Source organism: Manacus candei, unplaced genomic scaffold (genome assembly GCF_025592945.1).
Source record: "Manacus candei isolate 608988 ecotype Guabito, Panama unplaced genomic scaffold, ASM2559294v1 h1tg000106l, whole genome shotgun sequence".
Classification (NCBI taxonomy): domain Eukaryota; kingdom Metazoa; phylum Chordata; class Aves; order Passeriformes; family Pipridae; genus Manacus; species Manacus candei.
This window is the reverse complement of record NW_026138154.1, coordinates 563486-819205: the sequence shown is the minus strand read 5'-3', so window position 1 is coordinate 819205 and position 255720 is coordinate 563486. Positions and strand designations below refer to the sequence as shown.

Sequence of the window (255720 nt, the reverse complement as noted above, 5' to 3'; positions counted from 1 at the left end):
ATTCCTGGGGCCATCCTGTGCAGGGGCAGGAGCTGGACTTTGCTGATCCTCGTGGGTCCCTCCCAGCTCAGGATATTCCATGAGCTTTTGATCCCCCCTGACCCAACCCCGGCGGTGATTCCGACGCTTCCCACCGACGCAGCTCCTCGACTTGCTGCCCCGGCCCCAGGTCCTGTGCCTGAGCTGCACCTTTTAAGGGATACAAAAGGTTAATATTAAAAAAAAAACAACAACCCTGTCTCGAGCCCTGCTAATGCCTCTGGAGAATGGAGCACCCCTGCCAAGAAGCTTATCTGAGGCTCTTTGTGAACAAAGTGAACCCTGGAAGGTGGCGAGGCTCAGTGACAGGGAGCAGGGATGCAAGCCAAGATCCCTGCCTCTGGCTAGAGGAGAAATTTCCATCTTAGAGAGGAGCCACCCCGTGCTGATAACCCTGCTGTTCCCACCACTGGGAAGGGCCTCAGAGGGTCAAGGGAGCTGCCAGGAGCATCTCATGGTTCCGAGGGTAGGGATGGACATCTCGGCTAAAAAGCATCCTGAAGGATGCAGCACAGGGCAGGTGTCCATCCTCTGAGCTCCACGGGGGCTCTGCCTTTCTGCTGGCTCCTGCACCTCCTAAATTAGGACAGGAAAGAGCTCTTTTCCCCAGTCATTAACCACTGCAGGGACAGGGTGTCTGGGGCCGCTCTGCTTCCAGCTCCCGCAAAAAACCGGGAATCACCAGATGCAAGGAGGCTTTCAGCCCTGGAAACCTCTGGAAATCGAGTCGAAATGAAAATGTGGGAAAATCTCCCAGCAGCCAGAATTTCACAGAGGCCCAGACTGGAGTTTTCTGCTTCCCAAATCCTCCCAGGGTTGGGAAGAGAGAGCGGCTCCGACCGAGCCACTCTTTCCATCCCAACGCCCGATAAAAATCAGCTGCGACCGAGCACGGCCCGTCTAGAGCTCTCTGTGTTTGTTTTCAATTGGGTGGCTCAAAAACTGAGTTGGGCCCCACCAGTTCCTGGAAATTTAATCCCACAGATCACTTCTCCGTGCAGCTACCGTGCGGCAGCTCCATGACCCCGGAGTCGGAGCCCTCTCCGTGCAGCTGGGACACAGCCTTGCTCAGCCTCTGCAGCTGGAAAAGCCACTGCAGCCCCAGGAAAGCTCCGTGGGCAAAATCTAAGGGAAACCCTCTGCCTTTCCTAGGGAAAGGCAGGGAAAACTACACGAGGTAGAAATACAGGGGAAAGGATCACTGGGATGGACTGGAGATGTGAGGGCGGCTGCATCCCGCTGCTCCAGGGGCAGCCACAGCCCTTGTGGGAGGTTCAGGTAGTCACTGAGCTGCTTCCAGTGCCTCCTCCTCTCCGTGGGAACTGGAACTCACTGTCCCAGGTTGGATTTATCCTCTAAAATCAGCGTAGGAGACTTGTGAGATGTTCTCTGCTCCCTGGAGCACGAGGGGAGGAACAGGGCACTCCGCTCCCAGAGGAGCCGGGGTGTGAAGATCCCAATTAGTCTTGGCAGGCAGCACGAGCCAAACTTCCTCTTATCCCCGTGCCCTGCCATCGGCAGAGCTCTCCTGCTGATCCTCTGGAGTGGCAGCAGGGTTTAATCTCCATGGAGATGGATCTAACATCCATCCATGATCCGCCGCAGGTGGTGGTTTGGCTGCTTACGGCTCGGGAGGAGCCAGGCTACCTCCTCACTCCTGTTCTCCATCCCTTTTGGAGGCTGGGATGCCAGGAGAGGGCTTGGGAAGTGCTCTCCGAGCCTCCAGCCTGTGTGGACAAGAAGGGGAGAAGCAAAGCCCCCGGGTGGAGGTGGGACCTGCTCACACCCCTCCGGGGTTTGGGCAGCTCGGAGACGCCACAACTGCTCCCGAGGCTGCAGCTGGGAGACACTCCCTGAATCCCAGTGCAGCTCCTGGAGCAGCACTTGGCTTTCTCAAAGGATTTGCCATTAGGGAGAGATTTATCTCGGGTTTTACTTCCCTTCCTTTGCAAAAGCCCTGTTTGGACAAGGCCCGGCAACATCCTCGCTCGGCACAGACGGGGATTAGAGCAGCAGATGCTTCTCTGCTCACCCCGGCCAGGGAAATGGCCCTAAAACATTCAACAGAGGGAGTTTGTCTTTTCCCAGCTGGACACTTCCCTCTGCCTGTTTTGAAGCTGGAGTCCAGGCTCTCCAGCACACAGCTCTGAGCTCCCCCCGTGTGTGGTCTCCGGGTGCCGATATCCCCCGCGGCTGGAAAAATGCACCTGCACGTTGGATGTCACGGAGAGAGAGGCCTGAGGAGGCTGCCCAGCACGTGGCTGGGGCTGGAACATCCCTCAGGAGCAGAAGGCATCCTTTGGCACGTGACAAACCCTATATGTGGTACCAACACAGCAGATTTTGGAGCTGCTGCTGGACAGAGAGACGGCAGCAGGTCACAGAATCGTGGAATGGGTTGGGTTGGGAGAGACCTTAAAGCTCATCTCATTCCAACCCCCTGCCAGGGGCAGGGACACCTCCCACTAGATCAGGTTGCTCCAAGCCCTGTCCAACCTGGCCCTGAGCATTTCCAGGGGTAGGGCAGCCACAGCAACCGGGAGGTTCAGAGCTGAACCACTCAGACGCCTGCAGAGTGAGTTTCTTTCTCCATTTCCAAAGCTGGCTGGTTTTTTTTATGGAATCAGAGTCAAAAAGGAGCCAGTCTTGGCATCCTCAAAATCACCTGCCACTGCAGAAGACTCCCAAGAACCCAATCCTATTTGGCAGCCACCTGCTCTTGCTTCCTGAAGCAGTGGCAGGGAGTGAGGGAGCCAGGAGGCAGGGAAGTCTCTGCCTGGGAGGTTTCCTTCCCTCTCATTCTCAGGGACAGACCAGGGTGGCTGAAACATTTGCTAAGAGAAGAAAAAGCATGAATAAGCCATGAAAAGGTGCTGCAATGGATGGGCTCTGATTCAGACTCCGAGAAAAGCCTGTTGCTTCTGGGATTATTCCCTCCCCTCTGCCTAAAGGAGACAATCAAAGGAGCTGAACGTTTCAGCTCTGCTCCTCAAGGTGATGGTGGATTATCCGGCTTTCTTGCTCCTCCCAAGCTCTCACTCCAAGGATTGGCAGAGCTGCTGCTCTCTCAGAACCACACTAAAAGCCTCTCTCTTCCACCAGGCCACTCTGATCCCCCTTCCATGTCCCTGGGAGCAGAGGCAAGGCAGGGATTTTGCATTCCCAGCCCCACCACGAGCGGCTCCAGGACATCCCAGTGCCAGGCCAACCCTCTCACCGTGGCACAGAGGTTGTGTCCAACCCTCTGTGGTCCAGCTCTCTCTGGCTGAGCCTCCCTGCAGGAAGCACTGGTGGGATAATGGTCATGTCTTGAGTGTATTAAACCAAATTATTCGCTGCACTCTCTGTTTTCCCGGAGCCCCGGCCAGACCTCGAGACTATTTATCTTGGCTGTGAAATTCCCACCCCTCGCTGCACGGCAGGAGCACGAAACCACAGAGATTTGTTAATAGAAACCAAAGCAGAAACCACCACTTGAGCTTGCAGGCAAAGGGCCCGTGCTGCCACAGCTCAGAGCCCTGGAAATGTCGTCCTGAACGGAATCTGTCGGGATCTCCGGACCTGTTGCTGCTCCCAGGGATTGGAGTCTCAGAGCTCTGTCCCCCTGGGAGTGATTCCCTGCAATGGGATTGCAGCAGGACCTGGGAACCTCCTCACTTGTGCCCAGCCCTGCCCAGACTGTGCCACGTCTGCTCCCGTTTCGTGGCACGATGGTCCCAGCTGAGCTCGGAGCCACAAATCTCCGGGGAAAGATGGGTCCACCTTCTCCTCTCACTGGAAAAGATAAGGATTGGGAAGGCACAGAGCTACTGCTGTGTTTGTCAAGGTCAGGAGCAAACAAGAGCTCTCTGGGTGATCTGGAGATCACCCCGAAATCACCACAAAGTGAAGATCTCCCCCCTCAGTGTCCCACAGCAAATCCCACAGGGCTTCACTCCACGAGTCCCCCCTAAAAGTTAATCCAGCCTAATTTTAGGCAGCTCCAACACTGAGATTCCCTTTCTCCCTTCAGGAGACTCTCAGGCCACGTCTCCATGACAGATTTGACACAGCTTTTCCTCATCCACTTGGACTTCGACCCAGCTGAGACCATCTGGTGTCCGTGGTTGTGCAGAGGTTCCTGTGTCAGCTGAAACGAGATCTGAGGTTTAATTGGAGATCTGAGCTTTGCTCAGCCCCCTGCCAACCCTCGAGGCTGCAGCACATTAAACAACAAAGCAAGGCCAGGATCAGGCTGAAGTGGGAGCCCTGAGAGGGAGTTTTTATCCAGGAGAGCCTCGTGCTGGTCACAGAGACCACGGGCACAGGGAGCAGAATTTGTGGTGGTTCCCTTGGTTGAGGGTTGGACTTTTGTCACCCGACCAAAATCAGAGGCTACTTCATAGAATCATGGAATGGTTTGGGCTGGAAGGGACCTTAAAGCCCATCCAGTCCCAACCCCTGCCTTGGGCAGGGACATTCCCACTATCCCAGGTTGCTCCAACCTGGGCTTGGACACTTCCAGGGATCCAGGGGCAGCCACAGCTTCTCTGCCCAACCTGTGCCAGGGCTTTCCCACCCTCCCAGGGAGGAATTCCTTCCCAATATCCCATCTAACCCTGCCCTCTGGCAGTGGGAAACCGTTCCCCCTTGTCCAAAGGCCCTTTCCTTAGCTCACCAGTTCTTCTGTCCTTCTCCCTCACCCAGAAGCCACCATGAATCCAACATATCCACATCTCAGCAGGTTCCTGGAGCAGCCCAGCTGTTACCTGAGCAGCCAGGTGAGCTGGGGTCACACCTCCCTGCACATCTGTGCATCCAGGGCTGATTTCCCAGCAGGGATCCAACACATTCCCCTGGAGGGGAATGAAATCTGCCTCGAATTTAAACACAATAATCTCAGCCCAACCCCATAAAACCACAACTGGAGCTTCTCAGTGAAAGCCAGTGTGGTTGGAATAACACATCCCAGAAGGTTTCCCAGCCCAGAACCCTCCCAAGCCAGTGCAAAACACCCTGGGATCCGTGAGAGAGAAGCCCTGGGGAAGGGAAAGCACTGCTGGGACTGTTTCTTATTTACAGCCAGGCTGCAACCCCTGCAGGGCAGGGCTGGAAGGGGCTGCCTGGCTTTTATCACTTCCCAGGAAAGCAGCAGAGACCCTCAGCAGGTGTCATGTGCCAGAGCCTCCTTAGAATCCTGGAATCATTAAGGTTGGAAAATCCCTCTAGGATCGTGGAGTCCAACCATTCCCCCAGCACTGCCAAGGCCACCCCTAACCCGTGTCCACAAGGGCCACATCCACAGGTTTTTTGAACTCTTCCAGGGATGGTGACTCCAACATTGCCCTGGACAGGCTGTTCCAGTGCCTGACCACCCTTTCCCTGAAAGAATTTTCCTTAATATCCAACCCAAACCTCCCCTGGTGCAGCCTGAGGTTCCCTCTCCTCCTGCCCCTTGTTCCCTGGGAGCAGAACCCGACTCTCCCCGGCTCCCCCCTCCTGTCAGGGAGTTGTGGAGAGTGAGAAGGTCCCCCCTGAGCCTCCTTTTCTCCAGGCTGAGCCCCCCCAGCTCCCTCAGCTGCTCCTGGTGCTCCAGCCCCTTCCCAGCTCCGTTCCCTTCTCTGGACATGAAGTTCTGTGGGAGATTCTCTGATTTAGCCCCCACTGAGGGCTCAGGTTCAGTGTAGGACAGAAAACTGAGCCCCCAGACCAAGGTCAAAGTCTCTCTGTGCTGGAGGGGTCCTTGAGGTGGTCAGTACCTTGTCCAGGGTATCCAGGAGCTTTGGAGTCAGGAATGCTGCCTTGTCCCACATATTCCTCACTTCCCAACAGCAGTGGAAGCTGGTTCCCATCACCCTGCAACTCTCACAAGTGAGGTCATTTTTATTTCCTGAGCAAGAGAGTGGCCAAAGCCACCCCCACCCCCACAGCAGCTCACAGACACCCCTTTAATTAAAACTGTTCTCCAAAATATAAGTCACAGTTAATATCTGGCACGAAACGCTCCGAAGAGAATGTGCAGATCCCAGCCCTGAGCAACGGAATAGGAGCTAATTTCCTTTGAGTCCATCCACACATATGCACTTATCCATAAAATGTAAATATACAGATGTGTGCACACATGTTCTCGAACACGGAGAGCTGTTACAAACCTGCTTGGAACTCCACAGATGCCTCCAGAAAGCCGCCAAGCAGCAGAAATTCATGGCCAAAATCTCTTTTCAGAGCTTCAAGGAGCTCCAAAGGGAAGACCCTGGGGTTTGCCAGCCCCTCTGGAGAAGGTGGGCGAGGACAGGGACCCCAATTAGGGATGAAAAACAACGTCTCACCTGCCAGTTGTGACGGGGAGAAGCAGCTCACAAGCTGTGGGTTGTTCCCTGAGTCATAAATCTGTCATCACCACCCTCCTTATCTTGGATGTCTGGTTTTCCTGAGCTGGGCTTAACAGATATTTTTGTAAGGCCGGCCTTGGTTAATCCAAACAGAGGAGCCTCCGTGGCTTTTCGCTTGCTGGAAGCAGATTTCAGCTTCCTGAAGTGCTGGGAGAAAGGAGTTAAATCCCCCCGGGGTGTAAAGGAGAGGAGGATTAACCCTGTGGACTCACTACCAGGGTGCTGAGCCCCCTTTTTTCCTCAGGGAAATGACTCCTGGTGGGACAGAGCTGGAGAAGCCAGGTCAGGGAACACCTCGTGGGGCCAGGGGAGTGCCAGTGTCCCCAGTCCCTGCTCCCCAAATCCTCTCCCACGCTGGGATGGGGCTGTTCCACACCCTGCAGGGAGGGCTGGGAGCACTCTCTGCCCCTCGGCTCATTAAACATCCGACATTTCTGGCTGAAAAAAAACAAAATAAATTAAAAATAATAACTCAGGCCCGTTTCTAACCTTGGGTGGCTTCGCTTCCTGCTTTTGCCATTCCCCCTCCTAACAAGTCCCAGAGCTGGGATGGCAGGAGAAGGATTGATATCCAGACCTGCTCACCCTGGGATATTGGGCTGATTTTTTTTCTTATTGGAGCCAGGAGGGAAGATCTCTATTTTTCCAAGGCAAGGGGGAGCACGTTCAGGCTGATAAATATCTGCCAGCAAAAGCCACTGGGTGATGGAGTGAACTAGAAGGGGAAAATAAAAGACAGCAAAGCCCTGGAATTCCCAGCAGAACATCCCTGTGGCCTTTTCTTCCATGCAGGATTTCTGATGGATTTCTTGGAGTGTTTGCTGCAGGTTTGCACATGTGATGGTCTGCAAAGGGGGTGGACCATCAGATCTTTATTTAAATGAACCTCATTCTTGGAAATCACAAGCAAGGAGCTTCCCAGCACCAGTTTCTCCTTTTGGTTCTTCCAAAAGCATTGGGATTGGGATCACCCATCAGGAAATCATCAGCATCAGGAGCTGTCAGTGTGCTCTGCAGCACAGGTGGGTCAGTGTAAGGACACCATGAATCCCCAGAAATCCTCATTTCCACCTGGAAAGAACTCACTTCTGTGCCTCAGTTTCCTCCCCTGTAAAATAAAAATGATGATAAACATCATCCAAGTCACCTAGTGGAGGGTCCCTTTAACTTGTCCCTGCGTGTTGTAGTCTCCTGATTTTTAGGGCCAATCTCAAAACCTCGGTTCCAAGGTGATCACACCCCTCTAGTGAACTTTATACCACAGAAGCATCACCCCAAGGGCCCAAGAATTTAAAAAAAAAACCAAACCAAACCAGTAAAAAAAAGGCTGTTTATTATTTCCTCTTTAACCTGGTTGGGTTTGGTTTGTTATTTCCTCTCGAACCTGGTTGGTTTTCAAGGCAATGGAGCAGTTTATGACAGATCAGGGACAGGTGGTGGTTTATCACCCCAATATAATTGGGGTCACAGCGCTGCCACGGGAAACGCCGTCTGCGCCCTCCTTCCTCTCCGAGTAGCTGACAGCAGTGAAAAACCTGATTTACTGCAGCAGCAGAGGGTTATATCTAATCCTTTCTGTAATCCCTCGCTCCAGGAAAATCCAGGATCCCGCGGGTGGGAAGCTGGCTCAGCCCTGACCTCGGGGCTGCAACAGGTCCGAGCAGGATGGATCCTCCGTGGATCAGAGCCTGTGTGGGATCACACCAGGACCTGGATTCTCTGCAAGGAGAAGGATGGGATGCAAAGCTTGACTCTGCACCTCCTGTTTCCCTCCCCTCTTCCCAGACGTGGCCGGAGAACCAGCGCGGCCCCCGCCCGGTGCCACGTTCCCTGAGAAAAGCCAGGATGTCATAAAACTGGGAGCTAATTGCCCCCAGATGGCTCGTTAAGGCCACAAGAAAATTCTTCCAGGGTCAGGAAAGCACTTTGTGGAAAGCACCAGGAGGTCACGAGGCCAAACCTGCCCTGGGGGCTACGGACCAGCCCCAGCTTGGTGACACCTGAGCCACAAATCCACGGCTCACCAGGAAGAGCCTGGAAGCAGGACCAACTTCCCAACAAGCAAAGCAGCAGCTCTGTTTGCTTCCTAGCAGGGATATATTTAGTTTTACAAAGAATCACCTGGATGGATTGGGATATTCCCTGCTGTCTTTCCACTGATGGAACAGGGCAGGTATTCCGGAGGTACAAAACCCTCCGCTGACTTCCAGGATCTTTCTGACGGCTTCAAATCCCTCTTAACCTGCTGTCACCAAATCCAGGAGTCTCAGTATTCCCTGTCCACGATATTAGGCAGGTTTCAGTCCTCTCCAAGCATTCCTGCTAAAGGAGAGGCCGCTGTATCCCACAGGGACCAAAATCCCGTGGGACAACGGCCCCGAGTCCTGCCCGGGCTCAGGAAGCCTCGGGGTGACATTCCTGGTGGAAGCTGCTCCATCTGCAACTCGTCCTGTGCCAGAACAGCAGCAGGGAGATAAGGAGTCTCAAAGGTCTCATGGAAAACTCCGACAGGGAGGCTATTTTGAGCTGGCCTGGCTCGCTTTTCCTGCTGGATGCTGTCCCTGCTCCTCGTGTGCAGGCATGGGATGAGCTGGACTTTGTGTCTCTGGAGGACAGGACGGGGGACTGAGCTGTCCCCTCTGATGGGAGGGGAGTGAGGGCAGCAGCAGTGGGCTCAGAGGACTGTGGGAATATTTCCACCAAGGAAAAGCATCCCAGCAACACCCCAGAGGCTGAACCGAGCTCCAGGTTCCCACTGGAGCGACCGACGGGGAAGGATTTCACGGGGTGCAGTGTCCTGCTCTCCATCCACAGAATTCCTTCAGTTCAGATGCTTTTGCCCAAGGAAGGGGAGGAGGACTGAGCCACGGGCAGGGAAAAGGCAGCAACCAGGAAATTTAAACCCAGGAAAATGAAACTCTGGGTGTTCCTCCCCTGAAGGGAGTGAAGGGGCCTGAGCTCGCTCTGCCCACGCTCTGCCCCAGAGGCAGAGATGTTCTCATCCAGAGCTGTCCTCACCCCCCTGGACCTGCTCGGGTCCCTCCTCAGTGCCAGGACCACAAGGGGCTTCCCTGCACTTCACTCCAGCAGTTCCCACCTCAGCCCCCATCCCTGAGCTTCCAGGCTCAGCATTCCCTGCCCTTCTGGCTGTCCACCTTCTGCTCCACAGCTCAGGTTTGGCACATGCTGCATTCCTGGCTCCCCACACCTCCAGGCCTGCTCCATCAACCTCATGACATTCATAGAAACCCATAGTCCTGGAACGGCTTGGGTGGGAATGGATCTTAAATCTCTCCCATTCCACTCTCCTGCCACAGGCAGGGACACCTCCCACTAGCCCAGGTTGCTCCAAGCCCCATCCAGCCCAGCCTCGGACACTTCCAGAGATGGGACAGCCACAGCTTCTCTGGGCAGCCTGTGCCAGGGCCTCCCCACCCTCCCAGGAAGGAATTTATTCCCAATATCCCACCTAAACCTACTCGATCCTGCCCCTCCTCTCTGCAAACCCTGACTCGAGGGCGTGCCTCTGTCCCCACAACACCAGGCTCCACGATTTGCTCTGAGTCTCATCTCACACCCTCCTCCCACATCCTCATCCCACACCCTCATCCCACATCCTCATCCCACTTGTCTTCTGCTCCACTTGCTCTCCTGCTCCTTCAGTCCCCGCTGGCTTCACTTCACCTGCTCGGACACAAAACGCGGCTGAAAATTCGCACAATAAAAAGAGAATTCAGTTCAATCAAAACAATGACAACAAAAAAAATTACATCAACGACCCCACCCTGGTCCAGGAGCTCCTGGAGGGGAAGAGAGCTGGGACCCAGCCAGTGTTTGCTCCTCACCACACCCCTGCAGAGATGGGAATCGGGGCATTTGCGCTTTTAGACCTATTTTGGGAAGAGCCGAAGGGAAACCACGACCGAGGCTGATATGGAGAAGTGGACACAAAGCAAGCTTGATGACATTTACTGGGTGCCAGGGAGATAAGCCCAGTGCCAGCACGTGCCAGCCAGCGCCGACTCCCGGCGGCTCCCGAAGCTGGGAATGCTCCAAACACCAGGATGCCACCCAAGGAATGCTCTGGGTGCCCTGCAGGTGGACAGGGATCTTCCTCAAGGCTCATGAGAGAGGCTGGTTCCAGAGAAGGGCAGGAGGGCTCTGCAGAGGGACCTGGAGAGGTTGGATCCATGGGCTGATTCCAAGGGGATGAGGTTCCAGCAGGCCAAGGGCCGGGTCCTGCCCTTTGGCCACAACAACCCCCGGCAGCTCCAGGCTGGGGACAGAGGGGCTGGAGAGTAGCCAGGCAGGAAGGGAGCTGGGAGTGGGGATGGACAGGGAGCTGAACAGGAGCCAGAGTGTGCCCAGGGGGACAAGAAGGCCAATGGATCCTGGCCTGGCTCAGGAACAGGGTGGCCAACAGGGCCAGGGAAGTGATTCTTGCCCTGGACTCAGCACTGGTGAGGCCACCCCTGGAGTGCTGTGTCCAGTTCTGGGCCCTCAGCTCAGGAAGGACATGGAGGGGCTGGAGCAGGTCCAGAGAAGGGCAACGAGGCTGGGGAAGGGACTGGAGCACAAGTGCTGTGAGGAGAGGCTGAGGGAGCTGGGGGGGCTCAGCCTGGAGAAGAGGAGGCTCAGGGGAGACCTCCTCACTCTCTACAACTCCCTGACAGGAGGGGGGAGCCGGGGGGGGGTTGGTCTCTTTTCCCATCAGCAAGACAAGAGGGCTGGGTCTGAAGCTGTGCCAGGGGAGGGTTAGGTTGGATATTAGGAAGAAATTCTTTCCAGAGAGGGTGCTCAGCCATTGGAATGGGCTGCCCAGGGAAGGGGTGGATTCTCCATCCCTGGAGGTGTTTAAGAAGAGACTGGATGTGGCATCAGTGCCATGGGCTGGGAACCACAGCGGGGTTGGATCAAGGGTTGGACTGATGATCTTGGAGGTCCCTTCCAACCCAGCTGATTCTGTGATTCTGTGATTCTATGAAAGGAATTTTTGAGGGGTGAGAAAAACAGGGGATTTGTGAGTGAGCCACTGGCAGTGTCTGGGAACTGGGTTCCTGGGATATGGGAACTATGCAGCAGACAGCTGGGGACAGGGACTGTGATTCATCCTGGAGACTTTGGAAGCAGGGAAAGGGCACAGGGAGCCAAGGCGGTTAAGTAGGGATATAAGAAGGAGAATAAGCAATGGGCCTAAGGCTTTATGAACTGTAAACACTGTGATGGAGGAGCTTTGTATTCAAAATAAGCAAAGGCAAATTAAAAGGAGGGAATCAGGGGAAGGGAGAGACACAAGTGAGGAGGAGAGAGAGAGCAGGGATCTGTGAGCAGTGCCAGGTGAAGGGAAAGCTCTTCCCAGGTTCTTACTGGGAAGGAAAAGCCCAAGAAGGTGTGAGGAGAAGGTGAAATGAAGGATGGCAGGGCTGGTGTTAAAAAGAGGAGTCCCCAGGAGAGTCCTGGGATGCTCTTCAGAACTTCCAGGCAGAAGTGAAAGAACTGGTTTGAAGGAAAACAGGGCCAAGGGCTGTGCCCCAGGAGCCAAGGTGAGAAGCTGAGTCCTCACTCCTGGCTGGGTTCGTGCCAAGGCTCAGCTGGAAAGAGGCACTGCCAACATGAAACTGTTCAGTGCCCACATCCACCACAGGGTCATGGCCAGGCTGATCCCAGCAGGCACAGAGGAAGGGTAGAACTCCCCCTTCCCACCTGCCAGGAGCCTCAGGAATCCAGGCAAAGCAAGAGAGAGCAGGGAAAGGACCCTCCAACCCTTTCCTGCTCCCGAGGATGAGCCTGGTTTTGTGGCGGTGCCTGTGCCACGACCAGGCTGCTGGAGGAAAATTCCCAAACAGGGAGACCTTGCTCCTTGCTTCCAAACCCCACCCTGAGCACATCCTCCCCTTCTGCCTACGAGGATGAGGACAAAGCAGGATGCAGGAGGAGGCACCAGCCTGGCAGTATCCAGGGGAGAGGTCACTCTCATGGTATCGCTCCAGGGGCAGGGAATTCTGCTCCCACAAGACCTCTTTTCCACTCCCTTGGCAAGCTCAGCTTGGAGAGTTTTCCAAGCTTTGCACTCTCATTCTCAAACCCAACAGCTGTGGTTCATTCCCTTCTTCCCTCCAGATCCCAGCTCCATCCCAAGCCCTCGCCTGCTCCACACATCCCAGTTCACCTCAGGGAGAGGGAAGAGCACAGAGAGGCTTCTTTGGGTGCAGGAGGCACCAGGCAGGCTGGGAAGGCTGGGAAAGTTCCATCCAGCCAGCCAAGATGTGTGTCAGCCCCAGGCAAAGTGCTGAGTCAGGAAAAGAGATGGATGTGCAGGAAGCCCAAGTGTCAGATGCCTTCACATGTGCTCCACTTCCACCCAACAGGTTCCAATGACCACTGGGACACATTCCTGTGTCCCTGAGCTCTCTGTGGCAGCCTCATTCCCTCTCCAGTCTTGGATCCATCCAGTCAATCCTGCCTGAAAAAGCTCTCCACAGCTCTTCAGGATGGACCTGTATTGATCCACCCCAGCTCCAGGGTTTCTATCTCCATTTATCAGGCCTGCACGTTCTCTTAATCCCATCTCAGCCCTTCCCAAAGTAAGGAGATAAGAGGCAGGCTGGAAGGGCTGATAAAAGGGAACTGAACAAAATCCATTAATGCTGTCAGCTGTGCCAGGAATTACAAATCCCAGCCCTTGGTAATTAGGTTTTGCCAGCCAGAGTCCCAGCACAGCAAAGCCAGAGAGGAAAGTCAGGCTCACTAAGATTTATCCTGAGGAAAAAGCAACACCTGGAGAAGCAGGAGATTTTGAGTGATTTTTTTTTCCAGGTGTGGTATTGAGGGGGGCACAAAGTGCCCAAACTGGAGCAGATTCCAGGGAAGCCCAAACCAGTGTGACCAAGGGCTGGACCTTCCTCCTGCCCCACACACCCACCACCCCCTGAGCTGAACCATCTCAGCCAGTGACAGCAGCACAACCACTCCCTTTGATCCCCAGGCGGTTCCACAAACCCTTTAATCCAAAAATGGGATGTTCTGTGGAGGCTCCACGGACCAGCTGAGGGATATGAATCCTGGAATGGGTTGGGTTGGAAGGCACCATAAAGTTCATCCATTCCCACCCCCTGCCTTGGGCAGGGACACCTCCCACCAGCCCAGGTTGCTCCAACCTGGCCTTGGACACTTCCAGGGATGGGGCAGCCACAGCTTCTCTGCCCAACCTGTGCCAGGGCCTCCCCACCCTCACAGCCAGGAATTCCTTCCCAATATCCCACCTAAATTTCCCCTCTTTCACTTTGAAGCCATTCCCTGTGTCCTGTCCTTCCATCCCTTGTCCCAAGTCCCTCTCCAGCTCTCCTGGAGCCCCTTTAGGCCCTGGAAGGGGCTCCAAGGTCTCCCTGGATCCTTCCCTTCTCCAGGTGAACCCCCCCAGCTCTCCCAGCCTGGCTCCAGAGCAGAGGGGCTCCAGCCCTTGGAGCAGCTCCAGGGCCTCCTCTGGACTTATTCCAGCAGCTCCACATCCCTCCTGTGCTGGAGACCCCAGAGCTGGATGCAGGATTGCAGGTGGGCTCTCACCTGAGAGGGGCAGAGGGGCAGAACCTCCCCCTCACCTGCTGCCCACGCTGTGCCCAGGCCACCGTTGGCCTTTCCAGATCTCTCCTATAAAAACCCCCAAACCAACTCACCAAAGCCCAAATCCCAGGAGGATTCAAATCCAGGACATTTTGTCACGGTCCTAAATCAGAGAGCGGAGCAGAACCAAGCAGGATAACTGGGACACGTTTTGATCGTGACCTCTGAGGGAAAAAAAAAGCTTCCCTCGTATAAATAGAGATTAATGGACTTTTCCAAAGGCACAGTTGCTTTAGCTTAACCCCTCCCCTCCCCATTTTCCTTGGTATGTGGCCTAATGGGTGCATCAACAATGTAAAAACCAACAAAAACTAACACAGTAAATAAATCAAGACGCTCGTCCAAGCAACACCCTCCCTGGAGCAGACCCAGCTTCTCTTTTAATTGGCATCTTCCAAAAAAACAAATCCTTTCTCGGGGAAAAACAAACCACAGCCACTTCAGGGGAAAAACATCCGAAGGTTTGCCCAGGATCTCCCAGTCTGTGGGAGGCAGGAATCCAGGTTGATGTCAGTGAGCCCCTCATATCATCCTGACACCCAAATCCAGGGATTTTCTCCTTTTTAAGAAGGTTTTTTTTTTTGGACTCCTGATGTTTGTGGGTCCAGCAATTGGGATTTTCCCCATTCCCAGCCCTGTGGAAGAGGCTGTTGGTCCTTTCTCTCCCCTGGAAGCGATGACAAGGTGCTCCATCTTCCTCCCAGCGGCCCAGAGGCTCGTTAGGAAATGGACCTAATTAAGTTTGATGGATGGGGACTGGGGATTATTCCTAATCTCCGTGCAGCAGCCAGACCAGAAAGGATATTTTCACACAAGAATTCAACTGCAAAAGCTGCAACTGCACAGCACGTGCGTGGTCTGACTCCACGGAGCCAGAACCTCTTCCCAAGGCTTCAAATCCCAAGGAAAAGGCCATGGAATGGAGAGGGAAAGTGTGAAAGGAATGTCCTTGCTGCTGTATTGGAATGGGAACTGTTGCAGGATGAGGAGTTCATGGGCTAAGCTGGATTTTGATCCCTAGCCCTGGACTAGTCCTTGCTTTCAGGTGTTTTGCTGGATAAAAAAATTATTGGTTTATAAAGATCTATAACAGGACAAAAATCACATAAAATCACAAAGCTAAGCCCAGAACTTTAAGCCCATCAAATTTTAAATATCTTTTCCCCTCACAAAATATTCTCTATATTCTCTATATTCTCTTCTCTGATGTGAGTGAGGAAGATATTCAAACATCCAAACCCTCCCCTGAGCATTTTAATCTTTCCACGTGGGCATGAAATAGTGGAAGAAATCAACAGAGAAAACACATAAACCAGAATAAACTCCAGGTCTCTCAATTCCCAGTCAGAATTCAAGCTTAAAAAAAAAAAAAAAGAAAAGAGAAAAAAAATCAACCAACTTCTCCAAGTTCTTTGTACATGGATCTGACCTGGAGATCTCCCAGCAGGAGAAATCAAGGAATTTTATGTCACAGCAGAGAAAAGGACAAGAGAACAGCAGGGGGAACTTCATTTCAGGCCTGTTGGCTGCAGGCAGGTTAGCTCAGCCCCCAGAGCACAACGTGCTCCAGCAACACCTGGGAAGGAAATGTTCCTGACCTGGGAAAGGGGGGGAAAAAAAATATTTGGGATGAGCCAGATCAGCTCCTGGAACCGGTTTTCTGCGATGCCAAACAGTTGCATCAGTGCAAAGGAGGGAATGATCCTGGGCAGTGGAGGGAAAATGCAGAGATATCCGAGGAAAATGATGCTTTTCGGATCATGGGGAAGCATTCCTTCCCCAGATTGCCGCCGGAAAAATCCCTCCTGCTTTAGCTCTCCCCCACCGGGTCAGCCGGGAGCGAGTCCCCGTGCGACAGCAGGGATGAGCTTCTCCCCGTCCCGGTGTTCCCGGCAGCAGGGATGAGCTTCTCCCCGTCCCGGTGTTCCCGGCTCACCTGACCTCGGGGCAGGAGCCGGAGCTGCCGAACGCCACCCCCCCGGCAGCCCCCGATCCTCTGCCATCCATCCCATCCTCCGCTGGGAAAAGGGGATGGAGCCGGGGCTCGTTCCGGGCATCCCCCCGGTACCCACCGGCACCCACCGGCGGGCTCATACCCCCCTCTCGTGGCAAAGGCACGGCTCCCTGACCCCACACGGGAAAGGCTTTTCCAGCGCTGGATCCCGCTCCGGATCTCCAGAGCTCTTTTTTTTTTTTTTTTTTTCCAGAGGCTCTGCTGCTGAGGCACATGAATATTGATGATTTGCAGAGATGCAGCAGAAAAAAAAAAAAAAAAAAGCAGCTGCAGGGAGAGAATCTCCAGAGCCAAGTTCAGCAAATGCTGCCGAGTGCAGAAACCTCCGGGGCAGGGAAAGGAGAGGGAACAGGGACGTTTTGTGGGGAGAAACATGTTCATGCTCAGGAGAGCATGATCCCACTTTTAAGCGGATTTCCAAGGGCCTGGAGCGACAGGACAAGGGGGAATGGCTTCAAACTGCCAGAGGGTAGAGTTGGATGGGATATAGGGAAGAAATTCTTCCCTGGGAGGGTGGGGAGGGGCTGGGATGGAATTCCCAGAGAAGCTGTGGCTGCCACTGGATCCCTGGAAGTGTCCAAGGCCAGGCTGGAGCAACCTGGGCTAGTGGAAGGTGTCCCTGCCCATGGCAGGGGGTGGCACTGGGTTATCTTTAAGGTTCCTTTCCACCCAAACCATTCTATGAATCCATGATTTAAAGCAGAGTTATATTCTTGGTCTTAATATCTCCACGGAGCTGTTTGTACATTTTAAGATGGAATCTGTCCTCTGCTCTGCTGGGAGCAGGAATGATGTCCTGTAACTCCTACATCCTCACACATCACCACTCACAGCTCCTTCCCAAGAGCTCCCTTAGAGGGAACACAAATTTGGGTACTCAGCTCTGAGATTTGTAGGAATTCCACGGTTTTGAGACATTTCCTCCCTGTCAAACCCCGCTGGAAGGATCCAGGATTCAGCTGGATCATTGGCAGGGGGAGGGAGCCCATGCACTGACACACAGAGATCTAATCTCGTGTCAGAGTTAAGCCAGCCTAGAGAGCAAGTGCATTAGTCCCTGCTGAGAAGGGATGTGGGGACAGAGGGGGAGAAACAAGCGGGAGGGAAGTTTTCCAGCTCAGGAAGGGCAGGGACAAGGCTCAGTGCAGCCTCCTCACTTCCCCAAAGGACAGGGAGTTCTGCTGGAGCCTCTCACGTCCAGGCTCCCAGGCCCAGCCAAAGCCTGTTTGCTTTCTCCTGCACTTCCCACACCCCAGGCATTGCCAAGGTCTGCTTGGAAAAAGCTGCTCCCAGTGCTGCTGTTCCCTCACCCTCCAAGAGCCCGAGAGGAGCTGCCAGAGCTGTCTGGGTGCAGCAGAGCCAGGAGGGATGGTCTGTCCTGCATTAACACCCCAAAGATCCCATATGATGTTTATTAGGGTTGCAAAACCTCAGCTGGGTCACAGAATCCCGGGACATGCTGAGTTGGAAGGGACCCACAAGGATCAGAGCCCTGCACAGGACCATCCCCTCGTGCCAAGGGACATCTTTCCACCTCCACAGCAACACAGTTTTCCAGGGACAATCCTGCCCTGTTTCCTCACCTCTTTCCCCACTTTTTTGCACGGGAATTTGTCCACAGGATAGGGGCAGATGTTTCTTTGTCACAAGTGAGAGGTTCTGGCCAGGCTGGTGCTCTGCAGAGGAGCTGAATGCAGGTCACTGCACTGTGCCATCCCTCAGGGCAGCCTGGAGTGGCACAGCCATGCAGGACACAAATTAAACCACCTGGATACAAATCCTTAAGGAAAAGGGGACCCCCCCCACCAGCAAGGTCACACCCCCAGGAGTATCTCTCACTCAAGGGCAAATCCTCCAACATGCATTTTTTTAAGGCAATGGTGAGTCTTCCAGAACAGGGACAGGAGACAGAACTGTCACGGCGTCATCCAGGGGAAAACTGGGAATGGTTCTCCTTTTGCAAAAGCTTCCTCAGCTGCTGCAGCACAGGCTGCTCCAAGTTTAGATGACATTGCATCAGCCCTCTCCACCTCTCAGTCAGGAGGAGGGAGAAAAAAATACATCTACCCTTAGTCTGCAAAAATCCCACGTTAGGGAGGGCTCTGGATAAAACCAGTGCTGAGGTTTTATTTTTTTCCAGAACTAAATGAAATCGAGGGGTTTGTTTTTTTTCCCTTGTGATTCTGCCCCTCTGAGGTGAGACCCCCCACCTGGAATCCTGCATCCAGCTCTGGGGTCCCAGCACAGGCTGGATGTGGAGCTGTTGGAGCGAGTCCAGAGGAGGAACAGAGATGATAAAAGGGCTGGAGCAGCTCTGCTGGGAGGAAAGGTTGGAGAATTGGGATTGTTCAGCCTGGAGGAGAGAAGCTTTGGGGTGACCTAACTGGGGCCTTCCAGGACCTGAAGGAGCTACAAGGAACATGGAGAGGGACTTTGGACAAGGGCCTGGAGGGACAGGACACAGGGAATGGCTTCCCACTGCCAGAGGGCAGGGATAGATGGGATACTGGGAAGGAATTCTTCCCTGGGAAGGTGGGGAGGCACTGAAATGGATTTTCCAGAGAAGCTGTGGCTGCCCCATCCCTGGAAGCATCCAAGGCCAGGTTGGGGCAACCTGGGATAGTGGAAGGTGTCCCTGCCCATGGCAGGGGTTGACTGGATCAGTTTTAAGGTCTCTCCCAACACCAACCAGTCTGGGATTCCATGATTTCCAGCAGGATGGTGAAGAGGACCGAGTAAAGGAGATGGCATTAGTGACCCACATGGTTAATTCCAGAAGCTTCTCAGAGAAGCCTCCCCCGTAGCCCCCCGACTATCAGCACCCAGTACAACAATGCTAAGAAAAAGAAATGCCTCAAAAATTCAGTGTTTGAGGCGAGGAAAGGTCCAAAACCAACCAGCAGATCGTGCTTCGACCTTTTGTTTCCGAGTCTCGGCTCCCAGGGCTGAAACCAGCCCTGTCCCAGTCCCAGGCCACGCTCTCCCAAACTAACCCAAACCATCTGCAACCCTCAAACCCACAGATGTTGTTCCCCTCTGACTCAGACAGGAGGCCCAGACGTGGGGACAGAGGCACCAGCAAAGCTCCAAGCTCTTCCCCCCATCCCTTGGTTTTCCAGCTCCCCGGCTCGTTTCCAGGACTGCTGCTGAGCTCCAGAGGCAACTGTGCTCCCAGCAGCCAGGTTTTTTGGGGAGAAAAAAAACCCGTGGCTCACCTGGAATTTAACTGTTGTGCCAGTAACCAAAGGGGAAGTTGGCAGGGAGGATCAGCCCAGGTATGTCACAGGTGCTGGGACTGGGAAAAACATCCTGCTCCGTCCCCGGGTGGCACCGAGAGGCTCCATCCTGGGACACCAAACGGATGCACACACCGGAAAACACCTGGAATGAGCAGGAACCCTGGCCAGGGATCGAACTTCTTCGCCAACGACAAGAAAAGTCCCCAGAATAGAAGTTTTGGAAGGTTCCGAAGCCGTTTGGGAAGCGGGGCCAAATGTGACAAACGGCTTCAGCCAAAGCGGAGAAAATAATCAGAAAAACATTGAAATGTGTCGGTTTTTAGTTGTTGTTCTTTTCTTATTATTATATTTTATTTTTTTTTTTGTCGAACTAAAACATTTTGCTTCGGAAATGATGAAACATTTCGGTCCCAGCAGGATCTTGGGGCCTTTGTCCCAGCGAAACGGGGAATGTTTATTTGGTTCGTGGCTCTACTGACTGACTTAAATGTCAGGAGGAAACCTCAGTGTTGCCTTTTCGGTGTAAAAATAAGGATCAAAAAAGCACAAAAAAAGATTTTTATCTGGTGGCACAGGGCACCAGAGGAGAGGCCAGCTAAAGGGCTGGAGGCAAGCACTTTTCCTGCCCAGATCCTTAATTCCCAACAGGCTGAGCCACGGGGGATTAGCCAACCTGCACGGTGGCCTCAGGTGACAGGAGAGGCCAGAAGAGAAGGTTCCTTTGGGGACACAGAATGGCCCTGGGAAGAGCAGGGTTGAGGGTGATGAAGGCTGGGAGGGATAAAGGCTGGTGTGAGATGCCCCTCAGAGCTCCCAGAAGGGAGAATCAAGGCCTTCTCCCTGCTCCCATGCCCAGGGCACTGGGAAAAGCCACATCCTGCCTCTTCCATCAGCAGAGCGGCCCCTGCCAAGGAATCCACCCCTCCCATGACTGGGGCCTTGGCTGCCTCTAATTTTAGGGTCTGATGAAAAGATTTGGGGTCCCCTCCAAGCTTTCCTAACAAAAAGGGCTGAGTGCCACAGCCAAGAGACTCGGCGTCCCACGGTGCTCCCACCACTCCCACGCGAGCCCAGATGTCCCACGTGCTTCCCTGTTCCGTGTTTCCCTGCCCACACACCACGTTGGCCCCGCAGATCCAAGGACTTCGTTATCCCAGTTCTGGGAACGGGATCGTTCCCGCCGCCGCCGCCGGCGATCCGATACCCACACCAGGCCCTGAACTCCGGGCCGCTTCCAGCTCATCCCAAATCCACGGGCCTTGCCCGGATGACGCCCCTCAACTCCTCCAAACACTTAAGTCAGCTCTTAAACCAGCCAGGAGGGAACTGCAGCAGGAAGACCTTTCCAAACTCCGTGACACAATCGCCAGCCCAAAGCCCGGCCCGGCCGTTCCCAAGCACTCGAGGTGCACACCCCGACTCCAAAGTGTCCCAGCACAGGTTTTCATGGAGCAGCCACGGCTGTCGGGGGCTTGGTGTGGGGTATGGAGACCTCAGCGCGTCCAGATGAACCCTCAGCTGCTGGGAGGAGGCAGGGCTGGTGATTACAGGGAGGGAATTGGGAACTGGGACGTGAAACCAGAGAGGGGAAACGTTTTAAGCTTTAATCTTGGAAACAGCTTCCTGATAGGAGATTTATGAGCGCTGGGAATAGTCTCCTTTGCAGAAGGCTGGAAGCTGTGCTGCTAAAACAAGACGGGATAAAAGAGGAGACGACACATGAGGAATGGATTTGGGGTTGGGCAGAAGATGGATAAGGCCCAAAGGTTCAATTCCATCACTTCCAGCTCCAGACACTCCCACACATCCAACCCCGCACCTGCCTCGGGGGACATTCACCCTTTTGCACCATTAACCAGCAAAGGTTGTCAGAACGTTCTGACAGCATCCAGAGCAGGGTGAGCAGCCCAAACCAGCTGTGGAGTTGCTCCTGGGGCTCCCACAGACCCTCATTTTTCGGCTGACAGGGGGTGTAGTAGCCAGATCCAGGGGCTCAGCACATCCAGCTTTTGTGTGGGAGCCCATGGAAGGGGCAGGTTCATTAATATGTGTTTGTCTTGTTTAGCTTGGACCTCGAAGCAGCTGAACTTTTCCTGACTTAGTTCTCCCTGTATCTCTATCCCACTTTCCTGTAATCGACCTTTCCCTTTTTCCTGAGTTGGCCTTTCCCAATGAATTCTTGGTTTTCTTTAAAGCTGCTTTAGTGGTGCTGGAGGATGTGGAAGTGACAGCTCTGGCCATCCAAGCTCTACATTCACCCCTGAAAACCATCCAGCTCCAGCACTGCAGCAGGAGCTTCACCACTCCCTGTTCCCCCGGCCCCGCTTCCAACCTCAGCACGACATGAAGGGGTGAAAAGGTAAAGGAGACAAGAGCAGCACCTCTCCATCCCTGCCAGAGTGTCATGGAATGGTTTGGGCTGGAAGGGATCTCAAAGATCATCCCATTCCACCCCCTGCCCTGGGCAGGGACACCCTCCACTAGACCAGGTTGCTCCAAGTCCTGTCCAACCTGGCCTGAAGAAGGGTCTGTTGGGAAGCTTGTCCAAGGCTCAGCCTCATAAAACCACCAAGCCATGCCCTGAGAAGGGATTGGATGCTAAAGTCTGAGCTCAGCTGAGTGCAGCAAGCCCAAAGCACTCTGACTTCAGCCTCATTGCCCCACAAAAACATCAGTGAAATCATTTCATTAATCCCCAGAGCCTCGTTTCCTTCCTTCCTTCCTCCCCTCAGCCAAGATGAAGCCTAAAATAGTATTCTGCATTCCTCATATTTCACTCCAAAACTAATTAACACCCAATCAGCCAAGAGCTCTTCTCGCAGCAGCCTGGCTCCATCGTGCAACCTGCCCACCCTTGGCAGCAGCACGAGCACCCACAGGGCTCCCAGCTCATCCCAAAAGACATTTCCGATGGAGCATCTGGACAGAACTGGGCTAAACCAACAGAAAAACAGGAAAACAGCAGAATTAAAGCTCCACATGCACTTCTACCTCCATCCCACGTGCACACACAACCTTTCGGTGCCCACAAACAATCTCAGCGTGGTCATTCCACAACGCCACGAGCATGGTTGTTCTTCACCAGCTTCCAGCAGCCCCTAAATTAGGGCAAAACCCCCACAAGTTACCCTCTGCCTCCTTGCTGGTACCTGCACCACAACCACCCTAGAAACAAAGAAACAAAGAAATAGTTTTTATTCAGCTAAAAAAGCACCTTGGACCCAGTGTAGGGCGTGGGATGGGAAAGATGGAGCGCAGCTCTGGCTTCACTTGGATTTCACAGCCATTCCTTGGAAGCCCAGGCCAAGCGTGAGTCAAACGGGGCTGTGGCGGTGACAGAGCCTGAGCTGGAAAGGGAAACGTCATCCAGGAGGGCTCCAAACACGTCACCCGTGAGACATCAACCCCCTCACTACAGGAGCTTTCTTGCTCGAGGTTCACACACGTCAGGCATGGACGAGGCACTGGGGGCTGCAGGGATTACGAGCAAGGAGAGGGTGTAAAAGAGCGTCCCAAACCTAGGGAAGATGTGGCAGCTACGGGAGAGGGATAAAAGGTCAAACCCGCCACACTCGACATGTTAATTTGGTTTTCAGCCCAAACTTCCACCCACAGACCGAACGCAAAGGCAGCCCCGGGAGCGCCAGCCCCTCGCCCACGGCGTGAGCAAAGTCTCGTTCGTGGAACCACCAGGAACGTGTGGCTGCACCTCAGAGCTGGAGCGGGTTTTGTGTCGGCTGCAGCCCAGGGCAGGGGACAGCTCTGGTCCCCAGAGACAAGGCGGCCTCGTCTCCTGGTCCCACCATCCGTGGTGGGAAGGTGTGATGGCACCGGTTCTTCCCACGGAAAGACAAAGCCTTCCTGCACCTCAGCTGGGCTGAGCTTGAAAATGCTTCCAAAGGGTAATGTGGAAAATCCTGCGGCTGGAGCAGCCCGTGGGACAGCTCAAGGCAGGATTATGGCTCTGGGCAAGAGCTGGTTCATCCCCTCAGCCCGGGCTGAGCCCAGCTTTGCATTTGCTGCTTAAAAATAACCTCAAATATACAAAAAACCCACACTGAGTGTCCCGCACCTCCGCAGAGCTCCATCCTCTCCCACTGACAGCTGTGAGGAGGCAGGAGAGCCAGACACTCACTGAAAAACAGGGACATTTTTTAAGGAAAGACTGGACGTGGCACTCAGTGGTCTGGTTTAGTTAACATGGTGATGTTGGGTCACAGGTTCGACTGGATGATCTCAAAGGTCTCTTCCAACCTGACTGATCATGTGAATCCCTCCCAAGCCAGGAGCCCTGGGGGCTTTTCCCTGTCCTTCCAACCATGCCCGGTCTCGGGGGGGTAGAGTTGATGGGAAACCCGGTAATCCCGGACCCCTCACACCCAGGAGGTGCCCACAGAGAGAAGCCCTGAGGATGACACCTCTCCCCGGTGCAAGGGCTGCACACCGGCGTCCCCTCCCTGCTAGGGCAGCCCCTCAAGAGGCCCCAGGCAGCGTCGAAACCCCTCAGAGATGCCCCCAGGACCCCTTCGTGGAACTCAGCAGCACAACCCAACCCCACATGCAGCTCCCGCCGCTCTGAGGGGGCCCCGCCTCAGCCGCGCCTTTTATACCGCCCGCGCGCCGCAGCGTGGCCCCGCCCCGCCGTGTGACGTCATCGCGGCGCGCGGCAGCATGGCCGCGGCGGTGCCGCCCGGGGTGGCGCCGGTTCGAGCCCGGTGAGTGCGGGGTCGGGGCTGTCCGGCCCCGCCACGGCCCCCACCGTCCCCCGGGACCCTCCTGGCCCCTCCGCCACCCCCCCGACCCCTCTATGAGCCCCCCAGGACGCGCCCGGCACCTCCATACCCCCCGCCCCGGTACATCCCTGGTCCCTCTGTAACTCCCCCGGGACGTGCCCGACCCCTCTGTAATCCCCCCGGACGCGTCCGGTCCATCCGTAACCACCCCAGTACATTCCTGGCCCCTCCACGAGCTCCCCCAGTATGTGCCAGGCTCCTCCATAACTGCATCAGTATGTTCCCGATCCCTCTATAACCCCTACAGCACCCCGGTACATTCCCGACCTCTCTAAAATCCCCCCCCTGCCCACAGTGTGTTCGCAGTCTCTCCGTAACTCTCCCAGTACTTTCCCAAACCCTCCATAACCTCCCCGGTACGTTCCCAGCTCTTCCATAACCCCCCCAGTCCATCCCTGACCCCTCCATAGCCCCCCCCACTAAATTCCCAACCCCTCCATAGCTCCCCCAGTACATTCCCAACCCCTCCATAGCTCCCCCAGTACATTCCCAACCGCTCCATAACCCCCCCCAGTCCATGCCCAGCCCCTCCTGCCCCCCTATCTCCCTGGACACCCTTCTCCCTGCTCCCTGCCATGACCAGGATGACCCAGGTGCTGCATCTCCGCAGGTTCCTCACTTCCAAGGAGGAATTCCACGCCTTCCTGCGGGCCGGGAGCGAGCCGGGAAGCCAGGTGGGAGATGAGGGCGAGGGGGAGAAGAAGGAGGAGGACGAGGAGAAGAAGGAGGAGCAGGAGGAGCAGGTCAGCAGCTGCCAGAGCGAGCCCCCCGCCAAGCGGGTGAGGGCAGAGGACCTTGGCCAGGATGAGGAAAACCAGGAAGGTGCTGGAGCAGATGAGAAGGAGCTCCCGGAGCGGAAACGGGCCCGGGGGCAGAACAAGAGCAGGCCGTGTATGAAACCCAACCACTATGAGCAGAGCAGGCTGTGCCCCTCAGTCACTCAGGTAGGACATGGGGCTCTGCTCCCCACTGGCCTGGGTTAGGTGGGATTTTGGGAAGGAATTCCTGCCTGGGAGGGTGAACAGGCCCTGGCACAGGTTGCCCAGAGAAGCTGTGGCTGCCCCATCCCTTGAAGTGTCCAAGGCCAGGTTGGAGCAACCTGGGCTAGTGGGAAGTGTCCCTGCCCATGGCAGGGGGTGGGAATGAGATGACCTTAAAGGTCCCTTCCAATCCAAACCATTCTAGGGTTCTATGGAAGCCAACTCTGTTGGCTGGGAGAGGGGGAAGTGGGATGAGCTGAGTGGGGCAAGCAAAGCCTCACCTTCCCTGAAGTGGCAGCACTAAAATGTCCCCTCAGGTGGGTCCCTCGCTCCCCTCCTGCAGCACATTCCAACACTGGAGTTCCCGGGACCACTCCCCGTGTCACCTGACATCACCAGGGGGGCTCAGGTGCTCAGAGCAGTTGTGGGCTGGGGCAGGTTCGGCCTCACCTGGGCTGTGCCGCTCCATCCACACCTGAGCCGAGGCCTTGCCCCGCTCCCTGTTCTCCGAAGGGCTGTCCAGGGAAGTGCTTTTATGGCCCCCGGTGCCGCTTCCTCCACGACGTGGGCGAGTACCTGGCGGGGAAGCCCTCGGACCTGGGCCAGCGCTGCGTCCTCTTCGACACCTTCGGCCGCTGTCCCTACGGGGTCACCTGTCGCTTCGCCCGCGCCCACCTCGGGGACGGCCACCAGAACATCGTCAACGCCGCCCTGGCCCAGCAGTGGGAGGGGAAGCTGCTGGTGAGGAACAACCTCTCCAAGGACCTCCAGCACCAGCTGCGCAAGAGGAAGTTCGTCTTCCAGAAGGCCGAGGAGTATCTGCGTGGGCTCAAGCCCCGCGGAGGCGACGGGAAGGGAGGCAAAGCCACGGGGGAGCAAGAGGTGTCCAACTGCGCAGCACCCCAGGAGGGCCTGGGGGATGGAGACAGCCACGAGTGCCCTGTGCTGCGGGAACAGGGAGAAGATCCCAAAGCAGAGGCCTTGCAGAGCCCCAGCTCCCGAGGGGATGGGGTTGCTCCCTCCGTGCCGACCGTGGGCCCGCTGACCGACGAGGACGTCACGAAGCTGCGGCCGTGCGAGAAGAAGAAGGTGAGAGTCCGGTCAAGGGCAGGTGACCCTTGTGTGCTGCTCCAGGGGTGGGGATTGTGTGTGAAAAGATGGAAGAGAGACCCTTTAGAGACACCTTTGAGACCCTTTATCTGGGGGAAGCAGGCAGAGGACAGAGCTCCCGGGCTCCATGTCCCTGTCATGGTGGGAAGGATGTGGGAAGGTGAGCGCTCACGGGTCTGGAGTTGGCCTTGGAAGGGTGAGAACCAAGAGAAGCTGCAGCCCCTGGATTTTCCAGGTCCTGGAAGGAGGGGCTGAGCTGTCAGGGAGGATGGAAGAGCAAGGAGAGCTGAGGCTGGGCTGGGTTGTATGTGCTGCAGTATCTTCCTCCCCTCATCCTCCTCACCTCCATCCTTGCTTCCATAAACCAATCCCTCTCACCTCAGTATCTGTAATTGCTGTGAGCTCTCTCCAAGCTGAACAGTGAAAACAAAATTAGCAGTTCAATTTTCTGCTTCTTTTATGCAAGTGAGACATTCCCTGGGGATAGTTTGAGGTTCTAAAACAAAACCAGTGTCCTCCTGGGTTTCCCACTAGGTTTTACCCAGAGCAAGGGATAAAAACTGGAATATCTTATATATGGAAGAAATTCCTCCCTGTGAGGGTGGGGAGGCCCTGGCACAGGTTGGGCAGAGAAGCTGTGGCTGCCCCACCCCTGGAAGTGTCCAAGGCTGGGTTGGATGGGGTTTGGAGTGACCTGGGATAGAGGAAGGTGTCCCTGCCCATGGCAGGGGGTGGCACTGGATGATCCTTAAAGTCCCTCCCAGCGCAAACCACTCTATTGATTCTACAATTCCGTGATCATCACCACTGCTGCCTCAGCTCTGATGATGGTCCTCCATCCTTGTTTTCCAGCTGGAAATCCAAGGCAAGCTCTACTTGGCTCCGCTGACCACGGTAGGTTGATAACTTTTGTCCATCTGTCAAAACTTGCCGTTGCCGCCGTCGGAACGGAGCAGATCTCCTGACAATCCCTGGCCCTGCTGTCCCTGGCAGTGCGGGAACCTCCCTTTCCGACGGATTTGCAAACGCTTCGGAGCAGATGTCACCTGTGGGGAGATGGCTGTGTGCACCAACCTGCTCCAGGGCCAGTCCTCGGAGTGGGCCCTGCTCAAACGCCACCACACCGAGGATATTTTTGGGGTGCAGGTGAGTGTTGTCACCTCGATAAAACCCAACTCCCGAGGAGAAAAGCGGCCTCTGGAGCTCATGGAAGCTTTGGCTCCCTTTGGCAGCTGGAGGGAGCCTTTCCAGACACCATGACCAAGTGTGCAGAGCTCCTGAACAGGACAATCGAGGTGGATTTTGTGGACATCAACGTGGGGTGTCCCATTGACCTGGTCTACAAGAAGGTGAGTTGTGGGGCACGTTTTCCTTCCTTCCATGGATCCTTGTCTTTTCCCTTATCCCCCGCTGCCTGACCTGCTCCTGCCAGGCTGATCCAGAGCTCCCAGTTCATTTATGGGCACTGGACCTCAGCAAGAAGGTGAATAAGCTGCTCAAGGAGCAGGGAATGGCTGTCTTTTCCTGGCAGAATTTGAGAGGAGAGGGCTGTGGGCTGGTGGGGGTTTTTTGTTAAAGAATCCATTTTCTGCGAGCCGTGAGATGCTCCAAGTCTTTCCTGCATTCCCTGAGCAGCTCCAAGGACTCTTCACTACGCAAGGAAGCGGAAAGTCTTGACTGTGCCACGTTTTGTCCCTCAGGGAGGAGGTTGTGCTCTCATGACTCGCTCCAACAAGTTTGAACAGATTGTCCGCGGGATGAACTCGGTGAGTCGGAGCGCCTGGAGATGATGGAGCTGATGGATCCACCTCCTGCCTGGGCCTGGCCTCATTCTCCCACTCCTGCAGGTGCTGGATGTGCCTCTGACGGTGAAGATCCGGACTGGAGTGCAAGAAAAGATTAATGTGGCTCATAAAATCATCCCCAAGATCCGGGAGTGGGGAGCATCCATGGTCACGGTACGGGAATACTTGTGGTGGTTGTGAGATTGGGAATTCTGCACATCAGCCTGGAGGCAAGGTGGGGGTGACCTTCCCCTGCCCCAACAGCTCTTTCAAACCCCTTGGAGCAGATCTGTGCTGCATTTTAGTGTTCTCTGCTAATCCAAGAGGAAAATTCAGGAGCAGAAAGTGTTTTCCTTGTTGCTCCTGGGACACCTTCCACTCTCCCAGATTGCTCCAAGCCCTGTCCAACCCTGTCCACTTCCAGGGATGGGGCATCCACAACCTTATGGAGATGGTTCCTACCGAAGTTTCAGCCGAAAGTTTCGTTCTGTCAGGGCTGGGGAAATAATGGGACCAGCTCATTGTGTGGGGGTTAGTTCCTGCCCATGGGGAATATTCCCATTCCCTGTGAACAGCCACTTCTTGCTCTGGCTCACAAATAGCCAAAATGTCACCCCAAAAGCCTCCAGCCCACTCAGCTATGCCCAGCCCTTCCTGTAGGTCCAGAGGTAGATCCTGAGGGATCCCTTACCCAGTTCTCTTTGTCAGCAGCGCTGAGCTGTAGATCCAAAGGTAGATCCTGAAGTAGGTCCAGAGGTAGATCCTGAGGGATCCCTTTCCCAGCTCTGCTCACCCCTTCCTCAGCCCCCTCCATCAGCAGTTCCTGGGCTGTAGATCCAGAGGAAAATCCCAAGGGATTCTTTACCCAGGTCTGCTCTGTGAGCAGCTGCTGGGTGGTAGATCCAGAAGCAGATCCTGAAGAAGATCCTGAGGTAGATCCCGAGGATCCCTTACCCCATCCTGGTGTGATTCCCTTTGCTGGAGCACGTTCCTCCCATCCTGCCCTGCCTCTCCAGCGAGGTCTGAGCGGGATCTCTCCCCCAGCTCCACGGCCGATCCCGGGAGCAGCGGTACACGCGGAGCGCCGACTGGGAATACATCGCCGAGTGCGCCAAGATCGCCAGCCCCATGCCCCTGTTTGGTACGTGGGTCTTGTTCCTTCACCTCTTTGATTTGAAATACATTTAAAAAAAAGGAAAAAAAACCCAGATTCCCAATGATATTTAGCCTGGGGGAAAGTTTGGAGCATCCCTAGTGGAGTTACCGGCACCTCTACTTGTGTTTGGGGATGAGGAGAAGGGACAGGTAGGACATGAACCACTTGGGTTTTACTGGGTGCTTTTTGGGCCCCTGTGGCACAGACAATCCCCAAACCTTCCAGGTAGGAGCTGGGAGTGGAGGAGAAGAGAGGAGAAGGCTCCTCTTTTCCTTGTAAGAGGAATCATAAATATCCACCCCATAAACATCCCTGGGAATCTCTAACCTTGGCTCTTTGAACAGTCTGGTTCTTGGACTGTGTGTCCATTTTGAATTTTATCTCGTGCCTGGATTAACTCATTTTGACTTGTCCTTATGGCTCACTTTGACCTCTGGCTTCTCCCTCCTTTCCGGGCAGGAAATGGGGATATTTTATCTTACGAAGATGCAAATCGAGCCATGGAGATGGGAGTTTCTGGAATCATGATTGCAAGGCAAGTGCTTGTGTTTCCCTTCACTTCTGAGCTCTTTTTGGTTCCAGAGTAAAAAAAAAAAAAAGGAATTTAAAAAAAAATCCCTAAACAACCTCGAAACACGAGAAGTTTCCTCATGTTGAAACTGCTCTGAAAATTGATAAAATCAATTTGGATCAGTGGGAAGTTCCAGCAGCTTCTTCTTGGAATGAGAAACAAAATTAAAAGCAGAATTGGCTGGTAAAAAGGGCTGGGAAGTGACTAAAATCAGTTGGCATCTTCAGGAGAATCAGTGATGGGAATAACAATGCCTGTTTTGTTTTTTTTTTTGGCTGCAGAGGGGCACTCATCAAACCATGGCTTTTCACCGAAATTAAGGAGCAGAGACACTGGGATATCTCCTCTGGGGAAAGGTTTGACATCCTCAAAGACTTCACCAACTATGGCCTCGAGCACTGGGGGTCGGACACTCAGGGAGTGGAGAAAACCAGGAAATTCCTGCTGGAATGGCTCTCTTTCCTGTGCAGGTAACTGTGCCCAGCCAAAACTGGATTGATCCAAGAGGATCTTTGAACAATATTTAATTAAACTCCAGCACTCACTGCTGTTCCATCCCATCCCAGGTACATTCCAGTTGGATTATTGGAACATCTACCTCAGAGAATTAACGAGCGGCCGCCGTATTACCTGGGGAGGGACTACCTGGAGACACTCATGGCCAGCCAGAACGTGGATGATTGGATCAGAATAAGGTAATAAAATGTGGAATTTAATATAAATTGCTAAAAAGGGACGTGGCAGAGCCCCCATAGAGCCACAGGGCCATGTGACAACCGTGGGCTGAACACAAACCTCTCCTTGGGTTTAGTTTTGTCGTTGTCCTTGTCTTTCTTCCCTGGAAGTGTCCCAAGGCCAGGTTGGATGAGGCTTGGAGCAACCTGGGCTAGCAGAAGGGGCTGGAACAAAATAGTCTTTAAGGGCTCTTGATTGATTCTGTGATTGATTCTTTCTTCCAGTGAGCTGCTCCTGGGCCCTGTCCCTCCCAGCTTCACCTTCCTGCCAAAACACAAGGCCAATTCCTACAGATAGGGCTGGCCAGGCCCTTTCCCGTGGCGTGGAGGCAAGAGGAGGCGTTGGGATGGGGTGTCTGGAGGAGCAGGATTCCTCAGCTGCGCTCAGAAGTGGAATAAAGCTGACGTTTTTAGAAGCTGGTGGGTTTTTTGCCTTCCTGTCCCGGGCCTCAGTCCTGGCAGGAGAACATTTATTTGTGAGCAGGAGGGATCTTTGGTCTCCAGAGCTGTCCCAGCTCAGCAGGAGGCCTCTGTGCCTTACCAGGGTGTCCTTGGGAGTGACAAACTCCAAGGACAAGGAGCAACAATGTCCCTCTGCCCCTTCTGCTGCCCCCCCACAACCAGGGGGACCCCGAGCTGATGTTCAAGGGTCCAAAGAGGAGCTTCTCAGAGGTTCCACAGGCTCTTTGGGTGCATGTAGGGGGTCAGCCTGGAGGGTCTCAGTGGCGTCTCCACACCTGGGGACCCAGGTGGCACCAGCAGAGGTGGGAGAGCGGTGGGCCCAGCCCCTGCAGTGCTGTTGACACCCATCACTGCCACCTCCACGGGGGCATCCCGTGGTGACAGATCCCATGGATCCCATGCTGACACACCCCCCCAGCCCCTCTGCTGACCCCAGAGGGAGAGGGCAGGGCTGGGGCACCGTGGGGACGCCTTGGAGCAGCCCCCTCGTCCCCCCGTCCCTCCCCAATCCCATAGACGAGCTGCTGCCTGGGGAGGTGTCATGGCGGCCGCCTGTGCCCCGGTAGGTGTCATGGCGGGCGCAGGAACCGGAAGAGCCGCGTCACGTGATGCTCCCTCTTCCGGGTACGGGCGGTGGGAGCGCCCGGTAGTGGCGGGGAGGGCACTGGGAGAACTGGGGAGAACTGGAGGGGAACTGGGGGCACAAGGAGCTCGAGGGGTGCCCAGAAAAGGGCACCAGGGGCCCACAGGGGGTACAGGAATAACTGGGGTGAGTGGGAGGCACTGGGGATGACTGGGAGGCACTGGGGTGACGGGGGAAGGGTCCGGGGAGAGGCGTGAGGGGGGGACTGGGAGGGTGAGGGAGGGCTAACTGGGAGGATAACTGGGGAGCACGGGGAACTGGGGGGGTACAGGAGCACTAACTGGACAAACTGGGGAGCACAAGGTGGATAACTGGAAAGGTACATAAGCACTAACTGGGTGAACTGGGGAGCCCAGCAGGGATAACTGGGGGCACAAAGGGAACTGGAAGGGTACAAGAGCACTAACTGGGCAAACTGGGGGGGTACCGGAGCACAAACTGGGGGGCACAGGGGGAACTGGGAGGGTACACAAGCAATAACTGGGGGAGCCCAGCGTGGATAACTGGGAGCACAGGAGGGACTGGGCAGGTACAGAAGCACTAACTGGGGAGCCCAGCATGGAAAACTGGGAGGCATGGGGCAACTGGGAGGGTACACAAACACTAACTGGGTGAACTGGGGGCACTGGGAGTGACTGGGAGGCTCGGGGTGCTGGGGGGGTCACACCAGGGATGCTGTGGGGGGGTCCCTCCCCGCTGAGCCCAGCGCAGGGGGGCTGTTCCCACAGGATGCTGTCGCGGGGCCGGCGGCTCCTGCGCTCCTGGAAATCCCTGTTCACGGGGAGGCTCCTGCTCCTCACCAACACCCTGAGCTGCGGGGGCCTCCTGGCAGCTGGAGATGCCCTGCAGCAGGAATGGCACCGCCGGAGGCACCCGGAGAGCCAGCACCAGCTGGGCCGAACTGGTGAGGGGCTGGGAGGGGGGGTCAGGACAGGCTGGGGGACTCCCACTGCCAGAGGGCAGGGTTGGGTGGGATATTGGGAAGGAATTCCTCCCCGTGAGGTTGGTGAGGGGCTGGAATGGATTTCCCGGAGCAGCTGTGGCTGTCCCATCCCTGGAAGTGTCCAAGGCCAGGCTGGAGAAGGGAAGGCTCCAGGGAGACGTGAGAGCCCTTTCCAGGGCCTAAAGGGGCTCCAGGAGAGCTGGAGAGGGACTTGGGACAAGGGGTGGAGGGACAGGATATAGGGAATTGCTTCCCACTGCCAGAGGGTAGGGGTAGATGGGATATTAGGAAGGAATTCCTGCCTGGGAGTGGGGGGAGGCCCTGGCACAGGTTGCCCAGAGAAGCTGTGGCTGCCCCATCCCTGGAAGTGTCCAAGGCCAAGTTGGAACACCCTGGGCTAGTGGAAGGTGTCCCTGCCTGTGGCAGGGGGTGGGAGTGGATGGGCTTTATGGTCCCTCCCAACCCAAACCAATCTGGGATTCTGTGATTTATGGAACCCCCTCCTGGGTGCTTCTCCCAAAAGTGGATTCAGCTCTGGGGAAGGCACAAAATGTGACCCTGTCTGTGACAACGAGGATGTCACAGAATCCCAGAATGATTTGGGTTGGGAGGGACCTTAAAGCCCATCCAGTCCCACCCCCTGCCACAGGCAGGGACACCTCCCATTATCCCAGATTGCTCCAACCTGGCCTTGGACACTCCCAGGGATGGGGCAGCCACAGCTTCTCTGCCCAACCCGTGCCAGGCCCTCCCCACCCTCCCAGGGAAGAATTCCTCCCTAATATCCCACCTATCCCACCTCACCCTGCCCTCTGGCAGTGCAAATCCTCCATCCCTGCCCCTGGTGCTGTTCCCAGGTCGGATGTTTGCCGTTGGCTGCAGCATGGGCCCCCTGATGCACTACTGGTACCTCTGGCTGGACTCGGCGTTCCCGGCGCGGGGCGTGCGGAGCCTCCGCACGGTCCTGAAGAAAGTCCTCATCGACCAGCTCGTGGCATCGCCCGGCCTGGGCGCCTGGTACTTCCTGGGTACGTGTGGCACCGCGGGCTGGAAGTGGGGTTCGTGGAATCCTGGAATATCCTGAGCTGGGAGGGACCCCCAAGGATTATCCAGTCCAACTCCGGGCCCTGCCCAGGACACCCCAACAATCCTCCCCTGTCTCTCGGAGCGTCGTCCAAGAGTTCTGGACACGTTCCCCAGAGTTTGCTTTTGTTCTTCTCCACCCCCTGCCCCTCTTTATTGAAGGAGTTGGGCCTTGATTTGTCCCGTATGAACACAGAAACAATGCAGCAGGATTTCTGTAGAATCCTGCAATATCCTGAGTGGGAAGGGACCCACAAGGATCATCAGGACACCCCAACAATCCCACCCTGTCCCTCAGAGCGTTGTCCAAGCCCTCCTGGAGCTCTGGCAGCCTTGGGGCTGTGCCCACTGCCCTGGGGAGCCTGGGCAGTGCCCAACCAGCCTCTGGGGGAAGAATTTCCCAATATCCAACCTAACCCTCTCCTGACTCAGCTCCAGCTGCTCCCTGGGTCCTGTCCCTGCTCGCCAGAGATCAGTGCAGCCCCTGTGCTTCCCCTTCCATTTCCTGGAGCTCCCTCCCTCTAGATGGTGCTTCAGTGCCCTTCCCTCCCGTATTGAGAGGGTTTTGGGGGCCCTTTCCATGTCTGGCACTGAGATGGCAATTCCCATCCATGCTCCCACCCCCACTGACTCTGTCCCCACAGGCATCGGCACCCTGGAAGGTCAGTCTCTGGAGGAGAGCTGGGATGAGCTCAAGGAGAAATTCTGGGAGCTTTACAAGGTAAACCCACCCCTGAGCTCTCCCTCCCTGCCCTGGCACATCCCTGGATCCAGTGGGAAGCATCCAGCTGGCTCCTCGCTCCCCACAGGCCGACTGGTGCGTGTGGCCGGCGGCTCAGCTCCTCAACTTCCTCTTCGTCCCTCCCACCTACCGGGTGGTTTATGTCAACGTGGTCACCCTGGGCTGGGACACCTACCTGTCCTACCTCAAATACAGGGTGAGTCCCCTGGGCTGGCACTGTCCCTGTCCCACCACAAACACCCAGTGAGTCCCCTGGGCTGGCACTGTCCCTGTCCCACCTCAAACACCGTCCCTGTCCCACCTCAAACATCCAGTGAGTCCCCAGGGACTGTCCCTGTCCCACCCCAAACACTGTCCCTGTCCCACCTCAAACACAGAGTGAGTTCCCTGGGCTGGGACTGTCCCTGTCCCACCTCAAACACTGTCCCACCTCAAACATCCAGTGAGTCCCCAGGGACTGTCCCTGTCCCACCCCAACCCTGTCCCTGTCCCACCTCAGACACCCAGTGAGTCCCCTGGGCTGGGACTGTCCCTGTCCTACCTCAAACACAGGTATAGGACTGTCCCTGTCCCACCCCAAACACCCAGTGAGTCCCCCTGGGCTGGGACTGTCCCTGTCCCACCTCAAACACTGTCCCTATCCCACCTCAAACACCCAGGGAGTCCTCCTGGAACTGTCCCTGTCCCACCTCAGACACCCAGTGAGTCCTCTGGGCTGGCATTGTCCCTGTCCCACCTCAAACACTGTCCCTTGTCCCACCTCAAACATCCAGTGAGTCCCCTGGGACTGTCCGTGTCCCGCCCCAAACATTGTCCCTGTCCCACCTCAAACACAGAGTGAGTTCCCTGGGCTGGGACTGTCCTTGTCCCACCCCAAACACTGTCCCTGTCCCACCTCAGACATCCAGTGAGTCCCCTGGGCTGGGACTGTCCCTGTCCTACCTCAAACACAGGTCTGGGACTGTCCCTGTCCCACCTCAAACACCCAGTGAGACCCCTGGGCTGGCACTCTGACCAGCCTGGAGGGTGCCCAGCTGATCCCATTATCCCTGTTTTCCAGCCCAGAGCCACCCCAAGCCCCAAGCAGGACTCTCCTGAGGAGGAGCAGCAGCGCAGTGCCAGGGCATAGAGAGGTGGATGTGGCGCTTCCAGAGGCTCCTGCCTGCAGCAAAGGGCATTTTTTGGGGGGGCATTGTGGCCCCTGGGGATTGAGCAACCCAAGGGGAGTGATGGCTGGAGACCACCAAGGCCAGACCCCCCCCCAGCCGTGCCTCTTGCTGATTAACTCATCTGCTAATTACGATGGGTTGGGGTTGTGTTGGTAACAATCTCCTGTTGCAGGATGACCTGTAAAGTGATTTCTTCTGGGATTTACCCCTGGAGCCAGGGTGAGGAGCTGCTGCAGCCCCCAGGAAGGGCTCTGGTGCTTTCCCTGGCTGCTCCAGGCTGGATTTGTTCCCTCTCTCCAGAGCAAACTTGCTCCTCTCCAACCTCCTCAGATCCACTCCAGCCACTCAGATCCTCACTAATTAATCAGGAAGGAATTCTTCCCTGTGAGGGTGGGCAGGCCCTGGCACAGGGTGCCCAGGGAAGCTGTGGCTGCCCCTGGATCCCTGGAAGTGTCCAAGGCCAGGTTGGAACAACCTGGGCTAGTGGAAGGTGTCCCTGCCCGTGGCAGGGGGTGGCACTGGATGAGCTTTGTCCTTCCACTCCAAAGCATTCCATGATTCATTTTGCCTGCTTGGCAGAGGGAGGATGCCCCTCTGCAGCTCCTCGTTCCTTCCCCTCCTGCTTTTTGTCTTGCAGCTCAAGGATGGAATCACTCCACTCCCCCACCCTCTGCTCCTGTTCCCCCCATTCCCCCCTTTCCACCCCCCCAGGCTGTGGGGGCTGGAGCCTCCCAGCTGGGATATAAATAGGGGTGTGATCACACCAGTCTGCTCTGCCGAGCCTGGGAGGGGGGGTTGGAGGCAAATTTTAGCAGGATTTGGACCATCCCATCCCTCTTCTCCCAGCCCTGGGCGAGCTGGACACTCCCTGCATCAGCCAGGAGCTGAATTATTTCCAGTATCAATGAAAACTGCCTGAATGTGATTTTTTTTGTCTTAGTTTTCAAGCTGTGCCTTAAGGCTCTGCTCTTGTGCCTCCTGGTGTCACAGCCCTGGAGGGACACAATCCCTCCTTCCACAGCAGCAGGAGCCAGTTGGGGAATGATAATTAAAAAAAAAAACAAAAAAACAACAAAACCCAGATAATTTTGGCTCCTCTCTGCCAACTCAGGGACACCACAGAGCAGAGGGTGCACCCCACTGTCCCCTCTGTGCCCACAACGACCCCGAGGGACCTGTGTGATCAGCATCAATTTATTTCTTCACAACATTTCTTTTTAATACAGTGATTTTTAGGAAATTGTACCCTTTTTTTTTTGTCGTTTTGTTTTTTTTTTTTTGACACTTTTGACATTTGTACAGTACAGTGTAACTCTTCCATAAGTAAACTTCACAAAAAAGAGGGAGGGGGCTGGAAAAGGGGGGGGAGAGGGAGGAAGATGGAATTATGGTAGGGGAGGGGAAAGAGGGAAAGGGGAAAAAAAAAAACCCTGTGAAATAAAAGACACGGCGCTCCAAGAAAAAAAATAAATAAAGGGCAGCTCTTGTCATTGCTACGGGAATATCCACTTATTCACAGTCTCCACAGAAGCACAGTACTACAGGAACACGAGATTCCCAAATCCCTGGAGCAAACCAGCAACACTCTGCTCGTCCCCCCCCACTCCAAACCCGGGGGCTGATTCACTCCAGGTCTCTTGGCCTCGCTGCTGTTACTTAATGAACTCATTTCCTTTTTAAATCTTTTAAATAATAAGAGATTTCGTTTTGTTTTTGTGGTTTTTTTGTTTGTTTTTTTTTTTTTAAAGTGATATTCACAAGCAAGGTTACCACACAAAAAAAAAAAAAAAAAAGGAGGAAAAAAAAAAAAGAGAGAGAGAGGAAAAAAAATCAATATATATATATATATATATATAAATGCACCACCACGGCCACAGCACAGCAGGTCACAGCGTCACTTCCTACGCCTATTTACAAGGAATCTCTGTATGTACAAGGAGGAAGACGGCGGGAGCATAAATTAGCATCTATTTATACAAATAAACAAGAGTCAGGAAATATCCATCCAGCTGGAGGGGCAGGAAAAGCCGGGAACAAAGAGCTCATCCCCCTTCCGGGAGCTCTTGGGGTTGGGGGGGGAAAGGGGGGAGCAATGCCAGGCTGGGGAGGGGGGATTTGGGGTTTGGGGGTCCTGGGGAAGCAGCCACACCCTGGGGAGGGGGGTCTCCCAGAGAATGGGGTTCTCAGGGAAGGGGATCCCCAGGGAAAGGGGTTCTCAGGGAAGGGGGTGTCCAGGGAAGGGGGTTCTCACACAAGGGGGTCCCCAGGGAAGGGGCTTCTCAGGGCAGGAGGGTCTCCCAGGGCAGGGGGGGCTCAGGGCACAGGGGGGGGCCTCCCATGGAATGGGGTTCTCAGAGAAGGGGATCCCAAGGGAAGGGGGTCCCCAGGGAAGGGGCTTCTCAGGGCAGGAGGGTCTCTCAAGGCAGTGGGTCCCAAGGTCAGGGGGTCCCCAGGGCAAGGGGATCCCCCAGGGAATAGGGTCCTCAGGGAAGGGGGTCCCCAGGGCAGGAGTTTCTCAGGGAACAGGGGGGGTTCCCTCAGAGCAGTGGGGTCCCCAGGGAAGGGGGTCCCCAGGGAAGGGGGTTCTCAGGGAAGGGCAATGATACCTTGGACAGTGATTAAAAGCAGAATGAGGGGAGTTTTCTACCAGCCCAGGCTTCAAAATAAATTAAGGGGGTGGGTTGGGGGGGCACAGCCTAATGAATTATGGGGGTGTGGGTGGGGTGGGGAGCTCCTAAAGGGGCCGCAGCCCTTTGGGAGGTATCAGCAGCAATTCCCCCGCGGGACCCCCAAGAGGAGGGGCTGGGGGGGGGGGGTTGGGGGGTGCACTGACCGGTTTTGGGGGGGTTTGTGGAGGAGGGGGGGGGGCTGGCCCCTAGCAGGCACAGTCCTGGTGGGGAGGGGCCTGCTGGTCCGTGAGCTGGGGGCCCTGCTTGGCCCCGGTGACGGCGGGGTCGGCCGTGTCCAGCGACTCCGACATCTTCTCGCAGATGATGTCCACCAGCCGCTCGAAGGTCTGCTTCACGTTGATGTTGTCCTTGGCACTGGCCTCGAAAAACTCAAATCCTGCACGGGGTGGGGGCAGAGGGACACGGGACACACACACACACACACACAGACAGATCAGGGTTCCAGCCCTGCCTCCAGCCCGACAACATCGGAAACCGCCGCGGCTCCTCCTCCTCCTCCTCCCCTCGTTAAATATTAATGAGCTGCCCAACCCGCAGTGTCCAACCTGCCCCCCACGCGGGGACACCTCGCCCAGAAACTCCCCCTCCCATTCCCCCTCCCCAGCAGCTCTCAGAGGGTTTAAGGGTGGTAATAAACCCCCTCCCACAGCTCAAGGACTCCGTGTTTGCCGAGTCACCAGCCGGTGTCGAAGCAGAGCAATTACAGGGAGGGAATTAAGCCCTTAATTAAATTATTTGTTGGATGGTGGCCGTGGGGGAGCGTTCCCCTCTCCCCAGCTCACCCAGGTGCTCGGCGAGCTGGCGGCCCTTCTCCGAGGAGACCACGCGCTCGTCCTCCATGTCACACTTGTTCCCCACCAGCAGCACCTGGGCGTTGTCCCAGGAGTAGGTCTTGATCTGGGTGGACCTTTGAGGGAAAGGAGAAGAGGAATAATGTAGGGGGGTAGGAGGGCTGAGCAGGGCGCTGGGGGGGTGGCTGGGAAGGGCTGGGGGGCACTCACCAGTCCTGCACGGCGTTGAAGGACTCCTCGTTGGTGATGTCGTACATGAGGATGAAGCCCATGGCCCCGCGGTAGTAGGCGGTGGTGATGGTGCGGTACCGCTCCTGCCCGGCCGTGTCCTGGGCAGGGACAGCAGGATGTCACCCCTGGGGGGGACAGTGACACCCCTCGGGGCGCTCCAGGGGCCACGGAGGTCCCTGGGGCCACGTCTCTTCCCGCCATGTCACCCCTGGGGACACAGTGACACCCCTCGGGGTGCTCCAGGGGTTCCTGGGGACATGTCCCTCCCCACCATGTCACCTCCAGGGACACAGTGACACCCCTTGGGGTGCTCCAGGGGTCCCTGGAGACATGTCCCTCCCCACCATGTCACCCCCAGGGACACAGTGATGCCTCTCAGGACTCGCCAGGGGTCCCTGGGGACATGTCCCTCCCCACTATGTCACCCCTAGGGACACAGTGACACCCCTCGGGGTGCTCCAGGGGTCCCTGGGGACATGTCCCTCCCCACCATGTCACCCCTGGGGATACAGTGACACCCCTCAGGACTCACCAGAGGTCCCTGGGGACATCTTCCTCCCCACCATGTCACCCCCAGGGACACAGTGACACCCCTTGGGGCAGTCTGAGGACCACTGAGGTCCCTGGGGACACGTCCCTTCCCACCCAGGCATCACCCCTGAGGACACGATGACACCCCTCGAGGAGCTCTGGTGCCACCAAGGTCCCTGGGGACATGTCTCTTCGCACCATGTCACCCCCAGGGGCACAGTGACACCCCTCAGGGTTCTCCAGGGGTCCTTGGGGACATATCCCTCCCCACCATGTCACTGGGGTGGACAGTGACACCCCTTAGGGTGCTCCAGGTGCCACTGAGATCCCTGGGGACACATCCCTCTCCACCCTGGCATCACCCTCAGGGCTCTCCAGAGGCCACCCAGGTTCATGGGGACAAATCCCTCCCCACCATGTCACCTCTGGGGCCACAGTGACACTCCTTGGGGTGCTCCAGGGGTCCCTGGGGACATGTCCCTCCCCACCATGTCATCCCCAGGGACACAGTGACACCCCTTGGGGCGCTCTGGGCGTCACCAAGGTCCCTGAGGACACATCCCCTCCCACCAGGTCACCCCTGGGGACACAGTGACACCCCTCAGGGCCCTCCAAGGACCACCAAGGTCCCTGAGGACACATCCCCTCCCACCCCAGCGCCGCTCCCGGTGCTTCCAGCCCTTCCAGCTCCGCAGGGCGGAGCAGCCCCAACGCGACCACCCCCTCCCAGCCCTCCGTGGGGGTCCGAGGGCGCCCCGGGGGTCTCACCCAGATCTGCAGCTTGATGCGCTTGTCGTTCCGATAGATGGTCTTGACCTTGAAGTCGATGCCGACGGTGCTGACGAAGGCGGGCGTGAAGGAGTCGTCGGCGTACCGGAACAGGAAGGAGGTTTTCCCGACGCTGCTGTTCCCGATGATCAGGATCTTGAACATGTAATCGAAGTTCTGGTCCGAGGATTCCTTCTGCCCATAGCGGGAGTCGGTAGCCGACGCCATCTGCAAGGCGGGGGAGAGGCCGTGACGGTCCAAGCCCCGGCTCGGAGCCGATTCCCGGCGCTGCGGGCACGGAGCCGGCGTGTTCCGGCTTGGGATGGGCGGCGGGGTGGCCACGGTGGGTCACTCACCCCACAGGACACCTCCTGTCACCCCCAGCGAGGCGGGCCCGTGGTACATGTGGGGCACGTGGATCCCGGCCTTTGCCGTGGATCCCAGGGTTTCCCGCAGCCCTCGGAATGTGCCGTGGTCCCCAGGAGCTGCCGTGGATCCTGGGGTTTGCTGTGGATCCTGGGGTTTGCCGTGGCCCCCCAGGATTTGCTGTGGCCCCCTAGGATTTGCCGTGGCCCCCCAGGATTTGCTGTGGCCCCCTAGGATTTGCTGTGGATCCCAGGATTTGCTGTGGATCCCAGGGTTTCTTGCAACCCCCAGGATTTGCCGTGACCCCCAGAAGGTTTCCTGTGGATCCCAGGATTTGCCATGGCCCCCAGGATTTGCTGTGGATCCCAGGGTTTGCTGTGACCCCCAGGATTTGCCGTGGCCCCACAGGATTTGCTGTGGATCCCAGGGTTTGTCATAGCCCCTGGGATTTGCTGCGACCCCCAGGATTCACTGTGGATTCCAGGATTTGCCGTGACCCCCTCCCAAAGGTTCGCTCTGGATCCCAGGGTTTGCTGTGGATCCTGGGGTTTGCCATAGCCCCTGGGATTTGCTGTGGCCCCCAGGATTTGCTGTGGATCCTGGGGTTTGCTATGCATCCAGGGGTTTGCCATGGCCCCAGGGGTTTGCCATGGCCCCCGGGATTTGCCGTGGATCGCAGGATTTGCCGTGGATCCCGGGATTTGCCACGGATCGCAGGATTTGCCGTGGCATCGGCAGGTGCGGCCGGGACGCCGCAGCCTCTCCTGCATCTCCCCCACAAAATGGCACCAGCGCGGTGACACGGCACCGCGAGGTGCCACAGGGTGCCGGGGGGGGGGGTCCCGGGGTGCCGGGGGGGTGCTGATGCCAGGCAGGGGGGGCACAGAGGTGGGTGCCCACCCAGGGCTGGTGCGGGGGGATGCAGGATGGAGCACAGGGATGCCGGGAAGCGCTGCGGGGTTCAGGGTGCCGATGGAGGGGGGTGCCGGCTGCTACAGGGAGGGGGTTTAGGGTGCTGATGGGGGGGGGTGCAGGGCGCTCACGGGGGGGGCACGGGGTGCGCACAGCGAGGGTGCAGGGTGCTGCAAGGAGGGGGCTGGGGATGCTGATGGGTGGGGGCGCAGGGGGGGCGCACAGGGCGCTGCAGGGAGGAGGCGCCGGGTCCTGATGGGGGGGGTGCAGGGGGGGCTCAGGGCGCTCATGGGGCCGCTCCAGGCGCTGCAGGGAGGCGCCCACCCCCCGCCCGACCCCGCTGCACCCATTCGGTCCGCGCCGCAACTCCCCCTCAACGGGGACCCTGCGCATCCCCCCCGCCCTGCGCCGCATCCATCACCATCATCCCCACCGCCACCATCATCACCACCACCACCATCATCATCACCATCATCATCATCATCATCATCACCCCCCCCTCCGCCCCCCGCCCGCCGCCTCCCGCCTCCCCCGCTGCACCGCGCCTCCCCGCCGGCTGCCGGGCGAACCCCTGGGTGCCGGGGGGTGCCGGGGGTGCCGGAGGGTTTGGGGGGGGTCCCGGCGGTGGGTGTGGGGGGGTCTCACCTCTGCCGCGCTCGCTCCTCCCGCAGCGACTGCAGCAGATGCGGACCCCGGGTGACGTCGGCAGAAGGGGCGTGGCCCGCTATGCAAATGAACCCTCGCGTCACGGGCGCGCCCCGGAGCGCGGCGCTGATTGGCCCGGCGGCGCGCGGTGATGGACAGCGGGGAGGTGTGGGGGGGACGGCCACCCCCTCCCGGCGCGGTGGTGGGCGCCGCGCCCCCCCCCTCGGCCGCGCGCGGTGGTGCGGTCCGGCCGAGCGGTGTGAGGCGCGGGGTGAACCACGCGCCGCGCGGGCGGGGGGAGCGGGGCGGACCATTCCCGCTCAAAGGGGGGGAGAGCGAGATCTCGCAGCCTGGCTGTCGCGACATGGCGCGCTATATCGCGACGCCCCCCCTAGGCGTGGCAGTGGCGGTCGGGCTGATCTTTACCCTGGCAGGGCGCCTAGAGCTGAGGCGGGGCTGGTGCGCAGGTGGGCGGCCATGTCCTCCCTCGCCCTCAGGTTCCAGCGGGGATTAGGGGAGGCAGCATATGGCGGCCTCGGGGCCCCGGCACCGCCCTGCCCGGGCCTGCCCTGCCCTGCCCGGGGCCCCGGGACCCTCCCGGGCCTTGCCCTACCCTGCCCGGAGCCTCCCGGGCACTGCCCTGTCGTGCCCTGCCCGGGGGCTTTAAATGGCCCCTGTCCCGGTGCAGCCCCACCGGGGCCTGTCCAGGACCCAGAGCCCACGGAGGACGGAGCCGGACACCCCCCGGGCTCTGGCTGGAGCTGCCGGACACGGTGGGCACTGCCCAGGTGGGCAGTGAGAGCCCACCGTGAGGAGACAGAGCAACAGCCCCCCGTGACAACGGGATGGCCGGGAGGCAGGGATGGATCCAGGCATGGGGATGGATCCAGGCTCAGGGATGGATCCAGCCATGGGGATGGGCCCAGGCTCAAGGATGGATCCGGCTGCATGGTTGGATCCAGGCTCAGGGATGGATCCAGGCTCAGGGATGGATCCAGACTCAGAGATGGATCCAGGCTCAGGGATGGATCCAGGCATAGGGATGGATCCAGGCTCAGGGATGGATCCAGGCTCAGGGATGGATCCAGACTCAGGGATGGATCCAGGCTCAGGGGCAGACCCGCACACAGGGTTGGATCCAACCATGGGGATGGGCCCAAGCTCGGGAATGGACCCAACTGCAGAGATAGATCCAGCCATAGGGATGGATCCAGGTTTAGGGACAGATCCAGCCACAGGGATGACCATGGGTGCTGCCCCCACCTTCCCCGGGCAACAGCTCCACCACCTTCCTTGTCAGTGGATTCTGCAGCCCCTCAGCCAAGCACGGGATGAAAAGGGCTTTTTCCCACCAGCTCCTGCCCTGCTCCAGCCCGGCAGAGTCTGGGACAGACCTGGGTTCAAGGAGTTCTGGGAGCACAAAGCCTTATCTGGCCCCTCTCAGCACAGCCCCTCTCCCCCAGCAGAGGCAGGAGGACACCCAGCACCCCCCAGGAACGACCACCCCGCGTGGCTCCAGCGCTCCCAGCTCATACCTGGGCTGGGAAAGGATCATCCAGCCCCCAAGGCCCTGCTGCCGCCACGGGTACAGCGTGGGCCGGGCAGGGGGTGAGAGCCTCGGGGGCCCCACGTGCCGGGGCAGTGCCAGGGCAGTGCCAGGGGTGGGGACGTGTTTGCGGAGATAAATCACCGTTGGGAGCAATGCGGAAGAGCCGGGAACGGGCCCCGCGCCGCGCCAAGCCGGCGATTAAATATTTACCTTAGCAGGCCGTGGTTGCCAGTGATGGATCTCAGCGTTTCCAGGGAGGAGCTCCTTTTGTTCCAGGCCCTCCCTGGTGCCCGCAGGGGCCACCAACCACGCCAGTCCCCGGGGACATTGGCACGGCTCCCGTGACACCAGGAAAAGGCACTTCTAAGGTAAAGAGGCACTTAAAAGGCTCGTGTTTAGGGTGGAACAAACCAGGTTTAATCTCTGGAAAGGTGAAGGAAAACCCAAAAGGATCCTGGGGGGCTGTCCCCGGGCAGGATGACGGAGACACGGGGGTGGGGGGGTCACAGCACCCGCCAGGGCCAAAAGTGTGAATTAAAAACGCAGCATTTTCAGTGATCACGGAGCAGAAATGCGACTTTCCACCCCGAAAAATGTGTCTTTCCGCCCCAAATATCCACGTGAGTGCGGCCTCGGAGAGGCTCGGAGTAAAAAGTGAGCTACAAAAGGCTTTAAAAAGTGAACCTGTCCCCAAATAAATAAACCCCTGACTCGTGCCCGTGCCGTGCGTCGGTGCCTGGGGGTCCCTCGTGCTGGGGGTGTCACCAGCACCCTTCACCCACCTCCCCGTCCCACTGTGGGGCTGCTGTCCTGCGAGAGGCCACCTGGAAAAGTGCTGGAATGCTTTTGGCTGTGCCCCAGCCCTGTGGGGGACTCCTTCCTGGAGCCCTGTGGGGTGTGATGTCCTCAGGGCTGGGCTGAGGCCAGAGCACAGTGTCCCCAAGCCTTGCCTGAAGGGGACAGGGACCTTTCCCAGCAGCTGGTGGGAGATGGGAGAGGGCGAGCAGCGCCTTCCTGTCCATCAGGACCTGCCCAGACCCCGCATGGGGACATGATTTGGGGCCCTCCACGCCCTGTGTGGTGCCACTGCCAGCTCCCCGCTGTCCCCAACACCGGCCAGGGCAGAGCCCAGTCCCACGTCCCCGTGGCAGCGAGGGGACCCACCGGCCGGTGCCGCTACGTGCCCAGGGACAGGAATGTGACGTTGCCCTCCGTGTCCAGGCACAGCCCTTGGCTGTCCTCGGGCCCTGGCACGGAGCACCCGCCGCCACCGTCCTTGGGCAGCGTCCCCTCCAGCGCCCGCCGGTTGTCCACGTCCCTTGGGCGGGGCAGGGGCGAGTCCCGCTCCCCGGGGCCGGGGGACAAGCGCCTGGTGTCGGCCGACTCCGAGTCGTCCGTGCCCGGGGTCTTGGAGCCGCTGTTGTCCTCGTCCAAGGGGCTCTCAGGCCCCTCCAGCTCCGTGTCCGACTCACCCTCCTCCTCCTCCTCCAGGGTCAGCTCGAACTGGAACTTGTCGGTGCTGGCGGGGGACGCGCCGGGTGCCTCGGGAGGAGGGGACGGGCTGCGCCGGATCATGCTCTGGTACCACTCCCGGTTGTCCTCCAGCGTGTCCAGGAGCTCCTGGGCGTCGGGGTGCACCAGGTCGGCCCACGTCTCCCACAGCGGGTGGGCGATGAAGTCGATGAAGCCCACCTTGAGGGGGAGGGAAGGAGGCAGAGCTGAGCCCCCGGCCCAGCCCTGCACACCCCCACCCCGTCCCCAGGCCGCCGCCCCACCTGGGACTTCTCCACGGAGGCGGTGTGCTTGTCACACATGGGGCTGATCTCCATCCCCTTCTCCCGCTCCCGGTCTCCCTGGTGGAAGAACTCCACCATGATGCGGTCGGTCCACTGCCGGTACAGCTCCAGGGGCTTAGTGGGGTTGCTGAGGTCGGCGCAGTGCACCATGCTCTGCAGGACCTGTGGGCACAGCCACGGTGTCCTTTGTCCCCCAGGACCACCCCCACACTGTGCCAGGAACCTTTGGCCATGCTCGGCTGTGGTTGGGAGCCACCAGGCAGGACGTGCCCGCAGCCCAGAGCAATGCCCAACGTCCGCAGTGCCAGGAAGGATTCCCAGCCGTGTCCCCCTGCCCACCTGGATCCGATCAGAGTAGTTGTCCAGCAGCAGCACCCCCAGGCTGGTCACCTTCTTGGTCTCCACCATGGTCTTCAGATCCGCCAGCAGGTTCATGTGCTTGGACATGTCCGTGGCCAACACCTGGGCAGGGCAAGCCGGGAATGGGGCTCAGCCTGACCCCCCCCAGCCTGGACCCCCACCCTGGGGTGGTCCAGCCCCCTCATACCATGTCGATGACCATTTTTCGGAGCGTCTGCCTCTGCTTCCTGCTCAGGTTCTGGAAGATGTCGCAGTTCTCCTCCTGGAGGAGCTTGAAGCCCACGGCCAGGTGGTGGTTCTCCAGCACCGAGGCGTCGTTGTACATCAGCGCCAGCTCCGAGTCTGTGAGAGGGCACCGGTCACCCTGGGGAGACCCCAGGTGGGGTCCTCCACACCCCCCCAGCTCCATCCCTGCTCCCCAGCTCACTGGTGTTGATGAGGAACTGGTTGGAGACGCCGGGGTGGTCGACGTCGTGGATGGCGCTGGCGAAGATGGCAGCCATGATCTCCAGGTCCGTGAAGACAGCCTGGGAATGGTGTGAGAAGGAGTTGCGGGCGTGTTACAACCCTGCCCGACACACCCGGTGGCCTCAGGAGACCAATAATCACCTCCAGGGCAGGCGTGGAGAGGAGGACGTGGGTGGACTGCGCCACGTCGGCGGCGTGGAGGTTGTTGTGATAGGCCACGTCGGCGTGGTAATGGTCCTCCAGCGTCAGCATGTAGGTGATGAAGGTGTTGACGGGGATGCGGAAGGTCTTCATCAGGTCACGCTCCTGCAGGGAGGCGGGAGGTGGCTCGTCCCCATCCGGGCACGGGGACAGGGCCATCCCAGCGGGATGCTCACCTGGAAGATGCTGTACATGATGACGGTCAGCGGGCGGTTCCCCGAGTACTCGGCGACTTTAAACACGTTGAGCCCCCACTTGTTGGTGTCCTCCAGCTCCTGGGGACCAGAGGGACGGAGGTCCGTGGGGGGCTGGCGCCAGGGACCCTGTGGTCGGGTGGGTCACCCGTGCCAAGCCCACCTTGGCCAGCAGCCCCTCGTGGTCCGTGCGCACCCCGAAGCGGGGGATGCCGGCGGCGGCGAGGCTGGAGCTGTGCGTGAGCTTCCTGACGCCGCTGATCTGGGACATGGGGCGCTTCCTCCGCTCCTTCTCCTTGTCCTTGGCCAGCGCCGAGGGGATCTCCACCTCGTGCTGCTTGTCTGGGATGGCACCGGGGTGGGCGTGAGCAGGGGGGGAGCTCAAATTCCCCCCCAACACCTCCCTGGCTCGCGCTGATGACACGGTGCAGGTGACACCATGATGTCGGGACAATTTGGGGGCTGCGTGGGGGGTGCCCAGCACTTTCCATCACTGCCCTGCACGAGCCACCCGCCTGCCAGTGGATACAAACCCTGCCCTGGACACCCCTCCAGGCCCACAGGGATTTACCCAACAGCCCCAGTGCACCAGTATGCACCAGCATGCACCAGCAAGCACCAGCACGCACCAGCACACCCAGCCAGGACAAAGGGTGTTACAGCCCCAAACAGCAAATCCCACTGGGACACCTGGGAAAGTCCCCCTCCCTTTCCCCTCCATTTCATCCCTTCACAAGAAGCAAGCGGGCACAAAGCCCACCCTGCTGCCAGCAGAGGGATGACCCCAGTGGTGTCCCTGGGGTGGGGGGGTCCTCACCCAGGAAGGTTCTGGAGATGTACTCGGAGACCTGGTTCCCAGAGCGGCTCGTCTCCGAGAGGTGCGTCAGCTCCCGGTTCAGCATCCGCTTGAACTGCAGGTGGTGGGCAGAGCTCAGCGGTGGGGGGGGCACACAGGACCCCCAGCTGCCCATCCCGGGGGGCTCTGTGATGTGGGGGGCACACAGGACCCCCAGCTGCCCATCCCAGGGGGCTCTGTGATGTGGGGGCACACAGGACCCCCAGCTGCCCATCCTGGGGGGATCAGTGGTGCAGGGGGCCAGCAGGCCCCCCAGCTGCCCATCCTGGGGGGATCAGTGGTGCAGGGGGCACACAGGACCCCCAGCTGCCCATCCTGGGGGGATCAGTGGTGCAGGGGGCCAGCAGGCCCCCCAGCTGCCCAGCCCAGGGGGTTCAGTAGTGCCAGGGTCCCCATTCCCCCCAGGGTGACCGTGCCAGGGCCCCTTACCTTGTTGGAGGCCATCTCGCTGACCGAGTGCCTGGTCTGCAGCGTCTCCAGCTGGTCCAGGCACCAATCCAGCTCCTCCAGGGTCTCCCGTGAGAGCTTCTGGTGGGCATCTTCTGCTGGGGGCACCCGCCAGCTTGGCAAGGGACCTGCCGACGGCGCGACCACCCGGCACAGGGGGGCTCGTGCCACCCCAAACCCGGGGGCTCGCCGGCGGGGCAGCTCACGGCCCTCGAGCAGGGCGGCCGGGGGCACGGGGGGACGCGGGGTTCGGGGTCGAGCATCCCTGGGCAGTGGGGCTCGGCCCCATCACACCGTCCCCATGGCGTGGCAGCCCCACGTGCCACAGTGTCCCGTGGGGTGACAGGCAGCCCCGGGGGCAGCCGGGCTCCCGCGGGGCCCCGCTCACCGCCGGGTTTTATTAATGGAAGGTTTGACGTCAACGGGAGCTTTTCCACCGCCGCGAAGGGCGGCCAGGCGGGAGGAGCTGCCGAAAACCAGACATGGATCCCAAAGGGCAAAGCCGCGGCTCTGCCCTGCCTGGAGGGGGCTGTATCCCCCCCGAGGGCACAGCGGGACCCACCCTGAGGGCACAGGGACGGCCCCAAAACATCCCCACCGTGGTCCCCCCGGCACTCACCCGACAGGCTGGCCTTGCTCCCGGAGGGCAGGCTGCTGCTGGATCCTCGCCTGGGAAACACGGGGGGCTGAGCAACCAGGACCCCCACAGCGGTGCCCTCGCCCTTGCCATGGGTCGGGGTCTCCCACCCAGGTGAGACCCTCACCCTCCCCACCCCACAGCCCACTCACTTGATGCCGGCGCGGTCCTGGAGGTGGGTGAGGTTGCTGCGGACGGTGCGGAGGCTGGCCAGGACCTGGGGGGCAAGAGGGGGCTGGGGCCGGGCCGACGCCCCCCGGGACACACCCCGGGGCACTGGGCACAGGCCGTGTCCCCTCCCAGGCAGGGCACAGGGATGGCACCTACCTGGGCGAACGGCGTGACGATCATGTCTTCTCCGTGCCTGTGGGAGCAAAGGGAGCGTGAGCCTGGGGGAGGGCAGTGGGGTCCCGGGGGATGCAGGGAGTTGGGGGGACACTCACAGGTCGCTGGCGATGGAGGAGTTGCGGGACATGCCTTTGGGGGACAGGTCATAGTCGCTGTCGGAGCGGTACAGGAAGGACTCGCGGCGCTGCCCGTGGGAGAAGGTGCCCTGCAGGACCAGCCCCGGGCTGGCCTGGGGGTCCAGCGTGCCCCGGCCTTGGAGGCCATTCTCCAGGTCAAAGCTGTGAGGGGAGAGGAGTCAAGGCTGGCACGGGGCAAGGTGTGGGGGCACGGCCCACAGGACACCACTGGGTTTGCTGGGCTCTCGCTGCCATCGTCCCACTCAGCCGGTTTGGTGGCCCCTGTGGTGACACCAGTCACCTCCCAGCCTGGCCCTGCCACCTCCTTCACCCAGTGCTGAGAATGGGCACAACTCAGTGCACATGGACCCTCTCTCAGCTCCCTGCCAGCAAAGCCAGGTTGTCCCATGTCACCCAGGTGGGACAGGCCCCCCTACCCTGAAGCTCCCAGCTCCAGAGACCCCGGGAAGGGCCAGCTCCTGCCTGTCCCATCCCCACCCTGTCCTCAGCACTGTGATCCCAAGTCCTCCAAACCCCCAAAGCCTCCATCAGCCCTGGCTCGGGGGTGCTGTGTCCCACGGAGGGGACAGCCATGGCACAGAGCCAGGGGACATCGAAGGACAGAAAATGCCACAGAAGCCAAGCCTTGGCCCTTGGGGACGTGCTGGTGGCAGCCCGGGGGCACCTCAACCAGAGTCACCTGGCAGCCGTGTGCATCCATGGGGGGGACAGGGGACTTAGGGACAGGGGTGGTGACCCTGCAGTGTCCCCCAGCTGGCTGCGGCCGCCTCGCCCCCCCCTCCTGCTCCGCTGGCCCCGGGGTCATGGGAAAGGCTGCGCGGAGCAGGGACACAGCGAGGGCCATCCAGCGCCTGTCCGTCACCGCCGCGGGGACGGGGAGCACCGGGAGAACTGCGAGAGCGCGGATGCCACTGGGGCCACCCTGTCCCCGGCGGGAGCCCAGCACCTACCAGATGCAGGAGTGCCTCCGGGACGGGCACCGGCTGCCCGGCAGCATCGTCCCGCTCCGGCAGCCCCGGTCCCTGTGGTGTGGCCGTCCCCGGCAGTGGCAGTGCCAGCCGGCACCGCGTCATGCCATCCCCGCAGCCCCTTGTTTTCCTGCCTCGCCTTCCCATCCCCGATGGTACCGGGGACACAAAGCCGCATTGTCCCTCCGACGGCCCCGCGGGTGATGCCCGCGTCTGTTCCCGGCCCCGTGCCACCACCTCTGACCCCGCTGCCACCGCAGGGGACAGCCCCGGGGGACACGAGCCCCCGCCGAGGGGCCGGTGCCGAATTAACCCCCCTCGTTTCGGCGTTAATGACCGAGCCGTGCCCGTGTCGGGCTGAGGGGGGGCCGGGGCCGCTATAAATAGTTGCTGTTGCGGAGGGATGTGCTGAGCCCTACAGCGCTCACGCAGGTGGGGCCGGCACCCACCAGCACCCGGGGGGGGCACCCCAAAACCAACCCTACAGAGCTCCGAGCCGGGGAGGGCAGGGAGGTGCCGCGGTGGGTGAGTGGGTGCCTCGATTTGGAGGGAAAAGTCCCCCTCCCTGCCCACCGGGCCCCCCCACCGCGGGTCCCTGCCTGGCCATCGCTGCAATGAGCGTGTCCGTGCTTAGCCGCGCTCGTCCAGCGGCTCCCCCCTGCCCGGCTCAGCCCCTGGCCATGTGGGGACACCCGCTGTCCCCTCCTCGTCCCCCCCGTCCCCGTGGGCACACAGCGCTGGGGGGGGGGGGTGTCCCCTGACCCTATCCTGGCAGCACAGCCTGGTGCCACCACCCCCCCGGGGACCCGCCAGCGTCCCCCCCTTACCAGAGGGGATGCGCCACGGTGAAGCGCCGCTGCAGGCGGATGCTCTGGTTCATCAGGAGCTTCCTGAAGAGGACGGGGGAATTGCGGGGGGAATTGCGGGGGGAGGCTGCCGGAGAAGCCCCCGGCGAGGGGTGCGGGGTGGGCAGCATGGCCCGGCTCAGGGACCCCCGGCGCGGCCCCGGCGCGGCCCCGGCGCCCCCGGTGCGGAGCAGGAAGCGTGCGGCCGTCCCGGCCCCGGCGGCCCCGGGAAACTTTCCATCCCCCTCCCGCCCTGTGCCTGGGAAATTAAACAACTGTCTGGCTCCGGCAGCCGGCGCAGGGAGCGGGTCCCCCCCCGGTGTTCCTGGCGGCCCGGGCACGTGGCCCCTCGCTGGCCCGGTGCCACCGGCCACCCTGCTGTCTCCCCGAGGCGGCAGCTGCTCCCGAAAGGGCAGGGGTGCTCTGCCTGGGCACACGGAAAAAATGCCACACGGACCCCTCGGTGAGCCAGACGTACGGAGTGGACGTGCCACGGTGCCACCGAGGGGCATGGATAAGCCTGGAGCATCCCAAACACTCGGCGTGGATGTGCCACGGTGCCACCAAGGGACAGGGATGAGCCTGGAGTATCCCAAACACACGGTGTGGTTGTGCTGTGGTGTGGTTTGTGCCATGGTGCCACCAAGGACGTGGCTGAGGCTGGAGCATCCTGGACTTGCAGTGTGGACATGCCACGGTGCCATCAAGGGACACGGCTGAGCCTGGAGCATCCCAGACACGAGGTGTGGTTGTGCCACGGTACCACCCAGGGACCAGCGAGAGCCAAACCCACCCCAAATTGTGGCCCAGCCCCTCCCTGGTGCAGTGCCAAGCTCCCTCCTGGGGGGAACAGGGAGCAGCAGGATGAGGTCCAGCCGGTGACAGTGGCACCGTGGGTGACCCACCGGCCTGGCCGTGGGAGCTGGCACCTGCCCAGCCTGATGCAGCAGGATGTGGATACCTGCTGTTCCCAGCGGCCACAAAAATATCCAGCAGCTGGCAGGGAGCCAGGGGGGACAACAACGAGGCCTCCCCTGCCACGGCAGGAGCAGTGGGGACCCCAAAACCCACCGGGTGGGGGGTTACCCTCGCTTCCAAGGGACTGCAGGCACGACTGTGGGGACGTCAGAGCAGAGGGGGTGCTGGGACAGAGGGACATCAGGGCACGGGGGTGAGGGGGAAGAGCCCCCCCGGGCTGGCTGGCAGCCAGCAGCCCCTGGACAGCCGGGACAGGACTGGCCACAGGACAGCAAGTCCCTGACCCCAGGACAGCCAGTCCCTGTCGGACTGTCGCTGTCCCCACGTGTCTGCAGGGGTGGATGACAAGTGACACCGGAGCCATGACCCTCAGCTGTGCCAGCTCCATGCTGACCCTGCAAGCTGGGCTGGGAGAGGCACGGGATAGGGGGAATGGCCCAAAAATAGCCCTGCAACCACTGCGGGAGGGGCTGAGGTCACTTTGGGCAGAGCCAGGCCAACCCTGCAGCGGCACCGGCTGGGCCAGGGGATGGGGACAAGCAGGGGGTGAGGAGGATGAGGGACAGGAAGGTTGGGGACAGGAATGGGTGGTGGGGACAGGGGGGACAGGGGTGACAGGTGACGGGGACGGAGGGGATGGGCACAGTGTGGTGGGGACAGGGGTGTTGGGGATGGGGTGACAGAGGCAGATGGCGATCGGGACGGACATCCCAGGGCCGGTGACAGAGGGGTTTGTCCCCAGCCCACCGGGTGCTCTGCCGGTGCCGGTGCCCCGGTGCCGCTGTCCGCCGGCCGGTGCTGAACCCGGGAGCGTCCCCACCAGCAGCGCCTTGCCCGGTAACCCCTTCCCGGTGCCAGCGGGGGCCGGCATCACCTCCCCGCTCCCCGTCCCACCCTTACCGGGGGGGCTCGGACTCATCGCCGCTGCTCGGGCCGCTCTCCTCGATGGTGAAGACCACCCGGGCTCCCTCGGGCTCGGGGCCGCGGGCCGCCTCCGCCAGCCGGCAGCCCAGCGGCGGCAGCAGCGGGGTCCCGGAGAAACGGCGGCGGACGGCGCCCAGCGCGGCTCCCGGGCCCGACGGGGCGGCCTCGGCGGCGTCGCGGCAGCGCTGCGGGGACACGGGGCGGCGGTGAGGGGCGCGGGGAGCGGCCCCGCGGAGCTCTGCGGGGGCACCGTCCGTGTCCGAGGGTCCCGTCCCGGGGCAGCCCCGTCCCGTCCCCCCCTCCCGGTACCGGGCGCCGGTAGCGCGCTGGCGCCCCCTGGCGGGCACGGTGCGGCGCTGCACCCCGGGGGTACCGGGGTGATACCAGGGCGAGGGGGGGGCACGGGGAAAGGGCACAGCCGGTGCACCGGGTGCGGTTCGTCCCGCAGTGCACGGAGCCACCGGGACACCCCCTTCCTCCTCTTCCTCCCGCCGCCACCGGAGGGAACCCCCCCCTCCCCCGGTTCCCCCGGGACCCCGCCGGAAAAGCCCCCGGAGCCGGCGCGCAATTACGCAGAGGTGAATAATAATTAACCGCCCATTAAGGGGATAATTAACTCCCGCTCAGCGCCGCCAGCCCGGTTATTGCTGCCCGCGGGGCCGGCGCTGGGACGCCCGTACCGGGGACACCCCTCGCCCCCTCCCGCGACACCCCCTCGCCCCCCGAGGTGCCCCCCGGTGCCGGTCTCACCTCCGCGCCGAGGAAGGGCAGCGCCGTCCGGCTCCTTCTCATCGCCGTCCCTGCGGGGGGAGCTCCGGGAGCTGCGGCCGGTGAGGGCTCGGGGGTGGGGACCACCCCCCCCGGGGCTGGGGATACCCCGGGGACACCCCGGGACCGGGACACGTGGGTTCCTCCCCCCGCTTCCGTGACTTACGGGCGCCTGATCTTGGCCCCCACCTCGGGTTTCGGGGCCCCTCCTTCCCGCTCCCGGTGCTCCCACCGGCTGGATGAGGACAGGGACCTCGGGCCTGAGGCCACAGGGGTGTCCCCCAGCTCGTGGCACCCACCAAGCTGTGAACCCACCGATGCCACCTTAATGATCCACCACGGGCACCCACCCCCGTGAGGAACTGGGGCACAGCGGTGCACCCACAGGGACGCCAGGACTGAGCCCCTCCACGCCCCGGCTGGCACCGGGAGCAGCCTCATCCCAATTCCCAGGGGATGCCGGGCCCCGGCACGGGGGTCCCCGCTGCCGCCAGCCCCCCGCCCTGGCCCGCAGCCCCTTACCGGTGCCCGGTCGTCGCCGCCAGCCGCGGCCTCGGCCGAGTGCAGCGGAGCAGAAGGAAGGCGACGTGCGTGCCTGGCCGCTCGCTCCCTCCCATCCCACCTCGTCGGGGGGGCTGCGCGGCCCCCCCCACCCCGGGCACCACCGCCCCGCACCCATCCCGCCGGCCTGGGAACACCCCGGGGCCTCCAGCCCGGAGCGGGGGACCCCGAAAGCGGTTGGGCCCTCCCCCGGGAGCGGGGGTTTTCCCCGGGCAGGGCACATGGCAGACGGGAAACCAGAGCTGAGCAGCAGCTTCTTTATTCAGCAGCGCGGGGAGCCCCGGGGGGGGGGCTGCGGTGTGTGGGGGGGTCACCTGGGTGTGGGGTGGGTGACAGGGGACTCCTCCATCACCTTGCTCTAGGGAAGAGAGAGACAGTGCAGTGAGCACCCACACCCTGGCCCCCTCCAAGTCGTCCCCCCCTCACCAGCCCTGGCCCCCCCACTCACCATGGGCACCTCGTCCAGGTGGTGGAAGGGGGGGGTCCCACGGGGGGTCCTGCGCCGGCACAGCCGCACCAGCAGCACCGCTGTGCCCCCCACCAGCACACAGACCAAGAGGCAGATGACGACGACCACGCCAGAGCTCAGCTGCTGCTCTGTGGGGGCGAGACGGGCACCCCATTACCCCCCCCAGCACTGCCAAGCCTTGTGCACCGCGGAGGGGCTCGGGGTGAGAGGGGGCTCAAGACTGGCTCCAGTCCTCCCCCTCCACCATCCCATACATCAGAAACCTGGCATCCAGTTCCTGTGTCACCTCCACCCATGGGGGACCAGCCTGGGGCCCTCCCACACCCCCCCCCCAGCTGAGGTGAGGGAGAAAAGGGGAGCCCTCAACACCCCCCAAGGAGGCTGGAGCAGCCAGGGGGGCTCTGGGCTCGCCTGCACCCCTGAGCCCCCCTCTGAGCGCAGTCCCAAGTGGGGGGTCTTAGGGGACCCCAGGGCTGCTGCCGTGCCCATACCCAGGTCACCTGCCTGCCCAGTGCCCCCCAGCCTGGCTCTCACCTGAGCTGCCAGCTGCGATGCCAGTGGCCGGTGTCGTTCTGGAGCTGGTGGCCAAGGTGCTGTTGGGCCCAGGGCTCACAGTGGGTGTGGTGGAGTTGGGAGCAGGAGCGGGCCCAGAGGGCCTGGGTGAGGATGGGGCTGGCACTGCTGTCGAGTTGGATGGATGCCCTGTGGATCTGGGCACACTTGGGTGGGATGGAGTCGGTGCCATGGATGTGTTGGATGGAGGTGCTGCTGGTGCCAGTGTCCTGGGTGAAGATGGTTCCATGGTGGTGTTGGATGGAGATGCTGGAGGTGCTGTTGATCCCAGTGTTCTGGATGGAGTCAGTGTGGTGGTGTTGGATGGAGATGTTGGAGGTGCTGTTGATCCCAGTGTCCTGGATGGAGTCAGTGTGGTGGTGTTGGATGGAGATGCTGGAGGTGCTGTTGATCCCAGTGTCCTGGATGGACTTGGTGTGGTGGTGTTGGATGGAGATGCTGGAAGTGGTGTTGATCCCGTTGTCCTGGATGAAGATGGTTTCATGGTGATGTTAGATGGAGATGCTGGAAGTGGTGTCGATTCCAGCGTCCTGGATGGAGTTGGTGTGGTGGTGTTGGATGGAGATACTGGAAGTGGTGTTGATCCCAGTGTCCTGGATGGAGTCAGTGCCATGGTGGTATTAGATGGAGATACAGGAGGTGCTGCTGATCCCAGTGTCCTGGATGGACTCGGTGACACGGCTGTCCCTGAGCTGCTTAGAGCCACTGCGGAGGAGACATTGGTGCCATGTCCTAGACCTTGGAGGAGAGAGCTGGTCAGCAAGGACACAGCAGGGCCCTGGCAGGGGCAGGCAGGGCCCCAGGAAGGGCAGCAGCACCTGCCTGGGCTCCCGGTGCCACAGGGATCATTTCCCAGGTGTTTTTCATCACACACAGAAAACTGGGATTTAGCCAATATGGGCTCCCAGAAATGCAGGGTCAGAAAGAGCCTCCCGACCGGTTGTTGCACAAGCAGAGCAGCGTGGCAGCAGCAGGTAAGTGCCACGGCACGGGGACATGTGCCAGCCCAGCCCTCGTGGCACCCACCAGACACCCTCAGGGCCGGGCGTGATGGGGACTCCGCTGGGGCCACGTGGGACGTGGTGGTGTTTTCCGGGCAGTGCCCTTATCTGCCCAAGTCCTGTTTGCACAAGAGGAGGAGCAGGTCCAGCCTGGCCCCAGGGGGACACTGGAGCAAAATGCCTCGTGGCAGAGCCAGCACCCAGCACCAACACCCAGGGGCACAGCGTGGCCGCGGGCTGGGGGTCCCCACGGCTGCCGTGCCCACCAGGACAGGCTGTTCCCACCCAGCTGCTGCCTCACACCAGGATGGTTGAACCCAGGGCCAGGTTGAACTCAGGAAGGGTGAGCTGAAGCACCTTGGGGTGCAGGGGGGGGGTGCTGGGGGCCCGGGCTGGAAATGGGGGGCCCACAGCAGTGCAGGGTACTGGGCAGTGTCCGGGTGCTCCCCTCCAGCCTGGCACCTCCGGGAAGCAGGTGCAGCCCCTCCCCGTGCCATGAGGCCCTGGAGGGGGACCACAGGAACCCCCCAGTTCCCCACTGAGCCCTCAGTGCAGAGCTCAGGGGAGCACATGGTCACCTCCCTGAACTTTCCTGGTGCCCTCAAGCACCGTGACCCCCCTCCCGGTACCCGGGACTGGGCGGGGGGAGGCCACAGACCCACCCCCCAGTGCTGCAGATCCCGAGTGCCCCCGGGACGCCCCCGGACCCCCCCCGGTGCCCGGTACCTGCAGCAGCGAGCAGGGCAGCGGCGCAGCAGAGCAGGCAGAGCGCTCCCGGGAGCATCCCGCCCGCTCCCGGTCCCGATGCCGGTCCCGCCGCCTTCATCCGCCCCGGGGGAGGCGGGGGCGACCCCGCCCGCGGCGCCCTCTGTCGGTACCGGGCGGCGCCGCAGCACCGGGACCCTGCGGGCACCGGGAGGAGCCCCCGGCCCCGGGCATCAGTTTTCACCCGCGCATCTCCCATCCCGGGGCCGTGAGACCCCCACCCGCCCACCCCAGGCACCGGGAGCCAGCCCTGTCAGCATCCCGAGGTCTTGGGGGGGGGGAATAAGTGGATCTGGGAAGGTGGGGATGTCGGGATGTGAGGATTTGGGGGACAAAGGGCTCTGGGGACACATGGACAGCAGCATGTGGGGATTTGGGGACAAAGGGATCTGGGAATGTGGGTCATTGGGATGTGGGGTCTGAGAGACAGAGGGATCTGGAGACACACAGAGAGAGCAGCATGTGGGGCTTTGGGGACAAAGAGATCAAGGGACAAAGGGACATCAGAATGCAAGGACTTAGGGAAAATGGGATCTGGGGATTTCAGGATGCAGGGACTTGAGGACAAGGGATGTGGGGTCTTGGGAACACAGGCATCCGGGAACATCAAGATGCAGGGACTTGGAGACGTTGGGACACAGCGACTTGGGCACGCAGGGCTGTGGTGACACGGGGACACCAGAGCCACGGGGCTGTTGCTGGCCCTGCCACAGGGAGACAGGTGGCAGCCCCGTCCGTCTCGGTGCTGGAGCAGCGCATCCGGGGCGCAGCTCAACCACGCCGGGGCTGCTTCCTCCGCCAAACCGCAGCCGGCTGGCACCGAGCACGGGGTCCCCAGGGAGCCACCCACGGCAGGGTCCCAAAGGAGCTCACACTCCTCCCGTCACCCACAGCAGGGCCCCCCCGTGCCAGGCTCCCCGGGAGAGGGGTGATCCCAGTGCTGGAACAGGCCAAAGCTGCCTCCGGTACCGTCCCTAAAAGCTCCAGGAACAGAGGGTTGGTTTCTCTTGGGTGCTGCTCCCTGGATGGAGCCGGGATAGGGCCCCAAAGGTGGGGGAGGCAGAGGAGGAGCGATGGCAGTGCCGGGAAGTCAAGGCCAGTTCCCGAAGTCTGGGGAGGAGCAGAGGAGGCCCAGCCTCGCTGGGTGCCATGGGGTGACCCCGAGGGGCCGGGACAGGGGGGTGTCGGTGTCAGGGAAGCCCCCAACGCAGAGGAACCAGGGGTCTGACAGGGCAGAGCCACAGCCAGGACCGGCAGCAGGCTCCCCTCACCCACGGGGATCCCCAGTAAAAGCATATCCCCCCAAGAGAGACCCAGTAACCCCAAAACCCCTCAGAGGAGCCTCAGTACACCCCTCCAGGGAGCACCCCCCAACATCCAAATCCAGATGCACTACTACCTGACGAGATTTTCCCGCCCCGGCACTCCCAGTAATCCCAAACCCCTCAAGCGAGCCCCAGTAACCCCACAACACCCCCCTTCAACATCCAAACCCTCCGTCTATCCACTATCGCCCGACAGAACTCCCCCCCCGCCATCCCCCGCGCTTCCCAGCAACCCTAAAACGCCCCCAACCCCACAACCCCATAAACCCTCTCACCCCCCCCTTCCCAGAGCCCCTTCTCCAGCACCGCTCTTCCCCTTCCCCCGACTCCTCTCACCCCGAAAAACCCCCCAAAACCTCCCCAAACCCCTCCGTCGCCGCTCCCCCCCCGCCCCAAGATGGCCCCCGGCCGCGCCGCTTCCTGCCCGCGCCGCCCCTTCCCTTCCTCTCCCTTCCCGTCCCCCGCCGGCGCAGCAAACAGCGAGAAGCCAAATTCTCCGTGTCGCGGGGCTTTACTGGGGCCTGACTGGAATGTGTGGGGCGCGGGGGGAAGGCCCAGGTCCCCCCTCAGTCCGTGAGGGGAACCCCCCGGCTTCTCCCTCCCCGCAGCCCGTGCGCGGGGGGTGCTCGGTGCCCGCCGCCCGGAGCCGGTCCCGGACCTCCGCTCGGACCCCTCAGGGAGCTGAGGGGGCTGATTATCGCTCCTCTTCCTCCCCTCGGGACCCCTCCGTCCATGCCCGGCATCCCTCAGTCCGCGCCCGGGGCATGGCGGGCGCTCCCCCCGCTCCGTGCCCGGGACCCCTCGGTCCGTTCCCGGGGCGGGATGGGCTCTCCCCCCGCTCCCCTCAGTCTGTGCCCGGCACGCACGGGCGGCTCCCCAAGTTCCCCTCGGTCCGTGCCCGGGGCAGGGCGGGCGCTCCCCAAGTTCCCCTCGGTCCGTGCCCGGGGCAGGGCGGGCGCTCCCCAAGTTCCCCTCGGTCCGTGCCCGGGACCCCTCAAAGTCCGTTCCCGGGCTCGGGCCCCCCCGGTCAGTACGCCGGCACCTGATGCTGGTGCTGGGGCAGGAGCTGGCAGCCGCTGTTGACGTGGCTGAGCACCTTCTGCTTGAGCTGGGCGACCTGCTCGCGGAGCAGGCTGGCGGTGGAGGCGAGCTCCGTGTTCTGGCTCTTGAGGCTCTTCACCTTCTCCTCCAGCCGGGAGATCCGCTCCAGCTTCCTCTTGCGGCACTTGGAGGCGGCGATGCGGTTCCTCAGCCGCTTCCGCTCCGCCTTGATGCGCTCCTGCGTGTCCATGTCGATGGGGGACAGCGGCGGGCTCTCCCCGAAACTCGGCACCTCCGGCACGATCTGCGGCTCGTCCTTCAGCGGCGGCGGCGGCGGGGGCGGCGGCGGGAGCCGCGGCGGCGGCGCCGCGAACGGCCCCGGGTCGGCGGCGTAGCTGACGGCCGGGTAGGTGCTGAGGTTGGCGTAGACCGGCGGCTCCGGGGCCATCCCGGCGGCGGGCAGCTCGCCCGCGCCGCCGCTCCCGCCGCCGCTCCCTCCTCCGCCGCCGCCGCTCCCCGCCGCGCCGCCGCCCAGCTGGTTCTGCTTGTGCAAGTCCTCCAGCGCCTTCACGAAGCCCTCGGCGAACTCCTGCTCCTCGGAGGCGGCCGCTTTCGGGTAGAGGAACTGCCCGCTCGTCGGGGTGGTGGTGACCAGCCCGTTGGACTGGATGATGAGCCGCTCCAGCTCCGGCGACGCCAGTTTGAGCAGCCCCAGCTCGGCAGAGCCCAGCAGCCCCGCCGCTTCGCCGCTGGCCGCGCCGGGGGCTTTCAGCGCCGCCGCCAACTGCTCCGGTAAGGCCATGCCGAGCGCGTCCTTCTTCATCATGCTGCCGCCAGGGAAGGGCAGGAGGAGCCCGCTGCTGCCGGAGGACGGGGCGAAGCCGCTGCCGAGGCCGCTCAACACATCATCATGGTAGAAGGGTGTTTCCATCCTCCTCCCCCGCCCGGCTGCGGGGGAAACGGGGCCGGGAGGGGGGGGGGAGGACCGGGGCGAGCGCGGGGAAAGGGGTTGGGGAGGGGGCGGGGGAGGCGCCCGGTGCGCACCGGCCGCGGCCCCGCTCCTGCGCGCGCGCACACACGTCTGCCGCCGCCGCGCGCCCCGCGCCGCTTTAAATAGGCGGCGCCGCCGCGGTGACCTCACCGCGCCGGGCCTCCATTGGCTGCAGATGACGTGCTCGCCCGCCCTCGTTTGCATAAGGGGAGGGGCCGCCGCCCCGGGGAGGTGGCGCCACGCCCACTCGCCGGGCCACGCCCACCCCCGGCCGCGCCGTCGCCGGGGCAACCGGCGGGTAAACGGGACAACAGCGCGCGGGGCCCTGGGATGACGTCAGCGCGGGGGAGGGGCGGTCACGTGCACACACCCCCCACGCCCCCGCCGGGACTGCCGGGCACAAAGGGAGGGGCGGGAACGGGAACGGGAACGGGCACCGGGAACCGGGACTGCCAACCGGCACCGGGACTGCCGGGCACAAAGGGAGGGAAGGGAACGGGAACGGGCACTGGGAACCGGGAACGAGGGCTGCCAACCGGCACCGGGACTGCCGGGCACAAAGGGAGGGAAGGGAACGGGAACGGGCACTGGGAACCGGGACTGCAAACCGCCGGGGCTGATGGGCACAAAGGGATGGGCGAGAACGGGCAGCGGGAATGGGAACCGGGACTGCAAACTGTCTGGACTGATGAGCACAAAGGGAGGGGTGGGAACGGGCACCGGGAACGGGAACCGGGAGTGCCAACCGGCACCGGAGAATGAGAACCAGCCGCGAGGACCAGGGAATGGGAACCGGGCACAGGGACCGGGAACCGGCACCAGGAACCAGGCACGGGGCACAGGACCGGGCACAAGGAACAGGATCCAGCCACAGGGCACCAGTCACCAGGCATGGGAATGGGAACCGGGCACGGGAACAGGCTGCCAGCCAGTGGGAACCAGGACCGGGGCACGGGAATCGGCCACCGGCCACTGGAAACTGGGACCCCCTCTGGAAACCGGACCGGGCATGGGAATGGGAACCGGCACCAGGAGCTGGGCACCGTCCACAGGGCACGGGAACCAGCCACTGAGCACTGGCACTGGGCAGTCACTGGCACCAGGAGCGATACTGGGCACAGTCACTGGCACCAGAACCAGCACCAGGCACTGGCACCAGGTCAGGCCCCGGCTGTAAAAGGGCACAACAAAGAAATAAACAGATATACCAGGCTGCAGGGCCTCATGGCACCCTCTGGGGACGGCCAGGCCACCACCCACATGGGTCAAACTGGGACAGGCCACCGGCACCAGGCACAGCAGGGCCTGCCCAGGGACAGAACCACTGTCCCTGCGTGTCCCCACACTTCCCTCATCACAGCCCGGCCTGTGTCACCGCCCCGATGTTTGTCACCGGCGCATCCCGGTGACACCGGCGCATCCCGGCGGGTCGGTTTGCCACCGCACGGCGGGCAGCCAACTCCAGTTAACCAAGGGGGTCACACCACCACCGAGGGGGTCACTCAGGGCAGGCCCAACACCTTGGCTCCACCGTGAGCCCCTTGAGGCCCTGCTCAACCGTCACCGGGGAAGGAGTTAAGCGGTGGCGGCGGTGGAGGCCTCAGACGTCACGGCCTGGCCAAGCCCGCGGGCGGCTGAGGGGGTGGATCGGCGTCAGCGCTTGACGTCACCGGCGCGGGGGGAGCCGGCGCCGATGGCCGCCGATAACCCCCCCTCGTGTGGGCAGGATGCGGCCCCCGCGCCGCAGGCCGAGGGTCTCGGCGAACGCGGCGCACGGCGAGGCCGCGGGGACGCCGGGGCGGGTGACGCCGAGCCGCGGCCTAATTGCTGCCAGATGGTTCCAGGCCTGCGCTAACGAGGGCGATAAATCAGGGGGTGTCAGTGCCGGGGGGCCCCCCGAGGGGACCCGGTGGCGGGGCCACGCTGACACCCTGCCCGCGGTGCTCCCGGTGCAAAGAGCCTCTGTCGTGGTGCGCCCGTCCTGTTTGCTGCCCACGGGCACGGCGTGGGACTGGGTGTGGGGATAGTGCAGCCACGGTGTGGGGCATGGCACGGGGTGTGGGGACACCATGGTGTGGGGCACGGGACATGGGACATGGCACAGGGCACAGGGAATGGCACAGGACACAGGGAATGGCACAGGACATGGCACAGGGCACAGGGAATGGTACAGGGCATGGCACAGGGCATGGCACAGGACACGGCACAGGGCACGGGACATGGCACAAGGCACAGGGAATGGCACAGGACACAGGACATGGCACAGAGCACAGGGAATGGCAGAGGACAGGGCACAGGGAATGGCACAGGACACAACACAGGACATGGCACAGGGCACAGGACATGGCACAGGGCACAGGACATGGCACAGGGCACAGCTCAGCCCTGGCTTCAGGGAGGCCGCAGGGTACACAGGTGACACCCAGGACAGGGCTGGGGCAGCCCCTGGGGCCGGGACACACAGCGCTGGCACGGGGGAAACTGAGGCACGAGTGGGAATGACTGGGATCCACCCTCCCCCAACAGCTGCAGTTCATTAAATCCCAAATAAACACAGTTGATTAAAATCCCAAATACACGCAGTGATTAAATCTCAGATAAAGCGGAGCAGACCGAGCCCTGTGTCCCCCTGTGTCCCCCTGCTGTCCCCACTGCCCCATGGGGGGGGGCAGGTGCCAGGGCCAGTGCCCCGGGGGGCTGGGGCAGGGCCGGGGAGCAGCTCCCAGGTGAAGCTGCCGTCCGGGTTTCCGCTCCAAACCCGTCATTAGGGGCGCGGCGGCGGCCGGACCGGCAGGTTCAGACTTTCCATCCTGACCCAACCCAGCCAGCGAGGGACGGGGACCAGGGATGGGGGGGGAACAGCTCCTCTTCCCCCCGTCCTGGCCCCACACAGGGACCCCCAGCCCCGGTGGGCATCGGTGGGCACAGAGCTGCACCGGGGTACCCACAGAGCTCCCCCACCACAGCAGTGGGACAACAAGAACCAGCTTTGGCTGTAGGTGCTTTAATCGGTTCCAGGGAGGAACGAGCCAGCCCCGGGGCCTCCCGGGAAGAGCAGCTGGCCCCTGGCCAGGGATGTGAGCCACGAGCCGTGCTCCGACCAGGCCCGACCAGCAAAACCCCACCACCCCTCCCCACAAGGGTCCCAGCACCCCGAGGCTCGTCCCGCTGTGTCCCCACACATTCTCCCAGCCTGTCACCGCTGCTGCTCATCCCACACATCCCTCGTCCCCAAGCCAGAGGGCCCGTGGGATGTCTCGCCGGTGGCAGCCCCGTGCCCGCAGCCAGCCCGGCAGCTTCATTTGCTTAATGAGCGTTTAATGAGGGGCATGATTCAGTGGCCCCTTCCGCCTGCCGTGGGGACGTCCCCCGTGCACGGAGCTGGTGGCAGTGCCAGCCTCACCACGGCTGGGTGGCCGGAGCTGCTATTCCCGGAGGCGTCGGAGCACCCACTGAGTCACGCCGTGTCTTTGCCACCTGCCAGCCGGGCTATATTTACCCCGGAGCGGGCGGTGAGGATTTGGGATGAGCCTCGAGCAGGGTCACCGGAGCATCCTCACGCAGCTCCTGCTCCCCCCATTTCCATGGCACCAACGGGACCCTTCCCTGCGTGCCACCAGCTCCACGGTGGCACCTGAGCCTGCTCTGCCAGGAGCCAAGACACCCAAACCACCAAGTGATTGACACCCACGGCTTTGAGGACACGGGCTGGACCCAAAGCAAGACACCCACGAGCTCCCAGGGATGGATCCACGCACCAAGCCGGCCCCCCATGGAAAAGGGAAGAGGCAGGAGAGGGTTTGCACCCCGGGATTTGCACGGCGGGCACCGGGCACGCAGGGGAAGCTGCCTCTTAGTCACTGCCACAGGCAGGGAGAGAGGAACCAAGCCGGGAAAACAAGAAGTCACCAGATGCCAACGCCTGCCCCCGAACCTGCGCCAGTCCCTGAAGAACCCCCGAGGGGCCCACGGGGCCTCCGACAATCAAAACCAAGAATTAAAAAAAACAAAACAAAACAAAAAAAAAACCCAACAAAAAACACCACACCAGAAAGAGAGAAAGAAAACAGATTTAAAAAGGAAAAAGGAGGAGGAGGAGGAGGAGGAGGGTTTGACGTGTATTTTTAGTTGCTTAGCACAGCCCTGAAATATTTCGGCAGCCACTCCCTCCGCGTCGCTGGTGTGTAACTATTCCTGTGCTGCCTCCCCGGCGAGGCACAGAAGTTATGAGTCACTCTGGGGCGGCCAGAGACACATCCCCGTGGCTGCTGGAGCTGCCACCAGCTCAACTGCCACCAAAATATCCCGGGAAGGCAGCAGGGAGGGTTTCCAGGGTGGCCTTTGCTGGGTCTTTCCAGCCCTGCCAGGCCGTTCACCCACCCACGCCGCCAGCCAGTGAGGCTCAGACCTTTTTTTTTTCCTCCTCTCTCTGCTCGTTGCTTTTATCTTGCTCCTCCCTGTTTTGTTTTAGTTTTTTGTAATTTTTTCAGCCTCCCTGTGCTGCCACGGGGCAGGGGCTGGAACACGTGACGGCCCCAGACACCCATTTTTGGGGCAAAAAAAGCCCAAAATCGGAGCACAACGCTCCCCCCCAGAACCACCTTCCATCCCATTGCCCTCACAGGGGCCGTGGCACAGCTGGGGACAAAAATATTCCTGCAGAGGTGGAAAAAGGAAGGGGGAGGCAGGCAGGGAATGCTGCTAAAGCCTGTGGTGTAATTAAACAAATGCAGAACTTAACGAGCTCCATCACCTGACCCAGAGCTTGGCTGGGAGATAAGGAGCACTTGGAGGACTCAACCCTGAGCAGGAGCCAAAGGTCCCATTGTTGCAGGGGAGATTTATCCAGCCAGGCCAGACCTTCAATCCCAGCAGTGCTGGAGTGGTTTCCTTTTCTCCAGGGAAGTCGGAGCACACGGAGGAGTCTCCGTGGCTGGAGGGATCCAAAGGGAGGGAGCAGGTTGGGAAGGGAAAGTCTGACACCAGGGCTTTGTTAAAAGGCCACACAGGGGTGTTTACGTGGAGCCTGAGGAGGGAGGACACATCACCCCATTCCCAGGGCCTGGATTTGGCTCCTTGGGAGAAGCTGGATCGCCTGGGATGGACATGGGAGTGCTGGTTAACGCCTCGGAGGGAAGCAGGACAACACGTGGCTGCTGTTAAGAACTAAAGATGTAGGGATTTCTCCCTGATCCCAGGGCTCAGGGAAGGGGTTAGGGGTCAGGCTGCCGCAGACACAGAGAGGGAGGCAGTTGGTAGAGGCTGGAGATTTATTCCCACTCACCACTGCACCCAGTTCTATAAACATTAAAAAAATAACTCTATAAAAGCATGTTCTTCACTCCTTTTCAAGACAGTGGTGATGGCAGAGAATAGGCTTCAATATAAGAAGAGAACAGGCTTCAATACAGAGAACCAGTTGTACCAAACCAAACCAAAACCTGCTCAAAACCAGCCACAACACGGGTTTTTCCCCTAAAATTCACCTATTTCATCCCTCCGGGGGGTTGAGGCTCACCCAGAGTTGTTTCTTCCCCTTGTGCAGATGTTCAGTTAATATCAGCAGCCAGGATATTCTGCAGGTGCATTTTGCTCATGGGATGGAAGACTGGAGCAACCCCACCTGGGAATTCCCAGGAGTTTTCTGAGCCTACAGGAGGGTGTCCCCAAGGGGAGATAATTGGTGACCAGGAAAGGAAGTGACAGGTACATCCAGTGAGGTCAATCACCAGGGACTGGAAGAAATCAGGTTGAGAAATATTGCCAAGAGTTCAGGACTTGGTGTCACAGCAAAAGGGGGAAGAGTTTTCCGAGTGGGAGGGAAATAAATCCAAGTAAATCAACTCAGTTGCTTTTCAGAAAATTAAAAAAAAAATCACCCATGAGGAGCAAGGGGAGCACCAGCCTCATGCAAAAAAAAAAAAAAACACAGAAAACCTGTTCCTTTAAAGGAAACTTCTAGTCTGAAGTCAAGTTAGCAATGAACTAATTGGGAAACGCTCATTTATCACAAAGCTCTCTTGGGAACAACCCTTGAAGGCAAATGTTCACCCCAAGTTCTCCTTTCAGCCATAGGAGAGACAGAACTGACTGGCCAGGAAAAGAAAAGCAAGAGTTTAAAGGTTTGTTGGCTTTAGAAAACCCCAAACCTTTAAGACTACTCGTGTACAGACACAATACCCTCAAGTTCAGTGTTTTTAAAGCAAAAGGCTCACACATCTGTTACAAACACACGTTTCCCAAGTTTCAAGTATATTAAAAAAAAACCCAAAAAATTCCAAACAATCCAGAAAGTGTCTGTTTGCCTTCGTTCTGGTACCTCTGAACAGGATAATATTTTAAATTAAACCTGGCGACCCTGAAAAAATTCGCTCTCAGGAGAAGGCAGAACTTCAGTCCTTAACCATAAATGATTTTTTTCTCTTTTTTTTTTTTTTTTTAAGAAATATTTCCAATGACTTACTGACTACAAGGAGTGAAAACTCCACTTGACCAGATTAAATCACGAGGGGCTTCCAAATGAACATGATTTGGGCTCTGATTGACTCACGGGAGAGTGGGGAAAGGGAACGTTTTTGAACACGTGGCAAATCCTGAGGTGACAAAACCCAAACTGTCCCCCGGCCTGGGTGCAGACATTTCACTGCTTGGCTGATTGTCTGCCTGGCTTTTTTTCCTGCTGGCCTCTTCCACTGCCTGGAATTCCTCTGCCACGGCCACCAAACACACCTGTGGAGCAGAAAGGAAGAGCACGGATGTAACAGCACCCCTGGCACACAGTTATCCTTGTTTTACCCAAATAACATGCTTATTTTTGAGCCTTAGAAGCAGAAACGGGACTTTTTGACTTCTCCCTTTCCAGTCCCAGACCTGTGTTTAAGAGGTGCACAAACTGGTGTGGTAATGTCATGATTGATGGCAATGTCGTGGCAAATTGAAGTTCCCTCTGAAAAATGGAGCCAAGGAAGCAATAAACTTAAAATCCAGGTCCCCTGAGAGCTGTGAGGGCCAACAAAAGCTGGACAGAGCAATCCATGGCTTTGGAGAGGGCACAGGACAGTGGGAGCTGGGAGGCTGTGGTGAGATGAGCATCCTCATACCCAAAAGCTGTGACTGTCACAGGAGCTGCTGAGCTCAGATTTACCCCCAAAATAGGGATAAATCAGAATGTGGATCCACCCTGCCAGGCAGAACCCAAAGGAGACTCAGTCCAAGCACCAGGCTCAAGAGCCCTCAGTGGTTGCTTCACTGAGGAGACGTGATTAAATCAAAGGCAAAATATAAATTATTCCAAACCCTGCAGTGCTTGGGATGTTCCAGCTGCTCCTGGAGCAAAGACCAGGGACTTCTGAGTTTGGCAAGCAAGAAGTCAAAGAGGATGGATTACCAGTGTCAGAAACAATAACCCTTTCAACTGTGTGTGCACAATTACAGCTTCACTCCTGCCTGGTGGCCTCCCAACAAAATTGTCCTGCCTGGTTGTTTTGTTGGGTGTTTTTTTTTCTTTCCCCCCCTCCCCTTTCCCTCCTCCCTTCATGTCTCAGTAATGAGAGCCAAACCTTTGAGCTAATTAGCAAATGCTCGAAAATATTCCATCAGCGAATTCAAGCTGCACATGAAAACAGCAGGAGCTCCACCTCAAGAGCTCCAGCTCTGCTCCCCACAAGGTGGATATTTCCGTATTTCCACGGCAGAGAAAAGAAAACAAAACAGCACAGTGAAAATGTTTATCCAAATAACCAAAAAAAACCTAAAAAAAAAAAAAAAAAAAAAAACCAAACAAAAACCTGCCCTGCCAAGGGCTCTGGACACTGCAAAGGGAAGGGGGGGGAAAATAAAGGCGCCTTCAGATTTGTAAAGGTCATTTCTTGCCCGCTGGGAGCTTCCAGGAGGGAGCAGGGATCGAGGGGATTTGGGAAAAAGGAGGCTCTGGGAACACGTCCTGTCCTGTGTGATGGCTCTGGGTGGATCCCACCTGCCCTGCCAGGATTCCTGGCATAGTCAAAACACAGGCAGGTCCTTAAGGGTGCTGCAAAAAGAGGCTTCACCCCTCGGTGTCCCAGTGCCCAGGGCTCCTTTTAAAATTGAACTCGGGATTTTAAGCTCTCCCCCGGGGCTGTGAGGTGCCCACAAACCCCCAAAGGTGTGGCACGAGGGGGGGAGCAGGAAAGGAGAGAAATGGTTCTGAGGCTTCCAGTGGGATAATTTAGAAAGGGGGTGGGGGGGGAGGAAAAAAGAGCAACGTGTCCTCCAGCTGAAGTGCTCCGGGATCGCTTAACCCCGTGAAATAGGAATGTTGTTTTGGTGACCTATTTCTTCTGAAGTGGCAACTTCCCCTTTTATCAGGAACATGAATTATTCATGTGGAGCAGGAGGAACACAAACCTTACAAACCCTTCAGTTTTTTGTTTGGGTTTGTGTTTTGTTTTTTTTTTTTTTTCTTTTTTAAATATAAATAAACTGACAGGAGATCCAAAGCCCCATTTTAATGGGAGGGAAGACGATTTTTTTTTCCTGTCACTGCCACGGCTGTATTTGCACTGTTTTCACCCCGAAAAAGCCATTTGTTTCCCATCCCCCTGGACTTGCTAAGCTGAAAAGTTTTGTAGGGCCCTGCTGCCAAAGGAGCCAGGAGGGGTAGAAACAATCCCGTTCAGACTCTCTTAAGCTCCTGCCCAACCCCAGAACCCAGGGAGGCCCATCCCTGGCACGGATCCTCCCCAGGCCCATCCCTGGCACGGATCCTCCCCAGGCCCATCCCTGGCACGGATCCTCCCCGTGCCTTGGCAGACGCTGCCCTTACGCGCTCGCTCGACTGGATCCTGCACAGGAACAGCTCCAGCTTCTCCCAGCCCCAGCCCTGGCTCTGAAGCCCAGAAGCAGGAGCTGCTCCTTGCACGAGAAGTGAAATTCCAAAGGCAGGGGATCCCCCTCAGCCCCTCTCCCAGCTGGGAAACAAAGGGGATCGTTACCTCGTCCAGCTCCTCCAACCCCACGGCCCTTCTGTTGCTTCTGCTGTTGCATCCCACCACGGCCCCTGCCCTTGGACACCACCTCCTCCTTCACCATGTCAATGATTTCGTCGGGGATCCGCAGGTATTTGATGGTGCTGCCACGGATGTAGCACTCGGGCATCCTCCAGAACTTGTCTCCATCCTGTTGGGGAGCAAGACACGGACAAAAACTGGTGCTTTTCCATTACTTTTTAGGGCATTTGAGCGTTTCCATCACTTCTGGAGAGAGTGAGAGCTCCACCAGTCTTTGCTGAAAGCATTATTTGTAACTGGCTGTGAAAAAGGGGGGGGGGCTTTTCCTCCCCAAAATACAACCCAGGCCCACAAACAACTGTAGTTTCAATTTTGGAAATTTCACGGAGTATTCTGAGTTGGGACCCACAAAGATTTAGCTCCACAATTACCTCAAAGGCTCACAGAAAATGAAGGAAGAAGAGGGAGAGGAAACAAGCACCTCCTTCCCTTGTACAAGTGGGACTAGAGAGGCAAACGTGGGGAGTTAAAATGCTGATGAACAACCAATTCTGGGAAGAAAAAAAGGCAGCTGTGGCCAGGTTTCTCCTCCAGCTGGGAGTCACCCCAACCCTTCACTCCTCTGGGGTGTGGAGGGAGCAGCAAGGCAGGTCTGGAGCCAGCTGGCTGTGGGGTGTGAGCCACCAGAGCAGCCGAGGGGGAAAAAAGGAGCTCACCCATTTTACATTTATTACAAAAAAAAAAAACAAAGAGTCTTCAGGTGCATGGTTTCGAAGCAGCCACCTCTGGGTGCTGCTTTGAGTTGTTTCAGGGTTTTTTTCTGGGATACAAAGGGCTTCCCCCTAGGACACAACCCACCAGGGAGTGAGAATCCAGCACTGAAGCTGAACAACAACTCTCTGGCCATGATGTAACTGGGAGGAGGGACAAGGACCCGCCTCGTCCCGCTCCAGCACCGTGGGGGTCTGGCTGCAGCTGGGATCCCTCCAGCCCAGCCATCCTCAAGTGGCACCACGTGGAAGAGGCGTCTGCCGTGTCCCAGGAGAGGAGGAGAAACCAGAACGCCCCGTTCCTCGGAAAAGAGGATAAAAGAGTCGGTTCCCCCCTCCTCCTCCTCCTCACCCCACCCCGGGAGTTATTTGGGGCAGCTCTGCCTGTACAGGCAAGTCCAGGACAAGACAAGAGAGCAACAGTTCTCTTCCAACAGACACCCGGCAAACCCCACCCTGCCTTGGATGTGCCTGCCTGCTCCTTGGCTCGGGATGCAGGAAGGGATGGAACCAGGCTCCAGGCTCCTTCGCTTCCTCGTTCCGGCCTCCCCGGAGTAAACAACCGGCTCCCGGCTCGTTGTCCCGTGCCATCTAGTGGCCAGTGCCACCAGTGCCACCAGTACAACCCCACAGCTCCACGCTCGTCTGGGATTTGGGGGGGTTCTGGTGTGTTAAGGTGGGCTGAGGCTGGTGAGCCCGGCTGCTCTCCTGGGTCAGGTCACGGAATCGGGGAAACACAGACTGGTTTGGGTTGGAAGGGACTTAAAGCCCATCCAGTTCCACCCCCTGCCATGGGCAGGGACACCTTCCACTGTCCCAGGTTGCTCCAAGCCCAATCCAACCTGGTCTTGGACACCTCCAGGGATCCAGGGGCAGCCACAGCTTCTCTGCCCAACCTGTGCCAGGGCCTCACTACCCTCCCATGGAAGAATTCCTTCCCAATATTCCACCTAAACCCACTCTCAGAGATAGTTTGAAGCCTTTCCCCCTTGTCCTGTCACTCCAGGCCCTTGGAAATAGTCTCTCTCCATCTTTCTTGTAGCCCCTTCAGGCACTGCAAGGCCCCAATCAGGTCACCCCAAAGCTTCTCTTCTCCAGGTTGAACAATCCCAATTCTCCTAGGTTCTCCTCCCAGCAGAGCTGCTCCAGCCCTCTGATCATCTTGGTGCCTCCTCTGGCCTCGCTCCAACAGCTCCATTTCCTTCTGGGTGATACCTCCAGGTCACCCAGAGGGAAAAAAACCTGAGCTGCTGCTCTTCCCAAGCAGAGCACCGAACCTTTGGAAGCGAATTTCCAAGGAGAAGGATGGTATCACCCCTATCATGGGCTTGGCTGTTACCTCCTCTAGTCCCTCTCCTGCTAAATTCAACTTGTCCCACCATGACCCAAGGTGCATCCACAAACTCCAAACAAAATTCCACCCCAAAATTCCCTCCCAAACCTCATTCAGGGTGTTTGCTCTGTCACACTGATGTGACACCACTCCAAACTCCTGCTGTGGAGACGACAGGGCCTGGGGGGTTTGCAGAGAGATTTTTGGAAGAACAAGAGCTCCAGTCTTTCCCATGGAGCTCTGACATTCCAGGGCAGGGGAAAGAGCAGTGACAGCCTGATATCCCTCCGGCTGCCACTTCCCACAGCACACAGGGAGCAAGACCAGACCTTTCTGATGGAGGTTAAAGCCCAAAGCACAAATCCCAATCTCCTGGAGCAACTCTGGCCAAGGGCAGAAGTCCCAGATGGCCTCAGAATGGGTGAACTCCTGGGTTGGATGTGGAGTGAGAGGGGGAGAGACAGGCAGGGCATAAAAGTGAATGTGGTGTTTGAGGCTGCTGGGGCAGCACGTGACAGGGGAAAGCTGGGGGTTTTTTTGGAAACCCAGCTCAGGATCACGGCATGTGGCCCCCAGACCCTCAGTGAGGGGGGTGAGGGACCTCCAGATCCTCCCTGAGGGGAGTGAGGGACCCCCATCCCCTCATTCTGTGCTGTGCAGAGAGTCACCCCCGCCCCGGCGTGCACCTGAGTGTGCTCCTTTGCTATGGATCTTATAATTAACTATGTTAAATTGGCATTTTGGGCAAATTCCACAGGAGCAACAGCCTCTGAGCTACAGCAGAGCTGGCCTGGCTGCAGGCACAGAGGTCAGGACCCCTCGGGGACGGTTCCTGGAGGGCACAGCGGGTGGGTGACCCCTGCCCAGTGCCGGGCACTCCTGGAAGCCTGGCTGGTGGGTGACCCCTGCCCGGTGCTGGGTGTTCCCCGTGCACACAGAGGGTGGTGGTCCCTGCCCGGTGCCAGGGTGACCTCTGCCCGGTGCTGGGTGTTCCCCATGATGATCCCTGCCCGGTGCCAGGGTGACCCCTGCCCGGTGCTGGGTGTTCCCCATGATGATCCCTGCCCGGTGCCAGGGTGACCCCTGCCCGGTGCCCCGGCCTTACCCGTGACGTGCAGATGACCTCCCGCAGGTTGATGTTCATCCAGTTGTCGCAGCTCACCAGGTGCCCGTTGTAGGTCTCCCCGTTCTTCAGCTCCACCAGCTGCGAGAGAACACGAGTCACGTGTGCCGCCGGTACCGGGACCTGCCCCGGCGTCACCGAGGCCGGGAGGGGCGGCGGGACCGGGACCGGTACTCACGTACTCACCATGGGGTGGTTCTGCGCCGTCTTCAGCAGCGATAGAGGCAGCTGCGAGCGGAACAGAGAGAGGCCTCAGGCACCGAGCGACACCGGGGGACCCACCGGTGCACCGAGCGGGGCATCGCGCAGGGGAGAGATGCCCCAGGCCCTCCCCGGAGCTCCAGCCCCCTCCCCAGCCCCGCGCTCCCCCCGGCTGTGCCCCCCCGGTGCCGTTACCGGCGCTCACCATCGTGCGGGTCCCGCGGAGCCGCCGCCGCGCCGGGCGCTGCCGCTCAAACCGCCCCCGGCTCCGCGCGGGGCCAATCAGCGCGCGGCGCGGCCCCGCCGCGGCCAATCAGCGCGAGGCGCGGCCCCGCCGCGGCCAATCAGCGCGCGGGGACTCGGCCCCGGCCGCGCCGCCCGGGTCCGGCCGCGCCTTCGCGGCGGCGCCGCCCGGGACGGGCCCGGGCCCGGGCGGGAGGGACGGGACGGGCCCCTCCGGTACCGCGCGGTTCGCGCTCCCGCACGGCCGCGCGGGGAACCCCCGTGGGGCTCGGGATGAGCGTTTTGTTCAACCAACCGCCCCCCCCCCCCCCGCCCGCGGGCCCGTCTGGGGTTACGGTGACCCAACCATCCCCCGCCTCGGGCTACGGTGAGCGAACGGTGAGCGGGGAAAGGCTCCCGGGGCCGTCCCGCTGCGGGACTTCCGCCGCGGCGGCGGAAGCGGCGGGCCCGGGCGCTGCGGGGCGGGGCGGGCGCGGCGGGGCGGGGCCGCGCTCAGTGCGGGGCGGCGGCGGCGGGACGGGACGGGACGGGACGGACGGGACGGAGCCGCGATGGAGAAGCCGCGGCGGGCGGTGGTGGTGACGGGTACGGGGCGGCTCCGGGAGGAGGGGGGGGAGACGAGATGGGGGACCCCTTCCCCGAGGGGGAGAAGGAGCTCAGGGGGGCAGGTGAGGGACCCCTTCCCCGAGGGGAGAGGGGCTTGGGGTGGAGGGTAGTTTTGGGGACCCCTTCCCCGAGGTGAGAAGGGCTTGGGGTGGAGGGTAGTTTTGGGGACCCCTTCCCCGAGGTGAGAAGGGCTTGGGGCGGAGGGTAGTTATGGGGACCCCTTCCCCGAGGGGAGAGGGGATTGGGGAGAATAGGTGGGGGTCCCCCGCTCGAGGCGAGGGGGGAGCTCACAGGAGCAGGTCAGAGACCCCTTCCCCGAGGTGAGAGGGGCTTGGGGAGAATAGGTGGGGGACCCCCGCCCGAGAGGAGTGGGGAGCTCAGAGGAGCAGGTCAGAGACCCCTTCCCCGAGGTGAGGGGGTCTTGGGGTGGAGGGTAGTTTTGGGGACCCCTTCCCTAAGGTGAGGGGCGCAGGTGAGGGACCCAACCCTTGGAGGGGAAGTGGAGGAGGCAGGTGAGGAGGGGGTTGGAGGGGAGGGTAGTTTTGGGGACCCTTTCCCTGAGCCTAGTGGGGCTTGGTGGGGAGAGTAGGTTTGAGGACCCCTTCCCTGATGTAAAGGGGGCTGGGGGGGAGGTAGGTGGGGGACCCCTTCCCCGAGGTGAGGGAGGGGAGCGTGTGACCAGGAGCTGGGGGGCTGCTGTCCCATCGGGATGTGACTAAGGTGGGGATGGAGAGGGGGAAGCTGTCCCTGGGGGGCTGTTTGGGGGGGCTCTGCCCTGTGTGGGGTGATAAACAGGAGCCCTGGGGGTGGAGGGCAGGGTCTGGGGGGTTTTGGGGGCCGCACTGCTGCCTGTGAGGGGTGTCAGGAGCTGGGGGGATCCCGTGCTGAGGGGCTTTGCAGCAGCTTTCCTAACACTTGTGCCCAGGCAGCGGGGACCTGGATCCCCCTTTTCCATCCCTAAACCCCCTCCAGCGGTTTTGCTGGTTGTGGAAAGACGGGAGCCGAGCCTGCCAAGGAGCAGGAAAAAAACCAATTTAGGGGCGCAGGGGATGGGATTTGCTGGCTGACCACCCCAGCCCCAGCCCCCGAGGTGTGGAAGCTGCTCCCCAAATCGCCCCCCTCAGCACGGCAGAAGCCCCCGAGGGAAGAATAAGCCAGGGAACGAGGGGCCCCGGCGCTGTCAGGCTCTTCCCCGGGGTACAAAGGCCGCTCGGGGTGATTTGTGGGTGAGGCCGTTCTGTGACAAATGGGGAACTCGCCTGAAACTATTCAGGTTTCTTCCCCCCCTCCCCAGCAGCTGAAGTTGAGGCCGTTTGAATGGCGGGGGGCTCGGCTGGGGCGGCTGAAATCGGAGGCCAAAAAGTGTCTTTGCAGGGAAGAGTCGCGGAGAGAGGAGGAGCAGGTGGCGAATCCTGCCTTTCCCAGCCCCAAATCCAGCGCGGGGCGGTGGTGACTAAACAGAAAACGTGTGTCAGGGAATGTTCTGCTGCTCTCAAGGCTTCTCCGGGCTTTTTTTTTTTATTCCCCCCCCCCCCGTTTTCAAGGGAAGTCTGGTTACAAAACACAGCGGTTGCCTCGTCAGCTCTGCCCCTCTTTGATAATGTCACCGATGTCACGTTAAATTCCCTTTAAAAGCGGGGATGGTGTCGTGTTCCCCCATCGGTTCCCGAGGTTGTGCCGGCTGAGGATGTGTTATTTGTGCACAATTTCTTTTTTAGAACTCGTTAAGGAGATAATCCTTGCAGCTGGTTTACTGCTAATGAGCCTTGGAGGGCCCTGGGGTGGATGTGCCCACAAAGTTCCTTATCCCAGGATAAGGGATAACTCCAGGGATCCGGGCAGGGGATGAGTCACAGCAGTGATACCCCGGCTTGTGCTTGTGCCACTTTTTCCCTTTGGATTCGGGGCAAGGGGATCACCTTGTGTGCCTGGACACCTGTAGAATTTCAGCCTTTGGGTGGCTGGCTTGCTAAAATACGTATTTTATTTATTTTATAAGATTATTGCACTTTATTCAGGAGTTAAACCCAGCGGGCTGCGGTGTTTGTTTTCAGGGAGTTGTGCAGGGACTCGCAGAAACAGCTGAAAAGGCATTAATTTGCCCTATCCCCCGTGCTGCAGTCACAGATTGTGTTACAGCCTTGGGGTTTTGCTGAGTGGGAAAACACACCACCACTTCGGTTCTGTGGGAATATTTATTTTGGGGAGGTACCAACCTTGGGGTTTGATCCACGGGCGTGGACGAGCCAACGCCGTGTGTGAATTCCTCGTGTGCAGCATCACCCCAGCCTGGCTGCTGATGGCAAACACGGCATTTCCATTAAGGTGTCACTTAATATTTGTGGTCCCTCTCGAATCCTTTCAGGAGCTGGGCAGAATTTATGCCTCCTAATTGCATTAAGCTCGGAGGGCAATGCTGACATTGTAAATTAAAGTGTATCGACATTACGCCCAGATAAATTGCTCAACCTTTGTGTGCTTGCTCAGGAGAAGATGTTATGGATCACCAGTTAACTCCAAAGTTATCCATTAGGAATTTAAGAGGTGGTGAGGAGGTATTTTTGGTAATGCCATGGTAACCTTTGCTGCTCGGGGTGGGTGGGTTGTGAACAGCCCTGATTATTTCCTTAATAATTTCCTTAGTAATTAAGTGCTGATGAAGATCTTGGAGAAGACTTGAGCAGAGAAGAAACATTTGAGAAAGGCTGGTGGAGGTATCTGCTGGGGGTCAAAGCAATCAGGAACAGAAAAATCCAGTCGTGATTTAACTCCCTGACATCGAGTCCTCTGCTGATAACAAGTTCTCTTCGTTAAAAAGTTCTCTTTGATAACAAGTTTTTCTAACCTGGGCAGGAAGGGAAAAAAAAAATCTTCTTCCCGAATGTCTGTTGGGGGGGGAAAAAAAAGGGTTCTTGTGGGGCAAATTCTTGGTTTCCTTCCCTGTACAAGGTTGCAGTTGAAATATTTCAATGCAGGTGTCTCGTTTTGGTGCTTGGATGTAAAGAAATAAGGATTGGGTGGTAAAAGTGGTTGGTTTGTTGTTTTTTTTCAGGATATCTAAACTAGGAAAGCACTTGCAGCTCGAAGTGGAGTCAAAGCTGTGAGAATGAACTTCACCAGGGTGGGTTTTTTTTGTTCTCTTGCAGGGTTTGGGCCCTTTGGAGAGCACGCTGTGAATGCCAGCTGGATTGCAGTGCAGGTAACACCTCAACTTCCCTCTCAGCACCTTTAAAACAGAGAGCAAATCCCTACAAATTTGGGTTTTTGGCTTTTTATAACTTCTAACTTCTTCCCAGTCTGACTGAGAGCAGCTCAGTGCAGATATCCAGATGGTCAGCTGGATAATGTTTGATTCACTGCTCAGGGGACAATCCCTTGACCAGTAGAGTTTAATGAGATTGAGTTAATTTAGCTGAGGCAAGGAAGGAATTCCCAGCTTTGAACCCTGTTAAATGGGGCAGGGAGCCTGGAATCTTCCTCTGCCCTGGAGAATTCAAAATAAACAAACCAACCGAGGCCAGAAGAATGTTTGGATGTTTTTTTCTCTCAGCTCTGACTTGAAGCTGGGTGAGCTGGTTCACCTTTAAACCAAGTCTCATCCCTGAGGAGACTTTCAGCTGGTGGTTTTGTGGAGCTGAGTGGGAGGAAGGTAATTCCAAGGCAAAGCAGCCACTGCTCCCTCCTTTCTCCCCTTGGATCACCCCTCTCTGATGGAGTTGGACCTCTCTGGGGACAGGAGCTGCTGGAGCAGGTCCCACCTGCTCAAATAAATCAGATTTATCCCTCTTGTAACTGTGGATCTGCACAGAACCCTGGAATATCCTGAGCTGGATCCACAGGGATCATGGAGTCCAACTCCCAACCCCAAATATCCCACCCTCTGCTGGGAGTTCATCTCTGTGACACTGAGACCTCACAAATGAGGCAAGAAGGAGGAATTTAAGCTCTTTCCAGTGAAATGAAGGTTTCTTGCTGTAAAAACACTCAGTGAGGGAGACAGTGCTGCCACATTATCCCACTTCTTTGTCACTTCTGGACGTGGTTTGTGCCAAAGCTGCTGGGAATTCCAGGATACCTTTTAGTACAGTTGCCCAGGGGAATTAAATCTATTTTTCTCCCCAGCGTGTCTCTCTCCCCTTCAGAGCTCTGAGATTAATATCTGCTTTCCAATGCTTTTAAATTAAATCACAAACTCTAATCAATTCCAGCCAACTAATGTCCAGCTGTCTAATGTGTTGGCTGGTAGGAGAAGACAAAACCTTTGCCTCCAAGAGCCTTTTTTTTTTCTTTGGGAATGAATATATTTGAGTTAGGGTTGGTTTGGGGGAATATGCAGGCTGTGGATGGGGAAAAAAATGCAGGATATTATTAAAATTCAGGAGTGAGGAGCACTGATTTGGCTTGTTCTTGCTTGTGTAGTGGCAGCTGTTGTAAATAGCTAATTTTATTTTAGAGGAGACAGACAAAAGGGTGTTTCTGAAGCAGGAGGAGTGGTGGGTGTTGTGATGTTGCTTCCAAAAACAAACCTGAAGAGAAACAGCACTTTGTTCCTTCAGGGCACCAGTGGCTGCTGGATGGAGACACCACCTGCCTTTAAAATCCATTTTTAGGGGGCTTGTTGGCTTTTAAAAGCATAAAACTCAGAGTTGGGGGTGTTTGGAGAGGAGGAAACAGAGTTGGGGGTATTTTGAGAGCAGGAAATTTGGAGTTGGGGTTATTTTGAGAGGAGAAAACTCAGAGTTGGGAGTATTTTGAGAGGAGAAAACTTGGAATTGGGGGTGTTTTGAGAGGAGGAAACAGTTGGGGGTGTTTGGAGAGGAGGAAATTCGGAGGTGGGGGTGTTTTTTGAGGAGGAAATTCGAAGTTGGGAGTATTTTGAGAGGAGAAAACTCGGAGTTGGGGGTGCTTTTAGAGGAGGAAACGGAGTTGGGGGTGTTTTGAGAGGAGAAAACTCGGAGTTGGGAGTGTTTTGAGCAGAGAAAACTTGGAGCTGGGGGTGTTTGGAGAGGCAAAAACTTGGAATTGGGGGTATTTTGAGAGGAAGATATTTGGAGTTGGGGGTATTTTGAGAGGAGGAAGCAGAGTTGGGGGTATTTTGAGCAGAGAAAACTCAGAGCTGGGAGTGTTTTGAGAGGAGAAAACTCGGAGTTGGGGGTGTTTTGAGGAAAAAGCTCAAAGTTGGGGGTGTTTTTAGAGGAGAAAACTCAGAGTTGGGGGTGTTTTTAGAGGAGAAAACTCAGAGTTGGGGTGTTTTTAGAGGAGAAAACTCAGAGTTGGGGGTATTTTGAGAGGAGAAAGCTCAGAGTTGGGGGTATTTTGAGAGGAGAAAACTTGGAGTTGGGGGTATTTTGAGCAGAGAAAACTTGGAATTGGGGGTGTTTTGAGGAAAAAGCTCAGTTGGGGGTGTTTTTAGAGGAGGAAACTTGGAGTTGGGGATGTTTGGAGAGGAGAAAACTCAGAGTTGGGGATGTTTTGAGCGGAGAAATCTTGGAGTTGGGGGTGTTTATAGAGGAAGATATTTGGAATTGGGGATGTTTTGAGAGGAGGAAACAGTTGGGGGTGTTTTGAGAGGAGGAAACAGAGGTGGGGGTATTTTGAGAGGAGAAAACAGAGGTGGGGGTATTTTGAGAGGAGAAAACAGAGTTGGGGGTATTTTGAGAGAGAAAACCGAGTTGGGGGTGTTTGGAGAGGAGAAAACTTGGGGTTGGGGGTATTTTGAGAGGAAGATATTTGGAATTGGGGGTATTTTGAGAGGAGCAAACAGAGGTGGGGGTGTTTGGAGAGGAGAAAACAGAGTTGGGGGTATTTTGAGAGGAGCAAACAGAGGTGGGGGTGTTTGGAGAGGAGGAAACAGAGGTGGGGGTGTTTGGAGAGGAGAAAACTTGGAGTTGGGGGTATTTTGAGAGGAAGATATTTGGAATTGGGGGTATTTGGAGAGGAGCAAACAGAGGTGGGGGTATTTTGAGAGGAGAAAACAGAGTTGGGGGTATTTTGAGAGGAGAAAACTTGGAGTTGGGGGTATTTTGAGAGGAGAAAACAGAGGTGGGGGTGTTTGGAGAGGAGCAAACTCGGCGCTGTTGCCGTCGGAGCCCCCGAGTCTGGTCCGTGCCTGCACAGCCCGGCTCGCAGGAGGCAGCGGGGAGGATTTGCCTTCCCTTCCCCTGTCTCAGCCCCCAGAGGCCCAGACAAAAAAAGGAACAGCATGTCTTTGAGCCCGGCCGAGGTGGGCATTGTGCGAGTTTCAGACGGGGGACTTCACGGAGCGGAGTGGACACAAAGGCGTGTCTGAGTTCCCGAATCCCAGACGGTGTGATCTGCATTTTAATAGAAGGAAAAAATCAATTAAACAATCTCTGGAAAAATCCCCCTTCCTAGCTTGAGGGCTTCGGGCTGGTTCTGGTTTATTGCAGCTTTTATTTCTCCTGCGTCCCGAGGGTAAAATTTGCTGCTTTTTTTTTTTTCCTCCCCTCTCCGTTGGTGTTTTTGGTTTTATTTGGATTCTTAGGGAGAACACGGACACGGGGTGTCTTTTCCCTGGAACTGCAGTGAGTTTCTGGTGTAGCTGTTTGGCTTTGAAGGCTGATTTTTTACACATGGCCACCTTGAATAGTGGCAGCAGCAATCTAATAAAATCCTGAAGTGAAATGTTTGAAGACTTTCATCCCTGTTTAGGTTTTTCACACACGGGGGAGAGATTTCCCCATAAACCCAGCGGGAAGAATAACTTTATTTTAAGGCTTCCAGCAAAAATCCTCCTGTGTTAACGTGGATTTGTTGTTGAGTGTTTTCATATTTTTAGTATTTCATCCGAAATTTATTATTATTATTATTATTATTATTATTATTGTTGTTGTTGTTGTTGTTGTTGTTGTTGTTGTTGTTGTTGTTTTTACAGCTGCAATTTTTTTGCTTGGGAGGGACCTTGGAGAAGAAATGAGTTTTCTTGCCCTCCCTGGTGTGACTTTAGGTGTAGACACAGGTGTGCCCTGTGGGATGGGAAGCTCCTGGGCTGCTGCCTTCATCCCCCCCTTCCCCCGAGGAGCTTCTGGAGGAGGAGGAGGAGGAGAGGTCAGAGTGGGTTTTGACATCAGGAAGGACAATTGCTGTCAGGGTGTCTAGACAGACCTGATAAGGATATTAGAGGCTCACAAAGAGCAGCATTGTGGAGGGGTCAGGGAATCGGTCACACATGTTGGGTTTGCTGTATTTGTCAGGTAGACAGGGCTGGGGGGGGAAAGGAGTTGTTGGGGGGGTGAAGGAAGGAGGGGGGAGTACAAATATCTTCATTATCGAGCGCTGGGTTTGGTTAAAACCGAGCTGTGGGTTGGTAAAGTTAAGGTTTAACTGTCTGGAGGGAGGTGCTGGTGCATCTTCCTCCTGTCCACGCTGTTTTCTTTTTCAGCCAGTAAAACTTTCCACCCCCAGATTCATCCTTAGGAGCTGTTTGGCTCCTGATCCTTCAGGAGCATCCCTTCTTGTGAAGAGAGGTGGTGATGAATCCTGAGCAATTAACGCCCCTAAAGAGGGTTTATTCTCCTGGCTGGGGTTTGAAGCTCTCATTTGTAAACTCCTCCTTTTACAAACACTCCCCTCACAAACCAGGGAAGGGTTTGAAGGCAGGTTTGTTGTAAAGGAGCTGTGATGAACCATCACTTCCATCCATCTCTGGTAATGAATGTCTGAGTGTGCCAGACACTAATCAATACAGCAAGGCTTTAATATCAGCCTTGCCCTCAGAGCCAGTGATTTATCACTGTTGCTCCTATCTGCTGGCCTGTGAAAAGTCTCACTCTTGCCTCTCTGGGTGTTTTACTTAATCTTAAATCTTGTTACACCACCGTGGTTTTGTCCCTACAAGTGTGAATGGTGTTGGGTTTTTTTTTCCCTCTGTAAAAAAACCCACTTGTGCTGATAACACAGAAAAGTGATAATAAGGCACTGCTCATGTTTATACAGAGGAGGGGTAGGATGGTGTGGCAGTTTGAGCCACATTAGAAATCTAAAATCCAATTTCCAGGCTCCCTTCCCACCTTTGGGGGAGGCCAAAACCTCAAATCCTTTCGACTGTCTTTAATGTTTAATTTTTAACCTCGGGAGGAACACGAGGTTTGAAGTGAAAGCAGCTGATCTGCACTCCTTGGCCTGAAGTTTGCAAGCAGGAAAAATAAAAAAGCCCGAGAATTGCTTCAAAGAGCAGCTCGTGGCTCTTGATCAGCAAACCTGAACCTGAATTAGAGGTAACTTGGTCGTTCAGGAATATTTTGAGGCGCCCTTTGATGGTTTGGTGGCTCTTCTGTTGCTTGTTTCTGCCTCAGAACCGTGAGAACAACTGCAGGGGTTGGTGAGAGACAGGCCTGGAGGTGAGGTGTGAGAGCACATGGCTCCTTCTGCCCTCAGGGAGGAGGAGGAGGCACCTGGAGAATCATGGAATCATGGAATGGTCTGGCTTGGAAGGGACCTTAAAGCTCATCCAGTTCCAACCCGCTGCCGTGGGCAGGGATGTTTAAAATCCTGCTGGAAAAGTCCCTCCTGGTGTAGCCTGGCTCCTAAATTTTGGGCTCAGCTGATGCTTTAGTTTATGAGCATTTTTCCCTCACACCTCAGGCTGTGTGGGTTTGTACCTGAGTTCTTGGAAATTTGGGTTTGGTGGCTCTGAAAGGTTCAGTTCTGCCGTACCAGATGAAAAAAAAGTCCAGCTGGAGCTTTGCTGGTGGGACTGGAGTGTCTGGGAGAAGCATCCAGAACCAAGGGGAGCTCCCAGCGTTGGGATCAAACAGTGCTTTCCACTCAGGAATGCTGGGGGCAAAGAAACCACCCTTCTCTCTGGTTTTAAAGTCCTTGCAAGGTATCAAACTGACACTTTGTGTTTTAAAGGGTTTAAAGGGAATTGGCTCCGTTGATTGCCAGGATATTTGGGATGTTTTCCTGTCACAGAGGGAGAAATAATTCACTGTGTGAGTTGAGTCACCAGTGCTGTCACCCAGCCCTGAGAGCTCTTTATCTGGCAACAAATGTGAATTTACTCTCCAGGCCAGCATGGATGATGGATCTGATCCTTCCAGTTCTGCCTTCTCCACGGAGTCACTCCTTGGAAAAAAAATAAAAGAAAAGCAGGGATTATGACTCTCTCCCTCTATAAATAACAGAGTCAACCTTTCCTTGGAGTGTGGGTGTTGCTGATAACTATTGTCAGTTAAATGTTGATGTCTTTGTTCACACACATCAGAGCCCAACAAACGGTCCTGTGGGTGGAACTGTTAACACAGGTGGAGAAGTGCCTTTGTTGTTCCCATTATGGTTTGGGGTTTTTTTTTTTCACAGTTTTAGCTGTAAACTCCCTCCAGGTGCTGTTTACAAGTTTATACAACCCGGTGTAAACTGATGTCCCCCTCTTGCTCTGCCATTAAACCTTCCAGAAGTAAATCCTGTGCTCATCTCCTGTCTGACCACCTCGGGTTTTGTTGCTTTCCTGGTGTCTTTAGGAGCTGGAGAAGCTGGGCCTGCGGGATGACGTGGATCTGCACGTCTACGAGGTCCCTGTTGAGTACCAGACAGTGCAACGACTCATTCCTGCCTTGTGGAAGAAGCACAGCCCCCAAGTGAGTGAGTAAAGGCAGGAAAACCACCCAGCAAAGGGTTGAAACCTACAGTGAGCATCATGTGAAGTCCCAATTTTAACGTCTTCTCTCAGGCTGGTGGTCCCTGGTGTGGATCTTTTCATCTTTTGTCGTGAGAACATGTGAATTTGTGGGGTTTTACAGCTCAGAGTGCTCCAATTCCTGGGAGCAGTCGGTGTGAAGAGGCCACTGCAAAGGGCTGTCTAGACAGCCCGTGGTTAGTCTGTGCCACCTGGGCTCCTCCAGCAGCTGTGAACGTGCCAGGGCTGGTTTTCACCCTGATTAAATCCCAGTTTGGGTCAGGAGGAGGTGAAACAAGAATTGTGCTGTACAGTGCCCAGTGCTCCTGGAAGAACTCCTGTAACAGCTCCAGCATGAACTGGGAATAGAATCATGGAATCACAGGATGGTTTGGGTTGGAAGGACCTTAAATGTCATCCAGTCCCACCCTCTGCCACGGGCAGGGACACCTCCCACTATCCCAGGTTTCTCCTTTGATCCAACCTGGCCTTGGACACTTCCAGGGATGGGGCAGCCACAGCTTCTCTGGGCACCCTGTGCCAGGGCCTCACCAGCTTCCCAGGGAAGGATTTCTTCCCAGTATCCCATCTATCCCTGCCATCTGGGATAGAAAAGCCCTCTGGGATCACAGAGTCCAGCCTGTGACCAGTCACCACCTCGTCACCCACAGAAGAGCTCTGAGTGCCACATCCAGTGCCCTGGGCAGGGATCACGGATATCCAGAGTTTGGAAGGCTCCCACAAGGATCAGGCCGTGGGTTTCCCACCCTTTTGGGGTTGACCCAGCTCGTTTCTTTTCCCTTGCAGCTGGTGGTTCACGTGGGAGTGTCGGGCATGGCCACGACCGTCACCCTGGAGAAGTGTGGCCACAACGTGGGTTACAAAGGGTTGGACAACTGTCGGTTCTGCCCGGGCTCCCAGTGCTGCGTGGAGGGTGGGCCAGAGTGCATCGACTCCATCATTGACATGGACACAGTTTGCAAGAGGGTCTCAGCACTGGGGCTGGACGTGGCCGTCACCATCTCCAAGGACGCCGGCAGGTACGGGGTGCCAGCGATCCATGGGGACAGTGTGTGGAGTCATGGAAGCCTGGAGTGGGTTGGGTTGGAAGGGGGGGTCTTAATCTCATCCAGTCCCACCCCCTGCCATGGCAGGGATGCCTTCCACTAGCCCAGGGTGCTCCAACCTGACCTCAGACACTCCCAGGGATGGGGCAGCCGCAGCTTCTCTGGGAATTCCATCCCAGCCCCTCCCCACCCTCCCAGACAGGAATTCCTTCCCAATGTCCCATCTAACCCTGTGAAGCCATTCCCTGTGTGCTGTCCCTCCATCCCTTGTCCGAAAATCCCTGTCCAGCTCTCCTGGAGCCCCCTTAGGCCCTGGAAATTTGGTCACATCTTAACACCATCATATCACCACGTTCATGGAATCAGAGAATCCCAGAGTGGTTTGGGTTGGAAGGGACCTTAAAGCCCATCCAGTCCCACCCCCTGCCATGGGCAGGGACACCTTCCACTATCCCAGGTTGCTCCAAGCCCCATCCAAGGTGACCTTGGACACTTCCAGGGATGGGGCAGCCACCACCTCACGCGAACGTGTCCCGTGTGTTCCCTTTGTGCTCAACTCTTGAGGCCCCTAAAATTCATACACTTGTCATGGAATCACAAGGTTGGAAAAGCCCTCAAAGATCATCAAGCCCAACCTTTCCCCCAGCTCTGCCAAGGCCACCACATGTCCCCAAGTGCCACATCCACACAGCTTTTGAGGTCTCCCACCCCTCACTTCTCACAGGGTTGGCAACACCCCCTATTTTTTGGTGGTCACCCAACCATCAGGGATATAAAAAAGCAGTTCTTCATGTTTTCTTTTTGGTCTTAGATTTAATTAGAACAATCCCAGACTCGCAATTCCAGGCTTGTATTCCACTTTATCCCACTAAATCCCGCTGTTGTGCTGATCCACAAACGACTCGTCCTGACCTGTATTTGTGTGATTTTTTGGGGGGTAAATAATCCCTCTTTTTGTGTTCCAGGTACCTCTGTGACTTCACTTACTACACCTCCTTGTACCAGAGCCGTGGGAGGTCGGCGTTTGTCCACGTTCCCCCGCTGGGAAAACCTTATTCCGCGGAACAGCTGGGCCGGGCCCTGCAGGCCATCATAGAGGAGATGCTGGATCTCTTGGAGCACTCCGAGGACAAAATCAACTGCCAGCACGAACACTGAGCGTGGGCAGGGAGGCCAGCCTGGTATTGCACTTCCAAAATTTTTCCCCTGTTGCTGAAGTACTGGGGGGAAAAAAAAAAAACCAACAAAAAAAACAAAACCCGGGGCTGAGAAGTTCCGGACCCAGAATTGGAGATTCCAAAAAAAAAATAACCCAAACAAACAAACAGAAAAAAAAACAACAAAAAAAAGGAAAATTCCTCTTCTAGAAATGGACTTTTTTTTTTTTTTTTGTCAAACCTGTGAGTTTCAGCCTTGGCAACAAAGGATTCAAACTCTCTTCTTTCAAGACACCTCGTTCCTGAGTGACTGAAGTGGGGGTGTGTGTGCTGGGAGCTTCCCTGTCAGCCAGGGGATGGAATCTGGCACGGATATGGGAAGTTCCTCACCTGGACTTGGCCTTCAGGTGCAGGGAATGGATAACCCAGCCCTCTACTGGCTTGTCTTTGAGTTGAAAGGTTTGCTTTCAGTCAGTTTTGGGGTTTCTTTTCCCCCCCCCCTCCCTCTCTCTTTGACCCAAATTAGAAGGTAAAAGTACACCTGGAAAGAGTTGGGATGGCGTGGGACTGCCTTGGAGAAGAGTTTGGTGGGGGATGAGGAGTCTCCAATTGCTTTGCTGAAATGGGGAATTATTTTAGGCACTGACTCCTCACCCCACACCCTCCAAACATCAGTGGGGTCTCTGTGATGTGCTGGTTCAGTGTAGCTTCAGGTAGAAGGGCTGTATTTGGATTCCTTTTGCCTGGAGCAGGATTTGGGTTTTTTGGGGCCAAACTCTCGCCAAATATTCCCAAATATCTTCTTCTTTTTTTTTTCCTGGCTCCCTCTTGGCCACCTTGCTTCCTCAAGTCAACCTCAAGTGGACCTCCTGCACCGAACACCTCGTGAGTGCCCAAAATGAACCATCAGTGGTTAAAGAGCTTTGCTAAAAGCCACTTTCCCCATGGGACATCTTCATCCCGGCCTCTTGGTGCTCCCTGTTTGGTTTTAAGGCAGAGGTTGAGTAATTTATAACTTCCTTAGTTACAAATCTTTCCCCCCCTCATCCCAGTGATGTTTAACCCAAATCCCGAATCGCCGCCTCTGGTTTAGAGGAGGCGTCAAAATACAGATTAAAAGAGGTCCTGTCAAATCTAATCCCAGATCTCCAACCTCTTCCCACTGCCTGGAAAGCCCAGGCAGTGGTTTGGAAACAAGGAATTTTGCTTTGGGTGAGGATTCCAGGCTCTTTCCCCCCTCTCCCAGTGGGAGGCTCCGAAGTGCTGCTGCTTGTGTGGACTTTCCCAGGAATTCTCTTTTGGGGAAGGGCACAAGCAGGACTTGAGAAGTGGGTGATGCCTGCTGGTCACATGTGGAGATTTTGCTGCCAAATCACGAGATTCCAACAGAGACCAGAAGATGTTGCAGCAGGAACAGACTCCAAATTGGTGGCTGAGGACCAGTCGAGCTCCTCGAGGAGCCTTTTAAATGGAGAAGTCTGTGATTTGATTAATACTTTTACAAATATATATATATATATATAAATCAACTTTTTGAAACGTTTTAAACCTCCCTTGTTTTAGTTTTTCCAATGCTGACTGGCTCTGTTATAGTATCTCTCAGTGAGAGCTGCCCTGGACTTGCTGTTTGCCAGGAAAAAATAGGATGGCAAAGGACAAAACCACTCCTTGTAACCCTCAAGAGAGAGGACAAAGACTTTTCCAGCTGCAAGAACTCTCAAGGGGGCACCTGTGGATGAAGAGTTTTGGGTAGACCCAGGGAAATTCCCTCTGTTTTCCCTCTCCAGGCTCAATCAAAGGAATTCTCCTTCCAATGGAAATATTCTTCCCCTTCAAATCCGAGGTAGCACTTGTCAGACTTTTCTGATTAGTAATTTATTCTATTTAATATTTTGTTGAAATCTTCGTGGTTTGATGCATTTTATTTTTATTTTTTTTGGGTGATTAGTTGAGCTACTTATCCCGTAGGTTTATCCCACTGTTGGTGGGAAGTTTTCCTCCTGGGTGTTTCTTAGCTGCTAAACTTGGGAAAGGGGATTATCCACGTATTCCAGGAGCTTTGGTGATGGAGTAATTCCCAGTTAAACTATTTAATTTTCCCTGTAGCTGTGGATAAAATGGGAGTGGAGGATCAAGAGATTGGTGAGGCCACAACAGAATTCCAAGCGTGGAGTTGGAGCAGGAGCGGGAAGGGCTGGTTGGAGCTGAGCTGGGGGGGCTCTGGGGGGATCAGTGGGATCCAGGGGAGGTGTTCCCTGTCTATCCATGTCTCCTGGGTCTATCCATGTCTCCTGGGTGTTCCCACACCCTTTGGAGCCTCGGAGATCCCGCTGGTGGCTCCGAATCCGCCGGCAGGGAGCACAGACAGCAGCAGTTCCGTGGGAAGAGCTTCCCCCACATCCTGTTCAACACCTCTAAATATTCCTGGTTTGGGTGCTCTCTGCTGTTCCAGGGGAAAATCCGGAGCCAGTTTCCGTGCCTGCTGCTGTCTGAGGACCACAGTGCTTGGCCTTGGATGTGTCAGCATTAAAAATCCCATTTTTTTTTTTTTTTTGGGAACAGTTCGCTCCGAGCTCTGCTCTTGTGAAGCCCCACGAGATCAATTCCTTTAGGAAACATAATTTATTTTATACTCTTTTTTTTTAGGGGGATTTTTTGAGAATTAGTCCTGAGGTTGTGTTTGTAAAGGGTGTCGTGGTCATAGAGAAATTTCCTGTAGCGAAACTTGGGGCAAAAATGGCATTAAAATTAATTTTATTTCATCTGACCTAAATTAAATACTATTTTTTTTGGGGGGGTGGGGGGTTTCAAAGCTTTTTTTGTTGAATCCACCAAGCTTTTCCTCTAGGTGCATATATTTTTCTTTGGGAATAGGATGTCCAAACTGATGCAGAGCTTCAGTTTGTGTAATTCCTATATTCACTCCCTCTTCCAGCTCCTCAATAAATAGGATTTGCTGATTTGCACTGACTGGGAGACCTGTTGCCAAGCCCAAAAAAAAAAAAACTTCGTGCCAGTGAGTGAAAGGGTAGGGAATTCAGCTGGAGTTGTCCATCCCCCTTCCCCCCCAGTGCCTGTGACTTGGAAAAAGGGAGAGCTGGTGGAATTTTGGGATCGTGCGACTGCAAAATTGGGGATGGGGAGAACTGAGGGCTGAGGATATTTGGTGTGGAAGAGAGAATTTAGGGAGGTTCCACTGGATGGGGGTCTGATGTCATTTCTCTGGGACTGGCCAAGGTGCTGGGGAGGTTTGGGGTGACAGTTGGATCGTTCCGGCCGTTAAACGCTGCCGAGGATTTTGAGGAACTCCAGGTGCTCCTGAACGTCTTAGTTTGGGGGTGCTGCTGGCAGGAGGTGAATGAATCGTGGGGATCTGCTTTATAACCACCGTGGAAAAAGGGAATTGTGAGCTTGGAAGGTTCTTTTCCTTAAGGATTCACGTGGGACTCTGATCCTTATGGATCCCTCCCGACCTGAGCGATCCTGGATGTGGTCAGAGGGTTTTTTTTTACCTGGTGCAGAAGCTGTTTGTGATCCTTTTTGGAGAGAATCTCCAAACCTGGCAGCAGTTCACCTCATCTGGAGTATTCCCCAGCCTGGTTGTTTCCTCCCAGAACGTGGGAGAAGGTGGGAAAAGGATGGAAAAGGTCGGGAAGAGGGTTCGAGGTGTCGAGTGGGGTTGTGGCATGAGCAGCCAAGAACTGCTGAGCTTCCAGAGTCCTTCCAGGAGGGAGAGACCTGGCTGGGGGTGTTCAGAGTTTCACAAAAACCTGAACTGTTTGTTCTTTCACCCCGAAAAGGAGGGAATTTTTGGGATAAATGCTTCCTTGGAGGTGGTGTTTTGGTTGGAAAGCTCAGCCCGAAGGCGTTGGGGGATTCCCACAGCAGGGAAAGATTCCTTGAACCAGAGCTCCCAGCTAAGATTGGAATTATCATCTCTGTAGGGTTTGTGCTGTGGAAAATCAGGTGGAAAAAGGGGACTTTGTGTCCCAACTCACCTGGAATCAGGTGTAGATGTAGCATCCAACCTCTCAAGCAGGCAATATTTAACCCCAAAGGGGATTATTCCAGGTTTTTATTCTGGAATAAAAACCCAGGAGCTTCCAGGCCTGCACAGACAGCACAGGCTCCCAGTGTGTTGTTGGTTTTGGTAGGGAAAAGCCTAAAAAAAAAAGTTTAAAATCCACTGAAGTTTCTCAAATAATCTTGAGTTGAGTTGGAACTGGGTGATCTTTGAGGTCCCTTCCAACCCAAACCATCCTGGAATTCTCTGACCCATTGCCCTCGTGGGTGGATTTTTTTATTTTTTATTTTTTTTGTGTGTGTGTGAGATGGAGAAAAGGAATTGCAGGAGGAGGAGGAGCTTCTTCAAACCAAAAAAAAAATGGGAAAACCCTGAAAATGAGGAACTCTGGGACTCCCCACTGCCAAAGCTGCAGCAGCAACGACGCTCTGGCCGTGGTGGTTTCCTGGTTTAATTGGCTGTGACTTGGGAATCTTTTTGAATTTCTCCTGGATTTCTGGCTCCAACAGGTTTCTCAGACACAGCTGCTGCAGGAGGGAGTGGTGCTGCCTGAAAGCTGCCTGAAAATCAGGATGTTTGGACATAAAAAGCACTCGGTGTGGGGCTTTTCTTAATTCAGATTTTCAGATTTCTCCCCCCCCCCCCCCCCCCACCGCAGGCAAAACCATCAGGATTAATTTGTACAGACCCTTTCCCAAAGTAACTTCCTCCCTTTTATCTCCTTCCCTTTAATACTTCATCCCATAATATTTTAATGATTTTAATTTTATTTTAACGATAGGAATTTCAGAGTTGCAAAGGCTCTTTATAACTTTATTGACTTGGATTAAACCCCCCCCCCGTTGTTGATACCATAAATACTCGTCTTGATGTAGATGGATTTGTTATTTTTGCACCAGAATCCCTAATTTTTCGCAGTATAAAGTGCACTTTTTCTTAAAAAAAAAATACAAAAAACTTGTATTCCTGTCTGATGAGTGTCTTATGTGCTGAAAGTGATATTCTGCCAAAGCTCCAAAGCTGAGGATGTTGTTAATTCTTCGAGGTATTAACTGGAACCTGAGACCTGCTTCTGCTCAGTCTTTATTTTGAGACAAAAGCAGAGGAGGAAACGCCTCCCCAGGGACAGGAATTAAAGATGGGAAACGAAAAAAACTATCACTGCCCTTAAAACAAAAACTCTGTGGTACTTAAATCCTTAAATACAAAACCTTTCAGGTTTTTTCTATTGCACCAGCTTCTTAAATCACAAAATGTTTACTTTTCGATGATCAGGGAGTGCCTTGTCCTGTGCTGGGATGGATTAAATCCCCCGAGGTGGGTGGGAAAACTGCTGGATTGGTGTTCCTGAGGATGCCCTTCGGAGATGGAGCTCTCCAGGTTTGCTGACACACCCCCAGGGATTCTCCCTCCTCACTTTTGGCTCGGGGTCGGCCCAATTCCTGAGGGTTTTTTTTTGGTTTTTTCCTGTGTCTCCTCTGAGCGAGGTGTTTGTCCCCCGGTTGTGAAACCCACGGTGTCTGTCTGGGTGTATCTCAGGTGTTCTCCCCGCCTCGTGCTTGTCAGGACTCCTGGAGCAACAATTCCAACCCCCTCGGGGCTCCCCGTTCTCTCCGTGTGTTCTTGCAGTGCCTTGTAAACCCCAAAACCCCAAAAAACCCCCCCGTGTGTCACGAAGGGCTGTGTGGTGAGGGACCAGCAATGTGCTCTCAGCTTGTACTGCCAGACTGGACTTTGTAACTGAGGATTTAAACCCGTGTTTCAAAGGAAATAAAGAGTTTAACTCTGACTCCACCGTGTTGTTTTTAACCCCGGTTGTTTTTTGAGGTTACAAAAACCCCTTCCCCCTGTCCCACCCTAAACCACGACCACGCGTCCTTTAAACCCCTCCACGGGGATGGAAGTGCTTTGCTGACTGTTTTAAGGGTTCTCTCCCTATTCCTGCTGCCACTGGGCCTGACTGGGAGCAAACTGGGATGACTGGGAGGGCTGGTGCCACCAGATGGTGCTGCCATACAGGCACGTTGTGCTTGGTGTCACCCCAGAGTGGGACAGCGGGGACCTGGGAGGGGGGTGACCCCCTGCACGGATCCAGGTTGGCCCAGGACATGGGGAAGGTAAAAAAACACCTGGATGGCTCCAGCTTGATCTGGGACAGGGGGAAGGTGCAACACCTGGATGGCTCCAGCTTGATCCAGGACAGCCAGAGGTGCAACACCTTCACAGATTCAGCCTGATCTGGGATGTGGGGCTGGATCCTGGATCCTGGACCCTGGAAGCAGGATCCTGGATGGCTCCTGGTTGATCCAGGACAGCCAGAGGTCTAACACCTTCACAGATCCAGCCTGATCTGGGATGTGGGGCTGGATCCTGGATCCTGGATGGCTCCTGGTTGATCCAGGGCAACCAGAGGGTGCAACACCTTCACAGATCCGGCCTGATCTGGGATTGGGGCTGGATCCTGGACCCTGGAAGCAGGATCCTGGATGGCTCCTGGTTGATCCAGGATAGCCAGAGGTGCAACACCTTCACAGATCCAGGTTGATCCACGATGGGGAGAGGGTGCAACACCTGGACAGCTCCAGGTTGATCCGGGACAGCCAGAGGTGCAGCACCTTCACAGATCCAGCCTGATCTGGGATGTGGGGCTGGATCCTGGAACCAGGGTCCTGGATAGCTCCTGGTCTATCCAGGACAGATGGAGAGTGCAACCCCTCCACAAATCCAACCTGATCTGGGATGTGGTGCTGGATCCTGGATCCTGGAAGCAGGATCCTGGATGGCTCCTGGTTGATCCAGGGCAGCCAGAGGGTGCAACCCCTCCACAGATCCAGGTTAATCCAGGACTTGGGGACAATCCAACCCCTCCACAGCTCCAGCGTGGTCCTGGGGGCTTCTCCTGGTCCTGACTCTCCTGATGTTGCAGAGATGGTAGGAAAAGGTGCTGGTTTGTGCCAGGAGGGGGGAGGGATCAGAAAGGAAAACACCCCAGTTCTTCAGGAATCTCTGCTTTTCCTCTGCCTTTTTTGTGGGAATGTTGGGGGTTTTTTCCTGAGCTGCCACGGTGATCTTGCCGGGTTCTCCAGCCTTTTCTGGGAGACAGAGCTTTTATTCCCCCCACCAACACCCAGCACGTGCTGGGCACTGGGAATTTGGGATCTCCCTCCCAGGTGAGCCAGGACTGGAGCTCCCTGAGCCGCCCCCTGATGACATCACTCCCCTTTTAATTCCCTTTATAAGGTGATAAACGTTTCCTGCACGGTGCTCCCGGGGGTGATGTCATGTTTCGGGCATGTCACGTTCCGGGCATGTCATGTGTCCATGAGGTCATTTTGCAAACAGCTCCCTGGAGGGACAGATCCAAGGCTTTGCCGGTGCTGAGGAGGCTCATCCTGGAGCATCCCACTGGGATTCCTTGGTGGAGATCCAGAGATTCACGGAGGAGATGCCTTCGGTGGACTGGCCCCTCGTAGATCTTAATTCTTTCCTTTAACATCCTACTCTGCTCCCCCCTCTCTTCCAGCCTTCCAAACCCTTCCCAAACGAGGTGGGAATTTTGGGCAGCGTCCATCTGGCAGGCTGCTCCCTCCCCGTGGTTTCCCAGCTTGCAAATCAAAGCTGAGCTCAGGCAAAGGTGCCCGAGGAGAGCCCACCCTCTCCCGCAGCCGCTGCTCCCCGGAGCTTCCAGGGCCTCAGATCTGGGGCAGGGGAATGGCTGGAATTTCCTGCCTGCTCCCAGCAGCCCTCGCTGCCTCCGGTGGGGCATGTGCAGGCAGGTCCCAGGGCATGTCCAAGGGCAAATCCAAGGGCAAATCCCAAGCAGGTCCTAGAGCAAATCCCAGAGCAGGTCCCAAGACATGTCCTAGGACAGGTCCCAAGCAGGTCCCGGGACAGGTCCCAGCACAAATCCCAGGGCAGATCCCAAGCAGATCCCAGAGCAAATCCCAGGGCAGGTCTCAGGGCACAAGCCAGGATATGTCCCAGAGCAAATCCCAGGACAGGTCCCAAGCAAGTCCCAGGGCAGATCCCAAGCAGGTCCCAGAGCAAATCCCAAGAATTTGGGATCCCAAGATCTCAAGCAGGTCCCAGGACAGGTACCAGGGCAGGTGCCAGGACAGGTCCCAGAGCAGGTCCAGGACATGCCCCAGCACGTGTCCCACACATGTCCCAGAGCAGGATTCGCTGCCTCTCCCGCCCTGGGATGGGCTCCTGGGGATGAAAAGCCTCCCAGCACAGCCAAGAATTCCCAGCATGAGCTTCCCATCACAGGGATGATGCTCTGCCTGCCTCTTCCCCCATTCCAAGGGCTCCTCACCGTGACCTCCCACGGCGCTTCCCTTTCCCTGCTACCGGGTGGTCCCACCTGGATCCCGCCTTCCAGGGGATACACCGGGACGTTCTCCACCAACCTCTGCTGCAGGGTGGGATTTTCTTGGCCGGTTCCCAACCAGCCTGGGGGGGGAAAAAAATCCCTTCTTGCTGCTCCTCTCTCCAGCTGCTCCACGCTGCTGTGGATGCTCCATGCGGGAGCAACGTGCCCTGTGTACACAACCCTTTCCCGAGTCATGCTCCGGTGACTAATTCCCTCCTGACAGGCACGTGGAGCCTGGTCCATGTTTGGGATCACAAATAAATCCGTTTGTTTCTGCTGGAGGTCGGGCTAACGGCAACTTCGTGGAATTCTCTATCACCTTCCACCCTCATTCCTCGTTCAAAGCTGTGCCTTGTGCTCCAAAAAAAACCCCATCCAGGTTCTTAAAATCCTACAGTTTTAAGGTTGTCCTTCCCTTGGAGCATCTTCCTTGGTGGAAGAGATGCTGTTCTGGGACGTGCCCAGGTTGGATTTGATTTCCTTCATCTATATTTTTCCCATCACTTAAAAAAAAAAAAAAAGCAAAAACCAAACATCCAGACCCTTAAAATCCTTCAGTTTTAAGGAGCTTTCTGGGTTAACCTTCCCTTTTTTCCATGTCTTAAGGGTTCCCTTAGTAAAAGAGATGCTGTTCTGGGATGTGCCCAGGTTGGATTTGATTTCCTTCATCTATTTTTCCCATCACTTAAAACAAACAAACAAACATCCAGACCCTTAAAATCCTTCAGTTTTAAGGAGATTTCTGGGTTGTCTATCCCTTGTAGTGTCTCCCAAGGATTTCCCTGGGAAAAGGAGATGCTGCTCTGGAATGTGCCCAGGTTGGATTATGTTCCTTTCATCCGTTTTCCCCTTCTGCTCCATGTTGGAAAGATTTTTGGAGGAAGAATTTAGAGCTCATCTGGGTCCCTTTGGAGCCTCGTGCTCCACTCCTGGGTTCGGCCCCACCATCCCAAGGGATCACAATGCTCCCAAAAGCCTTGGTCTGGGAATACCTCCTGGAAAATGGAGGGAAGGGGCTGTTTGGGCACACTGGAGGGTCAAGAGGCATCTCCCATGGAACAGAAAGAGGCTCCCACCGTGGAAAAGCTGCTTTTTAAAGCTGCTTCTCAATAACAATCTCAATAACCCACATCAATCCTGCTTGGGTTGAGCTCGTTCCCAGCTGCTCCTGCAGATGATCCTGAATATCCTGAGCTGGAAGAGACCCACAAAACCCATGAAGTCCAGCTCCATGATGCCCTCAAGGTGTTTATTACACCTTCTGATGGGGAAACACCACCACAAACCACAAAGCATCCTCACCAGAGCCCACCCAGGAATCCCCCTGGCCCGGCAATCCCCGTGTCCCGGGAATCCCTCCGGGAAAGATGCTCCTTGGGAGCTGAGAACATCCTGGTGGCCAGAGCATCTCCGTGAGGAAGGCGCCGGTGGCATGACCGAGGGTTTCCCAAGCCCCGTTCCCGTTTTCGGCGGTCGGATGGGAGGCATTTCCTGCCCTTCCCCGGGGCCGAGGGGGGCCGGGAACCCGAGTTAATCGTTGACCCGGAGGCAGGAATGTCTTCGTCCAAGTGGAGCAGAAGTCTCGTTTTTGGGAGATGCCGTAAACTTCGGAGCAAAGGGGGGGGGGGGGGGAAAATGTGATTCCTGCTGGGATGGGGGCAAAAAGCTGCTTTGTTTTGCTCGCCCTGGTTGTCTTTAGTTGGGAAACATCCAAAGGTCACCTCGGCCTCCACTCCACCACTCCGTGGTGGCAGCACTGGGAAAACACTGGATGTGGCTTCCCAAACATCCCACGCCGGCAGCAGAGGGAAAGCCCCATCTCCCATCCCTCTGTGCCCATCCCCAGACCCGAAATGAGACAGGGTGGAGCCGCAATCCCCTCGTAAATCCGGGATGTGATCCCTGCCACCGGGGGCCTGGCCGGGTTCTTCCCCTTCCCCTCAGGGTTTTCTCTCTCTGAATTATCCCTGGAAGTGCCAGAGGTGCTTCCAGCCCCACCTTCCCTCGAGACCAACCCCTAAAGGGCAGCTTGGATCTCCCTGTGGCGGCAGCAGCAGCCAGGCTGCTCTTCCCATCTTATCCTTTGGAAAAATACACCGTGGGAAAGCACTATTTGCCTCGTTTTTCAGGGGGTTTTCCTCCTCCACTGCTCAGCCCAAGTGATTTCAGGGTGCAACGAGGTCCCTGAGGGACGTGGGGAGCACCTGATCCGGCACTGTTTGCCTGGCAGTGGGAAGCTCTGGGTGCTGGGAGCTGTAACCCCCCTCTGTGGGTCATGGGGTGATGCCCCCCTGTTCCTGAGGGGCTCTCAGCGTGTTTTTGGGATCTCTTTGCCCGACAGCTGCAAGGAACTGAGAGACTCAAAATCTGGAGGGCAGCACTTCCCCTCTCACCGCTTGTGATAAGGAACTCTACCAAAAAAAACACCCCGAGGTTTCTGCCAGCTCGTGCAGCTGGGGGGGATTTCCTGCTTTTTGGGGGCAATAGAAGCCCTCTGGAGCCCCCTCATCTGTGCTCTCCCCCCTCTCAGTGTCCCCCCACCAGAGCTGGGAGGGCAGGGCAGGGGCAGCCCCTTGACCACCATCCCAAGGATCAGGGGGAAGGATGGATTTTGAGGAGCCCCCGTTGCCTGTGGCCAGTTTGGGGTTTTGTCCTCGGATCCAACACGGCACCAGGAGCTTCTCCAGTCCCACTCCAAGTCCTGCTCCAGCTGGTTCAAGTTCAGGGCTGCATCCAGCCCACGTTCCGTGGGGAAGTGACTCATGTTCATGTTCCCCTTCCTGGGTTTTTTAGAAGTTTAATCTCAGCATTTGCGAGGCGGCTTCTTCCCCTCGGTCTCAGCCATGGGGGGGCTCTGGGATGGCACCCACCACCCCCACCACGCTTCCCACCCCTCCCCTGGAGATGGAGAGAAGGGAAAAAGGCTATTTACAGGGAATCATGGAATGGTTTGACTTGGAAGGGACATTAAAGCCCACCCAGTTCCACCCCCTGCCATGGGCCAGGACACCTTCCACTACCCCAGGTTGCTCCAAGCTTCATCCAACCTGGCCTTGGACACTTCCACACCTTCCCAGGCTCAGCAGTGCATGCTCTGAGCTTTTCCTGAACTTCCCAGCAGCCTTTCCAGCCGCTGGATCTCTGTGTGATGCTTTAATCACCAGATCCCCCAATTTCTCTCCTGTTTGATGTGTGTGGAGAAGCGACAGCCCTGTGGCATCAGCTCCTGCTCTCCCTCATCCCATCTCAGGTGCTCTGAGCTCCAGGAGTCCCTGGGAACAGCAATCCCACGGTCTTCCCTGCTCTAGATCCCTGCCAGGTAGGTGGGATCTGTGCCGGGCTGAGGGACCCACAGAGGATGCACTAAGTGGAGAGGAGCCTTCAATCCCGCCGGGAAGAGGCGTTGGATAAACCTGACCTTCATAAACCTGACCTCCATAAACCTGACCTTCATAAACCTGACCTCCAAAAACCTGACCTTCATAAACCTGACCTCCATAAACCTGACCTCCATAAACCTGACCTTCCGACGCCAAAGGATGTGCTAACGGCCCGGGAAGAGCCGGGAGGAAACGTGGGATGGAGCGGAGGCTGCGCAATCCCCTCTTGCAGGCTGGTGAGGACACGCTGGGACATTTCATCATCGCTCGGTCGGGAATCAAACCAGCTCCCAAAATCCCTGTTTTATGGCTTCAGCCGGACTGTAAATCTCCGACTTCCAGGGCTGGCGCCTTTCAGGGGGGAAAACATCCGGCTCCAGCAGCCTTTGGTGCTCCGGGAGCGGCGGGGCCGTGCGTCACTCCGGGATGGGGCTCGCGCCCACGGAGAGAGAATCCACTGCAAAAGCAGAACTTCGGGATTTCGGGGGTTGCTGGGTCTTGCTCAATGTGGTCGAAGGGGTCGGGGCCTCTTCCCCTGCCTGGACATTCCGAGGGCTCCGTTTCAGCTCTGGATGAGCACTTTTGGCACCATGTGGGTGGTGGAAGGGGCTGGTGGCCGGGCTGGCACCTGCTGGGGACACGGAGATGACCGGAGTGGAGGGGGTGACGTGATGGTGATGGTTCTGCCTCAGGGTGGTAGCCAGAGGTTTGTGATCCTCCTGGGTGATGCTCCCTCTCCCTTCCTCCTTGGAGTGAGGAGGATGAAGGATTGCAATCACCCCAGCTGACAAAATCCCTGGGAGAGGGATCGCAGTGGGTTTGGTGCTCTGGAAACTCCCTAAGGATCCCCGATGGGAAGATGCTCCAGGAGGGAGGTTCATCCCTGCCCAGCTGCTGGAGGGCTGGGTAATGCCCCACGCATGGCAGCAGCAGGATGGTGCCCAAATCCACACGGGATGAGGCCCTGGAGATAAACGAGGCTGCAACGTTTCCCTGGGAACCACAAATGGGGTTTCACCCAAACTGGATGCCCTGGGAAGAGAAAAACTCCAGCTCCTCCTCACCCATCCCACTGCAAGGACGGCTCCAGAGCCGGGCAGCAGAGCCAGAGCCAGGGCAATCCCCCCCACACGATGCTGGTCATCCTGACAAACTTCTCCTTTCCCGGGTTTTAGGGTGAAACGTTTGTTCTTGGCTTTGCCTCAGGCAACCCCCTTGAGAAGCCGGGTGAGAAAAGCCCGAGGAGAAGCAGGGGGATAAACAGCTCTAAATCACGGGATTACTGCGTGCACGTTCACCCCCTGGCAGGAGCACAGCTGAAGACCAGGCACTTGGATCAACTTCAGGGCGTTTGGGAACAGCCTCGCCTGCCCTGGGAGGACCTGCCCGTCCAACTCATCCCACCGGCCGTTCCTCGTCCCCCCGCTCGTGTTTTTTGGGTCCAAGCATCCCCGAGGAGAAGGCGGGAGGCGGGTGGTCCCGTGCCAACCTCCGTGGCTCGTTCCCCCCGTGGATTTTCTCCTCCCTAGCCCTGGTCTGGCACGGCCGCTGCCCGGCACACACGTGGCCCCGCCGGATTGGTGGCAGGCTCCGTCCTGCCTGGCTCCATTTGGGAGGATGATGATGATGTAACCCGGTGCCACAGTTGCTTCAGAAGGATCGGGACACGGGACATACCCACCCCTCTCGGCCACACCTGCACGGAGGAACCGGTGCCAGCAGCCGGTTTGGTGGGACAAGGTCCAGGGTTGATCCCACTCCTCCCGCGGGCGCGCACCCGGCACGAGCCCGGCAGCCCAGCTCCTCCTCCCCGCCCCATTCCCGCCTCGGTGGGATTTCGGGAAGGGGCTGCGTGCGTCTGGATCAGCCCCCTCGTGTGATAATAGGCACCGGGGCGAGGCGACAGGCAGGGAAGGTGGCTGAGGATGCAGGGATGGACGAGCCGCGCCGGAATGCTGCGCAGCATCCCCTCTCCATCTCCCCCTGCCACCCGCTGGGGGAGGTGAGGGGGATTCCCCCAGCCACGGGATCCCGTGGGGGAAACGGGAAGCGGAAGATGGTGGGATAATTGTTGCTGAGAAATAGTATTCCAGACTTTCTTGTCTCTGCAGCTTCAAACCGGCTTGTAAATCGTCCGGGCTCCAGCACTGCCAGAACCTTTCGTGCAAAATCCCAGAGGAGAAATTCCTGCTGGGAGTTTACTCTGTCACCCACGGCAGGAGGGCGGGCAAAGTTCGGCTCCTATAAAGTCTGGTCTGGTCCAGTTCATTCATTCCCCTGGCAGCACGTCCAGCCTTTGCACGAGATTCGGGAGTAAAGGCTGCCCCGGGAGCTGCAGGATGCCGAGGAGCGCGATGCCCGGAGCGCTGAGGGATGTCTGGGCCACCCTCACCTGCCTCCAGCTCCTTCTGCCCCTCGCCGCCGTGGATTCCCTGCCCCTCACGTGGGACCAGGACAGGCTCCAGCTGGAAGCCGTCAAAAAGGGGATCCTGGAGCGGCTGGGAATGCCGGCTCCCCCCGTCATCCGGCACCAGCCGGACCAGGAGAGCATCCAGAGAGCGCAGCGGCTCTACCAGCAGAAAGTGGCAGAGCTGGCAGGGAACCGGAGCCGGGAAGAGGAGGAGGAGGAGGAATCCATGCCCAGGACCCGGCGTTTGCACCGCCTGACCCCCATCCGTAAGTGACTCCCTGTCATTCCACGACCCTCATCCCCCCGACACACGCGTGTGTCCCCGCGTGTCCCAGCGCGTCCCGCAGCCGGGCACTGTCGGGACATGACCGGGCATGCAGCACGGTGGCCACGGGCATCCTCGTCCCGCGGCTTCCTTTGCCCTGGAAGAGGGGAGGAGCCGCTGTTGGGGCTGTTTTGCTTAAAAACACCAAGAGCAGGGAATTTGGGATGGAAGCTTTTAATCGGCGGCTCGGGGGGCTCGGAGTGGGGCTCGGGGTGGTTTGGGGGTGAGCGGAGGGGAGGTGCCATCCGAACCCGAGTTTGGGGGGTTTATCTGAATCTGGGGGGATTTAGGGGAATATTCTGCTCTTGCTGCTTGGGCTGGTGCGGGGACAGCCGGGGAGAGGGGTGGGGGTGCCCCAGTGCGGGGTACCTGCTCTGGCACCGGCAAAACTGAGACCCTCCATCTCGAGGGTCCCTGGAGATGGTGGGTCCTGAGCGATCTGAGGGTAGGGATGAATTTCCAACACCCCCGGGGATTTGGGGGATTCCCCGGGAGCGGTGGTTCGGCTGCCTGAGCGGGGCTGGTCACAAGCCTGGGCTGACGGGGGAACTGCGGGCTCTTACATCAGCTGTCCCTTCTGTCCTCGCAGTGCTGAGCTGGCCGGACATCCCGCAGGGACACGGGGACTCCCAGGGACACCAGGACCCCCGCGGTCCCCACCGCTACCACCTCCTGCTCTCCCGCGCCGAGGAATTCCAGCGGCAGCTCCAGGTGGTTCAGGCGGAGCTGAAGCTCTTCAAGCGGTCGCCGCCGTCCCCCGAGATGTCCCCGCGCGGCGCCTCGGAGCCCCCCCGGGTCACCATCTACGCCCTGCAGGGGGACCAAGAGACCCCCCAGCTCGTGCAGAGCCGAGAGCTGGACCCCGATTCCCGGAGCCTGGATGTGACAGCAGCCATCCGGCCCTGGGTGGCCGGTCCCGAGGCCACGCTGCGCCTGCAGCTGGACTTCACAGCCAACGTCTCGGCCGCACTGGCCACTTCAGAGGGGGAGACGCTGGTGCTGGAGGTGGAAACCCAGGAGAACACGGCTCGGGGGGCCAGGAGAGCCCGGGGGCTGGAGGAGGAGTGCGGGAAGAGCGACGGGAAGTGTTGCCTGAAGTCGCTGAAGGTCTCCTTCCAGGACATCGGCTGGTCGGACTGGGTCATCGCCCCCCACAGCTACTACATGAGGTTCTGCGAGGGCTCCTGCCCCCACAACTACAAGCCGGCCAACATGCACGCCCAGATCAAGTCCCGAGTGCATTCCCTGTCCAAGGCCACCCCCCCTCCCTGCTGTGTCCCTGCTGGGTACGACCCCATGGTGCTGATGCACTACGACGGCGAGGGCAGGCTGGTCTCCAGCGTCTTCGAGGACATGTTGGTCACCAGGTGCCACTGTGCCTGATGGCATCGCCGGTGGCTCCAACCGGGACGTGTCGCTGCCCAGGTGAGGCCCCCTGGCAGCTCCAGCATCCCAAAATTCAGATTCTGTGGCATTAAGTGCCTCCAAGCCAGCCCCGACTCCACCAACCCAGCTCAGCCCCAAGAATCTCCAGCTCCAGCGTCCCCAAATCCACACCCTGTGGCACCAAATGACTCCACGCCAGACCTGGCTCCACCACTGAGCTCAGCCTCAGAACCTCCAGCTTCAGCATCCCAAAATCCAGACCCCCTGGCACCAAGTGCCTTCACATCAGACCCATCTCCCCTGTCCAGTTTAGCCCCAGATTCTCCAGTTCCACTCTGGGGCTTTCAGCTCTGACTCAGCCCTGGGTTCTCCAGTTTTGGATTCCTCTCCACAACAACATATCCCCTCCTCTCTTTTCTTATTTAAATCCATATTTTATTTATTAAATCTATATTTTGTTTTATTAATCCATACTTCATTTTATCTTCCCACCTGAGGTACCCCAAAGGGGCCGGGGTGGGTCTGTCCCTGGGTGTCCACATCCCACCCCATCCCTCCTTCTCTGCTCTTATTTATTGATAGAATAGTAGAATAGACTTATTTATAGAACCCCCTTATTTATTTCTAATTTATTGTATTTTATAGCGAAGCAACTTTTTTGGGGGGGGAAACAAGGTTGTTTTTTTTTTTTTTTTTGTCTATTTGTACTTTATATATTTCCACAAAACAGGAAGGATATAATAATGTCAATGAATAAAGTGATGGGAACAGGGATTCTGGCTGCTCCTCCTGCACAGCTGGCTTGGGGGGGGGTCTCCCACCAGAGCCCCTCAGCTCCCTTGGGATCTGACTCCATATGGATTTGCTGGTAAATCCTCGTGGCTTTCCAGTGCCACGCTGCCAGCGTGTCAGTGATATCTGGGCACTGCTCCAGAGACCTTTGAGTTGTTTATGCCCTTGGAATGGGTGTTGGGCACAGCCTTGACCCCCGGGAGGGACGTCCAGCCAGGATGGGGCCGTCACCCGATTTCCAGGTGCCTCCGGCCCTGGGACCCCACGGGCACCAAGGGGTGGGGGAAACCCCCCACGGGGGTGGGGGGCACCTGGTGTGTCCCCACCACGGCTGGATGGGGTGGCTGTGCTGGTCACAGCTCCTCTCTGTCCTGTCCCCTCTCCCGCTGGGATCCAGGGGTGTCCCGGGCTTCCCGGCCCCTCGGCAGCTGGGCTTGGGGGATGTGGGATATGGGACCTCCACTCTGGGAATGGGGGCCTTGGGGACCAGGGCTTGAAGGACACAAGCTATGGAGATGTCCACTCTGGGGACATGGACTTGAGGGACCTGGGTCTTGGTCCTTTGGGACCACCACTTTTGGGACATGGGCTCTGGGGATCTGTCCTTGAGGGTATTGGTCCCTTGGGACCCCTGCCCTGGGCAGATGGGCTCTGTGGATGTGTCCTTGGGGCTCTTGGTCCCTTGGGACCTCCACTTTGGGGACAAAGGCTTTGGGGACCTGTCCTTGAGGGTTCTGGTCCCTTGGTACCCCCACTTTGGGGACACGTGCTTTTGGAGCTCCAGGGACCTTCCACTGGGAAAAGCCCTGTGTCCTGCCCAGGACTCCCCACAGACCACGAGCTCCATGGGTAATTAAAGATAATTAAACCATTTAATGGGCACGGTGAAGCCTCACAGGGGCCAAGGTGGGGGGGGACGGATGAGGGGACACTCACACAAGGCACGGGGGGTCCCCTTCTCCCCCAGGCTGCCGTTCCCCTCAGGGTGCCCAACTCAGGGTCCCACCAGGAGGACTAAAAACAGGGATTTTTTTGCTCCATTCCCCAAAGTGGCAGATTGAGCAGGAGGAGAACGGGGGGCACAGCCGGGCCTGGATGTGCCCAACCCCTGGCACAGCCCCGAGCCAGCGCTGCCCCCGGCGCTCCCCATCGGCCCCAAAAGGGGAAGAGGAACCCAAGGCCGTGGTCACCCCCTGGCCCTGCTCCTCCCCGGGGGCCCCGTGTGCGTCCCGGGGCCGGAAGGCTCCGGCTGCCGGCGGATGAGGCGTCCCCGCGGTTGGTGGCCACTGGCCCCGGGGGGAAGTGTCAGCTCAGCCCTTGCTGAGCCCTGCGGTGGGAACTGGGGCCGTGGCAGGGCCTGGGGCTGGGGGGTGTTAAAACCACCCCCCACACACACAGGGAGGCATTCCCACAGGAAATGTCGCGTGGGAACCACCCGTGTGCCCGGCCCGGCCGTGGGGAAACCCGTGGAGCCGTGGGGAGCGCCCGGCCCTGTCCCCTCTGGGCTGGGGGGACAGCAGGGGAAGACAGCAGGGTCCCTCCCAGTCCCCCCAGTGTCCTCCCCACTCCCCCCAGTCCCTCCCAGTGCCCTCAGTGGTCGGGAATGATGTAAACGTCCTCGGTGGGGCCCAGAGTGTTGGCGTAGATGGGCTGGTCCCCGGGATCAGCCTCGCTCTCCAGGAAATAATTCTCGTCCTCCGGGACCTGGGGGCTGGGGGGGCAGGGGGGGCTCAGTGGGGAGTGAATGTCACAGGGGTCAGGGAGGGAAAGGCTCAGGCCCTGGAAGCGCCTGGGACTTGGGGATGGTGGGATGGGACAGGACAGGAGGGCACGGGGTGGCATGTGTGGGACTGGACAGCATGGCACAGCAGGGGGTGGGGTGGGATGGGATGGGATGGGATGGGATGGGGTGGATGGGATGGGGTGGAACAGGATAGGACATGATGGATGGATGGATGGATAAATGGATGGATGGATGGACGGATGGATGGGATGGGATGGGATGGGATGGGATGGGATGGGATGGGATGGGATGGGATGGGATGGGATGGGATGGGATGGGATGGGAAGGATAGATAGAATAAAATGGGGTGGGATGAGAGGGATGGGATGGACGGATGGGATGGATGGGATGGCTTGGGAGGGGATGGGATGGGAGGGAACTGGAGGGGATGGAAAGGATAGAATGGGAGGGGAGCGAAGGGGAGGGAAGGGGAGGGAATGGAAAGGATAGATAGAATAGAATGGGATGGGATGAGAGGGATAGGATGGACAGGATGGGATGGGATGAGAGGGATGGGAGAGATGGGATGGGATGGGATGGGATGGGATGGGATGGGATGGGATGGGATGGGATGGGATAGGATGGGATGGGATGGGATGGGATGGGGTGCCAGCACAGCAGGGTGGGATGCCAGAGCCTCACCTGTACCGCTGTTCCTTCCATCCCGGTGCCCGTCCCTGCTTGGTGGCCGGGGCGGTGCCGGGGCTCACGAAGACGTTCTCGTAGTCGGGCACGTCGGCGACCTCGGCGACCTCGTTGGTGCCGATCCCGTCGTCCCGGCTTACGTACTGGGGCTGCCGGACGCCCGCACCGGGGTCCTGCTTCCCCCACCCCGCCCCGGCCACCGCGGCCCCCGCCCTGCTCCGCCGGTAACACACCAGGGCGGCGCCCACGGCCACCAGCCCGGCCACCGCGGCCACCGCCCCGGCCACGCCGCCCACCAGCCCCGCGCCGCCCCCGCACTCCCGGCCGTGGAACTCCGTGACGTTCAGGGGCTCCTGGGGGGACGTGAAGCAGCGGCACCAGCGGGTGGCCGGGTGGGCGCAGGGGGCCAGGACGGTGCCCACCACGTCGCAGCGGCAGGACACGGACAGGGAGGTGAGGGCGGGATGGAAGGCGTCGGGGGGCACGGCAGAGAGGGGGTTCCCCTCCAGCCTCAGGGTGCTCAGGGCCTCGGCCTGGGTGAAGAGCCCCTCGGGCAGCTCCCGCAGCCGGTTGTAGCTCAGGTCCAGCTCCTTCAGCCTGGGCCCGAGGCGGGATGAGGGGCTCAGGGCCTCGATGCCGTTGTGGCTCAGGCGCAGCCATCGCTTCTGGTAGAAAGGGCCCAAGTCCAGCTCGGCACATCCACGGGTTTTGTTGCTCAGGTCCAGGTCTTGGGCATCACCCCCCAGCGCGCCGAAGCAGAGGGACACGGGGACTGTGGGGCTCGTGGGGGTCACAGGGGGCAGCAGCAGCAGCAGCAGCAGCAGCAGGAGAGGAGCTGCAGGGACCCCCATGATCCCTCCAGCACACCGGGAACGCCTGGGGGGAGAAACAGGAATCAGGACCCTCGTTTCCACCGGATTCCCCCTCCCAGCGGCACAAACCAGTGCAGCCCAGTCCGGCCCCCCCCCACCCTGCTCCTGCTCTCCCAGGCCTGGGCAGCTCCCGGGGGTCCCAGCAGGTCGTTTCCTGCCCCCTCCTCCCCAGCCCCAGCCCCCCCCCGACTCGCCTGCGCTCCGGCCGCTGCTGCTGGTGCGGGGAAGAGGAACGGGCGGGTCCGGCGGCTCCGTGTCACCCCGTTAGGGCGTAGCCGGTCCCGGAGGGGGGGCAGGGGGGCAGCACCCCCCAACTCAGCACCCCCTGGCCCCGTCGGACCCCCCCCGCAGTCCTTTCCTGGGGTGCTGAACATCCCCCCGGCACCGGCTGGGGGTCCCCGGTGCCCTGGGAGCATCCGAGGGTGGGGGGCACACATGGGCACATAGACCCCCCCACTGGCAGCACGGGGACCCCCCCCCCGGCATGTGAAGGGACCCCAGGGCTGGGTGGTTGGGGGGCTCTGTGCGTGGATGGGTGTCCCTGTCCCCTGGGTGTCCCCATCCTGGTGTCCCTCCCGTGGTTGCCACTCGTGTCGGTGTCCCACGTGCACCGAGCCCACCATGGTTTTGTCCACTCCTCGTTTCCAAGCTCCTTTGTGCCCACCCCTGCTGTGTCCCCGTCGTGTACCCCCCGTGTCCCCCCGTGTTCCCCCGTGTCCCCCTGTGTCCCTCTGTGTCCCTCTGTGTCCCGCCGTGTCCCGCCGTGTCCGTGTTCGCCCCCTGGTGTCCAAGTCCTTCCATGTCCACCCACCCACATCCGTGTCCGTGTGTCCCTCCCCGCATGTGAGTGTCCGTGCACACTCACGTCCGTGTCCCTCCATGTCCCCTCCCTCCCGTCCGTGTCCCCCCTCGTGTCCGTGTCCCCGTACGTCCATCCCCTCGCATGTGTCCACCCCCTCGTGTCCGTGTCCACCCTGTCATTGGTGTCCTTCTGTGTCCCCTGTGTCCACCCCCACGTGACCGCGTCCCTCCACGTCCACCCTCTCCCATCTGTGTCCCTCTGTGACCTCCGTGTCCAACCCCTCGTGTCACTGCCCCTTTAAGTCACCCCCTCGTGCCCGTGTCCCCCCATGTGTCCCCTCTCCTGTCGATGATGCCACTCGTGTCGTGTCCGAATCCCTGGGTGCCACCCCTTTCTGTGTCCCACGCACATCCATGTCCCTCCATGCCCACCCCCTCACGTCCATGTCCCCCGTGTCACATCCGTGTCCCTCTGCGTCCCACGTCCACCCCTTCATGTCCACGGCCCTCCATGCCCAACGTCCGTGACCGTGTCCCCCCGTCACAACCGTGTCCCCCGTGTCCAACCCTGCGTGTCCCCCCGTGACAGGGGGTCCACCCTGTCACATCCGTGTCCCCTCCACCCGTGCCCACCCCCTCGCGTCCGCGTTCCTCCGTGACCCCCGTGTCCGTGTGCTCCCGTCACACCCGCGTCCCCCGTGTCCAACCCCGCGTGTCCGTGTCCCGTGTCCATGTCCACCCCGTCACACCCGCGTCCCTCCGCGTCCCCTCCGTCCGTGCCCACCCCCTCGCGACCGCGTTCCCCCACGACCCCCGCGTCCGCCTCCCCCCCGCCACACCCGCGTCCCTCCGTGTCCCCTCACACCCCTCCCTCCCCGCGCGGACCCCACCACCCCCCTCCCTCCTTTCCGCGGCATCGCCCCTTTAAGCGCCGAGCGGCGCGCGGGGGGGGTGGTGGCGGGGCTGCCGGAACAGCCGCGCGCGGGGCGGGCGGGAGGGGGGGGGCGCGGCGGTTTCAAGCTCCCCCTCGGGCGCGCGGCCGCAGCCGGCGGGGCCGGGCCGGGCCGGGCCGGGATGGCGGCGGGGGCGGCGGGGGCGGCGGGGGCCGCGCGGGGCCGGGCCCGGGGCCGCTGACAGCCGCCGCCGCGCCATGTACGCCAAGGGCAAGGGCTCCGGCGTGCCCTCGGACGGCCAGGCCCGCGAGAAGTGAGTGCGGCGGCGCCGCCGGGGGACGGGCCGGGGCCGCGGAAGTTTTGCTCCCCCGGGGGGGAGAGTGGGGGGGGGGGGGGAGCGGGGACGGAGCGGGAAGGATGGGGAGGATGGGGGGGGAAAGAGGGGGGAGCGGGGAAAGGGGGGGGGGGAAAGGGGGGCGGGCGGACCCCCCGGCCCCGCCCCGCCCGGGAGAACCGGCGGCCGCGGGGCAGCGGGAGCTGGCGGGGGTCGGGCGGGCACCGGGGTGAGCCCCCCGGGCTGCAGCATCCCCCGGGTACCGGGGTGAGCCTCCCGGGCTGCGGCATCCCCCCGGGTACCGGGATGAGTCCCCCGGGCTGCGGCATCCCCCGGGTACCGGGGTGAGCCCCTCGGTCCGTGCCATCCCCCGGGGTACCGGGAACCGGGATGATCCCTCTGATCTGTGCCATCCCCCGGGGCACCGGGAGAAACGTGATGCCCCGGTCCGTGCCATCCCCCGGGTACCGGGAGCCGAGATGATCCCCCCGGTCCGTGCCATTCCCCGGGGCACCGGGATGAGCCCCTCCGGTCCGTGCCATCCCCCGGGGCACCGGGATGAGCCCCTGCGGTCCGTGCCATCCCCCGGGGTACCGGGAGCTGGGATGATCCTCTCGGTCCGTGCCATCCCTCGGGGCACCGGGAAGCCGCGATGGCACCGGGAGCCGGGATGTGCCTCGGTCCGTGCCATCCTCCGGGGCACCGGGAACCGCGGTGTGGAGCGCACCGGGACTGCCGGGAACCGGGATGTGCCCTCCGGGCACTGCCATCCCCCGGGGCACCGTGACCCGCGCTGGCACGGGGGGCTGCCGGGAGCTGGGATGTGCCCTGGTCCTCGGCGTCTCTCAGGGCACCGGGAAGCTCCCCCGGGCCGTGCCATCCCCCGGGGGCACCGGGAACCGGGATGGCACCGGGGTTACCGGGACCTGGGATGCTCCCCTGGTCCTGCCACCCCCCGGGCACCGGGACCGTGACCCACCACCCCCGGCTGTCCCTGTCCTGCCATATCCCAGTGCTCAGGGCCACCACGGTCCCCGGGGCACCCCCCAGAGCTGATGGGGGGGGGCTGGACCCCACCAAGGTCCCCCCAGACCCGGGCACCCCCGGAGGTCTCCGCGGGTCCCATTCCCCGCTCCTGGGGGGTGATGGAGCCCCGGGGGCCAGGTCTCGGGGTCCCCTGGGGACACACCCGTGGTGGCACTTGCCCCTTGGCCACGTCCTGCGTGGGTCGTGTCACCTGTCCCGGAGTCACCCCCCCAGCGGGAACCGGTTGCCACCCGGTGTCCCCGGTGGGGCTCACTCGGTGTCCCCGGCAGGACTCGGTGCCACCGTGATGCCCGAGGGGGTCCCTGGCAGGGAGGTGACATCGCCCCCCCCTCGTTAGTCCTGCACTAATTGAACTGTGGGGGCTCCATCCTGGCTGTGTCCCCCCCCTCGTGTCCCTCGGCGCCTGTGGGGTGGGGGGGTCACCATGGGGGGCACCCCTGGGGGTGGCAGGTCCTGACCCCCCATCCCTGTGCCCGTCCCTGTGCCCATCCCTGTCCCCATCCCCAGGCTGGCGCTCTACGTCTACGAGTACCTGCTGCACGTAGGGGCCCAGAAATCCGCCCAGACCTTCCTGTCGGAGGTAAGGAGGGGGGGGCAGCACCCCCAGATCCCCCCGATGCCACCCCCTGGGTGCCCCGAGCCCACCCCCGGGGCTGTGGGGGCGGTGCTGACCCCCCCCCTCCCCGTGCCCCCTCTCCGCAGATCCGATGGGAGAAGAACATCACGCTGGGGGAGCCCCCCGGCTTCCTGCACTCCTGGTGGTGGTGAGTTGGGGTCTGGGGGGGGGTTTGGGAGAGGGGTGGACCCCCCCCTTGCCACAGCGAGGGGTTTGGGAGGGTCTGGGGGCCGCCCCCCCCTCCCTGGTGCTGCCACCACATCACCTCGTACCCCATAAAGCCGCTGCTCTGCTTTTCCCATCAGCGATTTGGGGGCCCCCCCTCCCCTTTTCCCTCCCATCCCACCCCCCCCATCCTCATGGCTCTTCCAGATGGATCCAATTTGGCACCAAGCGTGGAGTTGAGGGGGGTTGGGGGGGGGTTTCCAGCCCTGGGGCTGGACCCTCACGCTGGGGGGGCCCCAGCAGAGCCCCCCAGGGGGGTGATGGGGATGTGGGGGGATGGGCATCATTTGGGGGGGGTCAGAGGGGGAAATAAACGATTAGTTGGTGATTTGGGGGGGTGGGACACCCACGGCGAGGGGGGGGGCTTGGCACCTTCCAGCCCCTTAGCTGGGGGGGGGGTGTTAAACTGGCACCAAGCCAGCACCCCCCAAATCTTCGGGATGGGGAGGGGGCCCCAGAAACAGAACCAACAGAACTAGCCCCCCCTTTGCTGCCCCACAGAACCCCCCCATGGAGTGCGGGGGGGGCACGGGCAGGGGGACCCCCCACCCCCCTCCTCCCCATCCCGCCCCAGGATGCTGCAGCCTGATGTAAAGTCCCAGGAATTTGGGCTCCGGCCGTAGCGACCGTTTCCAGGGAAAACAGGCGGCAGCGCCGGAGCCGGGAGGCCCCCGCCGAGGTGGGGGGGGGGTGGGTGGGTGTCCCCCCTCCCCTCCCCTCCAGCCATCGGTGACACGAGTGTGGCCGTGCTCAGCCCCTCACCGTGGGGTCGGGGGGGGTTTGGGGGGGTGTATATTTGGTGTGTGTGAGGGGGTCCTCACACACCCCCCCCCCCCCTCCCCAAATTCCCCGTTTTCCCAGTGTCTTCTGGGACCTGTACTGTGCCGCCCCGGATCGCCGGGAGACCTGTGAGCATTCCAGCGAGGCCAAAGCCTTCCATGACTACGTGAGTGCCACGGGACTGGGGGGGCTGGGGGGGTCTGTGCCCCCACATCCCCCCCGGGGTTCCCATGTGCTGCTGTGGGTGACCTATTTTGCAGGGCGGTGAGGAGGGGGGGGTAAATCCCTGGGGGCCCTGGCTCAGTGCCCCCCCTTCCCCCCAGGTACCCCAGCGTGCCCTGGCGTGCCCATCCCCCGCTGTCACCCCCCCCCCCCCCCAGGGGACAGGGACACCCCCCAACCCCCCTCTCCCACAAAACAGGCTCTCCCTGCCCAAACAGGAGCACCCAGCGGGGTGGGGGTGTCCCCCCCCCCACCCTCACCCCCTGTCCTGGGGGGGTCACTGCGGTGCTGGGGCTCAGTGGGACCCCCCCACACACTGTGGGGACCCCCCCTCGGGCAGCTCTGCTCCTTCTGGGAGGCGGCTCCGGCGGGTTAATCATTGGCACAGAGTCAACAGCCCCCGGTGTTCCCGGCATGTTCCCAGTGTTCCCGGCATGTTCCCGGTGTTCCCGGCGTGTTCCCGGCGTGTCCGTGTGCCTGGGACTGCAGCAGCAGGAGGGGGGCACAGGGGGTGGGGACAGGAGGGGCACAGGGGGCAGAGGGGGCACCTGGGATGGGGAGAGGTGGCTGGGATGCAGGGTGCTGCGGGGTGTGGGGTGAGGCAAGATCCGTGTCCTGTGGGATGCAGGATGCTGTGGGATGGTGCAGGGTCCACTGCCCCACAGGACACGGGTTGCTGTGGGGTGCAGGATGCTGTGGGATGGTGCAGGGTCCACTGCCCCACAGGACACAGGTTGCTGTGGGATGCAGGATGCTGTGGGATGGTGCAGGGTCCACAGTTCTCCAGGATACAGGATGCTATGGGATTCAGGATGATGCAGGATGATCCGTGTCCTACAGGATGTGGGGTGCAGCATGCTGTGGGATGCTGAGGGATGTGGAGTGATGCAGGGTCCACAGTCCCCCGGGATGCAGGATGCTGTGGGATGCAGGATGCTGTGGGATGCAGGATGCTGTGGGATGCTGTGGGATGATGCAGGTTCCACAGTCCCCCAGGATGCAGGATGCTGTGGGATGCAGGATGATGCAGGATGATGCAGGATGCTCTGCTGTGCAGGATGCCACGGGATACAGAAAGCTCTGGGATGGGTGCAGTGGGATATGCAGCACTGTGGGATGTGGGAACGCTGTGGGGCCCATGGTGCTGTGGGATGCAGGATGCTCTGGGATGCTGTGGTGTGCAGGGTGCCAGGGGATGCAGGATGCCAGGGGATGCAGGATGGTGTGGGATGCAGGATGGTGTGGGATGCAGGATGGTGTGGGATGCAGGATACCAGGGGATGCAGGATGCCAAGGGATGCAGGAGGCCGTGGGATGCAGGATGCTGTGGGATGCAGGATGCTGTGGGATGCAGGATGCTGTGGGATGCAGGATGCCATGGGATGCAGGATGCCATGGGATGCAGGATGCCATGGGATGCAGGATGCCATGGGATGCAGGATGCTGTGGGCTGCTCCAGGGTCCACAGTCCCACCGGATGTGGGATGCTGTGACGTGTGGGATGCCGTGGGATGCAGAAGGCCACGGGCTACAAGATGCAGTGGGATCCGTGGTGCCATGGTGGGGGGCACTGGGGGGCAGGATGCAGTGGGGGGCATGATTCAGTGGAGGGAAGGATGCTGTGGGGGGCAGGATGCAGAGGAGGGCAGGATGCAGTGGAGGGCAGGATGCAGTGGAGGGCAGGATGCAGAGGGCAGGATGCACTGGGGGGCAGGATGCAGTGGAGGGCAGGTTGCAGAGGGCAGGTTGCAGAGGGCAGGTTGCAGAGGGCAGGATGCAGTGGGGGGCAGGATGTAGTGGAGGGCAGGATGCAGAGGGCAGGTTGCAGAGGAGGGCAGGATTCAGAGGGCAGGATGCAGAGGAGGGCAGGATTCAGAGGGCAGGATGCAGAGGAGGGCAGGATTCAGAGGGCAGGATACAGAGGGCAGAATGCAGTGGAGGGCAGAATGCAGAGGGCAGGATGCAGTGGAGGGAGGATGCAGTGGAGGCAGGATGCAGTGGAGGGAGGATGCTGCAGGCTCCATGGCCCCCTGGATGCAGGACCCCCGCGGGCTGTGGGACGCAGTGGGGCCGCGGTGCCCGCCAGGACCCCCCTCAGTGCCTCGGGGGGTCCCGTGGGGTCCCCGTGGGCCCACACGTGGCTGTGGCAGCGCCGTGGGGGCTGCAGCAGGACCCCCCCCAGCCCCCCCTCCCGCCCCCGGAGCCAGCAGAGCTGATTTCCATGCTGGAATTAATGAGGCTGCCGGTGCGGGGACGGTGACGCCGGGGACACGGCGCGGGTCAGGCCACGTTGCCATGGCACTGCTGCCTGGCAGAGCTGGGGACCGCCAGGGCAGGGAGGGGGGGAGCCCCACGGGCCCCCCCTGCACCCCCCACACAGCCACATCCCCGCCCTGGTGCCCGTTGACCACCCAAACTGGGTGAACTGGGGGTCCCAGTGCGGAGCCGGGGCCCCCCTCGCCCTCCCGGGGGTGTTGCTGCAGCAGCTCCCCCTCGCCCCCAAAGGCACTCAGACATTACAGCTGCCCCCCCAAAAGGCACCCAGGCTTCCCAGTAACGCCCCCAAAAAGGGTCTCAGTCTCCCAGTTCCCCCCCACCAAGGCACTCAGTCACCCCAGAGATGTGCCCAGAGCTCCCAGTACCCATCCCCAAAGGGGCCCAGACTTCCCAGGACCCACCTCGTGGCAATCCTGGGGGTGGTGACCCCATAACACTGGGGGGGGTCCGGCCTGTGAGCAGCAATGGGGGGGCAGTGGCAGCAGCCACCCCACAGCGGGGTCTGGGGTCCCCCCAGGGGGTGTGGGGAGCCCCCAACCCGCACCCCACATATGCCCCCCCTCCAATTTTCTCCCTCCTGACCTTGAGCCCACAGGAGGAGCCAAAACTCCCCAACCTGTTGCCATGGCAACTCTGCTTTGCATCACTGAGTGATGAGGGGGCAGGGGGGGGTCCCTGTTTGGTCCCTGCCATGGTGGGGGGGGGGGGGGCAGCAGGGATGGGGCTGGAGCTGGGGGGGCAGCGGTGGCCCCACTCTGGGCAGGGGGTCATGGGGCAGGAGTGAGGGGTCCCCAAGAGGGCACATGGACCCAGGACACCTCTCCCAGCCCCAGGATGCCCCCCAGAACAGCAGGCACAGACCCCCACGGGGCAGGGACCCCCATCTGGGCACCCACTGTCACCCGTGTGTGTGCCTGGTGTCACCTCTGTCCCAGGTGTCACCCGTGTCCCAGCCACGACCTGGGTGCTGGCACGACCCATGTCCATGTTGTGACCCCCACAGGAGCCCCCCGGGGGTGTGTGGGGGGGTCTCACCATCCCAATCCCCCTTCCCACACCCTGACCCATCACCCTCCCCCCCCCAACACACACCGAGGGCCCCCCCGAGCCCCCTCAGGGTCGGTGGGAGGGGCTTTGGGGCCCCCCGGGTGGAGGGGGCAGCGCGGGGTGTCCCCCCCCCCCCCCCCTTTTCTCCTCCTTCCCTACAAATTGAAACCAGTTGTGGCGCAGGGGCCGAGCCGGAAAACCGGCACATTCCTTCCCTGAACAGCTCCCCCCGGACGGGCCCGGACGGAGAGGGGGGGACAGGGCCCCCTGCCCGCACCCCCCCAGCCCAAAACACCCCCCAGGGGGTCCCCACACAATCCCCCCCAGCTCGGCTGGGAGAGGAATGGGGCTGTCCTGGGGCTTGGGGATGGGTGGGGACATGGGGATGGGGTGACCCTGGGGTGGGGAAACAGGGATGGGGTGACCCTGGGGATGGGGACACCCTGGGGTGGGGGGTGATGGGGATGGGGTGACCCTGGGGTGGGGACACAGGGATGGGGTGACCTTGGGGTGGGGGGTGATGGGGATGGGGTGACCCTGGGGTGGGGACACGGGAAGGGGGTGGCCCTGGGGGTGGGAACATGGGAAGGGGGTGCCCCTGGGGGTGGGAGGTGACAGGAAACCCCCTCCCCAGGCCCTGAGCTGTCTCTGTCCCCCCCAGAGCGCGGCGGCCGCGCCCAGCCCGGTGATGGGGAACCTGCCCCCCGGGGATGGCATGTCAGGGGGGCCTGTGCCCCCCGCCTTCTTCCAGGTACAGCACGGGGGGCTCTGGGACAGGGGTGTGCTCAGTGTGTGCACACGTGTGAACCATGTGTGTGCACATGTGTGAGCCACGTGTGTTCTCAGTGTGTGCACACACATGAGCTGTATGTATGTGCTTGTGTGTGCACGTGTGAACCATGTGTGTGCTCAGTGTGTGCACATGTGTGAGCCATGTGTGTGCTCAGTGTGTGCATGTGTGTGAGCCATGTGTGTGCTTAGTGTGTGCACACACATGAGCTGTATGTATGTGCTTTCTGTGTGCACACATGTGAACCATGTGTGGGCTCTCAGTGTGCACACACTTGAGCCATGTGCATGTGTGTGCTTAGTGTGTGCACACACCTGACCTCTGTCTGTGTGTGTGTGTGTGTGTGTTTGTGTGCCCTTAGCATGTGCACACACGTGAGCCATGTGTGTGTGTGTCCTTACTGCATGCACACACGTGAGCCTTGTGTGTCCTTAGCATGTGAATACACCTGAGCTGTGTGTGTATGTTCTTAACATGTGCACACACCCGAGCCCTGTCTGTGTGTGTGTCCTCAGTGTGTTCACACACCTGAGCCATGTCTGTGTGTGTCTTTAGCATGTGCACACATGTGAACCATGTGTGTGTCTGTAGCACGTGCACACACGTGAGCCATGTGTGTCCTCACACCTGAGCCCTGTGTGTGTGTCTGTGTGTGTGTGTCCTTACCATGTCCACACAGCTCAGCCCCCCTGTGAGTGTCCTTAGCATGTTCTAGGGGGGGAGGAGGTTACACAATCTGGGTCCCCCCACCATGACACAGCCCCCCCTTCCTGCCCCAGGCTCGTACCAGCCCCGTGTCCCCCATGGCCCCCCAGATGTCACCCCTTGGGATCACAATCCCTCTCAGCCCCCCCAGGGGTCACCCCCTGGGATCCTAGCCCCCCCCACCCCCCAGCCCCCCCCATATCCTGTTGTGTTTCTCTCTAAGGCTCCCACAGGTGCCCCCCTGTGCCCCTGCTGGGGCTGCACCCCCACACAAGGCTGGGCACAGCCCCACTGGCCCCCCAGCATTGTCCCAGCCCCCTCTTACCCCCCCCGGGTGACACAGTTCCCCCCCCCAGCCCCGGCTGACCCCCAAACCCCCCCTGTCTTGCAGCCCTTCATGTCCCCCCGCTACCCCGGCGGCCCCCGGCCCCCGCTCCGGATGCCCAACCAGGTGAGATGCTCTGTGCCAGGACCCCCCCTCCCCTCCCAAAAAGGGGGTGCTGACCCCCCTGGGTGAGGCTCCCCCAGCACCCTGACCCCCCCTGGCCCCCCCTCTCTGCAGCCCCCCGTGGGTGTTCCCGGCTCCCAGCCGCTGCTGCCCAACGCCATGGATCCGGCTGTGCGCTCACAGGGTGAGTCTGGGGGGCCCTGTCCCCCCCCCTCACCCCCCTGTCCCCTTGTGATCCCCTCAGGGGGGTCCAGGGGGGGGGCTCTGGGGCCTCACGCCTCCCTCTCCCCACAAATTTGTGCAGGACATCCTGGAATGGGGGGCCCGATGCAGCGCATGAACCCCCCCCGAGGCATGGCCGGAATGGGACCCCAGGTATGGGATACTGGGATGGGGATGGACACAGGGACTGGGACACAGGGATGGGAATGGGCACAGGGACAGGGATACTGGGATGGGGATGGACACAGGGACTGGGACACAGGGATGGGGATGGGCACAGGGACAGGGACACAGGGATGGGGATGGACACAGGGACTGGGATACTGGGATGGGGATGGACACAGGGACAGGGATACAGGGACGAGGACAGGGACATGGGGATGAGGACAGGGACCCAGGGATGGGGACAGTGCCAGGGGTGTCCCAGCCCCACTGACCCCCCCTCTCCCGGCAGACCTACGGCAGTGGGATGCGCCCCCCCCCCCAGCTCGCTGGCCGGTCCTGGCATGCCTGCCATGAACATGTAAGACCCCCCCGTGCCCCCTCTGTGCCCCCCACACCCCCCCCGGGGTAGGGGGTGCCCCAGGCCCGACAGGACCCCCCTCACTGTCCCCGTTGCCTTGCAGGGGTCCCGGTGGCCGCGGGCCCTGGCCCAACCCCAACGCCAACTCTGTAAGTCATAGAGGGGGGGGTAACACCTTGGGGGGGGGGTCCTGGGGCCATGGGGGTGCTGACCCCGTGCCCCCCATGCTGACCCCATGCCCTGACTCTCCTTTGTCCTCCCCCCAGATCGCCTACTCCTCCTCATCCCCTGGGAACTACGTGGTGAGTATTGGGGGGCACTTTAAGGGGGGGCTTCAGGTGAGCCCCTGTGCCCCCCCCTAATCCACCCCCCTCTTTTTCCTCCCCCCTCAGGGCCCTCCTGGGGGTGGTGGCCCCCCCGGTACCCCCATCCTGCCCAGCCCCGGAGGTGAGTGATGGGGGAGGGAGTTGTTTGGGGGGGAATAAGGGTGTGTGTGTGGGATTTTGGGGGTGGGGGTGAGGGCCACACTTACACACACCCCCCCCCATGTGTTTTCCATCCCCCCCCAGACTCCACCAACTCCAGTGAGAACATGTACACCATGATGAACCCCATCGGCCCCGCTGGGAACCGGCCCAACGTGAGCCATGGGATGGGGGGGACAGGGGTGGGGGGACAGGGATGGGGGTCAGGGGGGGACAGGGGGCCCCCCAACTCTTCTCACCACCCCCCTTTCCCTCCCAGTTCCCGATGGGGCCCGGCCCCGAGGGGCCCATGGGCGGGATGAGCGCGATGGAGCCGCATCACATGAACGGATCCCTAGGTGGGTGTTCCCCCCCTCTGGAACCCCCCACCCCGGGATAAAGGGGGTCCTGTGTGACCCCCAGCACCCCCAGGACCCTTGTCCTGTGGGACATGAGCTCCATCCGTGGGAGGATGGGCTTGTGGAGGAGATGGGGGGGCACATGGGTTGGAGAGGGGAAATGGATTGGTGGGATGCAGTTTGGGGGATGCATGGATTGGGGGGGACACATGGATTGGGGGGGACACATGGATTGGGGGGCACACATGGATTGGGGGGCACACATGGTTTGGGGGGACACATATGGATTGGGGGGGACACATATGGATTGGGGGGGACACATGGATTGGGGGCACATATGGATTGGGGGGGTCACATATGGATGGGGGAGCACATATGGATGGGGGAGCACATATGGATGGGGGAGCACATATGGATTGGGGGGGGGCACATATGGACTGGGAGGACCCACATGGATTGGGGGGGACACATATGGATTGGGGGGGGACACACATGGATTGGGGGGACACATATGGATTGGGGGGACACACATGGATTGGGGGGACACATATGGATTAGGGGGAACACATGGATTGGGGGGGACACATGGATTGGGGGGCACATATGGATTGGGTGGACACATAGATTGGGGGGAACACATGGATTGGGGGGCACACATGGATTGGGGGGACACACATGGTTTGGGGGGACACATAGATTGGGGGACACACACACAAGGACTGGGGGGGTCACTAACACACCCCCCCTCATCCTGGCAGGCTCTGGGGACATGGATGGGCTGCCAAAGGTGAGTGTGGGAACCCTGGGACCATTTACTGGGATCCCCCTTGTACTGGGACACTCTCCCTCCATGTACTGGGACCCCATTTATTGGGACTCCCCATGTACTGAGACCCCCTCCATATACTGGGACCCCATTTATTTCTCCTTCCCCCTCTCATGTACTGGGACCCCATTTATTCCCCCCACAATACACTGGGATCCTCCCACCCCAAGGGACCCCATTTATTGCCCCTCCAATGCCCTGGGACCCCATTTAATACCCCCACAATACACTGGGATCCTCTCACCCCAGTTATTCCCCTCCTTTTGTACTGGGACCCCATTTATTCCCCCCCAGTGCCCCGGGACCCCCTTTATTCACCCCCCTCCCCCCAATGCCCTGGGACCCCATTTATTCCCCTCTCAGTGCCCTGGGACCCCATTTAGTGCCCCCCTCAATGCCCTGGGACCCCATTTATTCCCCCCTCAGTGCCCTGGGACCCCATTTATCCCCCCCACAATGCCCTGTGATCCTCCCACCCCAACGAGACCCCACTTATTCCCCTCCTACAACGCACTAAGACACCCCCCCCCCCATATCAACCCCCCTTATTCCCCCCCCTCCCTAACCTTTCTCTCCCCCCCTTTCCCCCAGAGCTCCCCCAGTAACCTGGGGGCCCTGAGCAACCCCCCCGGGACCCCTCGGGACGACGCCGAGCTGAGCAGCAACTTCCTAAACCCCTTCCAAAGCGACAGCGTAAGGGACACACCGGGACCCCCGGGGGGGGGGGTGTGGGGGGTCTGCAGGGACACGGGGAGGGAGGGGGGTCATCAGTGACACCCAGATCTCATCAGCGAGCCCCCCAAATTGTGCCAGGAAGGGGAGGGGGGTGCCAGGCTCGGGAGGTGATGGGAGAAGGGGAGGGGGCGTTGGGGCGGTGCCCCCACCCCCCACCCCGCGCTAACCCTGCGCTGTCTCCGCTCTCTCTTAGTACTCGCCCAGCATGACAATGAGCGTGTGAGACCCCCCCCCAACCCCCGCCGACAGCCAGACGCCCTCGCCCATCACCGAAAAAAAAAAAACAAACACAACAACAAAAAAAAAAAAAAACCACCCCAATTCGTTAATTGTAACGATCGGCCCCACCACCCCACCTCAAAAAAAAAAAAAACAACAAAAAAAAAGACAAAAAATACGCTGAAGGAGCAGGAGAAAAAAAACAACAACAAAACAGAACAAAAAAAAAACCCACAAAAAAAAACAAAATAGAAAAAACACCCGCGGGGAAGAGAAAAAAAAAATAATGATGATGATTGGAAATAAGTCACGTGACTTGTTTGCTGCCCAACACACGCCCCCCCCAACCCCCCCCTATTTGCCTCCCACACACTCCCCTTCCTGGGGTGAGGGTCACCCCCCCTCTCCCAGCACTGGGACCCCCCCCCCACACCTTTTCCAGTACTGGGACCCCCCTTTTCCAGCACTGGGACACCCCCCCCAGCCCCAGAACTGGGAGCTCTCCCAGTACTGGGATTGACACCCCCCGGCCCCAGCACTGGGAGACCCCCCCCCCATGGACTGGGACCCCATTTGTTGCCCCCCCCCCCCTCAGCACTGGGACCCCTCCCAGCACTGGGATCCCCCCTGCCATGTACTGGGACCCCATTTATTGCCCTCCCCCCCCCCTCACCTCCAGCACTGGGAACAACCCCCCCCTTCCCAACCACAGCCCCCCCTCCCCAGGGGTGCTGGGGGGGTGTCTGGCACCTCGGGGGGGTGCAGGGGGGGGCTATTATGGGGTGTTTTACCCCCCCTTGGGGTGGTACCAGCCTGGGGAGGGGGTATTTTAGGGGGGGGTTTCATGACATGGTGCCCCCTGCCCTCCATGGCAGGTGGTGCCAAACCCACCCCCTCATTCTGGGAGGGTGTGACCCCCTCCCAGTTCTCCCAGTACTCCCCCAAACCATACTGGGGGGGGCCCACAGCCACCCCCCCCAGCCCTGCCAAAGCCCAGTGTGGGTGCAGGACCCCCCCCCCAAAAATCCAGAGGCACTCCAGGCTGTGCTGGAGGTGGGGGGGAAGGAGTGGGGGGGCCAAGCCATACCCCCCCCCCCATGGAGCCCCCCCTCCAAAAGCTCTATAGGGCAGGTCCCAGTGCAGAGAGCAGCCCCTCCCCAAACCCCGGGGGGGTCCCAATCCCCCCCCTCGACCCCGGGGGGGTCTCCAATCCCCCCCCCCAGCCCCGTCTGTGTGCTCAGCCAGCACTGTGATCCCCGGCCCCCCCCCCCGAGCGCCAGACCGGGGCCCCCCTCCTCCCAAATTCCCCCCCCCCCACCCACCAGGGACCACTTTAATATGAAGGAATTTTTTTTTTTTGTGTCTGTGGTTTTGGGGTTTTTTTTGTTTTTTTTTTTTTTTTGCTTTTTTCTTATTTTCTTTTTTTTTTTTTTCTTTCCCTGATTTTTTTTTTCCTCTTTTATAACAGAAAGGACCTCAAACCCCACACCCCACCCCACCCCGCAAAGCTCCCCCCTCCCCCAAAAAAGTGTGCCCAGGCCCCCTCCCCTGTACAGCCCCACACCAGGGGGACCCCCTTGTGACCCCCCCCCGAGGTGGGGGGCAACCCCCAGCCCCCATAGGGGTACCCCCCACCCCCAGTAGGTGTAGTCGTTCTGTGTAGGGCCCCCCCTCCTCATTTCTAAGCCCTTTAGACCCCCCCCACCCCATTGCTTATCAAAACAAAATTGGGGGGACCACCCCCCCAAAAAAAAAATAAAAATAAAAACTTACCAAAAAAGAAAAAAATTAAAAAAAAAAAAAAAAAAAAAGAAAAAATATTAAAACCCCTAAAATGATATTAAAAAAAAAAAACCAACACCCCCCCAAATCCCCTGCCCACCCTGCATCAATAAATGTAATTTGATTTTTTTTCAGAAGGTGACGTCATTTGGGTCTCATTTTGGGGGTGGGAGGTCAAGCAATCAGGTGAGGGGTCCCCAAAAACCAAGTGGGGGGACCCCAAGGAACCAGGTGAGGGAAACCTCAGAAACCAGGTGAAGGACCCCCAAAACCAGGTGCTGGGGACCCCAAGAGCCGAGTGAGGGACCCCAAAAACCAGGTGGGGGGACCCCAGGAAGCAGGTGAAGGGGAACCAGGAAGCACTTGAGGGGACCCAGGGTGACAGACCCCCAAAATCCAGGTGATGGGGCCCCAAGAACCAGGTGAAAGGGACCCCAAAACCAGGTGAGACCTCAAAACCAGGCGAGGAGACCCCAAGAACCAGGTGAGGAGACCCCAAAACCAGGTGTAAGGCATCCCCAAAACAGATGAAAGGGACCCCAAAGCCAGGTGAGGAGACCCCAAGAACCAGGTGAAAGGGACCCCAAATCCAGGTGAGGAGACCCCAAAACCAGGCAAGGACACCCCAAAACCAGGTGAGGACACCCCAAGAACCAGGTGAAAGGGACCCCAAAGCCAGATGAAAGGGACCCCAAAACCAGGTGAGGAGACCCCAAAGCCGGATGAAAGGGACCTCAAAACCTGGTGAAAGTGACCCCAAAACCAGGTGGGGAGACCCCAAAACCAGGTGAGGGGGACCCCCAAGGAACCAGATGAGAGGTCCCCAAGAACCAGGTGATGGGGACCCCAGGGAGGAGTCGAGGGGCACCTCCTGAGCCAGGCGAGGGGCCCCGGGGGAAGGGGCAGCAGGAAGGAGCTGAGGGGACCCCAAGACCCCGGTGGGAGCCCCCCAGGAAGCAGCTGAGTCGGGGGGGGTCTCTCTGTGCTCCGGGTTTATTGGCGGGTACGAAGCTTCACAGTTTGGAGTCGCCGGCGGCGTTTTGGGGGGGGGGGGAGAGGAAACAACTCATGGACCCCCCCCTCCCCCAGGCCCCTGCCCAAATCCACCCCCCCCCCACCCCCCTAAAAAGCTGATCCCAAATAGAAAAGGAGCAGTAGTGGGGGTTAGTCGGCCCCGTCGACGTGCAGGGGGGTGTGGGGGGGCCCCGGCCGGGGGGCACAGGGGTGCCCGTTGAGCTGGGTGGGCACCGGGCTCTTCTTGGGGGCCAAGGGGCAGGAGGCCCCCCCGGGACAGGCACGTTTGGGGCTGGGGGCCGGTCGCTGCATCTTGTGCTCCAGCAGCATGTGGTTCTGGGGGGGCAGCCCCAGGCAGGCCCTGGGGGGGCACAGAGAGAGAGAGAGAGGAGGGGTCAGGGGTGGGCACCCCGGGGCTGGGGAAGGGGGGTGGGGGTGGCACGGGGCACCCACGGGGTGGGGAACGCGGTGTGTTGGGAACTGGGGGCAAGGGATGGGCATCCCAGGCACTGGGAGCCACTGGTGCTGGGACCAGTGAGCACTGGGACCCGCTGGGGTTGGGCACCTCAGCACTGGGCACTGGGACCCACTGGAGCTGGGCACCTCAGCACTGGGCACTGGGACCCACTGGGACCCATTAGTACTGGGCACTGGAGTCCACTGGAACTGGGCACCTCTGGCGCTGAAAACCACGGGCATTTGGCACTGGGAACCACTGGAACTGGGCACCCCAGGCACTGGGAACCCTGGGCATGGGGCACTGGGACCCACTGGAATTGGGCACCTCAGCACGGGGCACTGGGACCCACTGGTGCTCAGATCCATTAATCCTGGGCACTGGGACCCACTGGCATTGGGAACTCTGGGCACTGGGACCCACTGGTGTAGGACCCCCCTGGGCACTGGGTACCAGGGTTTGTGTGTGTTGGACCCCCTGGGTATTGGGACTCCACTCCCATTGGGCACCCCAGGACTGGGAACCAGGGACCCATCCGTGCTGGGACCTGTTGGTGCTGGGCATCACCAGGCGCTGGGACCCCCAGGACCTGTGGGCATCACCCCCCATGACATACTGGCACTGGGACCCCACCCAGCAGCACCGGGCACCCCAGGCCTTGGGCTCCAGGACCTGCTGGATTTGGACACCCCGTGGACGGGCACTGGGGCCCACTGGTGCTGCCACCTCGGGTATCCCACGGCAGGACCCCTGCCAGCCTTTGGGTGCCACCGTGGGCACCGGGGCGGGTAGGACGTGGTGCCCACGAGGACGGGGGGACCCCCGGGTACCTCAGGATGTTCTCGATGCAGCTGCGCTGGCGGAAGAGCGCGTTGACCACGGGGGTGCCCTCGGGCACCAGCGGGGCCTTGCAGAGGAAGGCGAGGATGGAGAGGACGCTGTGGAAGCCCTGGAATTCGGGATCGGCCTCGGTGCAGAAGGTGATGCGCTGGCACAGCTCCGTCAGGATGGCCAGGTCCAGGATGATGGGGCTGGCCAGCAGCGAGTCCTGCGGGCACCGAGGGGTGAGGAGCCACCCCCTGGCACCGAGGGGACACTGCGGGGACACCCCGGGGACACCCCGGGGACACCCCAGGGACACCCCGGCCGCCCCCCACGCACCTCGCAGGTGTTGTGGATGACGATGGTGTTGGTGCCGCCCATCATGATCTCCGACGTGTACTCGTCCAGCGCCCGCTTGCTGTCGCCCACGTAGGGCACGTACTTGATCACCACCTGCAAAGCCACGGCCCCGTCACCCCCTCTGTCACCCCCACCTGCGTGTCACCCCCCCCGCGCCCCCCAACTCACGCAGTGGTCGGGCTTGTCCTGGGGCCCGTAGAGGATGGGGTTGGCCTGCACCGTGTCGTCCACCACGTTGCTCTTGGAGATCTCCTTGGAGCGAAACTGCTGCGGCGCCGAGAGGTTCTTCCCGTCGTTGTTGCCCAGGTGGTTGTAGCTCACGATGGATTTGGTCTGGGCAGGGGGGTGAGGGCAAAAGTCACCCCCTGCCACCTCCAGGTGCCCGCCCAGGACAGCTCCCCGTCCCCAGCACGTACCTTGAGCCCGGCGCCCACCAGGAAATCCACCAGCACCGACTTGAGCTTGGTCTGACCCGACTTGAAGTCGTCGCCGCCGATGAAGACGCGGCGCTGGGCGGCCAATTCCACGGCCCCCGGCACGAAGGTGTTCTGGGGGGAGCCGTTGATGTAGGCACAGCCCTCCAGGATGCTGGCCACGGCGAAGAGCGTGGACGGGGACACCTCCAGGCCTTTCTGCGGGGGACAGGGGACGGCTCAGCGCCGCCGGGGCGGGGTTGTCACCCTCTCCCGCTCCCCCCTCGCCCGCGGCCCGACCTCGATGGCCCTCAGCAGGTTCTCGGCGGTGTCGTTGAGCCCCGGCACGACGTCACAGAACCGCTCGGTGTTGGCCGTCCACAGCACGATGACTTTGTCCAGCCCGGTGATCTCCTTGAAGTCCCGGATGTCCCTGCGGATCTGCTCCACCTGGGACGCGGCCCAGGAGGGGAACGTGTCACCACCGCGGTGGTCACACCTCCTCGTGTCCCCCCCACCCTGTGCCACCCTCCCCGGGGACCTGCTGGGCCATGGAGCCCTGGAGGACGTTGTCCGCCCGCTCCTCCTGGTTGGCGGCGATGAACTCGGGGATGTAGATGGAGGGCCGGGGCTTCATCTTCTCCATGTGGGGCCAGAGCTGCTCCTGCAGCGGCCAGTCCAGCACCTCCGCCCGCCGCATGGCCTCCGCCAGGTTCAGCGAGGAGATGTCCCAGCCTGGGGGACACAGGGTGACACAAGGGTCTGGGTGACACCCCCCCACACACACTCATTTTGGGGTTACCCCTGGTGTCCCACCTACCATCGAAGATGATGTCGTTGGGGTGCACCATGGGCAGCAGGTCCCGGAAGGGCACGTAGACGTCCCCGGTGGGGCCGGTGCCCAGGCACACGGTGGAGGCTTGGAGCAGGGAGCCGTAGTAGTTGGCTTTCTGGGGTGGAGAGGGTGAGGATGAGCCGCTGGCACGGGGACTGGGGGGGTCCCGGCACCTCCAGACTGGGGGGCTGGGGCTGCAGAGCCCCTCTGAGGGGGCAGGGAGGAGATTGGGGTGCAGGACACAGGTGCGGCTGAGCTCTGTGTCCCCAATCCTGTGGGACAGCCCCTGGGGCCCAGGAACTTGCTGGGGTCACGCTGGGGACACCCAGCCCACTGAGGTCACACAGGGGACCCAGCCTGCTGAGGTCACACAGGGGACACCTCTTTGCTGGGATCCCACTGGGGACACATCCCGTCACTGGGGTCCTGCTGGGGACACCCACCCTGCTTGGATCACACTGGGGACAACCCCTCCAGGTCTGGTCTCACTGGAGACACTCACCCTGCTGAGGTCACACTGGGGACACCCACCTCACTGGGGTCACACTGGGGACACCCACCCTGCTGAGGTCACAGTGGGGACACCCACCCTTGTTTGGGGCACACTGGGGACACCCACCTTGCTGAGGTCACACTGGGGACACCACCTCACTGGGGTCACACTGGGGACACCCACCCTGGGGGGTGTCACAGTGGGGACAGCCCCCCTTGTTTGGGGCACACTGGGGACACCCACCCTGCTGAGGACACACTGAGGACACCTCCCTTGTTGGGGGCACACTGGGGACACCCACCCTGCTGAGGACACACTGGGGACACCTCCCTTGTTGGGGGCACACTGGGGACACCCACCCTGCTGAGGACACACTGGGGACACCACCTCACCAGGGTCCAGCCGGGGACACCCACCCCGCTGAGGTCACACTGAGGACACCCCCCCTACACACACTTTCTGGGGTCACACTGGGGACACCCACCTTGCACCCGGTCTTGGTCATCCAGGACAGCCCCAGCCTGTTGGCCAGCACCGCCGCCGTCACCGTGGTGCCGTTGTTGCCCCCCCAGCCCACCAGCATCACCCCCAGGCGCGGGACCTGCCGCGCCGTGCGGAAGGTGAAGCGGGTGGAGCACGGCCGCACCTGGGGACACACAGACACGGGGGACAGACAGCTGGGGACGAGCAGAGAGCCCCCCCCAGCCCCCTCCGTGAGCCGTCTCCCCCTGCCCACCTTGGTGACGCCGTTCTCCTTGCAGACGTGCACGGTGCTGTACGTGTACTTGGCCTCGATGAAGTCCTTGCTGTAGGTGACGTTGGGGCTCTCCACAAGGAATGGCTCTGCCATTGTTCCTGGAGCTGGAATAGGAGGAAATGGGTGTCAGCGCCGCTGGCCTGGCACGCCGGGCCACCCCCCCCCCACCCCGAATTCCACCCTCCCCACCCGCCCCCCCGGGCCCTCCGCCCTGCCGGGACGTGGCTGTGTGGCCAGTGGGGACTCTTGGCTCCCCGCCCTCCCAGCGTGGTGGTGGCACTGGGACGGCCACCGCAGCCCCTCCCCACCCGTGTCCCGGCACCGGCTGCTGCCCACGGGACAGGCGGGGAGCAAAGGGGGTGAGACCCCCGCCCCGGGATTTCCTGGAGCCCCCAGCGAGCCGAGGGATGCAGGGTCCCCTCAGGGCTGTCCCTCCTGTCCCCTCCCTGGGGGTGGCAGGGGCCACAGGAGGGCGTGGGGGACTAGGGATGTTCCCAGGGTATCCCTGCACGCGGGGGTGTCCGGGGGTGTGGGGGACACGGGGACCAGGGCTGTGCTCACTCCCTGGGGGTGACAGAGGTGGCTCCCAGGTGACACGGGGACCCCCTGCACCCTGGGGTGGCACAGGGGGCACGGGGACCAGGGCTGTCCCTGCTTCTGGGGGTGCCAAGGGGTGCAGGGGATGTGGGGACGGGGGGTATCTCTACACCCTGAGGTGCGGAGGGTGCAGGGACATGGGGACGGGGGCTGTCCCAGCTCCCGGGAGTGCAGGGAACTGGGGAACAGGGGCTGTCCCTACGCCCTGACAGATGGAGACACGGGAACCAGGGCTGATCCCACTCCAAGGGTTGTCCCAGGGGCCATGGGGACCAGGGCTGTCCCTGCTTCTGGGGGGGCAGAGGGGGCACGGGGACAGCGGCTGTCCCGGGATGGCACAAGGGACAGGGGCACCGAGGCTGTCCGCGCTTCCACGGGGAAAGGGGATCTGGGGACAGGAGACGTCCCAGCACCGGGAGTGCCGGAGGACACGGGGACCCTCCCGAGGGCACGGGGGGACACGGACCGGGGCCTGCCCCCGCCCTCGGGGGGTCGCAAACCCGAACCTCTCCGGGGGTCACTCCCGCCGCCCCCGCGGGCACTCACCGGGCCGGGCCGCGCTGGAGGCGGCGGAGCCGGAGCCGGTGTCCGGGTCAGTGTCCGCGCCGGTGTCCGGTGCCCGCGCCCGGTGTTGGATGCCCGGTGCCGGTGGCCGTGCCCGGTGTCGGGTGCCCCGGTGTCCGTTACCCGGTGTCCGGTGCCGGTGCCCGGTGTCCGGTGCTGCCCCGCGGGGACGATGCGATCGCGCTGCGGCCGCTCCCGCTCCCGCCGCTTAATCGGCTCCGCGGCCCCGCCCCGGCCCCGCCCGCGCCCGGCCCCGCCCCCCCCCGCACGTGCCCACCGGCACCGGCAGCCCCGGACCCCCCCTGAGCCCCCCCGGACCCCCCCCCGAGCCCCCCGGACCCCTCCGAGCCCGCTCCCGCCGCACGTGCGGGGCTCCGGTACCGGGCACGGCACCGGGGGGGGGGCGGCGGGAGGTGTCGGGGGGGTGTCGGGGGGGTGTCGGGGAGGGGGGAGCGGCCGCTGACCCGGGAAGGGGAAGTGTCGCCGGGGCCGGTCCCGGGCCGGGGCCGGGGGTCCCGCCGTCGCCTTCCGGCCATTGACAGCCCCGGGCCGGCGGCTTCCTGCGCCCGGGAATCGCGGGCGCCTTCCCACGGCGCTGCTCCCACGGGGCTGCCAGCCCGGCACCCCACAGCCCCCCGGCACCCTGCTGCTGCCAGCACCGGCACCCCGGCACGGGCACCCCAAAAGTCATGACACCCTGGGACCCCCTGGCATGGGCACCCCAAAAGTCGTGGCATCCTGGGACCCCCTGGCATGGGCACCCCAAAAGTCATGGCACCCTGGGACCCCCTGGCATGGGCACCCCAAAGGTCATGGCACCCCACAGCCCCCCCCAGTATGGGCACCCCAAAGGTCATGGCACCCTGGGATCCCTGGTATGGGCAACCTAAAGGTCACAGCACCCTGCACCCCCTGGTGTGGACATCCCAAAAGCCATGGCACCCCAAAGGTCACGGCACTCCAGAATCCCTGGTCTGGGCACCCCAAAAGTCATGGCGCCCCAGAACCCCTGGTCTGGGCACCTCAGAAGTCATGGCACCCCAAAAGTCATGGCACCCCAAAGGTCACGGCACCCCAAAGGTCACGGCACTCCAGATCCCCCGGTCTGGGCACCCCAAAAGCCATGGCACCCCAAAGGTCACGGCACTCCAGATCCCCTGATATGGGCACCCCAAAAGCCATGGCACCCCCTGGCACGGGCCCCCTGGAGCCCCCAGCACCGGCACCCCCCACCCCTGCAGCCCCCACCCCGGGTCCCCGCCGGCGATGCCCGGGGGTCACCGGGCCCCGTGTGCGGCCGCACCCCCCTCCAACCCCCCCATGTGTGCCCGGGGAGCGTGGGGGGTGCCCGGGGGGGGTGGCACAGAGAAAGGGGCCGTGTCCGGCCCCCCGCTGGCGGCCCCCGGGGTCCCGCTGCCTTTCAATGGGCCGCCCCGCTTCAAAGGGACCCCCGGAGCCGGAGCAACGCCCCGGCCCCCTCCCCACCCTCGCTCCCCGCAGACACGGCGAGGACAGCTCTGCCCTCCTCCGCCACCCACCCCGCTCCCCGGGCTCGCTGCCATCGCCACCCACCCTCCGGCACGGCACAGCGGGACGGGACCCACCGGGGCCGACCCCGGAGGGCACCTGCGGCCGGGCGGGCGGTGGTGGAGGGCACGGCGGTGCCGGGGGGGGCCGCGTCCGGCCCCCTTTGGCCGTGGAGGAACAATGATCCCTTGGTGCCGGGGCTGGAGGAACAAAACGAGCCCCGCGCTGGAATGCCAGTGCCTCAGCAAATTATTGAAACAAAAATAACATTTCTTTGTACAATAATCCTGGGGCGGGGAGGGTCCGGGGCAGCGCTGCCAGGGGCCCAGAACTGGTATTTTTCCACTGCTTTTCCTTTTTTTTTTTTTTTTTTTTTTTTTTGTAGCCCTTAAAAATTTTTTTTTTTCCTCCTCGCCCCCCTCCCAATAACTCCCACCATTGTTCCTTCCCCCCTCCACCCCCCCCCCCCCACACACACTCCCTTCCCACTCCTCCCACGCTCGGCACCGCAGAAAGCGGGGCTCCCTTGTTCCCGCTCGCCCAACGCGTCCATGGGCCGGGAGCCCGGGCCGGTCGCCCAAGCGCCTTCGCTGCCCAGCTGCCGGGGGCTGGCCAGGGGCCAGCGCGGCCACGGCGGAGCCATAGCGACCGGCCCCGCTCCCCCAGCAATGGTGCCCTTAAACCCCCCCCTTCTCCCGCCGGACCCCCCGCTCCAGCCCCCCGGGATGGGGTTTCCAGGCCACGCAGCCCCCCCTTCCCCCTCCGGCCGTGCGGTCGTGCCCTTAAAAACCCCGCGGTGGTTCATTATAAGCAGGTTAAGGGGCTGATCCCGCAGCAGCCGGGGATGCTCCGTGCGAAGTGTCCTCCCCCCCCCCCCCCTCCTCTGCCCCGCTGTCAGCCCCGGATTGACGCCCTACAAACAGCCCCAGCATTCCCTTGCCACGTTTTCCTCCCTGCACAGTTGGGTTTTTTCCCCTCGTGTAACACAATCCCAGGCTCTGACCCTTCATTATCCCTGCTGGCAGCTCCTCATCCTCCTCCCTATCCCTGTGCCATCACCCTCCGGGCTGCCCAAGGCCGGGCCCACGCCTGCAAGGGAGGGAGGGAGGGAGGGAGGAGGGGGTGATTTGGGGTGTTGTGCTCGGCGCTGGAGGTGCAGCAGCTGCTTCGGGAGAGGGACCAGCACCATCGGACCGTGACAAGGACAAATTATTCTAATGAGCTTCCTCCTGTAAACCAGCCGCCAGCAGAAGGTGCACAGGGAAAAAAACCACGGGGGGGGGGGGGGGGAAATCCACAGGGGAAAAAACCCATAGGGAAAAAAAAACCCACAGGGAAAATACCACAGGGAAAAAAAAACCCACACAGTGCTGTCCCCACGTTTCCAGCATCACTCAAACCTGGCCAGGGCCTTCCCACACGTGCACGACCCCGATTTAAGGGCGGCTTGTGCCCGATATCGTGTAAAGTGACACTTTCCCCAGGTGTGACCTGGATTAATAGTGAATTACTGGAGTCCAAGGCTCCTCCCGAGCCTGCCCCCGGCTTGGCTTCGGCGCTCGGGAGGGACACCTGAAACAGGAGATGCTCCCGGAGCTCCCGCCGCGCTCCCGGCCCGGGGCCGATAAGGAGGCGGCCGCAGGAGCCCGCCCGGCTCTGGCACAGCAAACGCAGCCAGTAAATTTCCACTGGGGCAGCTCCGAGTTAATGAGCTCAGTGCGTGACCCCGGGAGCTGCCAGCGGTTGGGAGGAATTCCCCAGGAAAGCCGGGAGGGGACGGGGACCCTTCCTGTGTGAGCGTCCCCGAGCGACAGGAGCCGGCCTTCGATCCGCTCCGAGATGGGGAAGGGAGGGCTGGGGGGCACAGCTTGGCTCGGAGGCAACATCCAAAACTAAAACTGGAGGATTTGGGGATTTGCAAGAGCATCAAGCCCAGCTCCTGCTCTGTGAGCGAGTCCCACCGGCCCTGGGAGCATCATCGCCCTGTGTGGGTGCTGCTGCTGCTGCTGTGTCCACCCCAAGGTCAAGGACAGAGCACAGACCTCCCCATTTCCCCCCACCTCGAAAAAATAAGCCAAGGCTGTGTAAGATGTTATTTGAGCCCTGGATTATTTTCACCTTCTCCACAGTTTGCTATTTTGGAGGTAGAATCCTGAGGTGGGCACTAAATCCAAGTGAACACAGGCTCGTTATGGACATGGGGGGATCCAGTGCCATCACTGTGGTCTCTGGCCCTGTCACCTGCTGTTTGAGGGAGCCCCCGAAGCAAGAAAACAGCAGCTATTCCAAGGATTTTACACTCCTGAGTGGTTTTGTCCTTGATTTTATTCTGCCTGCTCCGGCCCCGGGGATGCTGCCGGAGGCAGGAGCAGAGCAAGGCAGGAGACAGCAGGGACAGGGACAGGGAAAGGGACAGGCTGGCCACAGCAGAGGTGCTGTTTGTATCCCGAGGTTCTGCTGGATGATTCACACGGGTGGGCGGAGGTGGGAGCTCCGGCAGCGTGGACAGGCAGTGTCTGTGCCAGGCTCGTCCCCCCTCGCCGCTCCAGCACTGCCATTCCTGCTCCTGCTCCCCGGGGATGTGACTCACTCCCCACGTCAGACCCAGCTGGGCTCCCGGGGAGGGGAAGGGAGAGCCCCCTCCATGGATTGGGAGCATCCCTGAGCCTCCTGCTGCTCCAGGGCCACGGGCTGCCCGGGCTCTGTGCTCCCCTCCAACCCTGACACAGCCCCAAAAGCAGCTTTTCCTCCAAAAATAAACCCCAGTGGTGCTGCAGTGGGAAGATCCCCAGCTCCTGCCAGGGCTGGAGGCCGATCCCACCGGAGCAGGGCAGCGTTCCAAGGAGCTGGCCCACTCCAAGCACCTCTTCCCTCTCCTCTTTCTTACCTACTCCCTGCTCTGACACTTCCAACTCACTCAAGTGACCCGGTTCCTTCCCGTTTCCTGCTTCCAAAACTCCACGCCAGCCATTTATCACCTTTCCCTTTTTGAGTTTCCTTGCAGGGAGAAGCACTGAAAAGAAATCCACAACCTTATTGTCTGCTTGTTTTCCAATACAGTGAATTTATTATATGTTGCAAAATCAGCATTCAGCTTTTTTAGTGTACAAAAAAAAAAAAAAAAAGGACACTAGCTCTTAAGAAAAAAAAAAAAAAAAGATTAGGAAAGCTGAAGACTATGCTGCCTTGAAATTGTAACATTTTGGCAAAGTGAAAAGCTCTTTTTTGTAAACTCCAACTCCATGGCTCAATATAGTTTTTATCCACAGTACAATATTACAAAGTAAAACACAGTATCAATAAGTTAAGATCATACTTAATCACCTAGAACTGGTTTCTATTAACCCAAAAAGCACAAAATTTTGCCTAAGCTTCGTCATCTCTAAAAAGGAAAAAATAAAATAAAATAAAATAAAAATAAAAAGGCAGATTCGACTACAATTCTTTTAACACAGTCCAAAAGAAAAGTGAAGCAGGAAGTTGGTGGATGCTAATTGGGTCTCACAGTTTGGATATTCATTAAATATTTTCAGGTTTTTTTTCTTTTCTTTTTAATATTCAAATTTTTTAGAAGTTCCAGAATATACATGTAAATGTACACAATACATCTTTGTATACAACTCTGTTTGCAAAAATATCTTATAGCAGATGTATAAAGATTGAGATCCATCTCTATCCCCCCCCCCCATGAGCAACAAAAAAACCCCCCCAAAAATCAAAACAAAATAAAACAAAACCCTTTTGAATTGAAATTAAGGATCAAGAGAAGTGTTTTCCACGGAAGAATTTACTCATCCTGGGTTTTGTAGCTGCTGCCTCTTCGGCCATCCCGAGTTTCTTTGCTCCTCCACAGCCAGAACGAAGCCCCCACCGAGCCCCAGCCCTGGGAAATTCAGCCTTGCCCCCCAAAAAAACCTGGAATTTGGAAGGTCTGGCAGCGACGGTGTCCCGGCAGCTCCGGGGGTTGTGGTATTCCTGGCCCTCCTGAAGTCCCCCCTCTTCTCCCAGATCCCCACAGCTCCACCTGGGAGCAAGAATTCCCAGCTGGGATCCTCCCAGAAACTCGGGGTGAGACCCCCCGGAGCAGGAGGACAGTTTTCCAGAGAAAAGCTCCTTGCCTTTGGAATTCCCGGGGGTTTCCCAGCTCTCCCTGAGCAGCAGAAGCACCAACACCCCCCTGAGCTCCAGGTGTGATTTGGGGAGGGATGGGAGCAAAGCATTCCCCGAGATTCCCACTGGGAATGCCCTGGGGAGGGTTTTTGGGGGGCTGGTCCCCCTCTCCTGACCAGGGCTGGGTTTGGGGACCAGTGGCTGCCCCAGTGGCTCCCCCAGGGCCACCCTGTGCCTTCAGCTGTCACCTTTTCCTTGGGAAAAAAGGGGATGGCAAAGCCCCAGGGAGCCCTGGATGCCCAGGGAGAGACCTCAGAATAAAGTGACAAAGCAAAGCAGTGGCCTTGGCTGTGTGACAACAATGGAATTATTATTGGTATTATTATTATTGTTGTTAATTTTCTCTTCTTTTTTTTTTTTTTTTTAATACAACAGATGGACCCACTTTGGTTTCTCTGGGGGCAGGAAAAACTCCCAATACTCCTCGTGCAAGAAGTGTTTTCCCCCCTTAACTCTGCCATTCTGCTCCTTCAAAGGGTGAAAAAGGCTCTTCAGTGCAACCTCCAAGGGAAGGAGACTCCACAGGGAAGGAATCCTTTACTTTGAGATAAACGGAAGCGGGAAGAAGTCAAATCCCACAGGCTGGCAGGATTAAAAAGGGGAGAGGGGAGAGAAAGGAAGGAATGGCAGAGTTAAAGGACACCTTTGTGCTTTTTGGAGTGTTTCTCACACCCTGGCCATACTCTAAAATGTTCCCTTCAATCCAAAATAAGGGGGAGGGGGGGGAAAAATCAGGAAGCAAGACTGCAGGGTTGGATAAAAGCACACCAGTGGAAGGGATCTGTGTGGGAAAACAGCACCTTACTGCTCTCACACTGCTCTGAGAAGGGTTTGCTGCTGCTCCTTTGGAAGGACACACAAACAAACAAAAAAAAAATAATCCCAGGAGAAAGCAAGGCAACCCCCCACCCCCTCCTCTCATGGATCAGGAATAAAATAACTCCCTCTGGGTGACTATTTGATAAAGTTTTAGTAACACTGCAAGGAAAAGTTCCCAAACACTTGGCCTAAAAGGGAAAGGGAGGCACAGTTTCAGAAAAAGATGCTTATGCCTTTTTTTTTTTTCTCCCCCCTCTCTTTTTTTTTTTGTGGTTTTTTTTTTTTTTTGATACAAAAATAGACCAGAGAGTCTCGTTAAGCAATTAATAAAACCTTGGCTGCCTTGGTAGAAAATTATAAAAGTCCAAAAGACAGAACAGGAGCTGGAGACAGGTCTCCATCTCCCCAGCTACTGGGTGGAGGAGGTGGAGGAGAACTGGGCGGGCTGGGGGGGAAATCACGCACGAGCGGGGCGAAAAAATGGGATTTTGGGGTAATTTTTGGGTAATTTTGGGGGAGGAGGGGGATCCACCTGTGCCCTGGCCGAGGGGGGGACCCCCCTGAGCTGCCACAACCACCCCCACCCCCTTTCCCAGAGATGACAAAGCAGGGCCAGACAAGGAGAGCTCTGGGTACGTGGTGTATTTACGCGGTGCCGGGAGCAGGCGCAGCCCTCCTTCCGACGGGCACTCAGGAGCAGCAATTCCAGTTCCTCACCATCTGCAGGACACTTTGTAACCCCCCCCAGGTGGAGCTGGGGAATTACACTTCATGCCAAAGACTTAATTCCATGAAAAAAAAAAAACAACAAAACAAAAAAAAACTACAGATTCTTAACCTCTTTGGGAGCTTCGGTCACTTTTTTAGGCAAGTTTGGTTTTTTTTGGTGTGTTTTTCTGGTTTTTGTTGTGGGGTTTTGTTGTTTTTTTTTTTTTCTTCCCTTAAGTGTCTGTAGCAGTTTGAGCAGGGAAGAAAAAACAAAAAAAAAAAAACCACAACAAAAACAGTGTCAAACGCTGGCTTTTCCAAATAAGCAGATTAATTTCGTTTTATCCCGTTGGTTACATTCCGAGAGGCTTTAAAAAAAAAAAAAAACAAACAAAAAAACAAAACAAAACAAAAAAAAAAAACCAACCCAAAACTCGGGAGGAGCGTGCTGGACGTGGACACGACAAGATTCAGCATCATAAGTCATCCCCAAAAAAGTTCTTCAACCACGAGGAATAATTAATGCTCGTCTCTGAGAGGGATTTTTGGGTGTATAAAAGGGAAAAAAAAAAAAAAAAAGGAACGTCCAGGTGACTGGTTTTTTGTTTTTTTGTTTTTTTTTTTTTGTTGTTGTTTTGCCCTACCCAGTCCAGGGGGGGAGGAGGAGGAGGAGGGGAGGTGGTGGCAGCTAAAACTGCTGCTGGTCATACTCTGCTATGAGTTTTTTGATGTGAGCCAGTTTGTTGTGGAGGTATTCACAGCGGTTCTTCTCTTGGCTGTAATTGGGGTTAGTCTGGAAAAGAGAAAGGAAAAAGGCAGAGGTGGGAGGTGATTCTTCACGAAGCCCAGGCGGGGTCAAAACAACCACAGAGGGAATCATGGAAAGGTTTGGGTTGGAGGGACCTTAAAGGCCATCCAGGGACAGCTTTCACTAGCCCAGGGTGCTCCAACCTGGCCTGGGACACTTCCAGGGCTGGGGCAGCCACAGCTGCTCTGGGAAATCCATCCCAGCCCCTCCTCACCCTCCCAGGAAGGAATTCCTTCCCAGTATCCCATCTCACCCTGCCCTCTGGCAGTGGGAAGCCATTCCCTGTGTCCTGTCCCTCCATCCCTGGTCCCAAGTCCCTCTCCTGCTCTCCTGGAGCCCCTTTTTAGGCCCTGGAAGGGGTTTAAGGTCTCCCTGGAGCCTTCTCTTCTCCAACCTGGCCTTGGACACTTCCAGGGATGGGGCAGCCACAGCTTCTCTGCCCAACCTGTGCCAGGGCCTCTCCACCCTCCCAGGGAAGAATTCCTTCCCGACATCCCATCTAAAAACCTCCTTTCTTTCAGTTTGAAGCCACTGACATGACCAAGGAAAGCTTTTTTTCGGATACTCAATTTAAAATGGACCTACTCCTGTATTCCTCAACAACCCTGATCAAACAAAAACAAGGAATAAAATCCCTCTTCAGCATTCTCCAGCTCCAGGAGCCTCATCCCAGGGAATGAGCTCACCTGAGTGAGGCTCAGCCTAACTGGGAGCAGTTCCAACAAGCACTTTGGGCCCTCTGCCCCCACCTGGGAGCTCTGGATCAAAGCTGAACAACCAACACCCAGGGAATCTCCTCAAAAAGCTCCTAAATCCCTCAGGACAACTGGGCTCAGGATCATATCAACAGATTTAAAAGGAAAACCCCAAACCCCTTGCTGGTGTGTGGGTGGTTTTTTTTGCATAAACAGAGAGAAATTTAATGTTTTTCAGTGCCCCAGACACTGATCCCAGCCTGGACCTCGTGTACCAGCCTCCCCCCCCAAGAAAAATCCTGGAGGATCCTGTTATCCCTCAGCCTGTGCATCTGAAAACACAAACTGTTCTTTCCCTGGAGAGATAAAGGCCCTGATTTCACCCAGCCATTGTGCCACGGCCACGGCTGAGCGCTCCCTGGGATCCCAGCTCCCCCCCAAACCCTTCCTGAGCTGCTTTCTGGACGGGCTGGAGCTGAACAAAGATCTGCTGGAATGCCTCAGAGCCTGGGTTTGCACTTGGCAGGGGCCCATCTCTTTCAGTCACACCAGGGGCACCACCCAAAAGCCTTTTTGTGGCCAAGCACATTCGCTTACCTTTTTAATTTTCCGATATTCCTGTAAAATTTGATCATGGATGGTCTAAAAAAAAAAAGGAGGGGGGGGAAATAGGTTTATTATTTTCAGTTCTGCAACCTCCTGCAGCAGGAAATATTTCCTGATGGCTCAATGTACACGATTCCTCCAAATTCCAACCAGAATCTGCTCCCTCCACGACCTCCCTGGTGGCTACAGCCAGCCTCTGATTCCATGAATATACTGGAGCTGACTCCAGAGGCACTGGGAGGATCAGGCCCCACTCCCCAGCTGTGAGAACTACCTGTGACAGGCACCTCAGTTCTGGGATAACTGACATTTCCAAAGCTCCAGCTGATCTTTCCCCCCCCCCAAAGATATTAAAATTTGGATCCCCGAATTTTGCAAGGAGGGAGGGGAGGGATGTCTGAGGGAGCTTCAGCACAATAGGTGCTCTGTAAAAATCTGTTTATTACCCTCAACCAAGGCTTACTTTTTCAAGCTAATGAATAGCTAAAACTCTTTAAAAATCACCCTGACAAGTCCAATAATGGTGCCTTGGGAAGATCAAAGATTCCAGAGGAGCAGATGACCCCGTGCTAACTCCCCTTCCAGCCCCGATACGCTCCCATATGTGCAAATATGAGTTTTTCTGGCTGGGATACACTAATAGCTTCCAGCAGCTTTTGGCTGAGGACGCCAATTGTCTCACTGAGGCCTTTCCTTGTCAACAAGTCCCATGATGTGGCTCCAGCCTGAAAAGGGAGCAGCACAGAGCTGGGAGAAGGGCAGCCCCCAAAGCTGTCGGCTGCGCGCACGTTCCCCGCCGGCTCCGGGTGGAATTCCGGCGCCGGCCCGCCCCAAAAAAGGGGGGTTTTAATGTATATTTAACATGTATTTAACGTGTTTTAATGTGTGTCCTGCCCCTTTGTACCTTATATTCTTCAGAGCCCTGCAAAAGCTGCTTGAGCTTGGCGTCCAGCTGCGTGAAGCGCCGGGTTATCCGCTCTATCCGGGCGTGCAAGTCCCTGTACTCGTTGTACTCCGCGTTGAAGTCGTTCTTGTAGCTCTGACGCTGCTCCGAGGAGGAGATGGCCGCGTATTTTCTGCAGGGAAAAGGGGGTTTGGGGGGAATGGGGTTAGGGGGAGTCCCCTCTGGTTGATTGGAAAATGAGTCTTGTGTGATTTGGAATCGTGGAATCGTTTTGGTGGGACGTCGGGAAGGAATCGTCGGCTGCGAGGGTGGGGAGGCACCGGAGTGGTTTTCCCAGAGAAGCTGTGGCTGCCCCGGCCCTGGATGTGCTCCAGGTCAGCCTGGATGGTGCTTGGAGAGACCTGGGATAGGGGAAGGTGTCCCTGGATCCACTTTAAGCCTTAAGGTCTCTTCCCACCCCAACCGGTTTCTGGGATTCGGGGATTAAGGTTGGAAAAGCCCTCCAAGCTCAAACCCAACCACTCCCCCAGCACTGCCAAGCCCACCACTAACCCACCTTCCCACATGTCTTAATTCCCCTGGGGATGGTGATTCCCTGTTCCAGTGCCTGACCACCTTCCAGCAAAGGAATTTTCCCTCACAGCCAATCTAAACCTCCCCTGGTGCAGCTCTGAGGCTGTTTCCTCTCATCCTGATTTTGCACCACAGTAGCAACTTTGGGAGGTGTAACTGTCAGGATTATTGCCTTGACCTCCCTGCAAAACAAAAACACTGTTTTGCTCCCAAAACTTCCTATCTCTGCCAGATAAGTGTGGGATACACAGGTACACAACAGCCTGGGAGCAGCTGTGGGTGGAGGAAGACACTCAGATAGTGCTGCTACAGCTTTTCTAACTCCTGCTGTCCTGCAGAACATGGAGTTCTGCCTCTGTGCCAGGCACTGGAACAGCAGGAATAGGATGCTTCCAGTGCTGAGTCTTTAAAGGAACACAAAAAGCATTGAGCCATCGTTGCAAAACGCTCACAGGGGTGATTATGTGGCAAGAGCACGACAAGAAGCCACGGTGAGGAGCTGGACTTCGTTTCCAGCACCTTCTGGAGACACCCAAAGTTGCTCAGGGTGAGCAGATGTGCCTCTGGGGCCCTTTGGAAGTGATTCAGCTCAACAAAAAAAGCCATTAAACCTGACATTTACAGCCCTCTCTGAAGGTAAAAACTCAATTTTTGGGAGGGGATGGCTGTAATTTGCCTCCCTGACTTGGCTGCAGCAGCCCCAGCTGGGTGCTTGAGCAGGTAAAAGGCAATTTAGGCCTCAAATTAAGGGGGAGATTTCACTCTTTTAACCTTTTAAGCACTTTTTAAGTGCTTTAGCCTTCAAGAACTGACTCCTTGCTGCGGGTTGGGATGAAGAAGCATCAACACAGGACAGGAGGTAAGTCCTCTACCAGCACAAAACGTTCACCTTCACGATTAAAACAGCTCTTAAAATGTGCCACAGCTCCTGTAATTTAAGGATCTGACCATCAAAACAGTTGGATCCCACCAGAAGGTGAGAGCAGAGAGCTCAGAAACCTCCCACTGATGCTCTGGAGAGGGACCAAGGAGCTGTAATATCCCTTTGTAGGAGGGATCAGCACATCTGGGAAAGAAATCCCCCCCCCCAGCCACCCAAATTCCTCTGAATGGCCCTAAAAGTGTCAGCTTGAAGGGGCTGTTTGGGGCTCACACAGCCCAGAAAACCACAGGAGAACCCTTTATCTCCTCCAGCCAGCTCCAGGGAATTCCTCCTCCATCCCTTCCCTGCCAGTGATCCCAGCTCTGATGGAATCAACCCCCAGGCTGTGACATGCACAGGGAACATCCCCCCCAGCTACACTTCCTCCCCATCCCAAAGCTTTGCCTGGAACAGGTTTTGGGGTTTATGCAGATCCTGGGCTTTGTGCACAGGGTTGGTTTTTTTTTGGAGTGGGTTATTTCATGAACCTCCAGGGGATCTCATTAAAGAGTCAAACAACTCACATCCCAACCCAGGGGTTAGAACCTCCCCTTAAAGAATATTTCACTGCTTTATGCTGATGATCTTGGCTCTGGAGAGGGGAAGAATTAGCAAACCTCCCCAAATCCTTCCTCGCCTTGTCTTCCACAACATTAAAGCAGATTATTTCCTCTCCGAGTTTCCAACTGTAACATGGAGATGTTTAATCCTTTCCAACCCCTCCAAGGTATAAAATGTTTCCTGAACTACTTGAACAATCAGTTTATAGGAGATAAACCTGAAAACACTCCACAGGGAGGTAAAAAACTGATTGGATGCCAAGTTAAGTCTCAGGAACTCTGCAAAGCTGGATTCACTTTTTTTTTTTAACCCACCTTACAAAGTTCTATCAAATAACATAAAAGTCCAACAAAAATCCCCAGTGCACTGTGACTTTTTTTAGCTTGAAACACGATCCCAAAGTGATGAAGCAACCCATAAAAAAATACTTACAATAAATAATCTGGCATTTCTGAAGTTGATGTTGGTACACTAGAATTATTGCATGTTCCATTTAAACCTGAAAAAATAAAGGCTTGTTTATAGATGTTCTGAAAACTTCAAAGCTCTTTGCAAATTCAACTTCAAAACCTCATGAACTGGTCTGCAACATCCAGTTTATGGAATTCTAAAGGATTTCTGTTTTGCTTGGAACAGACAGGGACAGAAGAGCCACAACAAGGTGGTTGAGAGTTCAAGGCTTCTCCACTATTTGTCTGTCAGCAAAACAACCCCAACATCAGCCAGGCCAAAAAAAAAATCTGAATTTAATTGGTGTATAAACATTGCCTGGAGTGGGATAACACTGATAGCACCACTGGGAATGGGAAAAACACGTTGTGAGCCCAGAGAACAGAGCTGAGCAAGGTGAATGTTCTTTTCTCCCGCTCCTACACTTCACAGATTCCCCAGAGGAATATTCCAGGTGCAGATTCCTGATGCTGGCAAATCCAGAGCCCTACAGGGCACCACACAGAGGTTTACAGGGAATGCAGCTCTCTCCTCACACAAACCCAAGTGCTCCCTGCTCCAGGAAGTGGGGTCAGCATCGATAAGGGCTCAGCTAAGGATGTTCAGGAGCTTCAGGGAGGGGAGCAAAGATTTCAGGAGGAACAGGATTCGGAGGGAGCCTAAACCAGACCCATCCTCAGTGTAAGCCAAGCACTGCAGGGTAAATTTGGAGGGAGAAAGCAAGTGGATCCGGATTTGAAAAGGGATATTTCTCACAAATTGTGTGTCATACTCCCAAGTCCTCATCAGAGTCAGCAACAACCCAATCAGAGCTTTTTAAAAACTGGTTTTTCCCCCCCCGAATTTCTACAGAAAGGCTTTCCTGGGCAGAACTAGAGAATGGCACCAACCCAGGGTTTATAAAAACCACCCCAGTCTCAAATTCCCACTGCAGATAAATCCTGGTTTTCCCTCCTTCCCTGCCCACAGTGAGGAAGAGGCAGGATGTGGGCTAAGGAAAGTTCAAGGATGGTGGAGGAGAAAGGGAGACAAGGAGGTTTGTTCTGCCTGTGAGTGCCACCTACTGACGCTGAGAGGACCCCAGAGGTCCCTCTGGAAGAAACTTCCCAGGAGAAACTTCCACTCCTAGTGGAGGGTGTCCCTGCCCATGGCAGGGGTTGGGATGAGATGAGCTTTTGAGGTCCCTCCCAACCCAAATTTTCCATGATTCCATCAAACATTTCCCTTCAGCCCCAGGGGGGAACTGGGGAAGGAGCAGGATGAGGCACAAAGGCACAGAAGGAAAAGCTCCCAGTGCTGGATGTCCAGGATCCAAGCAGGACTGACCACATCCTGTTTGTGACTGCTCCCAATCCAGTTTGGATTTGTTACCTCCCAAACAGCAGCAGGAACAAAACCCAACTAATTAACAGACACCCAGTCATTAAGCTGTGAGGTCAAGCAGAGAAGGTGGTGAAGGCTCAGCAACTTCAGAATTTGGGGCATTTGGGTATTTATAAGAAACAGGGACAAAAAAATGAAGAGAGGAAAACTTGTGTGTGCCCATCCAGAACCACCCCAGGGAGGAAAACCCACATGGGAGAAAGCCAACACTCCCAGAAAAAAACTGGGATTGACACCAGAGAAGGTTAAAGAATTATCTAAAAAGCTGATCCTGCAGTGCAACACAACCATAAGACCCATGGACTGTCCTTAAAATCACTGCTGAGCCATCTGTAGGTGCTACAAACACTGTGGGGAAGGTGAGAGCTGACACCAGCTCAGCCCCAGGGCCCTGGGAATGGCTCCCTTTCCAGGAATCCAGCAAATTAAGTTTCCATTTCCAAGATGCTGTCCTTTTTCTGAGCCAAAATTGAACGATTTTCATGCACCAGGCACAAAGGGGAACGTGGAAAAGCAGGAGCAGGGCAAAGGAAAACGAGATGGATTCAAAAAGAAGTTTAAAAGATACTCCCAGAGGCTGCAGGGGAAGTCCCAGCGCTCTGGGGAGCTGGGACAAACAGCAGAAAACATGGAAGCAGCAGGAAAGGCAATGGATGGGATTGGCCAAGAGATATTCTCTGCTCTGGCTTCTAAGAGTTCACAGAACTGACTTTGAAACAGTGGTTTAGGGAAAATGTTTTCTGTAGGAGATTCACTCTTGTGTCAGTCCTTGAATAAATAAATTCAGAGTCCTAGCAGGATACAAGGAAGCTCTTCCAGGCTGGAAGAGCTGGTTGGATACTGCTTGGACAGCATTTATCACCAGATTTCTCTATCACTTCATTTGTATCCAATATTAAAAGGTTTTGTGAGTAACTTTTCATTAAAAAAACCCCAAACAAAGCCACCAACAACCCCCACGAGGAGCTGCTCTTCCCAGGCCTGGCTCCCTGCCTTTCATCCCCACGGATTATCCCGGCTTTTAATTGAACCAGGAGAGAGACATGACACGCTCTGAGGCAGTTCCAAAACAGCACGAAAGGTTAGACAGGAAAAACCTGCCGCCCTCTCTCTGGGGAGGGAAGCACCTCTGGTGATCTGGAGGTAGGACAGCGCCAGCATCTCGTCCCCCGCGGGGTCTGGGAGCGGACAGGGACGTGCTCCCTCCGTCCTCAGAGGATCCAGAGCGGGATCACACCCAGCCAACACCAAAATTACCTCTCGGCCCGTCCTTACCTGTGACCTGTTCCTGGGGAACACTACCTAAGTCAGCGTTTTTTATTACTTCACAGTTCTGCTTCTCCTCTTTGCACTTCTCCTCGCCCTTCTTCTCCTTCCTCTCCTTCTCCTTGTCTTTGTGCTTTTTGGATTTTTTCTTGGATTTGACGTAGGAGCCGCAGTTGTGTTTGCTGGTCTGGGGACAGTCTGTGGGCGGGGGGTGGCTCAGCCTCTCCGTGGCCTCGCTGCTCTCACAGTCTCTGCCGTTGTGAGCCAGGTCGTTGCTCACATCCGAGAGGGGGTCGTGGGGCCGGGGCAGCTCCAGCACCGGCAGGTTGGAGCTGGAGGAGCTTCCCGACTCCGGGGGGAGCGCCGGCGGCAGGGCGGGGGGGAGGTTGGGGGTGTCCTTCCCGTTGGAGGAGCTCAGCTTCCCGTTGAAGGTGGGTTGGGTTCTGTGAGCCAAATGCGAGATCCTGGGCTTTTTGTTGGCCAGGGGGTCGATGAACTCCAGAGGCTGGGATCGTTTCTGAGGAGGGAAACGGGGGAGAAAAAAAAAGCGGGTGATGGCGAGGGCTGGAGGGTCACCACTAGGTGGTGGTGCAAGACAGGGAAGAAGGGGGTGTATTCCCGGGAAAAGCAGCTGATCCATCCCAAGCTGCTTCCTGACAGCCTTCCGGAGACTGCAGCTTGGTGGGAGAGCTTAGAGGATCCCACCATCCCGTCAGGAGTCACTGATCTCCCGCTCTACCCAGACACAGGCTGCTCTCACTGCAGCCTGCTTCAAATCCAGCCCTTTGGAATTCAAACCCCTGTCCCAGCCAATTAGCAGAGACTGGAAACATCCCTGGAAGTGTCCAAGGCCAGGTTGGACAGGGCTTGGAGCAACCTGGGCTAGTGGAAGGTGTCCCTGCCCATGGCAGGGGGTGGCACTGGAGGGGCTTTAAGGTCCCTTCCAACCCAAACCAGTCCAGGATTCCATGATAAAAACACCTGTCCTGGTCATGGCACAACATCCAGAGCACCCCAAATCCCCTGCCAAGGAAAAAAAACGTGCTCAGACCTGCGGGGCAGGGAGGGGGATTCACCAGTTCTGCATTTTCTTCCCTCCCAGCTCTGGGCTCACCAGCTTCACCCCTGCAACCCACTCCTTCCTCTTCTCGAGAGCCAGGCATTGCCCGGAAGAGCTGAGGAAGTGCCAACTGCTCAGTTCTCAGAAGTTCAGGCAAGAAAGGGGACGTTTACAGCACTTCAAAAGCCACGACGTCACAGGGCCCAACGTGACCCCAGTGATCCTTTTTTTTTTTTCTGAACAAGTGCAGAGAGGGAAGTTGTTCCCGGCCGTGCCCCTCAGCAGGACGGTCACAAGCAGCCTCTGGAGCAGCTCCACGTGCCCACACCTCCCTGGAGGCAGTTCTCCAGCCTGGAAAAGCTGCTCCATGGAAGAACCCATCCATCAGGCAGCAGAACCCAGAGCCAGACCCACGGCTGTCGGGCTCAGCCCAGCGTGTGCCAGCCAAAACCACCCCGGCCAGCCCTCTGTGTGTGCCCACCTGGCAGCTCCAGGGCTGCAGGAACTCTGAGCAGGGATTATTTAGTGCCCAGAGGAAAACAGGCGATAGTCCTGGGTATTTCTTTTGGATAATTCACTATTTTCTTTCTGTCTCAGGCAGGGCTGTGACGTGTTTGCAAATGGAAATGTTGCTCCATCGCAGAGGCGACGGCTCGAGGAGCCCCTAATTCCCTCCTTTCCCTCCCTGGTTGTTATTCCTCTTTGCTAACTCAGGGGTCTGCAGGACTCTGCTCCACGCCAGGGATCCTTCCCACCTGTCCAGGTGATCAGGAAGAGGAGCTGCTGGTTCTGCCACTGAGCTCCAGGGGCAAGGCCAGCACGTCCAACCGGCTTTGCAACATCCCCTCCCAGAACACACGGTGTCCACCTCGCAGAGGAGGGGCCACCTCTGGCTGCAGCTCTCAGAACAGATCACTAAAAACCCACCAAACTGCCCTATTTTACCACCCTTTCTCTCAACCCAACAGACACCAGCTTCACCTCCCTGGTTATGAGGTGGATGTGCATCCCATCCCTGCTCGGCCAGGCTTCCTTAGAATTTCCAGACTAAACCTTATTTTTTTAACATCCTCACTCCACAGCTGAACTTTCCCAAAATGTTCTGCATTCCTGACTACCAAATCCCAGTCCTCTGCTGGCACTGCACCCATTAGCAGCCATCCCTTTCTAAACAGAAACTACAGCTAGAGAGTATTAAAAGAAGTGACAGCTCACAGTGCTGTGGTTTGGTGTCTGACACAACAGAATCACTACTGGAAACATTTCAATCCCCCATCTGGTTGCCCCTGTTTCACCAGCCTTTTCTAAATCCAAACCAATCAACCACCTTTCCTAAATCCAAACCAATCAACCACCCCAAAGTTTCAAACTCCAGAGACCCAAACCATCCCCTACAGGCCTCTGAGTCTTCCAAAACAGGGCCAGCCAGAAGCAAGATTGATTTTTCAACCTTATTTTTTTTCCAGAATCAGTTAAAAAACACACAAGCCCAGCCTGTTAACAGCACTGTGTGTTTCCAAGCTAACTTGAAGGTGATCTTTATTCCCCAGGAACATGCCCACAGCAGAGCAGGAGAGGATTTGGAATTAGCTACCTGGCAAACGAGTTACACAGTCCTTGTTCTCAATAGAGAATTGCCTCCCTCTTACTGCCAGAAAGCACATAATTTCTTTACCTGCTAATATTCTTTGCCACTAATCCTCAGTGCGTCTGTCCAGACAAGTAGGAATTACACATTCCACTGGCAGGAGAAGAATAAATACTCAACTTGTCTGGGCTGACCCACAAGTGGAGAAGAGAAGGGAAGGAGACATTTCACAATGTGAGAAACGCCTGTGCTGAGAGGATCCTGGGAAAAGTGGGGACAGACTCTGCCTGACACACACACACCCCCCAAGCACAGCTCCTTTCAGAGGGGGGGGTGTTTCTTCTTCTTCTTCTTCTCATGGAAAAAACAGGCAAAATGTTCTTTTCACAGCTCCCATCCCAGAGCAGCCCAACCTGCCCCTCCTGGATCTGTCAGGGCCATTAGGCCGCAGAAGGTCAAGGGTTTTAATAACTCTGGAGTGTGTTTGGGAGCTGCTTATTAAAGGCTTCGTTCCACTCAATTATTAGTAATGAGGAAAACACACGAGCTCGCCCTCCCAGGAACTCCAGGAGGGATGTGGGCACTGGGGAAAAGAATTCAGCCCCAAAAACTGAACCTGAGACAGGCTGTGAGGGATTCTCCCCACAGGGCCAGAGGAGAAACAGATGCTGAGGGAACCCAGGATCAGGCTGGAACTTAATAAAATAGAAATAAAACCCCAACGACCTCCTGACCCACCAGCAGGTGATTATGGGGTGCAGACAGGCAACAGCTCTGCCTGGACACACCTCCAGCAGGCAAATCCATCAGGAGGAGGAGATGGATGCCAGGGATCACCTTGGGATCACCCACCTGAGGGGGAGAGCTGGAGTTCACCGTGTCCTTTGGAGGGCTCAGGGAAGGTGCTTCTCCTTGAAAACCGCTGCTGTTCTGGGGCTGGCAGAGCTTCCTGCAAAACAGGAGGTTGGGGATGGTCAGATCCTGGGCCTTGGCAAGGCAGGAGGGGGCATTTCCCATCTTCCCGTGGAGCAAAGAGCCTTTTTTTGGGGCTCGGGATGAGACGCCACAGAAGGAGCTCGTTCAGGCACTGCCAGCTTTGAGCTCTGACAAAATCCAGGGAGGAGAAACTACTACAGGAAAACATCAGTGACAAGTGGTGATTCCTTATCTCCTTCCTGCTTTCCCATTCTGTTTGATGATTCCCTGGGAATGGAGGGACCAGCACTGCCAGGGAGAGAGGAGGCAAGGCTGAGCTCTCAGACAGAGGGGAGGATTCCCTGCTGAGGATGGAACTGATTTTCCAACATTTTTTACCTCTTTCCTCTTGAACTTGTGATGTAAGAATTGCAACAAATTTAATGACAGCCTCAGAAACACGATCCATGTGGAGATGAGTAAAACTGGCATTGAATTTTGAAGTGTAAAGGATATAACAGATTGTTCTTCTGACTGAAATACAGCTCAGTAAGACATTAATTGAACAAATTTCTGCTGAGTTTTTGCTTTACCCAGTTAAAACTGACTTCAGCAGACAACTCAGAAAGCAAAGCTCACTGAAGAGGAGCTGAAACTCAAGGTCAGATGTTAAGGAATAAGTTCTCCCACTCATCAGCATCATTAAAACAACATTTTATGGGAACAGCAGTCCTTTCAGCAGCGAGCCCCTCTGGGTCCAGGAAAAACAGGATTATAACAGGAACTGCTGAGGTATTATTGGTCCACTAGGATTTACATTTAGGGCTTCACAATAACACTTTTAAGTTGCATCATGCAAAACAAAGCTACTCTGGGCTGTATCTGTGGTGTCTGACAAATAATAGAAACCTCTTGTAGCAAAAAAAAAATTACAATTATTATCATTTAAGTGCCTTAATTCCCCTCCAGGCCAGGCCTCTGCTCCTCCCCAGATCTTGGAGTGCTTTCCCAGCCCACGAGCTTTGCCCAGACTGTCCCTGTACTAATCACCCAGAAAAAAACCACCACTGTTGCATCAAGTTGTAGCTGACAAACTGAAAAAAAAATAATAAAAAAAAAGGAAGAATTCAGGGTTAAAGGTCTTTAATAAAGTAGCTCTGCAGTCAGTTTGTCACCAGCTGTGGAGCCCAAATAACCCAGGTCTAAATTCTTCCACGAGAAAACTACAGTCAGCATTAAAGCCCATATTTTTTAAACATTAGGAAGATTATTTCAGAGATAACGCCCATGACTTGACAAGATTTTGCTTTTAACCTGAGCTTGAACCTTGGGCTGTGTTGCAGCAATATTTAGACATCATTTAGTCACAGCCAGCCAGGCTTTGTTTAATTTTATTTAGAACAAACTCAGCAGCTCAAGGAAAGTACTTGGGGATTGTGAAAAGGGGAAAGGGACGGTGACATTGCATCAACACCCCGGGGAAAGTGGCTTTTTTGGGGGCTGGGTCATCAGCCTGAGCAACCTGGTCATGCCTCCTAATTGTTAATTGTGGATTTAAGAAGGGGATGAAAGACAAATGGGTTCAGTTCAGGATCTTTGCAACAGCTGAAGGTTCCATGGAATCCTGGAATGGGTTGGGTTGGAAGGACCTTAAGGCCCATCCAGTGGGAAAAGAACCATCCAGTGGGAAAAGAACCATCCAGTGGGAAAAGAACCATCCAGTGCCACCCCCTGCCATGGGCAGGGACACCTCCCACCACCCCAGGTCACTCAGGGTCCCGTTTTACACCCGCGGGAGGGTGGAAAACACAAAACCAGGAGGAAGAACGCGCCGAGCAGGGTTAGTTACAGCTCCAACATTTGCAGATGTTCCAATTATTGCAGCTGCTGAACCGTCCAGTGGCCACTGGCCCTGAAAACCAGGAGGACACGGAACAATTGGTTGGCTCCAGGCAACGCCGGCGACGTAAATCCAACGTCTGCCACTGCCTGTGCCCTTTTCGTGGCTGTTTTTCTCCTGCCTTCAAACCCTACATGTTTTTTTTCCATTTTGGAGCTTCATTACCTGCATGGGCCGAGCGGGGCTTTGTTTGTACAGTTGAATACATCCTTTCCAAGGTCTATTTTTAGACCTCCTCCTAACTGAGCACCACAATTCAAGAAAAAAAAAAAAAAAGCAGCGAACGTTGCTTTCTACGGGGAGAAATTCGCTGGGTTTTTGGAAAGCCATAAAGATTGCATGGCAGTTATGGCTCTCCTTTTAATTATAATTTAACATCAAGGCCACTTAAAGGAGTTTGATTTTACTTCAGCACACCAGAAGCACTCGGAGTGCAACTTTCTGTTGTTGGGTTTAGCAAAGTCTCATCTCCAAGTCCACTGTGCTTTTAAATCATGGGAGCTGCTCAAACAGAGCACACTCTGCTTCATCTCAACCAAAAGTGCAATAAAATAAGGCACAAGTAAAAGCTCTGTCTGCGTTACAAAGGCACTGAAAACCCAGAGAGGGAAATATAAACACTCAGAGAAGAATTCTCCTGGAGAAACCCGGGAGATTTGGGCTCTTTCCCTGCTGCCCTTCCAAGCTTGGAGGCTTCACTTAAGGAAAAATATCTGTAGAGGAAAAATATCTTTAGCAACCAAGGATCAAGTGAGTGTGTTAAGGGCTGTTTTCAGGGAGGAACAGGGGAACAGGTATCCCTTGGACACAGAGGATCAGCAGCAGGACACCCAGAAGGTGTTTTAGGGGATTTATCCCTATGGAAAAGCCTCTGCTTTTCCATGCATCCCTTCTTCCAGTCAGATCTGAACCCCAGGGATGTGGCTGCCTGGTAACATCTTCTCCTTGCCTTTAAAACATGGGAAGACACGTGCAAGGAGATGTGGGCAAAGGGAAGGAGACTTTCAGTGGAGAGCTGAGCTGGCCACGTTTAATCCACTGGAACTTCCCTCTGCCAGCTCTGCTCCCTATCCAGGTTTTCCTCCAGCTTTCAGCAGAGTGGTTTAAAGGCAACCCAGGACCACCTGAAGAGTGGATCCACTTGGATATTCAAGTTTGGTCAACTCCTCCATCTGCCTGATGTTAAAACGAGTCAAACACTCAACTTTCAGCCCTCGGTTACCCTGATTTCCAAGCTCCAGGTGAAATTAGGGAGAACATGGGATAATTACCTAACCAGGATCCTCTTCAGCAACTGCTGATCTCCTTCTGAGTAGCCAGGCCAGTCCTTCTGCACTTCTTTGTACACACAATCCTTCAGTGTGAAAGTGCTGTCCTTGGCACTCAAATTTGCCACCTGAAATGGAGGTAATCCGTAAAAACATCATTAGGGTTTAATTTTCTCACTTATTTTAACAAACAAGAGCTAAGACAAAGGCAAATTCTGAGCAGACTTAGCAGTTAGCAGTGTCAGAGAACAAGGACTTCAATATTTCACTTCCTAATCATTAAGATTATTTAATCAAACTGTGCCTTTCCTTCTGCCTTGTCACTGCAATAATTCATAACGAGTTCCTAAAGCACATCCAGTTTAGTGGGGAAATAAGTCATATCTAAAAAGATTATTCAGCTTGGGTAGCCTGGACCAGCACAACAGCAGTTTATGGGAACACCTGGAAATAAACCCTAATGGGAACAGGCAGTTCTCTTATCACACCTGTGCCACAGCCAAAACAGGGCAGTTTATGGCTGAGAGAGGAACTCTCGTGGCAATAATTTAGTTAACAATTGCCAGGAGATATTTCCTCACTGAATGAGCCAGGAAAAGAGGTGACAGAGAGCTGCTTTCTCAGAGAGGAGAATGCAGATCCACTGGATTGCACAGAGAACTTATCCAAGGGTACTTCAGGGCAAGAGCAGAACCTGTGATTTGCAGCCTGGGCACCGCGGGGAGCTCGGCACGCGCTGCCTGACATTTTATCCAGTTCCACCCCGTGGAGTTTCCCCCACAAAGCCCTGCCTGGGTAGGAAACACTGCTGGAACAGGCAGGGTTAGGATTAGGATGGAAACAACTGGTTCAGAGTTATCCCACTCGGATCAGTCTTTCCACAGCTCGACTGAAAATTCAACTTCTCGCTGCTGCTGGTTACACATCTGAAAAATCCAGTGTTGGAACAAGGCAAAGAGCCCAAATCAGGCTTCAACTGGTAGTGAACCTCTCTCAGGTGATTCACAGAGTCATGGAATGGTTTGGGTTGGAAAGGAACTTAAAGCTCATCTCATTCCATGGGCAGGGACACCTTCCACTAGCCCGGGTTGCTCCAACCTGGCCTTGGACACGCCCAGGGACGGGGCAGCCACAGCTCCTCTGGGCAAACCTGTGCTTGCAGAGCACTGCAAGTTTAAGAAGAAAATAAAGCCTTAAATGTGTGTTTGAGGAGGGACACAGAGGCCCAGGTGCCAAAAGCTCTGCCACAGCCAGGCTGATCCACTGGCCAAGCCAGCAGTTGCATCCCAAAATTCCCTGCCTGAGCCCCTGAGCTTGAGGGACTGTTACACCCCTGAAACTGGGAGATGTTTTTACTCAGTCCATGGAGTCCCTGTGCATCTGCTCTGGGATTACTGTTCTCCAGGGCTCCCTCTGTTCAGGAGATGGCTGTGCTTAGGGATTCCTATTATCCACACAGCAGCAAAATGCCTCAAAAACAAGAGAAGGAGTGGAAAGCCTCGAATGAACTGAAGATGCTGCTGATTCCTCTGCTTTTGCTTCAGGGAGGCTACGACCAAATGTTAAAAAAAAATATTAAAAATCTAGGCAGTTCAAAGCAAAAAAAAAGCTGCACAAGTAACACAGCAAACTCTCCTGATAAGAGAAAAATAGAAAGCCCAGTTATCAGTTTACACGACCAACACTTTGTTTTTCCTTTCAAGTTCCTGTCAGCTTTCCAAAATCCTGAGCCAAAATACAAGAAGAATTTGAGCCGTGTTTTTACACCGAGGTGTCCCTGTAAACACACCCCAGAGACAAAAGCAAAGCCAGGGTTCCTTTTTCAAGAAGGCCTCCCAGAATTTCTCCTGGTTCTCCTGCCTGTTTCTGGAGCCCGGGAAGAACCAACTCAGGGATTTTCCTTCCCTCCACGGAGCCTGAGAGCTGCTGCTACCTCCTTGTTTTGCTCTTGTGTGGGACTCTGGAAGCTCCACCCCGGCCCTCCCAAAAATAGAAACCTTGCAAAACGAGGCAAAAAGGCCGTCAGGAACACGGAGTCCTGCGAGAGATGCAAGAGGCCTCACGAAACCCACACCTCGACGGATTTAGACGTGTGGAGCTTTAACACAGCCTGTAATTTTTAGCTTATCTTGTGTCTGCTGGTGGATGGGAGGGGAGCCCTGGGAGGGAGGGCTGAGAGGGATTAACTTTTACGAGCAACACACACACACACACACACACGTTTCCAGCCAAATCAGCATTTAGGCCGATCCGGGGCCGCACGCGCCGCTTCCCCGCCGGGGCTCCGGGGGAGCATCAGGTCCAGAGGGATCCTCAGGAAGAGGGTTTCTAGTCTGAAAACCTATTTATAGCAACTCAAAAGGTGCTCCAAAAGAATCCCAGCGCTGCTGGAGGAAAAAAAAAAAATTAAGGGGTTCCAGGATTAAACGTCTTAAAGGAAGGAGCGAGTTGTGCCAGCTGGAAACTGCCCGGGTTTAATGGGACCTGCCCTGTGCCCTGGAGGCAAACTGAGTCCTGTCTCAGGGTTTTTTCAGCTCTGGAAAGGAGTAGAATGAAAAAAAAAAACCAAACAAACAAACATCAGAATATTTTCCAGGATATATTCCAATACAGAAGAGGGCAGCTGCAGCACTTAAATAAATAGCCATGATGCGTTTAAGAAAGCAATAAAGGGATTTACTGCAAGGCCTAAAATGGCACCTTCAACGTGACTCCCAAGTGTTAGGAACTGATTCAGCTTGGAGACAGCTTTCACACTTGACATACAAATAATGTGCTTGGCAAGAAGCTGCATGATCTTCACACCTAACCAGTGGCACCTCCAAGCAGGAAAGGCTCAGAGCAACACAAAAAAAAACAAAAAAAAAGAGAGGGGACATCTTTTCCTTCACATAGAAAAAAAACCAGGTACCAACACACAGCGTTGCTCCTTTACGTCCACGAGGATAAAAATACAGACACTGACAGGTTATAACAAATCAAGGAAGTTGTAGATCCTCTGTCAGACAATCCTCCCCGTGACCAAGCAGAAGTGTTCCTCTGACAGGACTGATCTGGTGAGCCAAAATCATCCAGCTTGGTTGCAAACCCCCCCTGACCCTGCTATCTCTGCAACAGCACCCTGAGCTGGGAACTGTGTCACCCACGGCCTTTAGAGACACACTGAGCTGCAGTTTGGAGATAACAGGTTAAGACTGACACGGGAGGGGTTCTGAGAAGACATTTCCCTTTACCTAAAAATCGTTGCCTCCGTCAAAAGAGTACAAACCTGTTGCAGAAGGTTATCCAGCAAATCCTTGTCCTGCTGAGAAAGTCCATCCTTCTGCAATCTGAGAATAAGTTCAGGTTTCTTATAAGGCTTTAGTGCCAGTAAGTGCACAACCCTATCTTTGAAGGGTCTCTGAGAAATGGCACTATTGCCTCTCTTTATTGCACTGGCAAGGTTGACTGGCGTTGGGCGCTTCCTGGAGGGAACAGCATCGGAAGCTCCTGGTGCAGGTTTACGCACCTGAACCTTTTTGCCTAAAATGAGATGAGAATAGTGAACTGCAGCAGCCACCTTGCAAAAGGCCAGTGGGCTGTCAACACTTCAGCAGGCCCTCTGAAGTGCCACGAGATGACAAGGAAGGACAAAACACAACCAGCACAACCCCCTCTGCTCCGACACAGGAACGAGCATCCCAGGAGTTTTATGGCTCATGACAAGCTCGTAGCAAGTAAACAGCAACACCAAGCTCTGGAAACCTGAGTGTTATTGGCCACCAGCTCACATAAAGCTCCCTTTGTTTGCCAGCTTTTCGTTTATCCCAAGTGCACGTATCCCCACGGTTAATCTAACTATTTTTTTTCGCCCCCCCCTCCTCCCCTATGAGAAGAAAATTCTGCATTATTATGTAGAAGAGTGGAAATACGGGAGTGGAAAGACCAGAACTGGTCAACGAGCGGCTCCCCTGCTGCTGAGCTCAGCAAAAACCCTCCTCCAGCAGATGTTTCTGCTTTTAGAACAATAGGAACTTTATGGGGCTGGGTCCACCTCCCTTCCCCCTCCAAACACGGCCCCATGAATGGGGCTGACACTGGGCCATCAGCCTATTCATCAGGGTGCTGTCTGTGCTCATGGAATAACCCCTTCTGCCCTGGGCTAAGAGCTGCTTCAACCCTCCAGTTGAGTTTTCAGAGCACTGAGAACGTAAAGCTGCCTCCAAAGTGCACCTGGGCCTCCTCAGTGTGGTTCCTGGATGCCGACAGCACGATCCAAGAGTTCCTTTTTCCCATTCCCACCGACAGACAGACCCTCACAGCAGCCCCAAATCAAAGAACTGGGCTCTCCTGAACACAGAAGCGAGGGGTCTCACAGCCAGCTTCCTGCCACCAAACCAAGCAAAATCTGGGAAGAAAAGGGGGCAGGTTCCAAGGTCTGGAGGCCGTGGAGGCACAACCAATAATCCCCTGGGCTGGAGGGAAAGTGACCTTCGCCGGGACAAACAACACCCGGCGCTTCCTGCGAGAGCGTCTCTCTCGGAGGTTTATTCCAGGATGGCACTTCTCCACTGCTAGGAAGCCACGTTCCCAACTGAGTCATCTCAAGATACTGGGGATTGTCTGCACTGTTTGTTCGGCTGAGCTCGGGTTGCGTAACCCAGGCCCCATTTCCTGGCTTTTTTTTTTAATCACACACCACCACGGGGTTGCTCTGAGCAAACCAACCTCCTCGTCAGGGCTGAGCTAAGGTGAGAGAGGCAGGACAGCAACGATTCCTGCAGTTCAGAACATCCCCCAAAATCCAGAGGTCAACTGGGTTTTTCTTTGTTTCCAGCAATTGGGATGAGAGAAGATTCGTCAGCTTTCTAGAGCTCCCTGAACTGTTTGCCAGGTCACGAACAGTAAAAAACACACATTGGGAGGTTTCCACTTGAGGCTGCAGCCAAAATGTGCAGTGATAGGAAAAGAAGAAAAAAAAAAAAAACCAAAACAAAACAACTGAGTTAAGCCAGAACACAAAGGATCTTAAAATATTTATGCAGGTGCATGGGTATGGATGCACACACACGTTTAGTGTGGATGTTAAGCACACACATCCCCTGCAGCTTTTACCTGCAGGCATCTATTTACACATGGATTTACCCAAGTGCCAGTTCACATCTGCGAGTTCTTGCCGCTCTCCAATTTCAACATTTCCTATAAATTTTTCCACATCTGAGCTGCCTGGAATGACTCCACTGCCGCTGAAGTGCTGAGCTCCGTGTTCTCATGGAAATGTGAGAGCCAGTGCTGTCCCTCCAGCCCGGCCTGCCGGGAATGGGAATCAGCTGATGGTGCTGGCACACCGGGAATGTGCGTATCCCACACCAGGACTGTCCTTTCCAGGCTCTTCCTTCTTGGACCAGTGCTCCCCCCCTCCTGTCTTCAACGCTGACATCTTATCTAGGAGCGGCCACTGCTTTCACACAGCTCCATTTGCAGGGCAGTAAAAGGTTTTAGCAGGGGTATTTTTAAATCAAAGAAGTTCTGCTCCGGCTCCCCGGGAAGCAATTTGCTTTTGAGAAGCTTCTCCCTCACGAGCCTTAACTTCATGCACTTACTGTAATGTTCTCAAAGAGGAGCTAAACAAAATAATCTTCTAGTCTACAGGAAATCAATGCATTTCCTTCCTGATTATTATCTCGTTTCTCAGCCTTTGAGCACTCTGCCAGTGAGTCAGGGTCAGTTCTACATTTTGCAACTTCACCCTTCTCATCACAGATCCTCTGAGCAGAGACTGGCTACAGATCACATGGGCTGCAGGAAAAACAGCTGCCTCAGAAAGAAAAAAATAACCAAACTCTGCTTTCTGCTTCGTGTTTGTGCCCTAAATTTGTGACCTGAGGTTAAGCAGCCTAAAAGCTGGGTCTCTGCAGGCTCCTTGTGATATTTGCCATGGTTTTACTTCCTCTCCTAAGGTTTTCCTCCTTGCTGTCCCAGCGAGATGGTCTGTTCAGGCTGCAGCACTGCTGTGGTCTCTCTGTTCATTAACACGACCCGTGGCACGTTCTGCTCTGGAGTGGGCACACACCCCAGCTGTGTGGCACGTTTTAGCTGAGCTGGCCATGGGCACAGACACTGTGATGGGTCAGCAGGGTGCTCCCAGCGTGACAGACGTGACCTGCAGCCAGCCAGGGATGTCACTGCACACACACGGCCCCGACAGCGCCGCGCGCAGAGTCCCACCGTGGTTTGGCTGGGAAGGGACCTTAAAGATCACCCAGTTCCACCCCCTGCCGTGGGCAGGGACACCTTCCACTAAGACCAGGTTGCTCTGAGTCCCATCCAACCTGGCCTGGGACACTTCCAGGGACAGGGAAGCCACAGCTGCTCTGGGCAGAGCCCTGAGGCGATGATGGAACCGTGAAGGCGACACAACACAAGGAGAGCAACACCCTAAACCAGACACCCCCTAAGGAACCACCAGAGACTGCCATGGGCAAGCAAACAACGTCAGCAATGGCTCCAGAACCTGGAGAAGAGCCCCCAGAATGGAGAGGGGGCTTACCTACGTATCTCCCCCCGGGTTTGATGACGATGGCGCTCCGGCTGCGCGTCTCCTCCTCGGCCTGTGCCATGCTCTGCCTCGCCTTCTGGTAGGAATCATCAGTAGCACACACAGTGATTTTGTCCTGTATGCTCCCAAGGCAATCCAGGTGGATATTGCCATTGCTGAGAAAAAAAAAAACAAACCATGGAAAAGATCCTTCTGACACTGCAAATGACACCGGGGGACAACTGGGGTTGTGCCAGTTAAATATTAGTGGGGGACGCAGAGGAGCTGAGAGGGAACTCAAATGCTTCCAAAACTCAGGGAGCTCAGGAGGGAACTCAGATGCTTCCCAAAACCACGCTCAGACAGACGAGAAAGTCTCTAAAAATGAAGAACACGTATCGAGCTTTGTCCAGGTTTGTCAGGGAAAAGATGCCACGGAAGGTAAGTTAAAAAAAAAAGGCTGGGTTTTGTTTTTTTTTTTGGAGGTACCACTCACCTGGACACATACTGCTGGATGCAGTCAAAGCTCCCCTGGGGGCTGTCCTTGCCAATATTTGAAAGGTAAAACGTGAAGGTCCTCACTTCCGTCGGTCGGTCGGGCCTCGGGATCGCGATGTGCTGTTGGGGAGAGGGACACCATCGGTCACCTGGGTGCCCCAGGCTGACACAGAACCCTGTTCTCCTGCAGCCACGGTGCTTTTAGGCATTTTGCCACCCACTGTGCAAGTAAAGCACCTGGATTTCTGCACAGGAGGGAGAGGAGGGCAAGAGGCTGCGAGGAGAATTCGAGTTATCCCACTGTGTGTGGGGCAGCACAGAGATGTGAGCAGGGACTTGCTGCCTCTCTAACAGAGCCCACAATAACCTTGCTCTAGGAATCTGACCCAATTCTATTGATTCAGGCTCAAAACAGACTGTTTATATTCAATTTAGAACACTCAGGGCTTGTTTCTTTCGAATTAGTGAGCCAGCACTAAACATAGCACCAGCCAGGTCACTAGGTAGCACCCTTCTTCTTTTTTAAGATATTATAATTCCATAACAAGATTTCATGGCTCACAGTAGAGTGTGACGCTGCTGCTAAATTAAATATTTAATCAAGCATTAACTGTGCTCCTCAGACAACTCCACAGCCATCCCTGCATTGTTTTTTCCTTCTTCCCCCTCACCCCGAGCCATTCATTTTTCAAAAGGGAAACTCTCTCTCCCCCCCCCCTGCATTTGGAGATCCAACGTAAATGTCAGCCTCTGAGCTCTACTATCACATCAATATTTGATAATTAAGATGGCTCCCAGAAAAACCAGACAGAAGGAACATCAGTTGCAACCTATTTTGGGCTGCACTCAACCGCACGGGTTTATATTTACCCGGATTGCCACATAAATGCAGAAAATACACACTCCCAGCAAAACCATCCCCATCTGACTGGGCTCAGGAAGGACTGCTGCCGGGACAGGAGGGGTTTTTGGGTGGTTTCCTTTTGACCTCAGATGTCTCCAGCAGCCTGGGAGGCGACCCAGAGCATCTGTGCCCCTCTGCTAAACCACAGGGATGTTCTCGGGCTGAGCCCCCGCAGCGTCTCCCTGCCCTCAAACAGAGCTCCCTTCTTCCAAAGGCAAGCCCAGGAACCCCGAGTTGAGCCTTGTTTTATACAGAGGGACGAGTTATCCCCAGGATCTGGGGTTAAAAATACTTGGGAGCAGATTTGGGGGGGATGTGGGTGCTGCTGGGCCCTCCCTGAGGAGCCCCGTTATCTCCCCTGCCAAACGTGCAGCACCAGCCTCGAGCCCTTTTAATCTGGCCCTGCACCCTCTGCCCCCACCCAGGGCAGGGGAAATAAAATTCCCTTCTGCTTTACAAGAAGAAAAGTCCTGAAACCAGCAGATTGGGGGTATTTTTGCAGATTAATTCAATGGGAACGGGGAGAAAAGGTGAATTCAAGGGGGTCGTTCCCCTTCCGGAGCTCTCGGTCAGGGGATCGAGTTGTGCCCCAAACAATTTGAGTTTGTAAAAGAAAAGTTTTCCTTCCCTGTGAGAGGGGAATATTTGCCCAGAAAATTCCCACTATTAGAACCTCGTAATTCCAACTGCTCAGATCTCACACCACTGGCTTTAAAAAAAATCCCACTGCACACGAAAGTTAACGGGATTCCCCGGAGGAAGCAAAATAGGAAAGCAACCAAACCATATATTCACACACCACAGAACTTTCTCCTCGCTCCTGATTTTACCATTGGGGGAAAAAAAAAAATCAGCTGCTCCAGGAGCCCCAATTTGGGCATTTTTGTAGAGTTTTTGCAGCTTTTTAAGAGGATGGAAAAGGAGGCAGGAGGCAGAGTCACTCCAGTACTGAAAAGTGGAGTGTACGAAACCCGGGGCCGTTATCTAGGAATTATTTTTAGCTGAAAACAGAAGGTTTCTCAAGCCACCAAATCAGCATGGGGACTGCTTTGAGGGAGCCCTAATTTTGGTGCTGAGCCCTGCACCAGTAACCAGAGACACTTAAAAATAGCTCGGTACAGATGTGACTTCTGTTTCCCCTCTTTCAAGTAACATTCATCTGGGTAGGGAGGGCTCTGAATGGAGATTTTTCACCTCCCTCTATTAATACCAGCACAACTTCAGGCCCAGAAACTGGGAGAAACATTGTGTTTTCCCATCACAAAGCAATGGGATTTTTTTCCCCCAACAGTCACGTTAAAAAGCTCCACCAACACACGTGGTTTGGGCACCTGAAGGGGTTTTTTTTTTTACCCCTTTCTCAGTTCAGTTCCTTCCCTTCTCTCCCCACCGAGCACCTGCAAATTTCACCCAACCTGAGCTCTGATTCTGAATGCCTTTTTGACCAAAATAGAAGCTTTTTCAGCCTTTCCTTGCCCAGTTGTGCATAACTATCACTGCTCGTAACTCAGGCTCTGAAATTCTAATTTATGTGCACGTTGAAACGAGCGAAATGCTCAAGAAATGGGCATAAAACCTTACAAAACCATCCAAAATAACTCACTTTGTGATGAAAAACTAACAGCCAGGTGCTGTTCTCAAGGCATATCCACGGTCCCATTTTAGCAGCTCAAAGCAGAGCAACACTCTGCTCGTTACAAGCTGGTTACTAGGACTGAAATTGTGATTATTCCACGGAATATTGCCCTGCAAAAGCCATTAACAAGACCAGCACTGCTGTAGAGAAACACATCCCAGGTTTTTATAAACTCCTGAGAGATTCCATCCAGACCAAGGCCCATGCAGGAGGATTTTGTGCCTTGCCACTGGAACAGCTGTTTTATTTTGGGCTGGAACCCAAATCCTCCTTTTCTAAAACACCTTCCTGACCTGCTGTTTTATTCCCAGCAATTCCCTCCCCTGGTTAATTAGTGTATCAAACATGAAAGCTGCTTTTCTGTCTATTAGCAACTGAAAGCATCCCTGACACTGGAACAGGTAAAAAGACATGGACACACTAATTTAAAGGCTTCTGGAGAATTAAAGAAGCAGCACATTCCTATATATAAAATAAATAAATAAATAAATAAATAAATAAAACATTCTTATTTTAAGTCCTGCCTCCCCTAATCATCAAGCAAAGCCTTCTCTTCTTGTGAGGGGGATATTTGCACAGAAAATTCCCACTATTAAAACCTCATAATTACTAAAATCTCACCCCACTGCTCTGAAATCCCACGTACAAAAGGTAACGGGATTCCCCCAGAGCCACCTTTTTTTGGGAAGCAAAACAGGAAGGCAACAAATGGGGGAATTAAGGAACAGTGGAGGAAATGATTTAAAAAATAAGCAGCTAAACAAAATATGTTTTAATGGCATCATCTGGATCTGAGAGCCTGTGAAATTCCTGGAATTCTCTCCGGAGTCCAGTTGATGGAGGATCCCTGGAAAGCATTTCAAGCCTCAGTTCCTAAAAGCAGGAGAATCCTGAGAGTCCTACCCTTAAAAGCAGATGGTTCCCCAGCTGCCAGCTCCTTGTCATACCCAGGAAAAATAATCCTGAAGGGACAAAGAGCTCTTTTTTCTCTCTCTGCTCCCATGGAGCTGGATCCTGCTCCCTTCAAAGCTCTACCTTTGGCCTTTTAACTCGTCAGGGCAATTAATTAACGAGCTGAGGTCAGCCCTGGGTGCCACATCCTCCTCCCACCCCCTTTTCCAGGGGCTCACACAGGTAACTGGCAGCTCTCTCACCCCAAAAAAAGAAAAAAATCCTCTCTGGAAGTTAAGGGCTCCAATACAATAAATATTGATTTTTTTGTGAGGACCACGTCGTCTGAAAATATTACTTGCAATTTGAAAATATCACACATAATTTGAAAATATTCTGAATTACAATAAGAAACCACGGCCTTTTCAAACAGTGGTTTTTTTGTTAAGCCTTGTCCACCTCTGATCCACGTGGAACCCAAAGAGCCTCAGGGCAGGGGAGTGTTTTAAAGCTGTTCTCCCCTTCCTTTTGCTAAGTTTCCTTCAAGTTAAAAAAAAATATACATATCAAATTTGATTTTGCCAGATTTTGATCTTGACTTGCAGGGAAGTTTAATTCTAAACAAAGTAAAAAAAAAACCAAAAAAACAAAAAACCAAACCTGGAAATTGCTCCTTTCTGTATTTCCCAGGACGAGGAGCTCTGTATTTTTCTTCTGAACTTACAATAACAATCATGTCTTTCCTGCTGTATTTTCTGTGTGCTATTAGTGAGAATAATGTCACAAAGTGGTATGTGGGCAAGGCCAAGGTGCTGGATTTAGTGGCTGCTTAATTCAAGCAACTTTCTGAAAGTTTTAATGTGCCAGTGGCATAAAAATAAAAACGAGAAGCTCTTCATAGCTGAGTTCAGATTCTTGGGGGAAAGGAAAAAAAATATTTAAAAATTAAAATTCCCCTTCTTTATGCAAAGCCTAAAGCTGGACACAGAGAGAGGGGGGGTTTTTTATAAATAAAAGGTATTTAAATGACATTTTTCAAGCTCACTGAAGAGCTGCATGGCTTTACCAGCACCACCACCACGTAAATCTCAACGTTGTCAGCAACTGGCACCACGGAGCCTTTCCAGGGGCTATAAATACCCTGGAGTTCAGGCATCAGAGCAGAAGTTGGAGAAATAAAACTCTTAAACAGAAAACAACTGCTGGTACTCACAGGAATGGCACAGGTATGTTAAATAAAGCTTCAAAAACTCGGGATTTTTGCTGCTGGAAATAAGTGGGAGCCACAAAGTCCTGCTCTGACTCTCCCAGGTGTTGCTCCCTTGGGATACAGGTGAGGTTTCCATGGATTGCTGTGCTCTTTTCCTTGTCCTACCCATCAGCACGGCCTTCCAAAGCTGGATTTCACCTTCCAAAGCTGGATTTCACGTGGGTTTAGCAAGGTAAGGGAACAAAGGGGGGGAAAAAAAGCTTTCCTTGGACCTCTCAACCTCTCCCTTTCAGCAATTGGAGCATCATCATTCCTTGAGCTGGAACAGCACAAATTCCTGCCATCAGCTGTGGAATTCCCAAGGCAGTCCAGGTACACAAACTTACCCCTTGGCTTCCTTGAAACTGGATGACTGGTTTTGACGTCACAGCATCCTACAAAAAAACCAAAAAAAAAAGCAAATGAAAAACCAAAAATTACCTCAGAGAAACGTAAAAGCTCCAACATTTGCCACCAAAAAACAGCTCAGCTTGATTTTTTCCACCTGTGTTTTTTTTTTCTTACTTTATAACATTTTTTAAAGGCAAATTTAGGGAAATACAGAGCAAGAAAAGACAAAACCTCCTGAGATAAGAGATTTATACCTAGAAAAGGGATAAAATCGAGGTGACCTTTGGTGCAGAACAGCTTAGAGGTGACACTTCATTCCTCCCTACACCACATTTCGGGCACAGAACAGCTCAGCTGAGTCTCTCTCTGGTGTTTATATAAGTTTTGAGTTAAAAAAATGGACACTTGAAGGGAAAATTTATTACAGATCTCGGCCCGAGGAGACGCGAAGCAAATTTTTTCCAAGAGAAAGCTTGGAAAAGCAAACTGTTGTTACGTTGCCTGTTTCAACAATCAGCCTCTTCCTCCAGATTCATTTGCTTACATTTAAAAAGTCATTTTCCTGTGAGCTCTAAAACCCCCTCAAATCTGCTCCAAACTGCCCCAATTTCGGCCTTTTTGCCCCGGGGTGGCTCTTTTTGCTTTGCTGTGGTTTTAGAGATCACGAAGGCTTTTGAGTTCCAACCCTCACCTGAGGTTTTACCTACAGGGAAAGAAATAACAGACCCAATTCAAGCCAGGTTAAGTTTTGTTTTCCTTCCAATTTCAGCAGAATTGGGGCTTTTGCAGGTTTTATTTCCTAAATGCCACCCGACATTCCAAGACAGAGATTGTGCTCCACCGGGCTCCCAGCTGTGAAGCCCCTTTTTCCAAAGGGATAAAAGAACTTACAGAGAAGCTGAAGGATCATTTAGGAGTGAAAATGTTGCCATATACACACGGGAGACACAAAATAATCCCCGGGAAGAGCTTCAGGATCCCAAGTTCAAAGGGGGGGTGTGTTGGACTGTTTGTGTCCCAGCGCTCCCATGGATTTCCAAGGGATTGATTCCCAATGGATCAATTCCCAATGGATCAATTCCCAATGGATCACAGGAGCAGACATTCAGACTTAAGCAGCAAAAGAGTTAAGCAGCTTGAACCCCCTGAAGTTTATCACTGTCTCTCACAAAACCTTTCCAAGCGTTTTCAGCCCGGCAGTGAGGAATCTCAGCCAGGATACGCCGATATCAACACAAAAAGGGATCAATTCACCAGGAAAAAAAAATATCCTTTGAGCCCAGATGGATAAACCCAGCCCAAGACAGAGTCTGAGCCTGCCCAGAGCCCATCCAACCCCGTTTAGCAGATGTGCCTCACACCCAGGACATTTATGATTCGCTCGGAGCCGACAGCGCCGGAGAACGAGTTTTATAGACCCGAAACAACCTTTATAAAGCAACAATAAACAACATCTTGCTCTTGGTCCAGAGATCAGTGGATTCCTCGAGTGCCACGACACTGCATTCCACAGCAGGCTGCTCATGGCCAGCCTGGCCAGCCCTGCGTGTTCGCCCCGTGCTCTGCAGCGTGGCCAGAAAGCTCCAGGAGGAACAGAGAACTCCAGAGGAACAGGCATTTGAAACACGAAAAAAATCTGGGCATTTTTAAGAAAGCAACAACCTCCCATGTGGTTCTTGTGCGGCAAATGACGGATTGGTGAAGTTTTCTGCTGGTCCTTCTGGGAAGTGAAGTGGAACAGAAAGGTGGTGAGAAGCAGGGAAGTGGGGTGAGGAGGCTGGAACCAAAGTCCTGCTGCACAAATCAGGACGAGCTTTAATTGTGGAACTTATAAATTCCCCAACCTGCAAAGGAACCGGTTTGAAGGTGGGTGATATCGAGCTCGGAGTGTTTGTGCAATGGCAAAGTTGAGATGTGTTTCCCAAGGTTCAGCACTTTGAGGCTCCTGAGCTGTCCTGTCTGTGAGCCCCAGTGCAGGAATATCATTGGAACTCTCTGCCACGCTCCACACAAGGGATCCCACGGAAGAGATGGATGCTGGAAAGACATTGCTCCATTCCAGCTTCCCTTTTTAGGCAGGGAAGGGAATCACAGAATCACAGAGTCAGCTGGGTTGGAAGGGACCTCTGAGATCATCAATCCAACCCTTGATCCAACCCCGCTGTGGTTCCCAGCCCATGGCACTGATGCCACATCCAGTCTGTCCTTAAACACCTCCAGGGATGGAGAATCCACCCCTTCCCTGGGCAGCCCATTCCAATGGCTGAGCACCCTCTCTGCAAAGAAATTCTTCCTAACATCCAACCTAAACCTCCCCTGGCACAGCTTCAGACCCAGCCCTCTTGTCTTGCTGATGGGAAAAGAGACCAACCCCCCCCGGCTCCCCCCTCCTGTCAGGGAGTTGCAGAGAGTGAGGAGGTCTCCCCTGAGCCTCCTCTTCTCCAGGCTGAGCCCCCCCAGCTCCCTCAGCCTCTCCTCACAGCACTTGTGCTCCAGACCCTTCCCCAGCCTCGTTGCTCTCCTCTGGACCTGCTCCAGCCCCTCCATGTCCTTCCTGAGCTGAGGGCCCAGAACTGGACACAGCACTCCAGGTGTCTTGGCTTCTCAGCAACACCATCCCTGTACCTACACGGGCATCACTTCCCTGGTGTCCAATTCCTTGGCTACAGGTCGTTTGAAAACGCTCATGGAAGAAGAGAACATGTGCACACCCTAAACTAATTAAGGATAGGAACCCAAATACTTTCATTAGATGAAATTAAATTCCTGTGTGGACACCTTCATCCAGAACACAAGCAAACAGAGGAATTAAGTTAAACCAAATTAAAACCGTATTTGGATTTATATCTTCATTTGGATTAACCTTCTTGGATGTTCTTGTGTGGAGGAACCCCAATTTTAATGAGTTTTTGCTGCCACTTCCAAAATCCCTGTGTCATCTCCTGAAGAGTCACCAAAGAGTCACCTGATCCTTCTTCCTTGGTGATGCCATGAGTGAACTTCCTGCCTTGCAGTTCCTAGAAATGTCATTCCATCCACCTCTGGAGGGAACAAGCTCCTTCCCTCTTGTCTTTCCAGTGAAAACGAGTCACCCCCTGAGCCCCGGGGCGGGACCACGGCACTGCTGTGGGGACAGCCCTGCCCTTCCCAGAGCACACCAGCTCCCAGGATGCAGTAAATCCTGGCTAAATCAAGGATGCTGGTGAGACCTCACCCCTGTGGAGGGAAAACAAGCCACATCTGCCTGAGCAACGGGGCCACTGCACAACCTCACCCCTTGGATTCCTGCTCGACCCCCCCACGAGACCCGTGGGGACCGGGAGCTGGTGAGAGACAAAACTCCAAGCAAGGAAAGCACAGTTCAGGTCCCTTTGCAGCAGCCACCTGCCAGCTCAGCAGCTTTTCTGCTGTGCCAGGGACCAGATGTTCCAACCCCACAGCCCTGGAGAGGTGCAGGTGGGAAGCAGCACAATTCCTGGGATGGGTGTGAGCGATCGAAGCCCCTTCAAACGCCCCTCAGAGGCAGGAATTCCACTCCTGCTCCCCACTATTGTTCCAGCCAAAGGCTTCCTGAAGCAGGGCTGGAAGGTTGGCACAGCATTCCCGGGGCTCTGCTGGTTGCCAGGTCCCACAAGGAGCTGCCTCGAGTTTCCTCCCCGCTTACCGGAACGGCAAAGGAGCTGCTGGAACAAACCAAAGTCCTTCCTGCAGCTCAACTTCACTGGTGCCCCAAAGCTCTGCAGGAACAACTTCCAAAGGAACATCCAAACCACAGCTTCCCCCAGATCTACCCAAACTGGAATTACCAGCCCTGCCTGACTGGAAAGCAGACCCTCAAAAAGGGGTCTGAGCAGACCCCGGTGTTCTACTCCGTAAAATTTCACTTATTTCCTATCTGGAAAGAGCATTTCCACACTTCCATGCCCAATTCCCTGCCTCCCACAGCTCCTCCTGGATTCTTTGGGAAAGGTGGAGAAATAAAGCAGCAAGTTTTCCAACACCAGAGCTCTGCTCTGGGATGCCAACACGAACCAAACCCCAACAGGCCCAAGTGCTTTTTGTAAGATTATTTCCAAAGTCATGAGATTCAACCAAAAAAAAAAACCCCACAACTCATCCCCAGAGCTCCCACAAGATATTTGGCTTTTATTATCATGGTTTTATGCTCGTCCTCTGGTTTCCCTGGGACAGAGGGGAGACAGCAAACCCTTCTAGAGACTCTGAAAGCTCTCAGAGGTGGTGGCAACACACAGAGAGCTCCTCACACTTTAAATACTCCAGATCTGGCACGTGGAAGCTGAGGAAAGAGTAGGAGGAACAAGAGAGCGACAATAAAACACAGAAGAATTGAATTAAAAGTTAATAAAACACTCTATTAGGGATGATTTCCTACACAGGACACTGGAAATCCTCAGGTCAAGTAACCAGCTGGAAACCTTCCCGTTTCTTCAGGGAAATACAGATAATTAAAGGAGACGTTGTTTTGGGAAGTTCTGTCATGTATTTACTGGAATTCATACTGGAGGCAGCGTTCTATGGAAAATATTTGCCTAAACTTAGTATTGGTGTGTTTTTGTCCTGTTTTGTGGAACCTTCAGAGGCACAAATGCCCAGAGTGCAACTGAAAATTTATCCTTATTTATGCTGGGACTGGGGAGGGGAGGGGGGTTATTTTCAGAGCTTAAAAGCTTCTTGCAAACAGTTAAAATTAGCAGCAAGAATTCCAATAAACAGAAACTATAAAATCCTGTTAACCAGGGCTGGCATTAAGGGGGTATTTTGAACCATCACGTGCAATTCCAGGTAAAACGAGTGCCCAGGTAAAGCTGCTGCACCTCAGAAACCAGTGACAAAAATGAGAACAAAATGCACAAATTTCAGGCTCTTAATACCCCAAACTCCAAGTTCCTCTTTAATTCTTTGGTTATGACCAGGTTATGATTCTTTTGTCCAAGCAGGGAGGTCCAAATTTAGGAAAAAGAACTCCCTCCTTTGCTTCCTCTGGGAATAAAAGGGCTCAGATCATAATCTGGGAGGATTCCTGGTTTGAGCACACCTGGATACTTGGGAAAAGCTCCTGCAGGGCTGGACAGAACCTCGAGATCTCGTTTTCCACTCCCATTTTTTGTTTCAAACACACCCCCCAGGCCCTGCAGAGCAAATCTCCCCAGTGACAGACTCCCAGGAGACACCCCCCCCGAGTTCATTAACAGAGAGAAATGTGAAATCCCAGGGGGGAAAAAAAAAAAAATACCCTGGAATACACCCACAACTTCTGGGTGAAGTTTCCTGGCAGTCAATTAGCCAAGGCTGGCCCAGGAGAGAGCCACTGAATATCAGGGAGAGACAAAAGGCTTCTCTCCCAAGACATTCCACTACTCCAGGGCTTCTCTTTGCCTCCTACCACAAACACAGCAGTAAAAAGCCTCCTGAATGTCTTTTTTTTTTGAATGTCCCATCTATTACTTACAGAATTCAAAGGCAACACAATTTCCAGCTGCAATTTAAGGCCTCCCAAGGATCCCATTTGGAAGTTGAGGCCATGGACAGATGGGACTGAGTCTGCTGAGGCTCCAAAATTACAGCTTTGCCATTCAAATCCAACAAAGAGCCTTGGAAATTCCATGTAAATCCACCACTATGGAGTAAAAAGCCCAACTTTTGCTTCAGGGGGAGAAGGGCAGTCACAGGGATGCTGGGGGAGGAGTTGGGATTCACCTGCACCCTTCCAGGAGCTTTTCAAACAGATAATTTTTTTTAAAAAAGGTGCTTTAGATGGAGTTTTAGGAGCTGGAGGCTTCCCAATTACTCTGAGCTGTAGTTTGTGTTTATTATCATTTATTATTTGCCTAATATGCATTAATGGGCACATTATCACTGGTAACATTAAAGGAAATCCTGCCCAGAAGTGCAAAAAGCAGCAATAAAATGCTCCAGAGCTTTTTATGTCAGCCAAAAATGGCAGGCTGTGCATCTGAAAGTTTTTAATTGCTAAAACTGCAAAAAGACACACCAGTTGTAACTGCATCATTTGAAGTGGGCTGTTACAGCACAAATGTTGCTGCCTCAGTGCTTTTAACTTTCCAGGCTCAAAAATCAAGTGTTTCTATAAGATTTAGAAAATAAGGGGGTTTAAGGTGTCACCTCAAAAAAAAACCAAACCCAAGTTGATATTACTGAAATCATTGGTTAAGTTACAGAATTTCCCCATTCCCAGCTCAAAGTTACATAATTTCCCCATTCCCAGCTCTTTAAAATTACAGAATTCACCATTCCAGCTCCCTGAAGTTACAGAATTTCACCATTCCCAGCTCCTTAAAAAGTTACAGAATTTCACCATTCCCAGCTCCTTCAGGTTACAGATTTTCACCATTCCCAGTTCCTTCAGGTTACAGATTTTCACCATTCCCATCACTCTGAAGTTACAGAATTCACCACTCCCAGGGCCTTAAAACAGAGAATTCACCATTCCCAGCTCCTTAAAACACAGAATTCACCATTCCCAGCTCCTTAAAGCCACAGAATTCACCATTCCCAGCTCCTTAAAGCCACAGAATTCACCATTCCCAGCTCCTTAAAATACAGAATTCAATATTCCCAGCTCTTCCAGGTTACAAAATTCACCATTCCCAGCTCCTTAAAGCCACAGAATTCACCATTCCCAGCTCCTTAAAATATAGAATTCAATATTCCCACTTCTTCCAGGTTACAGAATCCACCATTCCCAGTTCCTTAAAGCCATAGAATTCAATATTCCCAGCTCCTCCAGGTTACAGAATTCACCATTCCCAGCTCCTTAAAATACAGAATCCACCATTCCCAGCTCTTCCAGGTCACAGAATCCACCATTCCCAGTTCTTCCAGGTCACAGAATCCACCATTCCCAGTTCTTCCAGGTCACAGAATTCACCATTCCCAGCTCCTTAAAATACAGAATCCACCATTCCCAGCTCTTCCAGGTCACAGAATCCACCATTCCCAGTTCTTCCAGGTCACAGAATCCACCATTCCCAGTTCTTCCAGGTCACAGAATTCACCATTCCCAGCTCCTTAAAATACAGAATCCACCATTCCCAGCTCCTCCAGGTTACAGAATCCACCATTCCCAGCTCCTCAGGCAGGAAGCACCACGAGCAGACCTCCCCCCCCACACACACCCGAGCATCTAAAGCACTGAAATACGGGAAAACTCAACCTTTGAGTGAGTTCAGAGAGGGGAAGACACCCATGATTAAGTTCAAACCCCAACCCTGGCCTAATGGGAGTGCTTTGTGCTGTCCCTAAATGGCCAACAGCCTGGATCAGCAAAGCAGAGAGCAATTAAAGTCCCCTGTCATCAAGATGTCACCCCACAGGCACGAGAGCTGAGCCAGCCGTGCAGCCCGGTCCCTCTTGCATGCCTGGAGCTCCTGAGCTCAGCTAATCCACCTTCAAAAGACCCTCCTGGATGAAAGGCAGCGGGTTTGGGGGATCTTGGCTGCGGGATCCAGGGGGGAACTTGAATCCAGCCAGTGGGAGCTGCACTGGAGTCAAAGCAGCCAAGTGACCCCCTCACAGCTCCCTGGTGACCCCCTCACACCTCCCTGGTGACCCCCTCACACCTCCCTGGTGACCCCCTCACACCTCCCTGGTGACCCCCTCACACCGCCCTGGTGACCCCCTCACACCTCCCTGGTGACCCCCTCACACCTCCCTGGTGACCCCCTCACACCGCCCTGGTGACCCCCTCACACCTCCCTGGTGACCCCCTCACACCTCCCTGGCAACCCCCTCACACCTCCCTGGTGACCCCCTCACACCGCCCTGGTGACCCCCTCACACCGCCCTGGCGACCCCCTCACACCTCCCTGCCAGGGCCTCCTTGGGACACGGCTCAGGGAAGGAGGGGCAGGGAGAAATGGGACACACAGACCAGCCTGGCTACCCCAGCAGCCAGTCTGGCTACCAAAACACCCGGCCTGGCTACCCCAACACCCGGCCTGGCTACCAGAACTCAGCACAGGGATGGAGGGGACAATCAGCAGCCTCGGGGTCAGCTCAGTGCCCCCTTTCTACTTTTTTTTTCCACAGAATCGTGGAATGGGTTGGAAGGGATCCCAAAGAGCATCCAGTGGCACCCCCTGCCAGGGGCAGGGACACCTTCCACTAGCCCAGGTTGCTCCAAGCCCCGTCCAACCCAGCCTTGGACACTTCCAGGGATGGGGCAGCCACAGCTGCTCTGGGAATTCCATCCCAGCCCCTCACCACCCTCACAGGGAAGAATTCCTTCCCAACACCACATCTCTCCCTGCCCTCTGGCAGTGGGAAGCCATTCCCCCTTGTCCTGGCACTCCAGGCCTTTCTCCAAAGTCCCTCTCCATCTTTCCTGTTGGCTCCTTCACCTCAAAGCTTCTCTTCTCCAGGCTGAACAATCCCAATCCTCCCAGCCTTTCCTCCCAGGAAAGGTCTTCCATCCCTCTGATGATCTCGGTGGCCTCCTCTGGACTAGTTTTTAAACGTTTATGATTTGATTTTTTAGGAGAGCCATCACCCAACTTCCCAAACCCCTCTCGCTTCCTCATTTCTCCCAGGCACGAAGCTCCTCGGTGAGTCCCACCTTCCAAACCCTCCCCAGCACCAACCAATTCCACCAAAACTCACCCCCAGCCACAGTTTATGTCCAAGATGGTTTAAGTTTTATGCTCAAGCCCAGTAAAACTGTTTTGTTTCAAGCTGGTACCTCCGAGTGAAACGCTCCAAAGGCCTCTTTGCTTCCTAGCACAGAACTAAGCCATGTTTTTTTCTGACCCCATATTTGCGAAAATAAAGCTTTCAACTCCCAAAGAACAGATGTCTCTGACACAGTCCGATGCTCTCTGGTCATCTTCAGCACCAGAGCACAAACCTTGGGAAAGGTGGCTTTGGGAAGGAAGCTCCAAATCGCCAAGAGGCCGAAAAAACCCAGGACAAACCCGATGGTCGAGCCAAGATGTTTGGCCAGCACAAGGTACAGTAGTTTTCCACTAGAAAGGAAAAAGCTGGGCACAGATGCAGTTCAGGCAATGCCTTTCAGGAAGAAAATTAAAAGGAGGCTCGAATCCTTAGAGAAATAATTAAAGTATTGTGAATTGGTCTCGAGTTTAGTCAGAGACCTTGTTTGGCTGGAGAACGTGGCTCTGGCAAACAGAGCAGCCCATCGATTGGGCTGAGCCCTTCCCAAGAGCAGGAACCACCAAATGAACTCCTGCAATCCCTGTTCCTCAATTTCTGTGCCAGTGGAGACAGTAAGAGTAACAGGGGAACAGCCCAAAACAGAGAGGGGGCTGTAAATCCACCCCAAAACAGAGGGGGCTGTAAATCCACCCTAAAATGGAGGGGGGGCTGTAAATCCACCTCAAAACAGAGGGGGGACTGTAAATCCACCCCAAAACAGAGGGGGGACTGTAAATCCACCCCAAAACGGAGAGGGGACTGTAAATCCACCTCAAAACAGAGGGGGGCTGTAAATCCACCCCAAAACAGAGGGGGGGCTGCAAACCCACCCAAAAAAAGAAGGGGGAATGCAAATCAACCCCAAAACAGAGCAGGGCTGCAAACCCACCCCAAAACAGAGGGGGGCTGTAAATCCACCCCAAAATGGAGAGGGAGTTGTAAATTCACCCCAGAATGGAGGGGGGGGCTGTAAATTCACCCCAAAATGGAAAGGGGGTTGTAAATCCACCCCAGAATGGAGAGGGGGCAGTAAATCCACCCCAAAATGGAGGAGGGGGCTGTAAATCCCCCCCAAAATGGAGGAGGGGGCTGTAAATCCCCCCCAAAATGGAGAGGGGACTGTAAATCCACCCCAAAACAGTGAGGGGACTGCAAACCCACCCCAAAATAGAGGAGGCTCCAATCCCACCCCGAAACGAAGGGGGGGAGCTCCAAACACCCCCCAAACCAGAGAGGACTGGTGGTGTGAGGAACATGTAAGGCCAGAAACAGGGAAAGCTCAAGGAGGGGGGTTGTGGCTCCCAATTAACTCCGGCACAGCCCCGGATCCCCGGCGGATTCCGGAGTCAGCTTCCCTTGGGAATCCAAGTTTGGAGACCAAAGGCACATTTCCCAACGGGATAAGGCTGCTTTTTTTAATTCCCTGTTTTTCCTCTTTGCTTTTCTGGGGAGGGAAGGGAGATCTGCTCATTAAGGAGCAATAATTGGGAGGTCTCGTCTCCTGAAATGCTGATTTATCCGTAGTTTAATCGGGACAAACTCTCACCCAAATTCACAATTAACCCTTCCCTACTCAGGGAGGGTTTAATTGCCACAGGGCCAAGAGCCAACTCCCACCATTTCCAAAGGTTTGGGAAGGAAAGGCTTTTTTTTTCCAGGGGGGAAAAAAAACCCCAACAAACAAAACAACCCTTTGCATCCCTGTGCAACTTTCAGCCCCCAGAACTGATCAAAAGCAGTCGGGTAATCAATTAAAAATGTCTTGTAATGAAAGAATACCATGCCTAGTTTTTAGTGTAATAACCCAGGAGGGTTTCCTTCCTTCAAGTGAAAAAAAAAAACACACAAAAAAACCCTCCCCCAGTTTTGATACAATTCCTGCATCTCTCTGAAAAGGAAGTTTCAGTTTGTGTTAATGGATTTTCTGCATCCGTGACTTGTTCCAGGAGGGTGTTCCAGACCCTTCCCTGCCACAGAACCCTCAGAGCTATTTTAATTTTATTAGTCAGTGCTGGATTGAATCTAAACTGCCCATTCATTTAAACACCTTTACCTTTATCTCAGGGTCTTGTCCTGTTCTCCCCAAGACAGAAGTTGGAATATCCCTTTCCCTTCTCCACCAGCACAACAGGAATCAGCAAAACCCAGCCCTCAACTTTTTAATTTTTTTTATCACCATTTTTTCCTGAAGGGGATTTTCCTCCTTTAAACTCAGACTAAAAGCAATAAAAGGTAAAAAACTTGGGAGAGCATAAAACAAGTTGCAACAGCATTTCCCAAAGCTCTCCTACAAAGATAATGCTGTGCTGGCAGATTCACAGCGAGGAAAAAAAATAAATTTAAGCACAAACCTTGAAAAATAAAAGTTTTACCGTTTTATCACTCGCAGGCAATTTGGGGGGAGAGTTAAATCAGCACATCCCAAAGCTCATCCCTTATTAAAAATAGCAAATTGCTCGCTCATGCAGGAGGGAAAAAGGTGTTTTAATCAAAATTAAGGCAGAATTTAAGCCTGCTCATATCTGGCCCTCTCTCTTGCAGAGCTGCACTGCGTATCTTTTAGCAGCTACAGTAAATTAAAAGACAAAAAAAAACAAAAAAAAAGGAAGGCAAATATTGGCATTTCTAAAGTGCAGGCAAAGGAAAGCAAACCTTCAGATTTGTTTTTTGAACACGTGGATTTGCTTTGAAACACTTGTGTTTTTTTCAACAGTATTCCACAGAAAGAAGCTTCCTGTTCTGCCTCCACACACTGGAAACTCTAATGATGTTAAATATAATATTAAATGCTCCTCTAAGGGAAGTTCAGCAGTGTCTGCAGCACCTGCACACATTTGCATTATGAGACAATTCAGAGAGACCTCAGCCTGGCAAGAATCCCACTGAGACATCCATGCCCAAAATTCCCTGGGCAATCACCTCTTCCATGCAACACTGCTGGTTTTTTGCAGCAGAATTTTATTGGAGCCATCAGATGACCTTGTTAAATTGGGAAAGGACCGAGGAGAACAAAAAAAACCCCACAACAAAACCAACAAAACTGGCAGAAGGAAAGGGAATCATCCCAAATTCCCAACTCTGCTAAAGGGGAACAGCAGTTCTGCTTTTCCCTGGAGGATTCACTCAAACAGCTTTACCAGCCAAGAATTAAGGGGGGGGTCAGGTTTTCTCTGATTAATATTTTAAGGGTCATTCCTCCAGCATGAGACACCTCAAATAAAGGCCTCTTTGCTCCTTCTGCAAGGAGAGAAAGGTTTGTTGTTCACCAGATGCTGGAGATGTGGCCACCTCTCCAACAAAAGCCAAAAAAAGCTCGTGAAAATGCTGAGAAAAACAACTTCCAGCATGGAATTCGCTGGGATTGCTGCTGCCTGCCTTGGAGATGGCACTTTTCCCCCATTAGCCTTTCTGAAGCAATGCAGCAACGCAGCTTTGGGGCTGTTTTGACAACGAGCCTGTGAAAGATGAAAATAAAGAGGCATTTTGGGGCTTGGTTGCCCAAAGAGAATCACAGCAACTGCTTGGGGTTTCTATTCCTGACCATTCCCACCCTCAACACCTGACCTGTGGACACAACTGAGAGATAATGATTTTCACCAACTTCACTGAAAAAATTGAGAATTAGTTATTAAACCTCGGGAAGAGCCAAGATTTGCTTCCCTTCCCTGGGGAGTGGGAAGCAGGAGTTGGCTGATGACCCCCAATTCCACAGGGTGAACCCTCCCTGTCTGTGCTGCTCAGAGCACAACACCCACCATGAGCACTCACCCACCCTTCTGGCCTGTTCTATTCTCTTTGAATCTCCTCTTGCTTCGAATTCCACACGTTATTCTGCTCTCCTGAACTGCTCTGGGGGTCAGCAACTGAATTCAGGGAGAGCTTATCCCACTGCACAACTCACCTTCAGTCCTACAGAAACAGAACACTGAAGTTTTCCAGCCAAGCACCTTCCATGAGAGTCATAAAAATCATAATTATTATCCCAAGACGAGTTAATGTGGTTGTTTTTGGTTTTTCTATTTTTTCCTGAACTGCTACCTTACAAAAACTGTTATGGACAATTCTTTACCTCTAATGACTGTAAAGCACAAACATTCCCACTGCAGACGTGGATGAAAAACTCACCCTCACATTTGGAGGGTTAAAGAGTTAAAAGCTTTCCCACAACCAGCTGTATCAAGTGTATCTGCTTACAGGTATTTTGGATTTTTGCACTGTACAAAAACCCCCAACTAGGAGAAAAAACGTTTCCCAAATTAATAGAGAAAAAGTGTGTCACGATAGCACATCTTAAAACAACTCCCCCTCATCCCCACCATGTATAAATAAAGTTTCCATGACTGATTAAAGACACCCAAGCTCCTCCACGCTCTGCAAGTCATGTGAAGTGACTACAAAACCAGATTTAGGGTTGAAATTTGGTTGGTTTGCCCTCCACCAGAAGTTTTCCTTGAATAAAGCGTTTCACCTCTGGGTTCAAAAGTCCTCCACCTGTCAGGCACAGGTAGGAATTCCCATATTCCCATATTTTGTGGAGAGCATTCAGGTGTGTCAGGAAGAGCTGGATCACACTTGGTGATCCAAACCCAAGGGTTTCCAGCCCAGGGATCCTTCAATCCTAGAAAATCACAGAGTCATCGAACATCCTCAGCTGCAAGAGACCCACCAGGATCATCAAAATCCTGCAAAGGACATCCCAGGAATTCCACCACGTGCCTGGACCGGGATCCTTTTCAAGGAAACACACAGAACCAAGAAAATTAAGTGTACTAAGAACAGCTTAATAAACAACCTGCCATTCTGGAAAACTTGTCAGAGACAACAGCTCGGGCAGAATTTTAAATCCACAGCCCCTGAGTTATAGTGAAGAGTAAGAATTCATTTAAATCCCATTTATGCCAGAATGCCCAAGTATTCCAATACTGCTGGCTAGCTCAAAGTCTGCCCAAAAGGAAGAGTAAGGATACTCTTGAATTACACCAGGTGGATTTTACTGCACACTGAGGCACCACTTCAAGCATCAGTCCAAGAAAAGTCTTATAAAAACACTGAATGGGCCCAGTCAGCTACAACTCAGTTAAAAATAAGTATTTTAAATGACTTGCAGCACACCTGCATTGCTGCTTTCCTCGCCAGTCTGTGGCTTTCCAATTATCATTATTATTGTTTTTAAGCTATTTTCTTTCACCCATCAGGTTCAAAAGCCACCCAGCCTCAAAGAGAAGGTGGTTGATTACAGCTAAAAAACTGCCAGCAAATAGTTAAGAGAGAGCTGGTGAGGGAAAAAAAAAATAAATCTGTCAGTTTGGCATCTTTGGCATTATATTTAACAAACAGATAATTCACCTTTTCAGACCCCGTGGAGGTAAGGTGGCTCTTCCATCCAAGATGTTATTTGGAGCAGTTTTACTGTGTCAGGCTGAGCCAGAGGAGACATTTTAATGTGTCAAAATTAAAGCCAGCGATTAAACGCAGCACAACAGCGGGTTACAACTTATAAAAACAGGAGCAGTGAAATATCAGAAGCTGACAGTTCTGTTTCTGACCTAGTTTTTAAACTGGAGAACAGTCAAAGAGCCGAGGCTGAAGGTGCTGAAATTCCAGTAGTGCTGGGGAACAGGATTAGAGGAAAAGCCTTCAGACATTCAAACTACCCAGGGAGCGTCAGCCAGAACAAGGAGTCCGAGGTTCAGGAGCTTTGGTTCAATGGCAAGTGACAACCTGAGGAGGAGGAGGAGGAGGATGGGAGGGTTTCAAAGGTGGGGATGAAATAAGAGGTGTTGCAGGACCTCCTGGTCACAGCAAGAAGCCAAGGGCAGGGAGAAAACCTCAGGGGGGGGGAAGAAAGAAAGAAAGAAAAAAAAAATCGTTTTAAACCAGAATTTCTGAAGGTATTTTAGTTGCTTTTCTTCTGAGAGCACACATGTGCTGTCAAACACCTGTGCTCATTTGAATAACAAGAGGGAAAAAATTAAAGCCCCTTCAGCAGAGAGAACTGCAAGTACCAAAAGGGCACTGGCACTGGAGAGATCCAGGGGGGGCTGGTGCAAGGAAAGCCAGGTGATCCCATCCCAGTAAGCTGTTCACATGTCTCCCTGGGCTCTGCAGCTCCAAATTTATTTCCACCAGGCAGCTACACGCTGGTTTAAGCCTCATTAAGAAGCAGTATGTTCCTGGGCTGACATGTCAGATTTTTAAATGACCTTTGTACCGACAACGGCATTACCAAGCTGCTAAGAGCAGAGGGGGGGGAAAGATAAAAAAAACGTGGTTTTCCATGATTAGGAGAGGTACAACTTGTGGTTGTTTGCATTTATTTGAGTTCTAAAAAAACCCACCTGTCAGTAAAGCAAGCCATAAAAAAAAAATAATAAAAAAAAAAAAAAAGGGGCAATTCTCTCTCTGAAGGGCAGCTGTGACATCAGCACTGCTGGCCACTCTTAATTGGGACTTATCACCCAAGGTAAACAGGAGTGACTATCAGTTAATGAACAACACAAACCCCCCAGGCTGAATTTTAAAGAGCGTTTTCTCCTGCTGCAATCTCCTAATGAAAACACGGCAGTTCAAACCCACCGAATTCGCTTACGAAAGTCTCCTTTATTTTAGGATGCATTAAGACACCGGGGCTGATTCACTTGCCTATGTGCTCATAAGGTGGCTTAAAGGAGCTGCTGAAACATCACAACGATCCTTATCTTCCACAGGGCTTTTCTTTTCAGTCCTTTTCTCGCCAGAGGAAAATATAGAAAGGCAATTGAGAGATCAGATCGACCAACTAGTTCAACCATCCCAGAACACATCTCGCCTCACAAACACACTGCTGAGCCCAGGAAAACAAGCCTGGACCAGTTGTTTTTTTCCCCTTGTGCCCAGCTATATCCTATTGACACTTGAAGGGAAGAGTAATTACTGGTCTGACAAAGTTGTGCTGAAGATGATCTTCAGACCTTCCTCACCCAGCCAGAGGCAGCGCCTGGATCCCGCAGGAATCCCAAGGGAATCCGACCACCAACACCCCACGAGCCAGAGCAGCCTCAAAAGGTAAAGCAAGATGCTCAGACAGCTGCTTCTGCCAAACAGAGGTGCTCCAACACCGACAGGACACTGGGAACACAACCTGACAGACCCTGGGAGTTCAGCAGGAATGTCACCGAAATTTCCTACCATCTCCATGGAAAGCAATAAAATAATCGATAATTCCAGGGGTTTTTTTCTCTATCACCCATGAAAAATCCTGACAATATTGAGCAAGACAACCCCACTAGATTTTGTACCCTGATAGAACCTTGTGTTACATACCCTCTGCTAACACAGCACTAACAGCCTCCTCCAGCTTCCAGGGGTGCTTTCTCCGGGAAAAATAGTGAAGGCAGCTGCCTGATGAAGTTAAATTAGGTGCTCCCTCTCCTTCAGCAAGCAGCACAGAACCCACACTGTTTCAGCTACCTCTTTATTTGCACTGCCAGGCTGGTTGGTAACAAACCTGCTCCAAAAATAAAGCGACAAACAGTAAAAAAAGAAAGAACATACTCTTCCTTAAACTGGCCGAAAAAAAAAAAAATCTACCTAAAAAGTAAGTCAGATGTTTCTCTGCTCCCCACGAGGACACCTGAGAAAGTTCAGGTTACGAGGAATTCCAAAAATAAACACGAAAAATGTTCAGATAAGAGGAGGAAAAACATAACCCACATCTGCTGACTGAACACAGTGCTGCGAGAACACTCCCCGGGGGTGGGTCCAAAAACCCCCCCCCCCCCCCCCCCCCCCCGAGACTTCAGGCATTCAGACAGAGAATCTCTCTTGCCTGACAGAGGCAGCCCAGCTAATTCACACATGCAAAAGAAGTGGTGTGGCCACTGAGCCGGCACTTCATTGTCTGACCAGAATTTGGGGTCTAAATATAACGATCTGTAGGTGGCCGGAGCGTTTTTGCTTTCTCAGCCGAGTGGGGATAAATGTGTTTCTTCCTGCTGTCAGCGTCCATAAATTCAGTCTTAATGACAAGTAAAAGGCCTTTAGATGGAGTTAAATGGCTCTAATTGTATGAGAGAGCTCAAACTTGCAGTGCAGTGCAGGCAGCTCCTACATTAGGTCCAGCTCCAGCGCAAATTGCTGCGGAGAGGTCGTGGAAACACGCCTGGAACTGCAATAATCAAACCTTCCAGGTAATAAATCTGGGGGTTTTTTTCCTCCCCCCTTCGTGTTAAGAAACCCCCAAAGTGTCCTAGATTTTAATGCCTTAAGAACAAAGTCCTTAATTCATAAGCAGTTTGTGACTCCAGAAAAATGTTTGCCGTCGGGTTTTAATCGCCGCTAACGTTCCGGGTCGACCGATTTCCAAACGGATCCAAGATATCCCCGGCTACGTCCGGAAAGGTTAAATGTGTTTTACTTTATGCATTAGCCATTACTACCTCCCTCTTCCCATTTCCACACTTGCAAAGATTAAACACCCAAGCCGCTTCCTCAGCAGAGCTGTGTGTTTTGGGACTCTCCGAATCAGCACTGGGAGAACTGGTTTATGACAACGCGCTCGCTCACCTGCATCACTCTTCTCTGGAAAATCAGGCCTTATTTCTGGAATAAAAACAGGGATTGGTAGCCATTACGTGTGTCAGGAACACAGCAGCTTTCAGGCACTGTCCCTTAGCCATCATCCTCTTTTAGTGGCATTGGGGAACGGGGATCTCAAGGAGGCAGGAAGCGTTTTGGATTTACAGCAGGAAAAGCACCAGATGACTAAAGGTTCTTTTTATTATTGATTACCTAATGGGAGAGAAGGAAGCAGAGCTCGTGGCCGGGACCACCACACTCCCATCAAAACACAGCTGCCCTGCCAAGGACACGGAGTGGGAAGAGTGACCAAGGTCACGGCCACAGGTGTCACCGAGAGCACTTTTCAAAAGAAATTGGCCCCGGAGCTCCTACGCACTTCTTAAGGGACTATTTATGGGAGCAGAAGTTGTTCTTAATTCTGCAAGAAGCAGCAGCAGAGGTCACAGATTGGAGCTTCAGCAGCTCTGAGGGCTCAACATCCCTGGGAGCGGGAACAGGTGTCACCAGGCTTTGCAAAAACCTATTTTAGCGCCGCAGGAACCGGCGTTCCGGAGCGACGTCCCACGAAATGAAGACATCCTGTGGCAGAGGCTGCTCCTCTCCAAGGAAGCCAACCCTGTGACAGAGGCTGCTCCTCTCCAGCCTTCCCAGCTCCGTCACTTCGCGGCGGTTTCGCTCTGAATCACCAATTTCCGCCTCCGTTTTCGGGGCCGTGCCGGAGGAGCCCCACAAGTCAGGCAGTTAATGAGCTGCTGCGACCTAATCAGGGCGGCCACACCACGCCACACCTCCGGCGAGTGTCAGAGCACTTCAAAGGGCCCAGCAGTCCTTAAACTCTCCCTGTGAGCAAGGGCTGCTCCCTTCCCCAGCATCCTGGTGGAAAGGTGAGCCCAGCCAGAGCCGGCTGACTCGCCTTATATGGCTTCCAAGGCACAGTTTCCGCTTGCCCAAGCTCGGGCAGGGCGGAAAAATTTGCTTCCTCGCTCCTACTCCGCCCATGCCAGGGTCTGAAAAGCATCCACTGAGTGCTGGAGCTGAGAGGAATGGAAGGAAGGAGTGGAAGAATTTACACTTGGCTTCCTGGAAGAGGTAAAGCCACGGCTTTGGCAACGACCTGGATCACCTCAAGCACCGGGATGGGGGGAGAAGTGGGAGCTGAAGAGCCGACACAGGCAGGGATGCAGAGGGAAGCTGTAACCACAGCTTTTATTCTTTGCATTCCATCTGAAAAAATCCCGATTTTTCTTGCTATCCAGATGCACTTAAGCCTCTCACATTTGATGGCAGCGAGCTTTCCAAGTCGGGAGCGTTATTTCCTTTCACTGATTTAACCATCACACACTTTGGTTACACCAGGAGGTCGAAAACGGCCTCGGCTCAGGTTTGCACACTTATTTTCTGCACAAGCTGATACTGCTGCCAACAATTCTAAAGCCAGTTCTACCTTCTGGTCACAGTGAGGTTCATGTCATCCAGCTCTGTGTCATTATCAGCTTCTCTGAGCATCACAAACAGCCCAACCCTCCTGTTCACTGAACAAACAGCCACCTTCATCATCCTGAACATCCACAAGTGCAAGAAAACCGCTGGCTAGAAATGAAGCCCAGTGGATGCAGGCAATTAAAAAGCTGCCTCACCTTCAATAAATGCTCTTACTTTGTGGATGACAAAGTTGTTTCATTTCTAAAAATGTGTGTACACTCACTTTTTCTATCCTTGCTGGCCTGTATCAAGATAATCCCTTTTTTCCCCCAGTGCAGGGAATCAGGGAGAGATTTATCTCCAACCATCAGTGGTTTGTCTTTGCTCTCATCTGCTGGTCACCAAATGGCAGCACCCGGCTCATCCACACACAGATTCTCTCAGAAGAGAGAAAAATGGTGGCAAAGGAGCTTATAAAACTAAGTTCTGCCAATTCCCTTGTTCCTCTCTTTTTTTTTTTTGGGGGGGGGGGGACTGGGAAAGGCAGAAACACAGCCCGTTTGATTTTCTCATAGAAACCAGGAGCCAAAACCAACTGAAATCAGCGCCGGAGCTGGAAAGGTACAACAAAACTCACACAAACATAAAGTCTAGACACTGAAATGTGGAAATATGATTCAAATAACCACAACTGGCACTCACAAGGCACTGATTGCAGCCCATCGCAGGACGGGCCCTCAGTGGGGAGGAATACAGAAGAAAGATTAAATTAGCTCTTGCACCTCAGTAGTAGAAAATATGGATCCTGTGGGCACAGTGATATGGATTGAGCTGGAGCTCCTTCCTTCCTGCTGGGCTTTTTGCTGGGATTTAAGTAACACACGTCTGCTCTTGCTAAATAATGACAATTAGCTTAAACTGCCATAGAATGGTTTGGGTTGGAAGGGACCTTAAAGCTCATCTCGTTCCATGGGCAGGGACACCTTCCACTATCCCAGGTTGTTCCAAGCCCTGTCCAACCTTGCCTTGGACACTTCCAGAGATGGGGCAGCCACAGCTTCTCTGGGCAACCTGTTCCTGCCCTCACATCCCTGATCCCGTAGGAACAAACCCGCCCCGGGTGTCAGGTGGCTGCTCTTACCAAAGCACGGCTGAACCACACGGGGCTCAAAATATACAAGCCCAGGAGTCAGGAGAGGATGTTTGTGCTGATGAAATCTAAATACTACAAAGATTTGGGCAACCAGTGGCTTTCAGGAAGTTTCATGGTCCCCGCTGAACCCACGTCATGCGGGGACACGAACCCGAAGGACAAAGTCTGCGTCTGCCACCGAACCCAACGGCACAGAACGGGGCTGAAAACATCTGTTTTCCAGGAAAACATCTCGGTCTTCCAGGAAAACCCTGGCTGAAGTGTTCCCTCTTGAAGTGTTCACTCCAGGGAAGTGCTGCACAGAGGGAGGGCAGAGGGTTAACTGCGATCAGGCCGGACCAGATCAGGGAAGGCTCCAGGTGGAGTGGGCAGTTCAGTCAAGTGGAGGTGGGCAGTTCAGTCAAGTCCTGTTGGCCAGCAGTGACCTCTTTTCGAGTTAAACAAATGCTGGTTTCTTTAAATTAGAAAAAGGCTCTAGTCCAATGTAAAGAAAAGAGAGACCAAGCGCACGGAGCGGTGTTTTTTCTAGGCTGTAATGCAAAAAAGGATCGGGTTTTGGAAGCCTGCTTTTCCCAGTGCAGCAGGGACACACACCCCCACTCTGCAAACCAACTGCTGAGGGGTTCAGCATGCTCTGTGAGTATATAAATGCTCGAAAAAAACCAACCAAAAACCACACCAAAATCCCCAGTCAGAAGGCAACACCGGGTTACCATGGTGTGCAAAAGTTGCCTCACGTACATGGGATGTTTCTAAGCAACACATGAGCCACTATAGAAAACTCTTATCAGCAAATCCAAGCTCCTTTCCTGGGTAATGCATCTAGGTCAAGCCAAGGCACACGGAGCACTGAAGCCCAGTTTTGGTGATGCCTCCTCTGTATCCACCCTGGATAAAATATTAGCATAGTTCAGGTTATCAGGCTTTATCTTCATCAGCATTAAGCTCACTGCAGAAACAGCAATAACCTTAATTATTCACAGGTAACTCGATCCCAGCCTTCCTGGCGCTGTGACGCTGAGCTGTGACCACTTCTTCCCCTCCCCTCAGTCAGCTTCAACTCTCCTCACCCCAAAAACCTCAGTAAACCTAAATAAAAATAAAAAACATTGCACACAACTGTGATCCCCAAACGAGGGTGTCCAGCACGGGACCCCAGACACAGGGTATCTCTTCAAAGTCTACCTAAACCCGGGCGGCCACTCCATCCATTCAGACGCATTCTCCTGTGCATTAGCAGCAAAACCACTAAGTCAGCCAAAATGTATTCTTCTCCCATGGATTAGCTGGCACAAATTAGTGCGGGAGTGACGCATGCAGTCTGTCCCTTCCCATTTTCCAACGTGCACAAACACCAGGGATTTGGAGACGCTTCACAAGTTTCTGCTTACAAGTCGCGGGCAGAGTTTAAATTGCCTGAAATGTGCAAATTGTTTGGGAGATAACACACACGTTCATTTACCGACGAGACCTCAAATGCTCTTTTCAAACCACGTTTTCCCCTCCCCTCGGCGGCGATAAAGGCTCTGCTGCTGTCCCAGCACGGCCAGGGAGCTGTTTCAACAGCCACCAGCCCTCTCTGCCAGGCAGCACCACAACAAAACCCAACTGAATGGGGCAGAGCACTTCAGACAGGCTCAGAAAAAGCCCTGATGCTGGAGGATCACTCTGAGCTGACCAGCAAGTGCAGGGGCCACTCGAGGCAGGACACGCTGGCCGGGTCCCCGGGAGACACATTGCTCTGAAGAGACTCTTCAGATCGGTTACACTTCAGAGAGAAATAAAAAAAATATTGTAACAGCTTTCCTTTCTCCCTTTGTTGCTGTTCAAGTGGAATAAGAAATCAGCTACAGAATATGCTGAAAAGGAGCAAGGGTTTAGTCTTGACACAGTCACCAGAATCCAACCACGAGAGCCATGGACACAAGTCACCATCTATTCCACTTAAATCACCTTAAATTAAAAAAGGAGCAACCCAGCCCCATAGAAATAACCTAAAGGGTTAATGCACAAGCTCGTTTCCCCCAGTACTGCCAGAGAGCAAAAAGTTATTAATTCAAATTCAACCTCTCTGATAAATGGTGGTGTAAGATTTGCTGATAAAAAGCAGATCTCATTTGATAAAAACAAACAAAAAAAAAAAAGGTACCACCGGTCACAAGAATTCTGTCACAAACTTTTCTGTTTTCCCCTTGGCACGTCACCAATTAGACCTACTCCTTCAGCCTGCTACCACCAGCACGAGAAAAAAAATAAAAAAAATAAAAGCATAATGGGTTTATAATTTGCCACCGAATCCCATAGCAACTGTACGTCACTTCAGATGTAAATTACAGACAATTCCTTCCAATGCCGTTGGAAAACTATAGAGCTGAATCTATAATTTGAGCAGATCCAAGCAGCAGAGGGTTCAGAGAGAGAGAGAGAGAGAGAAAGCTACCCTAAATAATTGAAAGGAAACTGCCACGGGCCAAAACATTCAGTGTCTCTTTGTCCCCCTTTGCTTTCGAACGGGAGGTGCCACACTGGGGTCAGCGTGGAGAACACTGAGCAGGAGCTGAGCAGCTCAGGGCGTTCTGCAGATCCTGTCCCATTTTTGCTGATGAGGAGGAGACGTACGTGTGCGATGAGCTTCCTCTCCAGCCTCCTCTGATTCATTTGGTCGTGTCACCGACTCATGTTCCCGATGTCGTAAGAGCCTCAATTTTGACGGACTACAGCATCAGTGAGTTAATAGGACAGGAAAAAACAGGTTACAGGGGAGGAGGGATGATGCAAAAAAGCTTTAAAGATAATTCAATGAATTTTGATTCGAGAGCCGGATTGTTCTTCTCCTCCTGACACCTGCAAGCAGCTTTCAATTCCCAAGTCAGCATGAATACGCATTACCCTAAAGACCCTGTAATGACAGCACAGCCTTCATTTTGTGTTCCGTGCTTTGAACACAGCAAGATGAAGGCATCTCCACCAACTGCTCCAAAAGGCAAGGCTGAGAAGTTCTTTCAATAAACAGCCACTGCAAGGGGTCGGGTTAACCCTGATCTTCACGGAATCGCTTCTCTCTCAGGCAAGGAAGGTGACTCGGGAAGCCACATCTATCAGACCACGGCTCCAAAACTCAGCTCAGCTAGCTGAGCACGGGGACAACGTGCTTTGGTTATCTCAGCTCAGTCCCCAATAAATATTTGTGCATCTGCCAAAGTTCACCAGTGAATCAACCAATGGCTTCAGTTCAAAACACTCTGGGGTAGCCGGGGTAGAGAGGAACAACAGGAGCAGGAGGTGCTGCTCAGCTGCATCACACACAGACCAAAGGATGCTACAACCTACTCTATATCCTCCTAAAACCACCAAGCAAGCCAGCACCAGGGCTGGGAGCTGAGGTGAGCCTGGCCTCCATCATTAGGTCAACACATAAGCTCCAGATAACAGGGAAAGGTGTGGAATTGTGTCACTTCGCTCGTTATCAAATGCCCACCCCTCACACAAGCTCCAGCCACAAAGAGAGATCTTAAATAACTACATGAAAGTTGGGAAATTCCCAGGTAAGGGTTCCAGGAACAGCCCTAACACTGTTTGCCTGCTGTCAGCACCTTCAGCACAAGAGAGACAGACCCACTGCCAAGGGGCACTCGGGTCTGCCCTGTGGCATTTTCAACCGGGCACGAAGAGCTGGACTTACCCAGAAACCCCTCGTGATGCTGCTAAAAAACAGGTGTGAACATCAAAGGATGAGTGCTATGGATGGAGATGTATCTAAGGGTATAGCAGGTGGGGATGGATAAAACATCTTGCCATCAAGGATGGGGTTCAGGAGAAGGAATGAAAGAAGAAAACAAGGAGGGGGCAGAAGGAGTTCCCTTGTACCTTGACATGGGCAGCAAGAAAGTTGGAGACAAACCAGAACAGATGTGAAAAAGCCACAGAATCATCTAATCCCAGAGTGGTTTGGGTTGGAAGGACATTAAAGCCCATCTTGTTCCACCCCCTGCCACGAGCAGCGACACCTTCCACTCTCCCAGATTGCTCCAAGCCCCGTCCAACCTGGCCCTGGCCACGTCCTGCTTTTTTTGGGAAGGCCCAAACACGTACACAACCCGGAAGGGAAGGCAGCAAACCGAAGGCTGGTCTAGAATTACACTCCTGGGAGAACCCAGAGTTGTTTTAGGTGAACACACCGGACCAGTTCCATTTCACCAGCGGACAAACCGACCTGGGACAGCCTCGCCACCGCTCGGCCCTCGGAGCTTGTGCTTTCACAACCCCGGGGAAGCGGTTTCAGGGACAGCAAGTTTCACAAGGGGCAGCCAGGTGACATCTCACAGTGTCCCCTGTGAAGCCAGTGTTATCTCTTTTTTTTTTCAAGACTCCCATTTCTGTCAGGTGAGCTACTGGAGAAAGAAAGAAACCCTTTTCAGGATCGGGAAAAGCCAGAGCCCTGTGGAGCTCCTCAGCAGCAGCTCCACATCCTCTGAACACGCCACAGGAACGGCTGGAACACAAGAGCTGGGCATCAACAGCACTGGTTTGGGTTGGGAGGGACCTCAAAGCTCAGCTCATTCCACCCCCTTCCGTGGGGCAGGGACACCTCCCACTAGACCAGGTCGCTCCAAGCCCCGTGCAACACGTGGACCCACGACCGTTTTCTTCCCCAGGACACAGAGAACTCCAGCAGAGACCCAAGAAGACAAATATCTGCCACTCCACAGCCCTGCTGCCTGATGCACACATGGTGCAGCTCCACACCAAGCCTGCAACTGCTCTGGCACAAGGGACGCTCCAAACAAATGGCAGCTCGCCCGGCTGGGTGATCATTTTTGGATTATGTAATCCCAATACATTATTATTAGACCAAGAACAAACTCAAGCAAGGAACTGAAGACGTTTCCCTGCCCGTTCTGGCAGGGGGACAGAGCCTTGTCGCAGGAATCGCACGGACGTGCTCCCCCGGTGCCCAGAACAGGTCAGACTGCACACGTTGGGACTCCAGGTAACACAAACAGCAGGATTGGATTCCAGGCCATTATCCACATTACACAACGCCGCCGTCAGTTCCACCACATCTCAAACCAAACCGAGCAGAAGGAGAGCCTGAGCGAATTTTTTCCATTTAACTGCTGCAGCCCAAAAATTACAAGAGGAGCTGGGCTGGACAAACACACACTGCAAAGGTGTGTTGGAGGCGGCTCCCGGCGTGGCCGTGGCCCGAGCGCTTCCGAGGAAGCCGAGACTGTTCCCCAAGCTGGAGAAACTGTTTATAGAACCCATGCAGAACGAGCATATGTGTTTAATAGCCCACTAATTGTTGCGTTATTCACTACACAAACAAGCAGCTCTTCTGCCCTTATCCCTTCCTGCCCAGTTAATCACCAGGAGCCTCTGACTATTTCTCTTTTGGGTGGCGGTGAAGGAAGCAAAGTTCATTAGTGGCCGTTGGCCACCAAACAATCCAGAGCCCAGGCTTCATTTAGAAAATAAACACCACTATTCATGTGTGACACGGACTTGGAATAGCTTCCCAAAATATTTAATGCAGCTGCCTGTAGCCTTCCTACTCTCCCCCCCCCCCCCCCCAAAAAAAGGCTTTCCTAATATATAGGAAAGACTTATATGGATTATTTGTTTCATTTTCAGACCAAAAAAAAAAAGCTACTAATTCAGTCTACCCAAGTCACTTACTGCTACTGACTTCTCATAATGCTGATAAACACTCATTAAAATATAAGTTGATAAACCCTGGTACAGTCATTACCTTCGTCCTCATACAGAGATTGCCCAATTCAGTGATGTGATGTAACCAACACCCTAAATTAAAAATAGTGTTGTGACAACATATGGTTTATCCTACAGAAGCTGGCAGGCAGGACGCTCCTAATGACAAACGGGTTTAGGCTCCCAGCTTCCCCCAGCAAGGTGAGGAGACAGAAATGCTCGTCGCAGGATCAGAGGCGGAAAGGGAAAAATAAAATAAAATAAAATAAAAATAAAATGAGACCGAAACCGACAGTTTTGAACCCCCCTCCGGTCCATCCCAACGCCTGCCGCTGCCGCCGAGCACTGCCATCATTCTTTATTTACATGACTAATAAGCTCTCTGGATGCATTTCAGGGAAATCGCTCCGAAAAGACAATCTGGAAATTTCAAAATACAGCCCCGGCCTGAACGTGCCTCCCCCCCTTCCCGGGGAGGGAAGTACCGGGCTGTGTGGGGTGTGGGGGTACAACCGGGTGCCCCGGGGAAGGGGCAGTGAAGGAAGGGACCCCCCACCCAGCCCGGGATGGCAGCACCGGGGGTGGGCCCCCCTTTTTCCCCCCTCGCCGGTCCTGGAAACCCACGTCATGTTCACCGGGGGAACGGGGAGGGGGACGGGGGGGGCATCGATGTCCCTCCATCCCCCCTCCCCAGACACTCCCGGGCACTGACGGCAGTTCCCGGCACCTCCCGGGGGGGACACCGAGCGCCCACCCCCGCACCGAGACTGCGGGGCGTGGGGCCCCGTCACCCACCGGGGGGGGAAAATTGGGGTCCCCGTCACCCACCGGGGGGGACACTTGGGGTCCCTCCTTTACCCACCGGGGGGGACACTTGGGGTCCCTCCTTTACCCACCGGGGGGGCACACTGGGGTCCCTCTTTTACCCACTAGGGGCACATACTGGGTCCCCCCTTTACCCACCGGGGGGGCACATTGAGGTCCCCCCTTTACCCACCGGGGGGGCACATACTGGGTCCCCCCTTTACCCACCGGGGGGGCACATTGAGGTCCCCCCTTTACCCACCGGGGGGGCACATTGAGGTCCCCCCTTTACCCACCGGGGGGGCACATTGAGGTCCCCCCTTTACCCACCGGGGGGGCACATTGAGGTCCCCCCTTTACCCACCGGGGGGGCACATTGAGGTCCTCCCTTTACCCACCGGGGGGGGGCACATTGGGGTCCTTCCTTTACCCACCGAGGGGACACATTGGGGTCCCTCTTTTACCCACTGGGGGCACATACTGGGTACCCCCTTTACCCACCGGGGGGGCACATTGGGGTCCCCCCTTTACCCATCGGGGGGGGCACATTGGGGTCCCCCCTTTACCCATCGGGGGGGGCACATTGGGGTCTCCCCAGGAGCTACCGGGAGGTGTGTGGGGGTACAACACACACCCCCCGACCCCTCCCGGTGCCCCTCGGGCACTTACCGGAGGATCACGACCCCTCCCCGGTTACCCACCGGGGGGCCCACAGGGACCCCTTAAACGCCAATGGAGGGACACACACACGACACCGGGGGGCGTTCCGAGCCCCCTCCGTCTCCCTCAACCCCCTGGCATCGGGATCGCCTCCCACCCCCCCTCCCGCCTTGCCCGCTCACTCACGGAGGGGGGGGGTTGGGGCAGGAGCTCCCGCACCCCCCCAGTGTCTCACCGCGGAGCCCCCACCACCACCGACCCACCTCCCCTCTCACCCCCGCGGGGGGCTCCCTCCCTCCGGGGGCCTCGTGGCGACCGCCCGCCCTCTGCCTCCCTCCCTCCCTCCCCTCCGCGGGGCCGTGCCCGGGGCCCCGCAGCCCCCTCCGTACCTTACAAGCCTGGTAGCTCTCGAAGGCGCGCAGGGCGCTCTCCGTGAGCTTGACGTGGAAGACGGAGACGCGGGTGCCGCGGCCGAGGCGGCCGCAGGACAGCCCGTACCCGCGCTCCGCCTGCAGCGCCGCCATCTTGGGACCGTCTCCCCCTCCGCGCCTGGGCCGCCGGGGCCGCCCGCCGCCGGCCACGCCCCCCCCCTTATGAATTATTCATGAGCCTTTCCCGCGCCGCCGGCCACGCCCCCTCCCGGGGCGCCTGTTGCTGGGGCGAGGCGGCGGGCAGCGCGCGCGCCCATTGGCTGAGGGGAGGAGGGCGCCGCGCCGGATTGGGCGGCGCGGAGGGGGAGGCGGGGATATGTAAATGACGGGGAGCGGGGCATGCTGGGGAGGGTGGTCTGGCGCGCTGGGGGAGCGCGGGGAGGGGGCGGCGGGGGGGGAACCCCCGGCATGAGACCCTCCGGGTATGAACCCCCCGACCCTTGACATGTCCCCCCCTACCTGGGGTATGGACCCCCCTGGGAACACCCTGCAGCTCCCCCCTGAGCAGGATTTGGGGTCCCACACCTCCCCCTGGGCATCCCCCCCCAGGCCAAGCCCGTGGGCTCCATGTGCCCCCCACCCAAGCAGGACCTGTGGTCCCCTGGTTCCCCCTCGCCCTCCAGCAGGACCCCCAGGCAGAGCTCTGTGCTCTCCAGGCCTCTCCGGGGCCAAGCATCCCCAGCCATAGTAGCTGCTCCCTCCTGCCTTCAGCTGTGTGGGGGCCATAAAAATTTGCCCCCCCAAATGAAACAGCCACTCCTGGCTCCCACTGCAGCCACGAGTGTGTGTGGCAAGAGGGGGGACAGCGAAGATGAATGTCTGCGTGGCAATAAAAGGCCTGGACATGAAGGAATTGTCCTTTATTTGGGAAGTTCACAGTCAGTTTGGGGTGGGAGGACAGTGCTACAAACCCCCTGCGAGCAGAGCTGAGGCCAGCAGCAGGGCAGGGAGGGAACCCCAAAAGCTTGGACCCACAGGAGACAGCCCGGACAGGGGGTCTCCAACGCTCCCCTCCTGCCATCCCTCCCGCCGCAGGTTTCTTTGGCTTCCTTTGGACATTGCACTCTCTGGGGATGTGCTGGGGAGGAGAGCGGGAGCCTCTGGGAGGCTGAGTCCCCCAGGACACAGGGAATGTCGCTGCATCTGCCCCTGGGCACATCCACATGGCTTCCCTTCCCTTCCCTTCCCTTCCCTTCCCTTCCCACAGCTGGGCCCAGCTTCCTTCCACGTGCCTCCCCCAGCTGAGGGGGGACAGGACCCCCGGGATGGGGATGGCCACGACCGTACCGCTGTGTGGGAGCTCCCACTCCCCCGACACGCTCGGGGCCGGGGGCTGAGCCCCTGATTGCCGGGAGGGTGCCTGGGGGTCTCCGCTCTGCCCGCGGCTCCATCCCCGCAGCTGCACCCGCCTGCGCCGGGAGGGATACGGGGAATGTTGGGAGGGAGACCCGGCACCTCCGGTAGAGAAAGCATCCGTGTTCCTGCAGCTGCCAGTCCGCGGGAAGGGGTGGGGGAGCCCCTCGGCAGAGAGAGAGAGAGAGAGGCAGGGGCCCGGCGCTGGTCCCGTGCCCAGGGGCCGCCCCGGTGCCGCCCTCAGTTCCTCGCCGCGATGACCACGGACAAGGCCACGCCGCCCAGAGCGATGGCCGTCGCGCCGAAGAGCCACTTCCAGGGGATGGACTGCGGAGGAGGGAGCCAGGGAGGTGAGGGGATGTGCCACCCTTGCCTATCCCTGGCTCCTGGCATCCCGACGGGGGCGTCCCAAAAAGGCAAGCCTGCGCCGGCACGTGGCCGGAGCGTCCGCGGGGACAGCGTGTGCCGCCGGCTGCCCAGCTGACAGCTCAGGCTCCCGAGCGCAGCAGCTGGGAGCAAAGTCCGGACCCTCCAGCTGGCACCACCGGGATCCGGCGGACGGAGCCAGCACAGCCTGTTATCAGTGTTTTCCTGGCACGGCTCCCGGAGCGCGGCCCCCCGTTCCCAGCGGGATCACTGCCCGGGAGCAGCGCTGTGTCACCCCCCCACCCCAGGGCCTGGGGGACAATGACACATCCCCTGCGGATCCCAATCCCCCCGGGATCCCAGCACCAGCCCTTACCCAGGGCAGCTTGTCTTTGCACTTCCTGGGGGTGCGGAGGCGCTGGATTCCCGAGCATCTTCCTGTACATCTCGGTCCTCCACGTTCCTCTGGTCCGCGTGTTTCTTCACCAGCTTGAGAGCTCAGCGTGGATGGTCTGGGGAGGAGAGTGAGGTGTTACCAGCCCTGCACCATCCCTGCCTGTGGTGTCACCAAACAGCAGCTCCCACCACCCTGGGACGTGCAGGGACTTCGTGGAAGAGCTCAGAAGCAGCCGAGGGGGTGATGGCCTCATCCTGCCCCACTGCCAGAGCCAAGGGACACCCAGGCTGGCATGGGCCACCCTGTGGGTCTGAGTGCCCCTCTGTCCTTTTTGGCCACTCTGTTCCCTGGCAGCAGAGGAGCAGAGCCAGGGCTGATGCCAGACATCGGGAAATGGACTTTTATCTTTAATCGAGACAGGAAGTGTCTGCCTTGAGGACAGACGTGCCCAAGCTCTCCCACTTGTGTCTGGGAGCAGGCTGGGAAAGTGGGCTTAAACTCAGCCTGGTCTGAAGTGGGATTGCAGCAAGAGCCAGAGCCAGTCTGTACCTGCCCAGCTGGGGCAGGAGAAGGCTCCGAGCCCTGTGTGGGGCTCCCAGAAAAGCCACAGGAAGTGCCAGGGAGCCGAGCACGGCAGGGTGGCAGGAAGGATGGGTGGCAGGAAGGACGTCGAGGTGGCACGGCCGTGCTGTGCCCTCTGCTGGGGGTTCCCCAGGCCGTGCCACGCTGGGAAATGCTGCCTCCACACGAGAATTTGGACGTCTGGAGGACGAGAAGCTCCTGCTCGGAGCTCCCCAGGGCTGGCACATCACAGCAGGACAACATCAGCATCCCACCCTGCTCCCAGAGCGTGCATTTTCCTAGGGGTGGGGAGAAGGGATGCCTGTGACGCCCGGAAGGTGTGACAGCCTCAGAGAACCTGTTTCCTCACGGGAGGCAGGTGGAGCCCAGCATTTCTGGAGCGTTTTCAGCACCGGTAGCCGTGGCCTGAGAGTCACCAGGGCTGCGACTGGAGAGGCCCCACCACTTCCCCGAGCCCCGGCAGCAGCCAGAGAGCCCAGTAATTTGCTGTACTTGTGGTTTCACCGGCAACGTCACTGCCGGGCATTTGGATTTTCCAGCCCTCTCCAATTAAAAGCTCCATTGGAACAGGCCTGGTGAGCAGCTGCCTGCCCAGTGACGTGCTGGAGACGTACAGGGAACGGCTCCCGGTGCTGCTCCCTTTCCACCCTGGCCTTGCTGGGAAGTGAAGGGTTTGGGATCCTGCTCGCCCTTCTGTGAGTGCTCTCAGATCACACTCGTGGGTGCTGCTTGTGCCCCATCCAACCCCTCACCTTCAGGCACCGGATCACACACAATCCCGACGATCTGGTGAAATTCCCAGAAAAAGGATGGACACAACAACAGACCCAAGCCCACCTGGAGAGCCAAGTCCCCCCCCCGGCTCGACCCAAGCAGGCAGCACCTTCTTGTCTCTCCCCGGGCTCGCTCCTGCTGGGAGCCACTTCCTGCACTGTTTTTTTTGATTCCTCCAAGGCTCCCAGTCCTGCAGCTGATCATTAACCGACAGGAAATTCCTGACCCAGAGCTCGCCCTGCCCGGCGCTGGACTGAGGTCTGGCTGCTCCCACCACCCAGTGAATCACCCCCGGGCTGCTGAGCGAGTTTGTGGGGACTCAGCTCTGCCCCACTTCCCGCAGCAGTGGCGTGAGCTGCCAGAGCCACCCGGGAAAGCTGGAGTGGCCAGGGCCATCCACAGCTGATAGCTGGAGCAGGGATGGGTTGGTAGGGCATCCTGCCAGTGCCAGGAGCAAAGGTCAATGAGGGAATCTTGCAACATGGACATAAAGGACCTGCCAGCCCAGCACGATGTTGCACCTCATGGGGCGTCATCCCCCAGACTCTGAGGCTATTCCAGCCTTCCTTCATGGAGCTGGGAATGGCTGTGGGGGGCTTCAGCCTTCCACGAGGGACACTGAGGCTTGTAGGGACACAGACAAGAGAGGAGCCACCCCACAGACCCCCAGCTCAGTGGGATTATGGGCAGCACACACCTGCAGCCTACCTTGTTTGAAGGCTCCAGCTTCAACGCTGCCTTCAAGATGGAATGGCCTCCTGTATTCACCCTGCTGAGCCAGGACCTGGAGGGCGAGACAGGGGTTGAGCAGGATGGCTGAGGTTTGTCCCTCTGTCCTCTGGCTGAGATCTGTCCCTTCATCCTCTGCCTGAGTTTGTTCCTCTGTCCCCTGGCTGAGATCTGTCCCTCTGTCCCCTGGTTGAAACCTGTCACCTCTCTCCCCTGAGATCTGTCCCTCTGTCCCCTGTCATGCACGGACAAGGGACTCCAGCCTCAACCTTTCCCTTTCGGAAGAGAGCCTTGATGTTCTCTGGCTGGTGCTCCAGCACGAGGTTACAGGACTTGAGAGCCGCCTTGTAATGGTCCAGTTTCAGCTGCGAGGCCGCCAGGTTGTTGAGACATTTCACCTTCACGTCCAGCAGCTCGGCCTCCTCATCTGGGCTGAAATCCACTGCCAAGACCCCGGAGCCAGGTTAGGGCAGGACAGGAGCCTGGGAGGACCCTCACTGGGGGGGAAACAGGTACCTTTGGAGTTGGAGCCGATGATCCTGAGGGCGATGTCGTAGGAGTTGATGGCCAGCACGTAATCTGCCTGCTGGTAGAAGTAGTTGCCCCGCTCCCGTTTGCGGTTGGCCAGCTGGACCTTCTCCTTCCCGCTGAGCAGCTCCAGGTCCGGAGCGTCCCGAGCCGCCAGCAGCTCCACCTCCAGCGTGAGGGACGCGTTGGGTGGGATGTCAGGGCTCCTGCACGGAGACAGGCACAGAGCCACGGGACCACTGTCGCCTCTGTCAGCCCCACCAGACGCTGGGCCACGCAGATTTAGCGCCGTGGCTCAGAAATCAGAGCCAGGGAAGCTTCCCAGGGGCAGGGAACGATGAAGATCTTTCTTCATGGCAAGTGAGCCGGGTGTCCCTGCCTGTGGAAGCTGAGGTTTGCCAGCTGGGCTGTCACCAGGAGAGCAGGGGCAGCCCCCAAAGCCCTGTTTGGGACCACTCTGCTCCACCCCGTGCCCTCCCTGCTCACCTGCCCTGAGCGCCGTAGCAGTACTTGGCGTCCGACACGATCAAAGCCGTCTCCCCCATTTCCAGGAGCTGCACACACAGGTCCAGAGCCTGCAGGGAACAACATGGAATCATGGAATGGTTTGGGTTGGAAGGGACCTTAAAGCCCATCCACTTCCACCCCCTTAAAGCCCATCCACCTTCCACTGGACCAGGTTGCTCCAAGCCCCACTAACTTGGCCAACATCAGGGAGAAGAGCACAAAGCAAGGGCAGAGGGGCCACTTTGGCCAGCAAAACAGGACAGCACTGACCCCCTGAGGTGAGGTCCTGCCCCACAGGGTGCAAACACAGCAGTGATAAAGCCCAGACGAGCTCCCTCCCAGCCCTGACCTGCAGGACATCGCAGTCCCCCAGCGTGAAGGTGAGGGCAGGGTCCTCCTCCACCACGGTGCCATCCTCCCAGCGTGGCCTTCAGGCGGATTGTTCACGTCCTGGCCCTTTCGGGGACGGGTGTCCACCCCCTGGCCCGGCACCAGCGTCTTCTTCTTGAGCAAGCCGCTCCCTGGGCACGGAGAGGGACACGGTGGGGAGGGAAAAGCCCGAACCCCCCCAGCCCTGGCTCCTGGCCGGCCTTCACGGCACCGGGAGCACCGGGGAAACCCCGAGGCCTCAGAACCAAGCGCCTTCCCACCCGCGGGGCTCTCACCCAAAACATCGAGCCACTCCTGGGGGTCCCCGGGCGCGTCCCCCCCGCCCCGCTCGGGGGGCTGCGCATCCTCCCGCGGCGGGGGCCGGCGGCCGGGCCACGTCCTCCAGCGGGGGCAGCTCGCTCAGGTCATCCTCATCCTCCTCCTCCTCCTCCTCTTCCAGCACCTCGAAATCTCCGCCGTGTCAGCGGAGACGCCTCAGCCGCCGGGGCCGGCTCGGTGCGGTGCCCACCCGGTCCGGGCAGCCGCTCCCCGGTTCCTCCCCGCTGGACGCCATCGCGGCGGAGCAAGCTGGAGCGGGGAGAGGGGACGGGGGTCGGTGGGGCCTTGCTCTTACCGGGGGGACACGGGGAGCGCCGGGACCCACTGGGAGCGGGGGCTGCGCCAAGGGGGGCAGAGGGGTGCGCGGCGCGCCGGGGAAGGGATCAGGCACCGGGGGGTGGGAGGGATGGGCCTGGTGGGTTTGGTGGGCCCGGCGGATCGGGGGGTCGCGGCCCCGGTCCCCGTCCCGGTCCCGGGACTCCCGCGCCCCCCGCCCGCCCCCACGTGACCGCGGCGCGCGCCCCCCGCCCGCTCTCACCTGGCCCGCGAACCCGCGTCCGCCGGGCCCCGCCCCTCCTCTCCCATTGGTCCGGCACCGCCCAGCGCGTGACGCCATTGGCGGGGAGCACGCCCGTCAGCGCGGCCCGGCGCCGCCTTAAAGGGGCCGCTACACCCCGGCGGCGCGGGAGAAGGGGGGGAGTCTCCGCCGGTCCCATCAGTCCCGCCACCGGTACCGGCGCGGCCCCGTGATGCCGCGGCGGGCCCCGAGCCCCCCTTCCCCCCCCTCCGCCGCTGTCCGGCACTTCCGTCCTTCGCGGTGACGCCGCGAGGTCGCGCCCCCACGTGACGCCGCGGCCGCCGCACCCGGAAGCGGCGCGGAGCGGAGCGGCCGCCGGTGCCGCCCCCGGTTGCCGCTGCCCCGTCATGTGAGAGCGGCGGGACGGGCCCCCCAGGTGCGCGGGGTGGGCTCCGGGAGGGGCTCAGCCCCGCGTGTCCCCGGGGGAGCCGCGGGAGCGGCGGCGCTACCGGGCGCGGGGGGGCGGCGGGCGGGCGGGGACCCCCCGGTACCCCCCGGTATCCCCCGGTACCGGCGTGCGGGGCCGCCCCGGGAGTGGGCAGGGCGGTAACTCCGGTGCTGGTTGCATAGAGGGGCGGAGGGGACCCCGGTATCGCGGATGTGGAGGGGATGGGGGGTGTGTCTCCGTTACCGGGGGGTCGCGGGGGTCTCCCGCCCCCCCCCCCCCGGCTGAGCCGCCCCCCGCGATCCCGCAGGCCACGATGGAGCCCACGGCCTCGCAGGTGTTCTGCGGGCGGGTGCTGGGCATGGTGAACGCCGAGGACGTGAATGCCATCATCCTGGCCCAGAAAAACATGTGAGTGCCCGGCGGGGGGGGAGAAACCAGCCCGGGGGGGCCCCGGCACCGGGAGCCTCCCCCGGGAGAGGGTTGGGGGTCTTTGCCGAGCTCCGTGTGCTTCCCCTCCCCACCCCCCCTACAGGTTGGATCGGTTCGAGAAGACCAACGAGATGCTGCTCAACTTCAACAACCTGTCGAGTGTGAGGATGCAGCAGATGAACGAGCGGTTCCTGCACCACACCAGGACCCTGGTGGAGATGAAGAAGGACCTGGACAGCATCTTCCGAAGGATCCGGTGGGGAACGGGGCGGGAAGGGGCAGGGACACGGCACGGCGGGGCTGGGGGGGGTGTGGGGGTGTTAAAGCAGGGCACCAGTCAGAGTTTGGGGGGATACTGGGAGTGGAATTTGTTGGAGAGGGGAAAACACGTGGAGAGGAGCTGCGAAGGCTGGAGCTTTGGGATTCTGTGATTCTGGTCTGGCCAGGATGGTCACAAAACCACTCAGAAACGCCCTGTGTGGAGGGAGAGGAGGATGGGGGTGATCAGGGAGGGTGGGGAGGGAGCCCTGAGGAACCCCCTGGGATCGTCCATAAATGCTGGAGAGTGGAGGGAGCTGGTGGGGCAGCTCAGCTCCGGATCTCTCAGCTCCCCACGGACTCAGCTCAATCTCTCCTCCCCAGGACACTCAAAGGGAAGCTGGCGAAGCAGTACCCCGAGGCTTTCAGCAGTGAGTGATTCCTGATGTGTGGATTCATAGAATCATGGCATGGTTTGGGTTGGGAGGGACCTTAAAGCCCTTTCAGTGCCACCTTCCACTATCCCAGGTTGTTCCAACCTGGCCTTGGACACTTCCAGGGATCCAGGGGCAGCCACAGCATCTTTGGGCAACCTATGCCAGGGCTTCCCCACCCTCACAGGGTGGAATTCTTTCCCAATATCCCATCTAACCCTGCTCTCTGGCAGTGGGAAGCCATTCTCCCTTGTCCTGGCACTCTGTGCTCAGTTTTCCTCCCTATTCCAAAGAACACACGAGGTGTCTCTTGGGAATGAGGAGAAGCCAATGAGCCATCCAGGCATGTGCTGGCCCGTGGCTGCCGCTCTAAAAGTCTGGAAAACTCCTTGGTTCTGTTAAATGCAGTTGCAAGAAGTTACTAATTTAGGTGCTGGTGTGTTTTTGATTGATTCCTACCGCATGCAGAATTAGGGAGTTGCTCTCCTGAGGTCTCTCTCACCACTGGTGTCCCAGAACTAACGCCTGCCTCTTCCCTTCCAGACATCCACGAATCTCCCATCCTGGAAGACGACGACGATTTCGACCCCGTCCCCAAAAGCACCACGACCACCATCGCTACCTCTGAGCAGAGCACGGAGTCCTGTGACACCAGCCCTGATGTCATCTCTCCCACCACGAGCCAGGATTTTGAGGATTTATCCCAAGGCCAGTACGACGTGCCGGCCGTGAACGGACAGAGTCTCACAGACGAGGACACGGCCAACGGCCTGGACTAGGAGTCATGTCCTGCCCCCAGAGAACTTTCTATCCTGTATATTTATATTTGTGTGTTGCTTTTTTTTTTTTTTTTCTTTTTTTTTTTTTGGGAAGAGGGAAGCGAAGGCTGGGAGAGAAGCCGAGGGAGGAAGAAGGTGCTGCCCTTCCTCCTCTAAACTGCCACTGAGGTGTAAACCCACCACTCGCTTCAGGGGGAATCAGTAAATCCTGGGTTGGAAACGCCTCTTGTCCTTCCTGGTTTCTGCGCTCAGGAGAGTGGCCAAACCCCGCCAGCCACGTAGATTTTGGTGCAGGAAAAGCCGTTTTGGGGCACAGCTGGTTGGTTTTTTTTCTTAAGGAACGCGGTCCCACCATCGCTCCACCTCTCCCGGGGGTCTGTCCGTGCTGCTGCTGGACTCGTGCTGTGTTTCACACCTGTGGGAAGAGCCAGAGTGGGGTTTCCCTTTGGCTCTCACAGCTCAGCCCCTCACATGGTGCTACTGGGCACCACACGGGCAGACTCACATCTGTTCCCTCCCAGGAAGATGTTGTCCAGGTCCTTCTTCATTTCCACCAGTGTCTTGGTGTGGTGGAGCTTGGGTCTAGGATCTTCATGGCCTGTGAGGGGCTGAGGGGAGAATGGGGGGCTGGAGCCCTGGGGTTTGGGGCTGCTCCTGGGGCTGTAGGGTCAGTGTGGAGCTGATCCTGGGGCTGTAGGGTCAGCGTGGGGCTGATCCTGTGGTCATGGGGCCGGTTTGGGGCCAGGCTGAGGTCCGTGGGGTCAGTGTGGCCCTGGTCCATGTGCCGTGGGGCTGGTTTGGGGCCAGTCCTGTGGCTGTGGGGTCGGTTTGGGGCAGGCCTTGGGATGGGCCCCGTGGCCACGGGGTCAGTGTGGGGCCAGCCTGGGGTCCATAGGACCAGTCCCTGGGCCTTGTGGTCGGTGTCAGCTCAGTCCCGGGCTGGTTTGGGGCCGGTCCGAGGCTGTGGTCGTGGGGTCGGTATGAGGCCGGTCCAGGGTCCGTGGGGCTGGTCCCGGGGCCACGTGGGACCGGCGGTACCGGGACAGGCAGTCCCGGTGTCACCCCGGCAGTGACGGGGCGGTCCCGGTGGCGGTCCCGGTGTCACCCCGGCAGTGACGGGGCGGTCCCGGTGGCGGTCCCGGTGTCACCCCGGCAGTGACGGGGCGGTCCCGGTGGCTGGGGGCGGTCCCGGTGTCACCCCGGCAGTGACGGGGCGGTCTCGGTGTCACCGCTGTCACCGCCGGAAGTGACGCCCCGGCGGCTTCCGGTCCCGCCTCCCCTTTCGCTTTGCAGCGAGGCCGCGGGTGCGCGCGGGGCGGCGGGGCCTGGTGTGGGGAACGGGATCCCGGGATGGGCCCCGGGTCCCGGGAGGGGGGAGCGAGATCCCGGGATGGGTCCCGGGAGGGGGGAGCGAGATCCCGGGATGGGCCCCGGGCCCCGGGAGGGGGGAGCGGGATCCCGGGGTGGGGCCCGGGAGGGGCGGGCTGGATCCCGGGATGGGCCTCAGATCCTGGGGTGGGCCCCGGATCCCGGGAGGGGCGGGCTGGATGTCGGGGAAGGGACCGGATCCCGGGATTTAGGGGTATTAGAGCCCGAGGAGGGGACTGGATCCGGAGGGAGGGGAGCCAGGCCCCAGATGAGGGGGACTGGATCCCGGGATGGGGTTGGATCCCGGGTGTGGCTGGATCCCGGGGTGGGGGACTAGGGGCTCAGGAATGGGGGTTCAGGGACTGGGAATGGGGGTTTGAGGGGTCGGTCCTTGCTGGGAGTGGACACGGGGACACCGGGACCCCCGGCCCACCCAGAGCGTGACGCAGCCGCTGCTCCTGCAGACAGAAACGGTGCCAAGATGCAGATCTTCGTGAAAACCCTGACGGGCAAAACCATCACCCTCGAGGTGGAGCCCAATGACACCATCGAGAACGTGAAAGCCAAAATCCAGGACAAGGAAGGTACCGACAGGGCCAGGGAGCAGCGGGGCAGCCCCTGGGGGTTCCCCCAGTGCCCCCACCACGGTGATTCTCCCCCACAGGGATCCCCCCCGACCAGCAGCGTCTGATCTTCGCGGGGAAGCAGCTGGAGGACGGCCGCACCCTCGCCGACTACAACATCCAGAAAGGTGCTCCCTGGACCCTTGGGGGGTTTTTGGAGGGGGGGGGGGGGGATGTTTTTGGGGTGCCAGGTGCTCCCTGACCCCGCTGTGACACCGATTTCTCCTTCCAGAGTCCACCCTTCACCTGGTGCTGCGCCTGCGGGGCGGGATCATCGAGCCCTCCCTGCGCCAGCTCGCCCAGAAGTACAACTGCGACAAGATGATCTGCCGCAAGTACGGCCCCATGTGTCCCTCTCCCCTTCCCACAGCCCCCCCATGCTCCCTGTCCCCCTCCCCAGGGACACGGGGCTGTCCTGACCCGTGTCCCCCCCCCAGGTGCTACGCCCGCCTGCATCCCCGCGCCGTCAACTGCCGCAAGAAGAAGTGTGGGCACACCAACAACCTGCGCCCCAAGAAGAAGGTCAAGTAGAGCCACAGGCCCTGCCTGTGCTGGCCAATAAAGTGTTGCAGTGCTCAGCCCCGTTTTCTGGTGTTTTTTCAACCCAAAGATGTGTGGGTTTGAATAAAGGAGAGGGAGGGGAGCAGGGAGGGATGGAGAGGCAGCGGTGCCGGGTGGTGCCTGTAGTCATGGACTGGACCAGCACTGGGACACCCCAGTCACTAGTGCAAGGTCCAGACTGGCACCGGGACCCCAAAAAAACACGCTGCCCGCCCACTGGGCTCCCCCACCATGTGCACGCAACACAGATGGGCACTGGGACCCACCCCTGTCCCCGTGTCCAGCACAGTCCCAGGCCCTCCCCACTCCACCGGCCACACACTAGGAGCCCGCGGGCCACGGACCGGCACCGGGACCCCCCCCCGCCGTCCACGGACTTGGGCCTTGCCTACACACCCTTGCCCACCCACCGGGAACCCTGGCCGTGTGCACAGCGCACAGACGAACACCGGGACCCCCCCGTCCACCGGCTGCACCGGGACCCCATAGAACCCCCTTCCCACCCACCGGGAACCCCCCGCACCCAACACAGACGGGCAGCGGGACCCCCGCCGGTGGCGTGCGCACGGACGGGACAGGGCAGCGGGCACCGGGGAGGGGGCAGCGGGCACCGGGGAGGGCCCGGGGAGGGCCCGGGCGCTGCCGGCCGGTGCCTGCAGGTGGCACCGGAGCCGCGCTCCGCCCCGCGGCCCCCGGGCCTGCGCCGTTCAGCCGCCACCGGGCCATGGTGAGCGGCACCGGGAGCGGGCGGGGAGCGGCCCCGGGGCACGGCGAGGGGGCGAGGGGGGCTCTGGGGACCGAGCAGTGAACGTGTGGTCTGGGGGGGTCGCGGGATGGGGCCGGGCTGTGGGTGGGGGGGGGTCCCGCTGCCCCTCTGCGTTGTTTAGGAACGGGCGGGGCTCTCCCGGTGCGCGGGGAGCGGGATGGGGGGTCCCGGTGTCTCTCCGCTTTGTGGGCACATTGGTGGGGGTCCTGATGCGTGAGCACCGGGATGGGGGGTCCCGGAGCCGGTCCGGGGTGGTCCCGGTGCGTGATGCAGCGATGGGGGGGTCTCGGTGCCTGACTGGGCATAGATAGAAGGGGGGCTCCTGGTGCACAGGTAGCAAGGTCGGGGGGGGTCGCTGGACCGAGCCCGTCCATGCACGAGTGGAATGGGGGTCCCAGTGCCCGGTTGTATTCTGGGCACGTGTCTGGGGGGTCCCGGTGCGTGGGCAGGATGGGGGGGGTCCCGATGCCCGTTTGTGTTGTGTGCTCAAGGCTGGGGATTCCCGGTGTGTGAGCAATGGGATGGGGCATTCCTGGTGCTGGTGCTGTGCTGAGCTCAAGAACCGCGGCCGGAATCCACCCGGGTCCCCCCAGGACGGGCACTGGGCAGTGGGGAGGGGGGGCTTACCCCAGCACAGGGGGGAGACCCCCGGGCAGTGCCAGCTCTGCCCAGAGCCCCTTACCGGGTCGCCGGTGCCATGATGTCCCCGTCACCGTCCCCTCGTGTCCCGCAGACGGGCGAGGCCGTGCAGGCTCTGCTGCGGCGGCTGCAGGTGCTCCAGGGCGAGAGGGTCGAAACCTACCGGCTCTTCGAGGAGTGAGTACCGGCACCACCGCGGGGGGGGGGGGGGGCACACGGGGCACCTCCCAGGGCAGGGGATCCCCGGCAAGGCACTGAATCCCCAGCAAAACGAACTAAATCCCCCATCCTGATTATTTTGCATCCCTCCGGGCCCCGGCGGTCGGGGCGGCTGATGAGCTCCAGCTGGCAGCAGGACGCTGTGCTGGACACCTGAATCCTGTTTTAGCATCCAGCAGGAGATGATGGGCTTCACGAGCGAAAAGGATAAAAAAAAAAAAACCCAATGCTCCCTCCAAAAAAAAAAAGCAGTTTCCAACCTTTTCCCGTGCGAGGAGTGAGGCCGCCTGGTCATGGGGGAGCTGCCAAATTCAGGCAGGAGGAGAAGGAAGGAAGGCAGGAGAACCCTCCTGGTGCTGCCCGTGGCGGGTGGCAAAAGGAGCTTTGTCAGAACGAGGATCTCGGGTTGTTGCCATCCCGGTGCGGTGACAGTGGCTTTCCACCCCCCCTCACCTGTCCGCAGGGGCCACCGGGCGTACCTGAGCAGTGCCCCCCACTATGACTTCCCGCGGTACCGGCAGCTGGTGCACGAGGTCACCGTGGCCTTCAGCGGCATCTCCCGGGAGGTGCTGGGCATCGCCGGGCGCCTGCGGGACGAGCTGGGCCGCCCTGACCTGGCCCAGCACCTGGCCCGGCTCCAGGAACGGGAGCAGGAGAAGCTGCAGCTGGTGGGTGCCGGGCTGGGGGGGGGGTCCCTGGGGCTTGTTTGGTGGGTGTCTCTGGGCTCCCATGGTGTCCCTCCCACAGACGGCACAGCTCCAGCTGGCCCGGCAGCAGGCACAGGACCAGCCCGAGGTGGACGTCCATCAGCAGGAGGTGCAGGAGCTCAAGCACAAGTAGGTGGTGGCCCCACTGCTGTCCCTGTTCATTTTGGGGTGGCAGCAGCCCTTCCCCCCAGCCCAGGAGCCCTGCTGCCATCCCTCTTGTCCCCCCGCTTCGGGGTGGCAACGTCCCCCCAGCCCACGGAATCACGCGATGTCCCGAGTTGGAAGGGACCCATTGGAAGGGACCCGCACGGATCGTGGAGTCCAGCCTGGGAGCCCCTTCCCTGCGTTTCCCCTCCCTCCCTGTGGCCCAGGGGGGCCCAGATGGTGCCTTCGGGGTCTGGCGGTGCTGCGTGGCCGCGTCCCCTCGGCCTCCCCGGGCTGAGTGTTTCATAAACAGCGCGGGGAAGGCGAGGGCGGCCCACATAATACGCTCCATATGGGCTTTATTTATAGTTTCCATCCGCTCTCGTAGGCTAATTAAAACCATTGAGGCAATCAGCGAAATTCTCCAGGACCTCAAGTACGATTCGGAAGAAGTTGAGTGATGGGTGTCCCCGTGGGAACGGCTGGAGGGGCCGGCTGGTGGAACGGGGGCCCCGTTCGCCCCCCACCCGCTCCCGGTGCAGCCGCCCAGGCACCTTGGCAAGGTGGGCATCGTCCTCTCGACCCCTTTTCTTGAGCACGGGCTGGAAGGGGTAGAGAAACCCCCCTCCTAGGAGAAGTGGGGTGCCCCTAAATCCTGAGTATCCCTCAGCAGAGGGGTCTGGCACGGGGCTGGTTCCCCTCCACGGGGCTGTGCCAAAGGAAAACCACGACCTGCAGTGCCAATGGGCTGTCTTGCTTTGGCTCCCATCGAGGTGGGCACTGCCTGTGCTGCCCACTGGAAGCCCAGGGGCAGCAGCCCCCCCCAAACCACATCCTGGGGATCAACTGTGCCCCCAACCCCACGGCGGTTTTGGTTCTCCACAAGCGCCTTTTTTTACGGTCATCCAAAATAAACCTGTCCCCGTGGAGCTGGGCTGAGTGGTGTGATCTGAAGGGGTCATATGGCCCCCCTCTGCCACAGTGCCACCCCTTCCAGCTTGGCTTGGTCCCCTGGGAGCCCCGGGATGGGGTGACAAGGGCCATGGGCCCCATTTGGCTGCCCGCTGCATCCCCGTCCCCGCGCAGCGCTGCCGCTCCGCTGACGCAGACCCCGGTGGGGTTTCAGAGGTTTATTGGCATTAAGCTTAAATCTGTTCCTAATTGACTGAAATGGAACCAAAATAAGGCTGGTTTGAATCAAAATTGGAGCAGGCACTGGGCAAACCCCAACAGCCTCCAACCAGCCCCCCCCTCGTGGCTCCCCAAGGATGGAGCCCTCCCCGTGCACCCGCACGTGGATCCCCGGGGAGAAAACGGCCAGAATCGCTTCCCGGGGGGCACTGCGGCGAGGCTGGGGGTCACCCGGGAAGCCCCCACTGCCCCTTTCATCCCAGAGGCTGCCCTGGCTGGCAGTTGAGGAACAAAGTCCCCGTGTCCCCCCTGGCCGGGCAAGGCCGGGGGGTGCCCTCGCTGCCGTGGGGCGCGGGGGGCCGCGGTCCGGGGCCAGCAGCACGCGAGGGGCTCCCGGGGCTGGGCCAGCCCGGCCCCCCAACCTCACCCCAGCCCGGCCCCCAGGGCTGCGGGGCCGTGCTGCGCCCCGGCCGCCTCCCTGCTCCCCCACGGCGGGGCCGGGGCGGGCGCGGGTGGTCCCGGGTGGGCGCCGGGCGCCCCGTCCCATCCTGCCGGCGCTCGGTCCCCCGCGGGCTACAACTTATCGCCGGGAAGAACCTGCGGAGAGGAGCAGAGCCCCGCGTCGCCCCGGGGTCGGCGTCACCCCCCAGCATCCCCGGGGGGTGAGGGGGGTCACCCCACGTCCCACCCCCCCCCCCCCGTTCCCACCCAGCCGTGGAGAAGAAGTGCGAAAAGGCTCCTTACCTACCTGGTTGCGTGTTTTGTGCGATTTCTGCAGCCACACGCGCCACTGGTCGTAGAGCTTGATGCCGAGGTTGGAGCAGCCGTAGGCGTGTTTCTTCACCCACCCGAAGAACTGCTTCAGCTCCCGCCGCAGCGTCGTGTTCTGCTCCCCACCTTTGGGGTCGCAGCCCCCCGCCCCTCGCTCTGCGGGGACAAGGGGGTCAGTGCAGGGACCAGGGGGTCAGTGTGAGGACAAGGGGGTCAGTGCGGGGACAAGGGGGTCAGTGCGGGGACAAGGGGGTCAGTGTGGGGACAAGGGGGTCAGTGTGGGGACAAGGGGGTCAGTGCGGGGACAAGGGGGTCAGTGCAGGGACCAGGGGGTCAGTGTGGGGACAAGGGGGTCAGTGTGGGGACAAGGGGGTCAGTGCCATGGGGGGGAAGAAGTGCCTCAACCTCCCCCTGGTGAGTAACGAGGGGTGAGAGCAAACCGAGCTGGTTTTGGCTCCCGGCTGGGGAAGCCACGCTCCAAACTGGCTCCTTTGCAAGAAATCCAGGTGCTGGGCACGGAGCGGGGAAGGGCCCCCCTGCACGCCCTGGGGGGGGGAGCACAGCACCGTCGGCACCCCCCGAGCGGCGCCGGCGGCACTCACCGCTGCGTGGGGTGGAGGCGGCGGTGGGATTGCTCCAGTCGCTCCAGATCCCGGCTTTCTTGGAGCCGTAGATGCCGAAGGGATTACAGCGCACCTGGACGAAGTAGACGGTGCCGGGGCGCAGGCCGGCCAGGCGGCAGGACGTCTGGTTGCCCACGTCATCCACCACCTGGGGAGGGAGGAGATCATGGGAGCGCCGGCGCGGGGTTGGCGATCACACACCGGCACCGGCGCCGCCGGCCCACCTTCCACTCCGAGCTGTCCTCCACCCGGTACTGGATCTGGTACTTGGCTTGGAAGAGGAAATCCTTGAGGGCCGGCGGGGAGCTCCAGCGCACGCTCAGCTGGTCCTCCAGGTCCCCCACGCGGCTGACGTGCACGTCCGACGGCGGGTCGGTGGTGACTGCGGGGACGGGGCCGCGGGGGTTAAGGAGCCGCAGATGTAAAACCCACTCGGAGCAAACAGCCTAATTCGATTAGGAGCAATTCTGCTCACATATCGCCCATTTCCTGCTGCCCCCCCCTTCCGCCCCATCCCGGCGCTGAACCCTCCCCTCCAGCTCCCTCCCGCTCCCCGCGGGGTCACCAGTGACACGGTGACGCAGTGACGTGCCCGGCGTGGCTCACCCACGTTGAGGATGTCCAACATGACGACGTCGGACACGGCCACCCCCAGCCGGTTGGACGCCTCCACCCAGATCTCGTAGGGCGTGAAGAGGGCCAGGTCCTTGGGGATGCGGCAGGAGTAGGGCCCGGCCGTGTGATATTCCTGGCAGGTGTTGTCCCGGCCGTACCACCTGCGGGCAGGGCGTGAGCGCCGGCACCGGCACCGCCGGGAGCTGTGGGTGCTCACCCGTCCCCGGAGGAGCCGCTCCCACGGCCCGTTTATCTGCCATTCCACGCTGCTGGAATTGTGTTACCAGCCCCACGGCTCACCCAGCGGTGCCAACTCAACCAGGGCCATGGCGGCTTCTCACCCTCCTCCTCCTCCTCCCCAGCAGCGTGACACCCAAAAAACTCCTCACAGCAGCACCACCCCCAAACAGGGGCCAGCCAGGAGGCCTCGGGCACCACATTCCCTGTTTCCCATTAAATCCCATGCCGGTGTTTTTAACAATAACCGGAATTAAGGTGAACACCCACCTGAGCTTGTACTTGAGGGTGTAGTTGGTGTGCAGGAAGGTCTCTCCTTCTGTCCCCGGCGCCCACTTGCAGGTCAGGTCCTTCATGTTTTTGGACCAGCAAGTGATGTTGACCGGTTTTTCTGGGGGTACTGGGAGACAAAAAAAACAAAAACAAGAAGTTCTAGAGCCATTTTTTTTCAGCCATGGCAACCCAAACCCCAAACCCGAGCCTCATTCCCATCTAAGCCTCTGTATTCCCGGGGGACGTAGCGACCCAAAAAAACAACAAATCCAAGGGCCGCATTCCCCGTCCCGATCCTGCGTTCCCGGGGCGTCAGCGTCGTCCTTTCATTTTAAAAATAGCCCCGGAGATAAAAATCTTACGATTATTGATTCGGACAAGCGGCGTTTTATTTTCGCCAAAAACAGCCCTCTCTCCTGGCCTGGGGAGCTCCGAGCGGAGCAGCTTTGGCGAGAACCAAGGGGGGCGTCCCGGGGAGCCCCCCGAGACCCCGCGAGGGGACGCGACCGCCGCGCCGACGTACGTCCAACGTAAAGGCAGGAGCCGGCCAAGATGCCGCCGTCTCTGCTGTGGCACACCAGGTTGTCCCCCGACTGCTGCCTGGAGCCGTTGAGGCGGGCGAGGGCCACGCTGAGCGTGGAGGGCCCCAGGGCGGCGTAGGAGGCGGCGGGAAGGCGCCGCCCGTTCAGGGTCCAGTACAGGTCCTCGGCTTTCAGCGGAAAGTCCGGGCTGACCGTGCACGTGGCGACCAGCGAGGAGCCGATCAGCAGGGTGGGGTCTTGGGGGGAAATCACGGCGGGGTCTGCAGCCGGAGAGACAGAGAGCAGGGGGGGAACAACGTCAATTAGGGGGGTAAATATGGCTTTTGGAATGCCTTTTGGGTCTGGTTTAGGTGATTTAAGGGCGTTTGTTGTCCGTCTTAGGTAACTTAAGTACATCTGTGTGTCTTCTGTATTCATTTAAATGAGATTTGTACCTATGTAAATGCATTTTATACCAATTTAAATGCGTTTTATACCTATTTGAATATGTTTCATACCCGTTTAAATACACTGTTTATCTATTTAAATGCATTGTTTATCTGTTTTCCGTTTAGCTAGATCATCCTATCTGTTTTATATAGATTTAAACTATCGCATATCCAAGGTCAATTTAAACCACTGCATGTCTATCTTGGGTCAATTTAAACCACTGCATATCTATCTTGGGTCAATTTAAACCATTGCATGTCTATCTTAGGTCAATTTAAACCATTGCACATCTATCTTGGGTCAATTTGAGTCATCACGTGTCCATTTCAGATCAATATCTATTTTATGTTGATTTAAATCATGGCATCTCTATTTTACATCAATTTGAATACATTTATATCTATTTTACATCGATTTAATGATGTTTGTATTGAAGGTTCCAAATTTGTATCTGTTTTATGTTGATTTAAGTACGTTTTATATCTGTCCTTTGTCTATGTGCATCTTATATCCATTTTATATCTGAAGGCATTTGATATCTCTTTTATATATATTTAAATAGGTTTTATCTCTGTTCTATATCTAAACACACATCTAGTCCACATCTAAATACACATCTATTTTTATCTATTTAAATACACTTGATATCTACTCTGATACCTAAATACATTTCCTATCTACCTAAATACTTTTAATATCTATTTTAATATCTATTTTATGCCTTTCTAAGTGCTTTTTATGCCTATTTTAAGCCCTTTTTTTTTTTCCCTCCAGGGCTGGGGCAGGACTGGGTTGTGGCTTTGGAAGTTTGTCGGGACAAAAAGATTTCAAAAGCAACTCTGGAAAAATCTAAGGGATTCCCCCCCCCTCCTTTTCCAAGGGCCGGCATTCCCACCTGGATCACACCAGCGAGGGCCGGGAAGTTGCTTCATCCCACTCATCCCAACCACGCGCCATCGAACCCCCTCGCCTTGGGAAAACCCCTCCCCACACCCCGCTTTATCCCAAAACTGCTCCACCGCGAGGCTTCCAAAGGCTCCGGGGTGTTCCGTGTCCGTCAGCCTTATCGGCTCCATCCGCACGCGCCGGGCTAATATTCCCAAATTACCTCCCGGAAAGTGCCGCGACCTCCCCTCCCCTCCGACCTCCCGGCCCCGATCGGCTTTCAGCGCCCGCCGCCCGCCCCGGCTCCCACCCCGCATTCCAAGGTCCTCGTTGTGCCGGAGGGATCCCGATGAGGGGTCCCTGCCGCTTCCCCCGGCTCCCACCCCGCATTCCAAGGTCCTCGTTGTGCCGGAGGGATCCTAATGAGGGGTCCTCGGGGGTTCCTCCGGCTCCCACCCCGCATTCCAAGGTCCTTGTTGTGCCGGAGGGATCCTAACGAGGGGTCCCTGCCGCTTCCTCCGGCTCCCACCCGGCACAATTAGTGCTCCAAGAGCCTCGTTATGCCCGAGATACTTAATTAGGGGTTCCTGCTCTGCTTGGGGGAGGCTGGGGAAGTGGGAGGAAGGGAATCCAGGGGGAAAAGCATCGGGGGGACGGTGGTGTGGGGTACCCCAATCATCCCTGGGTTGGTGCTGGATACTCTGGGGTGCCCCAGACATCCATGGATTGGTGCTGGATACTTCGGGGTACCCCAAACATCCATGGGTTGGTGTTGGATATTCTGGGGTACCCCAAACATCAGTGGATTGGTGCCAGGTACTCCAAGGTGCTCTGAGTCCCCATGGATTGGTACAGGCACCCCAAACATCCAGGGAGTGGTGCCAGGCACCCCATGGGTTGGTGCCGAGTCCCTTGGGGTACTCTGAGTGCCCGTGGGGTGGTCGGGATACCCGGAGCATCCACGGGCAATACGGATCCACCCCCCAGAACAAACCCTTCCCAAGGCCAGCGAGGCCTCCAAAAAAACTCATCCCCCGGCTCTGCCAACGAGCCCATCCTGCTCCAGCTCCTCCACGAGCCGAGCTCGGAGCTGCTCCGGCTCTGCTCGTAACAGATCTGCCACTCCAAGCCCTGATTCTCCCAAATCTTAATCTAAACAGCCCCAGAAACACACACGAGCACCGAAAACCAGACACGTTTCCCGTTCTCCGAGCGGGACCCTCTGGAGGGGCCAATTTTCTCTCTCTATTTCTTTTTTTTTTTTTTCCTGGATTTTTTCTTTTTTTCCCCCCTCCTTCAAGCAGGAGCCTCTGGAGGGGCCAATTATATATAAATATATATTTATTTTCTTTTCCCCCGGATTTTTTCCCCCCCCCCCTCTGCTCTGCGCAGCCACGGAGCTGAACATGTGTTTTAAAAGGGAAAAGTGTGAAGTTTTCCGATCGGAGGGTAAAAGGGCCGGGGAGAGAGACACAGGCAGCCTGTGGAATGTGCAAGTTGCAAGGAAAATACCTGCTTGGGGGGTTTTATGGCTTCTCTGTTGCAAAAAAAAAAGAAAAAAAAATTGCTGATCAGGTGCTAAGTAATGCTATAAAGTAAAACCACATTTCCAAGGTGTCGGGAACGTTTATGCTTTTCTTCCGAAGGGCCGGATTTCATTTCAGTTTTATATCGGAGGGTTTTTTTTTTAAGGAGTTGGGGAAAGAAAAGGGAAAAAAAAAAAAAACCGACCCGAATCCTCTCCGATAAGTGTCGGAGATCACGCAGTTAAAAAGGATTTATAGAGCTGTGCAGGGGTCCAAAGAAAAAGAGAAATAATTGCCTTGAAGAACAAAAGGGAATTTGGGAAGCTCTGAATTCCACAGGAAAAATAAATTTAAATATATATCTCTTTAGAGCTCTTCTAAAGCCCGAGCAACGAGGCAGACACGACACGCAGAAATGCTCTATCCCTCTCTTCCACCCCGTTTTCCACTCTTTCTTTCCCCCCCTTTTCTCATCTCCGACTGGCATTTCTCGTGCCCATCCCTGGGCTCGAGGAGGGATTTATAAAAAGCCCAGGCATTCCAGCGCGGCCGAGCTGCACCGAGGGGAAACTTTCACTCTCTAAAAGGACATTTGGCTTCGCCTTCCCCAGCGCCGCACGTCGAGGGGGCCGCGGGGCGAGCGCTGCCCCGGACCCCCGTGGGGATGGGGGGAACGGGGGGTCCGGGGAGGGCGAATCCGGCACCGGCTGCCCCCGACCGGGAGGAGAAAGGTACGGGGTCACCCCCAACGAGGGGCTGGCCGCGGCCTCGCCTTGTTCCCGGCGGGATTAAACCCTCCAGGCAGCGGGGTGGGCACTGGGGTGGGCACCGCTCCCGGTGGAAACCCACCGGGGTTCGGCCGCTGGCGTTAACGGCCCCCGAAGGGATTTTTGGAGCGATTTTCCTCCCCAGCCTCCGTCGCTCCGGCAATTCGTGCCCCAAATTAGCGCTCTCGAGACTCCCCCCCCTCGAGGAGGACTCGGGGGGGTCGGGGGGTCCGCCCGCGGTGTCCGGGCCCCCGCGGTGTCGCCGGGGAGGGGACGCGGGAGCCGCGGTGGCTTTTCCTTGGCGGGTCCCGTTTGCGCGTCGGGGCGAGGAACATCCATCGCCTTGAGAAATTCCCATCATAGGGAGGAAGCCAAACTTCCTGCTGCGGGGAGCGGGATCTCGCCTCCCCCCGGCTCGGGGGGGCGACGAGGCGGCGGGTGGTGGGACGGGGGGGCTCGGTGGCGTTTAGGGCTCCGAGGGGAGGGGGGAAGAAGCCCCCCAGTGTGTCCCCTCGCTTGGCGAGGGGGGACCCCGATCCCCGCGGGGCTGAGGCCGCCCACAGCTCAGCCCACAGGTGGCACCTCCCGGACCTGCCACCGCCCGCTGGGACCCCCAAACTGGGCATCACTGCGGAGCCCCGCCGAGGGACTGATTTATTTTTGGGAGGGGGGCTCGAGGGGTGGTCATTGTTCTCCGTGGGGGAAGGAGGGAGATCCCTATTGTTCTGGGTGGGAAAAGGGGATTCATTGTTCTCTGGGATTGGGAGGGGGGCGGGTCTCGGGGGACAAGGGGGGACCCCGTTGTTTTAAGGAGAAGGAGTGGGGGGTCTCAGAGGCTTTGGGGGGAGCAAAGGGGGGTGACTGCTCCCGGGGGTGGGAGGGGGTCGCGTGGGGAAGGGGTTCGCTATTGTTCTCCGGGCCGAGGCCGGGGGTTTCCATTGTCCTGGGTGGGGAATGGAGCCGCGTTGTTCTGCGGGAGGGGGGGGCTGGACGGCGGGGAGGGGGCACAAGGGGGGACCAGCCCTTCCCAGGGAGAGGGGTCCCTCTTCTCCGTGAGGAGAGGGAACACTCGCTGCTCCGGGGGAGGGGGGTTCCCCTGCTGCTCTCGGGGATGGGGGGGAGCAAAAAAAAAGGTTCCTCTATTGTTCTCTGCGGAGAGAAGGGGCGGGGGGGTCCCGGCTGGGCTGCGGGGACGGGGAGGAGGGTTCCCGGCTGCCTGTCGGGGGGCGATGGGGGGTCTCGGCCGCCCTCCGCGGGGGGGTCTCCGTTCCCCTCCACAGGAGGCGAAGCGCAGCCCCGAGGTGTGACCGGCGGTGTCCCCGCGGCTCCCGGGACCGCTCCGCATCCCGGGGCCGGGGGGGACGGGACACGCGGGAGGGAGCGGGGGAGCCCCGGGGGGCTCCGCACGCCGGGGCCGGGGAGGGACGGGCCACACGGAGCGGAACGGGAGAGCCCCGGGGGGCTCCGCGCAGCGCCCGCCTGGCCCCGACGGGACCCCCGCCCGCCCCGCGCCCACCTTGCGAGAGCCGCCCGGTGCTCCCGGTACTCACAGGCGAGCGGGTCGGCGCGGGCGAGGCGCGGGCAGAGCAGGAGCAGCAGCGGGAGCATCGGGAGCGGCGGCGGCGGCGGCATGGCCGGCTCCGGTGCCCGTCGGTGCCCGGGGCGGCGGAGCGCACCGGCACGTCCGGGGAAGTCCCGAGCAAGTCTGAGCAACCCCCGGTTACCAAAGCCCCAACTGCCGCCCTGGCCCCGCCCCGGGACCGCCCCCGGGGGGGCAGAAAGCCACCGGCCCCGCCGCCCCCCCGCCCCGCTCCGGTACCGGCCCCGGGACCTGCCCCGGGACTGGCCCCCGCCCGGTGCCCGCTGCCGCCGGGGGATGCCGGACCCCCCACCCTACCCCGCCCCGGGGCCGGTGTCCCGCTCCCCCCGACCCCCCCGGTAGGTGAGTAAGAGCCTCCCCGGGGCCGCCGGCCCACGGGTGACTCACGCGCGGCCGCCACGGACCCTCCCGCGCCCCCGGGGCCGCTCTCGCCCCTGTACCGGCCCCCCCCTCCCGCGGGCTCCCCCCGCTCGAAGCGTCTCTAAGATCCAAACCCTTGTCATTACTTATTTTTGGGGTGAAAACGGGAATGTCATCCCATAAATCCCGGTGTTTTCTATGGAATCCATCATCTCTGTTTTTTCCTCCCCAAAAACCCCCAAAAGCGGAAAAAACACCCCGAGTGGCTCCAAGTCCCCCCAGACCGTGTCTGCATTTGTCCCCAGGGGTCCCAGGGGTGGTGGCACTTCCGGCTGTGCCACCAGCACCAGGGCAAAGCCACCCACTTGGGCACCCCCCAGTGTCCCCTCCTGTCCCCCTGCCCGGGGTCTCGGTGGCACTGAGAGCTTTGCAGATCCCCAGACGGGTCACAGACCCCCAGGACAGCAGGTCCTGGTCCGTGGCAAGGCCACTGTCCCCAAGCGTGGCATGTCCCCAGCTGTGAGGACAGGGAACATCATTCCCTGCTGGACACGGAGTGTGGAGGGTGGCAGGGGACACCTGGGTGGCCTTGGATGCCCCACAGTCGGGGGCGGGGGGGGCTGAGCCCCGCTGTCACACGAGGAAGGGGGGGGGGGTGACACTGCGTGGGGCTCCGAGGTGTTGGGCACCAGCGAGGGATTGCAGGGATTAGGAAACACAATAAAAGAACGAGAGGGGGAGGGAGCCCGAACAATGCCTTTTCCCATCGTCCTGTTTTTTGGAAGCTTCCGAACTGTTTTTGTTGAAATTTCCCAAAAATGTCAGGCTCCGGGAGCCACCCAGCCTGAGAAACTTCAGCCCCAGCGGCCGCAGTCTGGCCGAGTGAATCACGGCCGCCCCGGGGCTCTGGCGGCCGCCCGCGATCCCGACCCACCGCCCCGATCCCCCCGGGCAGCCACCCCGGGACCGGAGCCAGCGGTGGGTGCTGGGAGCGGGGAGAAGGAGAAATCCCCCTCCCCTGGAGCTGGACTCGGGACCAGCAGCCGCCCCGGCTGCCCACCTGCACTGCCCACCCCCCTTCCCCCATCTGCTGCCTCCAGCCCCCGGCCGAGCTCCTCGGCTCGCACCCGGAATGTGGGATTGAGCGCCGTGGCTCTGGGAAGCAGGGATGGGGGGGACCCCGGGGAGGGGTGCTGGCAGAGGGGACGTGGCAAAGGCGTCACCAGAGAGTGGCTTGAGGCTGTGCTGGGGGGCACAGGGGGGCACAGTGGCATCAGGAGGGGAGGGGAGCCTCGGATCTCCCCGGTGTCACCTGGGACGTGCCACAAGTGGCACAGGGACATTTGCTCTCCCCGCCCCGCGGCAGCACCTGAGGCTGTGGGATGGGCACAGGGCGGGGGGACAAACCCAGCCCCCTGAAGCCCTGGCAGTGCCAGGGGGGTGTCCAGCTCCATCCGGGAGCAGCCGGAGGTGGCCGAGCCGCTGTCTCTGAGTCAGCGCCTCGGCCGCTCAGTGGCAGCTGTGGTCAGCTCTGCCCTTTGACAGTGACCTTTAAAGCTGCTCCCTCAGCCCACGGGCCAGTCATGCTCACAGGCACCGGCCAGAGGCAGGATCTGTGCCCGACCCCCCCCTCGGACCCCCGGCCCGGGCCGTCGGCGTCAGCACGGGGGTCCCGCGGGGCCGGCGCGGTCCGGCTGCCCCCCCGGCGTGGCTCCGTTCCCAGGCCCTCCTTGCCCTGTCGTGGTGCAGGATCTGGCCAGGGGGACCAACTCCCTGCTCTGCCCAGGCGGGGTGTGACTCCCCTCGGGCGGAGCTGGGTGACCCCGGTGACATCCCCAAACCCGCGCGGAGCATCCTCGGTCCAGCTTCCCACCAGCCATCACCTTCCATCATGTGTCACCAGGGCCCTGAATTAATCTAATTACTTGATTTCCCAGCCAGAGCTCGCTCCATAAAATCCTTGGACGGAGACAGCATCTGGCTCAAGGGCCAGGGTGTAAAAAACAAACAAGAAAAACAACCCCAAACCCCGGGAAAAGCGGGAGGAGAGGCTGCCTCGACTGCCTGCATCCTTTTAAAGTGACCTGGGGGAAAAATAAAGAGGCAAGAAATGCAAAGAATCCAGCAGGCAGAGTTTGCTTTCTATTCCTCTCAGTCACATTTCCACATCCATGGGTAATTTATAACCCGCTTAACCCCTTCCCTGCCACCCCCCCCACCCCCTTTCCCTCGGGAGCATCCTCGAGGCGGCCGCACCTTCCCTCCTCTGTTTGCTTTGGGAAGCACAAAGAGTCCCACGGTGGGGTTTGAGGAGCTCTAGAGGAGGGGGGGGGGAAACGTGGTTGATGTCAAGGGGGTGCTCGAGCACCAGGGATGGGCTCAGCGGGATCGGGACATGACGTGACAGGTCCCCTGCCAGTGGAGGGGGGACCCTGGGGACATCTCAGCCGGCACGGGGTGGGGGGGTGGGGGGAAGGCTGTGCCTTCCCGAAAGGCTCCGGGAGGGGGGGAAAAATGTAGGTCAGTAGTGATAAATGCAAAAGGCATCGAGTGTTTCTGGAGAGGGGAGGAGGGAGGGCAGCAAATATTTGCCAACTTGAGTGGTTTTTTTACCCTGGAAAGGCTTATTTTTAATTATTACTTTTTCCCAGGAGGAGGTGAGCGGCCGGAGCGCGGGCCGGTGCCAGGGGCTCGAGGTGCGGGCAGGTGCGGCGGGAGGGAGGGAGCGGTGCCCACCGGCCGCTCCACCCGGGGGATTCCCGCTCCCCCCGCGGGGCTCCGGGCTCGGGCTCCGTGTCTTTCCCTTGCCAGGGAAACCCCACCTGCGGCGCGGGGCCGTGATTTACGGCGACAGCCCCCAATCTACCCCATTTTCTTGGCCATTCGTCAGCGGTGCCGGACCCGGGGCTGGCGGGGCTCCAGGAGGGGGAAGGGGGAGCGCAGCGCCCTGGCAGCCCCGCCAGCCCCGGCCGCAGCACATTTTCTCCCGGCCCTGCTTTGATTAACAAGATGAATAAGCTGGCGGGGCGAGGAGAGGCCCCGCTCCCCGCTCCCGGGGGGGGTGGGGGGGCACGGGGTGTGCTGCCCCAGCCGCCCCCAACCCCTCTCCCCCTGCCCCAGGGTGTCCAGCACCCCTCAACCCTGAGCTGGGACAGGGAGACAACCCCCCCCTTCCCCCTGCCGGGGTCTTGCCATGTGTTCCCCATTAGGGCTGGAGGTTAACAAAGCCCCCAACCCTCCTCCTCCTCCCTCTCCTCCCCCCAGGGCTGCTTTGGGGTGCTGCCATAAATAAGGGTAATGGGCAGGGCAGGGGTGAGAGGGGGGCCCGGGGCCCAGGAGGGGCTTTTGATGTCCTTTAAACCCCGGGGAATCGCAGCTGTAAATTTGGGGTGTCAGGGAGAGCCCGGTGCCCTGCTGGGGGGCCCTGCAGAGGGAGGGCGAGGTGGAGGGTGGCACAGCTGGCTGGGGACACAGCCCTTTGTCCCCTCCTGATGGGATGGTCCCTGTGCGGGCAGCCCTGACCCTCTGGGTGCCACCAGTGCCAATGTGCCCCCCTGGTCCCCATGTCGACCCCCCAGTCCCCCTGCTCTCCCCAGTCCCTCTGTGCTGCTGGTGTCAGCGTGGCCTCCAGTCCTGATGTGCCCCTCTGATCCCTGTGCATTCCCCTGGTCCCCCTGAACCCTCCTGCATCCCCTGGTGCCCAGGCATTCCCAGTCCCTGTGCATTCCCTGGTCCTTAGGCCTCCTCTCCTCCTGTATCCTGGGGTACCCCTGCATTCTCTGGTGCCTGAGCATCCCCTGCTGCCCGGGCATTCCTCTGTCCTCTTCCACCTCGAGGTACCTCACATCCCCCAGTGCCAGGGCATCCCCCCATCCTGCATCTCAGGGTATCCCACATCCTCCAGTGCCCGGGCATCCCCCTGTCCTACATCCTGGGGTGCCCACATCCCCCAGTGCCAGGGCATCCCATTGTCCTGCATCCCAGGGCACCCCACATCCCCCAGTGCCTGGCATTCCCCCCCTCCTGCATCCCTGGGTACCCACATTCCCCAGTGCCCGGGCATCCCCACGTCCCGCATCCCCGGGTACCCCCGCACACCCCAGTGCCTGGCATTCTCCCCCCCCTGCATCCCTGGGTACCCACATCCCCCAGCGCTCGGGCATCCCCCTGTCCTACATCCCGGGGTGCCCACATGCCTGGCATTCCCCCCTCCTGCATCCCGGGGTACCCCCATCCCCCAGTGCCCGGGCATGCCCACGTCCTGCATCCCCGGGTACCCCCGCACCCCCCGCATCCTCCCGCCCCCCGCCGGTGCCGGTGGATCTGCGGCAGGGCTGCGGCGGCTCCCCCCGCCCCCGGCTCCCCCCGCCCGGCGCACGGCGCGTCACGGCGGGGCCGGCGGCGGCGGCGGCGGCGGCGGCGGTGGCGGTGGCGGTGGGTTCGCTCGGCTCCGCTCGGCTCCGCTCCGCTCCGCGCCCGCCATGGCGGCCCCGGCCCGCCGGCCCCGGGCCCTGCTCGCCCCCCTCGGCCTGGCCCTGCTCGCCGCCGCCGCCGTCGCCGCCACCGACCCCTTCTCGCCGCAGCTGGGGGACACCGGCGGGTGCCGCGGGCAGTGCGGCCGCAGCCTCCCGAGCCGGGCCGCCGCCGTGAGTCCGGGGCACCGGGGCACCGGGCCACCGGGGTACCGGGGTGCCGGGGGCGTGGGGAGCATCAGGAGCATCGGGAGTACCAGGAACATCGGGGCATCGGGGAGTACTGGGGGTGTGGGGAGCATCAGGAGCATCGGGGGCACCAGGAGCATCAGGACACTGGGAGGTACTGGGGGGGTGGGGAGCATCAGGAGCATTGGGGATACCAGGAGCATCGGGGCACTGGGGGGTACTGGGGGATACCAGGGGCGTGGGGAGCATCAGGAGCATTGGGGGTACCAGGAGCATCGGGGCACCAGGGGGTACCAGGGGGTACCGGGGGCGTGGGGAGCATCAGGAGCATCGGGGGCACCAGGAGCATCGGGGCACTGGGGGGTACTGGGGGGTACCGGGGGCCACTGGGAGCATGGGGAGCATCAGTAGCGTCAGGGCTACCACGAGCATTAGGGGAGGTACCTGGAGCAACGGGGGTACTGGGGGGCACTGGGGGCATGGGGAGCATCAGTAGCATGGGGGCACTGGGGGTACCGGGGTTACTGGGGGCTACTGGGAGCACGGGGAGCACCAATAGAATCAGGAGTACCAGGAGCATCGGGGGCACTGGGAGGTACCAGGAGCAGCGGGGGTACTGGGGGGCACAGGGGGCATGGGGAGCATCAGTGGTGTCATGGGAACCAGGAGCATCAGGGGCACTGGGAGCACTGGGGGTGCCACGGTCATGGTGGGTAGGGGGGGCATGGGGGGCATCAATAGCATTGGAGGTACCCAGAGCATCAGGGGCACTGTGGGGGTGCCATAAGCACTAGGGGGGCCCAGGGGGTACTGGGGGGCACCATGGGCATGGGGATCATCAGTAGTACCTGGTACACTGGGGGCACCAGGAGTATTGGGGACACCCTGGACAGGCATCTGCCCCACACTGGGTCACCTGGGAGCACTGGGAGTGCCACGGGGGGCATGGGGGGTCTCCCCCACCACAGCTTTGGGGTGCCCCCAGTGAGGGCACCCACCCTGGTTTGGGGGGCCTGTACTGGTTTCACCCATCTCCCCGGCTCCCCCTGAGCCTGCACACGCACAGTGACCCCCGTGTGTACCCCCCATTTCCCCCCCAGCGGGTACCCCCCCATGCACACCCCCCAGTGCAGCGCACCCCCCGCCCCTGCCACGGGGCCCAGCTGGTGCCAAGTGCCCCAAAAGACACGGGGGGACCCTCAACGAGGACAAGGCCACGTACAAACCCACCCCGGGGTGCACTCGGGGAGCTCGGGGAGCAGGGCAGCTCCCCCTCCCCCGGGGATGCCACCCCCTGTGTTTGGGGTGCCCTGGCCGCGGTCCTTGGGGCGGGCAGCGCTTCCCGGTGCCCCCCAGCCGGGCGCGGGGGGGTGAGGGGGGGGCCGTGCAGGGGGAGGGTCCGGCGCGGCCACCGGGCTGAGCTCGGTGCCAGCTCCACGCCGCCCTCCTCCTCCTCGCCGCAGGATGCTGTTCTCAACGCCTGTTACCGGGGCTGCCGGCTGTTCTCCATCTGTCACTTCGTGGATGCGAGTGCCGAGCTCAACACGACCCGGGCCGAGTGTGAGGCAGGTGAGGAGCCGGTGGCCGAGCGGCCCCCGCGCCCCAAATGTCCCCCCCCCCGGGGGGATCCCCCACACCCCCCCGGCACCACCGCAACGCCTCCACCCTCCCTGCATCGCCCCGTGCCCCACGGCCAGCGGGGGCAGATGGACACCCCTCGGTGTGAAGGGGGGCCCTGGGGGTGGAGAACCCCCTAACCTGCCCCCCTGCACCCCCTAACCTGCCCCCCTCTCCCCCCAGCGTGTGCCGAGGCCTACGGCAACGCCGAGGAGCAGTTTGGCTGCGTGACCGGGTGCCACAAACAGCTGCCCGAGGTGGAGGGGAGCAGGAAGGAGAAGGTGAGGGGCCGGGGAGATGGGGAGACCCCGTCCTCCAGCAGGAGCTCAGCACAGTTCCTCCTCTCCCTGGGGATGGAGGCTGTGACAGCCCACATGTGCATCCATCCATCCATCCATGCATTCATCCATCCATCCATCCATTCATCATCCATCCACCCATCCCTCCATCCCTCTGTCATCCCTCTGTCTCTCCAGTATCCACCCCTCCATCTCTCCAGCATCCATCCATCCCCACATCCCTCCATCCATGTGGACTGGGGGCTCTGGATGTGCTGGGATGAGCCAAACCACCGCTGTCCCTGCGTGTTGCTTTCATCCAAAGCATGAAAAGCAAATTAACTGGGCTGGACTTGGCTTGGGCCAGGCAGGGTGATCCCAGTGAGTTCCCAGGGCGAGAGGACCTGACCGGGAATCGTGGCAGATTCCCCCAGCTTTGATTTGTTATCCTTCCCAGCAATTAGCACCACTTTCCCCTCTGACATTTAATTAATTCAGCTTTTGGCCAATTAATTAAATTAAACTTTGGCCCAAGGAAGAGGCTTTTGGCTTTGTGCACGTGCAGGCAAAGACGAATCTGTGCCGCGAAAAGCTGCGGCTCCTCCGAAAAACCACTTTGCAGCCTGTTTGTAAGACCTTCCCAGGGTCTGATCCCATTTCCCAGCCCCTCTCCAAGGCCAGGGATGAGCATCTGGGGGCAACTGGCTGCCGGGGAGGGCCCTCACCCCCTTCACCCACCCGAAGCATTTTTCCTCGGGTTCCCAGACGAGCCAGGCAAAGCAGATTTAGCATAATAATTAGATACAGAATCTGACCTATTTATTTCCTGTTTGCTGGTTTGACCGTGCAAGGGGCTGTCGGAAAATGTTGGGAGCCAGTGGCAGGGAGCAGCCAAGCGGATTCCAGCAGGGGATGCTTTAAAAATAACAAACCGCCGCGACGGCCAAGAATCCAGGGCACCGAGAGGCTGCCAGGAGAGCAACGCCCTCGGCACCGCGGCCGCTCCGCGCCCGTTTTCCACGGCACTGGTGGGAGCACAGCCCGGCTGAGGGTGATCCCGCCCCAGGGGCACGGTCCTGGGGCTGGGTGATGACCCCAGGGACCACCCAGTGACCCTCCTGGGGTTGGACTCTAACATTCCTGTCCGTCCATCCGCGGGAGAAGCAGGATGAGGCCCGGATTTGAGTGTCCGGCTCGGCCCGGCCGTGCCCTCGGGGTGGGATGTTGTCCTGCAGGGTGGGTGATGAGGGGACAGCGGTGACACGGTGTCCCTGCTCCTTTGCAGAGCCTGGAGCTGGAGGCACCCTCGTTTTCCCTGTTGGATTTGGTCTCCACCTTCTGCAACGACATCGTCAGCTCCGCCCAGAGCTTCATCTCCTCCACCTGGACCTTCTACCTGCAGGCGGACGATGGCAAAGTCGTGGTGTTCCAGGTGGGGGTGTCCCATGGGCCCTCTCGGGGGGTGCCAAGAGGGGTGGGGACCCCCTCTCTCACCTCCTTCTCCCTCTTTCCCTGCTGATCCAGTCCCAGCCGGAGATGGAGTACCCAGCACCCGAGGCACCGGAGATCCAGCCGGCACAGCCGGCACCGCCGGGATCCAGCCCTCGTGTCCCCCAGCCCCACACAGGTGCAGGGGGGTCCGGGCTGCTGGGGGTGGGGGGCCGGGAGCCTTGGAGCCCTCCTGGCTCCCATCCCAAACAAATTACCCACTTCCCGGGTCTGATTCGCTTCCCACACCCCCACCCACGCAGGGACGGGGCTCGGCACTGGGGACCTGCTCCAGGAGCTGCCGGGATCCTCTGTGCCCCCTCAGCTGGCACAGGGTCCCCAGGGGGATGTGCTGGCAAGGGGATGGGGAGCGCTGGGGGTGTCCCCACATGGATGCCTGTGTTCAGCACTGCCTCTCCCCTCCCAGGCCCCTGGGCGAAGGGGGAGAAGCCCCCCGTGAAGGAGCCGAGGGGCAAAGCCAAGGCGCACCCCCCGGAGCCCCCGCAGCAGGAGCACGACTTCCTTGGCTGCATGTCCAAGTAAGTGGTCTGGGACCTGCTGGATGTGCTGGAGCAGATTCCCCCCAACCCCAGCTCCCACCCCTGCCTGTGCCCTGCCATAAACTGGTCCCTTTTCTTTGGTGGGGGGTGGTGGGGTGCTACAGGCGCTCGGGCCTCCCTCGCTGGATCCTGGCCGCCTGCCTCTTCCTCTCCATCATGGTGATGCTGTGGCTGAGCTGTGCCAGCCTGGTGACTGCCCCCGAGCAGCACGTCAAGACCCAGGTATGGGGGGAGCATAGCCCAAGGGGAGGGTCCCCAACACCCACCGGGGCTGGGAGAGACGCTGCTGTGCAGTGTTGGTGGTGCCCAGCCCGTGTGGGGCTCTCCGTGTGTCCGTGCCGGGTGGGATGTCCCCAGCCAGCCCCGTGGTGTTCCCTGGTGGGGGTGAGGGGGTCCTGTCCCCTGCTCTGGGGCTGCACGGTCGCCTCTGCCTCTCTTCCAGCCTCTGAGCATCAATGGGGACAAGGAGTACCTGGAGGACCTGGGTGGCCCTGGCACCTTCCCGCTGCCGCCCGTCATCGCCGTCACCCTGTGCCCCGCGCACGGGGAGGACCCGGGGCCGCTGCCCCTCAAAGTCGACCTGGACAAGACCATCCTGTAGCACTCTCATCCCTTCCCATCACCTCCCTGTCACATCCCCATCACAATCCCCGTGGCATCATCCCCGATCCCGCTCTGCTGCCCCTCTGGCTGCCCCACATCCCGAGCTCCCAGAGGGGCATCTCTGGACCGGGGAACAAGATCCAGCTGGGTCCCGCTCTCCTCCCCAGGGATGGCCACCATGGAGGAGGCTCCAGGAGCCAGGAGGCTTTGCCTCCTCCACGGATGTGCCGTGCGCTGGGATCCTGGTTTCCACCACTCCAGAGCCAAGAGAGGAGCTGCCAGAGCCGGGAGGCTGGAGGGAGCCCGTCCTCGGAGCAGGACGGTCTGTCTGCTCCCGCCCGGAGCCGCCGGGGCCCCGCAGCCCTCCGGGCATGGGTCCAGTGCTGGGCAGGAGGGAGCCGGCTGCCGTGGGGGATGGAGAGTGTCTGCAGCCTTCTGAGCTTTGGCTCGGCACATCCCCGGCCTCCCACCTTGGGCTGAGCCTCCAAGGCGCCGGCTCCGGCCCTGGGAACTCCCTTCCGCCGGCCGGAGCCGATTGCCTCGGGGAGCCGGAACGTGGCGAATGGATTTGGCGTTGGCAGCCGGACAGGGGAGCGGATCTCGCCGCCTCCGTGCCCACGCGAGGACCCAGCCGGCCCCTTCCCGGAGCTGTGGAGGGGCCCTGGGATGGCTCCTTCCCCTCCTTGCTCCGTGATGCCGTTGGGGCTCCAGCCCGGATGCCAACAGGTTGCTGGTGGGACCAGGAAGGGGGTGAGGTGGCATTTCCCCGGCTTCAAGCTTGGGCAGGAGGTGGGAGCTGCTGGGACGGCTCCATCCTGGGCTCAGCATCCTGTTGGGATGGCTCCTTCCTGGGCTCAGCATTCCTGCCCGGTGCTGGCAGCAGCTCAGCCTGTGGGACTGTGGCTGATGGCAGGACCTGGCAGCAGCCGGTCACCGTGTCCCTGGGCACTCCGGCCAACAGGGACCCCCTCAGCTCACCCCGGCACTGCCCCTTGGCATGGAGGGGTCCCCTCCCTCCCAGTGTGAGCTGAGGCACCTCCCCATGTCCCCACCGTTCTCCATCACCCCTCTTTGTGCATCGTTTCGTGGTTTGATTTGCACAGGCATGTGGTTCCTCGGCCCCCGGCGCCCCACGGGGACACCCCTGTGCCAGAGGGTGGCCCCGCCATCCCCCTGTCACTTAACACATCTGTACAGATTAACTTATTACCCCTGACCCCCCTCAACCCTTGGGTTTCTGGGCTCTCTCTCCGTGTGCCAGCCGCTCCCCGGGGCTGGCGTGGTGGGATGGGGGGGCTCTCATCCCCATCCCCGCCCGTTTCGTGCTGCTCCGTACCACTGTCACCCACACGACATATCTGGGTTTGGGGAGGTGGGTTGGGGGGAGCTGTGTATGTGGGGGGGGTCTCGTGTCCGTTTTGGGGGTACACTTTTCGTTGTCGCTTTTCGGCTCCGTGTGAAGCTCGGTGGAGTCTGTGACGTTCCGGCCACGGCAGAGCTCCCGGTCCCCAGGGCATAAAACTCCAGGGACAGGACGGCCCCGTGGAGCCCTCCCGGCTTCGCTTCCAAAGGGCAAACCCAGCCCTGAGCTGGGAGGGGGAATAAAAGGTTTGTACCAGACCTGGGTGAGTCGCTGGGTGTTGGTTTGATCCCCTGCACCGGGCTGGTGGGAGGGCACCGGGCTGTTCCCAACCCGCCAGCCCGTCTGTGGAAACTGAGCCGGGATGAAACCTCCGGCAAACTGGAGACAGTTCCCTGCTGGGCTGTTTGGCGTGGCCATGGGGTGATGCTCCTCCCTGCTGCAGGACTGGGAGGCTCAAGTGGGAGAGGAGATGCTGTGGGAGCTGCTCCCAGCACCCCTGGGTGGGTGGGCTTGGTGGGTGCTGGGAAGGCGCAGGGTGGGCAGAGACTCATTCACCCCAACACATCTCCCTGCCAGCTGCGAGGAGGAGGAGGAGGAGGAGGCCGGGATGCTGCAGCAGGGAGGGCTGTAGGCACATGGAAAGGTCGGGGAATAAGGGATTTTCCCACTGAAAACCACCCCTCGACACCTGGACGCCCATTTCGAGGGGGTGGGACGTGTCCACCCGTGGGTGTGCCCACCTTTCCCCCGCCGGCACGAGCCAGTCCTGGCACAGCAGCCGCCGAGCTCCTCCCTCCCGTGCCAAACCCGGCAGGAAGGCTCACGCAAGGGCTGCAGCCTCGGTTTTAGCACTTCGGGAGCTCAGCGGGGTCCCGTCCTCGGAGCCAGCAGCGGCGCGGGGCCCCCGAGGAGCTGGGGCTGGCCTTGGCCTCCGCTGCTTGTTTTCCCCGGGATGCAGAGCCAGGGACGTGGAGGTGCTGTGGATGGATGCCGGGGTGCTCCACATGAGTCACGGCCAAAGAAGGATCTCCAAAGGGATCCAAAAGGAATGCACAGAGCCTGGTGTGTTCCCTGCCGGCAGCCTCTGCTGCCGGAGCACGTTCTCTGCCTGGCCCTAAATTGGGGGTGAGATGTCACCCCCTCAGTGCTGGAGGGGAGTGTGGGCACAGTGCTGTGCTCACAGGACAGGCACAGGAGGGTGTTTTCCCTAAATGGAATGGAGAGGGATGGCGTTTCCAGCTTGCTGCCTGGGCGGGAGGATGCTCCGGGCGGCCTTGGTTGTGCAGGGTGGGTGTGGGAGGCAGAGTGGGGGCCATGCCTGCACTTCCCAGCCAGTAATGGGGTGTGGGGGCTGCCACGGGGTCCTCAGCAGGCAGCTGGGTGCCTCGGGGTCCCAAGGTGGGCAGAGGGGGGTGTTGGGGGCTGCCAGGATAAGAGGGAAAGGCTGAGAGATGGAGCCCAGCACTGAGCAGCTTTTGGGGCGGGCACAAGCTGATGGCCCAGGGGCAGGAACTGCCAGGCCCAGGTCACTGAGTGCCCCTCAGACAGCATGTCAGGGGGTGTCTTTCTCCAGAATTTTCCACACATCAGCGCTGAGCCCTGTTACAGGCTGGCTGAGGGTGATGGCAGCAGTTTGCCCTCGACACCCCGCGGTGACGGAGCAGCGGTTTGGGCGCGAGGAGGAGCAAGCAGGGGAACCTCAGGATGGTGCTGCCGGGGGCTGAGATCCCCAGCCCGGAGCTGTCTGCACCCCCCTGCCACGGGCTGGTGCAGAGGGAGGTGGAAAGGCACAAGATTGGTGCAGACAGCTGGCAAACCCTGCCCGCCGCGGGCAGCGGCTCCGAGCGGGTCCCCTCCTGGGATGGGAGCCGGGGCTGCAAACCCTGGACAAGCTCCTCGCCTTTAAACTGGAGTCAGATTCCTTGCTGCTGGCTCGGGGTGCAGGAAACTGTGCCCAGGAGCAGGTGAGGAGGGACCCCCCCTGGAACAAGGAGGAGACGCATGAAATCAGCTGGTTCCACTCCCCCCAGCAGGCAGCCGGGGGGGCTTTTCCAGCCGACGCCTTCTCCTTCTCAGTCCCTCTTTTATTTTTTCACGGGGGAAGCAAAATTCGTGGTGTGTGGCCCCACTGGCAGCGGGCAAAACCAGGCTGTGGTGGAATCACCCCCTCCAGCCCATGCAGGGGCTCACCTCCACGTGCCCACAGTTGCCTGGGTGCATCCACGTGTCTGGCCACAAGGTAGAGGTCCACAAGCAATCACCGATGAGTTGCTGGGGGCTGTGGCAAGAAATGACCTCAAAAAGTGTGGAAAAGCCATCAGTTTGCCCCCCTCACTCCACACAGACCCCTGTGGCATCTCCCCTCTGTGCCATCACTCGGTCTTGGTGCCAGCAGCGGGTGCTGGGGGTCTCGTGTTGGAGGAATGAGGGTCTTCCATGAGAATCCACAATCTGGGTGAAACAGCAGGTTTGAACTCTTGGACGTGGTGGAAGAAGAGCCTGGGCCACTCTTTCAGCTGGGAAAGGATATTTTCTAGCAGCTCCAGCTGCCTCTCGCTGCTCCTGCCAGCACATGGCCGGGATCTGGTGATCTCCTGACCACCCAGAGCTGCAAATTCAGCTTTAACCCCAGTGGAGCTGGGGTTAAATCTCCATTCAGGGATGGAGTGAGGATAAGGACGCAGGGTGGGGAGCTGGAAAGCACCTTCCCAACCCCTCCCGTGGGAGCTGAGCCCTCTCCTTTATAAATGTTCCTTCAAATTCAGCCGGACACCGTCCCAGAGCCACCACAAAGCTCCCGTGGCCTTCAAAGATGGAAAACCCCGCGGTGCTGCTGGAATCCAGCAGGGAAGCACCGTGCCAGGGCTGGCCACCTGGGAAAACACATCCATGGGCTCCCTCTCCCCGTCCTCCCTTCCGTGACCCACCCCGAAGAAGCGGAGCCGCGGGCGATTCGACAGCGGCAAACCCCAAACGAAAAACAATCTCCTGGCGCTAATGGGATTGGTTCTGTCCCTACCACGCACATTCCAGCCCGGCTCGAGGGACCGCCCGGGGTGGAGCGGGGGGGGGGGAAAAGAAGGGGAAGGGTAAGGAAGCCAAATTATTTCCCCGTCTTCAAATGTCAGGGTTCGGCGCGGTGCCGTGGCCGGGCCCGGCGCAGCTGCCGGGCCGCGGCGGTGCCGTGCGGAAAGCGGAGCGCCCTCCCGGCAGCCGGCACGGAGCACATCCAGGCCCGCCAAGTGACATGGATTTTCCATTCCCTGGGCTTCATTACTTCTTGGAAGGCGGGCCTCGCTCGCCGGGCCATGAGGGGCTTCGCTCCGCGCCGTGTTTATTCTCGCGGCCGTGTGTTCTCCTGCCAGGTGAGGAAGCGCAGCCAAGCTGGTCGGGGAAGGCCGGGCCGTGCGGCTGCGGTTTGGCCGCGCCGGTGGGAACCGGGCCCTCCCGAGCACCTGCTCAGCCCCAGGCACTGGAGTTGTCCCTGGATTCACGGGGGTGACACGTGTGCCAGACACTGCAGCACGCGTGGGGGGATCTGCTGGACCAACGCCACCAGCTGACCCGGGGCGTGGCTCCCGCAGGCGTCGGATCCACGCCGGAGTGGAAGGAGCTCAAGATTCATTAAAGAAGGTGTTGAGACTTCCCCCAGGCCACACCCCGCGTGGCTCTGCTCTCTGCTCCCCGCTCACAGTGATTCCTGTGCTTCCCAGAGCAGGTGTGTGTGTTATCCATGCTGGATGAGACATGGATAAGATACCCACCCCACTGCTCCATGGGGGTGGGAGCCCGGGCTGGCTCCATCCCAGCAGGGAAGGGATGCTGCTCACCAGGTGTGTTGTGCTGGAGACGAACAAGTTGGCTCTGAAATTTGGGACCTGCAGGGCTGGTCTGCACCCCGAGACAGTGGGAGCCTACAGAGCCCATCCTGGGGGGCTCAGGCACATCCCACAGGCACATCCCACATCCCTGGGAGTCCCCCGGGGTTGGTGGAATTCTCTGCGGTGGCAACTGGCAGTGGTGGTGCCCGAGGGGGAAGGAGAGGGTGGCTCACCTTCACCAGAGACTGTTTCATCTCCAGGAGATAAAACACCTCCAAGCCTGCCCGTGGCCGTGGGGAGATGCAGGTGGGGTATCCCATGGGGCAGAATAAAAGGGAGGGAGAAGGGCCAGTTCCAGCCCTGGCACAGCAGACACACCCCAGCCCGCGTGCCCGACCCCTCCCTGGGATCACGGGCTTGCCGGGATTACCCAGGGATTAGCAGAGAGCAGCCGAGCAGAAATCCAGAGGGAATAAAACCAGCCAGGAGCTCTGGCACCCAGAAAGCCCACGGCACCCCCTGGACACGCGTGGTGGGTGGGAGGTGGAGCCGGGATCATCCCCAGTGCTCTGTGGAGGCAGGGACAGCGAGGGAGGTCACCACAGCCTCCTCCACAGCCAGAGCAAACAAAGGAGCCCCGAGGATTTGTTGGGCTGGGGAAAGTCTAACAAGAATTGGGAAAAAAAACAAACCCCAAACCCTGGATGTGGCCAGCTCCGTGCCTCCTCCACCCAGCCCAAACCCTGTGGATGCTGGGGCTGGAATTCCCACTCCTGAGCAGGATGAAATGGAGAGGTCGGAGGGAAAGGCAGCGCTGCCAGCTCATGATTTTGTCATTAGTCTCCCAGTGCTGGCCGTGGATTTTAAAGCCCAGCTGTGGGAGCCGTGGGATACACAAGAGCTTGGCTTGCAGAGGAAGGTACATGGATAGACCTCATGTTTTGTAAGGGGAAAAAAAAATCAGTAAAAATATGACTCAAATACATCCCGATGGCGTAAAATGAAGATCAGAGAGAAGAAGAATGTAAATAGTTTGGAGTTTATTCCTTTTTTTCTTTTTCTTTTTCTTTTTCTTTTTTAACCCAGTCCAGTTAGATCTGTGATTTTCCAGGCAGAGCACCGCTCTCCACAGTAGGAATTCCAGGACTGCCTGGATGCAGTGTGTGCACAGGATAAATATATTAAAGTTGTGTGAGTTGCTCAGACGCTGCGCTAACACTGGTCGTAAAATTCACCTTAGATATAAGGCAGGCTGCTTGGGGAAGGGGCTAAGTGCACTCAACAAATAATGAAGAGAAATAAAAATAAATATCAAATGGCCCATAAAATCAAACAATAATGGTAACTAAAAAGTTCCTGGATTTGCTGCCAGAGGTAAAATCCCATCAGCAGCATGAAATAAGAAGAAATACCCCCTCTTGGTTCCTTCTCCACATGACACAAGTCAGCACGCCTGGTCACCAGAGTAGTTTTGGAATACATCTTCCTTCCAGAGTCTTATAAATGCATTTTTCATGCTTTGAGAGACCTTCTGGGGTTCAATTTAACTGGGATCTGGGGAACATGTGAAAGGCATTTACGGCATCCAGCCCAGCCTGGCTTTTCCTGCAGGGGAAGCAGAGGTGTAACGTTCACAGCTCCCACCGCCGCCCCACCTGGGACAGAGAGGGCTGCAGACCTTTGTGGAACAGAAATAGATGCACTTAAAATATCTGTATGGGCCTAAAAATAATAAAGGGAAAGAGTTTGTCTTAACTCTTCTAAAGTTCAGGGTGTGCTGATCATATGGGGAGCAGCTGAGGGAGCTGGGGGGGCTCAGACCGGAGAAAAGGAGGCTCAGGGGGGACCTTCTGGCTCTGCAACCCCCTGACAGGAGGGGGGAGCTGGGAGGGATCGGGCTCTGCTCCCAGGGAACAACAGGACAAGAGGGAATGGCCTCAAGCTGTGCCAGGGGAGGTCCAGGTTGAAAATCAGGAGGAATTTTCCCATGGAAAGGGTGGTCAGGCACTGGAAGGGGCTGCCCAGGGAGGTTTGGAGTCCCCATCCCTGGAGGTGTCCAAGGAACCCCTGGATGTGGCACTCAGTGCTCTGGGCTGGGGGACAAGGGGGGGATCAGGCACAGGGTGGACTCGATGGGCTGGGAGGGCTTTTCCAACCTCAGTGATCCTGGGATTCTGTAAAGTGGCCGCAGGAGGAAGGGGAAGGTGTCATACAAAGCAGAGCCAGTGTCTGGGGAAGCAGGACAAGCGTGAGGTGTCGGTAAGGAGGGGCAGGAGCCCCCAAAAAACCAGCACAACCCACAGAGAGCTGGGTGGGAGCCCCGGTCACTCCTGCAGCTCCAAGTTGCAGAAGGGGACGGGGGTGAAACGCCAGAAAGGCGACGACTTAGACCATGAACGTCCATCCACAGCCTCTCCCACTCTCCCCGTGCTGACATCTCCTCCTCTGTGGAGGTCAGGTCTAAAACAACAAGGCCCCAAGGTCCCGGTCGGGGTCTCCATGTGCTGCAGCAACACAAATAGCAAATTAATAAGCACTGCTTCCCTTTCTCCCCAAGGTTTTACGAGGCTTAATTAATGAATGCCTGTAAAATGCATTTGGGGCTGGGAATGAAATGTGCTGTGGAAATGCCAAATATTTTTAATGCTCCAGCAGATTTAGGTTTAAATAAGAAAAATACACAGCTTCTCCTCCGAAACAGATTGCTCTCCTTGAAGCGAAGAGCTCCAGAACATGAAGTTTTCATCAGGCAAGACTTGAAAGAGTGTTTTCACGGCTTTCCAAGTGCGTTTATTCTCATGTACGAACTCCCCCTTTCCCTTATACAGATGTGGACAGCGAGGCATGGGAAATCAAAGAAATCTACCCCCGGTCGTTGGCAGAGCCAGCGCTACGAATAATTTCCTGATTTCCACTGATGGCTGGAATGCCCTCTGGACCATCCGCTCCCTCCAGATGCTCTCCGGCTTTAAAAATTACACGGACCCCGCCACGCTCGGCCTCGGCTGCGGGGTCGTTTTGGGGGAGAGCTGGGAGGGCTCTGACAGCGACCATGTGTGGGGATGAGGGCGGCGAAGGCGGCTTTGGCACCGGGATGTGCAGCCGGAGCTGCGGCGACATGACTGCACCCTCTGGAGGGTACTGCTGCTCCTGCACAGGGACTGAAAAATATGGTCCATAACGGCCCAGATGGCCTGGCAGGAGGCTTTGTCCCCACAGCGTTGTCCCCACAGTCATGGATGGGCTGGTGGCACACAGGGTGGTCCCTGCAGGTGACACTTCTTGAGTTGCAGGTGACACCCCGAGGGAGAGTGTTAAGCTTTGCCGTGCAGGCTGCGTGGGAGAGCCACCGGCTGCCACCGGATAATGGCCAGCTGGAAGGCACTGGTGGCCTGTGGGGTGGTGACAGACCCCTGGGACCCCTCGGCCGAGGGGCAGTGACAGCCCCAAGTCTCCTCAGCTGTGGGAAGGTGACAGTCTCTGAGGCCCCTCAGCTGAGGGATGGGGACAGACCCCCAAGGCCTCTCAGCCATGGAGGGGTAACAGACCCCAGGATTCCCTCAGCCACGGGGAGCTGACAGACCCCGCGTCCCTTCTGTCATGGGGAGGTGACAGATCCCCTCAGCCCTGGGGAGGTGACAGCCCTTGGGTCCCCTCAGCCATGAAGGGGTGACAGACCCTCGGTCCCCTCAGCCCTGAGGAAGTGACAGACCCCCTCACTCATGGAGAGGTGACAGCCCCTGGTCCCCTCAGCCCTGGGGAGGTGACAGCCCTTGGGTCCCCTCAGCCATGGAGGGGTGAAAGCCCTTGGGTCCCCTCAGCCCTGGGGAGGTGACAGCCCTTGGGTCCCCTCAGCCCTGAGGAGGTGACAGATCTCTGGTCCCCTCACTCATGGAGAGGTGACAGCCCTTGGGTCTCCTCAGCCATGGAGGGGTGACAGACCCTGGGTCCCCTCAGCCATGGGAAAGTGAGAAACCCCCTCAGCCATGGAGGGGTAACAGCTCCTGGGTCCCCTCAGCCCTGAGGAGGTGACAGCCCCTGGTCCCCTCACTCATGGAGAGGTGACAGCCCCTGGTCCCCTCAGCCCTGGGGAGGTGACAGACCCCCTCAGCCATGGAGGGGTGACAGTCCCTGGTCCCCTCAGCCCTGGGGAAGTGACAGATCTCTGGTCCCCTCAACCCTGGGGAGGTGACAGACCCCCTCAGCCATGGAGGGGTGAGAGCCCTTGGGTCCCCTCAGCCATGGAGGGGTGACAGACCCTGGGTCTCCTCAGCTATGGAGGGGTGACAGACCCTGGGTCCCCTCAGCCCTGAGGAGGTGACAGACCCCCTCACTCATGGAGAGGTGACAGCCCCTGGTCCCCTCAGCCCTGGGGAGGTGACAGACCCCCTCAGCCATGGAGGGGTGACAGCCCCTGCTCCCCTCAGCCATGGGGTGGGAGGTGACAGCCCCGGGTCCCCTCAGCCGCGCAGGGGTGACATCCCCCAGCCCCGTGGCAGTGCCACCCCCGCGGCCGTGCCGCCGCCGCCGCCGCCGCCACACGGCGGTCCCGGGGGCCCGCGGGGCGGTGACAGCCCCGGTGGTGGCGGCGGCGGAGGCGGCGCCAGGCCCGGCGGGCGCGGAGCGGAGCCCGCGGCTCCCGGTCCCCGCCGCTCCTGCGCCTTCGAAGGCGGCGGCCCCGCCGTTCCAGCGCAGCGCGGGCCCGGCGGCGGCTCCCGGCGATGGCGGAGTCCGGCGGGGCCGAGTTCGGCGCGGAGCGGCCGAGCAGGTGAGCGGGGCCGGCGCGGCCTAGGCCGGGCAGCGGGGCCGCCGAGCGGGGCCGGGCCGGGCCGGGCCGCGGGGCTCCGCCGGCCCCCGGGCTCTTGGAGCGCCGCTGCGGCCGCGGAGCCGCTCCCCCGGGGGTCGGGGATTCTCCTGAGCGGGGCCCGCGGGGAAGGGAACGGCCGCGATGAGCCGGCGGCGCTGCTCCTCGTGGCGGGCGTGCTGAGGGCTGGGGGAGGCTCAGAAATGTGAGACAGCGTGAATAGGTTCACCCACCCTGGGGATCCCACCCGGTGAATCTCACCCTCAGAATCCCACCCTCTGAATCCCACCCGGTGAATCTCACCCTCTGAATCCCACCCTGGGACAGACCCCCCCCGGCTCTGCGGAGCCACCAGCTCTGTGGGTTTGTAGAGGCACCAGGTGTGCGAGTTGCAGACACACCGAGTTTTTGGGGTTTCAGGCCCGTTTTGGGGCCCCCCTCCCCGTCCCCTCCGGTGTCCCCTCCCCAGCCTGCAGACGCCCCCACTCCTAGTCCCTGGGTTTGGTCCTCACGGGGTCACTCAGCCTTTGAAGGTGACACAGAGCAGGTGGTACCTGTCAGGGTGATGTGGTACCTGTCGGGGTGATGTGACACCTGTGAGGGTGACGTGATACCTATCACCCCATGGTACCTGTTGGGGTGATGTGGTACCTGTCGGGGTGATATGATACCTGTCACCCTGTGGTACCTGCTGGGGTGATGCAGAGGGTGTTGTAGGTGGTACCTGCTCACCGAGGAGTTTCTGTCCCCGGGGTTTTCCCATCTCTGGCCATCCCAAGTCCCTGTGGACACTGTTCAGGGAGTGGTGCTGTCCATCTCGGGGATGATACTCTGTCACTGTCAGTCTGTCACTTCACTTCAGAGCATCGTTTCTCCTCAGCTTCCCTCACCGTTGGCTCCTGAAATAACCACTCATGTGGTGGGGAAGCTCTCACAGTCATTGTTCAGCTCTCTCAGAATTCTCACCTTAGAGACACATCCCAATTTTTTCCCCCTAATGACCACCTGTGGCCCGTGAAGCTCCAGGCTGCGTCACCTGTGGCATCTCATTTTATCCCTCTGCACCTCCTTTTCCTCCCTCTAAGGCAGGAACTCCAGCACTTCTCTCACCCAGGTGTTGGTAGCGCTCGGGAGTTCTCAGTGCCGGGTGTGCAGCGCTGAGAAATGGAAGTAATTTGTTTCAGGGCTGTGATAAATCACCCAGGCTGGAGCTGCAGCAGTTTTTATTCCCCGAGCTGGAGCTCCCTCGTGTTCTCTATCGCCGCGTGTTTATTTTCTTTGTTAATTTTAAAAGTAAAGCCCGTTGAAATTTGGATCCTGCTTCTTGTTGGTTGGTAGCCTCCTGATTTAGAGATGGATTTATTGGGGAGTACAGGGAGAAACCTGATGGGGGCTGTTGGACGTGCTGCACTGTCTCTAGAGAGCACCAGGAGGATTTCAAAGGCATTCCCTGTCGGCAGTGATTCCTTGTTAGGTGCTTCCACTTGTGACTTTTTGACACTTACTGAGTATTTACTCTCTAAGGCAAGAGGACAGAGCCCTCTTCTGCTGTTGCACACATGCCATTTCGGTGGTGCACTGTAATTCCAACAGCATGGGGCAGAATTTCCATCTTTGGAATTCCCACCGCGTGGCTGCTGCGGGTTACCCGGGAGGGAGCACGTGGCTGCCCCAGAGCAGGAAAATTAACTTCTCTGCTGGGATCCTGCTCCTTCATTCAATAAGGAACAGACCGTGCAAGTTGGGGACAAAAAGCTCTCTGATGGCATCAGATAAGGCCATTCCTGGGCACTGAAAAACAAATGGCCCCAACCTTCTATTTTGAAATAAACTTGGGTTTTGGTTTTTTTTTTTTCCTTTCTTCCTCCTTGGGTAGAATTTCATGAGTTACAAATGGGTTGCATATTTTACTCCCAGCCCTCTTTATCACGTGGAGGGAGAGTTCCAAGCTTGCAGAATTCACTCTGTGGTGGTGCTGCTCCTGGGGATGTGATTTGGGATTGGGATCGGGGAGAGGAAACGGTGGAACCCATTGGGACCCTCAGCAGGAGAAGCTGCTGTGCCTGAGACAACAAGGAACATTGCTGCAATGTTGGTGAGGTGGGGTTGTGCAAAGCAGGGTGGCAAAAAATCTTGGAAAAACACCATCCCGGATGCTGGATGTGCAGGCCTTTATGTGGGAATTAATTGAGGTGTCCAGACAAACTGATGAAGAGATAATTGGGAATAATCCCTTCAAGGAAGGAAGGAAGGCAGCCAGGTTGTATAAACACTTTTCACAAACCTCCCAAAAAACTGTGTTTGCCGTCAGACCCAGGATGAATGGACAAGGGAGACCTGCATGTCTTCCTTATCATGTCCACATGTCTGGGTTCACATCAAGGGAACGTGGACCTGAACTTCCCAAACCTGCTTCCTTCTGAGAAAGCAGTGGGAAGGAGAGAAATGTGCAGGAGGATGGAGTAAAACCACATGGGGGGGAGTGTAAGGGCTGGGAGTCTGCCTTGCTCTCGTGTTCCTGTCATCTCCTACAAGCTTCAGCCTTCAATCAGACTCGGTATTTTTTTCCCCCTTCTGGAACTGAAGTTGAGCTCTGTGGGGTTTCCATGATCCATACTCTGCCACATGGCAGGTCTCAAACAGATTTAGTCCTTAGATCTGGTAGACGTGGTGTAAATGTTTACGCTCTGATTGAATCGCTGCAAAAATAACTTGCTGCTTTTGCTTTTGCAACGCTGGGAGAGTCCTGAGCTGGAGGTTTTATTTTAGAGCAGAAGTGAACTCAGGTGATGCTTTAAAAGATTCCTGCCCTACCCCCAAGTGTTGTGTAGCTTTGTAAGGGTTGGTGGTTAAAGTGGCTTTCCCAGTTTTGGAAGGTAAATGCTGAAGTTGCAGAGAAATGGGGGGACATTTAATTAAAGCTGTTGCTGCTCTTCTGGTGGCCTTGGGGTGACTCTGCTCAGGGGAGGGCAGCACAAAGCCTGTGCAGAAAGGAGCTGCCCCGGGATCTGGGGAACATAATGATGTCAGGATGGGTGTAAACCTGTCAGAAGGTGAGTGCAGAGGAGTCAGAGGAACGGGCTGTGGACAGATTTGATCCTGGGAGGATTCCTGAGCTGGAACTGGTGTTGCCATGCCAAGGGCCGGGGCGCTCGGCTCCCAGCTGCTGGAAAACACCATTTCCTTCCTTGGCATGGAAGGGGTGGTGGGTTTGCCGCTGTCCTCTGCCGTTTCATCACTTCGTGTTGCTCTTGCCTGACTTCCCAGGCTACTCCCGGGCAATAATCCGGAGGGTGGAGGTGCAGGGAGAGGGGAGGTGTCCGCGCATCGCTGCTCGCCGGAGCACCTACTCTGCGAGTAACTACTCCTGTTTTGTTGCAACACTGCCCAGCCCGTGCAGTTGGGTGCCACAGAGACAGGCAGAGGCAGACGCTGCTCCCAGGACCTCCTAGTCCGAGCCAGAGGTTTTCCCGAGCTCTTCCAAAGGTGTGGAGCGAAGGGCCTGGGGCGGTTGTGCGGGAGAAGGTTGGAGGGGGGGTGGTGGTTTTCTCGGTGTGGGGAACTTTGTGCCCGGCTGGAGCTGCTGGCAGAGCTCAGACAGGCCATCCCCAGTGGGAAGGTGACACAGAAGCCAAGACAGGCCCCGATGGATTTTTGGATGGACGTGCCCACGATCGGCTTTGCTTTGCTCCCAAAGGTGGAGCCGTGCTGGAGGGGTGGAGGGAAGAGCAGGGCGGTATCCAGGAGGCCAGCGGTGCCCGCGTGTGGCCCGGGTGACACTTTTGGGGTGGCCTTGGTGGCTCTGCTGTGCTTCCCAACACCACTAGGTGCCTCCCGGCCTTTGCGGTGCCGGGAGAGGCGCGGGGATGGCGCAGGGAGCGCCCGCCGAGCCCTCGGGCTGCTCCCACAGCCCCGGCGCTGGGTCACCAAAGGGTGACTCGGGTCTTTGGGTCACCAAAAGGTCACTCTGGTCTTTGGGTTGCTTTTGAGGCACATTTGGCTTTTCGTTGAGCTGGGGCCTGGCAGGGTTTGACTGTCAGGTGGGGAAACGTGGAGCTGTGGAAGGCAGCGCTGCCAGGGGAGTATCGAGTGCGGAAGGAGCCTCTGCTGAGAGGTGGATAAGGACAAACAGGCACATTTAGGTGGTGTAAACCCCCCCATCCTTCTGGGGGTCCCTGTGTGCCTGGCTGAGCTGGGGAGCAGCAGCTGACTCTGCTGTCACTCTGCTGTGACCCTGCCCGTGCCTGCCAGAGGCATCCATGTGCTTCGGGTGGTTTTGGTATTTGCTGGGTTCGTTCCTGGCTCACAGGAGTTGGGCTTTGGGGCTGACAGGAGTATAATCACGGTCAAGTTTGGGGGGTGGGGAGTATCCTGCCATCCTCGCTCGCTGTGAGGAGGGCAGGTTGAGGGGGTGGCAGGGCAGGGGGTTGGCAGTGACAGGAGTGTCACTGGTGCCTGCTCCACGCTCACTCGGAGCTCACAGGAGGTTTAGGGCAGGACTGAGGAGAATCCCTGTGCAGGACAAGGTCCTCTGTGGTAGCTCTGGAGATGGGTGGAGAGGAGAAGAGAAATGGCAAACCCTGTTGAATGTGATATTTTGTACCCCTCCAAGCCCCTGGTGCTGCCGGTGCCCTCACCTGAGAGTTCTTTTTGGGTGGCGAACGACCCGCCCCAAACTGCTTTTCCCCAGCATAAAGATGACCACAGACTCTGTCTCTGCCACAGAAGCAGTTTAGAAGTCTTATTCTATTTTTTTTAATGCTGTTTTTTGCCCCCCTCCTACACAATCTGTCCTGGGTACAGCACGTCCTGCCCAGTCCCTCACGTTGAAGCTCCGGGAGGTGGCACGGAGTTTAATGTGTTCACATCTTTCACCCTCAGCTTTTTTTTTTTTTTTTCTTGCTCCAACAGCTCTGTTTTACCAGACCAGCCAGCTTTTTGACAGCCATCCAGTTTTATTAGTGCAAAACCCAAAAATCCCACCTCCTTTGGCTTGCAAACAACCTACTGATTGATGCCTGGGAGCAGAATATATTCATGTGTGTGTGTGTGTGTGTCTGCTGGGCCCTGTGCGAGTCCAGCTCTGAAAGGAAAGGAAAAACCTAGATTTGCAAATGTCTGGGGCTTCTAAGGGTGTTAAAAAAAAGAATAACATTTGAAAAATAAATAAATTGAAAAGCCTCCTGCTACAACTCGCTGCCTTTACCTTTGGCTTGCAGGGTTTCCTTGGGTCCAGCTTGGGAGAAGTCGGGTGCAGCTGAGGGAATCAGAGTCAGAAAGCACTTTCAAAAGAACCAGGTACCTCCTGACATCTCGAAGTGCTGTTTTCAGGCCCTGAAATGCAAACTAAAAAAAAGCTCAGTCTGTTGGGCTTTGCCATTTTTCCCTTTTTAAATAGCGAACGTTACTCGTTCCCCCCTTGCAAAACATGAAGTTCCCTTAAAATTCGGAGACTGGAGACTTTTCAAACTTTTTATTATTATTATTCGACTCGAGGCATTTTCCAGAAGACCATTATTTCCACACAGAGTGTTGCTCCTTCTGAAGCTCAGGCCCATTTATAATCCCTTTATTTGAGCGCTCCAAATTGCCACTTTTAAACAGCAATATTAGTCTCAGGCTTTTCTACTCGTATTTATTGCTTGGATGAAAGAGGTGGTGTCAGGAGTGGAAAATGAGTGGAGGCAGAGGAGAGAAACGGGAGAAATTAAGGGAAGGAGGTGGAAAAGGGAACAAAGAAATCGATTAAATGCCTTTTTCTTCTCGTGCATCTTTCCCGAGGATGATTCTGTTTCTCTGGGAAACATCCCCCTTCGTGGGGTGTGTTAATATTTAATTAGTTGCTGATCATTAAGTGCTTACTGTGGTTGCTAATTTGGACAGGGAAGTGCTGGGAAGTGCTGTGGCTGATGGGTGCTGGTGACAGTCTTGCTGCTGGGAGCAGAAGTAGGTTAACAGGGCAGGTATTTTTGTGCCTCAGGGCCTGGCAGCACCTCGTCTTCCTTGCCCCCAAACTTCCAGGAAACCTCTGGATGCCTCTTTTCAGGGGTGGGGGAGGTGCAAAGGCCATGGGAGTGTCCAAAAGTCCCACTAAGAGTCTCAAATCTGCAGTGAAGGGTTCAGCCTCTCTGCCCTAACGTCACATTTGTTAGTGTGAAGTGCTGAAAACTCATTTTCATCCTTTGGGCATGTGATATAAAGCCTCAGGCTCTGAAATATTACAGTCACCATGGCTACCAGTGACTTATCTGAGGGAGTTTGACTTTTGTTTTGATTTTAAGTGTCTTAATTGTAGTTTAAAAATCAGAATCTAAATGTGTTTTTTTTTTTTTTACTTAGGCATGAAACTAAAGGCATTAAATGATTTGCATTATTAAAATATCTATAATGCTGCCTGTCAAAGGTTCTTAGAGAGGGTCCTTAATATTCATACTTCACATTCTAAATAAAGTTGCTCTCCAGCTTTGTGGTGGTTCTGCTTCTCTCACCACCAAAAAAAAATTCCTTGCAGGTGCCTCGGTGGCTATTTTGCAATAATCCCAAAGCTTTTTGTTCAGCTGTGCCATTCCATACCCTGCTGGATGTGAACACACACACACACACACACACACAAATATTCTGCTGGTTTTCCTCCTTCCTGTGTTGTCCCCCGTTGGGGTCCCACCTCTGGAGCTCGTGTTTATGGGAAGAGTTCGGGCTCTTGGAAGTTTGCCCTGCTCGGGAATGCTGCCAACCCCCCTCCAGTTTGGCCTGGATGAAAAATTACCGAGCACCACCTGCCCCCAAAAAGGGGGGAAGACATGGGGATGTTGAACTGGGACTGGAGAGCACCAAAGTGCCCCTCCTTCCAAGGAGAACCACAAGAAGAGGAAGGACACGACCAGACAGTCGAGCAGCCGAAGAGGTTTTTTTTTCCCCCCTCCTTAATTCAATCACTGAAATGTTACAATCTGTCCTGCTCTAATTCTCTCCACTTTTTGTGCAGTGGTTGCAAACGCTGCTGAAATATGAACTCGTGCCTGGTTAAAGCCTTTAATTCCAGCTTTGATGTTTTTAATCATCGGCGCAGATTTGGTAAAAAAAATGATTCATTAGCTGCGAGCGCATCTCGGGTCCCACGTGGGCCTGGGCTGGTTCCTGAAGTGTGGCCCTTCAAATCTCCCAGCCCCTGAGCTCCAGAGGCCTCTTGGGTGCCCAGATGCCTTCCTGGTCAGAAGTGGAGCAGCCCTTGCCCAGAGAGCTGCCTGTGGTCAGCGTGCTCGGGGCGAGGGCGAGCGCGGGGTGAGCTCCTGCCCTGGGTGCAGCAGCAGGAGGATTTCTGGGCTTGTTTGCCTTCCCTGCCTGCTGTCTGGCTGCAACCACTCCCTTAACCCTTGCTGGAACATCTCCAGTGCTGGGGTTGGGGTTCTGGGTTGCTTTTCCCCACAGCACCCCGTGCTGAGCTCTGTCCTGCAGTGACCGGAGAGGATTGAAAGCAATCTGGCTTCAGAGCAGCGGCTTGGAGGCAAATCCTCAATCCCATTACTCGTTCCCTGGCACTCCCTGTGTGGAACTGGGGTATCAGGGGTGTTATCAGAGCCTCTGAGGCTGCTGCCCAAAAGGCATCACCTTGGGAATCAATATACCTGTTGAATTCCAGCTGCCTTGTGTGCCATGGCTGCAGTTACACGGATATAAAGATCCCTTTCACTGCTGCAGCTCTTTCCACGTGGAAAGTGGGATTTCTGTTCCTGCAGAGCCACCTTTATACCAACACACTCGTGTCAGAGGCCCCAGTCATGTAAACACGTTGGGATCTCCGGGAGGCCCCTGGGACCTTGATGTGGGTGTGATTTTTATTTTATTTTGTTTTATTTTATTTTTTCTGGTGGTTTACATTTTTCCAGCGGATGAATTTGGGAGCAGCCACACGCTTGACCCCGCTCCGAGCTGGCTGTGCTGAGGCCCTGCTGAAGGATGTTCTGGCCACAGAAAAACCCTTGTGGCAGGGGAAGGACCTCCACTCGAGGACAAGGAAAATTCCAGAGGCTCTCCAGCCCTGCCTCCCTGGGAAAGGGAAGCGGAATAAACACTTTCTCGCTGAAAGGCTTTTATCTCCAAGGGGAGGAGGAGATGCAACTCTTCCCAAGTTTTGTCTGCAGGGCTGTTCCTGCTCTAACAAACTGTGAAGCAACAAGTCCAGGGGCCTGGTGAGACCCGGGCTGGGACAGGGGCAGCCTCACAGAGGCACGTTCAAGGCTTCCTTTTGGGTTTTGTTGGGGTTTTTTTTCCACTCTCTTGACATCCAGCTGCTGCTCCCCTTCTCCCTCCGTGCAGCAGTGGGAGCCAAGGCTGTGGATCCACACACTCCTTCCCTGCCCTGCCTGTGTCCAGCCGAGCCTGCTCTTATCACAAATCCCTTTTTTCTCCCCGCAGTGCAAACACTGCTCCTTGCTGTTCTCTCACCTCTCCTCCTCCCTCTCTGTTTTCTGTAAATCCCTCATTCTGTTTCTCTCGTGCTTCGTGTGGTTTTTGTTTTGTTTCCAGTTTATGTTGTTCATCTTAAAATCCCTTTTGTTTTCTTTTTTTTTTTAATCCAGGCTGAAGAAAACCGAGCATTATCAATGCTTCTCTTTTGGTTTCCTTTTTTCCCCCCCTTCCGAGTGTTGTGTAATCATCGGATCCTTTTATTCTATATCTGTAAATAGACAAAGGAACTTGTACAGGGAGTTTTTCCTGGAGTAGCTGTTCACAGTTACCTGTTGAAATGAATCTCACATGCAAACACGTTTATTCCACGCAGATGTACCAACCCACCCCTCCTTCACTTCAAACTTGCACTCTGGTCGTTCACAATGCCTGTAAAAGTTAATTGAGGAAGAGGATAAAGGGGAATATTTGTGCAGGTAAAGCTTGTGGTTTGTACCCGTGCTGGGAGGGCTGTGGATCCAGTGACAGCATTCCTGGAGGGATGAAACCCTAAGGCTGGGAAAAGGAATATCTGAAGGCAGCATAAAAACAAGCACTGAAGGGAATTCCCAGGAGAGGACTTTTGCAGGAGGTGGAGTCTGATGAAGTTCCAGTGAACTCGGGAGCTGCTGTTCCCGGGTGAATCCCCGGATCTGTCTGGGTGGATCTCACCTGTCCAACCTGGAGCAGAGTGGGTTTGCTCCGTGTCTGGTGCTCTGTGTCCAGAGGGAACATCATTTCCTTGCTGGTGGTGGATGTTTCCTCCTTTCACCTGCAGCGGATCAAAGTTCCAGGCAGGAGAGTGAGAGGAGTTTGACACGATGCGGATCCGCTCCCTCCAAGCTCTTCCCTCTTCCTCCATGGAAGAGCCCGAGTGGACAGACAATTCTTGGCTCACAGAGTATGGATAAAGGTCTTGTCAACAACTGCTTTTTTGCTAATCCTTTTTATTCCAGCAAGGAATACTCCACGCTCTGATCCAGGACTCTTTAGCACACTTTGATTTTAGGGGAGGGATTTTGGACCTGTGCTACCAGAGGCGCAGCTGACCATTATCAGCCATCCCAGCAGGAACTCAGATGGATTCTAAGGCACATTCCCAAGCCTGAGGAGTTGGAACCAGCCTGCCAAGGTTTGCTCTCTGCATCCCAGTGAGCTCCAGAGCTGCTGCAGGCACAGAGCGCTGCCCTCCCGGCTCTGATGAACATCCCAGATTTCCCCTCGCTCGCCTCTCCTTAAAGCTTCCAGGAAATTGCAGTCCAGATAAGTTAGGCAAGGAGGGAGCCCTGTCCATTGTTCCTCATTGTTTGAGGATTGTTTACATCCCCCTTTTTTGTTATCCCATCTCCCTGACTCCTCCCTGACCCCGCCGGGTTTGTTTGGGCCATTGTGCAGTGGCTGTTGCTGTTTTGGTCGGGAGCTCTGAGGGTTGGAGCAGACCCCGGGATTGCACATCCAAACTCTGAGGGAGGGTTGGAGCAGACCCTGGGATTGCACATCCAAACTCTGAGGGAGGGCTGGAGCAGACCCTGGGATTATATAGCCAAGATCTGAGGGGGGGGGGTTGGAGCAAAACTGAGATTACGCAGTCGAGCTCTGAGGGAGGGTTGGAGCAGACCCTGGAATTCCACAGCCCCAGCACGCTGCATCCTACTCACTTCTTTGCTTCATTTATTCCACCTAAATAATAATAATAACAATAATACCCTTTAAGTGCAGCCCTGAGTGTGCTCTCCCACCGTGGCTTTGGGAGCAACTCATGCAGCTTTCCAGACTCGGGATAATCTCCCTGGGATTTTTTTATGTCCCGTTTCCATAAAATACCCCTTGGAAGGCAGGCACCAAACAGCAGGATGCTTCTGAAAACATAAACCCCATCCTGAACATTGGCCCCTGGGTGTATTTTCTTCCTGGGAGGGAAGACCCTGAGAAGCCCTTCGTAGCTGGATTAAATTTGTGGATGAGTTTGGGATTCCCCCACCCCTGCTGGCGTCAGTTTGGTGGGCTCGGGGAACCTGCAGCTGTTTTCTGGAGTTGTTTCCAGAGGAGCACGGAGCATCCAACGGCCTCTTCCACTTGTGCAGGGCTCCTGCTGCCTCCGAACGCGGCGTTCCCGCCGACAAGTGCATCTGAGGCCAAGCGGAGCCCGGGGTGACGCTCCGTGTGCTGGGGAACACGTGCGAGAGGCGTTGGGGAAAGCAAGGAAATATTTACGCTGGGAGGGGACTGTTGACAGTGCAGCTCGAGCGGTTGATGTTATTTACAGCAGCCAGGGGCTGTGCAATAGTTTGCTTTTGCTCTTCTCCTGAGGCTCAGGCAGAAGGGAAGGATCAAACCGGGCTGGCAGGGCCGGCCTTGGCCGCGGCAGCAGCTCCAGCAGCTGCAGGAGGGGAAGGTGGTGAGAAGAACAAGCAACTGTGACTCAGTGTCGTGGGTGAAGGCGAGGTCAGGGCGGGCTCAGCGTGGGGACACCGACGTCCCCGTGGTGGTTCCGGCCCCAGGGGATGGCTGGGTGGCCCCTGGAGCCCGTGTGTGCCGCAGGGGCGGGGTGTCAGCAGTGCCAAAGCATCCCTCAAATATCTGGAAGTCCCTTTAGTGCTGGGAGAAGGGGGCACAGTGTGGGGTGCTGCTGTCCCACTGTCCCACATGTGGCTGCTGGGCTGGGAATTCGCGTCCCGACCGGCTCCCGCTGCGGTGCCTCCCCCAGCACACTGGGTAGGTAATGCCACATACTGTTTTCATTTCACACCAGCCTGTCTCTCTTGTTCTGTTTTTAGCATGGCTGACAAGAACAGCACCCTGAAATGCACGTTCTCTGCTCCTGGCCACAGCACCACTCTGCTGCAGGGACTGGCCTCGCTCCGAGCTCAGGCTCAGCTGCTTGATGTCATCCTCACTATAAATAATGAAGTGTTTCAGGTTCATAAAGTTGTCTTGGCTGCCTGCAGTGACTATTTCAGGTGAGAATCTGATAGGGAAGCAGGCATTTGCACCTTTCCCGTTGGTTTGCTGTTTCCCCATCCTCCCCCACCCCGACCTTCCCAAAAATCCTGCCCCACAGAACCAGGTTTGGTTTGCCCCAGGGATTCCCTGCAGGCAGGTAGAGGTTCAGGATCAGTCCCTCTGCACACAGATGAGGTTTGCTCAACTACAGCTGCTGGGCCAAGGCACAAGTTCAAGGCCAGGTCTTGAACCCACCTGGGCAGGTGTCAGAGGTGTTTTGTCCTGGAGCTACTTGAGCTGACTGGGAAGTGAGGGCTCCAAAATGACTCAGCCCATGGAGTGAGATGCCCACTGTAAACACACTCCTGTTCTCTTTGACCACCACTGATGTGTCTGCAGTGCTTGGGGCTCTGGGAGCACCAGGGAGTGGGTGTGACCTCCCCAGGAGATCCGGGAGCGTCGTCCCAGCTCGTGTGGGTTGAAAACTGAAGCCCTGAGATGAGTTTTTGCAGCCAAATTCATGCAGAGTGAGCCAACTGCAGAGCAGGGAATTCACTCCTAAGTGAAAACACGTATTTATCCATCTTACCTCTGTCACAGAATCATGGAATCACTGAGGACCTCCAAGATCACAGAGTTCCCCCTGTGCCCGACCCCCACCTTGTCCCCCAGCCTGGAGCACTGAGTGCCATGTCCAGGCCTTCCTTGGACACCTCCAGAGATGGGGACTCCACCACCTCCCTGGGCAGCCCCTTCCAATGCCTGAGCACCTTTTCCATGGAGAAATCCCTCCTGATATCCAGCCTGACCCTCCCCTGGCACAGCTGGAGGCCGTTTCCCTTTGTCCTGTCCCTTGTTCCCTGGGAGCAGAGCCCAAACCCCCCCAGCTCCCCCCTCCTGTCAGGGGGTTGCAGAGCCAGAAGGTCCCCCCTGATCCTCTTTTTCTCCAGTCTGAGCCCCCCCAGCTCCCTCAGCCCCTCCTCACATGCCTCTCTCTGTCAGGCTCTTTTGTAATGTCTCTGTGACTCAGAATGACTTGGAATTGGGGATCCTTTTGGGCAGCACCAGGAGCAGGGTGAAGTGAGGGACGTGCTGCAGGCACTGGGGGTGGGCAAGGCTCAGAACCCCAGAGGGCTCGAGCTGGGTGTTGTTCCAGGCAGCAGGAGGGGTGGACAAGGGGTGTCCAACAGGGTTTGCAGCCCTTCCAACCCCTTGACCTGTAGGAACCTTCCAGACTGGTTTGCTGAGCAGGTGAACAAGAGCAAGGGACTTCCCTGTCCCTTGGCACCTCTCTGGTATCCCTTTGTCCATCTCCTCAGCTCCTCTGATGGTGTCTGTCTTGCGTTCACACCCATTTTCTGGGCAGTTCCCTTCTGTCTCCCTTTGGGAACATAAACCTCCCGAGCTTCTCTCTCTCCCCAAACGAGGCCCACAATTAATCCTGGAGCTGCTCTCCCCCCCCCCCAGATGCCACTGGCACTGTTTTATTCCTCCCTGCTGGGTGCAGGGCCGCTGCCAAGGTGTTTTCACTCTGAACTACAACTGCTGAGCAGGTTTCTTGTTGTAACTTCTGCGGTGCTGAGGGAGGTTGTCCTGGGGAACGACGGGCAGAATAATCCAGCCTTTGAAAAACACTCCCGTTTTCCTGCAGGAAGGGGGAGGGAAGGCGGAGTGAAACCGAGCCATTTATATAATCAGCATTTTAGAATTGTAACACTTTTGAAGGGTATTGCATTCTAGTGGATGGTTTTGTTCTTCAGTGTGGCAACAACAACTCTCTCCTCTCCTCGTGCACGTTCAGCTCACGCACGTGTGTCCGGGTGTCCTCCGGGGCGGGGGATCGGGGCCGGGCCGTGGGAGACGGAGGGATTTGAAGGGAATGCTCTCATCCTGCTGCACAGGCAAATAATTGGGAACAGGATTCCCGGTCAGTCGGTTACAGAGAAGCTGATTTCGTGTGCAGATATTTCCTCATTGAGGTCATTTAGGATTTCTCGGGTTTGTGCTGGACAGGTTTTCCAGCCTGGTTTGGACGGGAGACTTGGAACTCCTGTCTTTTGACAGCGTTCCCGAGATATTCCTTTATTCCTGTGTTGATGCAGGGTCTGTTCAGCATTTTTTCTGCCTGACTTGCACCTTGGAGCCGGTGCAGCTCCCGAGGCGGCTCTGATGACACCACGGATTTACCTTTCCAGGGGAAAAGGTGGAAAAACCGGTCCAAAATGTGCAGTTTTAAGGTCTTTTGTAGGACGTGGCCTTGCTGGGGTGTGTGTGCAGCGGCAGGGACCGGGGTCACCCCATGGCCCAGCTCCTCCTACCCTGACTCTGCCTTCCCCAGAACCCGCTTGTTGGATACTCCAGGGTGCAAACCTTTGCCCCTGAGCCCCCCCATACCTAACAGAACCTGCTGAAACGGGATGGAAATGGCTAAAACCCCCCCCTCGATGTGCAGCTACACCCCCATCACACCCCCGGCCCCCCGGCCCCGGGAGCTGCGGCTCTGCCAGGGCGGTTCAGGGAGGCGTGGGCGCAGTCCTTGGCGTGGAATGTGCTTCCTGTGGAATTTAGAAGCCTCCCAAGGAGGTGATCCAGGGCCTAATCTCTGCAGTGGCCTGGTCCAGTGGTGTTCCTGCAGCTGTGCTGTAACCAAAGCTCTTCTCTCCCTGCTTTTGTGTGATTCCCTGTCAGCCCCCTGCCGTCGTCCCGCAGCGTGACAGAGCTGCTGGAGGGGCTGCAGCTCCTCCTTTTTGAGGTGTGGGGAAGGAACCTTGGAGGGGAGGCTCTGTTGGGTGGCCAAAGCTGTTTGTAAGACGTGTTGCACCTGCAATATTTAACCCATTCCCTAATTCCCTGCAATATAACAGGATAAAGGGTCTGGGCCTCAAGGCTTTGCTGCCAGGGATCACTGCCCTCCTGACCAGGGGTCTTCCTTGTGCTCACAAACCCTGCAGACCTAAACCCTTTAGGGTGCACTCCCAGCCTCTGCTGGTGCAGATCCCGTGGGATCCTCTGTTGTTGAATATCATGGATTCGTGATACTCACTCATGTCCTGCTCTGGGAACTCTCCCTCTTCTTGCAGCTTTGTCCTGTGCTCTGCTCCTCCTCCTCCTGCCAGAGGGATTGAAAAACTTCTCTGATAGCTGAACATTCCTCCTCGGTGCACTGCAAGCCTCATATAAGCCATTGCACTCTTAATTTCTCCTGGCTTGTAGAGGTTTAGCCTTGATTTATCCCCCCCTCCCCTTCCTCATCCTCCCTAAAAGAACCAGTGTGTTAAATAAAATAAAATCCCGAAGCGATACATCATTTATTTAAGAGGGGGTTTGTTTTTTTTTTCCCTTTGTGTTCTTGGACCTCCAGGGCAATGTTCACGGGCGGGATGAGAGAGGCCAGCCAGGACGTGATCGAGCTGAAAGGTGTGTCTGCAAAGGGCCTGAAGCACATCATCGACTTCGCCTACAGCGCCGAAGTGACTCTCGATCTCGACTGCATCCAGGACGTGCTGGGAGCCGCCGTCTTCCTCCAGATGGTGCCCGTCGTGGAGCTCTGCGAGGAGTTCCTGAAGTCTGCCATGAGCGTGGAGACGTGCCTCAACATCGGGCAGATGGCCACCACCTTCAGCCTCTCCTCCCTGAAGGAATCCGTGGACGCCTTCACTTTCAGGCACTTCCTGCAGATCTCCGAGGAGGAGGATTTCCTCCACCTGCCCCTGGAGCGCCTGGTGTTCTTCCTGCAGAGCAACAAGCTGAAGAGCTGCAGCGAGATCGACCTGTTCCGCGCCGCCGTGCGCTGGCTGCAGCACGACCCCGCGCGCCGCGCCAGCGCCAGCCGCGTCCTGTGCCACATCCGCTTCCCGCTCATGAAGTCCTCGGAGCTGGTGGACAGCGTGCAGACCCTGGACATCATGGTGGAGGACGTCCTGTGCCGCCAGTACCTGCTGGAGGCCTTCAACTACCAGATCCTGCCCTTCCGGCAGCACGAGATGCAGTCCCCGCGCACGGCCATCCGCTCCGACGTGCTGTCCCTCGTCACCTTCGGCGGGACGCCCTACACGGACAACGATCGCACCGTCAGCGCCAAGGTCTACTGCCTGCCCGACGCGGGCGGCCGCCAGTTCAAGGAGCTCACGGAGATGGAGGTGGGCAGCAGCCACTCCTGCGTGGCCGTGCTGGACAACTTCGTCTACCTGGTGGGCGGGCAGCAGCTGCAGTACCGCAGCGGGGAGGGGGCCGTGGACGTCTCCTACCGCTACGACCCGCACCTCAACCAGTGGCTGCGCATCCAGGCCATGCAGGAGAGCAGGATCCAGTTCCAGCTGAACGTCCTGCGCGGCATGGTGTACGCCACGGGCGGCAGGAACCGCTCGGGGAGCCTGGCCTCCGTGGAGAAGTACTGCCCCAAGGACAACGAGTGGACCTACGTGTGCTCCCTGAAGCGCAGGACGTGGGGCCACGCCGGGGCCACGGCGGGCGACAGGCTGTACATCTCGGGGGGTTACGGGATCTCCGTGGAGGACAAGAAGGCCCTGCACTGCTACGACCCCGCCGCCGACCAGTGGGAGTTCAAGACGCCCATGAACGAGCCCAGGGTGCTGCACGCCATGGTCAGCGCCAACGGCCGGATCTACGCCCTGGGCGGGCGCATGGACCACGTGGACCGTTGCTTCGACGTGCTGGCCGTGGAGTATTACGTGCCTGAGACCGACCAGTGGACCACGGTGAGCCCCATGCGCGCCGGGCAGTCGGAGGCCGGCTGCTGCCTGCTGGAGAAGAAGATCTACATCGTGGGGGGTTACAACTGGCACCTGAACAACGTCACCAGCATCGTGCAGGTCTACAACACCGAGACCGACGAGTGGGAGAGGGACTTGCACTTCCCGGAGTCCTTCGCCGGGATCGCCTGCGCTCCCGTCATCCTGCCGCAGGCGCCGAGCCAGAGGTGACCGCCGGCCCCGGGCTCCCCTCGTGGTGCCCTTTGCTGCCTACAAATGTTTTTGGGGGAGAGGGGAGGAGAAAAGCAGCTCAGGTGCCCCGCTCCGTGGAGTCCCTCCTCCCGTGGGGTCGTGGCGAGCACAGCCTGGCAGCGGCACTCGCCGGCCGGTCGCACCGAGCAGATGTCACAGCTGGGAAAGGCTCTTCCCTCTCCCCTCCAGGTTTTTTTTCACTGGGAAGGGGGTGCAGGCTCTTCTCTCTCCTCTCCAGGTTTTTTTCCATCGAGGGGGGAGCATTTTGCCAAATTTTTCTATTTTTATCGGCGCTGCAAACGGTGGCGGCTCAGGAGTTCACCCAGCGCTGGGGTCTGTTTCAGACAGATCAGGTGTTTCTTGTTTTTTGGTTTTTTGGGTTTTTTTTTATTAACAGCTCCCAAAAAACAACCAAACGGACAAACAGGAAAACCGTTGTGTTCGTTGTGGGGGTTTTTTAGCAGACAAAAAACAACCAAACAGCAAAAACCTGTGTAACACACTGACCTCCAGAAGCAATAAAAGGGACGGTGGGAGCTACAAGAGCTCGGGTGCTTGGATTGTGAAAGCATATTCCCCTTTTTCAAAGGTGACTTTCCCTTTTTTCCCTCCCTGGAAAAAGGGAATACTCAGCCCTGCACACCTCTGGTCTCCGTTGCTTGGATCTCACCCCCTCCTCGCCCCCTCCAGACACTCTGGTCCAGAAATTCCCCCTCCCTCGGGGCCTGCAGAGTTTGCAGCACCAAAGCCATGTTTGAAAGCTTGATTATGTATAAACAGGCATGATTATCTGGTTTTATATCTGCCAAAAAACTTGGCTTCCCTGGCAATAAGAGCTCTGCAATCGTCCATCTGGGCTGACCCACGGGGCCAAGAGCTCCTGCAGTCCGTGGGTCAGGACCTTCACCTTTCTGCTCTCACCAACACACCCTCAGCCAAACTCTTCCTGCAGCGAAGGAGGTGGGTGCTACTCAGTCATCAGCTCGAAGGTTTTCTTCCTTGCCATGGAAATAAGACACCTGGCACGATAAAATGATGGAATTCTGAGCAGAACAGGGGTTTTGTTGTCGTGGTGGGGGTTTTAAATTCGAGAGATTAATTTTTAAGACGACTCCCGTCATCTTTGCGGAGGACTGTTACTTCCTGAACTTCCCTTTCCTCCAAGCCATCTTTCCTCTTTAAGTTGATTAATGAATTGAAAGGTTCTCCTTTTGTCAGGAGTTCTGTTTCAAGGGCTTTGTTTTGTGTCTCTGTCATGTTTGAGTTGGATGCAGGCAGGCTCCCTTTCAGTGAGGCCGTTGGGAAATAAATCCCGGGCCGTAACCTTTCAGTGGCAACGTGTAACGTCTGCTCTGCTGATGAATCATTGAGAGGTCTGTGTGAAGCATGAGCTCCACACCTTGGAGTCCCTGGAAGAGATTTTTCTGGAATGATGGAGCCGAGGCAGCCCTGGGTAGGGCGCGGGGAGGGCACGTGAGCTCGGGGGGGAAACTCTGCACTCCAGATTTCGGGTCAAATGATGCATCACTTCATCTGTTCCCGTCTGTTTGCTGGTTTGCCAATAATAAACTGATGAAAAGTCCTTGTTGTTGCTGAAGTCAGTGGGCATTTGGGCTCTCAGGCAGTTAATTCCAGTCCTTTGTTCCTTTGGTCTGGCCAGAAACACGAGGAACGGGCTTGGCAGAGACAAGCGGGCCCTGAGAGGGTGAAATGGAGCTCGAGTCAAGCTTCAAAGTTACAAAATGATGGGGTTTTCTTTTTAATGCTTCCATATGTTTATGAAAAGGGTGGCTTTCTCAGCTTGGTAACAAATGCAAGTGTTCCTTGCTTTCCTGTTTGCAGAACAAACTTAATCCTCTTACGGGCGCGTCGTTCTGTCGTCGTCGCCTTCCTGCAACGGCTTCGCCCTGAAAGAGAGAGGGCTTGGGTTGGATTTTAGGACAAAATCCTTCCCTGGGAGGGTGGGAAGGCCCTGGCACAGGTTGCCCAGAGAAGCTGTGGCTGCCCCATCCCTGGCAGTGTCCAAGGCTGGGTTGGGCAGGGCTTGGAGCAACCTGAGATAGAGGGAGGTGTCCCTGGGATGGAACCGGATGAACTTTAAAGTCCCTTCTTGTCCTGTACCATTCCAGCATTCTGTGATTCTACAGCACTTAAATACTCTCCCCTGTTTTATTTGAATGTTCCCACCAAGAGGATTCCTGAGGCAGCAGCTGGTGCTTTGGGTGTTCTCTCATCCCTGGGTTTTTCAGGATGTGCTTCCCGGGAGCTGCAGCTCATCCCGGCTGGAGAACCGCCCGATGGAACCATCCCTGGCATCTCTTCCCGAGGGAACTGAGCTTTATTCCTCACTCCAGGCTTCTCAGGTACGTGTGTGTGTGTTGGGGGCAAAGGGAGGAAGAGAAGAATCCTTGAAAAAAATACGGAAAAGCGTGTTTTCTCTCACTTTTAAGGTCAACTTTGCAAAAATAAATGTAAGCTGAGTGTCCATTCCCGTGGCTTTGCAATGGGAGGACACACAAAGCCCTTCTGGAACTGGATTTAATACACACATGCCTGGGATTCACATCCCTGCTCCCTGGCACTGCAGAGCAGGAGCTGGGAACAGGATCTGGGACTCTCTGGGTCTTGGGGCACCGCAGCTCTTCGTCGCTGGGACGTTCTTTTTATAGCAACGTAAATAATTGTTTTTCACCGAGTCAGCCAGAAATATTCCTGCTGCTCTAAATTTAGCAGGGGCTAAAACATTTGCAGATGATAAATATTTGGGACAGTAAATTCGGGTTGACCCCTGGGAGGGCTGGAGTTGTGGCTCTGGGCAAAAAACCCCTCTCTGTTCCTCTGACAATAAATGGGTTTGATGCTTTTGCTGATCCAACAATTTGACTGCTCGAGGAGGGTCTTCCCATGTGATGGGGGAAAACACTTCCCAGGATGCCCCACTCGGAGAGCAAGTGGACTGGGCTCCTCTTTTCCTCAGGAATGAGCAAAGCCAGATAAATGTTCGACTGCACTCGGAGTCATTTATGGGTCTCAGAGCAGCAATAAACGTTCTGGGGGTGCAGCTGAGTCGGTGCATTTGGAAATGCCCTCGAGCAGGTGGGGAGCAGGCAGAGCTGTGTCCCCCCTGGGACTCCTGTCAGGGCTGGGATAATAACTCCTGTCTTCTCTGATGTTTTATGGGCCTGAAACTGTGCTTAAAACTAGAAAGGAAGCCCTGGAAAACTCTTGGCAGGGTGCAGAGCAGCTCGAGATTGGGAATGTCTGCATCCTATTAATGGTGTCACTGACCCTTTTCCAGAGGGTCTGTCGGCTCCCAATCCCACTGTCACTTCTCCCTATCCCAGAACCTGGATAATTCACCCAGACATGGCCCAGCTCTCGTGCTGCAGCCCCTGGAAGTTGTAACAGCAGTGGAAAAACTTCCCTGCCTTTGGTTCACAGGGAGTGAAGACGCTCCCACAGCAGCTCCCAGGCCCCTGGAGCTGATTTAAAAACCCTGCTGTGGAACACAACTGTGAGGGACCTCAAGAAGCCACATCAAACCCTGTCAGGCATTCCCAACTTCCATGTCTCTGATAAGGTCTGGAGTTGCTGAAACTCCGCAAACTTTCGGGACATTCATCACGGAAGGATTATTGGAGCCAGACTACTGTCAGAATAAATAAAACATGTTCCCCAGTGCAGCTCTAATTATGATTTTTAGCCAGTTGTGTAATGTGCAGAACTTTATTTACAATAAATCTTCCAGTTGCTTGCACAAATGAATGGGATTTCATCACTTGTGGCTGAAGGAGCAGGAAAAGTGGATGTGGCTGGATAAATTCACAGTCTGGGCGTGTTGGCACGTCAGGAGAGAGAGGGAGCAGAGCTGGCTGGTCTTGCCTTCCAAGGAGGGCTGAGCTCTCCTGAATTTCACCTGGGATCATATAAACATCACACAAATATCTCCCCTTCGAGGGATTTTTTTTTTTTTTACAGAGGCAGCTTCGATTCCACTCTGCATTTTAATGGTGAGTAGGCACAGATTCATCCCACAGCCTCCAGAACTGTTGTTTCTCATTCCAACCCAACAACTGAACTTCAGGAACAGACACTTGGCACTTTTCAGTTCAATATTTCAACTCTGGGGAGCCTCCCAGAGAAGTTTTGAAGTTTGGGGGGGGGGGGGGCAGGTACAATTCCAGCTGCTCCAACCCCGAATATTCCACAAAACCCAACCCAAAATGAGCTTTCTGCTGGGAAACAGCTGCTGGTTCAGCTGTGCAGCCTCAGCTCAGCCTCAGGCTCTGAGACAAAGGCTGAGGATGAAGTGGAGGGTATCCCATCCCTGGAAGTGTCCAAGGCCAGGTTGGAGCAACCTGGGATAGTGGGAGGTGTCCCTGTGGCACTGGATGAGCTTTAAAGTCCCTTCCCACCCAAACCATCCTGGGATTCTAGGAAAGCAGAAAAGCTGTCAGAGCAGAAGTTTTCAGGAGGTTTTTCTAAGCTGTAGAGAGAAATCAAAGCTCCTTGGCTCGGTCCCTGAGGCTTTGCAGTTGCTGTTTCACACCCAGGCCCCTGTAATTAGCTAGAACTAGTTTATGTGGCTTCTTAACATCTGAAAATCTTGACTTTTTTGGTTGTTTGTGCAGGCTGCCAGCCAGGCTGTGCTGGCTGCCCCGAGCTGGAGCTGGAGCAGGGCCTTGGGAGCCACTGGAGCTGCACCAGGTTAACTCTGGAGCAGCCAGGGCAGAATTTATCCCTTGCTGTCCTCGGTGGCTGTCAGTCACAACGCTGAAAAATGACCTAGGGAGTGTTTTACCCGTGGTTATCTCATGTTTGCCATCAGGCTGCTGATCTGGGGCTGCAAAGTTGGCAATTATTAGCTTTGAATGCAGCCTCCTTCCTTTTCCCCCTGGCCTGGGGTCCTGATCCTCCTCAGGGGTGCAGATTTGCTCCCTGGCAGTATCAGTGCTGGCATTCAGCTGCCAGTGCCTCGGGGGCAGTGGTTTTACTACAGGATTTAGAAGGAATGTTTGGATTTCGCCGAGGTTTGGAAGGGAGGAGTTTGCCCCGAGGTGCCCTGGGCGAGTCCCGAGTCCCAGCACCGGGATTTTCACTCTCCCGGGGTTTCAAAGGTGAGGGAGAAGTTCCTGCTGCCAGAAGTGTGTGCTTGGTGTTCCAGAGGGAGGGAATCGGAGCCTGCCCCAGGGAAGGGGGGCAGGTTTGACCCCTGGCTGAGGAGAGGTGCTCTCCATCTCCCAGCGCTGTCCCGGGGGAAGGAGGAGGAAGGAGGAGGGACCCCATCAAACTGGCAGAGGAGAGGTTTACCTTGGATATTTTGGGAAGAAACTCCTCTCTGGGAGGGTGGGGAGGCCCTGGCTCAGGTGGGCAAGAGAAGCTGTGGCTGCCCCATCCCTGGAAGTGTTCGAGCCCAGCTTGGATGAAAGGAGCAACCTGGGATAGTGGGAGGTGTCCCTGCCCATGGCAGGGGGGTGGGACTGGGTGACCTTTAAGGTCCTTCCAACCCAAACCTGGGGTCTGGGATTTTTTGGGTTCTGGGATTCCGTGTTTTCCGTGATCTTTCCCTTTTTTTGTGGTATTAATAACCCAGAAATGCTGTCCCATGAGTGACCATCAAAGCTGACCCCGAGCCAGCTCTCCAGCAGGGGAGAACCTCCCCTTCTCACAGGGAAAAACAAATTGTTCCCTTCCTTCCAAGGCTTTTCCAGGACAGCAATTAGAGCCCCAGTGGGTGACTGTGGCTCTGCTGCTCTCCAAGAGGCCCCTGCAGAGCCTGGAGCTGTGCTGGCAGCAAAAGTTTGCCCCCCATCTCCTCCCAGAGGTGTAACCTGGGCAGCACCTGCACTCCCTGTTTGTGTGGGGTGGGAATGACATTGGGCTGTGGGGGGCAAAGGGAAACAGCTCCATCCTAAAAACCCGGGGGTTTGCTGAGCTCCTGCTGAGAAATCCCCTCCAGTGATGCTCCAGCAAGGATGGAAACTCAGGAGGTGCCTCAGTGTGTTTAAATGGTCATCAGGATTTCAGGCAGAAATTACCTGGAACTGCAAAAAAAACCCCCAACCCCACCCCGCAGGGAATGGCAAAGGAAGGAAACTGGAAGGAGGAAAAAGGGAGCAGAACCTCTGTGTGACTGGGTTTGCTTGGGCTGGGGGTGGGTTTGGGGTGGGGAGGGGGGTTCAGGTGCTTTTATTTGCCCTCTGGGAATGAGGAGGCCCTGAAATGAAAGGAATGATGGTGAATTCCAAGGGAAACAGGGGAATGTTTCCCTGCTGGAAGCCCAGTTTGGAGCTCAGTTTGTAACTGGGGACTCTGTGGACTTTGCAGGATGTTCTTCTCCGAGGATAACGGGAACATCAATGGGAATATGGAGTAGGAAGTGGGAGAGATCAAAATCTTTGTGTCTGCAGGCAAAAAAAAAAAAAAATAATAAAAAAAATAAATGTTCAGCTCATTTGTGGATCTCTGGGCTGTCTGCTTGGAGTAAAAGCCCTTCAGCCTCACACCTTCCCCTCAAACCTCGGAGGGGAAACACGGAATAGTGGGATCTCCTGTGCCAGAGCCATTCCCAAGGACCTGGAGGATGAAAACCAAGGGATGAGTAACCACAGGCTCCTCCCTTCAACCCTCCTGCTCCGTCCCAGGAGCCACAGGTTGCTCAGGGAGGAGGTTTTTGGCAGCAAAAGCAGCTGTGGATGCACCAGCCCGGGGCCTCCCAGGGCTCTTGGTTTGCTCCGGAGTCTCAGTTCCAAGAAACTCTTCCCTGACACCTCTGGAAGGCTGGGGGGGGCTTGGGAGGGATTTTAGGGGAGGTTTGTGGGGATGATGAGAAGGTTTGGGAGGAGTTTTGAAGAGTTTTGGGGGGCTCAGGGGGGGTTTTGGGGTGTTGGAGGGGTCTGAGGGGTGTTGAAGGGAGTTTTAGGGGGGTCATGGGAGGTTTGGGGGGGCTTTAGGAGAGGTTTAAGGGGATTTTGGGAGGTTTAGGGGGGCTTGGGGGGGTCCATGGGGATTTTGGGAGGTTTAGGGGGGCTTAGGGGGGTCCATGGGGATTTTGGGAGGTTTAGGGGGCTTGGGGGGTCCATGGGGATTTTTGGAGTGGTTGGGATGGATAAGGGGGAGGTTTGGGGGGCTCAAAGGGGACTTTGGGAGGGTCTGTGGAGGGTTGAGGGGGGCATGGGGGGCTTTGGGGAAGGTTTAAGGGAGTTTTGGTTGAGTTTAAGGAGAGTTTGGGGATTTTTAGGGGAGGTTGGAGGGTTTAGGAGCTGCTGCCTCAGGGGAGGTTTAAGGGGGTTTTGTTTGAGTTCAAGGAGGGTCTGGGGATTTTTAGGGGGGATTTCTAGGGGGGGGTTGGAGGGTTTAGGAGTTGCTGCCTCGGGGGATCCCAGCATGGCTTTGTGGTGGGATGGGGTCGTTTCCACAGGGCAGGAGACAGGAATCATCCAGAGGGTCTGAGCTCACCAGGTTTTCCAAGGCATGGCATTATCTGCCTCGGGGAGGAAGGGGCAAAGCTGGCACCCTGCCAGGGCCTTGATGCCCTCAGGGTTTATTTTCCATTGCCTGCAGGACCCCCCTCAGCAGCCTCCAGATCCACCCCCAGCCCCAAAACCCGGAGCTCGGGAGGGGCTGAGGAATTCCAGCACTGAAG

At 57.4% G+C, this 255720-nt stretch overlaps 21 protein-coding genes and 3 long non-coding RNA genes across 42 annotated transcripts; 13 read left to right on the top strand and 11 right to left on the bottom strand.

Annotated features, from left to right (window-relative positions):
• The first annotated feature begins 18449 nt into the window (after nucleotides 1-18449).
• On the top strand, nucleotides 18450-36896 carry LOC127461469 (uncharacterized). Its single transcript, XR_007900079.1, has 2 exons — nucleotides 18450-18647; nucleotides 35918-36896. It is a non-coding gene; the product is annotated as an uncharacterized LOC127461469 (long non-coding RNA).
• Nucleotides 23937-31469, top strand: DUS3L (dihydrouridine synthase 3 like). The gene is made up of 13 exons (XM_051769268.1): nucleotides 23937-23998; nucleotides 24687-25020; nucleotides 25570-26145; nucleotides 27019-27060; nucleotides 27160-27312; nucleotides 27399-27515; nucleotides 27867-27932; nucleotides 28014-28124; nucleotides 28995-29091; nucleotides 29566-29641; nucleotides 29959-30147; nucleotides 30244-30372; nucleotides 30637-31469. Exons 1-13 carry the CDS (start codon nucleotides 23955-23957, stop codon nucleotides 30707-30709), a joined length of 2007 nt encoding a protein of 668 aa, XP_051625228.1. The 5' UTR covers nucleotides 23937-23954; the 3' UTR covers nucleotides 30710-31469.
• Nucleotides 31506-36896, top strand: MPV17L2 (MPV17 mitochondrial inner membrane protein like 2). Of its 5 annotated transcripts, none has more exons than XM_051769301.1 (6): nucleotides 31506-31519; nucleotides 32245-32420; nucleotides 33317-33487; nucleotides 34187-34263; nucleotides 34352-34480; nucleotides 35345-36896. In XM_051769301.1, the coding sequence occupies exons 2-6, from the start codon at nucleotides 32246-32248 to the stop codon at nucleotides 35411-35413; spliced, it is 621 nt and encodes a 206-aa protein (XP_051625261.1). In that variant the 5' UTR covers nucleotides 31506-31519; nucleotide 32245; the 3' UTR covers nucleotides 35414-36896. The 5 variants fall into 5 exon arrangements, with proteins under 5 accessions (XP_051625261.1, XP_051625259.1, XP_051625260.1 ...); XM_051769299.1 differs by having other exon boundaries at nucleotides 31506-31642; XM_051769300.1 differs by having other exon boundaries at nucleotides 31509-31519; nucleotides 32228-32420.
• LOC127461467 (uncharacterized) lies at nucleotides 34496-35176 on the bottom strand. The gene is made up of 3 exons (XR_007900077.1): nucleotides 35157-35176; nucleotides 34715-34907; nucleotides 34496-34585 (listed from the first exon to the last, which is right to left on the bottom strand). It is a non-coding gene; the product is annotated as an uncharacterized LOC127461467 (long non-coding RNA).
• Nucleotides 36897-37158: 262 nt separating the features above from the next.
• RAB3A (RAB3A, member RAS oncogene family) lies at nucleotides 37159-42494 on the bottom strand. Its single transcript, XM_051769305.1, has 5 exons — nucleotides 42388-42494; nucleotides 40465-40692; nucleotides 39145-39263; nucleotides 38926-39050; nucleotides 37159-38519 (listed from the first exon to the last, which is right to left on the bottom strand). Exons 2-5 carry the CDS (start codon nucleotides 40690-40692, stop codon nucleotides 38329-38331), a joined length of 663 nt encoding a protein of 220 aa, XP_051625265.1. The 5' UTR covers nucleotides 42388-42494; the 3' UTR covers nucleotides 37159-38328.
• Nucleotides 42495-44330: 1836 nt separating this feature from the next.
• On the bottom strand, nucleotides 44331-53089 carry PDE4C (phosphodiesterase 4C). 2 transcript variants are annotated; one of them, XM_051769265.1, is made up of 15 exons: nucleotides 53072-53089; nucleotides 49339-49521; nucleotides 49223-49259; nucleotides 49048-49112; nucleotides 48878-48927; nucleotides 48241-48386; nucleotides 47773-47866; nucleotides 47119-47297; nucleotides 46938-47036; nucleotides 46702-46866; nucleotides 46520-46619; nucleotides 46280-46434; nucleotides 46072-46194; nucleotides 45712-45894; nucleotides 44331-45628 (listed from the first exon to the last, which is right to left on the bottom strand). In XM_051769265.1, exons 2-15 carry the CDS (start codon nucleotides 49368-49370, stop codon nucleotides 45113-45115), a joined length of 1944 nt encoding a protein of 647 aa, XP_051625225.1. In that variant the 5' UTR covers nucleotides 49371-49521; nucleotides 53072-53089; the 3' UTR covers nucleotides 44331-45112. The 2 variants fall into 2 exon arrangements, with proteins under 2 accessions (XP_051625225.1, XP_051625226.1); XM_051769266.1 differs by lacking the exon at nucleotides 53072-53089 and adding an exon at nucleotides 51176-51472.
• Nucleotides 53090-54710: 1621 nt separating this feature from the next.
• LOC127461452 (uncharacterized) lies at nucleotides 54711-57974 on the bottom strand. Of its 3 annotated transcripts, XM_051769276.1 has the most exons (5): nucleotides 57194-57974; nucleotides 56054-56204; nucleotides 55428-55924; nucleotides 54873-55021; nucleotides 54711-54782 (listed from the first exon to the last, which is right to left on the bottom strand). In XM_051769276.1, exons 1-5 carry the CDS (start codon nucleotides 57429-57431, stop codon nucleotides 54735-54737), a joined length of 1083 nt encoding a protein of 360 aa, XP_051625236.1. In that variant the 5' UTR covers nucleotides 57432-57974; the 3' UTR covers nucleotides 54711-54734. The 3 variants fall into 3 exon arrangements, with proteins under 3 accessions (XP_051625236.1, XP_051625234.1, XP_051625235.1); XM_051769274.1 differs by having other exon boundaries at nucleotides 55428-56204; XM_051769275.1 differs by having other exon boundaries at nucleotides 55428-56171.
• Nucleotides 57975-59049: 1075 nt separating this feature from the next.
• JUND (JunD proto-oncogene, AP-1 transcription factor subunit) lies at nucleotides 59050-60687 on the bottom strand. The gene has a single exon (XM_051769285.1). It carries the CDS (start codon nucleotides 60527-60529, stop codon nucleotides 59585-59587), a length of 945 nt encoding a protein of 314 aa, XP_051625245.1. The 5' UTR covers nucleotides 60530-60687; the 3' UTR covers nucleotides 59050-59584.
• A 5158-nt stretch (nucleotides 60688-65845) lies between these two features.
• Nucleotides 65846-73309, bottom strand: LSM4 (LSM4 homolog, U6 small nuclear RNA and mRNA degradation associated). The gene is made up of 5 exons (XM_051769304.1): nucleotides 73209-73309; nucleotides 72989-73030; nucleotides 72785-72883; nucleotides 69562-69745; nucleotides 65846-67318 (listed from the first exon to the last, which is right to left on the bottom strand). The coding sequence occupies exons 1-5, from the start codon at nucleotides 73209-73211 to the stop codon at nucleotides 67230-67232; spliced, it is 417 nt and encodes a 138-aa protein (XP_051625264.1). The 5' UTR covers nucleotides 73212-73309; the 3' UTR covers nucleotides 65846-67229.
• A 69-nt stretch (nucleotides 73310-73378) lies between these two features.
• PGPEP1 (pyroglutamyl-peptidase I) lies at nucleotides 73379-91526 on the top strand. Of its 4 annotated transcripts, none has more exons than XM_051769294.1 (5): nucleotides 73379-73613; nucleotides 76999-77051; nucleotides 83335-83451; nucleotides 84297-84529; nucleotides 85522-91526. In XM_051769294.1, the coding sequence occupies exons 1-5, from the start codon at nucleotides 73520-73522 to the stop codon at nucleotides 85712-85714; spliced, it is 690 nt and encodes a 229-aa protein (XP_051625254.1). In that variant the 5' UTR covers nucleotides 73379-73519; the 3' UTR covers nucleotides 85715-91526. The 4 variants fall into 4 exon arrangements, with proteins under 4 accessions (XP_051625254.1, XP_051625258.1, XP_051625256.1 ...); XM_051769298.1 differs by having other exon boundaries at nucleotides 73544-73624; nucleotides 83335-83455; XM_051769296.1 differs by having other exon boundaries at nucleotides 73545-73624.
• Nucleotides 91527-99152: 7626 nt separating this feature from the next.
• GDF15 (growth differentiation factor 15) lies at nucleotides 99153-102170 on the top strand. Its single transcript, XM_051769277.1, has 2 exons — nucleotides 99153-100165; nucleotides 100814-102170. The coding sequence occupies exons 1-2, from the start codon at nucleotides 99829-99831 to the stop codon at nucleotides 101605-101607; spliced, it is 1131 nt and encodes a 376-aa protein (XP_051625237.1). The 5' UTR covers nucleotides 99153-99828; the 3' UTR covers nucleotides 101608-102170.
• A 1085-nt stretch (nucleotides 102171-103255) lies between these two features.
• Nucleotides 103256-106420, bottom strand: LRRC25 (leucine rich repeat containing 25). Its single transcript, XM_051769284.1, has 3 exons — nucleotides 105897-106420; nucleotides 104828-105706; nucleotides 103256-104113 (listed from the first exon to the last, which is right to left on the bottom strand). Exons 2-3 carry the CDS (start codon nucleotides 105679-105681, stop codon nucleotides 103993-103995), a joined length of 975 nt encoding a protein of 324 aa, XP_051625244.1. The 5' UTR covers nucleotides 105682-105706; nucleotides 105897-106420; the 3' UTR covers nucleotides 103256-103992.
• A 1201-nt stretch (nucleotides 106421-107621) lies between these two features.
• SSBP4 (single stranded DNA binding protein 4) lies at nucleotides 107622-119502 on the top strand. Its single transcript, XM_051769283.1, is given in 18 exon segments — nucleotides 107622-107709; nucleotides 109285-109357; nucleotides 109480-109541; nucleotides 110480-110564; nucleotides 114606-114695; nucleotides 115831-115890; nucleotides 116002-116071; nucleotides 116192-116262; nucleotides 116564-116584; nucleotides 116586-116632; nucleotides 116736-116781; nucleotides 116899-116934; nucleotides 117025-117079; nucleotides 117202-117272; nucleotides 117377-117455; nucleotides 118214-118242; nucleotides 118873-118974; nucleotides 119210-119502. Coding segments are annotated over 18 exon segments (1083 nt in total). The 5' UTR covers nucleotides 107622-107653; the 3' UTR covers nucleotides 119240-119502.
• A 126-nt stretch (nucleotides 119503-119628) lies between these two features.
• LOC127461444 (formin-2-like) lies at nucleotides 119629-121154 on the top strand (the record flags this gene model as incomplete). Its single annotated transcript, XM_051769263.1, has 1 exon — nucleotides 119629-121154. A coding segment is annotated over one exon (1050 nt), but the record flags the coding sequence as incomplete, so codon positions are not given.
• Nucleotides 121155-121937: 783 nt separating this feature from the next.
• On the bottom strand, nucleotides 121938-127535 carry ISYNA1 (inositol-3-phosphate synthase 1). Of its 2 annotated transcripts, XM_051769271.1 has the most exons (11): nucleotides 127312-127534; nucleotides 126148-126272; nucleotides 125896-126057; nucleotides 124904-125033; nucleotides 124625-124818; nucleotides 124384-124533; nucleotides 124087-124302; nucleotides 123839-124003; nucleotides 123650-123763; nucleotides 123319-123536; nucleotides 121938-122392 (listed from the first exon to the last, which is right to left on the bottom strand). In XM_051769271.1, exons 2-11 carry the CDS (start codon nucleotides 126259-126261, stop codon nucleotides 122182-122184), a joined length of 1674 nt encoding a protein of 557 aa, XP_051625231.1. In that variant the 5' UTR covers nucleotides 126262-126272; nucleotides 127312-127534; the 3' UTR covers nucleotides 121938-122181. The 2 variants fall into 2 exon arrangements, with proteins under 2 accessions (XP_051625231.1, XP_051625230.1); XM_051769270.1 differs by lacking the exon at nucleotides 121938-122392 and having other exon boundaries at nucleotides 122494-123536; nucleotides 127312-127535.
• A 6937-nt stretch (nucleotides 127536-134472) lies between these two features.
• ELL (elongation factor for RNA polymerase II) lies at nucleotides 134473-189050 on the bottom strand. The gene is made up of 12 exons (XM_051769371.1): nucleotides 188889-189050; nucleotides 161495-161542; nucleotides 156466-156587; nucleotides 155982-156145; nucleotides 152721-152974; nucleotides 149456-149580; nucleotides 146222-146318; nucleotides 142731-143238; nucleotides 140055-140121; nucleotides 137567-137738; nucleotides 136654-136698; nucleotides 134473-135346 (listed from the first exon to the last, which is right to left on the bottom strand). The coding sequence occupies exons 1-12, from the start codon at nucleotides 189021-189023 to the stop codon at nucleotides 135242-135244; spliced, it is 1842 nt and encodes a 613-aa protein (XP_051625331.1). The 5' UTR covers nucleotides 189024-189050; the 3' UTR covers nucleotides 134473-135241.
• Nucleotides 189051-189775: 725 nt separating this feature from the next.
• Nucleotides 189776-195386, bottom strand: FKBP8 (FKBP prolyl isomerase 8). The gene is given in 15 exon segments (XM_051769372.1): nucleotides 189776-190610; nucleotides 191026-191065; nucleotides 191067-191101; nucleotides 191103-191143; nucleotides 191146-191161; nucleotides 193111-193150; nucleotides 193152-193186; nucleotides 193401-193573; nucleotides 193648-193865; nucleotides 194146-194234; nucleotides 194516-194584; nucleotides 194586-194609; nucleotides 194611-194687; nucleotides 194832-194907; nucleotides 194909-195386. Coding segments are annotated over 15 exon segments (1221 nt in total). The 5' UTR covers nucleotides 195110-195386; the 3' UTR covers nucleotides 189776-190523.
• A 329-nt stretch (nucleotides 195387-195715) lies between these two features.
• On the top strand, nucleotides 195716-197783 carry KXD1 (KxDL motif containing 1). Its single transcript, XM_051769375.1, has 5 exons — nucleotides 195716-195825; nucleotides 196144-196247; nucleotides 196372-196524; nucleotides 196911-196957; nucleotides 197504-197783. The coding sequence occupies exons 2-5, from the start codon at nucleotides 196153-196155 to the stop codon at nucleotides 197737-197739; spliced, it is 531 nt and encodes a 176-aa protein (XP_051625335.1). The 5' UTR covers nucleotides 195716-195825; nucleotides 196144-196152; the 3' UTR covers nucleotides 197740-197783.
• A 1172-nt stretch (nucleotides 197784-198955) lies between these two features.
• UBA52 (ubiquitin A-52 residue ribosomal protein fusion product 1) lies at nucleotides 198956-200308 on the top strand. 2 transcript variants are annotated; one of them, XM_051769377.1, is made up of 5 exons: nucleotides 198956-199043; nucleotides 199572-199691; nucleotides 199772-199858; nucleotides 199963-200065; nucleotides 200168-200308. In XM_051769377.1, the coding sequence occupies exons 2-5, from the start codon at nucleotides 199589-199591 to the stop codon at nucleotides 200259-200261; spliced, it is 387 nt and encodes a 128-aa protein (XP_051625337.1). In that variant the 5' UTR covers nucleotides 198956-199043; nucleotides 199572-199588; the 3' UTR covers nucleotides 200262-200308. The 2 variants fall into 2 exon arrangements, with proteins under 2 accessions (XP_051625337.1, XP_051625338.1); XM_051769378.1 differs by having other exon boundaries at nucleotides 199043-199067.
• A 658-nt stretch (nucleotides 200309-200966) lies between these two features.
• Nucleotides 200967-203695, top strand: REX1BD (required for excision 1-B domain containing). Its single transcript, XM_051769376.1, has 5 exons — nucleotides 200967-201018; nucleotides 201791-201873; nucleotides 202379-202583; nucleotides 202663-202751; nucleotides 203155-203695. Exons 1-5 carry the CDS (start codon nucleotides 201016-201018, stop codon nucleotides 203225-203227), a joined length of 453 nt encoding a protein of 150 aa, XP_051625336.1. The 5' UTR covers nucleotides 200967-201015; the 3' UTR covers nucleotides 203228-203695.
• Nucleotides 203696-203881: 186 nt separating this feature from the next.
• Nucleotides 203882-212257, bottom strand: CRLF1 (cytokine receptor like factor 1). 2 transcript variants are annotated; one of them, XM_051769374.1, is made up of 8 exons: nucleotides 212116-212257; nucleotides 206940-207218; nucleotides 206414-206543; nucleotides 205898-206067; nucleotides 205516-205673; nucleotides 205271-205439; nucleotides 204642-204824; nucleotides 203882-204494 (listed from the first exon to the last, which is right to left on the bottom strand). In XM_051769374.1, exons 1-8 carry the CDS (start codon nucleotides 212195-212197, stop codon nucleotides 204478-204480), a joined length of 1188 nt encoding a protein of 395 aa, XP_051625334.1. In that variant the 5' UTR covers nucleotides 212198-212257; the 3' UTR covers nucleotides 203882-204477. The 2 variants fall into 2 exon arrangements, with proteins under 2 accessions (XP_051625334.1, XP_051625333.1); XM_051769373.1 differs by having other exon boundaries at nucleotides 204646-204824.
• A 4722-nt stretch (nucleotides 212258-216979) lies between these two features.
• TMEM59L (transmembrane protein 59 like) lies at nucleotides 216980-223352 on the top strand. The gene is made up of 8 exons (XM_051769256.1): nucleotides 216980-217171; nucleotides 218650-218755; nucleotides 218987-219084; nucleotides 220367-220513; nucleotides 220606-220708; nucleotides 220997-221108; nucleotides 221234-221351; nucleotides 221572-223352. The coding sequence occupies exons 1-8, from the start codon at nucleotides 217007-217009 to the stop codon at nucleotides 221728-221730; spliced, it is 1008 nt and encodes a 335-aa protein (XP_051625216.1). The 5' UTR covers nucleotides 216980-217006; the 3' UTR covers nucleotides 221731-223352.
• Nucleotides 223353-230628: 7276 nt separating this feature from the next.
• On the top strand, nucleotides 230629-231413 carry LOC127461507 (uncharacterized). Its single transcript, XR_007900099.1, has 3 exons — nucleotides 230629-230679; nucleotides 230945-231037; nucleotides 231261-231413. It is a non-coding gene; the product is annotated as an uncharacterized LOC127461507 (long non-coding RNA).
• A 16-nt stretch (nucleotides 231414-231429) lies between these two features.
• On the top strand, nucleotides 231430-254649 carry KLHL26 (kelch like family member 26). Of its 6 annotated transcripts, XR_007900097.1 has the most exons (4): nucleotides 240946-243128; nucleotides 246473-249035; nucleotides 250325-250438; nucleotides 250526-254649. XR_007900097.1 is itself a non-coding variant. In XM_051769369.1 (3 exons), the coding sequence occupies exons 1-3, from the start codon at nucleotides 231638-231640 to the stop codon at nucleotides 248052-248054; spliced, it is 1812 nt and encodes a 603-aa protein (XP_051625329.1). In that variant the 5' UTR covers nucleotides 231494-231637; the 3' UTR covers nucleotides 248055-249657. The 6 variants fall into 6 exon arrangements, 4 of the variants coding, with proteins under 4 accessions (XP_051625330.1, XP_051625329.1, XP_051625328.1 ...); XM_051769369.1 differs by lacking the exons at nucleotides 250325-250438; nucleotides 250526-254649 and adding an exon at nucleotides 231494-231684 and having other exon boundaries at nucleotides 242946-243128; nucleotides 246473-249657; XM_051769368.1 differs by lacking the exons at nucleotides 250325-250438; nucleotides 250526-254649 and having other exon boundaries at nucleotides 240303-241069; nucleotides 242946-243128; nucleotides 246473-249657.
• The last annotated feature ends 1071 nt before the right edge of the window (nucleotides 254650-255720 follow it).

Excerpts from the sequence above, each read along its gene's own strand:
- DUS3L (XM_051769268.1), top strand. The coding sequence starts at position 23,955 with ATGGCCGCGGCGGTGCCGCCCGGGGTGGCGCCGGTTCGAGCCCG. Across the intron at positions 27,061-27,159 it reads ACTTGGCTCCGCTGACCACG|TGCGGGAACCTCCCTTTCCG; the intron begins GTAGGTTGATAA and ends TGTCCCTGGCAG. Across the intron at positions 27,516-27,866 it reads TTGACCTGGTCTACAAGAAG|GGAGGAGGTTGTGCTCTCAT; the intron begins GTGAGTTGTGGG and ends TTTGTCCCTCAG.
- MPV17L2 (XM_051769301.1), top strand. The coding sequence starts at position 32,246 with ATGCTGTCGCGGGGCCGGCGGCTCCTGCGCTCCTGGAAATCCCTGTTC. Across the intron at positions 33,488-34,186 it reads GGGCGCCTGGTACTTCCTGG|GCATCGGCACCCTGGAAGGT; the intron begins GTACGTGTGGCA and ends CTGTCCCCACAG. Across the intron at positions 34,264-34,351 it reads AATTCTGGGAGCTTTACAAG|GCCGACTGGTGCGTGTGGCC; the intron begins GTAAACCCACCC and ends CGCTCCCCACAG.
- RAB3A (XM_051769305.1), bottom strand. The coding sequence starts at position 40,692 with ATGGCGTCGGCTACCGACTCCCGCTATGGGCAGAAGGAATCCTCGGAC. Across the intron at positions 39,051-39,144 it reads TTCAACGCCGTGCAGGACTG|GTCCACCCAGATCAAGACCT; the intron begins GTGAGTGCCCCC and ends TTTCCCTCAAAG. Across the intron at positions 38,520-38,925 it reads CCAGCTCGCCGAGCACCTGG|GATTTGAGTTTTTCGAGGCC; the intron begins GTGAGCTGGGGA and ends CACCCCGTGCAG.
- PDE4C (XM_051769266.1), bottom strand. The coding sequence starts at position 51,324 with ATGCTGCCCACCCCGCACCCCTCGCCGGGGGCTTCTCCGGCAGCCTCC. Across the intron at positions 48,928-49,047 it reads CAGGACCGCGCCGGCATCAA|GCGAGGATCCAGCAGCAGCC; the intron begins GTGAGTGGGCTG and ends CGTGTTTCCCAG. Across the intron at positions 46,195-46,279 it reads GAAAAATGGTCATCGACATG|GTGTTGGCCACGGACATGTC; the intron begins GTATGAGGGGGC and ends TGCCCTGCCCAG.
- LOC127461452 (XM_051769274.1), bottom strand. The coding sequence starts at position 57,431 with ATGGGAGATGCGCGGGTGAAAACTGATGCCCGGGGCCGGGGGCTCCTC. Across the intron at positions 56,205-57,193 it reads TGCCCTGCTCGCTGCTGCAG|GTCTAGGACATGGCACCAAT; the intron begins GTACCGGGCACC and ends CTCTCCTCCAAG. Across the intron at positions 54,783-54,872 it reads ACCTGGACGAGGTGCCCATG|AGCAAGGTGATGGAGGAGTC; the intron begins GTGAGTGGGGGG and ends TCTCTTCCCTAG.
- JUND (XM_051769285.1), bottom strand. The coding sequence starts at position 60,529 with ATGGAAACACCCTTCTACCATGATGATGTGTTGAGCGGCCTCGGCAGC.
- LSM4 (XM_051769304.1), bottom strand. Across the intron at positions 72,884-72,988 it reads CGGCGCAGAACCACCCCATG|CTGGTGGAGCTGAAGAACGG; the intron begins GTGAGTACGTGA and ends GTTCTCTCGCAG. Across the intron at positions 67,319-69,561 it reads GGTTGGAGGAGCTGGACGAG|GTGTGTTTGGTGGCCGTGGC; the intron begins GTAACGATCCCC and ends TCTGCTCCACAG.
- PGPEP1 (XM_051769294.1), top strand. The coding sequence starts at position 73,520 with ATGAGCGTTTTGTTCAACCAACCGCCCCCCCCCCCCCCGCCCGCGGGC. Across the intron at positions 77,052-83,334 it reads CCAGCTGGATTGCAGTGCAG|GAGCTGGAGAAGCTGGGCCT; the intron begins GTAACACCTCAA and ends TGGTGTCTTTAG. Across the intron at positions 84,530-85,521 it reads ATCTCCAAGGACGCCGGCAG|GTACCTCTGTGACTTCACTT; the intron begins GTACGGGGTGCC and ends TTTGTGTTCCAG.
- GDF15 (XM_051769277.1), top strand. The coding sequence starts at position 99,829 with ATGCCGAGGAGCGCGATGCCCGGAGCGCTGAGGGATGTCTGGGCCACC. Across the intron at positions 100,166-100,813 it reads GCACCGCCTGACCCCCATCC|TGCTGAGCTGGCCGGACATC; the intron begins GTAAGTGACTCC and ends CTGTCCTCGCAG.
- LRRC25 (XM_051769284.1), bottom strand. The coding sequence starts at position 105,681 with ATGGGGGTCCCTGCAGCTCCTCTCCTGCTGCTGCTGCTGCTGCTGCTG. Across the intron at positions 104,114-104,827 it reads TGGAAGGAACAGCGGTACAG|CCCCCAGGTCCCGGAGGACG; the intron begins GTGAGGCTCTGG and ends CTGCCCCCCCAG.
- ISYNA1 (XM_051769270.1), bottom strand. The coding sequence starts at position 126,261 with ATGGCAGAGCCATTCCTTGTGGAGAGCCCCAACGTCACCTACAGCAAG. Across the intron at positions 124,534-124,624 it reads AGGGCTCCATGGCCCAGCAG|GTGGAGCAGATCCGCAGGGA; the intron begins GTCCCCGGGGAG and ends GCCGCGTCCCAG. Across the intron at positions 124,303-124,383 it reads ACCTGCTGAGGGCCATCGAG|AAAGGCCTGGAGGTGTCCCC; the intron begins GTCGGGCCGCGG and ends TGTCCCCCGCAG.
- ELL (XM_051769371.1), bottom strand. The coding sequence starts at position 189,023 with ATGGCGGCGCTGCAGGCGGAGCGCGGGTACGGGCTGTCCTGCGGCCGC. Across the intron at positions 156,146-156,465 it reads ATCCAGCAGTATGTGTCCAG|CAATGGCAATATCCACCTGG; the intron begins GTGAGTGGTACC and ends TTTTTTTCTCAG. Across the intron at positions 146,319-149,455 it reads CTGAAGAGGATCCTGGTTAG|GAAGCTCTGCCAGCCCCAGA; the intron begins GTAATTATCCCA and ends CCTGTTTTGCAG.
- KXD1 (XM_051769375.1), top strand. The coding sequence starts at position 196,153 with ATGGAGCCCACGGCCTCGCAGGTGTTCTGCGGGCGGGTGCTGGGCATG. Across the intron at positions 196,248-196,371 it reads ATCCTGGCCCAGAAAAACAT|GTTGGATCGGTTCGAGAAGA; the intron begins GTGAGTGCCCGG and ends CCCCCCCTACAG. Across the intron at positions 196,525-196,910 it reads AGCATCTTCCGAAGGATCCG|GACACTCAAAGGGAAGCTGG; the intron begins GTGGGGAACGGG and ends TCTCCTCCCCAG.
- UBA52 (XM_051769377.1), top strand. The coding sequence starts at position 199,589 with ATGCAGATCTTCGTGAAAACCCTGACGGGCAAAACCATCACCCTCGAG. Across the intron at positions 199,859-199,962 it reads CGACTACAACATCCAGAAAG|AGTCCACCCTTCACCTGGTG; the intron begins GTGCTCCCTGGA and ends TTCTCCTTCCAG. Across the intron at positions 200,066-200,167 it reads GACAAGATGATCTGCCGCAA|GTGCTACGCCCGCCTGCATC; the intron begins GTACGGCCCCAT and ends TCCCCCCCCCAG.
- REX1BD (XM_051769376.1), top strand. Across the intron at positions 201,874-202,378 it reads ACCTACCGGCTCTTCGAGGA|GGGCCACCGGGCGTACCTGA; the intron begins GTGAGTACCGGC and ends ACCTGTCCGCAG. Across the intron at positions 202,584-202,662 it reads AGCAGGAGAAGCTGCAGCTG|ACGGCACAGCTCCAGCTGGC; the intron begins GTGGGTGCCGGG and ends TCCCTCCCACAG.
- CRLF1 (XM_051769373.1), bottom strand. The coding sequence starts at position 212,197 with ATGCCGCCGCCGCCGCCGCTCCCGATGCTCCCGCTGCTGCTCCTGCTC. Across the intron at positions 205,674-205,897 it reads GTTGGACATCCTCAACGTGG|TCACCACCGACCCGCCGTCG; the intron begins GTGAGCCACGCC and ends CCGTCCCCGCAG. Across the intron at positions 204,825-205,270 it reads CGCCTCCACCCCACGCAGCG|AGCGAGGGGCGGGGGGCTGC; the intron begins GTGAGTGCCGCC and ends TTGTCCCCGCAG.
- TMEM59L (XM_051769256.1), top strand. The coding sequence starts at position 217,007 with ATGGCGGCCCCGGCCCGCCGGCCCCGGGCCCTGCTCGCCCCCCTCGGC. Across the intron at positions 218,756-218,986 it reads CCGGGCCGAGTGTGAGGCAG|CGTGTGCCGAGGCCTACGGC; the intron begins GTGAGGAGCCGG and ends CTCTCCCCCCAG. Across the intron at positions 220,709-220,996 it reads TGTCCCCCAGCCCCACACAG|GCCCCTGGGCGAAGGGGGAG; the intron begins GTGCAGGGGGGT and ends CTCCCCTCCCAG.
- KLHL26 (XM_051769367.1), top strand. The coding sequence starts at position 242,815 with ATGTGGCTGCTGGGCTGGGAATTCGCGTCCCGACCGGCTCCCGCTGCG. Across the intron at positions 243,129-246,472 it reads GCCTGCAGTGACTATTTCAG|GGCAATGTTCACGGGCGGGA; the intron begins GTGAGAATCTGA and ends TTGGACCTCCAG.